The sequence below is a fragment of the Neocloeon triangulifer genome, unplaced genomic scaffold (assembly GCF_031216515.1).
Source record: "Neocloeon triangulifer isolate White Clay Creek 2 clone unplaced genomic scaffold, ASM3121651v1 ptg000004l, whole genome shotgun sequence".
NCBI classification, from domain to species: Eukaryota; Metazoa; Arthropoda; class Insecta; order Ephemeroptera; family Baetidae; genus Neocloeon; species Neocloeon triangulifer.
Genome location: NW_026775547.1, coordinates 5,112,949 through 5,401,306, shown reverse-complemented (window position 1 = coordinate 5,401,306; position 288,358 = coordinate 5,112,949). Strand labels below are relative to the sequence as shown.

The 288,358-nt window shown below is 35.4% G+C and overlaps 6 protein-coding genes and 2 non-coding genes across 22 annotated transcripts in view; 6 read left to right on the top strand and 2 right to left on the bottom strand.

The window, feature by feature from the left end:
• Positions 1-58,458, bottom strand: part of LOC132193385 (epidermal growth factor receptor) — a 99,234-nt gene extending 40,776 nt beyond the window's left edge. Inside the window, exon 1 of one of the 3 annotated variants that reach the window (XM_059614024.1) lies at positions 58,149-58,458. In XM_059614024.1, coding sequence (XP_059470007.1) covers positions 58,149-58,224 — 76 coding nt within the window. In that variant the 5' untranslated portion in view covers positions 58,225-58,458. Of the gene's footprint in view, positions 1-8,522; positions 8,546-8,910; positions 9,112-58,148 lie in introns of those variants that run through there. The other 2 variants (XM_059614022.1, XM_059614023.1) reach the window with 2 other exon arrangements.
• Positions 22,955-23,025, top strand: Trnag-gcc (transfer RNA glycine (anticodon GCC)). The gene has a single exon. It is a non-coding gene; the product is annotated as a tRNA-Gly (tRNA).
• On the top strand, positions 39,826-39,898 carry Trnan-guu (transfer RNA asparagine (anticodon GUU)). The gene has a single exon. It is a non-coding gene; the product is annotated as a tRNA-Asn (tRNA).
• Positions 58,459-59,542: 1,084 nt separating the features above from the next.
• On the bottom strand, positions 59,543-84,501 carry LOC132193660 (protein NDRG3). Of its 12 annotated transcripts, none has more exons than XR_009441474.1 (12): positions 71,332-71,492; positions 69,940-70,201; positions 68,499-68,546; positions 64,191-64,390; positions 64,017-64,137; positions 63,249-63,390; positions 63,044-63,190; positions 62,321-62,587; positions 62,176-62,260; positions 61,205-61,343; positions 60,684-60,734; positions 60,473-60,613 (listed from the first exon to the last, which is right to left on the bottom strand). XR_009441474.1 is itself a non-coding variant. In XM_059614477.1 (12 exons), exons 2-11 carry the CDS (start codon positions 70,188-70,190, stop codon positions 60,730-60,732), a joined length of 1,308 nt encoding a protein of 435 aa, XP_059470460.1. In that variant the 5' UTR covers positions 70,191-70,201; positions 71,332-71,492; the 3' UTR covers positions 60,473-60,613; positions 60,684-60,729. The 12 variants fall into 12 exon arrangements, 10 of the variants coding, with proteins under 10 accessions (XP_059470455.1, XP_059470459.1, XP_059470456.1 ...); XM_059614477.1 differs by having other exon boundaries at positions 61,302-61,343; XM_059614472.1 differs by lacking the exon at positions 60,684-60,734 and having other exon boundaries at positions 59,543-60,613; positions 61,302-61,343.
• Positions 81,224-91,766, top strand: LOC132193662 (FK506-binding protein 2). Of its 2 annotated transcripts, none has more exons than XM_059614484.1 (4): positions 81,224-81,537; positions 90,266-90,429; positions 90,489-90,601; positions 91,082-91,766. In XM_059614484.1, exons 1-4 carry the CDS (start codon positions 81,338-81,340, stop codon positions 91,262-91,264), a joined length of 660 nt encoding a protein of 219 aa, XP_059470467.1. In that variant the 5' UTR covers positions 81,224-81,337; the 3' UTR covers positions 91,265-91,766. The 2 variants fall into 2 exon arrangements, with proteins under 2 accessions (XP_059470467.1, XP_059470466.1); XM_059614483.1 differs by having other exon boundaries at positions 90,489-90,613.
• A 526-nt stretch (positions 91,767-92,292) lies between these two features.
• Positions 92,293-96,542, top strand: LOC132193343 (uncharacterized). Its single transcript, XM_059613954.1, has 9 exons — positions 92,293-92,613; positions 92,731-92,945; positions 93,009-93,076; positions 93,464-93,558; positions 94,088-94,985; positions 95,047-95,101; positions 95,423-95,528; positions 95,583-95,720; positions 95,775-96,542. Exons 1-9 carry the CDS (start codon positions 92,569-92,571, stop codon positions 95,916-95,918), a joined length of 1,764 nt encoding a protein of 587 aa, XP_059469937.1. The 5' UTR covers positions 92,293-92,568; the 3' UTR covers positions 95,919-96,542.
• A 29,226-nt stretch (positions 96,543-125,768) lies between these two features.
• LOC132193334 (hemicentin-1-like) lies at positions 125,769-287,547 on the top strand. Its single transcript, XM_059613940.1, has 14 exons — positions 125,769-125,969; positions 151,726-151,931; positions 221,986-222,121; positions 246,711-246,922; positions 247,153-247,263; positions 247,799-248,008; positions 259,688-259,842; positions 260,289-260,433; positions 260,493-260,623; positions 272,877-273,036; positions 274,673-274,966; positions 280,869-281,288; positions 281,885-282,277; positions 286,351-287,547. Exons 2-14 carry the CDS (start codon positions 151,835-151,837, stop codon positions 286,482-286,484), a joined length of 2,598 nt encoding a protein of 865 aa, XP_059469923.1. The 5' UTR covers positions 125,769-125,969; positions 151,726-151,834; the 3' UTR covers positions 286,485-287,547.
• Positions 211,425-213,082, top strand: LOC132193457 (uncharacterized). Its single transcript, XM_059614146.1, has 2 exons — positions 211,425-211,495; positions 211,644-213,082. The coding sequence occupies exons 1-2, from the start codon at positions 211,478-211,480 to the stop codon at positions 213,009-213,011; spliced, it is 1,386 nt and encodes a 461-aa protein (XP_059470129.1). The 5' UTR covers positions 211,425-211,477; the 3' UTR covers positions 213,012-213,082.
• Positions 287,548-288,358: the final 811 nt, after the last annotated feature.

Here is a 288,358-nt window from a genome sequence, read left to right as displayed (position 1 = left end):
TAAATTTATTTATATTTAATATTAATATAATTCTATATAAAAAAATTCTGATTTTATTTCATTTCTAAACTTAACGAAAAGTCTTGTTAAAAACTTACAAAATTATTTTTTAATAAATTCCATAAGTCTCATTTGACTGCAAGTAATTTGCTGTGCAACAAAGATTGTCTTGTTTGCTTAATTAATTTCCAAAAAAAAAATCACACGCGATCTTCACATACAAAATATTCTCCCTGAGAAAATTAATAGGGAATTCACACTTTCGTGGCGATCAGCAGCCACTAATCAAGCGGCGAGTGTGTTTTCACCACGGGTGGTGTCACGTGAATAACCAGCGCCTTATTTTTCACCTCGTTCGAAAAAGATATCGGGGCGCTGGAAAAAATGTGTACGAGTATTTATATCAGGAGTAGCGATAAATAATTTCGCTTTTCTGTCACTTGTCATAATCTGATAATTAACGATGCGAGACGAAAGATTGGACGCTGCAAATAATAAATAACACCGTGCACGGTTTATCTCTCGCATAAGAGTTCCTTTTATTTTATGTGCGTTGTCACGTCGGAGAAGAGCAGACGACTGCATATCCAACTGGTTGTGGAGTTCACAAGACACAGACGCAGTCACTTCTTCAATTATGGAAAGTGCTGAAAAGCACCTGCGCGCGCGTGCGTGTGTCACCCATGCAGCAGCACCACTGGTGACCTGCTGTCAAGGAAATTATTTATCCTTCTGCGTGACGCTTTGAATTGACAAATGGAACCGGCGATTTGAATTTTTTTCCGCACGCAAAAACTTTCTTTAACTTGCAAATTTGGCCGAATCCCAGGTGTGCAAAAGATAAAAATTGTCTAACAAATTGAGCGTGCAGTCGTGTGACAACAACATTAATTTAAAAAAGTAAAATAATTTGTAGGTTCCACAGCTGTTCTCCAGTGGCCAAAGCTTCCCACAAATGTGCACATTGATCAATAGTGAATTAGGCATTATCAATCTTGTTCATTATAAATTGATCACGATTAGTCCCTTTCATTATTTAATTAAAATGACCAAAAAAACACTTACATTTTAATTATTTTAAACTAGCTATCAATTATTCTAATGATATGGCGAGGTAAAATATTTATTAATAGAGTTATTAATAGTAAGTTAAAATTATCACACATTTTCATTTATGTATGAACAATTAATTTTATATATTTAAATGCAAAATTAAAAAAAATTAATTTATGTTAAAATTTAAAATAAACATATTTTTAATTTAAATGTTTGATTTATAATTATAAATATATATTCAAGAAATAAAAATATGTATATATGTAAATGTAATTGAAAATGGCCATTTATTTTAAGTATTTTAGATAAGTATTTGATATATCGTGTAAACATTTATAGAGGGACATTGTTAATGATCATTTTTTGTACTTTCATGCAAAAGAAACAACTTTTGTCAAAACTTCCCGCGAAACCACAATGCAAAGTAAATCACAATGAAATTGAGATCGACGAGGGTGGAAAATATTAAAAAAAAATTCGTTTATCATGTTTTTAAAACAAGTGAAATATACAGCTCAATGGTATAATTTTTATCGTAATTTAACTAATTATTGAACAAGAAAATTTTATTCGAAAAATTGTTTGTAATGTAAATAATGTGATGAAACAATTGAACGAATAAATAACATTAGAATAAAAATCATTTTTATATTTAATTTCGAGCAAGGGACCTCATAAAAATATAATTTCTCTCTCTAACGTTTTCAATTTATTTTTCAATCCAAATCTTCTCAATTTTATCATAGATATTCAAAACATAATGTTAAGAAGGCTTTTTTTTTCAATTTCACTTAACAAACCAAATTGAATATAAGAAATTTTGAAAATTTTACTTTGTCACCCCTTCTAAGCATCCGCTGTAGGAATTTTTTCGCTATATATGAGATTTATTCTATACTGATCTAGGGAAATCATACGATTTTAAAATACCAAAATCGGTTACAGAAGATTTAATTAATTTTGAATAAAATTTCCTCCTAGCAAATGGACATGTGCAGACCGTTTGAATTTCAAATGGCGCGCTAATTTTTGATCGGAGGCTCTGTTTCGAGATTTGCGCAGCTGAGGCGGGCAGCTTATCAGGAGGAGTGCATCTGCGAGACGAGAGAGATGCAAAAAGGAATGCTGCTGGTGGTCCCGCGCGGCAGTTAATTGTTGTGTACATTATCGCGTCGTCTCTTCTCATTGTCAGAGACTGGCAGGGAGATGTTGTTTTTCCTCTCGGCCGAGCGGCAAACACGATTAATGGGTGCTTTTTCCTCTTCACTTGCTGCATTTCATACCCCTTTAAGGCCCTCTTACTTTTTTCTCAATCTCGGCCGCGAAATACTCGTCGCGTCGTGGCTTTTATCGTGACTTGTATTATAGCAGCAGCAGCTCTTCTTCTTCTTCTTCTTCGCTGTTTTCTCTCTCTCTCTCTTTCACATATACATAAAAGTCTTTTTGCTGCTGCGCTGGCCCCCTCTCTTGTATTGCTTTTTTGTAATTAACTCGGTATGTGATAATGTAATGCGATGGCATTTTTCCTTTGAGCACAATGAAGGTCATGCATGGCATTACCAGCTTTAGATACTTTTCTCTCTCGCGCGAGGCAGCGCCGATTTTCAACATAGGCTTCTGCGCTTTTTCAGGACAAAAGCTGCTGCCACGGAGGCAACACGCAGCAATTGTTCTTGGCAAGAATGGCGACCGAATTTAGAGACACCCTGCTTGTTAATTTATAGCAGAGAGTTTTCTTTGAAATCGGAGAGGCAGATGCTTGAATTAAAAAGTGAGACAAAAAATACTCAATTATAATGGACAAGATAAAATTTCCATCAATTTATCTTTGTATTGTAATATAATTTGGTAAATCAAATGGTGTTGAAAAAAAGCTGCAAAAAAACTCGAAAATATTTAATTATTTGGTTTGCCAAAACAATAGAAATGAAGATGGTCAAATTTTTTAATTATTTATTGAGAATTATAGTTATTAACAAATGATTTTATAATTAAATTTAATGAATTTTAATTTTCATCATTTTTTGAAAGAAAAACTAGACGCAGCGCTAGGTGCAGCACTCACAGATTAAGCATATATACCTGCTGAATATTTTTTAAATACAATTTAACCCAGACAAACAATTTATCCCTAAAATGTTTAGAGTCTCATAACAATTCATGGCGTGAATCAAGCCGTTAAGTTGTTGAAATCTGTATATCATAAAAAATCACAAAAGAAAATATTTTTGATTAAATCAAGTTTAATTAATAAAATAATTATATAATATTATTCATTATGTAAAATTAAGAAATAACTTTATTTTGACATAATGAAATATAGTTGTATTTTTAATTTGCATTAAACTTTTTTAGCCAGTGCCAATTTAAATTTTTCAAGACCAGTATAAATTTTCCAATGCTCAACGAAAGGTTTGCGCTGAAAATTTAATTTTCCAAGTTTAGCTAGTAGCTATACCGTGAAGCAAAATAATATTTTATAATTATGAGACAGTTATTAGATATGAAAAATATCAAGCCCAAATTATGCTCAGCATTCAAATATAATCTTCTCGATAAATAACAGGAGATCGGACCGCGGCCGTCGAATTTAGATTTGTATCGACTGAAGAGCGAGCAATAATTCATAGATTTTATATTAAAAAACCGCGAGCAAACAAACAAAAGCGAGGCAAAAATCGATTTGCATTCGTAATAGAGCGCGGAACCAGAGGCCGCGATTTAATTGCCCTCGCCACCCAACACGAGTTGTGTATATTTTAATATACATTTATTGAAAAGCGCCGCTGCACGGCCATTAATAATAAAATGACTTCTTTTTAGCGCGCCTCGGGTGAAACGCCAGCAGAGAGGCACAAGACCTCTCCAGGCAGATTTATGGCCGATAAAGAGGTCACATATTTAAAAGTCATTAATAATTCGTTCGCCCAAGTCAAAACACACCGGTTTTATTAAATTGTCAACCAAGTGCAGTGATTGACAACCGAGAGAGAAAGAGCATCTCCGTGGGTTTATCAGCTCAATTCCAATCTTTGTATACTTTGGGTGTGGATTGTATATTAAAGGCCCCTCCAATAATAACTTTTATTCTTGATTTTGAGAGAATTCATGACTGAAATCTTAAATTATTATTTGAATTTTGAGCCAAAATTGTAAATTTATATTCAGGTCGAATTTGTAATGAAGCAAGTTTCAAACTCTTGTGGCGGGAAAGTTGTAACCTTTCAGAAAAAAAACTATTTCAATTGGGAATTTGATTCAATTAGGAAATTTTATTTTCTTTTAAATTTAAGACTGAAAAAAATTCAAATAAAAGAATGAAATTCTTTTACTATCGAGCCCCTTTAATTGTGCAAACGGATTTCCCAACTGTAGGCCTCTCTTGACAGATCAGTCAATTCGTGAGCCGCGGAGTTTTTTTTTATAATTTGGCCCGTGAGCGAACAGCTGCGATAAATATATGACTTGGCGTGCATGCAACCGAGGAATTTGATTGGAATTTGCAGAATGAGGCACGTTCACGTGCAAAGGTTGTAATGCCCTCCGAGGCTTAAGAACAATATTCCCGCAGAAAGAATTTGAATAATTCTGCGAAATTATATACGACTTAAGAATAGAGATTTTATGTCTCTTCGGCAAAATTTTAATGCCGGGGCCCGCTCCGAAGGGAAGAATAAATTTGCGATATTAATTTGGCCGTAAAGTGAATTTATTGCGCGTCATTAAGCTTTGCAAAATATAATTGATAACGATCTAGCAACGGCCTACGTGGATTTTTTCAGGTCTCTCCACGACTGTCTGATTGAGATGTTTTATGGTTATGCGTGTGCATTTGGCAGTTTACATTCCGGCTGAAAAGTTGCAACGAAATGTTTAAACCAATTTTTATATAAAGCTTTCGAGTTTCCAGCTTGACAAATTTCCATTAATTCGATTTGCGGATTAAACTCGCGAGCGGCGTCATTAATTATTATTAAAAATTAAGTGGAACGGCAAGCTTGCCCGGTGGATTTTATCTCGAAATAAATAAAGGACGATCTTATACACTCTCATTACACAAAAAGTGGTCAAATTTAATCCCTCCGTCGTGATTAAGTGCCCCGGCGGACTTTTACAAATAGGTCCAGCGAACCCTTTCTTGACTCGCAGTCCAAATTAATAATCCCCGCGGTTGGTATAAAAAGAAGAAAGAGGTCAAGTGGCGATTATTTCACAAATGGATTAGCTGCCGGACGAATTAAATTGGAGAGAGGGAGGGAGGCGAATCGATCACCGTCTCCGACAGCACCACCGGTTTGTTATATTATATTCTTTAATTGCGGCTGACATTCCCGCGCATTATTTTCGGTCCGTCTCTCTTTGGTACAAAAGCGATTCCTATCTGGCGCACCGAAAAATTTTCTGCTTATCGGCGAAAGAAAATCAGCGAGTCGCTCTCGTCAGGCGCCCTCCTCGTGCAGCGCAGATTTTATTGGCAGATTAGCGTGGAAAAGGCATAAAAAGTGGCTTGTGTTTGCGCAAACTGGCCGAATTATATTTTTCTACTGTCAGCACCAAACGCTGTGAACACAGATGGGTTGTGGGGCCAATAATAAAATCTTTTTGTTTTTGTAATTTTTTCATTTGCACGCTCGACTATATACAAGCAAAAGAGAGAAAAGGAAAGACAAAAAAAAACTGGTTTTTTCGTCGCTGGCCACAGAGAAATATTATTTTTGCGCCGCGAGAAAAAGATGCCAATTTAATGTTGGATAATTTTTATGACACGTTTAGCAAGGCTAATTTATGCAAATTCAGACAGGCAGGAATACAACGTGTGTGCAGCTCCCCTGGACGCACGAGAGAGATGCGGATTCGTTTCGCTGAGTGTATTGTTTTTCAAAACTGCACAATATGTAAATTATATTTTACCGTTTGCTTTTTTTCGGTGATATTTTATTTAAGAAAAATATAAATTTACATTTATATATAAAAAAAAATTAGCTTATGAGTCAATAATTTTTTTCATCTCATCATTTGAATGAAGAAGAAATTAACATATTCCAATTAAATAAAATATAAAAAATCCTATCAAATTAGTTAATTGACTCGATCACTACAAATAATGCCTTGCTAGTAGGAAGGGAATTTACTGTTTTTTGTGTGCCAAACTCATCTTTCATAATTATTATATTCCATTTTAGACATAAAAAAAATTACCATATTAATGATTTCACTCAGAATTTATTTCATTTAACTAATTAATCGCAATATACAAAGGTGGCTTTGTACAAATCATCTTCGCCCAATTTTCCCAAGGGGGCGATGAATCAAAAGTTGCTTCAAAAAAGTGGCCCTCGGCCTGCATGATTTTTGCCCGATTCCATAAAAGTCAGTAGCAACACCTGCGCGAAATCATGATTTCTCTCTTGTGCGCGTTCTGCTGGCATTTTTATAATTTACAGCCTGCGCCTTAATTTTTCTAATGGGAGCACTTAATTACCTGCGCGCCGCTCTCGGCAGCACGGCCAAAAAATAATCAGCCGCGCATCTCTTTGGAAAAAGGTCCGACACCGGCAGCTCCAAATTGCTCCGACCTGACGTCATTTCTGCGCCTCTAATCGTGATATTTTCGTTTCTGGGCAAAATTCTCTCAAAGCCGAGGTCATGAATCCCAAGGTGAAGCGTCCGAACGGCCAATTACACGTTGCGCGCCGTGTTATTACAACGCTTTTCTAGATAATGCCTCATGATTAAACGCTTTTGCTGCAATTATTGTTATACACACACTCGATTTAGTCCCTCTTTCAACGGCTTTTCACCGCCAAATGAGAGTTGAGGGCGGCTTATGCATGTTCGTACATACACCTGTGCCTGCGCCGACGTGACTTTGCACTGCATTTTATTTTTCATCTCCTTGCGCTTCATTCTTCTGGTTCAACTGCGTGATCCGTCGTCGTGATCGCAGATGAAGATCGCGACTTTTCGGAATTCGCGGTGATTCGAGAAAGGCGAGCAGAGCAGGCAGGGCCCCTTGAAGCGGCGTTTCAACAAAAGCTTGTGTTCTCCAACCGAAATCGCACCAAAGCGATCTTGGTGCCATGGGCACTGGAGCCGAAATCTTCAAGCTTGAAATTATACCAACATTTAGAGCCGTGCATTAAAAAAACCGATGAACTATTATTTTTAACATGAAATTGAGAGCAGCTTGCGTTATGTTTAGAATTTAAAATTATGAAACGTTCTATTGTATACTTATTTCTAAAGACTCCATATAAATTTATTTTATATTTATAAAGTTAAAAAAAAAAATTGAAATTGAAAAATTGGTTTACTTTGAATTTAAAAAATAAAAAGCCCCTAAACACTTCAATTTTTAATGAAATTGGTTAGAGTAGGTATGACTTGATTTCTTTTTATTATTTAGTTTTAAAATTTAAATATTGATAATTTTTAATATTTTTTTATTTTCATGATCACAAATATGTAGAGTTGATGTTAATAATGGAAAAAACTTATTCAATTGAGGAAACGATCTCACATTTTTCACTCTTTTTATCAATTTTTCATTCAAAGTATTTATAATAAATAATAATAATTTAGGATCTGCCAATTTAATAAATTTTATTTCATTTCAATGTTGATTTTATCTCACATCGGAGAAGTTTGATAGAAATTTCTTTTTGGCATAATTTTATTTATTCTTATTATAAGATCGTGCCTATTTTTTCTTAGTGTGTTCTGTACTCGCGATCCAAAAAGGTAGTATCGTTGACAATTAAAAAGCGGGATTCCAGTAGCCCCAGATACAATCGGAGAACAACCGAAGCTCATGCTAATTAACAAGAAAATCGCCTAATCAGAAACAAGAATTGGGCCCACGATCACCACTCCCTCCGAATTCTTTTCTTTCTTCTCTAACTAATCAAGCGCGGATGAAAATCGTCATTAAAAAAATTCCAAATCGCGCGCCGGCGTGAACAATATTTTTCTCGGCAGCGAAAATATAAATCACAAAAACCCCGCGTGTTCGTTTTTTATTATGACAAGACGAGTAATGTTTTTAACGCGCCAACAAAACGGGCCGGCGCACAACCTATGATTAGCTTTTATTACGTTTTCGCCATTTTAATTGAATTTCACTCCATTATTTGCAGTGAGCCTAAACGGCATTAACGGCCCGAACAAAAGAGGTGGAGAGTTAATTAAATCCATGCCACGTCCAAATAATACTAAATAATAATGCAGCGAGGATATTTATAATGCGAAAGAGATGCGGCGACTAAACTCACGTGAACTTCCAAGGAGGAAAATAATTGCTGCCATTAATTACGAAAATAAGGCAACAAATGGGGCCGCTTCGGAATGGCATTTTCGCATTAATCGCTTCGATCAGCAATAAGAGAAATTAATTTCTGTTTATAAAGGCTAAAATAAATATCCTCGATTTTAATTGGATGAAGAAAAAAAATTAAAATGTAACTCACTTCTTAAGTCGTGCTTATCAGGTAAAAGAAGCTAGTCCGTGCCGTTTGTTGGTGTTTGATCGGACGTGAGTGACTGATAAGTGGCTTTTACCGAGTTTCGCCTCAACCCTTCAGCCCCTCTCTTCCTCTCACTAATCCGTACACTCTCTCTCACTCCGCGTTTTTTTTCGTTACAAACGAGGCGTACATTGGTGGGACATCGTAAAAATACGCACGCAGTCACTCGCATATATTTATCAGACTGTTTGTTTTTGAGTCTCAAGTGTCAAACGCACGGCCATTAAAATCCTATACACCAGCCTGTGGGAATGAAAAGGGGAGTCGTGCGTGTTTTTCGCGGAGGGGAAAAACGGTGCAAAAATGGAAGTGAGTGAAAATCGACACCTACCTTTTCATTCATTGCAGCAGGCGTGACTCCGGCCAAGTGGAAAAGACAATGCGAGCTGTCCCGTGAAGTGGCGATTGAAGTGGCTGGAAACTTTCCTGGAAAAAACTGGTTAGGTGCAAAACAAAATGTGTTGACGTCTCGTGGAATTGCTTTGGTATTGAATGAAAATTGCACATGAAAGGTTATAAAACAAAATGTCACTGGTTTTAGATTTTTTTTAATAAAAACAACATGTCTAATTTTTTTTAAATTTACACAATCTGTTTCCAAATAGAAATTTTAGATTAAAACGTTATTAGAAAATGTCTCTGGCAATGCCACAGATTTCCATATCAGGCTTTTTTATGTCCTTATTGCTTCAAATTAAAATAAAAAAGTAAAAAAAGGGAAAAATTAAATTGTTTATAGTATAATATAATTTAATTATTAATGAAATAATATTTTTAATTTTCATAGAAAAAAGTAGTAATTGACTTCATTAAAAATGAAGAATAAATTAAAGTTCTTAATCAAATTTGTTCCGCTATTCAACAGTTAGAATATTGGAGTGACTTGAATATTCTAAGAACAATTTCAAATTTGAATAATTTCCTTTCACAGAGTAAATTTTGGACCGAATTAAATTATTAGTCTTTTTCACCAATCTTAAAAAAAATGCATCCTTCTCTCTTTATTACAGAAATTATTTTAACCTGAAATGTACTTCTTGTTATTTTTTGAAGCAATAAATTGAAAGAAAAATTCCATCTTTAAACGTCATAAATTGTTAAATGAAAACTGGATATCCTAAGGGAAGAAATGTAATATTATTGTAAATCACAAGCTCTCACAGATTCACTCTCGTACACACGCTTGAATCACGTTTGAGTTGCAAAGTTATGCGCTTCTTATTAGCATTATTACCGCTTCTCATCAACAAATTGCATAACTCCCCGTGATCAAAAAGCACGGCGAGCAACAGGTTGTTGATGTGCGCACAGAAATGCATCTCGCCACTTACCTCTCTCATTGCAGCGAGTGCAATTATCTCGGAGCATTATCTCGGCTTTTTTACTGCATTGCAGCAATGCATGATGGCCGTCGCTGTTGACGCGGCTTTCCTTACCTGCAACACAGAAAGGAGAAAAAATTAAAATTTTTACGAAAAATTATCTTTCATATACGACAGAGCAAATATTAATTTAATGACATACGCAACGGATAGATAAGAGAGCGATGCTTTTTCCGAATAAAAATATTTACTTTGTAGTATAATCTTGGCTGGTGGACTTTACATTTTTTTTTCAATGTTTCTCCTTGGCGGGATCTGAGTAAGCCGAGAAGAGGGAGATAAAAATAAGGATGCTGCTCTCTCGGTGAAAAATATACAGCGAGGGTCAAAGATCACGAATCGTACATAAAAACGTAATTTGTACGAGAGCCGGTAACTGAATTTGCGCGATTCTCCTAATGCTCTTCGTGTACGCTTAATTTGTCTCTCTGGCTTGGCCGGTGGTATAAAGTTTTTGCATAATTCGTTTTATGCTTTTATGAGTGGGATTCCGCTAATGTAGCTTTAAGCGTATCAAGTGCGGAATCTCCGCGAAGAAGGTGAAAAGTAAGTAAAAGAGCGGAGGAACTTCAGGAATTTGACCTCTACGCTTTTTCCGCAGTGTAATTTTAAATGACCATTAATTTCAAGTTCATTTAATTACCCATCATAAAAATATATAATAAGAAGGAAAATTTATTTTTGTAATAAAAAGAAACCTTAAATTAAAAAAAAAAACATTGTATATTTAAGGGAGGAAGGGATATAAGTTTATATTATGAATTTACTGAAGCATTGTAATTTCAAAATTTGCAACATTTTTTAATGTTTGAGTGTTAGGCTACCAATACGAAGGTACAGAGTTCAATACTTTGACGTTGTTAGCGCGTCAAAAAGTGCTCTGTATCGTCACTCATGTTCGGGAGGTGTCGCAGGACGCCGAACTTGCCTGCTCGAGGTTTGTGCCGTTTCCTCGAGTTGTTGGAATTCCGGCACCAAATGGGGGCATTTCATAAAGTCCAGCGGCACCTGGCTAATTTGGTAGGCTTTCCAGCCGATAAGCACCGAATGGAGCTTGGCAGGATCATAGTCTATCCAAATGAAAAAAAAAAAAAAAAAAAAAAAAAAAAAAATTGACCCGAGTCGATTAATATGAGGCACTCTCTTGTAATGATTATTAATATTTAATTGAACATATACAGAATTTCATGAATCAAAAATTTGTACTCTTAAGGGTTGAAACAGACGCTCACATTTCCCCGCCAAAAACCTTTGACTCTTATTGGAATTGTCAATTTAATGTGCAGATCTCATGCGTATTTGGTTAAATTTAGTGATTTAGCAACCAAGAGGGACCTCCCTTTAGGTCTATTGCTTTTGGTGGGAAAAGTTGAACCTTCTAAACTCTTTGTTTCATACCTCAGGGCACCTCAGGGGATGGATATTTTGTTCAGGACTTTGAAATTATTCATTAAATTTCAATATCATTTAAATTGGAGAAAAATTATTGCTGAATAGGCAGTTAAAAAATGTAAAATCCAAGCAAGATATTTGTGGTTTACATTTTCCTAATTCTTATAAGCTTATGGAATTTTCTGGATGAATTTGAAATTAAAAAAAGGCTGATTCATTATTACTGCCCATTTTATTACCCAGTCCATCGATTCGCTTTTGTACGGCGAGTGAATTAAGTTATCAGCACTTTCTCGCGTGGCTTTTTTCGTCGCGCAATCAGAGATTTATTGTCCAAATTAGTGCGATATAATTGAGGCGTGCGACAAAAAAGCGCGCATGAGGCGAACCAGACTCGTCTCTCTGAGCGATATGCAAATTACACACTGGGCCCACCCAAAGGCGCGAGAATTATGCTCGCACGCACACGAACGCTCAATTAGCTCTCAACCCCATCGAGTGCCCCTGAAAGGAAAAAATAAGTGGCGCGCCGAGAGGGCAATACATCACGCACGCGGCGCATTGTTTTTTCTGCGCCACTCGCGCCGGAATAAATTTAATAGTGTAAACATGGCTTTTTGCAATATTGCGGGCGTGCCGGCGAATTTGCGACCGGCAAAACATACGTAGAAAGTTTTTGAGGGAGACACGCGTGCTTCGGAAAGAAAAAAAGCGGCTGGCTGTGGCTTTTACGATTTCGCGTCTGTCTCGCGAGAGCGGCACAACAATGTTTCAGCCACGGCCATGAATGTCTGGAAAATTGCTACAAAAATCATTTAAATATTTATTTTAATGATTTATTATTAAAACCTAGTAAAAAGTTTTAAAAAATAAATAGATTTTTCAACTTTTTGTTTTTTTTTATAGAAGAAAAAATCCCATAATTATGCTATTAGTGTTTATTATATTTAATTTTTAATAATAAAGTTACTTGAGATTTTGTTATTGTTTGACACATTTCATAAACATGCTATCCATGCTACATAAAATAAAGATGGTTCAACAAATATCAGTGAAGACGGAGATTGACAATTTTGGTCACAGTATTTAGTTTCAAGAAATTGTTTATTGGGTTCAAATGAGGGCAACTATTTAATTTAAATTCAAATTTGGTTTTGAAATTTATGATTTCCTGAAGCAATGTAAATATATTAATTTTAATTTATTAATTATGCCTGGATACTTGACTATGAATTATATTCCATAACATAAAAAAATTAGCTTGTTCAAAAAAGAAAAAAAATCTGTGATATTTAAAAGACTTTCCAATGTTTTATGTTTTTTTAATTTTTAATGTTATTTTGTTATATATTGTAACGTTTAATTGTAAAGAATGGCTGCACAGTTATGTTGACACAAAATTCAAAACGGGGTCTTAAAATTAAATCTGTACATCTTCTTGGAAAGACGCACCGGTTTCGTTCGCATCAATTGCGCACCCTTTGCCAAATAGGGCCTCATCGCTCGTATATATTTTTGTCAAGCCTTTCGCATCATGAGTCACGATGGTAGTAATATCACAACCCGCAGAAGCGAACCTTGAGAAGACACGCACAACAAGCGAAAAAAAATGCCCAAATTGCAGCGGTCTCGCACAAACAAAATTCCTCGGCCGGTCAAAACATAATTTAAACACCTGTTGCTCTCCAAAAACCGAGTGCGCGAGAGGAATGAAAATATATAATCACTTGTGTGATATCACGAATTGTTTGTGGGAGAGAGAGAAATGCCTGATCATTTCACGCCAGCAACAATTTCGGGGCTGATTGCGCGCACAGTCAGCATCACGTCCCGATAATTTATTCATTTTCGAGAAGTTGTAATCCTTTCTCACGAATTCCCCCATTTCGCCGTTTAAATTACTCGGAATAATCTTCACCTTTGCCGCTTGCCGAGCATTAATCACAGATTTATATCTAATGTCCACCGCGCGCCATTACCAATCATTTTCTCCGCTCATCGGGAAATTATCGTATTTTATTTTCGAGTTGATCCGTCGCTCCATCTTGCAGCGGCCCCCTATATGTGCCGCGTGATTTATCGCCGCCGCCGAAGCTTTTGGCTGAAATTTGTCAGGGATTTGAATAAATAATTAAACGCACCTGAGAGCGCGCATCGAGTACTCATGTGAAACAAAAATTCGTCGGTCTCTCTCCTGACAAGGATAAGTGGCTAAAGCTTGAAAATATGATTAGACTCCATCATGGGGTTTTGTTCATAAATTCAGCTCTTAACGTTAATTTTAATTAATGCAACTTCCAAATTAGGAAATAAATTTTGGATGTTTTTTTATATATAAAAGTTTCTCTTACAATCAATAAAAGATTCTGTCAAATATATTAAAAGCTTTCCTCAAACATCCTTTTGCAGGTGTTAATTAAAAGTACAGTTGCCGGTGAAAACTGATTTGCATTAGCAATTTATTAGCACCGAGAGTCTCCAATGAGCAAATTGCACAAAAGTCACGTAGCAGACCTGAAATTCACACCTCCCAAAAGCGTCTCTCGCGGTGATATTTCAATTTGTTTTAATATTCTGTCAGCACTTTTACGACACCAAAGCTTATTTGTTAATTCATCACGAAATTTCCCGCACAGCTGCCATTGGAATGAAAAAGTTAATTTTAATTTATTATTTTTTGATAACACGCTACTCGACAAATTATGAAATGTTACAAAATCATTGCAGTTGATTGTGGCAGTTCTTTCTCTCTCTTGATAATTTTTCACTCTCCGCATTCAGAATAATAAGCGGTGCTTGATGATATTTAATGAACGAGTTTGTTGTTTAGCCGTTCGTTTTGTTACATAGCTGCGATTATGCATTTTTTCGGCCCGTTTTTCTTTTCTCCCCTTGTCGACTGGCAGATGGATGGGAAATTAGAAAGAATGACTTTGAAGTTCGTCGCGCCGACAATGGCTCGCCCGCCACACACATAAAGCCAATTGCGCATTTCTCGGCCGTCGTCCAGCGGAGAAAAATTCGCATTGTGCGTTTTATTGCCGACATTATTAATTTTATATATTTTTTGAGAGAATGACGGTGTTTCCTAGAAAAAGCTTTAACTCCAAAATGCTCAAGACCTAAAATTCCTGGCTAATGTTTTCCTCTTGTTTGGCTGTATTTAGTATGAAGTTTAGACGTAATTGCAAGTGGCTTTTACAATTAAGGTACATAATTTTCCAGAGGGACCTCAAGATTGTGATGAAAAAACATACATTTGGTGCTATGTAAGCTCAAACGTAAAAGTGGAATAATAACAGAAATTGTACCCAGCAAAGTCATCAAATATAATTTTTTTTTGCCCTTGAAAATTGGTTTCTATTTAGCGCGGCTCATTAGTCCATGTGATATAGAAAAAAGCAAGATTATTTATTAATTTGTATTAAATTATATCTCAAAATCGTAGAATTATTAAATTTCATTTTAGCTGTTTCAAATATTAGAAGAAGAAACTACCATGGATCATGTGCATTTATTTAAATAATTATTCATATGTGCGTGAAAGGTATCAAACACTAAATAAAATTTTTATTCTGGCGTAAAATTAGTAAGAACGTAATATTGAGGATATCAAAATTTACACGGATTATAATGATGAGAAAATATAAAAGTAGAAAAAAATAAAATAAAATAGATATTAATAAATAATTATTTTAATCTAATGAAATATAGTTTAATTTTCATTGAAAATGGATAAATTAAGTTTATTTAATTATAACTTAACCCTTCCTATTACTTTTGTTTAGTCTCTTTTTTTTTGCAATTAAAGAATCTATTATTTATTTGAAAAGTGATACACAATTTGCCTGCCTCTTCTCGGACAAGAATAGTAGCGGTTGAACAGTCAGAAAAAATATTATGTTTATCTCTTTGCGGACGAAAAGTTGCTCTTGGTGACATATTCAAATTACGCCTTGAGACGCATGCAAGTCTCAATTACTGCAGTGCTGCAGCATAATTTATTGTTCTTTTTTTAAACAGCCAAGATGCGAAAATGAATGCTAATTTAATAGAAAAAAAATCCAGAGCTGTCAAAGTGTGAAAACCTGGTGGATCGGATGCAGTGTGATTGATGCGGGGAATAAATTAAAAGGCGCGTGTGTGAAATGGCCAAGGTGTTAATTTATTTATAAACAACCCACCCCTTGAGTGGACGCGCGAGGAAAACCATGACCTAACACTCGATGAATATTAACTAGGCGTCATGATCAGGTGATTACAAGCTCTTTTATTTATACAGCGGTTTGAATACATCATAAAAAGTGGCTGCTGGCTAATCAAAATGCGAGTCACAGGCGCGCGGGACAGCATGAAAATAAAATTGGATGCCGCCGAACGAAAAGGAGCTCGGGCACCGCCCTTTATTGCTGCTCGACCGCTACATCACGTCCCTTGCTTGCTCGTCTCTTTCCTTTTCTTTCTTGCTCTCTCGCGGCTCCACAAATTCATTATTTACTCGCACACGATGCAAATTTGCTGCCCTGGCAAACTCTGGGCCTACCGTTTTTACCATGTAATTTATTATGTGCTGCACTGCCCTCTTGTTGACGTCTTAATTATATTTCTTAGAGGTTCAATTATTATTCTCGCACCAATTGATAATTTAACACCTTGTGCATTAATTATTGAGTTGAGAGTTTTTAAAAATAAACCGTTTTTAAAGCATAAATTATTTAATTTTGACATATTGACCGTAAAATTTTTTTCTAATTCTTATTATTCCCCTCCTCAAAGGAAAGGATTTTGATTGGTTTTGAAAACTGAATTACTTTTTATGATGAATTTTTTGTGATATTGCTCAAAATCTGCCAAACTATAAAATTAATAAAAAAAAAGCATTCAAATTTTCTTTCAATTAACAGAAAACGTTTTGGTAAAAAAAATTCAGTTTGCCTGCTGATGATGCTATAATTTTGATTCTTGTAAAGTAAAAACTGTGCGTACAAAGTTTTAACATAAATAAATATTTACAAAAATATCAAACGTTGACGTTATTGAGTGAGTTGGCTGAAAGAGAACGAGTTCATGTGGGGCTTATTCCACGTCTGGCCAAATATTGAAAGGCAAATATTTATAGAAACGTATGCGGATCGGTCTCTGCAGGTAAAGAAAGATTTGATATTATTTCACCCAGGCTCTCTCAACGGCTGAAGGGGATTTTTATGTATTATTTCTTAAGAAGGACTTGCAGCCAAATACTCAGGGAACTGCGAGCTGCTTTTTGGGGAACTGATAAGAAAAAAGGCCCGTGGTGTTCTTCTCAGTGGTGTGTTTGCATTCAGTGTTTTGAGGAACGCAACAATGCGGGGTGCCTGTGAGAGAATGAGCGAGAATGCGTGCGCGCGGCAAGTCGCATTGCGGCGAATAAAAAGTGGAGATAGATAGCGGCTATGTAAACAGGCGATATCTGCTTTTGGGGGTAAAAGGTTAGGTGCACACACAGGTAGACCTGCACAGGCCGTCCCTTGGGTCGTGTGTGAAAATTTGTCACGACCGCTTCTGCTGGGGGATTTGACGAATCAATCCCTGGGAAAATTGCAAAGGGAGCAAAGCAAACTTAATACAAATAATGCGCACAAAAGTCAACAATAAATTAGACAAGATATTTATTTGGAATAGAATCTTTGTATATTGATAGGAAAAACTTTTTTTTTAATTTCAGGTATTAATTTTCCTCAAATTTAAAAATTATGTAACAAGGTTTACGTTAACTATAAAATAATATATAATAAAAAACAGGGTAAAGTCTTAACGTTGATTTACAAATTTAATCAAAATCCTTCATTTAAAATTTTTGAAACATTATAATTGAATTGAAAAAAGCTTATTTCATTTTCAGTTATATTTTTATTAATATAGATAAATTAAATTATACTATCGCAAAAATTAAATATTAATAATGTAAGATCTAAATTATATTGACTGCTTAATTATTCCGAAATTTACAGCCATTGTCTTCTGCAGTTACATTTACTTTCTAAATGTTATATTGATGCAGTTTAATGCATCTATCTTAAAACCATGTATCGCTTGTTTCGCAGGTTGCATATTTTTGAATGGAAAAAAGCAAAATTTAAAAATTCCATGGCGGTCGTGGCCAAATCAATAAATCCAACTAAAATCCTAATCAAATCTAAGAATATGCGTTTCATTTTTAATTTATTAATATTAAAAGCTTTAAAACAAAAATATCCTTAACTTACAAATGAAATTATTTTTAAAATTTCCATGCATGTGACGAATTCCGCAAATATTTAAAACTTTCCATTTTTAGCTCATCAGTGTGCGACCTTTCGTATCCGCAGAAGTCCTTGAGCAGTTAAATTTCATGTCAAGAATTTGCAAATCAGGGCTGCCCAGCAGACTTCCGCTTGAGCCAAGTGTCATCTCTCTCTATCTCCGTTTACTTTTTCATTCCGTTTTCAGGTGCACGAGCATATTTGGTACCGGTTTCGGAGCAAAAAATGGAGGATGTAGTAATTTGCGCGCATCCTGCAGCCAAATCCGACAAGTCCAAAAGTAAAGGGCGCCATGTCAAAAGGAAATTGCAGCGCAGCGCGTGCCCTAAATTGACGCGGACGTGTCTGGCCGGTCCAGGTGCACGTAATGCAAAGAAAGAGAGTACCCGTCTCATAAAATCCGAACAAGAAAAGCAGTCGATCGTGTATGTCGGCTGGCGCCACGAAATAACCCCAGCGGCGGCCGAGCTTCGATTGAACTTTCTTCGCTCATTAAAATTTCCAAGCCCACGCGCCGGCGTCAAAAATTTTTATCTGGAAAAGAAATTGACGCTCGCCCTTTTGTGTTCCTGAAATTACGATCTCACTTCGTATACAAAAGCAGGGACCACGCCCGCGTGAGAAAAGGAATTCTTAAATTTTCATCCGAATTTCTCACTGTCCGTCAACCTTGGTGTATATTTTTAATTGCTGCGGAGCGCACCTGTTTTTCTCGTAACATATATAAGTGGGCCTAATAATTATATTGTTTTCCGTCGTCCACTCTTCGATAATTGCTAAATCAAAACAGTGATTATCGCGCAGTGGACAAAGAGTCGTCGAGCACCACCGCCGATACATTTAATTCCGCGAATCGCTAAAATAATGCGCGACAAGTGGCACGGATGGCCCTCGGGCGACGGCCAAACCCAGCCCATCTTCTCTCTTTCTCTCTCAACACAAAAAAAACGCGCACGTATATACGCGTGAGAGCTCGGAAGAGCTACAGAATCTCGTACAAAAAGGACATTAATTCAAGAAAGGAGCTTTATTATTTGCTGCAGACGGCCGAGTAGCGGAACTGCTCATCAAACACGCATTTTGACACGAGGCAAAAAAGCATGACCGTTCCCATGTCATCGTCTCTTGTTCCTCGTTAATGTGGTCGTTTCGTTTTTTGGCACCAAAACCGCCCAATTATCCATGTGGAATGGAGCTTTTAAAAAATTAGCAAGATATTTAACAATCTTGAGGATGAAATTTATTTTTCAAACTGGGCACCTTTGAGATTAAAAATTACTTTTCGAACTAAATATGCATTTATTAAACGCAAAACCAAACCAATTAAATAATGGAAACTGATCTACTTTTGGCAACTGAAAAATTGATAATAATAAGTAAAGGTATGAAAATTATGCTAAATTTGCGAGAATCTTAACAAATAAAAATTTTGCTTTTAGGACTTTCTGGAATAATCGCAGCATAAAATTGTTGTCTGACTCATTTGCTGAATAGTTTCAGTATTTTTCTCTTAAAAAGTTAAATTATTTTTGGGATATCTCTCTCCATTATTTAAATATTATAACTCAACACAAGGAATCCTTGGTTTTTAAAGTACCAGCAGCACGCAGGTCGCTTTTTGACATCATATACAATTATCTCCTCTTTTTTTCCAGAAAAGCCCAACAGTTTTGATTTTTCAAGTACTTGAGATCAATATTAATTATTATTTCTATCTTTTGCAACAAAATGTTCACTTCAACAACTGTATAAAATAGGCCCTCATGCTTCGTATAGACCACACATTTTGAATAAAAAGATGCTTTCCTAAATTCCAAATTGATTTATCGCTCTCTAAAAATTTAATTAAATTCTTATCCCATAAATTTTCTATACTTTGCGCTTTTATTGACGAGGACTGGGAAATATCAACGGTGACACGTGCTCCTGCTGCGAAAGTATGCAAAACATTTTTCTGCCGTAATAAACTTTGGAACTTTCGAAGAATGCTGGTCAGCCATGAAAGCGATCCAAGCCGCCCTTCTAATCATCACATCATCGCTAATTTTAGAATTACTGCAAAATTGCCGCGGATAAATTTTGTGCCGTTTTACGACTGCTGGCTACTTTTTTGCTTGGAGACGCGCAACCTGTTTGGAAGCTGGCGAAAATGTTTAAACTGTAAATTCTGCGTCGGCCATCTAATAGCGCGTTGTTTGTATCTCACATAATACACCTGCTTGTTGATTAATAATTCCTGAATGCGTGAATCAGCATGGCAACAATTTTTTTGGGAACGTCCAGTCCGTGCCGATTAAGATGCCTCTCTCAAAAAATGCATTAAATTTCTTTCTATCCCGGCGTTTCGAGTGTTTCTGGCCTTGGGCAAGCCGGTCGCAGGGGACAATGCCCTGAGCCCTTTTCAAAACCTAAGGTTGAGTTTTCATGAAAATGAATAAATTCAAAAACTCATGGGTTTGGATTTATCGTTTCTAATAAAACACTCGATTCTGAGGAGCTTTTATCACCCATGCAGCACCGTTAAAAGTTATCGCCGCGGACGATGATGAGCCGCGATTTACTGCCACTCTCTAAACCAAACTTTTGATTGTTTGGATGATACTTTTATGACTGCACGGAAATTTACATGAATCTGTGAAAAATAACACAGCGGGGCTTTTGGGAAAAACACTCATTTTTCATGTAAGTTGATTAGAATTGAAGAACCTTTTAAGTATGATTTATCAGCCATTCTAATTAAGGAACTTTTAAAATTCTTCTAGAAAAAGTGACTCTTTTGATCTTGTGCCCATTTTTGTCGCGACAAGCACTTTTCTGGTGGAGCATTAGGCGCCAGTTGGTCACCATAAAAGGCGCACGCACCGCTCTTTATATATATAAATTTTCCAGAAAAAATTAAACACCGAGAGTAAGTGATGGAGGGTCAACGGCTTTCCTTTGTGACCACAATGTCAATAAAAATATTTACCACGGCTACATGTCAAGTCACTTATCAACGCGAAATATAAAATGTTGTTTGTGGAAAGGTAATGGAATATGAAAGGCGACAAACATCGACGCCGCCGCCGCTTGTCTCTCGCTTTATCCGTTGCTGTGCATCCAAGTTGCAGCAATAAAAAAGAATGCAGCAGTCGACAGGGCAAAAATATGAAACGAGACGACGATGGTAAGAAAAGGTGCGTGAGTCATAAATGTGTAAAATCCAACAGTCTTGCTGCAACGACTCTGCTGAGGTGGAATGGAGGATTTTAATTAGCGAGGATGAAAAAAATTCCTCGGCGCTGTTGTGGAAAATTGATGGATCGAAAATCGTTGCAGTTTTGACACGTCCGAAGGAGAGATAATGATTTATCAAATTGGCTTGTATCAAGTTTGAATATGCCAATACCCTTAGACATAACAATAAACTAGCGGTAAAAATTATCTTTTCATTTTGCCCAAAAACTTAATTTTGTTAATAGATCTTTGCATATTATTGTGTCACTCTGGTTCAAAATTTGAGAGACAAAAATAATAATTATTTTATTATTATTTCAGGACTATCCAGCACCACTCAATATTATGTTATTTAACTATTTAACTAAAAATAAGATTAAATTTATTTATTTATTCTTAAGTTTCTTTTTAACTATTTTATCCTGGGTACCTGCAAATGTATAGATTATTTTTAATATACGTCTGACGCATATGGCATGTGATTGACGGTGATATTAACACATATGAACATAAATAAAAATTCTTTGCCACCAAATGAATAACCCTTCTCAGCCTGAGAAGGGAGAAATTTTTGGAATGCGTCTTGTTGTACGTTTAGTAACAGGAGCTGTTTGATTTTACTTGTCCAAATAAGTCTGACTTTCTTGCTTTATTAATAGACGCGCCTCCGGTTCAGCGACACAAATTTGTCAGCAGCAATCAAATCAAGGAAGGTCGTATGCAAATGGCCAACAAAGGTGTTGTAGAACAGCTTCAGATACGCGCGCGGACAATGGACGAGCACCACTCCCAATGTAATATTATTTCAGCGCGACATCTCTTGTTCTGGGGCTCTTATCTCGTGTCATCTAACTGTTTGCGCAATTTGCACCTCTGTAAGGAGACAAAATAGATAAATTTCAAGTATCCTAGGCTCAAAAGTTATTAAGTTTAGAAAATTAAATATATTTTAATTTCATCTTTAAGAATTTATGCTGAATTTTTTTTTAGTCGGATTTGAAAATTGAGATTCATATTTTGGCAAAATCAGTTTCATAAACGGCCCAGCACCAACCATGATGCATTTTATTCAGGGTGCCATCGCACCGATAGATGCTGCGGATCAATTTTACATGGACGGCAGCAATAATGGCTTGTATTATTGTTATTATACAAAACCAGCCATCATGACTATCAAAAGGCACGGCGGGGAGGGAGGGAGCGAGAAAGAGCAAGAAACCTGTTGTCTGCCGCTGGACCACTCTCTCCCCGACGCCACCGCATTCCAAGGTGTACGCCGCCTCCCCCCTTCCCCCTCTAGCCCAGTGTCAGGTCCGTTAAACCGCGGCCAAGCGTTCGTCTCCCGCCACCTGCCGGTCAGGTCGCCAAGCTAGGCCGTCGTTGCTCACCTGACCGATAGGTGGCCAACGATTTAAGTGTCGGGGTAATTTCATCCCAGCACTCAAGGTGAACGTGTTCGGCACAAAATTGGCGGTGGATTTCTTAGCATTATTTTACGCGAACGTGCGGCAATAAATATATACATGTGCGAGTTTGAGAGATTTCTTACACCAGATATGGGCTCGCCGGCAGACGTCTGCGTGAAAATCACAAATTGGCTCCAAGCCTTTTCTCGCACCGCAATGAGAGAAGATGCGCTGTTTGCGACCGATGATTAGCGCAAATTTGTGAAAATTGGCTGTTGCGAAGAAGAAAAAAGGAATTCCTCCGCAACTCATGCTTTCCTGAAGCGCTCAAAATTTTCTTCTGTGAGGAAAACAAATTAGCATTGCAGGAAATAAAATATATTTTAGGTAAATAAATTATGAGCACAAGTTAAGTCTTGAGAAGATTTTATAAAAACTGGTTTTTCCTCACCGGCAAATGTATGTATTTAGAAATGTTTGATTTCTTATAATCTTTTAAATAAAAATAAAGTTTTTCTGCCCGCTATAATTTTCATGAAAACATTTCGTCCGTATATAGAGCACGTTGCGATATTATTATATTACAAGCAACAAGTCAGTTTATATAAATTCATGACGTAGCTAAAATTTTGCACTCCTTTCACTTATTCTCTACAGTTGTGGATTCACCTCAGCTTTGGCTACTGTGTCATCCTTAAGCATCGGTGGTTCAGTGGTAGAATGCTCGCCTGCCACGCGGGCGGCCCGGGTTCGATTCCCGGCCGATGCATCTTTTACATAATTTTGCCATTTTCCGTAAAAGAAAAATGTGCAAAACTACAACTAGTTTCAAAATGTATATTTCAAATTGTATGATAACAATTTTTTACAAACAAAACAACAAATTATCTTAGAAAAATGAATTAATAAATCAGTACACAATTTTAGGTACAAAAAAATTTTCCACGGAGATTTTTGAATATAGCGGAAGACAATAATTATTAGTAGAGCAACCAAATTTCTATAACTCGAGTTAGGCTTTTCGCTCTTCGTGTGTGTCCTGCCGGTTGCATACCTTCTAAAAACTATTCTTCGATTCGAAGTCGAGCAGAAGATTCGCGATTGCGTCACCAGATGGCTGCTCTCGACTGTGCTTTAGGAATTAAATTCGAGTTCGCCGTAATCTCAGGACGCGAACAATATAAGCGGGCGTGCGAAAAATGGTCTGTGTCTGGTGCGATGATTCTTTCTTATGCTGAAAAGCGAGGCCGAGCGACTGATTATTTTTGATTGATGGTCGCTCGACATGTTCGGGCGCGTGCAAATCAATCAAGTGCTTTTTTGGCAGTCGCTCTGCATAGCATTTTCGCACACTTTTGGTCCGTGCGAAAAATTTGCATAAATATAATTGCGCCAAGTGGATGTCAGCGGGTGTGAAGCGAAATTATCGCAGATCGGCCGGCAAATGTACACGCGGTTATAACATGTACCGCTCGCAATTTGTCTGCTGCGCCGCCGATTGTTATACAAACATGCTCGAGGAGGTCATTATTATTTGGTTGTGCAATCTCTCGACTCTGCCGCACCAACGGAAGTCGGCTATTACTTTAGATTACACCTATAGTAAAAAGGAGGAGAGGTACACCTTTTATTGTGATGTCAAGTCGCAATTTTGTTTCCTGAGAAAAGTACGAAACCACGCACGAAATAATTTGTATTTTGGATGACAAACCATTACCGAGAAAAATATGATTCATTTTTTTAAATCCCTCTAATACCTGTGGGAATAAAAATATTCTTCTTTAGGACAGGATGCGTTCGTTTTGAGAAATTTTAATTTTTAATTTTTCCTCTCCTTGCACAAATACAAAAGATCGAGATAAGAGTTGGTTAATTTCTTCCAAGTTTAATTATGCCCAGTGGTTTTAATTTTTGTGGTCGCAGTTGTTTTGACAGGAAAGTTGTGGTGCGGTTTCGGCAATGGAGACCAAAAGTGGCAGGGATTTATAGGCCCATTCAGACGGCGAAACGCGAAAGTGCGAGCTTAAATATTTATGAAGGTGGCGGTTTGGCACGGATTTGTGCGATTCATATCGCGAGTCTCCTGAATGGGCTTGAATAATAAGAAGTTGCCTTGCAGCGGACACAGACCATTAATTTTCAGATTAGAAGCGCTTCTTTGCTTACAAATCAATCCTCCAAATTAAATTTATAACCTCTTGGGCTTGGCTTTAATAAATGTTTAATTTTTAGTTTGAAAATTCTAGCTTCGTCGCTAAAAATTATAATTCATAATTACCATAGTTTCTAAAGTAGTAAAATGACATTTAATTTTATTTATTTCAGCAATCGGTTCTGGATGAACTGTGTCTTTATAATTCCAAATTTTGCTATTAAAATCTACGTTTTAAACTGTTTTAAACTTTTTTCAGATTATTTTTTTTACAAAGGAATTTTATAAATTATGTTACCCGAATTTAATTTTTCTTTATTTAAGCGAAAATTGAATTTTGGAATTAATAATGTTCCTGTTTTCTTTTAAAATCAGTGCTTTTAAAAGTTAAAAATAATAAAATTATATTTTATTTTATATCTCCATAGAATCACTACACAATTAGTTAATATCTCCTTCAATCGAAAACTTTTTTGTAAACCTAAAAATCACCTCTTAGGGGAGATAAATTACTTTTTACCAGTCTTGTAATTTATATGGACTCACAATCAGCCCTCTTTCTATTGGCCATGAGTGTATATTTTCTGTTAACAACAGGTGTTGTTGTTCATTACGGCCAACAAAGAAATCAACTCATCTCACTTCACATGTTTATTTACTGCACCTCTCTATTTGCTTTGTGATGGGAAAGTGATAATTAAGTTAGACCGCGTCTTTTGAAAAGCTGCTCCATCCTGTCCAATTCACGAAATGAGAGACTCTCTTTAGAAACATTTCCAGAGTCCTTGGAGCCAAGTCGGCTTTTAATTAGGGCATAAGGGCGCTTTTCGCGTGAGAGCTCACCAGGCCAACGGGCCGTGAAATTCAAAAGCGCCTTGAATGAGGCGCGCGAGACAATGAGCGCCGAGACTCAATGAGAGATTCAGCTTTTATATATAAATAAATTTATGTACATTTCATTCCCAAGAAGCGCCGCGAATTTTGATGAAAAATTCATGATGCGAAATGGAGGGAAAACGAGTGGAAAAAAATCAGATTTGTGCCGCCGCCGCCGTGCCGCGGCTGTTGTTGCGACAGAGCGGCCGATTGTGTGTGCGATCATTATTATTGTGTCCAGGAACTCGAAAACTTGTGTACGTACACTGCGTTGCAACGTGGGCAGAATATCATTATGAGATGGTGTATAAGAGACCCCGACCGACGCTATGTAACAGTGGCGACCTCAGCGTGGCGGAGCAGCCACCCAAGGAATGTCAATGCAAACGCTCATTTGGAAATTCTGCAGCTTGATGTGCTGAATTCGATTAATATTCATGAGCAAGCAGAGGAGAAAAGCTGGATCTCTGGCGCCAATTTAGCTTTTGACAAGAAATAAATTTTATAAAATGCAGAAAAATAAATAAATCACATTATTTAACTTGCTGTTTAATTAAAAGTTTTATTCAATTTTCGGAAAATTATTTTCTAGTATTTTATTTAGCAATTCATGCTGTTTTATGCAGTTTGGAAAATTTAATTTGCGCATTCTTTTTATAATTTTTTACAATTTTAATTTACTTCAAAATTTTATATAAAAATTAAAATGGCAAATTTAATTACAATTTTAAATTCAAAATCTCCTCCGTTGATGCACACAATTTTTGATTTCTTTTCTAAGAAAATTTTCTATTAGCAAATTGATTGAGAGCATTTTTTTTAGAAGCTGTATTATATTTAAAAAATGTTTAAATTTGCTTCCGAACTATTCCGAATAAAAAGAGATTTTTTTCTACCAACCTTTAATGCTGATTTTTTATGCTCTCTAAATATATATTTTTTTTAAACCAAGCACCGTATCGAAAGGAGCACAATGTCGGTTAATTGGCGGACAGAAACACCTGGATGATAAATCCCAGCATTGAAGTCGCCAAAGAGAGATGTGCGCCGCGCTATTATAGGATGGATACGCGTGCGTTCCTTTTCTTTCTCATTTTTCATGCAGGGCGTGGGTCGCAACTCGTGTGCGCATCACGCTGCTCGGGTCACGGTCAAGTCAGCTGAGCGGTGACCCTTTGTGCCGATCGAGACTGTGTACAAGTGGATCCAACGACGCCCACTTTGGCTTTTCTCGCGCCGGACAGATTGATCCATCCTGTCGCGCGCGCTCTCCTCTCTCTCTCTTGACCGCGTCACACCACCCGTGCAATTTTATTTATATCCACGCACAATGGACCGTAGCCGCGGATAAACAACTGTGCTGTGTAATGTGAGAGCCGAAAGGAAATGTGTCACAAGATTCAAAGTGGAAAGCCGCCTACTTGATGGTCTCACCTGCAAGACCTTCAAAATTTTAAGTTTTAACTAGGAATTTTTAATATTTATTTCATGCTTAACAGGTGATTAGAGACTTGATTTAATTTTATAAATTGAAAGCTTAAGGCAGAAAATTGTGCAAAGTTCATATTTAAAATAAAACCAGACAGATGTTTTTAATTAATATATCAAATAGGAAATATGAAAGAAAATTGAAAGAACCTGTTTTATTTTGTTAATGCAATTTTTTAAAAGGTAAATAAAATCTAGATTGAGTCGTTGTAATAAAAAATTAAATCGCTCCTTAACAAAATGCCAAAATGTCAAAAGAAATAAAATCCAAAGAAAATTAATTGCCGTACATTTCCCAAATATTTTATATAAAATATGAGTGATTAGATCTCACCAGGCATAAACCATCAATTACGCCAACATTCAGCTGAATTCCCACCGCCTTTAATATTTCACATTAAGGTGCGATTAGATATAGAATAAGTAGTCATAGTTAATGAACAAGTGTCAGTCTGTTTGCGTCTTCTCATTAGTTAGCGGCGGACCAGCTTCGTTCAGAGAGAATCAAGGCATCCTTCGACGCCCCCGCGAAGTGGCCGCAAAATTGAGAGCTGCGGCGGTTGGGAATTAAGTCGGAAGGCAACCGAGTGTTTCGCGGCCCACTCGTTACTCGCGTGCACTGGGCGAAAGAGGAATTAATAGAATAGTGAGATGCTCCACTCGAGTCGGTGCTTCACGGCCCTTGGCTTTGACGAGTAAGACGCGCACTCGACTCAATTTTTTTTCTGAATTGTATAATATTACGAGTGCACATGCATGCGTGGATTTCAAAAGTGAGCGTTTTCGGAAACATGTAATTTTCTGCAATTAAACTTCTTATCAAAATGAGGATCTATCATGTGATAACATCTTTTAAAATAATGAGAATTGAGTTTTGTTTTATATTTTGGTAATTATTGCAATTTTTTACATTACTCCAGCTCAAAATAACGTGGCTAAGATAAAAATAAAAGATAAATAAATTTTAAAGTAAAATGTTCAAATGTATTAAAATCATAATGCTCATCAATACTTCTTGATTTAATTGAAGAACCTTTTCTTATAAATTATTTTGACAATATAAAGCTGTTCAAATTATATCAGTATGATTCATATAAATATATTACAAAAATAAAAAAGATATTTTAATTCAAATTAAATGCTCTAAAAATCTATTTTTAGTTCATTAAAAGTTAAATAATAAATATATACTAAAATAAAAATAACTTTTGAAAGCATAAAATATAATTTGAATTAACTTTTTCATTTTTGAAATATTTTTATGCAGGTTCTAAAGTTTTAAAACATTTTAAAATTGTTATTTCTACCTTCTGAACTTTTATATTCTTTAATATTATTAGCTGAAAAAACAGAAAAATTTATTGGTATATTTATCAATCAGTTAGTTTTGATTAAAAACTGCATTACAAAAATTTAAGCATAAAAAGCAAATTTATTTGAGAGAATATTTGAACAAATATTTTTTTGTCAGATTATGTAAATTAATTAAATTTTTCGTCTCCTAATGACGCAAATTTTTATTTAGAAACTCAATCATTTCTCATGTCATGTTTAATTGAGGATGGGTAGCAAAAAATAAACCGGTGCGTGTGTATTTCCGTTGCACCAGCATTTCTAGCTCAATCCTTTGGTTCCGGAACTGCTCATTTTCCCGCGACACCACCCCCATTCATATCATCCACCCTCTCATTTAATTAACTGAGGGTCGGAGACACACCCCTGCTAAAAAAGAGCAATCACTTCCGCGCTTAATTTTTCGAGAATCGTTAGAGTTCGTTGGTATACGTGAGGATATCCGGGGTGAGAGAAACGTCTTGAACAACAACATTAGCATCTCTTTTCTCACGACAGACGGTGAGCAGCGATCGCGCGACTGCATCTCGGGCGGAAGCTGGGCGCTCGCTCCACGACGCTTTATCTCGCCCCCCGCACCCCTCCCTCCCGGCGGTGCAGCGCGACTCAGGTTACTCTCATAAACTTCTTGTGAACTCGCTCTGCTAATATTGTGCGTGCAGGAGAGCCGCGCACTTCCACTCCAGTTGGGTGAGATAGGATTCATTCATTCAGCGCAGAATCTGCAGAGGAATGAATGAAGGAGAGAAGCTTCGAGAATGCCGCCATTATTCTCATTCATAGGGATGGAGTTGTTTGTCCCCAAATTCAAAATGGGAAGAAGAAAGATTAAACGAATCAGAGCTTTCAATAAAATAAAAACAGCAAATAATTTTAAGAAATTTTTAAATTAAGAATAAAAAGTCATTATTCAAAGTTTTGATGAAACTGTAGAGAAAAGTTAATTTTTTCACTTATTTTTTTGTGATTTTCTTGCTCAATGAAATATTTTTAAGGCTGTGACCAAAACGGCCGTTTTTTTTAATTAAAATTTAGAGAACGTGCCACTTCTTTACTTAAAATAACAAACTTTTTCATTTAATTTTCTATAAATAAATATTTATTTATTTAAATATTATACAAGCATGAAAATTAATTCTTAAAATACTTTCATTAGGTTGGTGGGTCTTGAGGCCTCTGTGTATGAAATGAATTCAGAGCATTTCTAGAAAATGCCCATAATTTGCTTCCACAGCAGAATCATACAAGTCAAATACCTCAATCAAATAATTAGTTTTGGTTAATGAATGAACTCTCGTCAAGAAATGCTTCTCAAGCAGCAGACAGGAAATTGCAATTACGCTGGCTTGTCAATTTGAACTCATTTATTGATTTGCATGCATAAATTATATCTAATCGATTCAAAACATATTTATTGCCAAGTCGCGTTTTTTTTTTGCATCTCTTATTTCAGCTGACGTTGAAAAAATAATTTTATTAAAATTTTTGGTAAAAATATATCTGGAGAATCTCTTGATTAGCAGTCAATTGATCTCTGATCAAAGTATGGTGCAAGGAAAATCTCGTTAAGGAGCTTTGTGCGCGTCCAATTTTCTCCGGTCATGCACGCAGTAACCGTCCGAGAGAGTGCTGCTGATCATTTAATATATCGCTGCTTTATCATTTATATACCCCTCTCCTTCAAAGAGAATTGAAGTCTGGTGCGCCTGGCTTGATTGTCGAGACCGTCGCACCACCGCTTGCTTTCTTCACGGCCTTGATTTCCGAAGCAGAGTCTGCGGTGAGAAATTAGGAAAATTTATAGTGCTTCCTTAATTGGTCAAGGGTGATTGGATTGGTTTCAAAATATAACCCAGAAAGCTCAGTTATTTTTGAAAAATATTAATTAATCGATTTTTTGACAAGTGATATTTTTATTTTACCTTTCTAAGAAAATTATTGATGTAACTTATAACATAAAATTTTGTGCCATTAATTTTGGTAATTTTTTTTTATTATTTTATTCAGGAAATTAAATTAAAAATCATATTCTAAAATTAACTCCTTGAATATTATTTTTTTTTTAAATTATCACGAATTCCAAAATAAGTTAATGTTGATTTATTTTTCATAAATTTTATAATTTGTTTAGCGGATCAGATCAAAGAGTTTGAGCGTGCGAAGTTTAGGCTAATAGAAAATTCAGGTATGCATTAATGTCATTAGCCTCTCAGCCACTCCTCAATTAAATAAAATAAATCGAGAGTGTGCCTTACCGCGCTTACGATCTGGACTTGGGCCAAAAGTGGTGCAGACCAACACTTCTTTCTCTCCGCCACACATAGGCCTGAATATCAAGTATGCAAGTGTACATAATTCCATTAGGCGCATCTCAAGGACAATTTTTCATCCTGCCCATGTTCACTTCGTGTGCGCTCTGCCTGCTTGTAATTCGTGTGCGTACAAACTGCTGTGCGAGTTGGAGAATGAGGCGCAGCCCTCACTTGAATTAAAGCAATCAATGTTCAAGACGCGACTCGATTGTGGTACTTTTACTGTTACTCTCACGGATACGTTGAGGGGCAGAAGAATGAATCACTTTCCAGACCAGTGCATTGCAATTTGGGCGGCATGGGTGGAAAAATTTTATTTTTTAGAATATAAAAATTAGACATCTTGAAAGTTATGAGAACTGAAGAAAGCCCCTACTATTATTGTTGATAACATACCAATGAATTGATTATCGTGGAACTGTGAAATATTTATAAAAAAATTACAAAAATAATTCTACAAATTAGTAACAACTGCTGAGAATTTAAAATTTAAAGAATTAAACATAAATTTTTGGATGTAATGAAAATATAATTTAAATTTAATATTTAAAATTTTATTATATTAAAATAAATTATTATATAAAAAAATATAGCGATCGGGCTTTTCTTACAAAACAAATATTAAAAATAAAAATATATTAAGTAGTTTTACTATTCAATTCCTATTTTGAAGAGGGAAATTTAAAAAAAAAACACGTATCATACTTTGCCACTCTATAGTATAATAAATTGTCGAATTAAATGTTAATTATTTATTTTTTCTCTTATGCTTTTGAGTTTGAATTCATATTAAGCTCCAAAAATATCCAGCAGATTGAATCTTCTAAATTTAAAAATGGGAAGCCCCAGGGCGTTTTGTTTCGACTTTCATAATTATTGACGCCTTTAATTTTAGAAGACGAAAAAGGTGCAAGTTAAGCAGCGCACTTGATTACCCTGTAATTACCACGCAGAGAGAAAACGAGCATTCGCCTCCATTCTCTCTTTGCATTTTGTTTACCCAAGCAACATTTTCCCATTTTTTTTATTGCACTGGGCGTTTTTAATGCGAGGTTTGCATGCGGCATTTCAGAGAGACCACTTGCTGCGCGTTTTATCGACGCACGCAGATGCAACCATGATTTTTTTTTATTCCGAGACAAAAACGATAACGACATTATTTTGGTCCACGCCGTCTTTGAAGATTAAAATTATCTCCGGCGCTTTCGGTTTGTTTACAATATCGGACTACGCGGAATTTAAGCCTTTTGTTTTCGCGCGTTTTTTGCCACGTTACTCAAGCTGCTATTTTTTTTTATGGCTCGGCAACGAACAAGACCAACGCTTGGAACATTTGTTTGAAATTCGCACTCAGATGTTGCCAACGAGACTGGCGCAAAAACGACCGCGAGAACTCTCCAGCGAAGATTAAATTAAATCTTCGCCTTGATGGCCGCGCCGAGTTTTAATGCGACACATTTCCAAAGACAAGGGGCCGTTAAACGGCTTAATTTGTACGAGATGCAAGGCGAAAACACGTGTTCTTCGTCATGATGCAGCTGCACTAAGCGACGATTCTACATGATGTGCACTCAATTTAAATTAATTGTACCAATCGCTATCATCCGTAATAGGGAATCATCTATTTTGATTGCTTGCCCCGAATAAGTCCGTTTTCATCAATCTCAATTTAAAGGGCCTCAACCGTAATTATTTTTATATTTCATTAAAAAAAAATCAAGCCTGAAACTGAAATTGAAGATGACAAATTTTAATTTAAAGATCACCTTATTTTACTCAATTTTAGTAAAATTTTAGTAATCAAGATTCAAATATTTCAATCAAGATTTTGATATACATTATATTTTTTATTTTACTTTTTGAATCAAAATCATTACTAAGAGGCCCTTTAAATCAAACGTAATGAAAAATTGCTGCTTCCTTGATAATGATCAAATTTTATCATCAATAATAAGCTTTTATTTTTGAACACGTGCGGATTCCGGAACTTTGCGGTTGCATTTGAAAAGGGTTGGAACAGCCCTTATGTAACGGCAACGCAGATGCAGGTTCATTATTCGAAAAAGAGGATGGTACATATCAGTTTCAATCTGGGTTGGTCGCAGAAAGAGATGCATCAGCCGAGAGTATTGAGTGCAAGCCAATTGCGAACAGTTTTTGTTGCGTTACGAGGCGGAAAAATGTTCCTAACGAATGACGATCCAGCGAGAGAGATTGAATCGGAATTAAACGTATTGCTTGAGTCTGCACCAGATTGGCATCTTATGACGTATTAACTTGGTTAAAACAAGCATTAATCAACATTCTGTTAAAAAAATAAGAATTCAAAACTTGCACAAATAACTAATTATAAAATTGTTATGATCTATTTTTCTTTTTAATTTTGATTCATTTTTTACAAATTTAATATTTTTTTTTTTAATTTATTATTTTATTAAAACGATTTTTGTTCTGCATCATCAAATATTATAATACGTTTTAACCATTTAAAGTAATTAATTATTTTGATTTTTTTTCTAAAATTATAAATAAAGTCTCTGTTTAGTTGCAAATTAATTATTCATAAGAAAAATATACTTCTCTTACTGTCACACTTTGGATTTTGTTTGAAAAGATAATATTATTTTACGAAGTTTTCTTTAAACATTTTACGATTTGCTTTTAATTTTCAGCATCACAAGTAAATTGTGTTTTTATGCACAATTTTATTTTAATTGGTGCGAATTGCGTGTTTTTTTTTTATTAAATATTATCATTAAAAAATGTTTGAAGAGAAATAACTCTTATTTTAATGATCGTGATGAATTCCAAGGCACAATGCAAAGAGTTGAACTTGATGTGCATCTATCTGAAGCACGACGTTGCAGAAAATATTTTAACAAAAAGAAAAATGACATGATCGTGCGATAGGCCAACGTCCGAGGGTAGCCTGAACGAGTCGGCCGGCGATCAAGAAGTTAGTGCCTCACTTGGCCAGACAACATCAACTTTTCAGCCTCTCAACAATACAACAATTGAATATGACCGCAAAAAAAAAACCGGCGCGGAGCAGTTTTAGCCATCGAAGGCGATTTTTTAGCCGGCCGGCGTCTGCTCGAAAATGCAGCAAGTTGCTTTTCACGTCTCTCTTCGATTGCAGCGATCGAAAACAAGCGATTCTGATTGTGAGGTGGAGGTGGCGCACATTATGTAAATGCACCTGGGAGGGCTGCGCTCTTTGGAAAAGCATATATAAATAAATACACGGCTTTGCAAAGCGAACATGTGGGAACGAAAGAGAGAGAGAAAAAAACACACAGCGCGCACAGAAGTCTTTTTGATATCGAACCAAAACCCCATTCAGTTCCCTCAAGTGGTGTTTGAAATTATTTGATTGGCCGTATTATACATACATGCTTATGAGCCCATTCAAATCGTAAAGGTAAATATAACCTTGAGATCTTTCAACAAACAAAAGCATCGCTCCCGGGGCAGGAATGCTCGTGAGCTGTCACTTGCGTTTATGGTGAATGGGCTCCCTCTGAAAAAGCTAGGGCGTGCAATGTGCAAAAAAGCATCCGTTCGCGAATGTCGGACTGAAATTAGCTCGTAAAACTGAGGCAGAAAATGAAATTAAACTCATCTGAAACTAAATTAATAATTATAGACTTGTGAAAATAAAATATTCTAGATTTTCTTTATTTGTTACAAAATTAAATTCTACAAAATTCAAGCAAATATAGCTTTTATTCGTTGATTTTCCAATTTTTATTAAAAAATCTTCATAAATTTCCACTACTTTAGAACTTTTTAAAAGCATTTGTCAGATAATTTTGCAAATAAATAAAAACATTAGGGAATTTTTAAAACTTAAATTTTATAATATTACAGATGATTCAACAAAATTAAATTGAATTGAAACCAATATTAAAAATATTCAAATGCATAAATGATAAATATATTCTACAATTTTTGAGATTTTGTTTTATTGAATTATGCATTCTCAAATTTAATTTTGAATTTATTTCGTTAGCTTTCTCATCTCTGTCGCTAGTTAGCTGATGGATCAGATGATCACTTCGGGCACCTCTCAAGTAGCAACACGTACCCCTTGGACGCCTCAAGCTCTTTTTCTTTCTCGGACTTCATTAATGACAACATTCGGCTGCCGATACAATGAGACGCGATCAAGTGTGATCCATGCGCGCAGCAGCCTCTTTGGCTCTTCAATCTCGCATTCCGAGACGCACGGCGCACAATAAGATAAATTGAAACGACATTGCTTCGGTTGCTCTCTCGCGCACATGAAATATTACGAGGCGCATTGTGCGGGTTTGAATAAATCAAAGTCGTCAATAAATAATTGAATGCCATTGTGCGCTGGCCGGTGATGATGGATCAGATACTTCGAGACTTGTTATTGGTTCATTGTTCCGACGCCGAGCAGCTGAAGAGAGAGATGAACCTCACAGGTGCCTGATTAATCTCAATGGGCAGAGTCAATTTCGTTAATTAGGACCTAAATTAGTGTTTACTGGTGAAAAGGTCTGTCTTTAATAAAAAGTAAAACTGAAGTTAAAAAATTCCCATTCCCAGAGTGTCCCAGAGAGAGTCTTTTTTTAATCTTTTAGTTGCAAATACTTTTTTATTACTTCATCAAATTTTAAATTAAATAAAATATTTGAAATAATTTTCAAAAAGAAATGAAAAAAAAATATATTTCATAAATGAATTTTTAGAAGTTTCTTATTAATTTTGATTGATGACCATTGATGAATTAAATTTTTTGCCCTAATTAAAAGTGAATTTGTATTATACGCAGCATCAGGAAGAGGAATTTTCTTTGGTCATGGGTGCTTTTTAAACGTCTCAAAGGTGGAAATAAAACCAACATTAGACACAGTCCGAATCAAATGAGTTTGTGCGTTTCTCCGTCAAATAAGGCGTGAAGAATCGACCCCGAGAAAGAGCGAAGGACGCTTTATATCTCACAGACGTCTTTTTGCTCGGCGAGATCTCTCTGCGGGGGCCAGCAGAAGTACTGAAGCGAAGCCTCCACGCACTCTGGCCGCAACACTCGCATCATATTATATACCCCTTTTGTCTTTTTGCCAGCCTCTCGACGGACGCGCGTTAATAAATTACACCGCACTCACAACAAAAATAAAATTCCTAAAAAGCAGCGACCGGTGAAAGATGGACGCGCGGCGCTGAAACTTTCAAAAAAGTAGTGTAGTTTTCCTATTCAATTTCCAACGGTCATTTTTTCACTCCTGGCTCAGGTGCACGAGCGCGAGTTTTTCTTCCTTGAACCCGGGCTGATTCATATTCAAATAGAGCAACGTCTTGAGACGACGAGTAAACGTATTTTCCATTGTGAAGCGCATCACTCAACGTCTTTCATCGGCGTTTTGTATAAAAAGGATAATGAAAAGGGAGGTTTTTGATGTGTATAGGAGTGAGAAAAAAATTGTCAAGTCCGTTAAGATCCCTTCCTGTTTCACTGAGCGTTTCTAATGTGTAATATACATCAAGAAAACTGAAAGAATGAACCTGCTTCAGGTTGGCAAATTTCAACCAACATATCCACTTTGTTAATTTGAGAAATGAATTCCATAAAATTGATACAATATACAATATTCAACCTGCTACATAGCCCCAGTAGAATTATCATTGGATAAAACAAATATGCAATAAATAATGCATATACTTTTATAAATAAATAGTATACTTTACTATTATACTAAAAATTTAAAACAGTATTAAAATGTAAAATTAGATCATAAATAAAGAAAGAAAAATTCAAAATAAAAAATGTAATATTAATAGGTTTTTATTTCAAAATTATTATTATATTTTAAAATATAACAAATTTAACACATTTCAAAACTTTTCAAATAGTTTTATAAATTAATGATAAAATAATGTTCTTCAAACTTTTTTAAAACAGATAATCATTTTATTTAACTTATGCAAATCATTATCTTTATCAATCAAAATATAAAAAAAAATTGTTGCAATATGTGGTATTTGGTCAATAAATTCATTTGTCATTTCCAAGCTTCCATATTCTTTCAAATTTTTTTAAGGTAAATGAAACTAGCATACAAAATTAATCTCCATGATGCACTTCTTGCGCAATAGGAAGGAAAAATGTCCTCATATGAAGAAGAGATAAGACGGTTGCATGTCTTGCTCATCTCTCTTGACATCATCTTTATTGCCTTTTTGTCAGATCTCTCAACCTAAGTTTAAATATCGCACCATCATACATCAATGACTGCTCGTGGCCAACGCATAGTCTTCGTGGAAAATCCTAAGCGTTTGACACTTTGACAGGTCTTTAGCTGCTACAAAATCTTAAATTTATTGCAATGCTGACCGACCCCGCATTTTTCACAATCAGCAGAGCAGAGTGTAGAAAATTTGAATGTCAATAACTCATTCTTTGGCATTGCACAAGTCAATAAATAAATAATTTGAAGTTTGAAAAATTTTATTACACTTAATTATTTTTCTTATTGAAATGAATTCTTTCAAGTTCCTTGAAAAAAAATAACTCTCTTAAAGATGAAGACGGTTTTTCTCTGTTTCTCTTATATAAATTGAACAGAGAAGACTGCACTTTTTTCAATTCCTCTGCAAAGCTATGTAAACAAACACGAGAATTTTCCTCTCACAATCAGAAAAAACTTCCAAATAGATGTAAATTGGTCTCTTGCACGCGCTCAAACTCAATGACGCGGCTTCACTTTCCGTCAAGCTGCTCGCTCGGCCGTGTCTATTCAAACTTGCCAGCGACAAAAATTAAGCCGTGATAAAAAAAAGAGTAAAAAATACACACCAAATAGAAAATCCTTGTGTATAACACGGCGTCAAATTTATTATGCGAGAGGAAATTTTCTCACAGGTGCTCTGTTGAATGAAAAATTATTGGTACTTTTGCCGAGCGATGATTAATGGTTTGAATCGCCAAGACGGTCTAATTTGAAATGTATTTATTTGCTGCGTAACAAAACGGTGGCTCGACTCGCTGACGCCACTTTGACAATACCCTGACGAACCAGCCGCCGCCATTTTTTACTCCAGAATTCGCTCGTGAGATGCATGTTGGTGGAGGCGCTCTTTGATGGATTGCGCGGCCACTTGCCAATTTGCAGCACGAACTGAACCAACTGATCTTTTCTCCGGTTTATAACGACCACTCTGTGATCAATCAACATTACAAGCAGCTCGCGTCACTTACAGAACAGCTCGTATAAATTAGACAGATTTTCATTCTCTGATTAGATGAAATTTTAAATTTTTGTAATGCTTTTTAAGAGCAAAATTATTTATAATTTATTGGCTCTTACACGAAGTTTTGACACGCAAGATATTGATGAATGCGGAAATTTTAAATGAATTTCGGAATAGAGATTAAGAAGGAAAGGAAAAATAAAATCTTATCTCAAATTGAACTTCAGAGCAGATGTCTGTTTTCTCATTTTTATCAATTGATTCATAAGACAATTTTTAACATTTTTAATACAAAGGAATTGTTTTTCAAAACTGCCAAGCTGCTATAGAAAGGATCTGGCTAAAATAGTTGAATTAAAAGTTTTTATTTAAATTTATTTTCACCCTTTTTCAGACTCTCACAGATTTGCTTTGATTAATTTATTGGCTGCTCTTTCTTTTATGCATGCAAATTGAAACATCTCGCGTCAAGTGTTAGGCTGGAATCAATTTAAAAATAATCAAAATAAAAGTTTATACTGCGTAGTTTGGAGCGGGCGGCTCGCTGGCTCTCAATTAAAGTGTAATTTATAATGGCAAGTCGCACTCTACGGCCAGCAGAGGTCTCGATATATATAATAATTAATTTATGGCTTTTTTTAGAACACTTGACTGCCGTTCTTTGTGAGGAGCGCTACATAAATATAGACCGTGTGTGTGTTTTGAGATCGAGAGTCAAGTGTTTTCTACTCCGACCCGCAGCAACCATTCTCTTCTCAGCTGATAACAATAAATGCGTATGTGTGTGTTTGGGGGACTCGTTGCACAACATCTGTTCGATAGCAGCTTGATATATATTTTTATTGCTATTAAACTTGCTCGCATCCACAAAAAGACATTGTATTCATTTTAAAAATTATTTTCCTTTTGTCGTTTGACTTGAACTTTCCCTTTTGTTGACGGCTCAAATTACCGAAATGGCCGAAAAGAAACGGGCCGGCAATAAATTCTAATAATTTTTAATGAAGAGAGCAGGAAAAGGGTGGCCCTTTATGGCCTATAAAAATTCAGCACTCGTTAAATAAATAAAAAGGGACATTTTTAATTTTTATTTTCAAATTAAGAACTTGAGTCTTGAAGAAAAAAATTAGGTTTTAGCCGAAGTCTTAGTAAAAAAATCGTATAACTCGATCTGTTAGGCGGTTTCTAATTTCAACGATGCGTCTCTGATGTGAGAACACCCTTCTTACCCCTTCTCGGTTCTGATGGGAGAATAAATATCACAATTGAATCACAAAAACGACCTTCACCATTTACATTCCTCGTGATAAAAAATCGTAATGATTTACACATAAGTAAAGCAGCGACCGGCCTACTATATTCCCGTGGGATCGAAATTGAATTAAAAAGCGATTTTTCTCGCATGGCATGTGGTGGCCCTCCTATCTAGAAAATTGAATTTGGCGGCCCCTTAATCTCATCAAGAGAAAAGGTGTCGTGCTCCAAATGACTAATTGCGTTTGATAAGATAGGCAGAACAAACTTTTATTTTGCAGCCTTTGCAGCTAGGGCGCCATGGGTTTGAGGCAAATTAAGTTTTGTGATGATAAAATATATAATGAAAGCGACAGAAGACATTTGAACTACTGATTATCCTTACAAATATTTTGGATGATGCTGCTATCAACGTGGCCTCAACAAATTAATACTTCTTGGCGTTTGGTGGATAAACAACAGATCAAAAGCTTTTTTAGCACCAAAAAGTTTAAAAACAAAATGTAAATTAAATAAAAATTTATAAATAAGAAAAATAAATTAATCTTTAAAATAGATTATACGTTTCAATAATAAGTTTATCTCGGGTTATTTATTTAAGTGTCTAAAGTTTTAATAAATTAAAAAGTAATTCACTTTAACGTATTAATTAATTGTTGCATTGCACGAATTTTAATTTTTTTCAAAGTGAATTTTTGATTGATACGATATTAGCGATATTATTATGCAAAACAAATTTATAAACTCGCAGGTGTCTATAAATATACAGTTGTATACATGCGAGAGCACCAGGCAAAGGTCGTGACGATGAAAATAACGAGATTCTCCCGCAAGAAGTGGCACACGTCATTCATTTGAGCACCATTCTCAAGCATTCTTCCAACTAATCTCCGAGCACCAGAGCAGTGAGCACCAAGCCTCTGTGGCGCAATCGGCAGCGCGTTCGGCTGTTAACCGAAAGGTTGGTGGTTCGATCCCACCCGGGGGCGCTTTTTGATATAAAAACAGCAAAAAAATATAAAAAAAACTTCTAAATTCAATTTTTGCATTTTACTTCAAAGAAATAACATATTTTCTGAATTACTGGAATTTATTGAAATTTTTGTAATACATTTCCAAAGGTTAATAAATTATAAATTTCTTGTTTGATTTACTACAAAATTTACTGTGTTATCTGTAAATGATGTGAATTTTGTGACTAAAATCATTTTTTTTTTTTGGGAATTTTAAATTTTTGGCTATGTAAAAATAATTTTATAGACTTTTTTAAACACCTCATTTTGTCATCTCATTTTAAATTTGTGGGCATTTTTTACACTAGTATAATTCTATATACATATTTATTACATCAACTTTTTTAAGAATTATTTTAAGAAAAATAGTCGATACATGAGTGTGGCCGAATTTAAATTATGTTAGCAGCCAGAACTAGTTCAAATATATCTCATTTAACAGTATGACACCTCTTGGCATGTCGCGCCAGGAGTCACAATAAATTGCAATCAAAATCCAACGTCTTAATCCGCGCGAGAAGACCGTTTATTTCTTTTCGGATCACATTCGCAGACCTCTGGTTTTTGCACGTGCTGCAGCAGCAACAATGGCGCGCGATCAACATATAATCTTGTTGGCCGTCGCTCGTTTTATTTACAATACGGCACAACAAGGTGAATATTACTTTTTGCTCGTTTCCATTTTTACATAATATGTATCTCCCCCACATATCAAGTGTGGTGGCACAAACAGAGGCTATATTTATGCTCGGCAGTAGCAGCGCAGCAAACTTTTTCCAAAGGCAATCACCAAACCACGACGCTGTTTGCATATTCATTACATAAATTCTTCCCTCGGCTGCTTGGTCGAGAGAGTTGCTGCCGCTTTTCACGCCTGAGAATTCGCTGTCGCGGCGCAAATCTATCCGCGCGCATAATGTGCAAAACGACACAACTGTCGAGCAGTTTTATTTTGGTCTGTTGCATATTATTGAAAGAGAGAGTTGGAGGGAAAATATGTCAATTGAGAATAAGAAAAAGAGAAATGAAAATAAAGTTTATTTGTTATATTTAATTATACTTCATAACACTCATCCTATACACTGCAAAATTTGTTTGTATAACATGAGAAACTCATATCTAAATTCTAAGGGTCCACGATCGTCATATTTATTTTGAAAGCTATTGCAAAAATAAATTAAAACCCATAAACAACTGCAAAAAATGGTTAAAACTTTTAACACAAAACATAATTCATAAATAAAGTAAAAATATTTTAATTTTAATAAACTGAAATATGAATGAAATATTTTATTCTATTGATATATTTTAAACATAACGATATTTACTTTGTTATAATTTAAAGTTGTTATTTATATGCAAAAGTTGTAGTGTATACGAATTATTAAGCATAGGATACGAGCGGTATAATTATTGTCATAATAATAAATTTTTAATGAGGTGATAATTCTTAGTTTGTGGCGCATATTCATATATTCATATCAATTTACTTTCCTCTGTTATAACCGCCGTTTTATGGTTATTGTGACCTAGTAGTGCGTGAAAAACTCCGTCACAATTCCTTTTCAGTTTGAAATTAATGCGCATAAAATAATCGTAAAATGTTTTCTGTAAAGGGGAACTTCTAAATAACAATAAAATAAAATATTATTGCGCGAATAGTAATTTGGAGATGAAAAAAAAATCACCCACACTTAAAAGAAGAAAAAAATATTTGCTATTTTTGTTTTATTTAAATAATTGAACGTTTGTTTTTTCAAAATATATATTGCACTGCACGATTGTCAAAAATTGAGTAGTTTTACGTTGTTTGCCGTTTATCTAAGAGAGGTGATGCGGGTTAGATAAATCAGGCACTACTTGTGGGAATTATTATCAGCAGTTCACACCGCCGCTCGGAAACGATGAGGGCGGCTTAATAATCCAGAATATAACCCTTGTCAGGAAAAAATAACACACAAACATGCTCTTATGATATGGCGGCGGCGGCGCCTGCAGAGTGGAAGAAGAGCAGAAGGCCGAGAGTGAAAAACGCACCCCCGCAGCCCTCGCGCGGCCGCACCGTGGGAATTTTTCAAAAAGCAACAGGCTGCTGCGGGATGCTGCGCTAGAGAGCGGCAGATGTTCGGGGAAAGATCTCCAGCTCGTCGTCGACGAATCGACAATAATTTTCAGGCTTTTCGAAATCCGCGAGTGGGCGCGGCCGCAGGGTCGCGCGTGTGCCGCCGTCTCGCTCTGCTTTGAATTTAATTCTCGAAAAAGTGACGTCATTTCGGAATAAGGCGTAGGCACGCACACACAAGATAAGGCGGGTCCTTCTTAAGGCAACCATGCGTGCATTCATTTGGGCTGCTCTCTTTTTATTACATAAACAATAAGCGTGCGTTCTGAGTCGCGCGGCCGCCGCCATGCAAACTCGGCTTTTGCATGCGCGCGGCAATTGATGCCACCCTGAGAGTGGAGAAAGTACATAGGCTGGCACTGTTTGTTTCCGCAGAAGCCCCCACTTGTTTGTACTTTTACTATGCAAGTGAAGGCACTGCATTGTTCAAAATTGTATACGGAATAATTATACGCATAAATTTTGTTTTGCAAATATTTTATACTTTTGTTATAGTTTCGTTTTGAACTTGATTATTGAACTTCTCATATTTAATTTCAATTTCAGCCATTATTTTTTAATATCTAAGAAGTTTCAATTTTGACAGATTCACGGTTGAAATTTTTTTGAAGAGTCTTGATTTTAACGAATTAAAACGCCTGCTAAAAAAAGTGGCCAAATATTCCAGATTTAAATTTATTATAGTTTATTTTAATTTGTAAAAGAATAAAGACTTTAAAATTTATTTAAAACTAATTTTACTAAATAGCAAATCAATTCCCTGCCATCTGTGTTGTTCAATTCCTGAATTTGAATTAAATTTAAATTTATTTTACTTTTTTATTTCCCAGTTTATTTTGCTCCAGTTCTGCAAATAAAGGTTTTCTTTGGAAAAAGTATAAAAAAGGCCATTTAGAAATTTCAGGATGTTGTTTTCTAGAGCTGGTTATACCAATTCTGTCTCCGATTGTTATGTCCACTTTCATACTTGGTCAATCTGTTGTGAGAGAATGAAAATATTTATTTAATTATTATATTATTAACTTATATTTTTATTTTAAATACGTTTCAAGATTTGCACCGTTATATTTTTGGCCTGAGTAAGTCACTTTTAAGCCAGTCTGACCACAAAGTTGATTAGTGCCGAGCTTATATGCCGTGGAAATATAGAATGCTCGCAGTTAAAAACCACCATCGTGTCCTTCTTATGAGCGCAGTTGTTGTCAAGAGGTGCGCAATTTGATCCCTTAAGAATCGACGATGTAAAAAAGCAATCGCTCCGCAGCAGCAGCAGCACAGGTGCAGATTCGAGATAGAAGAACAAGGGCTGATTTAAAGGTATATTATTGAAACTCAATATTGCTAAAACTTCTTCCGCGCTTTGAAGGCTCTGGTTACACCAGTCGAACAAAATTTATTTTTATTTTCATTTAATTTTGTATGAAATTGTCCTAAATAAATAAAAATATACAGATGATTTCACCGGTCATAAATCGTCCAATCAAAATTTGTACTTTAACGATTCAGACCTTGGGTGAGTCATTGTTGCGGAATATATATATTTATCGCGGCGGCAATAAAAAGGGTACGACGGAACAATTTACAGTGAATAAAGCATGGGGGTCAGCACCGAATTTGACAGCACATCGTCTTTCCGCGGCCGTTAGCGACAATCACGGTGAGTTTGCTCGCGTTTTTCGTCTCGCAGCGCGTCCTGGTTCGCTGCCTCGGCGCAACAATGGAACTCGCGCCTCGTTCGCCATTTGCGCCGGCACCAAGGCGGTCGGAGGAAAGACTCGGTGGCGACGGCGATCGCCGCGAACCGAGCCCGCGTTGGCGAGAAAAGTGTCTCGGCCGCCGCGATCACAATGAGACATTTCGACAATACCCTTTCATCTCTATGTGGAGCTGCTGGAGGATCAAACAAATAAAATATATTCCAGTCTGCGTCCCCTCCTCCATCAGCCGCAGAAGGAAATATAAAACTGACTGCGAAGAGTGTGACACTTACATGTGGATAGCACCATCAGCAAATTTCAGATTGGGGGACCTTGGTTTCGCGCAATAGCCGGGATTTGTTTTGATTGATGGAACCAATGGACTCACCTGAAACAAAAGAACAATACAAATTATACACTTGTCTTAGAAGGATCAAAAAGAAAAAAAATAGTACAACTTAAATTTTCAAGAAATGAAATTTCCTGCATGTTTAGAGGTTTGTTTATAATAAAATCAATTTTAAATTGATGAATATTTTTTTCACTTAATAATTTTACCATTTAATTCAATTTAAGACATAAAAAGAATAATTGCTTAATATTAAAGTTATTTTATAATTATCTGTTTTAAAATTTACTGCTTTTAATACCGTTTCATTTTCAATCGTATGACTGACTGATTGATGAAGAAAAATATTGCAATGTGATACTAATGTTTTGATCAATTACATTTCTGAGCTTTTATATGAAAATAATTGTGAAATCGTCGCGTGCGTTCCGTGCGTGCATATCAAGTTGATTTCTTGCTTTCTTCACTAGTAGGAAAAGGACGTGATTGAATTACTCATCGCAATGCGACAGTCCCTGAACCACATTTATGCAAAAATATAATGCGCAATTCCAGACGAGCCCTATTTCTCCGCGAAACAACTCTAAAGAAGAGGAAACGAGCATTTTACTTTTGCGTTTTTGTAAACACCACCACCTGTTGTCTCCTCGGAAAGAGAGAGAACTATAGTGGGGGAGTGCGCATATCACGTTACAACCTGAATTTCAATACGCAGTCTGCTGCAGGGAAACTGCAGCCTCCAAACAATAAAACGGGAAAAATATTACATAGGAGAGAGGCTGGATGCCAAAATCTAATAAGATTTAGCAATTTTATGAGATAAATAAAATCAAATTTACTGTGCGTTTAGAAATAATTATAACAATTGTGACACAAGGTTAATTAGTCTATCTTCCAAAAACCGGCGAAAGAATTTTAATAGAGCAAATTTCTATTGTAATGATTATTGATATTGAAACATCAATGGATAGCTTTGAATCAAAGCCATCATTTATTAGAGCATCATATATACAGCAATGGAATTTTAAAATTATAGTAAAAAAATTTAAAATTTGATATTTAATTATCAAAGACATTTCAACCCAAATGCATATTAAAAAATAAATTTAATATAATTTAATATTTATAATATCTTTTCACTTTTATTAATTTTTAATAATTCATATTATTTTTATTTAAAGCGTTTTGGTGAAATAGTTTTGCTAATAGTTTGTTACCTTAAATCAAGACACTAAACATCAAATATCTGTTACAAAAACAAATATATTGCCGCATTGTCATATAGGTAAAATTAACAAAATTTGGAAATCAAACTCATTCCACCAATTCGATGTAGTAAAACAATTTTAATACAATTAAATTTAACATGAACAGTAAAAGTTTAAAAACGAAAATAAATTAAAAACAACTGACAGAAAAAAATTAAACCGGGGATAAGATCGTATGATCGTAAGGTGTGTTGACACTGGCAAGTGCGTGCAATGTGCATGATAAGTCGGCGGAGATAAAAATTGGGGGTCACAGACGCACACAATGACATTCCTCAGGTTGTTCAGCAGATTATTTTTTCTCTCCACAGAGGCGGTGGCCGCGAGGAGTGCAAAATACGGCGAGAGAATATAATAGCAGCGTCTTGAAGAAGCATGTGCCTCGGCACAAAAGGTGTTTGGTCACTCGGCTGCTTCTGTGCTGCTGCGAAATCTCATTCAGCAGATAAGAAACAAAGCCGTGAAATTGAATTGTTGACGATCGTGCGCGATGCTCGCCTTTTTCTGCGTCGCAATCCTCGATCTTTTTGAAGCCATCTTTTTAATGACGCTCGTCGAGAATGAAAAATATAAAAAAACAGTCTCAAGTGCATCAGTAGTTTTCTGTCCTTGCCACCCCCACTGACCCGACAAAGCCTCTTCTGGACAAAAGAGTTTGTAACTCACACCTGACGGTATGATGCTCATGTGTTCTTTTCATATTTTTCAGTTGGCATCTTTCCAGCACACACCTGCCTCATGAGCCTTCTGATGGCTGCAGAGAGCGATTTTGGTCCAAGATCGATAGCGAGACTGATGAAACCACAAGTTTATTGAAATCGTCCTGGGCCAAGAATTAAAAAAAAAAAAAAAACATTATTTATATTTTGCAAAGCATTTTTCTTTTCAAATACAATTTAGAAGTAAAATAAAATTAAGAACAGTTAAATTTAATTTTTATTCTTAAATTTAAGACGGCGCTGATTTTCACTGGTCTTTTTTCTAAAAAAAAAAATATTTGCTTGATGCTTCTAACAAAATTAAATTACTTGAACTTCAGAAAAAAAAATGGAATTATGTAACAAAATTTACGAAAAAAAATCCCTGAGAATGCCTGAGGATATAAAATTAAACTGTTTTTATTTATTCACATGCATTTTGAATCAGAATGACACAATGCACAGAGATCTATTCCCGTGGAATGAATTTTGGCGCGGAATAAAATAAAATACAAGGAAAACTGTTCACTAGCTAAATTTTTTGTTGCATCTCGTTGTAAAATTTTGATTAATTTGACTTTGACATTCTACAAATTTCGATCATCACGCAGCCCTGAGGTGCTGAGGTGAAAAATCGCCAAGTTTTTTCTATGATCAGTTTCGTTTTCAAAGACAAATTGCCCTGCTCTCGAAATGAAGGAGAGGATTTTCTCACGTAACATCCTTTCTTGAAAGATAATTTGCCAATGGAGCTCCAACAAAAGAAACACACTCCAATAAAATCAAGTTCCAAGGGCCTTAGGGCTGTCATGCAAACTCGGCGCACCTCACGCGAGACGCTCTCCATTTTCCACGCGTCGCCGCGATTTCGTGAAAATTTATTCATATTTTTGTTATAATATTTTGGAAATTCCGAAAGGCACGCGATGAAGCTGCGGGAGAGCTGCAGTAATAAAATATGATGAATATTCATCTGAGATTCTTTATCCTTCAGCAGCATTGTTGCTACGTATTAATTACTCTTTTCTTTCGCTGCGAGAGATGCACAGGCAGCAGCAGTTCCCATGTGAAACCTGAATGCAAATGCTCTGGAAAGAAAATATATATAGCTCTGCAAACTGGATATGCTGCAGTCAACAACGAATGTCATCAAAATACGCAGCGTGCAGAGAAATGTTAGCTTTTGATAAATAAGACACTAAATATATTGCAATGGTTGACAAATTAAACTTTAAAAAATATTAAATCGGTAAATTAAAATAATTAATTATACTATATTTATAATATTTCATATTTATTATTATTTTGCTTTAAATAATAATATTTTAAATTTTGCTAAAAAATTTCCAGCTCATTAAAAATATTTAAAAACTTACATTGTTTGAAAACAATTATATTTTAATATTAGAATATATTATTTACAATTAAGTATATAATTGTGGCAGACTACAATAAATATTATGATATTGGAACTCAACCCCCAAAATGAGGATTGAATCTTGCATACAAAAATTTGGGCAATGCATGGGTTACCTGTAATTTAATTATTAACATATAATTTTAATTTCATTCATACTAAACAAAGCAACCAACTAATTTCATGTATTTTTCTTAAATAAATCATTTAATGTACAAATAAGTAAGGTGAACATGAAACTATAATATAAATTTTACAAGATCCAACATATTTATTTTAAATTTGAATTAACCCTACAAGATTTGATTTTTATTGCGTGAAAATAATGTAATAAGCCATGAATTTTTCTTTAAAACTAGCATAAAATAATTAATAATCTCTTGGTCTTGTTATAACTAATTGAGAAGAAAATATTATATTATCCCTGCTTTTCTTCAGCAAATACATACACGCGCGTCGTTAAATGCATGTTAAAGAAAAGGAGGCCTTGTAGTAAATTTCTCGGCCGAAACACATGTGTGTGCGCTTCATCGTGTTTTCATTCAGAGTCAATTTATAATTGCAAATCGACATGATTACAATGCGAGCAGCTCGTCGTAATATTGTAATTTCCCACAGCCTCGATTTATCGGTCGAGAGACGCGTGACGCACTTTGGTCGCTTATGTGAGAAATTCAAGTCGCTCCTTCTTCTCTGAAAACGCGAGAATTTCAACTTCCTTTCTTGGGAAAAAGCCGCAAAAAGTGTCACACAATGTTAATTTACACAAGCAGTGAATAAATATCTTTGTTTTCTGTTCCAACCGGCGTTAAAATTTTTACGACTTTTTTGTATAAAAAAATAAATATAATAAAAACTCGTAAAACAAACTAAATATCAGAGACAAGCAAAAGGCAGCCGGATTATTTCCCTCACACGCAAAGTGGGCGATAAAATCTCTGTGACGCTTCTCCTCCTTTTTTATGAAAAACCAAGAGTGGTTAATTTGAAAGTGGCAAAAATTGTGACGTTTTCACGCGCATTGCCATTTCTGAGTGCGCGTTTTTTGTACACCAACTTTTGAAGCTCCCTGCTTTCAATATAACGAGATATGGCGAAGGAGAAAGAGCGAGAGCTGAGAAGTAGTTTACTCGCTCTCATATTTCAAAACCACTGTGCCATGTGTTGGTCCAAACGAGGCTGGCTGGGGGATCGAAACTGCTGCTCCAGCAGCGTCTTATATAAAAAGCAGCAAAAACACAAGGGCGTGGGAGCGATGTTGTGCTGCTCTCTGAATATGACACTGCGCGAGCAACACACGGCGGCTGCGACTCCTGAATATGAGACTTTTCGAGGAATTCCTCTGCTGTACATTCGAATAAAGTGCTAGGCAAGGTGCGTCTGCTCCCGGTGACCGCAACACATTTACGATTCTAGCCATGTGCGAGAGAAACTACTTAATTTTCAGTAGAAAAAAATGTAAATTTCTTTTGGAACGTGATATTTATAATCAATCATAAAAAGCCAGGCAACAAGTTTCCCAATTAAATTTGATACGATGTTCACAAGGGTTAAAATTTCAGCTCTCTCTCAAGCTGAAAGTTATGTTCGATCATTTAAATAAAAATGAAAATAAGAAAAATTATTGCGCAAAAAATTGAAATATTTGATTTTAAATTTCGCCGGCTTTAGCTTCAGAAATAAATTATTGGGGAGAATTAAATTTGATTTTTGATATAAATACAGTTAAATATTTATATTTTATAACTTCAGCCTTTATAACTTACAAGTTTGAATGATAAAGACTTGATTTTTCACATTTTTCAACAAATTAAAAAAATCAATTTAATTAATTATTTATAAAATATACATTATAAAACTTGACTTTTAAGTGCTTCTTTTTAATTTTTCCCAATTTTTGCTAAAGCTTCCACTACCCATCAGTTTTTCTGCCTTGGTCGAAACAAATACTAAACTTTGGTAAAAAATATAAAATTGAGAAAACTCTTGATTAAGTCCTCAGCCTATCCAAGCAGGCAAACTTTGAAGAAATTAACCACATACATAAAAACGTTCGTTGGACGCTCCATGCATAGAAGACTAGTCGATTAAGGATAGACAAAATTACCCCTTAATGCGTATTAAATTATAACTCGGCATGAATGAAACCGCAACCTTGTCCTCTGTAATTTGAAAACGGAGGGCGAGGGGCATTTGTTTGGCTCGGAAAGGAGTGTCGAACACACGCAGGCCAGAAAAAGATAATAAACAGACGGCGACAAAAAGTTATAAGAGAGACCGTTTTCTGCGTTCAGGCAGGCCCTGCGTGCAGGCCCAACGCATAATCAAAATATTTGGGCATGTCCCGCAGGATATGTCTCTGCTGCAGCTTCGTGCGCCGTGATATAAAAAGTCAATTTTGTTAAACAAGTCCGTATAAAGCAGATGATACGTTAAGGACAATATACAGCGTGCAGTACGCGGCAAGTGCGCCGAAAGGGCATAAATATTTACGTCCGAAAAGGAAGTCTTTGACCTGCGGGCCATGCCTTCAATTTCAAACTTGGATAAAATCTACGCACAAGGTGTAATTCAGATTTTGATACAGAATGTACCGACAATGGATTTTGGAGGATTTTGACATTCTGATTGGAAATATGTAGATTTATGCCGATTTTTTTTTAACAAAAACAAGACTTTCTCTTGTGATTTTTGGGCCAGTTTAAGAATTTTTGTGCCCAGGCCAATTTTTGTATTATTCTTTTTTTCTTAAATTTTATTTCTGCTCAAGCTTTTTGACAACAAGCAATTTAATTTAATTTTAATAGAAGAAATTAATGAAATTAATTCAATGTCATTAAAAATCAGCGACACCATAATTTTAGGAAAAAAATTGAAATATTCTTGCAGAATTTGAAATTGTGACTTGCTAAATACGCACTTTTTTATTATTTTTATTAAATTTAAAACATATTTTTACAGCAGTCTGTATGGTTACGTAACTGCCTTTTGTGCAGATTTCACAAAACTATAAATTTATAATTAGCTGACGCACATTTGTGGGACGCGTTTTTAATTAGAATTGTATCAAATTATCGCCGCGTTTCCAGCAGCAAAACGAACGAAAATGCGCACATGCATGGACTTTGCGCTCTTCTGGGAACAAGGCTCGCTTGGCATTGCCTTCGTGTTTGGAGGTACAAAACCGGAAGGCAGCCCGTTACGCTTTTTCCTTGGGCAGAAAGAATCAAGTGCACTTGAAGCAACAGGAGCGACGTGCTGAGCAAAATACCGAGAAAAGCTGCAGTAATGGAGTTTCAAGAGCAATTTTATTGAAGAGGCAATAAATTTCAAATCAAATTGTTCAATATAAGGAAAACTTGAAAATATAAACCACAGCAGCTAGAATTTAAAAATTTTTTAATTAATATTAAGAATCAAAATTAGAAGAAATAATGTAAATTAATTTTATTTAATTTTAATTAATGCAGAGCTTTGGACTTTGAGTTTTAAAGCAAATTATTGAAAGCCAAATCCATGAAGAGCATATTAATTTTGTGCATAATTTTTTTTTATCATCACAGGCATCATTTTGAAATTTTTTAAGACTTTGATTGTGGTGGCGCGATAATCATGCATATCACGCCGACTCGCTTGTCCAAACAAAAGCAAAAAGCATTTAATGAAGTTGGGCCAGAGCACACTCAACTGGTCCAAAGCGTGAATAAACGGCCGTTGATGGCGATCTGAAGCACCGGCGAGAAGTTTTATTCGCATCAGCCGGCTTTTAACAATATCCAAACTGACAGCACCTTGTGTGCGTACATAAAATTAATATATGGGTGTATGTTTTTATTAACAGGATGCTGAACCACCTGAGGAGCTTTTGCGAAAGGAGCTACTGTTGCACAATTGCGAAACGTATCCAGTTTGTACTGTAGAGGAAGAAGATGAAGCGAAAAGAGCCTGAATGACTGCGACGAGAGGGTCCTTCCTCGTCGGCGCAGTAATAAATCTGCCTCAAAAAACTTGGGTTAACAGTTATGAAAGAAAGCAACCTCTTTTTTGGCTGTAAGTGTTGCAATCAGTGTAAAATAAGTACAGAGAAGTCCAAGTTAATGTTACAAAAAATATCAAAATAAATCAATTTTCATCGCCATGTTTATACTTCTTTAAAAAAGACAACAACAAAAATTGGAATTGCCAAATTGATTCAATTGTTTTGATCCTGATAGATGTCCTGATTAGCATAATTATTTTAAATGTATTTTTAAATGGACTTGGGAAGCGGAGTAATTATTTTAATAATATTTAAAAAAAATCATTGAACATCAAAGAAATATATGGAAATTAGATTTTCCGGGGAGTTTCATATCTTTTTTTAATAATGAATACCATTTTAAATATTGGGGAAAAATTGTTCTTAAATAAAATTATCTTCTTTCTATAAATTTAATAAAACCTTTGCAATTGAGTTAAAAACAAAAACTTGTAAAAAGTTGCTGCTATTTTGTTGTCTCTTTTTTTCGCACACAACTTGAAATAAGCCAGACAACCACGCAATTAAATGGTTCACTGATGGGAAGATTGATTTCTCTCTTATATACAACTTTTTTTCTAAATATATGTCTACGAATTGTGCCGTTTCATGTGCTGGGAGATTCCGTCGCGATTTTTATCTCGCGCATGGAGTGTCGAAAACAATGCTCATTGTGCAATTTTCTTTTCAGCTGCAATTGGCCATTTTTTGCCTTTTGTTCATGCGGCGAAAAGAAGGAAAAAAAGCTTCCTGTTTTCATCAGTCTCACGAAGACTGAATTAGCAGAGTGAGATTTATAAATATTATTTTAAATTATTTTTTATTACGATTTCCCGATCGGTCGTGATCAATCTTAATACCCACAGAGGTCCCCGATTTTCTGGGGTGACATTTCTGAGCGGGCAGACAGCACAAAATTAAGGCGGCCAACAGTCAAAAGAGTGCTCTCTTTATTTAATGACACAATGATGAGACGACGGGCGAGCAGCGACAATAATGAGGCCGAGACTGAATCGTCTCTTGGTTCGAACATCTGGCTGCAAAGCTGCTTTATTTGATTACATTTCGACTTCTTATATGCGTTCTCTCTCATGTGCGTTGTGTGACTTATGTTTCTTTCTCAGCACAGCCGACGTCACTTGATCAAATTATAATCCAGAATCCCTCTCTGCGCAGCAATAGAACGATCTTCATTGAAACGACAATTAAATATTTCAAAAGGAATCGGTTTTAAATTTAAAAAAAAAAAATCAGACTTTCTAGATTTTTAAATGGAAATTACTATTTTTTGTATATAAATAATGTAAAGAAATCCATGTTTGTTTGTTTGTTTTTCTTCTTAATTTTGACACTCTATGGAGTTCAAATCTTTTAAAGTCTTTGTGAAGGGCATCAACACACCAAACACGTGTACAGATAAAAGTACAATATCCTCTTCCGAAAGCCACTTTTAAAACAAACATCTTCATGAAAAGTCGTCTGAGAGTTTGTGTACTGACACTTTTATGATCTGAAAATTCGTGACTTCTGTGAATGGGAGAGAGATTTTCGAGTGGGCCACCCCATTCACGGCGCATAAAATCTCAAAATTGTAATCCCCGTGCATTTCCTGCCTAATAATCTTGTCCAACAAGTTCATTATTTTGGTTGCGGGGCTAATGCTTGATTCGGATGCGCCGACGTGCTTCGCGAATTTTGGTCTCCTTTTGGTACATAAAAAAATGTGAAGCATTTGGACGTACAGTCAAGAAAAACAGTTTGCACAGCAGATTAGCAGCTCTTTAGAGTCAGATTGGCAAAAAAAGGAAGCAAAAAAATGTTCAGGCGGAAGTGGGGAACGGCACAAGGTTTGTTTTATCACTGATAAGAATGATAATATCATACCAAAAATCAGAAAATGTAGTATTTTTAAATTTAACTTCAAACCTAAATCAACTAGGCAAAATTTATTTTAAAAGGTTAAAAAAATTCCAACTTCCGCTAAAGATATTTCTCTCTGATTGTTATATGTATTTTTTCCATGAAAGTTCAAGAAGTTATCAAAGGCCACGTCTGGTTGTTTATTTTTGAGCTCTGCGGAAAGATTTTATCTGGTATTGCTTTATTTAGAATATTATCGTCATCCGTACAATTTAAAAGCAATTTTTAACACAATGTGAAAAAGCATGAAAGATAATATATAGTTCAATTATAATTTTTTAGCTTTGACAGGTTTAAAAAAAATTCTAACTAATTTCATTTTATGTAACAGAAAAAAATTTAAGAAATTATTTTAAACTTCAACCTCACTTCACAATTTTTACATTTAAATTCATTTTTATTCTCTTTCATAAAATCTCATTAAATTTGACCCTTTTATTTGCTTTCAGAGGCCAAAATTTAGCAGGTTCGTGGAAAATCGCGGCGTGTTGCGTGTTCGTTGTCAAAGTAAACAAAATCCGCCAAATTAACGTCAAGCAAAAAATTAACTTTTCGGGAAGCGTGCTGGCGAAAATTTTGCCCACATTAATTGCGATAATTACCTCCATGACAAGTTATTGCGTGCATGCAAAATCCGCGCAGAGCAGTGCTGGGTTCATTCGAAAATCTCCCGCAGAGATGACAAGCTCCTCATTATTCGAGAACCCGGACACAATAATTATTTCAACGACCGGCCGGCGAAAAACTCTGAATTTTTTTCTGCAGAGATTGAAAAAAGAGGCAGCTGCGTCGTCGGCCCCGCGTTATTTCAGCCCAAAAACGGCCGTAGCAGGTTAATTTCCTGCCGTTTTATTATTCACTGGTGTCGCAACAACAACATGTAATACATTCTGTGAAAAGCGCGGCCCTCCTTTTTGTGTAGCCCGTGTGATACGCGTGGGATCATCTGTCAGAGATGCTGCTGAGAAATGAATGCGCCCTTTATGAACTTTTTTCTCAGACACACAAGTTCCTTTCGAACTTGCAAAACTCCCGAGAGGGATCGATATGATCAGGGAGAAAATTCTTGAAAATGAGTTCATTATGTAATCACAAACTGTATCTAAACCTTTTGAATTGTGATAGATAATAATAAATATTCAACAAATGATTCTTCAGAGAATGTCTTCAGATGAGAAAAATTAATTTTTCAGTCTCATCCTCAAACGTTTGTAATAAAATTTTTTTTTGAAGAACTTTATTAATTAAACTAGTTTATTCTTGTTGCTCAAAATTGATTTACTCTGAAGAAGCCAAAACTATAAAAATTTAAAAGGAAAGAATTCTTTTTTACAATAAAAAAATTAATAAATAAATAATGATTTAATAATAATTACAAAAAATATAAATTTTTATATTATATAAATTTTTAAATATTTTGAATTGCATATTATTTCAATTTTTGCCAGAGAATTCCAGAAACAAGAAGCTCTCAGCAACAATAGCCAAGTGTCTGCATTTTAATCAGGCGTACACATAACAAAAAGGCTCTCGTGCGTCTGTCTGCTGCATAAATTCGAGTCGCCGTTGCTTTTTCAGCAGATTTAATGGCCACGATATCATGCAGCCTGCCGAGGTGAGCACATCAAGATTTGAGAGCTGCTGATCCATATACGGGGCCGTGCAAAAAGTCGTGGTTCACGAAAGAGCGAAAGACGAGTTCGCAGCCAGGAAAAGAAAAGCAGCGCGCGTCGCGACGTTCTCGAGACAAGAACAAAGGAACCAGACAAATAAATAAATAAATACAGAAGAAGAAGAACACGAGTCGCTGAAAGTAGTGTGGCTGGTCAAGTATCTTCGAAACGAGCGAAGAAAGAAAGAAAGACGCGCGGCCTCTGAAATTAATTGATCACATCAGGTCAACGATCTGGTGCAGCGCGCGACTTCTTCCATCAACCGAACAAGAAGAAGAAGAACAAGTGGTCCCCGCGTGACTTTATAAATGTGATCTGTCTCCAGATGGGATGATTCATCCAATATAAAGTTCAGAAATTATATGAGCAGCAATAAGAGTATGGAGATTACGGGCCATATTGTGGCCAGTTTTCCTCCAAAGAAATCACAAATGTGAGTTGCAAAATTTGATATTTATAACAATTTTTAAAATTCAATGCAGAGTCCATTGAATTATTCAAACGTGATGCATAAAAAATATTTCATGAAAAGATTATAATCAGTAAAATTTAGATCCATAATTTTTTAAACATTATAATTTGTTTGACATTAATTGACTCAAATTGCAAAAAAAAAATTAACAAAAAATGAAGGAAAATTTTTATAAAAGCACTCATTTTATTTTCAGATACAAAAAAAAATTGTGTTCCAGTAGAAATAATAAAAAAAAAATGCCACGCACATCATGAGGAGTTTGAGCAATAAATTTTAATTTGGAACAAAATTGTAATGAATAAAAAAACTTAAATGAATCCGTTAAATTTACATTATTTGTCATCTGTCAACAATCCAAAAATGTATTGAAATAGAATATAATTTGCGTCAATTTTTAAACTATTGGAAGTTTTGATGTTAAATTTTCTCTGCTCAAACATTTCCACATCCATGCATTGAAATCACCCAAATTAAATTTCAATCCATATGAAACCCCTGAATGTGATAATAAAAATAATTTGATAACCATAAAGAACTGCATGAAGCTTTTCTAGAAATTCACACTCTTAAAAGTGGGTGAGGTGAAGCCCATTTTCACATTGCCCGCGGTCCTCACTTCCTCCATTAGCACTCCTGCTTTTTGACTGACTGAGTAAGCAAACGAAAATTTCCCACCCGATGCGCAATTAAAATCCAATCCGCCTGCAGGAATTTATTTCATTCCCTTCCAACTAAAAACGTTGAGGAAAAATCGCTGCACATAAGAAGTGGAAATTCATTTTAGCAGCGGCTGTACCTTATCGCATTCAACAGGTACTGCACAAAGGCGCGCACTCACAATGGAAAAAAGTGCATTCGTTGCTACCGATTGTGTGTGCGGGTGGATTTTATTTTTTACTCCGCGCACAAAACGCCGACCGAATGAACGACGGGGGAAGTGGAGAAGAGAAGGAACCGGGGGATGCTGGAAAACAACCCTCGCTCGGCGATCTCAGGTTTATGATCTCTCGTCGAGTGCACTCCATTAACAACATAAAGCGACCCTTAATGAAGCAATACCGCCGAAAAGCGATGGGAAAAGTCAACAAAAAAGCCTGCGATGATTATATGTTTTGCGTAGAATTCTTTTCAGAGAAGAAAATATGAAATATAGAACTTTCTAAAATATATTTTTATTTTATTTTTCAGTAGATTTTTTTTAATTTTTGATAATTTAAAGAAACAAATCTTTTCTTCAAATTTTTTATACTTGTTGATGCTTTTGCTAGATTGGCCGTGCAACAATATTTTTTTTCAAAACCCACATTAACTGACGAATATTCTTAAAAATTAGAGAGAAACACGATAATATGATAAAATAAAAATAAACAGAAAGGAAAAACATTCAAGTTTTTTCTCAATTCTTTTGACACAACTCAAATTTAAAAATAAAATCGCTGCTTCGGATTGAAACTTTTAAACGTTTTGTGAGGCACCTTGCACTTTTTTGTTGACAGATAAGACGAGCTATTTGCTTTTATCAGTATGCTGGTTGTAAAGATAACCTCAAAAATAGCATTTAAGAGCAGCCTTGTAGTGCTTGGGGTGTGTGAGGAAGAGACTGTGTCGCAAAATTGGATTACTATTCAATTTATATTAATATTTTTTATTTTTCAGAAAGCCAATTCCAACGCTTTGATTTTTACAATTACATACTTTTAAAGCGCGTTTGAAAATGACGAAAGAATCTATAATGAATACAAAAAAAAAAATATCTGCTCATGATCCCACTGGCTGATCCCAACAATATTTTTACCTATCACTTTAAAAAAGGACTGTGCTTCTGTGTTTAAATTTATAATAGAAAAAAGCATTTAAAAAGCACTGCTTATAATTTCATTTAATACATAATAACAATATTTTTCAGATATATTTTTATTTAAAAACCAAAATATGTGAAAATTAAATGTTAAATAAGAAGTAAATCACTTTTAATTTTATAAAAATATGTCTTATGAATAAGAAATAAATGCTCAATAATTGTGTTTTAAAAATAAGATTAAATTATTATTAAACTGATTTTTATTAGTTTTGTTTCATTTTTTTTACTTACGTAGCCAACAATATTGCACAATAATAATATTTCCAGTTTGTAAATTTAATATGGCATTTTCTGAGCATGCGATGGACATTTTCAAAACTCTTTGAGAAACCGGATGGATTTTGAAATTTAGGAAAACGGAGTGTTTCTCACACGAAAAACACTCATTTCGCGGGAAATGAAGATGTCAAGGAATCGCGCGGGTCCTTGGACGGCTGCGGAAAAATAATGAGAAATAATTAAAACGAGTGGCTCGACTGTTGATGAGAAGCTGAGAAGCGTGAAATACTGGCACGAAAGAAAGAGAAGCGCATTAAATATAAAAAGCCTGCGAGGAGGAAGGTTCTTGCACAGAATGAATAGAGAACCTGAGGCGAGGGTAGGGAGACCTTACAAGAGTTGTGCTGTGCCCACCGGAGCGTGAACCAAGAAGCTCTCGCAGGACACAAGCGTCTCTCTCACTAATTTTTTCCCTTTTTGATAAAAGAAATATTGAAAATCTTTCTCACCTCTTTCGACGATGACGGCGTGGCCGACGGCGACGACGGCCGCCAGCAGGGCGACGACGAGCGGCGCCGAATGCATCTCTCTTGCTGGTGGTTCTTGACTTTTCGAAATTGCAGTTTTTTTCCTGAATTAGCCACACACACGGTTCGCAGGTCGCATGGTGCTCTCAAGTCACGAATCGCGCACACAAACAAACTGACACTGAATGTTGTTCAATTTCTCACGCAGAATAATTACGGAGTTTTTTGTTTTGCTGTCTATGCGGAGAGCACGTTGCAATGCACACAGGGTCCTGTCGGCGGTGCAGCAGCAAGAACTTGACTGAAAATAAAAACTCGTCCGTGTTGTCTCCCCGCTCCGAGCCCGAGCCGCGTGTTGTAAGGCCAGGTGGGGTGGAATGCGCCGTTTTCATTGGATCATGACGACCAGGCAGTATTTTTGGAGTCTTTCCGCGCGAAGATTTGCAGACAGAGAATAATTGTACAGCATACAAATTGATTCTATTTTTTTTTTTATAAATTCAGATGCTTTTAATTAATTCAGGAATTCATCCAACTAAACTTGTCATCGTTAATATTTTTTTTCCGTAAATTTTATACCGATGCATACTTTTTAAAATAAATTTTCGCAATTTCATAACCAATTCATTATTTTGTATTTGTATTATCCATCAACGACTACGCCCGTATGGGAAAAGACAAAACGTGACTTTATAATACGTCTTTAAAATTAATGAATTTAAAAAAATATTAATTCAGTTTTAAATTTTTAAATAATTTAAATTTTAATTTGTATTTATTTTAAATATTGAACAATTGTACTCTGATGAGTTATATCCCACGCTTTATCTATAACTTCAAGATCTGAATATAATATATCGTAATATATTATCTATAATTTAATAAAAGTAAGATTAATTAATTAGATTTAAATAAAAATTTCATCATCTTACATCGAATAAGTTATTTTGATGGTACTTGTAAAAAAATTTCAAATTTCTTATGATCCCTGCTAATATTCCTTGCAAAAGAAGTATTATATCTGTCAATTTTCTTGTACATTAAAAAATTGTAATTTTAAAACATTTCAACTTAAAATTAATATATTATGAAAGAAACTGTTGCGTTCAGTTATTAATAATTTGAATGCTAGATCAGGTGGTAAAATGTGCCTGAAAATTTATACTTTGGCTTGATCGAAAAAAATAAATAAATGAATTACAGACATGACAAATTTGGATTATTTTAAAAATTTCAAAACTTTTCGTTAATTTCATGTTTATAAAAACATATTTTTAAATTTATAGATGGAAATTTAATCTAAACTGAACCAATCTTTTTTCTATTCAGGCTTTAGCGGGTTTTAGTATAAAAGGTAAATAGACAATGCAGTTGAATGGTTTGGTGGGTACTTTCAAATATATCTGTATAAATTTTTATTGTAACCAACACAGAATCAGTAACCAAGTCATATACACAAAATTAAAAATAAAGATACAATAATTAAGATGTTGCTGAAACATATTATTATTTCCAGAACGCCTTCTTACGAAATTAACATAAGCAATTCGATTTGGTGATTCGTTCCTCAGTGAGAGTTTGCACAATCTTACAAATGACACAAACTTGGCAACTAAACTTAAAGCTACGGCCATTATTTAGTTATTGAACAATGCAAAAGGAGTTATTGAATGTCAACGTTAAAATTAAATATGGGTGCATCCTACAAAATACACGTCCACCTGACATGAATAATAATATTTTACTTTTTTATATATGCAAAATCCAGCTTCAGTTCTTTCCCAGTCGCCTACTTATCAATGTAACAACACTGCCTACGAACTACAAATTGTTTAATCTGGTATTGTGAAGACTCGGCCTATGTCTTTCTAAGGTCTATCACAAGAAAAGGCTTTGCTGTGGTTGGAACGAAAATGAAGAGACGGAGGTACAAAAGAGAAGTCATAACTAAATGCTCATTTACAATCGAGGCAGAAGCATTTCAAGACATTGACTAGAAGCAGTGTGTTTTCGTAATCAGCTTTTCCGCAGTGTTCATCGGCAACCCTTGCGCATTAGGTTCTCGAGGCAAAACCCAATTTATTTCGACAAATTATAATTGATACTATTTGCGCACCTATGCCGTTATTATTATTTTATAATCCTATCATCTTCGTTAACAATATTTAACTCACTATCCCCAATGGACCATCAGTGACATTGAGTAGGCCAACGGATTGTACAAAAACACAACATTTTTTCTTAGTGATTCAAAAAGCTGCTGCAAGTGCTCCTTCTGATGGTCTTGTTTGATGCGAGTGCACACGTCTAACAGACTGCGGCCTCTGAGATGGGATTTTCGGTGATATGGATATTAGCAACAGCACTGTCAATGCCATCCAGAGACACAGATGTGGTGGCTTGACGACAAGTCTTGGCCACTCTGCCCTTCCCGATTGTGTAGAGTCCTGCAAGAAAAGCAAACACTTCTTTAAAAACTCCATTGCATTTTGCACAGAGTACTGAGCCAAGTCTCACCATTTAATACTTAAAAAAACCACTAGCATGCATTCCTGAATCCAAATTATTCTAAAAAGAAAATAAATTTTATAAAATTAAAAGTGCGACATGAAATATAAATAGAAAGCAAAGATTGAAAAACACCAAACGCTCATAACAAACTTTACCATTTATTTAAATTTTGAGAGGAATGAAATATGGAAAATTTGAATGTAAGTGGATGGCTCATATTTGAAAAGAAAATGTGTGATATGTATAAACAAAGCATGCTATATGTTTTGTGTTATAAAGTGATTGTAAGTGAATACCTTAGTCCCCTTCGTGCCATTATTTCTATTACTCAAATGACAAAGATGAGGAACTACATTTTTGCAATTATGATAGAGCTGCACATGCCCACCATGAAGAGAGAAAAGAATAAGTTTTATGTTAATTTAAGATAAACAATTATGGAATTTTTAATTACGAGCAGGAAAAATGAACAAGAACACCAATAGAACACAGATAATTTAATATAGCAAATAAAATGAAGCACTTACTAATGAATGAAGTTCAACTGCTGATTGAACACTGACTGAGTGTGATTTGTGGAGGAATGGGGTATGAAGGTTTAATTGCTGCTGAGCGACAATTTACCTTCGACAGAGGCCGACGACAACTTCCTTGCAAGTCTCACAGCTTCAGAAAGCAAAACAGAAATCAAAGTTTAAGTCGCGGCCAAAACAAATTTTACAATAAAATATATAATGAATTGATTAATACAGCACATGCCTATTCCATTTTAGCTAGTTCGATCAATTATAGCTAACAATTTTTTTTCTTGTCATCATCTATTAATTAAAACAAAAAGACAATTTTTGACTAGCAAAATGTGGTCAAAAAATATTTACAAAATTTAAAAGAAGCATCAACTCCAGCACCATGATCAAAATTAATGGAAATAGAAAATAAATATCCGGGTTCAAGGACAGAATTTCCAACACACATAATATTGTAATATGGCAGAACATTAAAAATGATATATTTTCATGATATATTATGTAAATCCATGGAATAAATACAAAAGTGCATGAACAAGAGGAGTATTTGAAATATACATACCGCAAGAATTAATTCCTCATGAACCAGTGTAAAACAAATAAAACAGTTTGGCAAAAGCATTTTTGATAATGATTGCTGTCGTTGCATTTAATTATGTGTGTGCCTCTCAAAATCATAGTAACAAACAAACAGAACTCTGCCTTGCCCCAATTGAGAATAGTGAAAACGCCGTGAATGCTGTTCTTGAGATGCATTAAATCAAATAATAAATTATAACGGTGGTCCATTTTAAATCGGAACTCTCCGAAGTTTAGCGCAAAGCCAAGAATGTTTAACTTCTTAATATCTCTCATATCTCAAAACGAATCAGACGCATAATTCTTACTAATCACTACTGTACAGTGTGGATTTAAAAGATTTTCAAAGACATTTAACTCTGATCACTCCTACTGTGGAGTGGCGCACTTACCATAGCCTTGGCCTTGCAGAAACAGGCGGAAAGCCTCGCTTACTTTGCCAGGCTGCTCCTCCAAAACCATGCCACAGTCCTGAATCTAAAAATATTTTCACAGGTGTAAGTCACAAGAAAACCACTATGAAATGATGTAAAAAACCTTCATCCAAGTCGAGTTGGTGGGATCGAGACGACCATTCAGGGTGACCGTGTCATCAATATGCGGACTGAATGCTCCAGTGATGTTCATGACAGACATTTTCAGGGTATTGTCACTCTTCTTGCCAGGGTCAGTCTCTCGAGAAATGCTCAGGTCAGAACGACGAATGTAGCTATCAAGGAAGAGGGCCAAGTTTGTGGGTTGCACATGCCTCTCGAAGTACTCTTTGTACACCTCAACCAGGTCGTGGTTGCGGTCCTCAGTGCCCTATGAATATAATTTTAAATTAATCTTTGATTTATCTACAATTTTATTATTGTTATTTAATTTTCCATTTAGTACAATGGAGAATGGTAAATATTTAAATTAAACATCCTTCCAAGATAGCATTGCTTTTAAATAATACAGTTGTACAGTGAAGATAACATTCCCCAACAAATTTTTGATTTTAATTTTAGCCTCATTTTCATGATCACCCCAAAATTCTGACCTGAAAAAGCTTTTTGATATTTGCAAGTAGTCAAAGGGGGAATTAAAATAGTTATCGCGGGATGGCGCCAACATTTTTTAAATTTAACCTCTTTGGATATATTCCAGGAGATTTTTTAATTCCGGGAGATTGAAGTCTATTGAATCTCCCTGAATAATATAATATTGGCATTAATTGAATAACATATATGTATGCATTTTTGGGTAAAACATTAAGATCATTAAAACAAATACCTTTCCAAAGTGGTGCCACATGAGATAGTCACGAACGCCTTCGGTCATTCCCTGTAAACGCAGATTCCTCGAGTTCATCTTCTGATAACCCCACTCGATCCAGCCTGCTTGGGTTGAAGCGCAATTGATCAGGCACAAACACTCCACCTGCACAAAAATTATGATTTGCTATTACTTCATATGGTTTCCAACTAAAAATAATAACCTTGTTGGGGTGGTTGAGAGCAAACCTAGCCAAAATATTAGCTCCAGCACCCACTCCAAAACCAATGATGCTTTTGAGATTGTAGTGGGCCATCACAATGTTGAGCATGTCGGCGAGTTCATCCATGGTTGGGTAGATGTAGCTATGAATAACAAATATTATTAATAATTATTTCAAAATATCAATATTTTTTGCTCCAATTTATTACTAAATTTTCTAAGTAAACATTTAAAGTAGGCTAGTCTGTCAAGATTGTAAATAGCTTTATAGCCAATCAGTTGAGATTAATAGCCCTTTATAACTGATAACTTTACAGGCTGGCCTATCAAGAAACTGAGAAAATGATGACTTCACCCATCGAGTTCCCGGAACAATATTCATCATTTAAAAAATTAAGCGGAAAGAACACCTCTACAGATTAAATAGAAGTTTAAACGTCAATTTTATGACTCTCATTGACTCATGCTATGTTAGTAAGCAATTAGCATCTCAGAGTTGTTTTGAATAAATCCAGTCCGTTCTCTTAGCATTACTAACAGGTCACATGCATCTAGAACCCCTGCTGTATAGTTGTTGAGTGTAAACGGCACTTAAACTGCGACGCAGTTGTCACTTCCTTATCACTTATTTCAAAAAGGATATACATGTGAATCGGCTAGCAGAGGTGCGGTTTACCTCACAAGCTAGATTTTCTCCCAACTTTAGAATTACTAAAAAATCCAATAGAAGCAAAAATAAATTTTCCCTATGCCAAAACTTAAAACTTACTCTTCGGGTAAAGCAGGGGCTCCTTCTTCCTGTCCGGGGGCATTGACGTGGTACACACAGAAGTTCTCCAGCAAAGCCCTCATGTCAATGTAGTTGAAAAATGCTTGAAAATTGGCAATGTCTGAAAAAAGGGGAAAAAATCAGTCGACTGGAATAAAATAAAATTAAAATTACAGTTGAGGCCAATGTCGTGGAAGGTCATAATTGCGGGTTTGCGTCGGTCACCCTGGATGGCGACCAGAATGGATCCCTTCTCGGTCATGACCTGTTCCTCCGTGGTGTTGGTTTCATCTCTTGAGAGGGTGCGTGCAGTAGGGAACTGCAACTGGATGTTCTTGAGTTCAATGTCGTCCATGCTGTCGCTAGGCATTGTGCTGTAACAGGGAGCAAGGACTTGCTGTTAAAATCTGGTTTTACAAATTCAGACAAACTCCAGTAATACTTAATCTTGCTTGATCGTCTCGTCTGCGAATCATGGAATGGGAAACACTCAATTTAAAATGGGTCAAGTCTGCTGGCGTCAAATAGCCATAGCTTGTTCAGACAAGCTCGAGTGGATGTAAGGGTGGCTGGGGGATGTAGGAAGCGAATCATATATGTACTTTTACACAAGAGGGCTTAAAATGGGTAGCGCAGCAACAGATGCCGAAAGGGGTAGCCAGGAGCAGCTTTTGGCACAGAGAGCAAGTTGCTCGTCTGCATAAAAATTGGCAACTTATGAAAGAACTTTTAAATTTCGCTTGTTTATTAGGACGGCCCACCCGAGTGCAAAATTTCATGCTCTAACCCATTTTAAGTTGATAAAGAATTACTCTAGAATATTCGCAGAGCAAAGATATAAACAAAAGGCACATTTAGGTCAGATAATTTATTGCTCAATGAAAAACAAAGCCAGTATTTTTCACCATTATTTTTGGAGCAAAAATTTCCCAACAAATTAATTTTTTTTTTGCGGATATTTGTACACATTTCTAGCGATAAATCTAAATACTTTCCTACGGTCCAGCAGAGGCATTTTGCTTTCCAAATGCTCCTTTTTTCTAGAAGCGTGTGTCGAGCTCATTATTACATTCGGTGTTTTCGTGTGAAAGACTCGAAAGCGACTGGTGTGTGGCACAAACCGGAATTATGTATATTTGTACATTAAGACACATTCTAGAAATACATCGGAGGCAAATAAGCCAATGGCCGTGCAGGGCAAAGTTCCAACAGAAATTAATTAATTTAAGTGATATCATTTTATTTAATATTTTCGCTTACACTATGTAAGCACACTCATGGTATGCTCACAAAATGCAAATATTTAATCTGTTGTTACTTTGTTTGTGTGTCTCTTGCACAGAAGGTTGTGTGCTGCAGTGTCGCCTGCTAATAAGGAGAAAGTAGTGTGCATCGCGTTAGTTACTCCAGTATTGCGCAACCAGGTCAATGGTCACTGTCTGATCAACCTTCAAACAGAGGCAGAGCGTGACATACCTTCTTTCAGTTGGTTTCCAACTCAACCAACCGTATAATTCTCTAATGACAGCGAGTGACAAAAAGAGTAAAAAAAAATGCTTTTAAAAAGAACTTTGAATAAGAAATACTGCCAGCATTTTACTTCGATGGATGCTATTTTTTGTCTGCAAACTATTAAATTTCCATTAGAGTAAATAGAGCAACCGGCTGCTCCAATTTCATGGAAACGATCAAATTATCGATTAGAAACGTTTTGTCCTGTGCTTTATCAGACAGCAGCCGGCGGCGGCTGCTCATTTAAGATTTTTTTGGGCGGATGCCAGAAAATTACTAAACAGTTTGTGAGTAAACTAATGGTGTGCTGAGAGTAGAAAATGAAACAAAAATTGTGAGACGTTCATTTGTTAAATCGATTTTTGTTATCCGCGTGCTCGGTTTTAATTAACAATGTCACGCAAGCTGGAGTCAATATTCGGCGCTTGAACGGCTTCTTGCGCGGATTGGCACTAAGTCGAGTTGCTTCGGATTCTGCGACGCACTTTTCATCACGTGTGTACGTCTATCATTAATTTATAGAGCTCCTTCAATTAAATTAATAAACTTCGGTTCATGAATATAACAATCTAAAACTAGTTTCCGTCTCAAGGACCAGAATATTGAAATATTCAAGGATTATGTACACAAGAAGCCTGTCAAGGTGTATTTCATTGAGACTATGTTGTTTAACTTCAACATTTGTATGATTTGGAATTATATAAGAAAAGGCTGGAAAGGGCAACAGACTTGCATTAGATTCACAGCGCCCTTGTGTGTAAAAAAATATAAAACAAATGAAACTGTAAACAAAGAAAGAAAGAAAAAATAAAGTCTGTTGAAAATGCTCAAGAAAGCTGCAGCCTACACTGAAAAATTTATTATTCTGTAATTACACACCAGCAGAATGAAAATGAAGTCTAAAAAAGTGGCCAAGGAAAAGAATAGAAAAATTAAAATATTATTTGAAAAAAAAAATAAGAATAAAAACAAGATCCCAAATGGTATCTATTCTGGCGTCTGCTGGCAATATTAAGAATTATTGGGGGAGAACTTTCTGGAAAAATGTAGGAATTTATAATAGAAAATCCGAAACAAAAATTTGAATATTAATTTTCCATGATTTTTTTTTTTATTGTAAATAAAAATAACTGGTAACATCTGAATAGTCTCCATTTTCAAATCGATCCAGTTGCAATCTTTTTTTTTTATTTCTGTCTGAATTAATATTTCGCCCGCGTCATCGAATTATGCGCAGCCGGCTTTCGACGGCGGACGTGCCTTATTGCGCCAGACATGGCAGCACCTGAATCCACACACATTCACGAATATCGTGATGTCTGTGAGGCCTGCACCCCGGCACCCTCCCGCCCGACCTACTGAGCCACCCACCCACGTCTTGTATATCGATCAGCTGCAGCATTACTGCGGCTCGCTCACGATATTCCGCCGACCTCTTTCCACACCCAGCGTGTACGAATCGAGCAGCGCCGGCCGGCCGGTGTGCCGCAATTTTTCGCCCTGCTTAATGTGGGGTTAAATTGTTTTCGGGCTTGTTTGCGTCCGCTGATGGACGGAAGACGCAATCGACAGCCCCTTTCGGAAATGAGATGCGACGCAATATGAATCGACAAACGAGAATCGCCCGCAGCAATCAATGATTCACGAAGGCGACGACGACGTCAACCTCGCTATGCGGCGTTTTCTACGCCTTTTATTTGATAGAATTTTTCTTTGACCAAAGACCAAAGAGTGCGAAAATGAATAAAAAATATTTCTTAAAGAATAAATCAAAATAATTTAAAATTTCCCACTTACAAAACTGCTTAATTTTTTTTTTTTAAACTTTAATTAAAAAATTGTTTATTCATGCAGGAAAAACCTACAGTTAAAGCTACACTAAAATCATGCTCTGCTATTATATAACATTGCAATTAATTACACAACGTCCAACACACACACATAATTTGTTCAAATTTCAGTCGCCAATAAGGTAATTGGTTTGCCTCATGTCGCACACCCAAATGTGCTATCATATTATTCTAACCTTTCGCATACCGCGAGCGTGTTTGCTGTGATAAGAAGTGCAAACTGTAAACATTAAGAAACCTAATGCCACTCGAAACCGCGTCTGCAGTGGAACGAGAAATACGAGACGCCACTTGAATAATTTTTACTAGATGGTTTCTTGGCTGGGCCCATATGTGAGAAATTGTGCTTCACACCGGGAATGAAATTGTTAATTCATAGAAAAATTAAAAAATATTGCGTCACCAGGCTCTTGGAAAGCCTGGCAAAAGCGAAGTGAAAATAAAAACATAATTTGTGGAGAATATGTGCGAAAATTTATTTGTTGCTAGAAATCAAAATAAATGAGTTAGTGATAAGCAAGAAAGAGTTATTTTTGTGATGAAAATGAGTGAAGGTTTTGTAATTGTTTCGAATGACTTTGGAATTTAAATTGAATTGAGAAGAATAATTCGCAAAAGGCTAAGATTTGCTAGTTCCGTAGCGAATCTCGGACGATGCCATCGATAAAAAATGACACAAAAACAAAAGGGATGTGGTAAACTGAATTGTCCTCTTTACGAGGGAAACAATAAAGCTTTCGTGAAACAAAAGCGTTTAGCCGCTCAGTCAGTTATATAGGCGAAAAGGGGTCGATAATTTCTAGCAAGTGGTGCGGCCGAATGACGCAAAACAGGAGAGGACCATCGGGTGAGTTCATTTGTCAGATTAGAGCGCGACCTCTAAAAAAAGAGTGTGGCCAAGAAAGACCACAACAGTAGTTGTCCCGCCAGGTAATTAGTGATAATCTTCAGAATATACAAAGCAAGAAGTCTTGTTGGCACAAAAAATATTTCCCAGCGCGGCAGACAATTCAGTTTGGCCTTTTCGAATTCGAGGAGAATGAATGAGAGACAGAACAGTGCATCCAACCACCTTAAGAGTGCCCGTTTTGAGACGTGCTTCTTTTCGGTTATGTCTTACCCCAAGAGGGCAGTCTCTTCGGCTGAGCTGGGCATCCTTCTGCTATCCCTAGAATGAAAGTCGTCTTTTCAAAGGACTGTTTTTCTGTACACAGTGTGTGAGTGTGTTTCGTGATGCATAGGTTTTGAACGCAATTACCCCGAGTAAGATCATTATTTTTTTTCATTGGAAATTCTAATTACACATCAAGTAATAATAAGAAGTGCAAATTTCAAGCATTTGGTGTTTCAAGAGACACTAGCATGCATAATTATAATCATTCACTGTCAAACTAGACTGAAGGTGCAATAGAAGCGGTATAGAAACATCAATCGTCTACAACTTTTACAGAGATATCAACCTTATAATAATAATATGTAATCACGGATTCAAGGAGGGACAGCAAAACGAGATTTCAAAGGTTTCTGACTGATAATTAAGTCAAAATAAGTAAACAATAAGGAAGTTATTTAACACTTATCTGGATTGATAGTAGGAATCAATAAAAGATAAAAAAAATGAATAAATATTAAATATTGACTGATTGCTTATTTCAAAATTATAAAAAAAACATGTTTTCTTTTTGAAATTTATTTAAAAAAATTCATTAACCATGATCCTACTTGATCATAAAAATTAATACTGATGTTTGAATAGAACCTTGGCTTTTCCTTGATGTTATTTTAATCATTCATTGTTATCGACTAATTATTAGAAAAAAAATATATATTATCCATCGCTAATGTGTTTGATACATTACTGTAAATTAGACTCAAAATCCAATTTGCAGTTTTCAAAACATAATAATAATAAAAATATTGACTTCTTTTAAATTTATTAGTATGAATGTGTGTTTTTTAGTTAAGATTTGTGTCGTGTTTGTGTTGTTAAGTGTATTCCAGTTACCGTTTTGATTTTTCAAAAGAATTATAACGTGGATTCAGAAACTGAGTGAGAAAACCAATGCTACTTTTGAATGGAAATTTTAATTCTTTTCAAAACATTAAATTTCTGTTTCCAAAATAATTTATTTTTACACTTAAAACTAAAAAATTAAGACTTTTTGAGTGGAAATTTTAATTCGTTATCCAAGCATTGCTTTTCTCGCTCAGTTTCTGAATCCACGTTTAAATTTCTTTTGAAAAATATTAACTTATTATTTACAATCTGAAACAGAACTAAAAACAGTATTTAATGGACAATTTAGCTATTTTTTCTCAAAATTTTTTAAAAATAATATGGCAATAATAAATTGCTAAAAAAAAACTTTTTTAAGGAAGAGCCAAAATTAAATTTAGATAATGAATATTCAACCCTGAATTCACAAATTAGGAGTTTTCCAAGTTTGAGACTAAAAAAAAAGAAAAATTGGGTGCCCTTCTTGAAGAGTTGGACTCTGGTGTCAAGAGTGAGGTTGTTTGGAGAGGGTGTCGGAGTTTGGAGTGTGTGTGTTTTTTTTTACCTGCTGGTGATAATGGGCGTGGGCTCGTCGGCGTGCAGACTGACCGTGTCGAGGGAGTTGGAGTGGCGCGCCCGAGCCCCCGGTCCACCCCCGATGCTGTTCAGTATGCCGGAGCCGCCTTTGAAATTGTGCTGGAAGGCCTTCTTCATCGAGTCCAGCACATTGAACTTGTCGGGGGCGGCCGAGGTCGTCGTCGACTTGTACACGTCCTCGGACAGAGAGCTGTACGAAGCTCCTAGGCCTGCGGGCATCTTCGCTTATCCTAGGGGGGTGAATTTCAGCCAGGAATAAGCAAGCACAAAAACAAATGGATTTAAAATAATAAATGCCAAATTTCGCGGAAATGGAAAATAAACCATGCAGCATGCCACAAAATGCAACGTGCAGAAATTATGTATGCAAATAATGCAGCTCAGTCGGGGCAGGTTTGTTTAGATTTAGAAATTTAGAACGTTGAGTGACTAATATTTTGCAAAATAAGTTATTGGCCGATTGTGTTAGGGTTCTATCATAGTAATTGTAAATATTCTTACGCAGTCAATTGCTTAATTATTTACAGGTTTAAACTTACTTTTTGCAATCGAGTTTTGGAGGGGGAAAAATCCAGAAAAACTGGAAAATATTATTACCTTTTGTTGATGTCTTCAAGTTTAAAACAAAAGGTACTAAAGGCAAAACTATCAACTATTGAAGTTTTTTTTAATTTAATTATTTTCATATCTTACGCAATTGTCACGTTAAATCAATTAAAAATAAAAATAAATTATAAACTCTAAAAATTAAAGTTCAAAATGAAAAACCCTTGGCGCTCCAAGTTCACAGACCTGGAATGAACCCAAGAATAGGCAGGCTGGTTGCGATATTGATCCAGTCGGTAAATAAACAGCGAAGACATTAATTCAAATTCCACCCTTGGGGTTCAACTTAATGCTCATGTCCCTAAACTTTACTAATTTATTCTCCTAAATGATTAATATGAATTTGAAAATTAAACAGTTCATTTGGAGTAAAATATAATATTATACTTGGAGGATTTGCACATCCTTTCGAGGAGGAGGAGAAGAAGTGAGTCACAATCCAGTTTGACAAGATAATCGTCTCTCTCATTAAATCGTAACTGCGAGAGAGGAAAAGGGAACAATTATTTTTAATTCGTATTTTCCGGGTCTGTCTCTGTAAAACCCATCGTGGCCAGATGAAAAAAAGTTGAAATTTCCTTCAAAAAGCCCCGGATCGTCAAAAAAATTATTGCGAACCTACGTGAGTCTAACAAATATAGAGTGAGAGACGAGTTTGGTCAAAAACACACGTTTGTGACCTGGATCGATTGCATTTTGAAAGCTGCGTGATTTCGCGTGATTCGGGCCGTGAGGGTGCGACCTGAGTTCTCACCTTTCCAAGGTCTGCGGTCACGAAGTGTAAGAGTGTGTCGTGCGAAGCACCAAACTAGTCCTTGTCAAAGAGTTAACTACCCAAAGAGTTGATAATTTTCTTCTCGCCTCCTCGCTCGTCCCGTGGCTCAATAGCAATGACGACATACGGAGAACCATTCGCGGATTCCCATTGGTCGGTGGGTACCACGTGACCCATTCGGGGTCCATATGACTTCGGTTTCAGCTATTATTTTGCAAGTTTAAAGTGATTTGGTTTTAATTTTGACATTTCAGAAGCAAAACTGATTTTTTAATTGATTTCATGCGTGAATTCTAGCGTGATTTCTTGCGTGAATTTCGCGGAAATTTAATAAAATTTAAATAAGGGGTCATTATTTTTGTTAGTGGTTCCTATGATGGCCGCTTGTGTCGCTAAATGCAGGAGAACGAGACACGGGAATAGTCGAGAAAAGCGGGCTGGTTGACATCTGCTGGGCTCTGGTTGAACTTGATAAAAGTGTATTGGAGGCAAAATATTGAGCCAATTTATGTGGATAAAGTGGGAACTAGAACTATTATAACTGTGAACTTTAAAAAAATTAAATTATTATTGTTCACCTATGGTTCAACTTTAGTTAAAATAATCAAATTAAATGATTTGTCAGGAAATATATATAAATTTAAAATTAGTTTTCATCATAAGTTAATTTTATAGCACTTATTGATTGATTAACTGGATTAACTTATCTTTATACTTTATACTAATAAATTCTAAAATAATTTTGGAAAATTTTCTTTTAGCAGTGAAAACCAGTAGTAATTGATAATCAAATTCCCATAAATCAAATATCCTTACCAGGTTGCCTTGATAAAATAGAAAAATTATTTTTACCTTTCACAAGTTTTGTTCTACTATTTTTTTTAAGGCCAACACAAAACTTGCAATAATTAATTAAAAAACATTTTTGTACAATATTGATGAAAGCCTGTCAGATTTCTCTCGTATACGAAAAGTTTTTAGTGCGCGAAAATTGCATTTTCATAATTTTCCCTATTTGCGTTGCATCGACGAATATCTAGCAGAGAAGCTGCTTTTTAATGCGAGATTGTGTTTATGCTGCATTGGTTTCAAGACAAGTATCGTACGTATATATATAAAAAATGGATCTCGGGGAACACAATAAACAACATCACGTGGCATTGCGTTTCAAAATAAAGTTTCCGGGAGAATACTCACGTTTCCATGCTTTCTTCACACGTCGTCCTCTCTCAGTCTTGGATCTCACTCGCGAGCCCTAATTTTATTGTGCCAAACCACACTCAATTAAGCTCCCTGTCGGGACCTAGACCGCGAATTAGTGAACGCAGCTGGCCGAATTTTTCGCTTGCGTTAGTTGCGAAAGTGGTGAGACCAAGCCAGCCGCTTGAGATGAAACTAGTATGGCGGAGATTTATCGATCCCTCTCGCCGAAACGAGGGATGCTGCGAGCGAGGGTGCAAAATACGCATGGGCACAACCATTCACAAAATCAAGTGGCTCCCGCGTTTTGAAAGTCAAAACAATAATAATTGTGAAATTCATATCACAATCAAACTGTCAGTTTCGAGTGGCATAAAATGATAAAATAAATTATTCATCTTTTTTCGATGCTTAAATTAAGTAGTTTCAGGAGCGATTTTCTGCTGCGTGGAATTTTAATTTTTATTTCGTTCAAAGTTCGGAATTGAAATCGTATCTCTTAATCAAAATTTTTTATCGCATATTTTTAATAACAAATCTTAAATCCCTCCGACTTACGATACACCCTTTGATAATGAATGCACTTTGAAATTTGAAATATCATTATTTTTAACTGCGCATCGCAAATTATTTTTTAAAATATTGAAAAATGATCATATTTGTCAGTCACAAATTACCATAAAGATTTTTATAATATGCTTGTAAAAATCTATTTTTTTTGCACCTGTGCAGCACGGAAATCAAGAGTTTTATTAAAATTACTCTTACTTAAAAAAAAAAAATTAATAAAAATACATTTTGTTACTAATGTGACGAACAAGAAGAATGGCGAGTTATTCAATTTTTTGAAAGCATAATCAATTTCCATCTCAGTTTCATAATTTCCAACATTTAGCTTTCCTCCTTACATACTTCAGAGCTTTGCATACAGTTTAGGCAATATGTGCTCTTGAGAGAGTTTCAGCGCCGTGTTGACCTTTAATACATGCTTTTGTACAATTAAGGCGTTGTACAAACAAAATTTGAAAGTGCTTGGTCTAATAATCGAATTGGAGCAAAAACACGCTACTTAAGTTGCTGGAAAGTACAATCGCACACCCAGCGAAATGAAATTATGTGTGCAAATAACACTTCCCCAGAAGAAGTTCCAATCTTCTCGTTTGTAGAGGAACAGAAGAGCGCCCCTATTATGAGACTCAGAGATAGGATTGATTTTTTTGTGTAGCTTGTTCAAGAGAAGAAATTTTCCTACAACAAGCATACCTTTTTCTCTCCGTCATGGAATTAATTACTATGCAATAAAAAGCAGCCAGCCTAATTAGCATACATGGAATAAGTTTGATTCAATGAGCTCACTGGTGCAGATGAGATTTTTTGCAGTCTACTCGATATGGAGGGTGAATTTCTATTGTCCTCATACAAGCTCATTTGCACATTAATTAGACAAGATGTATGAATTATTTTATTTCAGATTTATTTTGAAGGTAAGAACTGAACTAAAATCCATCCTTTCTCTCTCTCCTGTCAGCAGAAAACGAGAAAATCCATAATTCGGCTGTGTATTTATTTACACTGGTGCTGCCCTCGCGCACCTTGCACACTTCCCAAGCCGGGATTATGATTTTCCTTACTTTTTTTTGTCACACACGTGTCTGCGCTTCTTTATTGTGAAGGCACACATGCGTTGCCATAAAAGGGCGCGCCTTCAGTGATAAATTGACCAAAATGCGAAAGTTCGTAAAGGAATAAAAAGAGACAATCCACCTGCATCGTGTCTTACTTATTTTCCCAGCCTTTTCAGATATTATGCATGAACTTTTCCTCTTGGCCGAATTACACCTCGGAGGTGTGTAAAATTGCTCTGAATTATTCATCAAGTCTGCGGGATTTCTGTGTGTGCGAACGGAGCCCCAATGCCGAAACTTTGCGTTTCTTTTTATTATGCCATACCACACGACCCTGATAACACTGATGACGGCTTACTTGATCTGATTTCCGCAAAGGGGAAAGAAAACTTTTCGTTATGTACGTGTAAGCAGAAAAGTTGAAAAGCAAATCGAATTTGAGGAAAAGGCTTTTCTTGAGTTTTACGTCCAGTGTAAATGCCTATTTTTTAATGCAAATATATATTTTAATACAAAAAAATTCATCATAATAATTCAAATCATTCATTGCAAGTGCATCAAATTTTAACCTTATCTATTCAATTTTTCATTAATGAACAAAATGAGTGTTTTAAATGTGTTCATGCGATTAATTTTTTTTTTCAACTTTACTGGACATCCACTCACACAAATTCTGAATACTAATCATTGAAATTTTGATTGTCTGTTAATGATTTGATTTTTTTTTTTTAATATTATGATTATTTTGAAACTTTTTTTTGTGAATTTTAAAATTTACCTTTTTTTTTAACGAGATATTTTTCATTAGTCGCGCAGCTTAGACCATTCATTGTAAATAGAATTTTTCAGTGCAAATATTCAATTCTGCGCTTTAAATGCTTTGGAGTTGCACCACGTCAAGCGGTAAAAAAATAATTAGTCCCTCGACACTCGAGCCAATCCCAAGTTGAACGTATATTTCTGTTCCTGCGTCTTTTACTTTTATAGCCTGGGTTAGATGCAAAAAACGCTTTGCCTTTTTCTAACTATTTTGCGGCTAGAGAGCGGCTGCAAGTCTTTTTTATTGTTGATTCAACGACAAATAAAGGAAGCACGGGGACATGTAATATTCAAATACACTGCGAAGCTTGTTCCCGCCCGCAGCGGCATCATCATCGCCGGGTCGGTGCCGTATTTTCGAAGAAAAATGTAAACGCCCGCGTGGCGCCGAGAGATGCTGGCGTTAAATTTTAGTGCACAAATTCATAATTTAGTTCGTTTTTCGCAAGCCCTGCGAGTATAGAACAGAGGAAATTTTACCTGGGCAATCCGCTTTCAAAGAATGAGAGAGCAAAAAAAAATAATCTGGGCTCTTCTCTGAGGAGTTTTGGTAATTAGCGCCTTACATATTCAAAAGAAGCTAAAATCCTTGAATTTTTTAAGGTCGTGGAGAGAGCAGGGAAAAACTTTGTCCGCGGGGAATTCCACTCGTTTTGATCCGAGTTAGAGCAATAAAAATAATGAGCGAGAAAAAGGAAATTTTTATATTACAGCACGTGTTGGTCAAAACTGATTCTAAAAAAAAAAATGAGATAAAATTGTAATTTTTTTTTCATTACTCACCGTTGCTTAACAGGTGGGCAGTCCTCCATGGCCAAAATACTACTGGACGAGTTGGTCACCAAAGACGAAACTGACTGGTGCTGATGTGCGAGTCCAAGCATAGTGGAAGACCTTGAATTAATTAAACACCCAATAAAAAAAACGTGACTGATAACGGCGGATCAACCAATGGGATGATCACCGATGAAAATGGGGTCTGTCAGATAATAATTTAATTGTGATTCGCAGCCTCAAAAGTTCTGATAAAAATAAGATTGATCGCAAAAATTATGCGCGTTACTATAGGAATAGCGGATGGAACTATCGGAGCGGCAACCTGCAGCGTCGATTAGCGAAAACTAATGGTACCAAACGAGCCAACTTCGTAATTGAGAGTGTGTGATTGAGCACGCACTGAAATTCCTTTGCTTTCTTTCGCCACTGGTGTTTATTATGGAATGACTGCTGGGGAGCCAAGGGCCACCGCACTGGCACATTATCGTCACAATAAAGCTCCTCCATGACATAGCCTACTAAAAAGGTAAAGAGAGGTGCCCATTCATTTATAAGTGCTGAGCGTTTGTTTGCCAATCAAGCCAGTGTCGCAACTTGGCAAACGAAGGTGTGAAGAATTCCAAGTTTCCAAAATTTGTTAAACAAATTTAGAGGATGGGAATGGAAAGGTTAAAGTAAAATTTTATAAGGATACCTTTTTAAAAGTTGAGAATTGAGAAATAAACGCGTACGAACGTTTATTTAAGATAGCCATGATTTTTTTTAAACTTTTATAAATATTTAGTTAAGAACTTAGACTGAAGAAAAGTGTCGCTTTGATTTTTATAATTAATTCAAACTTTCATTCTGTTCCCAAAATATCTTGCAACGAGATTGTGAACCGTTAATTATTTTATGAAAAAAATTTAATTTTGTAGATTTCTGGACTATTTTGACTTTTGAGTTTATATTGTTGAGTGTAACACTTATGTTAAGCAGAATTTTTGTTTTCACCCTGATCGAGAAATACTTAAATCTGAAGATTTTTAAATTTAAAATTTACATTTCCAGCATTGTACATGTACATAAATTTCCGACTCCTGATTTCGGCATTTATTTGTATGCTTGTACTTTTTTATGTTGATGCATGATTCCGCTTTTTTTTGTACAGTGTACTTTTTTGCGTTGTATGCACTATGAATGGAGAATAAATAAATAAATAATAATAAATAAATAAAATATTCTCCGAGACTCAAAATGTAGCTTGTAGAGCTCATGGTGATAAGTATTTTTATTTAAACAGTATTCATTTCACTTTTACTGCTCAATTGCAGAATTGTCCTTTCATGCACATCAATAAGGTACTCTTCAAATTAATCAATTCCAATTCAACTGCACGTTTCACTGCGGCCAAGTTTTAATTATCTTGCTGCGTTTCGCGGCACGGGTGCAAAAAAGGACCTGCAAACTGTTACTCATTCACAGCCCATGCAATTATACAAGGAGTGCACAAGACTTTTCTATACAGCTTGCGTACAAGAGAGTTGCAAAATTTAATGACGCCCTGCGCCTCTTGCCGAGCATTATTTGAGAGGATTTTCAGCAACCTCTCAAAAGAAAATATAATATATTTATGTGTATGGCGAGGGGAGAAATGTGTCTCATTCAGAATTTGCAATGCGAGAGAGCAACAAACGTCACATCATCCAGTAAAATCATCTCTGCTGACGAACTGAAGAGAATGACGACGATGTCTTGATTTTCACCGTAATTGCGAAATAATGAGCGAAATGATTATGACATCTCCACACGACGACGTAAATTTCACTTCATATAAACACATATGTGGAGCTGTGCGCATTTCTTTGGAATATAAAATTAATTTAAAAGGCATCATATAAGAATAAGAACATAGATTGAAAAGAAAGGAAGAAAGGCGGATTCAGGTGAATTTTAGTAATAAAAAAAAATCGAATTGAATGACGTACATAATTTAAGAAAATTAGTTGCTAATAAGATGGTTAATAATTGCTTGTTTTTTGTTTTTTTCAATTTATCATTGTATTTCACAAAAATGAATTAATATCTCCTTCCTCACCGTTTTGATTTTGAAAGTATGAAATTTCAAAGCAAAAATAGAAAAGGAATTTTTCCATATTGAAAATAAGCAAATTTGGGTTACATGCCTCCTATCTTGTTTCTAACTTTCTTGGAAATTAATAATAAGGTTTGTTTACCTGAAACGCTGTTCTCTAGAGGGAAAATATTTCATTTTTATCAAGCCCTTTGTTTGCACCGCGTGATGGAAATGCGCACATCTTGTAAAATCATCACCCTTTTGCAGAAAGTAGGTTAGAAGTTATTTATCTCTGCGCGAAATTTTTTAACAAACTGATGGGAGTATTTTTATCCAAAAATAAGAGCATTTTGGTAGATATAGACGATTCCAATTTAAAATGAAAAGGATGCTCTTTTCCGAGGCGCTTCTGCGGCTTCTCTTTTACAAGTAAGTTCATGTATGACCGAATATATATGGTCCACGCGTGTGCTCGAGAACATATCTCACGGGACGTGAGTTTTCCTCACCATCTGCGTCACTTCTTGCAGAAAACGAATCCGAAAGAGCACATAAATGCATAAATCATGAGGTAATATTTCCGCCACTTTCCCACATCACACATAAGCTTCCTTTTCTTTCTCGCATTTTCCAGCATTACATTTCCTCTCAAAAACAATTTATCAAGTAAATAAATATAAACATAAAAAAAATGTGAGAATTTTAATCTTCATTGTGCGATTGTTTTCCGTTCCCTTTCTGCGAAATGGGGATTTTTCAAAGCTCTCTTTTGATTCCTATACAATCAAATTTCCACCAAGGGATACTTGAGAGATTGCTAATTTTGTTTTAAGCCATTGCAATCGCTCGCGATCACGTTTTCTGGCCCATCCGCGCCACTGTTGCAATAATGCTGGTATAGGAAAGGGGTGGGCGTTTTGGAAAACATGAGCACCAGCAAAATTATGTCAATATCAGGTTGAAAAAAATTAATATCTAAATTAATCTTTTTTTGACAATTTTTTTAGCAACAAGAAACGTTTAACTACTTTAACCACTTTAACTTTATTTTGATCTATATCAAATTTTCATCAGTCATGAACTGAAACTGACCAGTAGAAATTTATTTTTTTCTGAGAAATATATTTTATAAAACCCAATTTCTTTAAAACTGTCAATAGCTACATGGTTTTGAACTTAGTATATAAATAAATATTGAAGTTTAAAAAAATAATTTCTTATGTAAAATTATAATAAAATTAATTTTTAAAAATAATATGTGTTGCAAAAATAAATTAATTTATTTAATTTTAAATTTTGGTTTAAAATAATAGGTGCTTATGTTTTAATTACTAATTTATAAAATCAAAAAAATTGTTAGAAAACAAACCAGGCATCAAAAGACTTTGTTTTGTTTTAAATCTTGACTAGTGAGTTAAAAAAATATTATCCTAGTTTTTCAATAAATAAATAATTTTATAATATTCACTTTTTTCCCTTAGAAAATGACTTTTTGTTTATGAATAATTGAGATGTTATGTTTATTAACGTTACTTCATCTCTTCCTATATAATATATTATACAAGTCACTGGCTGAAAACTGCAGCGAGGATTCAGCAGGTTTTCCGGAGTACACTTTTCCTTGAACCGTCATAGCAATGCTATTGGTCATCAGGCACTACTTTCTCATTATTCTCGTGTAGGAAGATGCTCACAACGACAACACACGCATGTATGTGAGATGATAAATTTAGCACGCGACAGACAGATCGCTTTGAAACGCCACTTTCATAAATGCACCACCGGCGCAGCGAAAGTACTTTTTCTCTCTCCATGTAAAGATTTGTTTGCTCTTTACGGAAGAATCAAGCTGCACGTCACTTTGTTGGGATTCATCTTTATTATACATTAAGGAAATGGAAAATGGAGCGCCTTTTTCTCGCGTATGAGGGGGTTTAAGGACCCCACTAATCAAAATTGCACTTTGCGCGTCAAGACGCCTCATGAATAAAAATTCGCGGTGGACTTTCTTTTCGGGAAAGGGATCTGAACGTGAAATATTATACCTGCACTATCCCTTTTGCTTCTTGCACGTACCTGCGATCATGCACTAAGTGAGTGCAATTAGCTGTGAATCATACCGAGCTAAGCATACAGCAAATACAATTCCGAAGATTTATCTTTAACGCGAGATCGCATGCGGCACGCAGTGAAAAAAAATGAAATCTGCAGAGCATGCAGCGATAATTTTATATTTCATGCCGCGTGAAATTGCGAGTTCATGCTCGCGTTTCGTTTAATTGAGATTCATTGTCTGTTGCTGATGCATCTTCTTCCATTGTCAATTAGGAAAAGTGTGTTTTAAAAAGCTAAAAAGTGATTTGGAGATGCAGCGGATTTCTCTTTTATTTGATTTTCTCCTTTCAACTCACAATCTCTCGTGTTAGCACTTTGAAATTTAATTTGGAAGTAAAGAATAATTTTCTGCACTGAAATGAAAACTCGCTAAACCTGTGAATCATCAATAATTAACGGAATTTCTTTTTAAAGTTATTTCAAATAGATAACTACTTATTGTTAATTAATTAGGAATTAATAGTTCTGTAAATCATTTGTTCTGAATTATAATTGTGATGCTAAATTGGAATAGCAGAATTATTATTTTACAACACATTTCTTAGGTGCAAATAAAAAAACCATCGTCATATCTTGAGCACACCGGATGTTTGAAAATATATTTAGCGTGATTAGAAAATTTAGGACATTGACTTTTATAACAGGTTCAAAAGGTGTGCAAAATCGCTCCCCCTTCTTTAAGTTTAGTGTAGCCATAATATTAAGGTGGTGTAAACAATATTATTTGGTGGACAAAATTTTACTTACATAGTTAATTACTATTAAAATAAAAAAATAAATAAAAATAAAATAAAATTATTAATCTACAGCTGTGATATTTAATTTCTACATTCATTTAATTTAATTTTTAGTAGAAAGAAACCAATGCAATTAGTACTTGGTCAAAACAGTGCCAAAAAATGAGCAAGATACCTGTTGCTCAATTTTCCTGAAAAAATCTCCGTCCGTCTGCTTTCTCATTTCATTGAGCAGAGAATAGAAATCACATCATTACTTATAAGCTGACACAAAAATAAACTCAGTGGCGCATTGAAGAATTAAGACTATTTTCTCTGCGAGAAATCTATGATTTTAGAAAGAAAGAAAAATCGACACCCACAAAGCAATTTTTTTTTATAAAACTGACACATCAGTGGAAAGCGATCGCGAGTCACAAGAATTAAATTTTTATAGGCAGTGGAATAGACAGGGCCCCTCTTTGGTACAAAATAAGCAGCGCAGGGAAGGGGGAAGGAGAGCAATGCTCTGCGCTCCGAGTGTGTGTGATATAGAAGCATAACCAGTCACTTGGTTCACAGCGCGCCGCCAGAAGACTCGGCACCGCAGCGGAGAACGGACGCACCGGCCGCCCCTGCCTAATCGTCATTGTTTTATTCCTAATCAAAACAATATCATGCAACTGAGAAGAAGCTATTGCGCGCTGCTCGCCAGCTTAGCGTGCTTCTCAGTGGCGCACGTCAGTGCCAAGGAGGAAAAACTCAAAGTTGAGACTGTGTCCGTACCTGATGGCTGCACCACCAAGTCCAAGTCGGGCGACATGCTCACCATGCACTACACGGGCACCCTCAACGACGGTACCAAATTCGACTCCAGGTGAGGCATTATTTTTAATTTTTGTAGGAAGGTTTTATATTTATATTAATTATTTACTAAATTTTGAAGATTTTTTTTTAATTTTTCAAATTATTTATTTAATATTATCCCTAATGCATTTGTAAATAATTAATTATTAACTGGAAATAGTTTAATTTATTTTATAACAATTTTTAGTTCATTTTTGCTTAGAATTCTTAGAATTATTATTTTACTGCAACGTTGCGTATCGAATACAGCAGTTTTCTTGGATCGTCAGCATAACGCCTTTCAAAAAACAGCAGCCTTGAATTATTTAATTTGTGCCTCTCATGCTGCGTGTCGAATCTCAGCTGTTGGACTCGAAAGGAGGCCTTGCACAAAAGAGCGCCTCTCAGTCGCCTACCTTGTAAATTAATAAAAATTTCACTCTCGACGCACATAATATATAATAAAATTATGCGAACGCAATAAAGGAGTGTTGCAGTGGCACTGCAGCTATTGTGGTACATTATTCATAATGAATTACGTGGCCCAATACTCGCGACGCTCGCTTATGTGCTCGCACACATGTGCCACGTCTTCAGAATTATAAACTCGCGGCTGGCTGTAATTCCGAGTGTGTGCACCAGCGACCCACTCAGATTTGGCTTGGGCGAGTCTCCTTATCTCTCTCTGGAGCTAAAAGACAAGTGGTGGTGCTCAGCTCGAGATTACAGAGTTAATAGTTTGCTATTTGTTCTTTTATTGATGCAACAATGAAAGAACTAATAGAATGAAGTTTCTAAAAAATTTTAATTAAAGTCTTATCTGGAAAAAATTAAATTCCTAATTATCTCCATTGAAAATTTATTTCATTTTTTCAATCCGCATTCAAGCAAGCCTAATTTGAGGAAGTTTCATTATTGCTAGAGGATTTTGTGATTTTATTTTAATATTCTGGATCAATTTCAGGCTTATTTTTTATTTCAGGACCAAAATTTATTTACAAAATATAAAGATAGTCTTTTTAATAATTTTTCGAATTTTTCATTGTAATGATATCTTAATGTAATTTACCGCAATATAAATTGGAAAGAATAACAATTTGGTAAAACAGACTCTGCCATACTTCTTTTGCCTAAAAAATATACTTCCAGGACTTTTTAACTAGAATTTAAGCTAAAATATTTACTTCAAGAAAAAATTATATATTTATAAAAATATAATTCAAAGGAATCAATATTTTTATGTTTAGTATATATGAATTTCATGTAATTTTCATGGAGAAAAGTCTTTAGTAAATTAATTTTTTAATACAAAATTGCATTGCAGTCTTTCTCTTTAGAACCAATTACCAATTACTTTTCCCAGAACGACTGAATGCATCCCATAATTGCTCTACCGCAATAATTTTTACAGTTTTCCTTCTATCAATTAATTAAAAAATCACTCTGCAGTGTTTGCAGAGCTTCATTTCAAGCAAACAATATGCTACTATTTGCTCACTCTTGATAAAAAAAAAAACTCCGCAAGCCGCCGCGATTAATTTGCATTCACTCTGCTGCAGTAGCAGACCGTTACAAGCCGCATGCACGTACATATATATGTGTATGCTGATAAATTATGCTCATCGCGAATGAATAGAAGGTGCACACGGCACATATGCATGCACCACTAATATATCCTTTATTTGCGGCTCTCGCACTTCAAAGAGCGCCAGCCGGCTATGATAAATTGCTCTCGGCTATTCAAAGCGACGCGCATTCAAATGGCATTCCACTGAAATTAAACATATTTATGGTCTAGCTGAATGAGAGAGCTTTGGTATTAAGCACGGTTATTGTGGATTGATAGATAATCGTGGGTGGAAAACCAAGTGCTGTGTGTGGTTCGGCGAATTGTAATAATTATGCAGTGGCCGTCTCCGCTAGTCTGATTGGGAACTTTCGGTGCTCGGCCTGCACATCTGCATGCCAAGCGGCTTCGGTCAATTAATGCAGCTCCATTGCAGGAAATAAACTTCAGCGGTAGACCATGTGTGATCAAATTTACATTCGAAATTCCGATTATTGAGGACGATTGGGATAAAATTAGTGACGAATATAAATTTACAGGCGTCTTAATTTATTGAAAACGTGAAATTCAATCAATATTGTACCTTTGATAGGTATATGAAAAAATATATATTTATCTTACTTGAGCAAGATTGTGAAGTTAGAATTTTTTTTAAAACAACCGAAAATTAAAATAAGTTAATTATTTTAGTGCTCTGGAGAACGGAAAAAAAGCAAACAATTTTATAAATTAACTATTTCAGATTTAAATTGAATATCCATATCTGATTTTTTTTAAGTTGACATCTGAAAATTATATTGGGTTTTCGTACTTTTCGTATAATATTTTCGTACGACGCAAAACGTGATATGCTTCAATGATATTCTTAATCTGGATCAAGTTATGCCTCCATCTGATTCCGCCTTTCACCCAACACCGTCGTACACAATAATAATATACAACGTAGAGCAAAATCACAAAAGTTGTTCTCCTTGTAGAGAGTATATATTTCTACGTGTGCTCTGCATTTTGATCAGTCGGTATTTCAGCGTCACTGATATCTCTCATTAATATTGATTTGGAACAAAGAAACACACTGCACCACTTTTGAAACAAAATTTCTCAAATTAACCACTAGTTTATTTTTCAAAAATCGAGGTCAGTATCACAAAAAAAGTCTTTGGACTATTTTTAATGAAAAATGCAAATTCTATGATCAAGTTCTTTTCAAGTGCAGGCACCAACCACTAATTAACTTGTCTTTCACGCCAAGTGAAACTTCCGCCGCCAGTGCCACTTTGGTGCTCATACCGACAGCAATAATTATAATTTGATTGATAATCCCGTTAGAAAGGCGCTGGTTTGGCCAGAAATGACCATTCTCGGAATTCTAGAAGATGCGGAGAGCAAAAAATATTAAAATGATCCTACCTGTCAGATGAACGCGGATGGTGGCTGTGCTGAGGTCTTCTCCGGTCGCGTCTGTTATGTCGACTAACAATGAGCCAAGTATAGTCCATTTTTAAATTTATGACGCGACGGTTTGTTCAAAAAATGACAAAAGTCTATTTGAAATTGTGACGCGGTTTGTTTGGCCATCGGTTTAGCGCTGATTATCATAATCGACTGCTGTTCTCGAAAGACACAGTTCACCCTTTTGTCTTGACAGTGAGTGACGACGGGTGACCAACGGCGAAATTACAACGCAGATCATAATTTGCATTGCGATAATTGGTTCATTTTTACTCTGCTGCGAAATAGTGACGTATGGCTAAAAATCCAAATAAATCCAGTTTGAGAATTTACATTTAATCAAAAGTAAGTCAGTGATTTGTGAGATTCGCTGGGCACTTAAGACATTAGACGGTATTATTTTTTCAAATGTATCACTTAAATAAAATATAATAAAAATGTCAGTGTTTGAAGTGTTATAAAATTTAAAAGAAAGTTTAATCAAACGGTAAATTTCTGAGAATACAGTCCAGTCTGCTTACGTTTTTATTTAGGTGATTAAAATCATGAGCAGATCACAAAGTTGGCAAACTCTTCCGTTAAAATAATTTGACTTTAATCAAATTTCACGTGATTAAGTAACCAATTTGTCTATTTCAACACACTTTAATGTTGATTTTATTATTTTATCAAGCCCATGAATATAAAATATATTATTTTAAATACTAGAGTTAATTTTTGTCAGTGTATGTTGTATCTTATTTACATTAAACATTGTATTTATTAATAACTTTTTCTAAAAATATTAAATTATGAATTGTAATTATTAATTTTTTATCAATAACTCATAAATGTGTTTAAAAAGCATTTTAATATGAGATTCGGAGCTCATTTTTTCTGTGCATTTTCTTAGTTCAAAGAGATCCTACAAAGCACGCCAACTTACTCACTAAAAAACTTTTTAACAAACCGTTCGCATAACGCTGAACTCTAGTTCATAAAGAGAAATTTGAGTTCTCGTGATCACGCTGTGAGCCCCCAGAGCGCCGAGTGCAATTCTCCACATGCAACAACCTCTCATTCAACCAACCACCCCGAATATGCAAACACGCTGCATGAACATTAGCCGAACACTTATGTGCTTTTGTGCTGCCAATAACTCATGCTTCGGCCCATAATTCGCGTAGTGAATATATCGCTGTGACAGCCTTTGAAAGTGCGTCGGCATAAATCTCTCCGTCGTATATCAACCCACAGATCCCGCCCAATCGGCGAGGAGATCGCTGCTCCGCCGGGTCTATGCAATAAAGCGACTGGGGAGCTCGTTCGGCGCGACGGGTTCCCGTGCAAATGTCACATCGTCACATAAGCGCAAATAATGGAGCAACAATGCGTTCATTGGAAATTTCGATTTTGTAAATAACAGTATGAGAAATTAAGAATAGACTGATGCAAAAAGAAAATAGGTTGGAAATTATTCTCTTTTTTTTAATTGAATCTCTCGTATTTATTAACTAATCTGGTGGAAAAAAATCTCCTTTGGGTTCCAGATTCTGTTGAAATATTCAAAAGTCGATTTGAAGCGAAATTCTCTGAAAAATAAATTTTTGTTATTATCTGGAATTTTGAAATAAATTTCTTTAGGGTTGTATTAGTTTCATATAATTGGAAATTTTATATGTTCATTTTATTAATTGAATATAAAAAATATGAAAAAAAAATCCAATAAAATTAATTATTGAACGGAGTTAATTTTTTTATAATAATAGTCATTTCAATCTTTCTTTAATATTATTTTAATGAAAATTATTCACAAGAAAAAAAGTTTGATTTCTCGTTCTAACAGTAGATAAATGTCGATTGTGCATTCACTTCTCTTTTTCCTCTTGGCTAGAGTATTACTTTTTTATTGCCTCTCCGTTGTCATTACTCCTTTACCAGATTAGTTTCTCCTTTGTCGGGTTCAAGCCCGTCGCATGCTAACGGTCGAAAGGGCCACTACGTCTTCTTCGAAGGCGCATATAAAAAAAAACAAAGGCCAGAATTATTCCAGATTGCAAGCCACAGGAGAAATCAAGTTTGTGTTTACGTGCCCGTACGAAAAGCAGGATGCAGAACCTCCTTTTCCAGCCTGCAGCAGACCCATTCCAAGTGCAAATAATAACTCTGTGTTTGTTGGTGTACTGTTTGCCCTTGCTTGTACGGTGAGACTCCCCGGCAATGAATAAATTATCGCTTTCTGCGTGCCTTGCCTTTGCCTCCTTCGTTTGCTTTTAGGGCAGAACGACTTTTGTGCAAATGACGAACGCGTGCGTGCACACGCGTGCGGTGACGACGACCGTTGAATTGAATTCTAGCTATGTTTGTCCTTTCTGCGACACGGAGAACTTGGCCTTTAATGCTGTAACCGGAGGAAAATGCCACATCTAGAATCAATTCTGGGAGGTTTTAACAGTTCAATTTTAAAATTTTATAGAATTTTTACTTTGAAATGAAAGGGGACAGAATTTTATGCAAAAAGAAGAAAAAGAAACAGATAAAAAATTTAAATATTTCAATTATAAAATTGTGTTTGAATTGAGTGCAAATCTTGATTTCAACATCTGTCATGAAATTTTGCGTTCTTTTGAATTCAAGAATAAAATCAATACTGGAAAGCTCCTTTCGAACTAATTTAGTCTTTCATTAAAGTCAAATTAAAAGGGAACATCCTTGCAAAAATTTTGCCCTTTCTCATTGTCAGTTTGTTTAGAGCCAAATAAGCATCCTCTCAAATTGGTATTTACCATTTTCTCTGCATTAATTAGTCATAAAGAAACGTGTCTGAAATTTTGAGCCTCTCTCCCAGCGTTCTCTCGGTTTTGTCTCAATTAACTGGAGCATCTGCGGTGATACGCGGTAAACATGTCGTACTCGGCTGAGACCATTAATATTTAGCATCCCTTGCAGAGCCTCCTTTGAATGCCAATTACAGGTCATGATAAATATACGCACGAAGCATCCCTCCGTTTTCGAAATACATCATCCTTCTCCCTTGCCTATACGTCAAATCCCAGCACGAAGAGAGACAGCTAAAATTTGTCGACTATAAAAAAAACTCCGATTTGAATTAGAAATTGTGAGCATATTCTCACTTTTGGGAAATCGAAAGTTGCTTGTTATATCAGGGCTTCTCATTACACAACAACCGGGATAAAAAGAAACTGCCTTCGATGATCCGTAGCTCTTCTTTTTTGTAATTAATTAGCCCTGGTAATAAATACCACTGCCATTTTTCAGCCTGGTTAATGTGTGATGATGCGCGTTCTTTTGGTCACTTTCTCCATGTGACTTTCTCCTACCGCAACAATGACCTCAGAGCCCGGCTTTTTTATTAGCGTACCACACTCATAAATATAAGCATAAATGATCACCAAGAGATGAACTTGAGCTTCTATTAAAGTGCGTTCGAGGCGGTGCATTAAGTATTTCCATATGATGGCGCCGTTGGGTGCAGGATGTGTCTCAACTTTCTTTCTCTCGATGATGAGGTGAGAAGATTTCTGATGTGCGGTCGAGCGCATTTATCGCCATCAAGAAAGACAACTGGCCCACTTTGTTAATGTATTCACGCCAACACAAATGAGCTTGTTTTCCTTGTACTGAGGGCGAGCTTATAATCATTAAACTGAACAACCACTCGTTTTCACTTTTTAACTCATGTAATGATCAAAAATTTATTAATTATTTTGAGAAAAGAAGCGGCCCTCGAGCAAGCGTTCGTGAAGTGAAAATATAATGGGATTTATACTTTGTGAGGAATTGACTGATATTAGAATGGAAATAACAGAGCCGAAAATAAAATTGCCAGGGTTTGTGGAATTAAAACTATTTTTTTTTTTATATTAAATGTTAAAAAAAAACATCAGATCTGCAGCAATTGTGATAATTTAAGACCACCTTTTGTTGTAGAAAATGACCGAAAAATTTTCACTTGTAGTTTATTTCCAATAAAGATGGCAAAGAGCATCCTTTCGCCCAAAAATTTTAACCTTTGCAATTCAAAAGCAATAATAAAAATAAAACTGGCACAAGACGACCTTAATTGTAAAGCTAAAAGTAAGGATCATTCTACGTAGAATTAGGTTTCAAAATATCAATTAATTTAAATTATCAGCAAAATGAGGAAAATAAGGAAAAATTGACGATTTATGAAAATAACATGGTCGTGTTATATTTTAAAAGATTTCCCTTCTTTTCAACTCGACAATTTCACTCTTTTCTCTTTATGTCCTTTTTTGTAAAATGACGCATTTTTTCTATTTACAATGAGGAACTATTCTTACCTTCTTCTCCTGACATAAAAATTAATGATTTCAAAAGCCAGCTTTATAATAAGCGTCTTCATAAAAACCTACATACAAAAATCCATCAAGTTTTCACAGAATTGATGTCATTAAATAGTCGTTTGAACTGATTAGAACGTTGAACATTAATTTGACTTGATGTGGACTGGTTGAAAAATTATAAATTTTTCCTCGTGGAATTTTAGAAAGCGTTCGTATAAATATTATTTGAGATGCGGAGTAAAAAATTGATGAGCTGTCGATGATAAAATCGCACTCGGTCAAATGTGAAAAATCGCCTGTCCTGCTCGGAACGCACCCCGAATTCGCTGCGAAACTTTATAAAGATTTTATCGCCGCAGTTATATAGGGGTAATAAATATTATTTTACTGCAAACGGCTTTGCGCTCCCCTTTAGAAACCAGCATACCACCGACGGCGCGATTTCCTCCTCTTTGCAATCGGCGCAAAGTGAGAGGTGTGCGTTTACGCGAGTTGCCATTATTAAATATTATTTGGAGTGCAATGAACCGGCCGGGCAAGGACAAGGCTAGGTGCGACGGCCGTCACGACGTCGTTTGCCAACCACTTTGCGCCCGTGCAGTATTTCCTTTTATTTTATGATGGCTGCGCTCGCTGAGCTGCTACTTGTTATTCTACCGCAGTGGTGCTGTGCAGGACGCGTCGTAAAACCAACAAACTCGCCCTCTCGCTGCGCTAACTTTGTGAGTGCGAATCAATCTATTAGTAACGAGAGTGAGAGGACCCTCTTCAGCGAGATATTCTCCGATAAAAAATACAAGCTTCCCCATAAACCTCTTCCAAATAAAATTTTGCTGAAACAAGAAACAAATATATTGTGTTTATATTTATTTTTTAATTGTTTTTATATATTAAAAAAAAAAATTTATTCAGTTCAATAAAATTTCATGCAAAATAAAATTAGAATTATTGTTATTATCATTTAAAAAATATTAAATAAAATATTTATTTACTATTTTATTCATATTTTAAAGTTTTAAATCTTTTTACAGAATTTAAATATTGAAATATACATGATAAACGTACATTAAAAAATTAAAAGTAAAGTGCGTTACCATTGTTTGAAGAATATATGATGAGATAAACATTGGGTTCTTCTGGGCAGTTCTCTCTGCAACTTGAAAGTTATTACAATCATAATGAATGTATGAATAATAATGATAGAGATTTTGAAAAAAAAAAAATAGCTCGTGCGTTCATGTCATCATAAATCATAAACTATTAAGCAAAATTATTAACGTAGCTATTTATGATCGTATCTGTCGCTAAAGTGTATGCAGAATCCAAGTTTAAATTTAAACTATGTATTTTTTTCATAATAAATTAATTAAAATTTTTAAGATTTTGTGCCAGATCAATAATTAATTGAATTTTTCGTTTTTTGTTTGTTCTAGCCACGACCGTGATCAACCATTCACATTCCAGCTTGGTGTGGGTCAAGTGATCAAGGGCTGGGACCAAGGTCTGACCGACATGTGCGTCGGCGAGGTCCGCAAACTGACCATTCCTCCCAGCCTGGGCTACGGCGATCGTGGAGCCGGAAGCGTCATCCCTGGAGGTGCGAAACTTTTAAAACAAAAATTTCTTTCAATATAACTTATTTCATAATTTTATCAGGTGCTACTCTGAACTTTGAAGTGGAGCTCATCAGCCTGGGTGACTCGCCACCACCTGTCAACGTTTTCAAAGAGATCGACGAGAACAAGGACAAACAGTTGTCGAGGGAGGAGGTGAGGCAAATGGTGATATCCTTATTAATTGCTAAACACCAAAACCATATGTGGATATTGTGGTTTACTAACGAAATTCTGGTGGATTTTGAGTGGTTGGCATGATTTAACTAGTAACAGAAAAAGGTTTTGTGTTTAAAGGTTTTTACAATTTAAATTATAGCCTAAAAGAAATATTTTTGATTTTAGTTTATTTCATTCTTTAAAAAAGTTGAATTATGTTTTCATTTGCTACTTTTTTAAAATTTAGGTCCCACAGTTTAAGTCCTGAAATAACTCTTACAATTTGGAATCTTTTGGCCTGAAATTTTTATTGTGTGTAACTAAAGGAAATTTTTTGATAAAATCAGAAATAATTCCAATTTATGTTAAATTTATTTGTTGTTCGTACAAAATTAACCTAATAATTAGCTGCACCTTGAATTAAATTTTTTATTATTGGTGGCAAATCTGATAACAAATTTTTATTATAATTTTTAGGTTAGCAGCTATTTGAAGAAGCAAGTTGCTGAGCAGGAGGGAGGAGAAATCAGCGAGGATGTCAAGAAAATGATGCAGGACCAGGACAAGTTGGTCGAAGAGATTTTCCAGCATGAGGATAAGGACAAGAACGGATTCATTTCTCATGATGAGTTCTCTGGTCCTAAACACGATGAGTTGTAAAATGACTGAAATTTGTTTTCACTCAAGTTTAATTTTGGGCTCTCGTTGTATCAAATGGCTCATAAGTTCAAAAGACATTGTTGTACGAATACCTAATTTAAAAATAAAATGTTTGATCAGCCCTTTCTTTATGTTGATTACAGTAAAAGTGTATTTCAAATTTTTAATGACTGCACTCTAATAATTTGCAAAAATTGGTTCCAACTCAATCACTCGTCACAGCATATCATGAAATTTGCATGCAGTTGCTAAAATATCTTTTTGCAATTGTGAACAAAAATTAATTAGTACGAAAATTGATGTAAGGAAAAAACGCATCGTAGAAGGGTAAACATTATGTGTGTACTTCCTGTTTGGAATGTAATAATTAAAGCTGAAACACGAAACTTATCCTGCTCATTGAGTATACCACTGTGAATTTAGAAGCATTGATGACTTGAATGTTCATAGTGTACGGAAATTTTTTGTAAAGCTATATTAAACTAAGTTTTTCATAAAAAAATTACTTCGTTTTATTGTCAGTCCCTGATTTAAATCACTTGAATCAATCTGGGAAAAATTCTTGACACATAAATTGGTGTATTTAAATAACAAGAACTTAAAAAAATTTCAGTAAGATATAATTAAGCTAACTTTTCAGTTCAATTATAATTTATAAATAATAAAGACAATTTTAAATTAAATATACGGCAGTAAGTTTTTATTGTAAAAGTAAAAGTTCTGTAATGGCTTAAAGTGAACTTTGCGGTAAAAATTTCAAATTTCTAGGTGGAGGCTCAGGTCGGGGGCTCATCAGGCCCAGGCTCTGGATTTTCTGGAACTTTTAAGCCCAGGGTTGAAATGGGCCCTTCCGAATTCTGGCCCGATTGCCCTTATAGCCTGGCAACGCTCTCACAATTAGCAAGAATATTATATAATATATGTAAATGTGATCCCACGTAAAATGAAGCCACGTGTTTTTCGCGCTAAATTTCAAACAAGCATGTATGCCCTCTACACTGGAGCCACCGAAACTAGGCTCAAATTGCTCAAAACAACCAGAAAAAATCACGATCTGACATCTGACCACGAGTTTGGGAAGGAAAAAGGAAAGAAAAGCTTGCAAAAGGTTCGGAAAAACGTCGAGTGACATCTCAACCTGCAGCCTAAACAGAAAACAACAAGTATCGACGCGTCTTGAGGACATCTTGTGCCCACATGGTTGAGAAAATGCTCACACGAGATTGACATCGTCTAGATTAATTGGGAATTTCGACCGCATCTTTGCGGCATACGACGACACACCGCCAATTTCAGATCTCAAGATGATGACCAAAGGAGGAATTAGGCGCGAATTGCGTCTTTTGGAGGTAAATTAACGATTTTATGTTGCTCCAGCTCTACACGTGCGATTTTTTTTCGGCGGCCTTTCATTTTCGTGATTTTTCCTAACCCCTAATATTATATAACAAATATTTTTTTTGCAGATTGAAGGAGACAATTTCATCACGATATTGAATTTCATGCCCATGGATATAAACACAGGCCAGGTTTACTTTTACTGGATGGCCGACTGCATGTGGCCCGAGTTGGAAAACGTCATCAGGAAAGCCACTCTACGTTTGTCTGGGAAAAGGTCGTACGAAACCAAAACCCTGAGCAAACTGGCCAAGACTGAAGAATCACCATATTTCTCTGTCAAGTTAGTTGCCCTAATTTCAGCAGTAATGTAATTATTATACTGACATTTTAATTTTGTTTCAAGGCTTACTTACGTACCTGACTTGGACAACAGTTTGAGAGATGCTCTGGATGTTCACTTTGATGAAGATGGTTTGTTTATTATTTTCACAGATTTGGTTTTTTAAAGATTTTTAAATCAATATAAAATTATATTGATTTGTTTTAATGAAAATCAGGAGCATTTTTTCTTGCATTTCTTAAAACATTTTCTTCAAAAACTTAAATAATGAAATGAAAATATCACTTGAAAAAAATTATTAGGTTTCTTTTTGAAGGTCATTGTAATGGTAGTTGAAATTTTCAATACATAATCTAAAATTGCAACCAACATTTGTGCGGAGACTTCATTTTGACTGTATGAATAAGGAAATTTTAATTCATTATTTTAGTTAAAAAATTCCAATTCCTAATTTGATTGGACTAATTTTTAAACCAAAAATGCATTGTTATCAGTCAATTTATTTTTGAAATTTCCAGAACCCATCTCCAACATTAACATCAAAGCTGAGGTTACCTTCAAAGGTGATCGACTAAAGCTCAAAGAGGCCCTTGACAGACTGCAAGGTTTCAACGTAAGTGACACGAAAATAATAAAATATAGTCCCTCATGACAATTCATCTTCTGATCTTTCCCATCTTTATTAAAGTAAATTGTTGTTTTGAATTTATTCAACAATGCATTCATTTTTTTAACAGTATAGCCATTTTTTGATGGGCTCTTTGTATTATTTAGATTGATAAAACTTCTGAAAACTTGTGGTGATTTTAATTTAAACTTGGGCTTATCTTCCGTGGGTTTTTGGTTTTTTTTTTATGATTTAAGAAAAAACTCAGAAAAACCCATCAAAGAAAAGCCAAATTTTAAATTAAATTCACCATGAATCAACCCTCGGTCACCCTCGGTCAAGAACTTGTACCACAAAATTATAGATATTGTTCTAAAAAAAAATTAATTCTTTTTATTGTGGATATAATGATAAAAATGTATCTAATCACAAAATAATTCAAAACAAATCTCTTAATTGTAACCATTAAAAATTTTCTAATTTCACTCTAATTTGTTTTTCCTTGATTAAAACATAATTTATTTTCCTAATTAAGGAATCTGAGAACATCAGGAAGCCGAAGCTAATCTGTCCAAAAACCCCTACCACAAAACGTCCTCTGCAGCAGCTCCAAAACCAAAACGAGGGAGCCATGTCTCCTCAGAGGATCGATCTCTGTGCTGACAACGAGGACTCAATCATCACAACCTCAATTTCTCTCAGTTTGCCGCCAGCGAGGGTCAAGAAAGATAGCACTGATCATTCTTCACAAGAGGAGAAGCGCAAAGGCAAAGACGAACCAAAGAAACAGCCTAAGAAAGAGAAGGACAGTGACGAAAGCAAGAAGAGAGAAAAGACTGAAACTGAGGACAAGAAGAGTTCAAAGACGAACATTTTGAAGAAGAAGAGGACCAAGTCTTCGAAAGAAGACAAATCTCAAACCAAGATGACCAACTACTTCTCCAGTCCGTCAACCAGCAAGTCGACCGGCTACCTGTCTCAGGAAGATGAAGATGCTTTGACTTTGATAATCCAAAAGAGGAACTCCTCTTATTCGGATGAGGATCTTTTTGATGATGCTATGCCGAGTGAGTGCTCTCCTGTGAAGAAGAAGAAAAAGACCCCGGAAAGGGAGGAAAATTCCATTTTTGATGTGATGCCTAGTGAATGCTCGCCTGTGGAGGAAAAGGTCAAAAGGGAAAAACGAGAAAAGAGGAAGAAAAAGGAGGAGCCAAAATTTATTGATTCCTACATTTGGGATTCTCCTTTGCCACTCACTCCTCGTGCATCTACCTCGAAAAGCGAATGGGATTCGCAATCTGAAAATGATTCACAGACTGATTATTCAGCATATGTCAAGTTGGCCCAGTCGTCTCCCGTCAAGCAGTGCACACCTGTCAGGAGGACCTGTAAAGAGGAAGTGGAGGAAATACACAAGAGATTCCCAGATCCAGGTAAATCTTCAATAAAGAAATCTCTTGTAGGAAATATTAACAAAGGTATTCATTATTTCAGATTCTCTTGAATTTTTCAAGGACTGCGAAAAATTCAAGTCTGTTTTGGCAAAAGGGTAAGTTAAATGAAAAATAATTACTTGGGCGAAATAAATTATTTTAAACACTTTGTAAATTAAAGGAAAGTAATAAAAATTCTGATTTTTACCACCTGGCCTTGTCATGTGCTCATAACTCATTAGGAGTTTATTCTGAACCACGGAACTGTTTTTGCTTATTTATTATTAATCTAAACTTTTAACATAGCATAAATTAAATTATTATTGCTGTTATTAATTCTACTCAAGTCCCTAATTTATTTCAAGAATGACGTGATATTTGGGAAAAAATTATTAAATAAATAAATATTTTACTAATTTTGTTTCTATTTATTTTAGTGATACCGGAGCACTTCATTCCAAAGTGGTGGAAAGGTTGTTCAAAGCTCATCTAGAGTATCTGCAGGCTGTTCACAATGGAGAAATCCGCAGTTTGCTCCGTGAAGTAAAAATGTTTATTCTCGTAATATCATTATTTTAATAAAAATCAAAATTTTAGGAATTCCATCAATCATGTGACAATGGTTCTACCATGCAGTATGCCGATGGTGGGCTGCTCTTTAGTTTTGAAAACCTGAACCGTCTCACTGATCTTGTCTCTGCGACATTCCACAAGAACAAGGCTGCTGAAAATATGGTTTGTCGTAACTTAAATCGCTCTTTCCATTTAGTGACAATCTTTCTTTTTCAGAATGTGAATTACACAATGAAGGTGTTGATTCCCGAGTTGATTGCTCGCATTGTGATGTCCGCCTACAGGCTGAACAAGGATGAAGCCTTGAAGAAAATCAAGGAGGTCAGCATCACACAGTCTCAGAAGCTTTTCAAATTCTAATCGAAAGTTAAGGTATCTAAAGTTCCAACTACTTAATTGAAAAGTGGTCCAATTCCGTTTGAGAGATACAAACATACTCCATACAACTAATTTACACCGAGCCAGTTTCAAACATTATATTTATATGGTTATTATTTTAAGTTATTTAGATTTGTGTTTAATTATTTGTGATCTGCTACTTAATTTCCAAGTACAGAAAATATCAGTGAAATTATTTAATAATTCTAATTTAGCCCTTCAAAACAAGAATCATTGCACCAGATAAGAACATTGTGCAAAGTAAACAAAAATAATACAAATGCATTACTCACTTGAGAGGAAAGCTTACTTTGAAAACAATAGAAAATCTTATTTTGACTAAAATAAAATTATTTGACATCTGCATACAATATGCGACGAAAATGTGAGTTCTTCAGAACTTAAAAATACTCTTCAAATTTCAGTATTTAGTTAGAAGGTGAAATTCCGAATTTATGTTTTAGTGTGTGTAGAAATATGACAAATATTTAGATCAAATCGAAGATTTCTACAAATTTTGTATCAGCTCTAATGCATTTGCTAAATCGATGAGCACTTAAGTTTGTGATTTGATTGAATAAAGTGAAAATTCTGAATCGAATTAACTGGCTAAGATATATCTATCAACCTTAACCAGCAATAGGCAGATATGAAAATAAACATGGAGGCAGGAAATATGCTGGAACGTCCGTGAGGCAAAAATAACCTTGGCAAGACGTCGAGAAGCCCACTCGTCGCAAATAGTCAACACAATTAAAATACTACCATCTGAGATGAAAATTTTATCTCTGACAACTCAAGAAGAAAAAAATTGCATGCATTTTTAGAAATGGAGACATTTTCCTCAAGTTATTATTATCTTGACTCTGCTGTGCTGTGAGTGTTCGTATTTGCTTGGAAATAAGATTTCTGGAGTTTATGATGAATGCTTGATGTATTCATTTCTTCATAAAAAAAACTCCCAGCAATTAAATTCAAGAAATGTAATCTATGCAATTGAGTGTTCTTTGCAGGATGCTGGAAATAAAATGCAAACTCATACTAAAGATGAAATTTACGTGACTCATCAATATTTTCAGAAACAAAAATACAACAAAATAAAATCTAGAATTATCTCTCCTTAAATAAATCCATTTTTCACCTCCGTCGGCATTTTATGTGTAAAGCAGTCCATTGGGAGATTGGGAGAGAAATTGAAGAAGAGGCACAAGTAGAGAAAGCACGGAGGCAAAAACGGAGCCGGGGAGACAGGAGGGCCGTGCTCGTTACCTCCTCTTGATAAAAACGCACCTTCAGCATTTTATGATTTTTCACTTGGAAGTTCGCTAGGCTACTAGTTCAAACACGCCCTTCTCGCAAAATACATCAGCGGAAAAAGAGCGAGCGAAAGCAGGCGCGTGTTTAATGCACTGGCGAGCGAGAAAAGCAGGGGTATCTCTCGGCGCCGCCTTTTCCACTTTTGTTTCGGCTGGGCTGGAAATACACACCCTTTCGCCGCCCTCGCATCTCTGTGTGTGTATTTCTAAAAATTTAAATACGCGGCACGGAGAATCCCCTTTGTGAAAGATAAACTATTTTCCTAGGCCGTGCACCATCCCAAGTCGTCGAGAAAGGCGGTGAATATTTGCCTTGCAATATAGACAGTCAGACAGCAGCAGAAACGCGCCCTTTGAAACGCGGCCTATTCGCATAGCTCCGGTCGGCTGGGTTATTATGACAAACTTATGCTTCGCTGGCATTCAGTGCTGAAATTAAAGAAGATGGGCCTCAAGCCATGTTACGCAAGAATTTTCTTTGCTAGAAATTCTGGAAACTCATTTTAACAACTTCGCCAACAGCAAAGGAGGTGAAGCTTATTTGCGAACAATTTTCAGGAATCTCATTTAGTGCAAAATGGCCCTGGGTTTCAACTTTAATTTCAATTCTTTTTGTTTGAATGCCGCGATGAGTGTTTTTGCCACTCGAATTGTATCAAAGCAAATCCGACACACACGTATGCGCTTTGCACGGTGGATTAATTAAAATGCTGTACCCACAAAACACAAACTTCAACCATGGACGATTTATAATTTTATAAGCGGATTCACGCGTTCTACGCTGATAAGCGCAAACTAATAATGTCACTGGAGTTTTGTTTGCTCTGCTTGTTAAAAACGCCAATATATTTATAACAAGAAAAATGATAAAATTTGTATTGATTTAAATTCAATTTCCGCCTCACTTTTGTTTTTTCTAGGCTTAGGATTGGTCAATTTACTTTTAATATTCTTGTCAATTACAATATAATGAATAAATATATCAAAACATTGGTGTTCTTGCTCAATTTCAGGATTCCAAGTTAAAATTCTCTTTGAAAAATTAAGCTGAAAATGTATATGAAATTATTCAACACTAAATTTCTTTGCTCACAAAATTACAAAAACTCACGTCAACAATTCACAATTTCGTCGGCTCCTGAAAACTATGGAATTTTTATTAAAAACAGGCAAATAATTGGAGGTTTTATCTCTCGGCAGATGATTTTACAAGAAAAGAGCATTCCTTGTTCCATTCTAAATTTTTTTCAAACAAGTTGCTACATATTATTTTGAGAAATTTGATCATATATTTTAGCAATTGATAATCTCTTTCCGCCTAACGATGTAAACAAAATTTTTACCCACTTAATTTCTTGATTATGTTTGTATTAAAAAGTAATTAATCGAGCAACTTCAGATGCATTTTCCATCAGCCTTCGGCTTATATCAAGTCTCTGATCACCAAAGGAGCTACTGCGTCAAAGCAATCAATTACTCACAGGTAAGACCAGTAGATTGGCGTCACAATCATCCGTCATGATACATCAACGTCGAGGCTTTCGTAAGGTGTATCATTTGGTGCGTCTCTATCTCTCACCGCCCAATCCCCAATCACTTATCCGCCAAACAGGCTAATGTAATGTAGGCCACCGGCGCAGCACCGATGCTTTGCGGAACACTCGACCGTCACTTATGCAGGGGCCGCTTGATCGGCACTCTCAAGTCAAAAGCTTCTCATCAGCCGGCACACGGCATGGGCCACTTGAGTCAAAATCAATTAGGCCGGACGTAGTCAAGTGCGGTTTCATAAATGTCCACCGCATATTAATAAGCCAAGATTGGACGCTACAAAAATAATGCGACTAAAAATTTAATATAAAAAATAACTTTGGGAGAAAAATGCAGCAAAAAAGTCAAAATGTAACTTTAATAGATTTTAAATTTAATATTTTCGTTTATTTTTGTATGCTTTGAAATTATCATTGCTTATATTTAACACATAAAAATAATTTTATTTTTCATTGAATCCAATTGAAAACCAACTCCAAAATTCAGTACTGAACTGAATAATTTCTTAATAGTCAGGAATTAACATTCTTTTTATGACCACCTTTTTATTCGATTATCTTGCTATTTATTTTCCTAACTGGTTAAGATAAATACATGAACGACAAGGTGAGAAACTGACGGAAATGTATCATCAGATTGTCGCCCCGCACGTCAAATTTATCAGAATTTTCGTTTGTTATTATTGAATTGGTGAAAAAATGCACCGCTGTCAATGGATTGATGGCCAGTGGAAAACAGGCTGCCATTTTTTTTTATCTCCCCGGTGATGTGACATTCATAGCTGATCTTATATTCATTTGGCTGTCAGCACACTGATTGATTTCGGCTCAAAACAAACCGGTAGTGGCGCAATGCAATCCCGTCGACGCACAAAACACGGCGATTTGTCACGGCCGCGAGTTTATTGATGGCGTGCGATTTTCATTCCGGTCCAAATTGGGTGACACGCACGTTTCTCTTTCTCTGCCCGATTGTTTGCGAAGACAAATGCGGAAAAGTCAAAGTATTCTTTTCTTTTACGTGCGTGAAGCGAGGAGACATTTCCTCTGGCGACGGAATTCCAATGGAAATAAGGCAAAGCGAAAATAAGGACGGATCACGTCCAAACTCGACGGTGTCACATGTCAAGCCGAGCTATTTGCAGAAATGAATTGGGGAAAGTAGATGCTGAAACGCAAATTGTGTTGTGGAGAGAAGCATTATTTCAAGAGTCGGTTTTCTGGGATTCGCATGAAATAGAATATTCGACTGGCGAAAATGTCTGTTTTGCTTAAAAACTTTCCTCAAAAACTCATCGTCAGAATATTTTTTTAGCAGAAAAAGGTGTTTTATCCAGAGGAAGTTTATTTATTCGCGATATATTACATAAATTATTATTATTATTGCTGATTATTTGTCCACATTGTTACAAATGCATTGTTTACATTCAATTGTTTAAACCAATTTATTTAAAAAAGCGATTGTTGGACAAAAAATAAAAAACACCACCGTTTCCACAACCTCTGACATAAAAAAGACCCTATCCGCCGCAGCGAGCCTCTGTAAAATTAAATTAATGTAAAATATTTTAATTTTGTTTTTTAATTTACACAGGCATTTCCTTAAAAAAAGACAAATAAATATTTTTTTATATAAAAACACGTTCATTTTTATTCCCTACAAGTTTCAAATAAAATTTTAAATGTAACTCAGATTAAAGGGTTATTGTAGGTAGTAATAAAATTATTGCATAAAGTAGTAGTCAATAGAGATTAATAATACACTTCTGCAAAATCACTCAAAAATGTCTGAAAAAACAAGAAAAGTATTTTTTTCTCTCTTCAAAATTATTACGAATGCAAATGACAATTTTTCAAGGTCCATTTGTAATAATTTTGAAGTGAAAGCTAAATAATCAAATTTTTAACCAAAATGAGCTTGCTTATTTTCTGAAAAAATTAATATTGAAGTTATCAAAATCAGATCCTTCTTTTCTTGAATAACTCGTATTTTTTTTTTAATTTCCGGATAAAAAAAAATTGATTAGTTTTTCAGTCTCATTACCCATAACGAGTGTTGGAGTTATGGTCGTGACAGATCAATTTAACGTTATTATTGTTATAAATGGAAATTAACTGTGTGTTTTCTCTGTTATAATTAAGATGTCTAGGTTTGCTTAGAGAAAACTGCGATGAACTTTGACGAAGTAGAATTCGCAGCTGCCCAGCATGGCAGCCACTCGACGACAGTCTGCCCAAGAAATCTCGTTTCCTGTCGAGGGGGGTAAAAACTAATTTTCCCAATTTCTCGCGATCGTTTCTCGGCCGAAAAAGGAAATGGGTTGGCTGACAACTAACTTTGCAGTGCATTAACATGAGAGAGCGAGCGAGGGTTGCGCGCGGCCTGGCGACGGGAAAAGGCTGTCGGAGCGAAATCGCGTGGGGGCTCGGAATTCTATTGAATCAGTTCCCTCGTTACCCCTGGGCGGACGTGCTCCGAATTTGGGCCGTGACGTCTCCGAGAGACAGTTTGATGTTTGCAGCAATTCATTTAATCGACAGATTTGTCCTTTATTTGATTAAAAGCGGGACAAAGTTGCAACTCCCTTTCGCGTCTTCTGTGATTTTGCGCATTGCACAAAACGCGGGATCATGTTTCATATTGAATGCGGGGATGATTGCTACCGCCAGCAACGTGTCGCCCCCCATGGGGACGCATTTCGCGGATCTTATTAAAACGGCATCATATTTAGTCAGCAACACACCGCGGATCTCGCGTTTCTCAAGAGAGGACTCGTCAAAGTCTGCGGAAAATGTTTATGTCGTTGATGAAAATTTGAACCAAAGAGCTTCATTCCAGAGGAAATTCATGTTGATGAAATATAAAATTATTATTACTGTGCGTATTTAATTGATGTTATGCTTTGCAAATAAATTTGCTCCAAAGAAGGTAACAATTTGAGAAAAATTCTGTCTTCAATTACAATTAATAATTTCATAACCATCTTTAATACGAACACAAAGCTTAAATTTTATTTACTAAATTTAATTGTAAAAATGGTTTGTCGTTGATTGGTTTATAACGTAAAAGCATAAATTAATTTTATTTAAAATAATATTTAAATGAAATTCTTTGTTAATTTCTACAAATTGAATAGGTCATTCATCATTCAGTCGGAATTTTTCCTTCCTCCAACTGTCTTTAACATTTTCATTTTTCTCATTCTAAACAAAATTCTTGCTATGTGTTTTTATTTGATGAAGAAATACATGGAATTTTTATCAATGCCCTTGGTAGAGCAAACTTTTGCCATCGCCACGTAAAAAGGAGCAGCAGCCCACGTATGATGTAGCGAGCTGGAGCTTCTCTCTTTTTCTCCCTCTCGTCGTCTATAACTCTCGCCTGCTCCTCTAGATTGGCGTTTCCCGGCCACGATAAAAATATTTGGAAAGTTTCGGGCCGCTTTTTCTTCACGTGATGACTGCAATTACGCGAAATGACTTGGTTTTCTTCGGGCAAACAAAATGACAGCGTTGGAGCACTTCTTTCTTTCTGTTCTCGAGCGTGGAGGAAGAAAAGAACATTACGCCGCCTGTCACTTTGATTGAGAGCCTCAAATTTTGGTGATGAAAAATGCTGCTAATGAAGTGTCTGCGCTCTTCTGGCTCTGCACAAGAAACAGCAGTTGCGCGCTAAATTGATAATTCTCCCGGCCCAATTTATTTGGCTGGCGATGTTAGATGGGTTTGGAGCGGCGCTAATTTGCCAAATTTATTAAGTGCTCTCTTGAATTTGCTAATAAAATCGATTTCTCCTGGGAGGAGTTTGTTTGAATTGACTTTATTAATTAAAGATTCTGTTGAAAAATTTTATAGGACAATTTCGAGAGTGCCTATTTTACGTATATTTGTTGAGGTAAAATTGAAATGATAAATTGGTTTAATCAAACAATTAAAATTAATGGAATGTTTAAAAGTTTTACTATTATAATGCAAATGCAAATAGAACAAAAAATATGTTCTCAAACAAACAGTGATTTTAATAACTTGATTAGTATTTTTTAATATTTCATCATTTTTCAACTTCATTTAATGTTTTGGTTAAATTACATGTTGCCATTTTTGTGATACAAACAAACAAAAGCGAGTAATTATAAGGCTAGATTAAGAAGAATATTGAAAAACATCAACTAATTAGCTGTCCACATTAATTTTGTGCGCAGCGATTGGAAAGATGATTGATTTTGAAGCGAGTGCCGGGCAGTATTATCGCAACGATGCTGCTTTTGTTCCCTCGATCAGCAGGAAACACAACAGCGCGATCCGCTTTCACTAAATTAGCCACGACGCATCTTTGTTTGGCCTGCCATTAACGAGGTATTGATTCGCTCGTCGGCTCAAACTAACACACACAAAGAGGTACGTATTTTGTGCAAACACGAAAGAACAATACAAAAGGGATACACCATAAACGCTTTGTTAAAATTTAAAAACGGCGGTAAAAAATGTTCATTTTTGGAATAAATTTTAATTTTCAGAAAGGCGGGAAAGATCGATTTTTACAAGAATCACTTTTAGTTGCGAAAAAAACAAAGTAAAAAATTTGTGATTAGACTTGTAAATGCAAAACTTTTAAATTTGGGCTCCTGATCAACATGATCGCCATGATCAATTTTTTTCTCACGCACGGTATTTAATAATCCACATAAATATGGATTAATTTAAGTCAAAGTTCCTAAATCGTGCTAAAACATTACCTCAAAAATTAAAATTAAACAACTCAATAATAAGATGCTTCCTCATACTGGCCGTATTATTCTATTTTAAAAGTTTAAAATTTATAATTCAATTAAATCCAAATTTGTCAGTAAATGGAACGATCCACTTATTTAAATTCAATTATTTTGACAAAATTAGAGGGTCTCTCAGCAGCGATGAGAGGCGAGGTTGTTATTGAGAGGCTCTTGTTGCTGCAATATGCAAATGGGATCTTGACGTCTCGGTGCGCAGCGCACCATACCATCTCCTAGACGTCGGACAACTTTTTCCGCCTTGACAAGGAAATTTGCATTTTCTCTACGCTATAATACGAACGTAGGTCCAAAATAGTGGGACGGCGTCTTTAATTATATTATGTAAGAGCGGGCATAAATGAGATTAGGCCAATAATTTCTGGGATCCTTGTTTTAGTTATTAAAAATTTAGCTAGTGAAATTCTACATTGAAAAGCTGATTTTAAAGGATTAAATTTTAGAATTTAATTCCACAGAAGGGAGAAAAAATGTGCCAAAATAATTAGTTTTTAAAAAAACTTATAATATAGTCACATATTAATAATTAGCCATTAGTATTTATTAATTTAATTAGCTAATTAATGGTTTTATTTAGCACAAACATATACTTATTTTATATAATAGTAAGCAAAATTTATGGCTGTGGATTATGTTTTCTGGGTCTGCTTTAACGTTGATTGTCGTTTGCGTAAATTATACACATACTAAAATTTACAATAATTAATCCTGTCGTGTTATTAGACTTTGCTTTGATTAAATTATGTGTTAATCAATGTTTGGAATTTACCAGAGAAAATTTCTAAAATCTAAAACGAACAAAAATATGGAAAAATAATGACCAGTTTTGCGTCACGAATATAATGTTTTCCGCAATCAAGAACACAAAACACATGGACAATTTTCTATTTGCGTCCTCTCCTCTCGCGTTGAATTGAGCTGAAAACATGTCATTATATCGGACACCAGCAAGAGTGAAAAATAAAAAAAAGTTCTTTGCGGTCTTCAAAGGAAGTGAAAGAGAAACACGGGCATGATGATAAAAAGAACGGAAGGCAAATTATTGGGAGTGCTGGCAAGTGAGTAGGCAAGGGGAATGCGCCGCAAATAGAACTCGCAGTGATACACACGCCACTCATCTGCCTCTAAAAACATTCTCCTCGCCACTTCCCTTAAGGCCCCAACTGTGCGCTGGGTCACCGAACTATATTTACGTTGGCCATGTTTTGCCAACTTTTGCTCGGCCACTGAAACACACTCGAGAGTCGCTTTCAACGCGAATCAAGCGTACGTGTGGCCGGATTAATTATTCATTGAACAACCCTTCGACTCGTCGATCACAAAGGGACAGCTCAAGAGCACTTCCTACCTGACCTCATCGCGCTGATTGCATTTTCATGCCTGTCTGTGATGGCTGAAAGTTGAATTGGCCAGAGAGAAGCCCTTGAAAAGACGTATCATCTTGTTTAAATCAAAATTGAATGTTGCGGAAAATAAATTGCTTGAAATTTAGAATTTTCTCAATTAATTTTTATTTTTTGCATTTTTTGTATAATAAATCATGTTATATTAATTTTTCATAATTTTTATTATGCCTTTTTTGCAAAATGGAAGATTCCTCTTAACGCAATGAATTGTTTTAAAAAAAAAATAGTTAAAAAATATTAAATAAATACCATAAAAAAAATCAATTTCTATCATTATTGTGTATAATTTAAAAATTTACACAAAAATAAAATTATTAATGTAATTTTTTTTGTTAAATTGGTTATAATTTTTAGTTGTCCCCTATATATCTCACTCATATGAAAGGCATAACTTTATTTTGAGTTGAGCTTTCAAAAGTGGAGAATAAATCATACTAAATTTTAGTAGAATTAGTTGCAAATTGTGTTTATTGATCTATCACAAAGGCAATTGCTGCCCATAACGGGATTACTCGTTCAATTAGGACATTTGTGAAATTTATATTTACAATCGCGCCAACTCTTCATCTACAAAAAAATATTTTAGTTGCAAAAAACTCATAAAAAACTTGAGGAAAATACAATTAATTTCAATTCATTTTATTTTTCTCCAAACAAGTCATCCCCGCCGGTATTAACTTTTAAAATTACGATTCCCATTCTCTGAAAACTTTCTACTGAATACTTTTCTTCTGTGACCCTTTGTTGGGCTGTCATTTCCCTTTGGTCCCGGCTTGTTCAATAATAATGATAATAATCCTCTCCCCGCTGTTGTTTTAATAGCGAAATATAAAATTTCGGGCACAAGTTGGATGAGTGGTGCCTGCCCGCCCCGCTTGGGCCAAAACTTTATCATAACATTTGCATTCCTACTGAACTCGGCAGGCCACTTTTGTGCGGCTCATATTGAAAAGTGGGCAGCATCACTCGCTGCGCGGCGCATAGTTTCTGAATACAAATTTCACCAGCAGAGCGCATCTTTCTCTGAATATATGTATATGCGGCGGAAAATGGTCCACGTGAGTGCTGCTCTAAGTTTGCGTGGCCCTGCTAGCAGCGTGTCGTCTGCTCCTCCCTCAAATATTTCCGGCAAATATAACTCATTAAAAAGTTAAGGCAAATTAAAAAAGTTTTGATCTGCAATAAAACGAAGCAGTATGGCCGAGTGAGAGAGAAAGAGAGGCGAAGAAAGTTCCGCGCCGTGAGCACCCAAGATGGCCCTTTCCCAACCTCATCTTCCAGCTCTCTGTTGAGCTGATGGCAAATAATTCAGCCTGCCTTGTTCACATATCGACTAAATGAAGACTAGATGGAATTTCCACAGCCTGCTGGCAAACTGGTACCACAAAACAAAAGGCCAAGAAGCGCACTTAAGGTTTATGAGAATCTGTAGCTTATTTTGCTTAAATTGAACTGGGTGATGATGAAATTTGAGATGATCCCGTAAATTAGAAAAAAATTCTCAAAAAAGAAAATCACAAAATTTGAATATTTAGACAAATTTAAAAAATCACAGTTATCTCTGATCTGTACGTCTTTCACTTAAATGTCTTTAAAGATAATTAAGATTATATCAATTTCATTATGTTATTAAATTTAAGCTGGCAATGAAGGAAGATAAAGTGTTTATTCAAAAGTTAAACTTATGTTACTGTTGGTTCAAAGAATTCAATGAAATATGAATTAAAATTTTAAATTAGTAAAATACAATAAAATTTTTTTAGTTAAAGTCTTTTAGTACAAATCTGAAAACGGTCTAGATATCTTTAAAAGTCCAAGAAAACATTTAGAATTAGAATATTACAATTTTTATCAGAAAGATACAACTTACACAGCACTAATGCCGGAATGAATTATGCAACAGTAAACCAATAGTTTTTTTCATGCATCAGTATATTTATATATATTTATAGGTAGTTCATATCATACTATTCTTTTGTTCTTCATGAAGTTTTAATTGTTTGTAATTCATTGGGATTAAAGATGATCGTTTATAACGATTTAAACCCATTAAACAATTCATTTTGGAACAATTGATTGATTCATGTTACTCTAATTGCGAGCAATTGTTCACTTTGTTCTCAAACAGACTCTATTTTAATTATAGAGATTTCCACATTGATCGGCTCATTTGCATTTGCTCTGAAACAAAAGCCCAAGCACCTGTAAACAACTCTCTGCGGCACCCGAGTGCATCTAATATACATTATTGTATGGGTTGCTGGAATTTGCTGGTGCATAATTATATAACGTATTGCTCAATAAATGCGCAAAGTGGTGCAGTTGTAATTTAATTATTTGCAATCTGCATGCGGAATAAATTAGTGCGGCATGAAGAACGAGAGAGCATGAAGATTTGTGAGATTAATCTTTACGAAATCAATCATGTCGGTTGCATACAAGAACATGAAACTGATATTAAAAAATAGAAAAAAATTAACGGTACAGAATAAAACCAAGTACTTAAAAAAGAAAAGAAAAACGGGAAATAGTATAAATTTTCAATTAATCTCTTTTGGGAAATTGCATGAGTTATTTCAGTTTCAGCTATGATTAAATTTACCTTTTTTTTTGGAAATAATTTGTGCCAAAATTACAGGAAAAAATATACTGGCCGAGCTCACCATTGATTAAGCTTTTAAATTTGCTGAAAGATTTAATTTTTAACTTGATAGAACTTACAGATTTCTAATTTTCTTAGAATTGCATTTCTAATCTCCTCTGAAAATTCACAAAATTAAGGAAAAGGGAAATTTGCCATCACTTCTCGGTTTGCCACAGGGCACTTCAGGACTAATTGTTATTATGTGAACAAAACGCTCACACCGCATGCAATAATGAATGTTGGCTTATTCATATTTCCATTTACGATTTATTCTGGAATTTGAAATTTACACAAGAAAACTGTATGGCTGTTGTGCGTGGGTGCCAATCAATTAATTTGATACGGTCTTGTGGTTGGAGCTCTTAACTGTGTCTGCATATTATTTATTATTCCGCCTTCCGCCATTAATTGTCTCACAAATTTTGATTGACAGGATGAATTAATTATTACTCCCACTGTCGATGAGCTTTCAAAGAACAGAAAAAAATCAGGTTTAATTTAAAGAGCTTTTTTTGTCATTCATCAAGACTTGTTTTTATTCCCTGGTTCTTTTTGTCCCGCATGGAAAATAATGGGGCATATTTACATCAAGTTACTACCAGAAATTTCAAATTTCTTTAAGCGAACTTTGTGAACGTAAGCTTGTGAATATATCCCTCAATAATGTACACTTACATAATATTATTAATTACACTCACATTTTGTAATTATTGAATTCTGTCAATGTAACAGAATTTCAATAATAAAGGATGACTTATTTTGCTAATATAATTATGCTGCTTTCATGTTACATAACCCCATCAATTTAGGGACTACTGACACTAAACAAAAAAATATTTACAAACGTAGAAGAAATGCTTTGATTGATGGGAAGGGATGTTTATCAGTGATTCTGATTGGTTGTTTTGTACTGTGTTGTTTACGGAGTGCGATGGAATATTCATAAACAGACTAAACAATTTGTTGCCTGGAGCACTTTCCAGGTCTTATGCGAGCAGCGGTAATTAGCTTTGAATTTCGCACACTTCAAAGAAAAGTTTCATGGTGTAATACGCACCAATATTAACAAATGCTCGCATGTGTGAAATAACTAATGAAAGTTTGCAGTGTGTGTTCGATGAAGAAGATCTGTATCATCTTAACATGTTCACTTCAAAGTTTTGTAACATGGAGAAATTTAATTGGAAAGCTTCATTTTCTTAGTATGGAAATGGTATTATAAAAAGATGTAATAATTTTCAATGTGATAAATTTCTTACATCAAAAATTTTGCTTCATTGCAAGAAGCACAGAACATTTTGAATATTTTTGGATCAAATCAAGTTAAATAAGAAAAAAAACTTGTGACTTAATTTGTGTTTTATTTTAACATTTATTTTTTGACACCAAAAAAAAGCACCGTATTAATCGTGATTAATATAATGATGATTAGTTTATTTAATTTATTCCATTGTTACATACAGTTTTTATTTTCACCTTGATTTTCATTTGAGATTTGAGTGATATTAAAGGAACGAAACTCGATTTTGCTTTTCCTGGCAAAAGCGTTCCAGACACAACTTTTGCTCTCTTTTTAAGAGTGACGCTTTTTCTCTAAAGTGGGCAAACACGCATCACCTTTGTGGCAAAAAGTTAACTTTTTGGCTACACTCTGTTTCAACATTAGCTCGCCTTTTTCTGAGTGATTCAGTGTCGTGAGACGAATTGAGGAAAGTTTTCAAATGTCAGCGAGGTCTAATCCTCTTCCTTTATATATGAAAGCAAAAAATTTAAAATAATCTGAGCCACCACAATTTCTAGTATATTTGGAACATCAACTTGGCAATCTTCCTTTTTTATTTATTTATTTTGAATTAATTCGTTCTTTAATAGGAAGGGGATTTAAGTGGCACTGGTTTTTTTTTATTCCAAATAATGTGCAATAGCTACTTCAAGAAGAAGCACAGCATTTTTAATTACATCCCAAGAGAATCAAACTTACATGATGAAAAAAAGCTTCTGTTGCAAATGCAACTTTTCCTCTCCTTTACTGTACTTTTCTCTTAATATTCGCCTCCACACGCTCAAGTCCTGTACAGCTTCTTTTTAAATTGCCGTACTTCTGGAACAAAAACCACCGTGCGCTCACAAACGGAACTCGGAGGCAGAGAAGTCAATTTCCATTCAAAGGCGCGCGGTGCGTCGTCGACGTGTCAAAACACTCATTCACAGGCAAATTCCCATTTTGCCTGCGACGTGTCTGCCTTTTGCCGTCGCTTTTGCTGTAAAATTCAAATGCGCTGGACCCAACGGCAAAAAGAAAACAGGGCGTGAATGCAAAATAATTGAAGGCTCCCTTTATGGCCCCATGTCTTATTTATACATACCGGCGCATTTAGGCTGGCGTCAAATCTGGCCACAGAGCAAATTTCCACCGCCGGTCGTCCCCTGCGGTTTCGAGAGATCTTCCTGCTCTTCCCGGTGTCAACTTTTTAAGTGCGCGTCCTGCCACCAGAGAAGAAAGTGAGTAAACTCCGTGCTGCTGTGGGGGTTGAAATATTTGGACGGTTGTAGGGCGGAGGTGCCACCGCCGTTTTGTAATTCAAAGCAGTTGAAAAGAGAAAGACCACCCGCCGCCGCCGGTCGAGTGGTGCAATTTGCAAATTTCGTTTCCGACTTCCAAAGTTCTACCTCCAGGCTTCGTCCAAGTTATTATTTTTTGTCGCCCTTTTTGCTAAAATGGAAAATGCCCTAATTTGAGCTTGCGTTTCCAGTAAAAAAGGGTTTAGTAAAGTCACATTACTAATGTTTTTGAGACGATTATTTTGGCATATTTAACTACTAATTAGAAATTAAGACAATTTTCCACATTTAAAATTGTTATTTAATTTTTAAAATTGCAATTTTTTAATCTGAGATTTAAAAAAATCAACAACATTGCAATAAGTTTAGCAGCCAAGTTGACTCGGCCCTTACCATTAACTTTGAAACTCGGCCACAATAAATAGATGAAGCCAAAAACGTGGAGGGCCAGAGCCAAAGTCAAAGGCCAAGTGAACTTGGCCGGCATAGTGAAACTTGGCTCGAACCAGCTCGACCAGGTGAGGATGTTTTGAACCGCCCTTAATTTAATTATTTTTCTCATTTGTGTTAATCAATAAAAAAAATTCATCCTCTCTTATGGATCATCCCACTAATCTAGTTGTAAATGAAGTTTATTGGTGTACAAGGCAATCTCTGCCCAAATTGAGATACATCATACAAATAGTCAAAGTAATCTATTCCTCTGTAAATATTAAACAACTTATATAATAGAATAGCCCATATGGGTAATTTAATTTTAATTATATCGTTATTTAAAAAAAGCTGTATTGAGAGGTATATAAATACAGTTTTTGAACGTTCTAAAAATGTGTGATTATTTTCTGCTGATATAATTGATATAATCATTATTCATTGCTGAAGTTAGAAAATTTGTTTTCCCATCAGAATTCTTATGAATTTTTTAATATAAAAATTGCCTGAGTAAATTAAAAATTAAATGTGAACTGTTTTTATTAAAAAAAGTTTTTTTTACTCCTTCATCCTTCTTCTTATTCTGTTTGAGAGCAACAAAATTGGCTCGCTGGAAAATACGCCCTCATTACGTTCACTGGGTGGGTGAAAAGAGGTTCAAAGCAAGCGTGGCGCAAAGTTTAGCTACTTGGAACACGAGGTGTGTATACCGTCCACTGGCATTCACAGCAGCGTGAATGTACTGTACACACAGTATCGAAGCGGATGGAGCGCCTCGCTTAATTTCCCAGCGGCCGGTTGAGTAATTTGATTGCAAGTGCCAACACACTACATAACACACACCCAGCAGCAGTTGAAGTTGCTCAGCGCCTGGTTCGGAGCCGGCAGCAATTATTGCTATTATTATTTTGCCGCGAATTCACTTTCAGCCGCCGCCGTGCACTTGTGAGTGGATTAGACGCTCTGAATTAATTCATGCAAAAATGCGCACCAACTACACATACATAGGCATATTATAAACGAACGGGTGTATTGCTGGTTTATTCAAATATATGCTAATGTGCGAGCGAAAAAGCGCTGGCTCGGAAAATAACTTGTATTGCCGTCGCTAAATAAATAAAAATTTAGACACATAATGTACACAGCGGCAAATACATGAACCCCATTTTTTGAAAGTGAGAGTTGTAACGGAATTTTCGCACTTTTTTTATCTTCATTAGGAAATTTTTTGGCTCCTATGCCAGATTAAAAATTGTATGAATTGAAGGAATTCATTAGCGCATATCAAAATTTATTAGTCAATTTACTTAACCACAAAAAATCAGGTCAATATAATGTAAAATTTGATGGATTTTGATTTGATTTAATATAATTTAGTTATTACTTCAAAAACTAGTACATGTAAAAAATTAGTACGTCATTATTTATTTTAAATTTGCTAGCACAAATTTTAAAATTTTCCATGAGTTGTAGAAAATCTCATCAGTGAATCAAAATAAATTGTTTGATGATTCAAAAGATGAATTGCCGTCGAAAAATTCCTCTCTTGTTCCACTTTTTTTTTAAGAATAAGATAAACTTTGCTAACGAGAACACAATAAAAACTCCAGCACCAGCATCAGGGCCACTTACACTTTGCAACAAGTTTCAATTCTTTCGCTGCAACTGCAACTGCTCTTCTGCAACAATCGCACGCCCTTTCTACCGACGAGTGCAACAACAGAAGTGTATAATCTTTCATCTCGCTCAGCCAGCAGAGAGCTGTTCTCGAATGAAAAAAGAAAACTATCAGCATCTTAAAAACTTTTTCATTCTCTCCGTGAACGCAATTATCAAGTAATGGCGCAGGAGAGTGAAATGGACCATGTATATTGTGTTGATGCCGACACATTCTTACAGGGATGAGAATCACAGTTTTTCATTTATCTTTTTTTTTCATTTCGACTTGATTTGTGAAGAATAAACAAAATTAATAATTAATAAATAATAATCATGTAGCACAATTGTTTAAATGCAAATTTTACAGAATTTTTTTACTAAAACAGAATGCAAAAATCAATTATTTTAGCTACTTCCTAAAATCATTTGCAAACAAAATTAATTACCATTAATGTTTATTTTAACCTTTTCCTCACATTCGACTCATAAACTAATTTTATTTTCTAACTCTTCAAACTGGGATGATTTATATCAATTTATATATTTTCTGGATATGCGTACAGAGCCCAGACGTTTTCTGTCACGCACCTGGTCAAAAAGATTTTTAAGCTTTTTATTTAACTCCTAAAAGCTTATTTGAGGTAATTATTGCAATTTTCTAATGTGTTATTGCATTAGAATTATTCTTTGCTGATCATAATACTTAATTAAAACATTTCTAATTCCAAAAAAATCTTACCCGTGTGAAAAAAACCATTTAAATGAACTAGATGAAAAAAAATCGACTATGCTTCTCGGCCCCGCGTTTCAATTAAAAGAAAATAAATGTACTGACAATGAGCAGCGAGAACATGACAAAGTTTTCTCTCGGCTGCAGCAGGTCCCTCTTTCTTCTTTTCTTTGGCTCTTGTTAGCAGAAGAAAGGAATAAGAGAGGAACGGTCTGTTTTTCTGTGACTGGCGAAACACGTTTTAGTATTCCGCATTAACGACGACGATGGAGGAAAAGTCGTCGCCGCCGCCGCCGCCGGTTCGGCGTGCGCACATACGCGCGCTGCTCCTGTGAGATAACAATAATTATTATTATATAGCAGAAGCTAGCTGCACACCCTGGCCGTGTTTGCGGAATTGTCTCTCCGACTTCTTGGGGAGCCCTATTGTGTTTCGAGCGCCGCAGTCGCCGCTGTGCGTATATTTATTATGTCGGCGTAATGATGCTGCGAATAATTGTGTGCGTGAGTTGAACACTGATTTTTCGGTGCCCAACAAGCAGGCACTTCAGTGTTGAGCATGCTCGTGTCTACCACAGGCATTCAATATTTTAAATACCGCAAAATATACCAAATTTTTATAGCAGTTTAATCAGAAATTAGCGAAAATGTTCATTGTCGATCAAATAATAAACTGATTTTTTTCCTGTAACCACAAAACTTTCTGAAATTTGGTCTGAGTCTGAATATTAATTATATTCCTAAAAATCAAACTTAAATTTTTGTCCAACTTAAGTGTAACTGTTATTATATTAGAGAATAGTTTTTTTTAATTAAATTTTCATATCCAGTTAAAATCGGATACAAATTTTGAATTTTCTTCCTGTACAGTCGAATTTCGAAAATTCAATCTATCGGCTTTTGTTTTCGTCAAATCTGTGAATTCGCACCACAAGTTGGATGTATCTTGATATTGTGACAATTGGGACTTGTGAGGCGCTGGCAAGTTTCCCGCAGCTTTTGCGGAAACTTGGGCATATGGCGCGTTGCTACTCACAAGAGAGTGACACACGGTGCCGACATACAGAATTTCGGAATTAATTTCATAAACAAAGGTTAGCTGCAAGAGAAGCGCTGTATTGAATTTATTCATTCAACGCAAAGCCAGAAAGCGGGGATTGTGGTAATTAGCATGCGAAATAATTAGCGCACTGAAACAATGGGGTTATTTGCATGCGTTGCTGGAGTGCCTGGATTCAATTCACGTAAGCTTGAACTAATTGGCAGAGCGTGAGTGAGGCATTTTCCATTATTCTTCGCATACCATTCTTGTGTAGGAGCCACTCATACACTTGTTTATCATCATTTCTCTTGCGTTGAATCGGTAGTGAGCCTATACAACAAAGGGAAAAATATAAGCTACTTTATTTGAACTCTAAGCGACCTCTCCAGTAGTGAATTTTTCTCTTGATTTTCTGAAAGGGCACAGTGAAAATTCCAATTTGGGTCAAAACAGGGGTTCATGGAAGATTCACCTTTACCTCCAAAATAAAAAAAACATTTCTGCCTTGAGAGTAAAATATAAATTAAAATGTCTGAAACTTGTAAATCTTGCTTGCTAGGTTGAATTTATAGTAATTTAGATATTTAGCAACCAAAATTCCAATTTTTTTTTAAACCACGATTTTAATTTCAGTCGCATTAAATTTTGTTTTTGTTCAAATTAAAGGATATAAATAATTTCAGGAGAGAGAAAATTCTGGAAAAAAAAGAATCGTGTTGATTCCTGAAATTCCTTTCTCTGATGGTTCCAGCATTAGTTGGCATTTTTTATTTTTTTTTTTGCTCAGGAGCTAAAGAAAAGGAATATATGAGCCACCGAGAAGGCAAAAGCGGCTCAATTCAGAAATATCGTAGGCACACCGTAAACTTTATCTTCAACTCCTTGAGTATCAATTCCGCCAACTTTGCCAACAATAAGCCGCGCGCGTCGGCTGCGAAAGGTTGAATGAAAATTCTCTGATATATAAAATATTCTCCAGAGTCGGCCCGATAAGGACACGACGGAAATTTTATTCAAAGGCAGATAAAGTTTTGGCTTGTGAGAGATCATTACAGCAGAAGTGGAAAAAAGCACGCTCGGAAGGGATCTGCGCGCGGATGGCGAAAGTGCCCAGAGAAACGCTCTTTTTGGCTTGACAGCGTAACTCGTGCTCTCTTACAACACATCCAGAATGTGTGTATTCGCCGCACATATCAATGCGAAATAAATTCACGTGAAAATTTGCGGCCGCCTGCGAAAAACGAGTTTGCAACGGGTCCGGAAAGAAGTCCGTCGCCATTCATTAACTTGCTTGAGCTCGCAGTAAAAAAATCTCAGACCCAATCAACATTCTTTTCGGTACGAATCAAAAACTTGTTTGAAGATGAAATTATTAAGACAAGTTTTCAAAAATTTAATTCGGACTAAAAACCGAGGAATTTAAATCATGGCCGTTGAGGACGGTCTCCTTTAAAGTAAACACGGTAATAATTAATTTTGTCCAGGCGTATCAAACAGCCGATCTTAATTATTTATAAAGAGTGTGCAAAATAGCTGCCGACTTCTCTGCGCTACTAATTAAAGCAGGAGATGCGAAGTGCTGTTGCTTGCATATTTATACTCGCCCATGGAGGGTGGCAATTTTATTGCCCGCGCTCCAGCGTTTGCTCAAAGGAGAGCGTAAGGAAAGCGAGTTGGCACCACACACTTTCCCTCGGCAAAGTTTACACTCCATTTGATCAGCAAATAACAAATACAAGGCTTGAGTGGCTCCAGACAATTGAATTATGCACAATTTTCATTGAATACTGTATAACTTAGAATTTATTTGTTGGTCTCCAAGATGAAAATGAGGGAAAATTTATTCAGATTTTTGAAGCCAAATTCATTATCATAAATATCAATTTTTAATTTTTTAACGTTCTCTTTATGTCGCATAATACAACAATAGCGATAATTTTTAAAAATTTCTTAGAGATTTTCTTTAACATATTTAAAATAACGATATTTACAGGACTGGTGCATATTCAGTGCAGAAGTGGTTCAGAACAGGTGCAGAAGGTTCTGCACCAGTTTGGCACCGATTTCGAGCCAGTATTGCACCAGTCATAAAAATTGAAACAATGTTATAGCGATAATTTTTTAAACGTCCTTCCAGATTTTCCTTAACTTCTTTAAAGTAACAGCATTTACAGGACTGGTGCAGAACGGGTGCACATTTGGTGCAGAAAAGGTTCAAAATATGTGCAGAAGGTTCTGCACCAGTTCTTCACTAGTTTAGCATTGGTTTTGAACCAGTTTTGCACTAGTTAGAAAATCAAAACAATTTAAAAATTTCATAAGAGATTTTCCCTAACATATTTAAAGTAACGACATTTACAGAACTGGTGCATGAGTTTGGCACACCGGAAATCATAAAAAAATTATATAAAAATCTCGAATTAGAAGAGTTTACTCTGAAAATTAACTGCCAATATAATAGTAAGTTTTGTCAGAAGAGAAAGACTTTCATCTTTTACCTAAAAGACTTTTAGAGCCTTTGAAATTATATGTAGTAATTACTGTTTGCTTTATGCTCGCCTTATTCCTGCACACTCTGCTCACAACGCAGTTTATTCATGAACGACTTCTTGACACACGAAAGAAAAGTAAATTCGCACCAAAGTCACTATAGGCTTAAGAAAAAAAGGAAAGTAAACAACACAAGTGGGCCGCTCATTTATTCTCCTTTTGCAAAGTCCCGCGAGTCCATTAAAGAAAATTGCCTCGGCAATCGTACTTAAAAAGGGGCGCCGAGTTCATTTATTTGGAAACAGAGCTGCAAAAGTTAATATAACGGGCGGCCCGGAGATTTCGCAGCAGTTTAAATACGGCGGGTTAATTTGAGATTCAGCATCGCTTTCGCGTTTCAGGCACGCCTGGAAAAAGGGTTGGAAAGTGCAGCTGGAGTCGCGCGTTGATGAAACGCAAATTCATTATTTATTATTCGGGCACGGCGAGTCTAATAAAAGGCAGGCGAATACATTAGAGCGTTATGGCCTAACCGGCCGACCCCATGCATACGGAATAAATACACTCTGCCGCCGTAACTATTATTATTATTATGCGGCTCGACACAAATATCAAGCAGGTCGGCAGGCGTGTGCCGGGCGAGCGGCAAAAATTAATGCCCGACCATTACAAATGTAATATGCATGAAAGTATCCACTTGAACCGGCGCTGCCTGCACCGTCGAGTAACAAGATTCGTGTATAGCGTTCTCGCTCAACTCAATACTGGCCTGCCGGTGAATGAATGAGTGCTTAAAATCTGAAATTAGTTTTTATGTTTTGGCTTCTATTGAACCCTTCAGATGTATTATATTATCTTTTCAAATACTGACTGCCTTTTGAAAATACAGGTAAAAATATTGAAAAGTTTTTTTCCAGAAACGTTTAATGTTAATTAAAGAAAAAATAAAATTTCAATTTTTATTATTATTTTTTGAGTAAAAATTATATTTTGAATTGGTTGTAAATTGCATTATCAGCATTTCTCATTCAAATATCACTATAGTAAGTAAAATTTTTACAATAAATATGTGTATTTTAAGACAGAAATTTTGTGTGCATAATCACACTTGACTTTAATTGTGATTGAATGATAACGTTTGGTATGTTTTTAATAAAAAAAGATAGTCACACGCTATTTTTCTGGACCAAAATGACTCTTGATATGGAAATTTTAAAATGCTCAGTATTCTTTTTTCGTAAATTTTTGTAAACCTTTTAGCAAAAAGACTGCAGCACAATTACAATTTATACAAAATATAATTTGCAATAAACATATTCCCTAAATTCCCTTTGAATTTCAAGTGAAGAATTAAAACACAAAATTTTCATTTCTAAAATTAAATTTGATGAATAACTCAATTTAATGTAAATTTTTATAAGTCACATCTGAAGCAGCATAATTGCAAACTTAGTCCATTAAAACAAAGCTTTGCATGTAAACAAAGTAAATTGAAAATAAACAGAGCATTCATATGCATGTTTCCGCGGTCACCGCACTTATCAGCCGCACCTGCTCTGCCTCTTCTCATCTCGGGGTTGTCAAGGCATTAAATATTTGTGGCCCATTCTGCAAGCAAGCGCGGCTGGAATCTGAGCGAGGGACTCGGAAATTGTGAGTTTCTAGCCCCGTGGGACAAAGATTAGGTTTTGGGGTTGCGTGTCCTCAATCCTACCCTCTTCGTGTAGGTGCAAGGAAAACTGAAATATGTATGTGCAACAGAATTGGATGTCTTGGCCGAGCACCTAATCCTGCAGAAAAAAAATGTTACTACTTTGCCACTAACCTCGTTTCGCCAGTAAAGAAATTTGAGTTAAACCTTGAACTTCATTCTCATTTATTTTTTCTTTTTAAGGCCTTTTATTTTTTATCAGTAAAGAAATGATTTTTGATAAGTGAAAATACAATATAAAAATAATATAACTTGTGTGAGTAAAAAAAAAATCCAAGCAATTAATTAAAATTGAAGAGGGTATTTAAATTAATTGACAGAATAAATTGATTTATGTTAATTAGCTTGCTTTGAAATAAGTACTTAATCTGATTAATGAATAAACGATTGTTCCAATTATTCTCTGAAAGAGTCAAAAGTCCTTTGCCAATTTCCAGCTCGCATCAAAAAGTGGCAGATTAAAAGCCAATCGACGATATTCCTTTTTGTAATTTACTCTCTCAGTTGTTTTGTTGTATTGGGAAATCGTCCGGTCCAATCGGAGCTAATTAAATTCATTGGGTCAGTCGAAGGCAAGCCTATCGTGTATAATTGCCTCGCTCGGGGGACACCGGAGGCCGACCACCACCGCCACACAATGATAATAATCATTCAATCAGATAAAAGTCGAGCAAGCTAGAGAGGAGGACCAAATAAATGCAAACCCACACACGATGGGCGAATATCAAAGCTTTATTCAGTGCGTGGCCAAACAATCTATCGGTGACGACCTAATTTGGCTCTTCCAAGCCCCTAAGCAAATCACCCTCATGAGCTGCGCCGAATGCTGAACTGATTTCCGATTTCGGATTCAAATTCACGCCGACGTGGGCAGAATGCTGATGATTTTGGCATTTATCATCTGTCACCAGCATGTCGATTTTGGTGGTGAATTCGCGTTCGATCGCTAACAGAATATGCTGTACAATTTAATTTTATTAATTTCCGCTTGAACGCGTCCAATATTGCAAATTTTATACACAGGCAAAATTGATTCTTTCTTTTTTCAAAATGTTCGCTGAACAGTGATAACTGAATGACATAGATTTTTTTTTTAATTTTTTCCAAAAACTTCTTTCTTATGAATATTTAGTGTCAGAAAATTAAAAATGATCCGATTACGATCATTAAATAGTATTGCAATTACAAGTCCCAAAAAAGCAACATAATTTTCGTTTGAAATAAAGTAGACTTGCAAATTCTAGTCAATGTTTTAAATATAATTTCTAACATTTTAAAATTTTTATGTATTTAATACTTCTTGTTAATTTTTAGTTTTTTTCTTTTGATAAAGTTTACCTTACGATTTCTTGTGACGAATTTAGTTATTCACCATTAAATTTAACGAAAAATCAGAACAGTGGAAACGTCGTAGCCATCACTCTGACCATGATAGATGATTGAGGGACCTTTACCAACAATGAAGCCTTAATTACCAAAACAACACCTTCCTATTTTATTAATAGCAGGCTATACCACTGACCTTTTCCTACACTATACAGTTTACACGTGAGCGGCGTCCGTGTTTTAGCCTCGCTAGAAGTTTATATGCGAGTCCATTGCATTGCACCGACGAGCGAATTATGCGCCGATGAAATTGCAATATCCATTAACCTGGTCGGCTGTGTCGGCTCGCTCACAATACAAATCAGCCACAATGGGTCTCTCGGGCGAAATGATCGGTGGTCATCTACTTGCGAAATGAATTGCCTGCAAATAAGCACTTGCACTGAAGCCGTCCGTTCGAGCCGAAACCCACTAATTGACCATTACCGCGCTGCATGCAAAATGAAAACTAACGGGCCATTTTCATCACACCGAGTGCTGAGTGAACACAGCGGCAGGCGTGAATATCAAAATAAATTGAGTGTGTATAGTGTGGGACCACCTCATGGCCATCGCCATTAAACCCTGGCAAAATCGTTATGAACCGAGACTCAACCTGTACCAAAACGGAGAAGCAAAATTGACTGCTAAATTTGGCAGGTTCCATATCTTCATTTAAAAACATTAAAAATGTCAGATAAAATCAAACAAAATCAATTTAAGATTAAAAATTTTGATAATATCTATAACGAAATTTCCTAATAATAATTACTTTCATTTTATTTTTATCCGTTATTTCTATAGAAAATTAAAGTGAATTAAATGTATAAAAGTTGTTTTCAAAATTCAAACAACAATAAAAATTTTTGACGTAGATTCAGAAACTGAGCGAGAAAACTAATGCTCAGAAAATGTATTAAAATGTCCATTTTGCAACTTTTAATGGAGATTTTAATTCTTTGCCAAACAGACTAAAATTTCTGTTTTCAAAATAATTAATTGTTCCACTTAAAACTAAAAAATTAAGACAAAATGCAACATCCTAAACACACATTCAAACAAACACATGAACAACAAAGAATAAAAAATTGGATTCTTAGACAAAATCATGATTTTAATATTTATTATTTTGTAATCAATTCCAGTATTTTCACTAATTAATTGATATCTGGAAGTTTCAAATTAACATTAAATAGTAAAATTCTAAAACTTTTTAGCATCTTTTTACAGAGTGAAATGGTAAAATAAGTGATCATCTTTCCCCCATTCCTAATCACAGTTATCTCGAGAAAAAAGTTTCTGCTAAGACCCTGACAGACAATTTCGCTTTCACAAATCAGTGCATCTGCCCGCAGCGAGAAGAGTTTTTTTTTTTCGAGAAAAGTTTCTGGCAGGCGGGGTTTGAAAGCCACTAATGGCAGTCAAATTAATCTCGCTCGAACTGGTATAGCCTCCCCGAAAGATCTTCACTCTGACTGCGAGGGTTAAAAGCGACGCCAGCAGCGAGGGGCACTGTCTGTGGAGGACACACATGAGCCACTTGGAGTGCGCGTCAGCACATCCTTGTGTGTGTTCCGTGCCGTAATTTGGGCCCCGAGTATAACGCAAATAAAGCTTTGGCAAAAAAACACGGAGAGCGCGAAACTCGGCAGGCGGATATATTTAAATAAAAAATATTGCTCGTGCATTTCGTGGAGCGGTTTTCTTGGCTTTGTGCCGACAGGAAGTGGAGCAGGAAAAGAGACTGGCTGGCCCTACCGAAAGTGACAGCAGTTCTTTGCAAGTCCTTCTTTTTTTACGATATTGCCTTTGCTGCTTTTCCGATGCGAATCATCTGCGTCGCTAATTTGGTTAACCGAATTGAGCGTTTGCCAAACAACGCAAGTCGCGCGAAATCTCGCCTAATTATTTCGCCTCTCCTTGGCCGCAGCCCTATATTATTTGTGTACACAGAAGAGTGTTTTTGGAGAACAGGCGGCGGCGGCGGCACCACCACTGTGGCGATACATACGCAAAGTACCGACGCAGTGGTTGCTTTTGTTTCGCCGGCCGGGATGCTGAGTCAAGGGGTCTTTTATAATTCAAGCATACAGGGGTTGTTTGCAGGGTGCATAAGCCCTGGCTGGCTGGAAAGCCGAAATCCAGCTCGGCTCTCGGTAAGCGGGATTTTGTTAAAAGTGTGCGCTCGTAAATCGCTTTTTGAAAGTCTTTTTATCCACTTCTGCTTTTTCCATATATAAAAATTTGCAGTGAAGTAGACGCGCAGCACAGCAGTACGGCTGCCATTTTTTGTAGCTGCGTGATGTTTTATTTTGTAGTTACCTCGAACAATAAATCACCCAACTAAAATGACAGTAAAAATTATGAAATGAAATTTAACATTGTGATAATTTTTAATTTAAAAAAATTTGAATCAAATTATTTTTAATTTAGTCTTTATTTGATTCACATTCAATAATGAAAGATAACTAATTGATGTGTTTGGTTTTACTGTTAAAATAATTTTGAGCATACAATTTGCTTCTTTAAATTTTATTACTGCATATTTGTGCGCCTTGGAATTAAAATTAATTCATGCATGTTTATTTTATAGTCACTGAAAAACAAAGGCAAACAATAAAAAGTAAACTAATAATATTTTATTTATGTATTAAATCCATCAGCAGACTCACTAAGAATAAACTTCATTAAATTTATTGCATTGTTTTTAAATCAACGCATTTGACAGAGACTTATCACGATTGAAACATTGTAACTTAAAATTTCCAATCTATGAAGATTTTAAATAAAAAAATGCTGTGCGGGCAAAATTTCTAATTTAAATAATAAATATTTTTACTATAGTTTTATTTTTAATTTTAATGAAATGCAAAAAAAAATATTTGAATTAATTTTAAAATTTAAAAATTTATTTTTTATTTAACAGTTTTTGTTTCTTATGACTATAAAAAAAATTTGCTTTATTGCTTCTAAAAGAATAAACTTTTAAAACAAACACCGTGTAATATATAAAAATGAAGATCTATTACATTCAACCAATTTTGGTCAGTACATAAAATGTATTTCAGCTGTTGTCGTTGTTCTTGGTATTTTAAGTGAGAGAAAAATTGATAGATGTGTTCATGGTTTTGGATATAATTTGAATAAATTTGAACAATAAGAATAAAATTGTAGATATAGAGAAAAAAATATTGTGAGGAAGGAAAAATAAATTTTTCCAGATCTTGAAATTTGAGCTCATGTGCCTGAATTTTTATGGAAAATATAATGATCACTTTGGTTTGAAAATCGCCTTTCCAAAAATTTCTGTATAAGACGTGAAATTTTAATTCTTGGTACAGCAAGGAAGAGATGTTGGAACACAAGGATAATAAAAAGAAATAAATCCGTAGCTGATAAAAACCTCTTGCTCGAACCAGGGCACTCTTTCAAAGGCCGGCATGGCCTCATCTGGATGTCACTCGCCTAACCCCAAGGGTTTGTTCCAAATGTATTTTCCCGCTGCTTATTTCCTAGATTGGGCACGCACATAAAATCTAACGCTCCGGAGCTGAAAAAGAAAGAGTGACTTTGCTTTTGCCCACGCGCTCGCACTCTGTTTGTTCCGCCCCTGCTTGTTTATTTTTGTGCCCGTCTATGCCGATGAGATTTTCCAATTTATGCTGTTTTTCCTCTCCGCGGCCGCCTCCGGCCTGGCTAACTTTGCCCTGCTTAATAAACACGCGCAAATAAAAAGTGACAACTTAATGCCCTGAAAGAGATTAACGCTGGTGGCTGCAAGTTGGCTTGCAAATTTTTCGTTCCCACAAAATGACATCAGAAATACAGAAGGGCTGCGTTTTTACATTAACAGCACATTATATAATATGGCTTGTAAAGGGGGTGGAAAAAAATTAAAATTTATTTACACGAAAACCAATTATTTCTTGAAGCAATTAAAAAAATATAGTGTAATTATTTGGTAAGTCTGATTGATAAAATAACGATTTGATTTTTTATATTTTTCTTTTTTATAACAATTTTTAATTAATTGTGGAATCAGTTTTGATAATTGTGATGCCGTTTAGCCCTATTAAATAATTTAATTTGAAAATTTGTGACTAAAAAAATTGTCTGCTGACGGAGAATTTTATTTATATTTGACATTCAAGTCGGGCAAATCTGACTACAAAATTGTTTGATTCTTTAACCCCCCCCCCCCAAATTTTTCTTTATTAAACTTGAATAAATCTCTTATTTTTCTACATTTGTGTTTCAATCAGCCGACAGGGGTTGTCTTAAAAAAACGTGCTATTTAAATAAAATAATAAAAAACTCCATTAATTCCAATTATTCGTCACACCTCCCAGCCTTAAATTAAAGTCGCTTTACCGACGCAGTAAAACTAATTGTAAGCCCAATTTGCATGGGGCACGGATTAAGACGTAGCAACATTCAGAGTCGACGCGTACATAAAGCCGATGGCTACAATTCCGCCTCGCGAGCGGTTCTTATTAAGTAATTAGCATACCTTGTGGCTGCAGATTAATTAAAGCCAAAATATGGAAATCTCATTGGCGAATGCTGGGACGGAGCAGACGGCACACGCAACTTCTGCTTGTGCAGAATAATATATATTTATAAATAAAGCGTGTTCTGAATAAAGCCAAAGGGCGAGAGCTACAATTTCCGAGCTAGAGAAGCATTGTCAACTTTTCATTTACTCCCTTTTTCATTAATATTTATTTGAAGAATTGATCTCATTGTCATATTTCTTTCCTGACAGGGATATAAATTATTCAAACCAATTGGATTTTCAAAAAAAAAAAAAAAAATCTGGAGAATCGTGCTTATGAATAAAATATATTTAAAAATAACATTGTGAATTTAAGTTTCATTGAATATTAGATTTGTGCATGAATTTTAATATTTTCTTACTTCAGCTGGGTGGTGTAAATTAAAAAAAAAAACGTTGTTTTATTGCATGTAGCACATATTTTAGCGCAATTTTGTCAATTTTGTTTTTTCATTACGTCAAAATACGAAATTAAAACGATTTAATAATTAGTTCACAAGACTTCAGGAAATCATAAGATCACTACTACAGGCAGATTCAAGAGGAATTGCACATCGTCTGGAATTTTTGGTGTTTTCTGCGGTTTCCATTGGACATTCCAGGCGAATGCCAGCATAGTTCACATTCATAGGCTGCAACCGCTCGTCTTCCTCATCCTCTTCAAATTCCTAACAAAAGCAAACTCATCCTATTCTCCTTTCTCCCTGGCCCAGTGGGTCTCAAGGCTCAAGGTCACTTTGTTATCGGCTCTTTCGATTTAGCAGGTCTTGTCTGCTACCGCTGGAGGGAGGGGATAAAAAAAAAGAAAACGTTCATTCAGTGAGTTTGTAATGATTTTTGAAGACTCTCCTGGCAAAATTGTTATCGTTTATTTTTAGAGAAAATTCGTTCCTAAATAAGAAAAGAGATTTTTTCCAAAAAAAGTGAAACAACAGAAAATAAGAAGTAATTGGCAACATAAAATATTAAATTGCTGTTCGCGCTAAAAGTTTTCACACTTTGGAATGAAAAGGGAGCGGTCGTAAATAATGTAAAAATAAATATTACATACAAAATTTCATTGTGCCGGTGAAATTTTTTGTTGCTTGTTATGCAAGGCATTATATTAATATTAAATTTGCTCCAAGACGCACCGCATCCGATGTTTTACAAACAAAACCTCTGAAGTGTGCAAAATTAGAAACTACGTTCTTTCTCCGGCGACTTTTTGTGCGCATTATTTCCATAGAAACCCCTTTAAAAACTTCCACCGCGGGCGCACACAAATACTTAAAAGTGTGCGGGCGCCATTGTCAAGTTGATAACGCGTATTATTATACGGACGGGGGCAGAAAACTGTATCTCATTAGCCGCCGTAGGAAATTTCAAACCGCCGTGTTATCAGCGGCGGACGCAACAAAGGGCCGTGTGCGGCCGGTTGCATACCTCAGCCGGCAAAGTCGAGAGCATCCCAATTAGTCGGGCCCCGCGAGTGTAAGACGGGAGCAGAGATCGAGAGAGTGTTCGCCACCGACTTTGAGAAGAGAGAGACGCGCGCGCACCGTTGGCTCCCGAGCAGGCGAACGAACGAACCACCCTCGGCGAACCGGCGTGGCCAGTCTCGTTCCAGCCTCGGCCCAAAACACTTCTTCGGTCGCGTTTGCTCCAACTCTTCTCTCCTCACAAAATTAAGCAAAACTTTACTGCTGCCAGTGCTCTCTCCAAAGACGTGCTCAGTGCCCGCTCGTGCGGATTATTTTTGGATTACAAATTCCCGAGCTGCCGAGTCGTCGAGTTGTCAGGTAGGTTCGAGAGATTTGTTTTTCTTTCCGATTATGCTAAAAAGCGCGCGGCAAATTTGCGCGCGGCGTTTTTATGCGTAAAGAAACTAGTTTCAAGAATTTTTATAAATTGCATAAAGCTTGACGATTAACTAGGGGTTTGTAGTAATTTAATGGTAAAAGTGAAGAAATAATGAATATTAAATTTTTAAATGTAATTTATGCCACCAAAGCAAAATAAAACAAAGAAGATAAAAAAAATTGCATTTTAATAAATATGATAGTTTACAAATTGATCAAATAATTGAAACTGAGAGATTTATAAGTAATGCTTATATTCATGGAAGTAATTTTTGTTATTAATTTCATTTATAATTTTGTTTTTGCAAAAGTTTGCTAAAAAAAACTGACAGAAGTGCCACTTGCTTTAGCTCACAATTAGTAGCATAATTATTAATTAATAATAAAGACTAAATTAATGATTTTCCTCGTATATGCATTAAAATGTATTTTGATCGCATGATTGATTTGCAATACTGATATTAAACTTGCAAATTAATTAGGGATTTGTCCTAGTTATAACCTCACGCTAAATGTGGCTGGCAAAATAGTTTATTGGTTGCGCCCATTCATTGTGGTTTCCTACAACTGGCACATGCAACAATGAAATGCTGCAAGTTGCATTCCATGAAGTGCATTGTGAACATGCAGCGAGCAATGACACCGCAGAGTGTAGTAAATACCAATATATTAAAACTAATTGAAACTCATTACAATTAAAAGAGGTCAATTACTAATATAAAATGTGATATTTTTATTTGGGGTAATGCTTTTTAATAAATGTACACGCATTCTATACCAAATGTTATCAAACAAGTCACTCTGGCATCTCACAACTTCAAGTCTGGGTATTGAGCTACCTTTGCAGCAACGCATTGTTATTAAACATCTCTCTTCTGGAACTTAACATGAAAGGAGTCATGAATGTAGTATGCTGGATTTTTTTTGTCAATCACAATCCTCTTCTTATAGTTCACCACTTTTTAGGTGTAAAGCAAAAAAAATTAGAAACTATTATATTTTTGGGGATCAAAATTAGGGCAAAAAATACTATTTGTACTTTTGGCCGTTTGCAAGTAAGGTCGCCACAAAATTCCTTAATTTGTATTTAAATATAAATTCCTCTTTTCCTAACAACAAATTACAGAAAAAAAATATTTTGTAAGACTGATTTAAAAATTAAACTGGGAGTGAATTTTGTTAGTAAAAATATAAAGAAATAGTTATATTAATTGTTGATCGGACGTTCTCGGGAATTAAAAACTAGAAATAATGTTTTTAAACCGATTTTTACGTGGTTACTGAAACCGTGCGAATGATCATGAAAAATAAATTTTTTTTTGATCAGACATTTATTGGAAAAATTTGAACTAAGCAAAAATCAATTCTCTGCCAGCAGATTTTTTTTCTTTTTGCCTTTCGAAAATCAAAACTTTGATCAAAACTCCTAAATTAAGGCAAAGAGTGAATTACTTATTTGGATGGAAAAGCGAAGCTGCAATTACGATTTTTAAATTCTAAAACTTGGTGACATACAATGGGAAATTCGCAAGATTATTTAAAAGCTTTTTGTCCCTCCTCGAAACCAGTTGCTATAATGTAAAAGTTTTTTGCGCCAAACGTTCAAGACGCCGTTTCCTCGTCACCATTTAAATTCATTTCTCATTGTTCCGCCGTCTTTAACGACTTGTGACTCATTTACTGCTCGCAAAGAGACAAAAGCGAGGCTGCAGTTCAACCACTCGACTGTACATGCGAGTCATTAAGACTGGCAAACACAAGGCCCATATGCATAAGCTAATATTGGCCGGGGTGAGGCGCGCGATTCATTGAAATGATCAATATTGCGTGCCTGCACCCCAAACTAAAACCGCTCCAAAATATAAACATAAAGTGTGGAAAGAGAAGTAAAAACTTTACGAAATTATTCACAGACGACGAATTCCAGATATAAATTTTGTGTTTTCCTCCTTGCAGATTATGCGATCTGTTGGCACACCATTCCAAATTCAAATAAACACATTCGAATCTCTCTCGGCTCAGATGTGTATCCACTGTGCTCTCTCAGGCTCTTATTCAAACACAACCTGCGCTATTTATAGCTGTGCCAAGAGGAGTCTTTGGCTTTTTATGCATATTCGGGCCAAGGTCTCGTTCTCAGTGAACTTTTAATGCCAATGAATTATAAAAGGGCGCAGAATTTTCGCAAACTAGGCTTTAGTGTATTTTCCGCGGGTAATGCCGGAGATGTAAATTTTCCCAATAAATGGGATTTGCGAGGTGGTCTCTGTGAAGCGGAGGCGGCGGTTGTCGTTACCCGCGTCACGGGCTTAGGACTCTAAGCCAATATTCGAGCAAAGTTGGTTTGCTCGTGCGGATACCGACGCACAGGACCCAATTCGTTTGAGAGACGTTGAATGTGTTGAAATTTTGATGACTTTCCGTCTGATCTTTCAGAATCAAATGTGAACACTAAAATAGAAAAAAAAAACGAGGAGATGAGGTTTCGTCATATTTGTTTGCCAAGTCTATAAAAATTGTGGTAAAATGTAAAAGAAAATGAAGAATTAACACAAGTAGTAAATTTTTAATCTTCATAAAATAGAGGAGGAACCCTTTGTGTAATTATACAGATTGTGACAGCAAATTGAGATGACTGCTAATATAAAATAATATTATTAATGCTATTTGAAATATCTATATTTATTTTACTACAAATTTAATCTTTTTGATTTTAATATATAAATTTATACTGTTTTATACTTCATTTAATTTTTATTTTTTGTGTGCGCTTGAAATTTTTTTAACCTTATTATGATTTAAAACCATTTGTTGGGAAAATGGCCAATTTTTAATCTAAATATATTTATATATTAATTGAGTATATTAACATCAGAATCATATAAGTTTCAAATTCATGTTTATCTACAAATTGTTGTAAATTATCTTTCTCTAAAGCCTGTGTAATAAATATATATTATGATCTAACCTCCAATAAAGAGGATGCAATTTATGATTTTAATTGTAAGGGAAAAGAAGATAATTAATTTAAGTATAGCATTATTATTGAATTTTGAGCCCTTGTATTAATCAAGCTAAAAAATTTATTCTGATTGACAATATTATGTATAAATTATCATCACATCGCTGCTCTTTAAATATTTCAATTGATTCAATAAAACGGACATGTTATTGTTGATTAACACAGTCCTTCACCTCTCGATTCACGTTATCCACGCTCTAAATTATGTATTTTGATAAACACAAACGGCTGGATGCGTGCAATATTAATTAATAATTGTACACGAAACTGTACGCTACGTTTTTGATGATGAATATTGCATAAACAACAGAGCATAAAAAGCAATTTGCTCCTCAAAGAAGAAACTTTGGAAAACCTGCGAGACTAAATTAAAATTTAACGTAATTAAACCCGCCCACTTTTGCACCGGGTTGGGGAATTTGTAGTTCATAATATAAAGTCCTTCTCTCACTTTTTACCGGAGGCGCCTGAGCACGTAGGCAGCCCGGCTTTTAATCCAGGCGCGAACTTCGCTCTCTCTCGTCGCGAAATGAAGGTGTTACGCTAACTTTGGAAGACAGCAAGTGTCGTTACAGCAACAAGAGAGTGTCACACACACCGCGTTTTTAATTAAAATTTCATTATTTCGGCGGTACGCACGGCGTTCTTGCCTCGCGCGCCAGTCTAATGTGTGCATCAAGGCAAATGAGGTGCCGCCTCGCATTTCCCATTTGAATTTAAACTGATGGGGTTGACAATTGGCTCGAAAGACGCAGCAATTCACCGAGGGCCCCCGTGGGAAGGCATTGCAAGGCTGTTTGTTTTCTTACTTGTTGGTCTCAACTTGTGTGCCGGCGGAGGATGATCCGAGTTAGTTTTGTGAAAGCCGACCGGCAGCATTCAGTCGATCTTGACAAACACGCGCGCCCAAAGTTCTATATACGAATCAAAAGAGAGCAACTGACCGATGGTAATCGGAAACTCAAATGCGGACATAGGGGTGAATGCGAGGTCCTTGAAAGCGCAAATCATGCGTGCACGACCCTGCGCTTTGAATCACAGAGGGACAATTTGCATACGGTTGCCTTAGTTTTCATGGTTAAAATTACAGTTTTAATGCAAAGAGATTTTTTTAAATAGTGAAAGAAAAATATTGTTTTCAGGTTAATAAATTAATTTAGTTAAAAAAGAAATGGGGAATTAGTTTACACAATAAATTAAATTTAAATCACCACCAATTCATATAAAATTTTTCTAAAGAAAACTCCTCTGTTTGTGATGATCTTAACTTTTATTTATTTATTCTCCACTCCGATATTTTGGAAATAATAATATTTTAAAAATCACTTTAAATAAAATCAACAGCCGAAAATAAAATGTTTTTCCGTTACTGCTCTGCAAAATCAAATCAATTTTTTTAGTCACTTCCTCTGCTTTTACATGGGCAAATTGAGACAAAAATAACTGGGAAAAATCACCCACGAATTCCAATGTTTGTGAGCGTATTTATGAGAACAAACAACGTGCTTGAGGCAAATCCTTCTCAATTAAAATTGATTATTAATTGAATTGGGGCCTTTCGAAATATTTGCCTTTGAACTCGTAACTTTTAATCTGTTGTAATCCAAAAAACGAAACGTTTAAACTTTCAATTAAAATTATATTCGACCGTAAAGGCTGATTGAAACGAAACGTCCTCTTCTTGCCACTTAAATGTTAATTTCCATTCTTAACGACGACCGGATTGCCTAAAATTATGGCAGCTTGACGCGTAAGAGCTTCATTTATTTTCCAATAAAGACAGCCTAATACCCAATTCCAGCGTCAGGGACCAATGATCAGCTTGTTAATACCACAGTCGCTTCTCACTCGTTTTTGTCTGCGGCTTTTATTGGCGTTAAATCCGTGGTCGAACGCGCTGTTTATATTCCGAATGACTTTTTTGTTACCGTCTGGCTCTCTCGGCTCACCAGGGGAGTACGGCGTGCGTGATATTACCATTATTTGACCCTCAGCTAAAGCAAAACCGAAGTTCGCGTTGCCTTTGGCCAAAAATAAATAAACCAGCTTAAGTACACATCGTATACCAGTGATCTACACTAGAGAGAATTTTCACCTTGCCTTTGGCCATCAATTAATTAATCATCGCACCTATGCCGTCCACTCCACCAACTGGAAACTGACTTGCAATTATGTAAAACTTTGTTCAGTTATTTGCTTGCGGTGTGAGAAAAGGAGACAATTACAACTATAGATAATGACTTGTTGAGATTTATGACTTGAATAAATTTTTATATAGAAAACTGTCACCGAAAAGAACCTTTTATTCATCAAGGAAGTTCTTTTGTGTAATTTATGCTTTCAGACGAGCGCACGTTAACTTAAATTAAAAGTTTTGTTTGCTTGTTATTTAAAGTTTTGCTTCCTAATTCACAAGGTAGCCATTAAAACTTTGCATGTAGGCATTAAAAGTATAACTTATTTTGTACATTGCATGATTTGATCTCAATTTTTTAACATCCTGATTCTACGAGAAACTTATTTTAAATGCTGTTAAATTTAATTTAAATTTGTGTAATTGATGTATTCAAAACATTCAAATGTTATTGTTGTTTATGTAACAATGTGGACAAATAAACAACAATAACATTTAAGTGCTGAAATATTTATCTATTGATGAAGAAAATGTAAAAAAGGCTATCGATTATTAGATTTTTCCAGAAAGCAAAAGTAAAATAACACTAAAATTAGAATAAGATTAAACTTTAACTTTCTTAGGTCAAAATAGATCAGATCACTACATCTTACTGCGGAAGGTTTTTTAATACTAAAATTTATTTTCTTAATCCAAAGGTCTGTCCGTTCCCTTTCTTTTATTTTTATTTACAATTGAAACATGAAACTTGATCGAAACACCCTTTACCCGTTTTCACTGTTTTTGTCTTTACACGACTGCGACTACACGCTGAGAGAATTTGATTCTGATTTATTCGCCAGTTGCGATTTTGTTGAATGTCAAAGGTTAGCGCGGCAGAATTCTCAGCAAAGTGAAAGGAACTATGAGGGCAACCCAACAGCCCAATCAATGGAGATCACCAGTTTTAATTTAATATTGTATTTTTCGTCATTTTTCACAACACAAAGTATATATTTGCTACATTACTATTAATTTATCATTTTTGGTTTATTCAATAATTATTTCTTTTTTTGTTTTGTTAAAAATTTGTTTAAAATAACAGAGTAATCCAAAGTTAAAAAATTAAATTTGAAATAAATAATTTAATGAACTTACGAAGAACCTCAAATTATTTAGGATAATTGATAAAACTGACCCATCTGCCTTTTATTTTGTAAATTGCTTCTATAAGTATTTTGCCATAAGGTTAACAAGGAACACGTTTACCCTTTTCTGTTCCCTTTTTTTTATATAAATTGTGAGTATTATTAAAAGTATAATAAATTTTAATCACTAAAAGGCGATTCCTAAATTTTAGATCAAATTAGTTTCCGGCTGGGTTTTTGTCAAAAAACAGAGAGCTTTGACATTAAATATGTTGAAGGTTGTTGAAAATTAATGCTGCTTTTAGCTCTGCGGTAGAGCACCCATGTATTTTTCCTGTTAATGGCTACGTTTTGCGTTCAGTGTTCAGGTCTCTGCAAGTGCACACACACTCACACAACCTATATTAGCCCACCAAGGCAAGGGCAAGCAAGCATATTTGCTTGGTTTCGCGAGCAAATTAATGTGCGAAATTACTTTCCGCAGCAGCCGCCTGAAAAGTAATAGGGCGAAATGGTTGGCTGGAGCTAATAACCGAAACCCTGCCGGTGCGCGCAGGTGAGTGATAATTCTGGAGCTCATTAAACTCTAATGAGCCCGAAGCTAGTCTCGAACTGGCGCAGAAACAACCCTCGGATTCATTTGAATCGCACGAAAATTATTCCCAGACAGATCTGCACAAACACGTGTGCAGATTCAATTACAGAAATTGAGCAAGCAGGATTAGCGCGCGGCTAATTCGACGGCCGGAACGAAATTATATTTGTGCCGGCGAGCGAGTCAGGATAATGGTTTTATATGCGCGTCGGCAGTGTCCAATTAAAAGAACTTTTCACTGACGCTCGCTCGGATTACTTTGTTTAACGCTCGAATTATAAATTAAATATATATTAGCTTTTTATACAAACCGGTTTTTATTGCCTCCCGCGATTGCCGCAGATTAAAGCAGGATTTCTTCTTCTTTCAGGGACTTTTCTCGCCGCTTCTCTCTGCAAGAGAGAAAAAAATGAAACGATTGAGCCATTCGATAACCCCCTTCAGTGCAATTAGACCGACGCTCTATTATGTAAAAAAGGCGCCACCCGCATTTTATCGCGAAAATCACCGATCTAGGCAGATTTTTGCGCGACTCGAGAAGGAGAACCGCCATTGTGTGGTCGGGGACAATGGAGCGCGGGACTTTAATTAAATTGCCAGCGCATACCGCACCACCTTGTTTCGCTTTTGTGCGTGTACAAAATTAAATAACGTGCATAGTGATTAATGTGATATTGCGTTTTCCGTTCGCGCCTTCCTCCTTCAAGAGTGGAAATAATTTAAAGGGTGTCTCCAGAAACATTTCTTATTCTTGAATAAAAAGAAAAGATAAAATTTAATTTAAATAGAAAAATTGGAATTTGCCAAAATAGTCAAGTTACTATTTCTAGACATTGAGATCCAAACGTGCTCAAGTTTCAATTCCTTTTGGCGGAAAATTGAACCTTTGATGAACCTTTTTTCAATCCTTGGGAGGTAGGAGTGAATTTTTTGATGTCAATCTTGAATTTTTTTTCTGATTCAAATTTAAGAATAAAAATAATTACTGGAGCGCCACTTAAAAACCAAGTATTGATCTCTTTTATGAAAATCCGCTCATTTCAAAAGCCAGACGGAATATCAGATTCGTGTTATGATGAATTGATGCGTCTCTTGGGATATTTATTCTAAACCGGAAAATTTAGTATTGCAATTTTTTTGTGTGTGCGTGGTTTCGCCACCAGGAAAGCACACACTTGTTTTACACTGACGAGTGTACCGAAATTGCCAGCGTCATTTGAAAAATGCCAAAAACACGTTCACATGATATCACTTGTTCGGACCGCAATTACTCTTTGTTTGCGAAATTGCTGCCGCGGCTGCTTTTGTCGATTGTGCAAAATTGCGTCGTTCGTCTGTGAATGTACGGAATTAGCAAACTGATGCCAAATTATTAATTTAACCTTTTGAAAAAAAAATATGGAATTAAGGCACTAATTTTTTACTTCATGAAATGTTACATTTTTTTAAAGTTAATTAAAAAATTCACAGGAAAAATGTTACGGTTGAATTTTCAATCTGTAGCGATCCATATTTTTTTAGCGATATTGCCATTTAATTTGCAAAACATATTTTTATAGATCAGCAACATATTCTTTTATACCTGAAGAACAGGCACTTGAACAGCAAGAAAAATTTCATTATTACTTTTCTGCAACCAGATCAACTTTTCATATCTACTCTGCGCATCGGCAAAGTGCTCGACGTGCTTTCAATTTTCCGGCGGCAGGTCTGCAATTACGAGTTGAGCGTTGGTTGGCCGACTGGTTGGTGCATCGAGAGCAAAGCAAAGCTGCATGCCAAGCAAGAAGAGTAGCGCACAATATAATATATAATTCCACAGCGCCTGCTGGCTGGTGCTCTTGTAAATATTAATGCCTCACATGTACCGCGGATGGCGAGGTGAAATCCTGCCTGCGCTCTCGTAAATATTTTCCGGCGAGCAGCTGGAAAAAAATGGGGCCACGCGAGAGGTTTTGTCCTTTTCTGCAGGGAGTTCGAAAGGTCGGGAGAGCGAGCGAACAACCTTTAACAGAGGAAGCGAGCAAAAAAAATCGGCGCCGTCGTGCAGACAAGATTTTTTCTTATAGATCAGCAACGACGGGGATAAAAGGGTTAATCAATACGTTGCATGGAGGCACGCAGAGAAATGCCACAGAAGAAGGGAACCCTTATTGATAGGAAAAAAGACGAAAAAAGTTATAAATTGTTCAAGAAATATTCATAAAAAAAAAACTAATCAGATGAAAAGCACTGATTCGCCCCATAAGGAAAAAAAAATTAAAATGTAAATTGAAAATTCATTGAAGATCATTCCATGAGTGGTTGTTCTAAAATGGAATCAAACTATTTTATAATTCAACTAGGTAACTTTCTTTAACTAATCTTCAAAGTTTGCAGCGTAGATTTTTGAGATAGAAACTAATCAGATTGTGTCAAATAACCGTCTATACTGAAAGTTGACTAACCTTATATTTATTTTTAACTTGTGATTTTACCATATTTCCGGAAGATATTTAAAAAAATCCCTTAGAGATCATAGTAATGGTTTTTTTCTTCAAATAATAGGTTAGTTTAGGCGAAATTTTGTATTTCATGATGTGAAAGCCTCAATGTCGCTATTTACCGTAATGAAATAGATTTGATTTTTAATAAAATACGTGATTTTAGGTGTTTTTTTTTTGTAATCTCTATTTATACTAAAAATGGTACATATCTGAGTTTATAAAGTAAATTTAATTTTCTACCCTAATTTCCTTTCCCCCACTATTCTCATTTTCTCATCTCTATTTCTGTCAATTACTTTTCTGATTAATGCAGACGGCTGTTTTTTGACGGATAAATTTCTGATCAATACTCGAGAGGACGTCTGCACGTTTCACCTTGTTTGCAATCGACCCCTGTGTCGGATAAGAAGTGCTGAGAGCACAAAAGGATGTCTGGTCCGCACAATACACAATAACCCCCCGGCAAATGATAAAAAGTCGTCTTTTTTCATCTCCAGAAAGTGCTGTCGAGTCGTTTGTTGATTAATGTTGACAATCGGCTGCATTACGCGCGCCAACCATAATTAGGTAACTTGCAAAAGTTGCCACCGACTTTTTTTCGCGTCCTTCCAGCAACGGCGTTCTGGCGACGTGCGAGCTTGCAAAGTGGCATATCAAGAGCAACACATCAACTTTTATTATCAGCCGGCACCACCGCCTCTTTTTTCCCTTGCTAATTAGACACTTTTGTTTAATTGTTCTCTTCGCATGCGCAAACTGCGGGTCGTAAAAGTTCCCTCCAACTCAATGGACACGGCTAACGACAAATAAACTCGCGTGTATCTCTCGGCAGGAATTTGATATAAGAAGCGAGCGACGAGCAATTTAATCAGCGCTGACTGCGATTCTCATTTTGGAATTCCTTCCAAGACGCTCGTCGCTTTTTGTGTGTTGCTAAATTTTGCAACTTGACAACTAACTTACCTTGGGCCTTCATTTTGAAGACAGGGCCAAAATGTAAATGAAAAGAAAAGTTTGCAATTACATATTATGAGGAAAAGCAAATAAAAAAGTTAAATATTTTCATTTCAAGACGAAAAGCTTGTTGCCACCAGCTAAATAAATAGCTTTTTGTTTTCTTTTGAAAATATACTCAATATTTAGCTTTTAAATTTTTAAGGGATATAAAAAAAATATATGCAATAGTAAAACTATTATTTCTAAATAAAATTTTTAAAATATCCAAATTATCTGAAGTAACTTATTGCCATATTTTAATTATGTTTTTTGTTGTTAGTAAAAACTATATTGTTGATTTTTTTCTCTAATTTTTATTTTTAAATATTATTTAAATATTCTTATTCTTAAATTCTTATTAAGTAGTCAATTGCAACAGAAACCAACTCATATTTTAACAAATAATTTTTATTTACTGTAGTTATTGTCAACATGTCGACTGATGTCGACGCTTAGATGAAAGTATGGAACAGACATACTTAAAATACATAATAATAATATATGCATTTAATTACATACATATACAAACATTATATATATTCATAATATACATTAAACCCACAAAATTATGCAGCCAAAGAATACCAAACCAACCTTCCTAAAAATCGGTGCAAACTTGCAAAAAATCTAAAAAAAAATTTATCCGAAAACTGCCCTTTCCCCCCACATACACAGCAGGACCATTGTTATTGCCAGCACGCGTGCAGTTATGAATATAAATGGATTAATTTTATTGCACTCTGCAAACATTGGTGTGTAACTCGCACCCCCTGTGCAAAAGCTTGCTCTGCTTTTAGCATCCGGAATGAAAATTTAATTAATCATCAGCCGGTGTGAAAAAATTCGGACGCTTTTTCATTAAAATGAGAAGCAGCTTTAAAAGTGGTGCCGCTCTCGCGCCTCCAAAAATGCGCACTTGAATTTTTTAACTGCTCATAAATTTTAATTAATATGAAGTTTCCTGATGCAGGCAGCCAGTGGTGCTGGATGGACACCTTTTCCGTCTCTCGTCCTCTCGCGTAGGTAGGCTTTTATAAGTGATAGAGATTCAGGGCTGTCTTTTGTATGGGCTGTAATTTAAAATAACCACATTAAGTAATTTGAATGTCTGTAATACTAATTTAAAAACATTATTTAAACAATACAAAATCGTCGGCAACAAAATACTTTGTGTAAACAAATAATTATTAAGTAATTTTTTTTGTAACATAAAATGTATATTTTTGCTTTTTTTCATCTCATTAACTGTTGCCTAAAAAAGAGTGTTCATCATTCTATTTTTAATAAGCACAAGTTTTGCAAGGAATTATTTTTCATCATTTGAAACTTTAGGGAAGTTTCAAATTTATATGACATCAAAGGGTTTCCTTTAACTTTTCCTGCTCACAATAACACAAAGAATATTAATATCCAAGTTCTAATTATTTCCGCACCAAATATTTCCTGTTCGTATTAAATTTTATGAAATTCAAGAGGAAAAATATGATTGAGAAAAATGCCACACCAAAGGCAGGCCCCGATGGCTGCTCCACGTGTGGCGATACCAACCACTGAGCACCCTGATAATAAAAGGGCGGCGTCATTAAAATTTTGTTGCTGAGGAAGGGATTTATGATTTATTCCTGCATCAGCGAGCGGTTCAACAGGACGCTGCTTTTTATTACCTGTGTTTGTGTGTGTGCGAGAGCCGCCGACACGAGTGTCCTGAGAGCGTTTTATTATTTTTGATGCCCAAATGGGTTCTGCATACTAATCACACGGCGCGGCCGTTCGCACGCGTCGCGCACCACCACATTATCGGTGAAGTTGACACTTTAGCCGGTGAAAAATAAAAAAACATTTTATGTGAAGTTCGTGGTCGTTTTTTTGCTGGAATTTAATTTTAGAGTGGTTCGTGGGAATGCGATGCTTTTTGAACTCAAATTGATTCATGTTTACAATTTTAGTTATTAATGGACACTTTTAAGTAAGAGTCGCTCGTTTTAATTTACTAAAAGTAAAACAAACAGTTTACTTAACTAAAAACATTAAATTTAATTTGACTAATTTTTTTTTCAATTCCCTACAAAAATCATTGCTGTTGATGATTGTGAGCCCAAAAACTATTTTTGCCCATAAAAAGAAGATTATCCCACTGTTTTGCGTTTTTTTTTATCTTCTTTAAATTTAATTTTAAATATGTCGAGAATTTTATAAATTTATTGAATTAAAAACTTTTTTCTTACTTAAAAATGAATCACGAGACAATTAATATTTCCAACTAAACATTGGAATTTTTGGAGAAACAAATTACTCTATCGCTAGTCTGTGTACTGCCGTCTATTCAAAAAGCATTACATACATTGTAATATTTCCAGCTTTATTCAATATTGGTCGCACCTGGCGTGTGCATCTGCAGTGCAATTTATTATTGAATGAGCCAATTTGCATGTATTGTTACTCATCCATTCATATATGACTTGAATCATTAGCATAACAAGCAAAATATGTTTTTGCACTAGATGCTGTCCTGGTTAATTTAATTATTTTAATGCAAATTCCTCATACAATCCAAATGAACGCAAATGTTTTGTTTTGATGACGAACTAATGTTCTGCAAGTACATTTAATTTCCAGAAATTGCAACAATAGAACAACTCAATATAATTATAATATAATTATGAATGTTCAAGCAATAGTTGTGATGATGTGGTTTTTACGATTTTATATGTAGAATAAAATTTAAACAATATAATGATAAAAAATAAAAAAAATATATTAATAATAAAGGCAAAATACATTAAAAAACATTTTGTTCTCTGTTCATTATGGAAAGAACGCTCGCCAACTCAATTTGCAAGTGGCGTGGGTTTCATTTAAACTCAAATTGAAATGATTTAAAAGGGTGGGCAAAAAATGTTGTGAAGTTGTAATATTTGATCTTGTGTGCTTTTCGTCAACATTCAAGCCAGGCAGACGGAGAGTGTGCAAACTCTTAAAAAAAAAGAAAGAAAACGCGCGCCCTTATTATTACTTTTGGCAGCAAAAAGTTTGTAGGCTCAGCTCTTGCGTACTTTCGGCAGCGAGTCTCATTACGCAGCCTTTCTTTTCTTCTTCGCCCGGCGAATATCCAGCTCGCAGCACTCTTTGCTCTCTCGCACAATCCTCTGGGCAAACATTTTGCCTGCGTCGGTTTGTAAATTTCGTCTGGCACCGGCGCTTCTGCCTCGGCACACGCACGTTTATTATTAGTTGATTATAAAATAGTGCAAATTGCCGCAACGCCCTGATTACACGAACCCTGGCACTTTGGGCGCCCCTTTTTGTTGCCGACCCGACAGGCTTTTAGCAAATACCCCTTTCATCCGTAAGTAGGCGGGAAATGAGGAAAGAATGACGCTGGGGAGCCGCAAGATGATGCATTTTATTAAAAAATGTTGACATGAAAACGTCAACGGCGCCGCCGAGACGTCCTATTTTGAGCGCCTTTTGAGGATCAGCTTGTTCATAAGGCCATTTTCCCTGTTTAGAAACGTTAGGAAAAAACATGCCCTTTTTTTGTTCATTTTTATACATTTGTAATAATAGCAAAAAATCATTTGCGTTCTTGTTGTTGTTAAGAGGATATGTTTGTATCAATGACAAATTTTGTACTAAAGATGATTTTTCTGCATTTAAATCTTAATTCAGAAAAAAATTCCCGCCCCACCGTACGCCCAGGGGGGGGGGGGGTAATTTTTTTACTCATCTTAATGATGTTTTAATTTTGTAATTTAAATATGTAATTATACCCATTACCCATGGATGAATTCAATCTTTGTTAATTAAAATTTCTCTTCTTATTCATAAAAAAGCAGTTAAGGATATAGAGTGCATTTTTGCAAAACATAATGTTTAAACTTACAGACATTTTAAACGTGATTTTGATCTTCGTGTTTTGGTCACCTTAACTTGCAAAAGATTTCATTATCACAAACCTTTCTATTTTCGAGTTTAAAAAACTTCAATTCATTTGCGAATATTTATTTGATTTTTATAAATGCTGGATATAACTTTACTCCTATTACGAGGAAAATACAATCGTATAATACAAGAATATTTTTGGTTTCATGATTAATTATAATGTCATTTAAAGATAAAAAACTGATGACTAAAACTGAAGCATAAATCGTGTGGATTATACGCAAGATAAAATTTACAAGATATTATTTAAAGTTTTAAATATTATGAGAGCTGTTGCGTAAATATACAAATAATTGTTGTTAAATTTTTTAAAATTTAAAAATAAAGTTAAATACATATATTCATAATGTTGATAAAATAATTTAAATTTTTAATTGAATTCAATATTTTATAGACAGGTTTGTGAAAAAAATTTTAAGAGTTATTATTATTCTCATGATATAGATTAATTTTAGTTAGTTTTAAAAACGTTCTCTATGATAAAAAAAGAATGGTCTTATTGAAATTTAATTAAATTCACTCCTTACGAAAATTAATTATCCTCGATCGTATTGGAGCACAACTGAAAATTTGAACCACCGCCATTGTTGTCAAGACTTGATTTGATTATATGCCAATGGCAAATTGCTTTTTCCCTTCCAAAAGAAAGAAGCCGTTGATTCTTTAGTCTTCAATGTAACAATGTAACATTAATGTGCACCCTCCTTTTGTTATAAAGCAAAAATCTTAAAGTAGGCGGCTGCTATATCAGGCACTTGAGTGTCAAAGAACATGACATGCATTTGCAGAGGCACAGAGTCCTTTGACACAAAATTCCTGCACGTGGGAAGTCAGTTACGTCCCTTGTGAGTAATTACGTGAAACTTTTCAAAAGGAATAAAAAGCAGAGAAAAGACGTTCGCTATAAACAAAAAGGTAAAAATTGGCAGAAAATTCGCCCTTTTCTCTTGGATCGTTTCGCGAGACGGGGAAGAAATGAATAACCGCGCGTGCGGTGGGTTTATTGTGCGTCGGGCCATAAATAAAACGACGATTCCTGGCAGGCAAAAGCGAATTCGGCACCCCGGAGTCCGCGCGCGCTCGCTTCTTTCCGGAGCTGCTTTCTCGGATGTGTGTCGTCGCCTGAGCTTGTAATCGATATTTATACCCTGGTTGAGTCGTGTAGGTAGGCGCGCGTGTGGCACACATCAACAGCTCTAGCAGAGAGACACCTCCTTTCAGACAAAACGTCCTCTCTGACAATAAAAAGGGGTGTCATCCGTCCGCAATATCGCTCGCAATCGCAGCAGCCGAGAGTGAGAAGTAGCAGCGGCCGAGCTCGTCGAAGGGAACATCGCCAATCTCCAGAAATCGATTTCTATCTATTATGCAAAAGACGACCCTAAGAAGGACCATATTAATTTATTCCTAATTAAGGGAGGTGGTAAACATATTTAAATTTAAATTTAAATAGTAAAAATCCTAATTTTTATAAATATTCATTGAAAAATATTTTTAATATTTTTTTTTAAATCCGTGTGACCTTCTTGTTGAATAAAAATTAAGTTAAATTCAAGGAAATATAGCTGAAAATATGATGAAAATATTTGAGATTTTTATAAGCTCTTACTGAGCTAGGATGGGGAAATGGGTGATCACATTTTTTAATTATTTGTGGGAAATGAGCTAAAATTTTCTAAGCAAGTCAACATTTACCTTTTATGAAGTAACAATTGAAGTTTTAAAGTCATCTAGAATCTTCTACTTGATGAAAAATCCCAATTTTTTTGTGGTTTTGGTTATATCCCTTGCTACAAAATGTTTTAAAGATTTTTTTTACCGAAACATTGCATTCTGAAATAGTAATATTATCGTCTCTTTTTGGCCACCTCTCTTTTTACCATTAGACCCAAAATGTGGTTTCTGGAGATTGGCGGCGTCCCCTTGTCCGCAGCAGCCGGTGTTTTATTTTTCTCGGCCTCAGGTGTCGTCTGAACTAGGCAGTGTCAACAGGAGCGAGAGTGATGCCGCCGCTTTTTGCAATAACGTCCACATGCTGGTCCGGCCGCCGGTGCGAATGAATTGCTCGCTTAACCCTTGCACTCGACTCTCCGTTTGATGAGCCGCCAACATCACGTCCTCTCTGTTATGGAATTGGAGAACGTTTTTTCCGGGTCCGGGCAGCACAGTTTTTTGTTTTGTCGTTTGCGCATTTTGTTTTTGCTGAGCGTTTGAAATTGTGCGAAATATTCGCCCTCCAACTATACAAGCTGCAAAAATATTTCTGTTGAAATAATTCTTGTTCACCAATGTTTGCTTTGGAATTTTTAATTCCATCAAAATGGATATATTCACCATTTTTCATGTAATTGCTTTTTACCAACGGATGATTAATGGACATTTCTACACACACTTGTGATAGCTTTTAATATCAAATTAATGTCATTTTTATTTTTTAATTACAGGGCCATTTAAACCTGATTAAATTAAAAAATCCTTAAAAATGAAGAAAATTAACTTAAATTTTGAACTTTTTTTCAAATCCCATTTTTTTATAAATCAAGTTGTAGCGAACATTTTTTTTTATCAATCAAATTTCATTTATGAAAATTAATTATTTCTAGCTTGTGTTTTTGGCAAGGGCGGTCAAATACTGCAGTCAAAGCGACCTTGTGATGATATTTGCAAATAAATTCGCAACCCCGATGGGTTGCGTCAAGCTTAGGTCAAATTTGATTGGATACGGGGCTCTCGGGCCAGATAATGTGACACAGCACGATAAATAATAAACACGGAGCTGCTCATTATGAGTCAGGTCGGCCAGCATTGATTTTGGTGCCGCAAATACACACATTATTTGGGGGCAGTGAAAGCAATGCCAGGCGGCGTGCATACGTTCAAGGGGCGCCGTTGTGTGTTTATTTATTCGGCTCGTAAATTATGATTGCATGCTGCTGATTCTTGATTCATTTAAATATGCAATCGGACTTCCTGCTGCTGAGTGGTCGGAATTTTCCCTCTCGCCGCATGAATCACCCCTCTGCATATACATATTTATTTACAAGCGAATACCTTTTCACCTATATGGGCGATCGCGCCGCCCGTAATTTATTGCCTGGTTGAAAATTCACTGCTGGGAAATCGGTGTGACGTGTTTTGATTCAATCCGGCCGTGTATTCGTTTTGTTGATTTAATTCCAAGTGTCGGTTCTCGTGACGCTGGCAAAGTGCACAATTCGTTTTCCGATATGTGGGTTTTCATTTGCCTTTCGTTTTATTTATTTAGCCGGTGAAAATAATTCTCTTTAATAATTTTCCGTTGTAACAAGTTAAATATTTTATTCCTCTACGGCACATAAACATTGACGAATTTATGAATTTGTATAGAGCTGCGTGACGGAATTCAGTCTTATATATAACGAAAATAATAAACATGTAATTTATTTTTTGTTATCAGTCCGGGAAAAAAATGATATTTTGAAGGCCTTCTATAGAATTAAAAATTTTTATTCTTGATTTTATTCCAAATATACATATAATTTCATGACTGGAGTCTAAATTGCGGTGGTGAAACTCGCATTCCAAAAGATTAACAGAGGCAATTAAGTTTAAGGTTTATTTTCTGCCAAATTAAATCTCGATTTCGATCAAATAGAACTTGCTCTTTAAATTTTAAATGATTTTATCTTGGGAAAAGGTGAACCTTCATTGAAACTTTTTTTCGTGAAGAAGTGAAAACTTTTATTTTTAAATATTTTGATTTTCATCCTGATAATTCAACTGTTTCTGTTTCAAAATTGAAACCTCCAGTTTCAAAATTGAATGAGAAAACCGGTCTCGCAAAGTCCAATATAAAAATTCATTTAATCCACAGCAGCAGAATAAGAAAGCGCTGCTTTTATAAAAAGTAGTGACGATTTAATACCTCACGCTGCGCGCTTTCATATAAATTCGTTCTGCTGGCCATAAAACTGTCCCGCTCTTAATTCTCCTTGTGCGGTTCTCTCTCTCGCAGACTCTTGTCTGTGTTCCGATGCACACAACACACACACAATTGTGATCAATAACGCGGCCGCTCAACGCCGGCAGACCTCGGGGAACTCGGCTGGCTGCGGTTAAAAGATCACGATTACCCGGCCGGGACACGAAATAAAGTGGTGTTTATCGGAAAACGCCTGCAGCCCTATTGAGATCGAGGCGCCACGTAAAAATTGATGCTCGCCTCTCTTGTGCGACTCGAGCAAGCAGATAATGATGCAGGGCCTGCGCGAGTGTTTTTGCATCTCTCGGCTTTCCGCTCTCGGCACCATTACAGGCTAATGGGTTGCGTGCTCGGCGTGCATCAAATTACAAGAAACAAACATGCTACTTGCTTCGCGACGGCAAATAAGAGCACACGTTTGACATTAATATGGAAGTGCACGTGCAAAAAAAAAATGCTTGTTTTATAATTGCACCTTGCATAAAAGGTTTTCCTTGTTGATTATGTATTTATTATGCCGTCAACATCAGTTAAATCAGCGTTCATAAATTCCAGAAATTTTTTTAGAATTGATGCAATTAGTAATGTATATTCCATAAATTATTTTTATTTCTTTTGCACGAAACCAGTTCATTTGAATCGTGTGAATACTAAATTGATCTGATGAAATATTTAAGATATTTTTATACTGTGGATTTACTCTCTTAACATGTGAAATTTTCTTTTTTAAAACACTTCAGTTAATGTTTAAGCACGTTGAAAATGGAATGGAACAACAGAAGCAATAGTTATAAGATAAGCTATAATTTTATTTGAACAGTCCAAGGCATAAAGTCGTTTTATGAAGCACAAAAAGTCTCAAAATGCTTTTTTGGCGAGTCAGTTTTTTTTAATTTCATGGCAGTAAAATTATTTCAGAAAAACTTTCCAAATTTTTACTAGTTTGTGTTTCTGTATTCCATTCTCTAAAGGCAAGTTTTTTTTCGCACAATTTCAGTAAAACCTCTTAAAAATCAGGTATAATAATTTTTCTTAAATTTATGACGATGGTGATTTAATTATACAAAAACCAGGAACCAACTAATTAAAAAAAAAAATCTATTTATTGTTCTTAAAAGTACTTTCATTGAAGTTTGCAACAGGTTTGTAAGTAATTTGTTCACAATATGTGATGCAGCTAACAATTATTAATAAGAAAAAACAATAACTGCCAAAAAATAAATTTTATATACATTTTAAGATCCATAAAGTCTTAAAAGGAATAAATATAATGAATCGTGTATAGCATTTTTTGAAAGGATTCCAATATTAATTACACAGTTAAAAATTGTTTTTGCTTTATTTTATGAAAATTTTAAAAACTTTCTTGCCATTTAGTAAATTAGTCTTCTTCTAGTTCGGAGCAGTCCGCAAAATTATCAATGAAATCTCCCGATTGTAATTTGATTGATTTTATAATTAATACTTGGTTCTGCAAATTTCCGTCCATTGTTCTCTTGGCAGCGCACTAATTTATTCTGCAAAACAGAGAAAAGCACTTGGCTCTCGGCTCGAAAGCATCAATCACGTGATTGAATCGCTCCGCACACTTTCGCAAAGGATAATAATTGGAACCCCCGATCCAAGCACGATGGAAAGACGACGCGTGCGTCTAGTTGATTAAATCGAAATGCGTCGTGTGCGGTTTAATTAGAGCCGACGCATTTTCAACACCGCACCCCGACGAGACGCGCTTAAAGGACAAACATCTTGCATCGGCCGGGGTCGCACAGGGAAAGGTGACCATTATTATTATACAACGTCGAAGAAGGGGATAAGCCCGCTTAAGCCCATCTTCTCTTCGGAAGGATATCTTATTTCTCTCGTCCATTATTTGGAAACCTTTGTTGCGCCACCGCACTAACATTCATAAATGCTCTCTCCGTCTATATATACCTTTTCCATCAGGGACACAAAGAGAAGACTCATGAAAGAGGAGATTTGTGTGATTGCTTCAAGGCATTTTGATATACAGGTAGGAGGTAAATTCTCTACTTCAGAAGAAAAATGCTTCCATTCAAATCAATCTTTTGCCTTATTAAAGTCGTTTATTATGGAGGCTTTTATCGTCATCATAATGATTTTTTGTGCAATATCAATATTTTTCCAAATATGGGATGGGGTGGATCTCCATATAAAAATAATATTATGAAAAGAATGAGGGATTATTAGAAAAAGTGTGTAATTAAATCTATAAATTATTTCTCATCGCTCGGACTGAAGAATATAAGATATTATCTCAGATCTCTTGACTTTTATAGGACTTAAACATTAACATCTAATTCAATATTGATCAAATTATTAAATAATGGTAAAAAAATTACAATTGCAACTCCAATTGTTGCTCTTAAATCACAAAATATAAAAATTAATTTAATATTTTTATGAACTGCACTTTTTACTGTTGGGTATTTGTCAAATTGTTATGATAAAATAATGGTTAAAAAATTAAAGAAAACAAATTGTTTCTTGTAAAAAGTAGTTTCAGAGCACTTATCATTTTTAAACTCCGGTCATACGGTACCTTTGAAACACAACAAAATCTTACATCAATACATCTATCAAACTTAAATTATAAATTATAAATAGCAAAAAACGTCATTTTTATTCCAAGACCCTATTCGAAACATCCAACAACCCGTTTTTAAAACTCAGAAATTTAGAGATTTTGTCTTAAGAAATTAAGTTTAAAACTACGCTTAATGAATTGTGATGGCAGAGATTAAAAATAACTAAAACATTCACGCAACACCTGTTTTGACTTTGAAATATTACACATCGCTGCGGGTCCTTTTAAATGGGCTAAATCCATACCCGGTCAGGTAGCAAATTGGCTAAATCCATGGTTGGTCAGCTAGCAAATGAGCTAAATCCACTTTTTCAAACTTTTCAGCAGGAAGAAAACACTGAATTAAATCAGAACCCTTGTGCGCGGTTGTAGCAATCATTTATATTATGTTTAAGGACATCATAAATAATATTTTTGCAACATTAAATTGATTTCAAACTAATAATTTGTTTAATGGGAACCTAAAATGGGGTTGACAAAGCCCAATAAAATTATTGATTTAAATATAAAATGTTGCTTTTACTGTTGCAGGCAACAAATATACAAATTTACAATGAATGTTTTAAGAAAAAATAAATTTTAACATTATTTTGGGTATCATCTTGTCCAATCTTGTCGATTTACTTCAATTTGTATATCTATAATAAATGAACTCATATCGCTCATTATTATGATTTTAATTATAATATCGGTGAATATAATAAATTTAATTTAATTAATTTTAACATTTCTTAACTTTCATTTACGTCTCATGAATATTAAAAATCTTTAATTATTATTTTTACTAAAAATCAGTGATATACAAGGTCCCGCTTGAAAATTATTGCTCATTATTGCCCGCTGTATCTTTTTTTTGGCAAAATTCTCTTCACTTTTATTTCCAATAGGTGTGCACTAGGTATACCTCCTGTCTTTATTTATAGGATAATTTTTAACTGTCCTGTGTACTTTTCATCTAAAATTAAGCAGATAATTTTTTTCTCAAAACTTATTTGACCTGCCACCCAACCTGAAAGACTGTTCTGCACAACAATTCCCTTCCTTGTGCAAAAACTTTGTGTGGCAGCAGCAATTTTAGTGATTCTCTTTATTTGTGATAATTAATTAGCTCGCGGCCCATCTCGGCGCGGACCTCTCTTGAGGCTTCGCGTTTTAGCGACGTGTTCGCCAGAGGTGCTGCCGTTTCTTCACATTTTTTTTTTGATTTCATGTATGACTACTTGTGAAGAATAAACAATGATAATAATAATATTAAATTCAAAATTATTGTTCATTGCTAGAACTTAGAAATTGTTGTAGCTAATTAATTAGAAGATTTTTCAAACTTAAAAAAATCCAAAAATAGTTATAATGACAATATAGATTATAAATTTGTATATTAAAATCTTGTGCAGTAAAATCTATTATTTAATAAATCTTTTTTTTTCATTTAAAATTGAGAATTTTTTAAATGGAATTTAAATAAAATAAATGGATAAAATTTTTAAAAATAATTTCATAGTATTTTTAAAAATAGTTTTTAACGGTTATTAATAATATATTATTTAACATTAATTTCATGGTGATGTAATCAGATGTAATGATGTTTTATTATTTTATTAATTTTTATTAATACTTAAACACAAAAAGAACAACAAATATTTTAACGAGCTTCGTCGAAAAAACCTGCTTAGTTTGCTTCGAGTAGTACGAGTGATTAAAACAGAGAAAGAGATCAAACAAAGAAAACAAATTTTCGGCGGAATTTTAATTATTTGTGGATTTTAGCATGTATCTAAAATTAAATTTACTGCTTTAAAATATCTAATTTCATTTTTATTCAATTGAGCAGTCTTTTTTAACAATGATAATTCATTTTCAACAGGTCTGTAATTTATTATTGGTTGATCGATTTTTGTGTGTATTTGTTATACTATTATTCCATTATTGATAATTTTCAAGTTCTTCTGTGCTACTTCAGATATAGAATAGTATTTTTTAACAAATAAATAGTGGTGCAAAGCAAATCAGCATGCAGCTTGTTGAAAAGAATGCCACTTAATATTGGAGTAATTTAGTTTAATTATGTAATTACTGGTTATTACTTGATCGTGCCGCTATTCATTTCTTGATAAGTTGGTATTAAATCTTTAAATAAGCTTTCAAACGATGCCAAGATTATTAAATTTGAATAAACAGAACCAGAAATACCAAAAGTCATAATATTACGCATCAAAAATCGACGGTGTACGGCATGGCTGCATAACCACTGCACATCATCAGGCACATTTCCCACCCATATTGCCATATGAACTTGGCCATCTAATGATATTTAGTGAACCATAAGGTGAAAATGAACCAATTACAAAAGCAAACGCGTTTTTGGTCAAATGTGGATTTAGCCAATTTGCTTTATAGCTCTTTTTGGATTTAGCCGAATTGCTACCAGACCAGATATGGATTTAGCCCATTTAAAAGGACCCGCAGCGACATGCAACTCAATGAAAGGATTTTAATTGCTAATGCAGGGCTATTGTAATATGTTATTCACACAGATAGATGGAGATGATAAAAGTTTTTCCTTTGTTGCATTCAATAATTCCTCATTTAAATAATGAGAATAAGATCACAGATTAATTATTATTATTGATGAATTTAATTTTAAGTGTGGAAGATTAAATTTATATAAATTAATTTGAAATTTAATAAATCTGTCAATTTTCATTAAACTAAATTAATAAAAACTTATAACTATGGAAAATTATTCACTTAAAAAAACTAAATGTAAAATCCTGAAGATGTGGTTGCTTTATGAAGTTATTTTATAATATTTTAACTTACATTAATATTAAAAAAATGTGCGGCATTGAAAATTTGAATGTAACCAATAATTCAAAATCAACTTTAATTTATTTACATCATAAAAGCCACGTCTGCAAAGCTTGAATTAGAACAGAAGCTGCGCCTCCGTTGTGATGAGAAACACAGCTCCTTATATGAATCCACTCTCAAGGCCTACGACTGCGGCCTAATCTATCCTAGGCAGAGATGAATTCGGCTTGATGAATTCACTTGATATACCGCAACGACGAGCGTTGGGCGCCTAATTCGGGATTAAAACCTTAATAACAATACACATGCGCGCCGGCGGTGGAAGGAATACATTACGCCGAGGGGCGGATTGAATGACACCAAGTAAAATAGGATTATCTAAAATAATTTTCCCGGGCGCTGTGTGTGACACGTTAGCCCCCGGGAGAGCGACCGACTTCTCTGGAGCCCGTCGTACTTTGCATGCGCGGCCCGCAAAAAAGCGGCAGCCGAGCGAAAAAAGAATGGGGAGAAAGAGAGAGAGAGAGACTGTCAAAATATCATTTCATCATGGTGCCGCGTCGACGACGTATCATACATGCAAATTATTCCTATATACATTTATATCTAACTTTTGTACTGCGGTCGCGTGCAAAATCAAGCGTGTGTCCCCGATCTTTAGTTTTTTTTTTTATTCTGAGGCGAAATAGGTCAATATGCACATTACGTGATATCATAGATGAAAGGTTGGCTTGTGCGTTTTATATTTTTATTTTATTTTAGGAGGAGTATAAAATATTTCAAATTTGTAGTCAACATCTAAAAAAAATATCCGCTCTTTTTGTTCGTAATTGTGACAAATTTTGGCCAATTTCCCCAATGAAAATTTAATGACCAGTTTATATCAAATTGTTGTCAAATTATTTGGCGTTTTTGGCGGAAAAATCAATAATTTGATCACTAAAATTACTTGATTCAAAAGTTGATTATTATAGAGAACCCCGGAATAAACAATAAACAACAATAATATATCGTTTCCAAGTGACCTAGTGAGATAATTAAAAACAGATTATTAACATGACAAGCCTGTAGTGATAAGATCATTAAATTGCTTATATTTGTGTCTTCTCTCTAGGAAAGATATTGAATATTTTTCCTTATTTTTTATACTAAATGATGAGAAGAACACGTTGCAGGGTGGATTAAAGTATAATGATGAGTTTGCTCGTATCGTTCGCACTAGATGCTTGCTCGTTATTTTATGTACTCCTAGAGTAATAATTGGATTTCTTGACTGAGCAAGAATAATGAACAAGGGGACAACATCAGTATGGGTTGAAGAAATATGCTTCTATTTAATGAGAAAAAAAGTTAGTATTTTCCATTGATTATAATTTTTTCATGTTGTTTATTTGTCCCACTGGTAACATTTATTTTGCAAAGTGTTGCAAAGATGGAGAGATAAGTGGAAATAAAAATTTATCGAGAGGGATAAAAATAGTCAAAATTGAGAAATATTTTCAAAGTTGAAATGACAGAGTATGAAAAAAAATTATGAAAGGAAAGAAATAGATGGTATGAAAATATATTGAAGAAGAATGTGCTGATTAAGGTTTTATTCCAAATTAAAATATATAAGTTGAGGTTTTTGATGAGGACAAATTCTAGTTGTCTATACATTAACTTTTCCTTGAGTGCCCAAGTTTCTCAATTTTGTAACAAAATTTTTGTTTCTTAATGTAGCTCATTTCTTCTCCCTCTATCAATTAAGTTGCCCATATAGTTGCAAAGTGTCTATATTGATTTATCCTTAGGAAACTACTGCCCAAATAGATCATACTTAAAATCAACTTTCAACTTTCAGTCTAAAGGTTTACGATATTGATTCGTGAAAACTCTGGTTTTACTTGATTTTAAAATGGAAAATTTTGATTTTTATATTTCATACACAACTTTCGTGTTGATGATGATAAATCACGATGTAACTGCCAGTTTTGCGCTTAACCACACTCAAAATAACGTCTCTTTGTTCCAGTTGTGGTGGGCGTGATTAACTAGATCGTGTACCGCGCGCTGAAAACTGCAGCGAGGACAATGAAAGTGTAGACCTGGCCGTGGCATCTGGCTGCAGCTTGACGAAGACAATGGCTGGTGCACACGCGATGCTCTGGCTGCTGTTGCTGGTGGCAGGTGGTGCCGCACTCGCCACCCCCGACGACGCCCTGGACTTCCAAAAAAATCGTGAGTACCGACATTCAACAATGAGATATGACTAAAAAACGGTTTCGATAATTTATTTTGGAGCAAGATAACGTCAAACAAGCATGAAATAGGGAGTTTTAAATCAGTTTCGGGTCTCTAAGAAAGATAAAACTCTGAATAGAGTAGAGCTCGCTTAAAAAGCTAAATAATTCAATTTAATTCATACGAAATTAGGGCTTTTTCTAAAATCTAATTGTATTATTTTCAAATCAAAATGGTTAATTTTAAGCAAACTGATAATTTATCAATGTTTTCTAATTCAGTCGCATATGTAGTTGCAAATATGTAGCTAACAAAGTGATCAAACATACTTTTTTCCTTTAATTAACTGGAATTCAATTACCGCGATGTATTACACCATTGTTATAAATTAAAAGTTTTAAAAACACATCGCTTTAATCTTCAAATTTAAAGTAAATGATTTTAAGAATTTTATAGTATGGGAAAAGTTCCGAAAAAAATACTACCTAAATTGCTCTCCTAATTAAATTTCCACACCTTTTTTTTTTTTTAATATTAGAAAAATAAAATTAAAAAATAAATGTAATAGAGAAAAACTAAAAAGGGTTTAGTACCAAATTAGAACAATATCCAGCCCAAGCAAAGACTACTTGCCGTAAGTCAAATTTGCTTCAAGCGCCTGAATTTGCACATTATATTTGAACTCGACGACGGGTCGCGACCGGCATCTGGGTGCGAATTGATAGCGCGCCGTCTCTCGCGAATCAATAGAGCGCCCTTTCGCCTCCGCCTGTTTTGCGAGCTCTACAATTGGGAGAAAAATCGCTGCTTCGTTCGCAGCGTGCGGGTGGTTCGGCGCTTATTCTCGTTAGGCGCGCGATCGTTTCCACGGCTATGATTTTACACCAGGTTAATCCAATTTAACGCTTCCGCCGGTTAAACACTCCGACGTGTTACGTCCGTGGATTAAAAACGCCGAATTAAAACATCCAGGGGTTTTCAGCCGATTTAACAAAAGATATCCTCAAGTGGAAAAACAAATTATGATATTATGGCTCCATCGTACCTTGAAATATGTACATTTCGCAATTTTATCACAAAATTAATTACTTCATTTTTTTCAATTCTATTGAGAATTTAACAGGAAAGTATGTTACAAACGTTCTATTATTGACATCCATACAAAAATCATTTTGAATTTTCAACAAAGAAAAGATTTTCTTCCAAACTAGTGCAGAAAAGGAAATAAAATTTCTAGCTTTGAGAACATTTAAATTGTATAAAATTTCCTGGCCGATTTCTTAATGGCTTCCAGATTTTTCAAGGCTAAAATTTTTCTCTGTCAACGTAATATTTAAAAAAATTAATGATAGACTTTTCTCAGAAGTCGTTTGCTTTGAACATTGATAGCTATTACAGATGGATCTGGTCCGTTGTGTTTGCCTTTGAGCTCAAGAAAACTCGTGGGTTCCTTAGGGTTTTAGTGCTATAAATATACATATTTTTAATTCATATAGCCCTGATTTGTTATGAAACTAAGTAATTATGCGAGTGAATTCTTCTACCTCCATAAATCTACCTGTAATTGTATAAATTTGCTTTGAAATGGCCAATGTGGAATACTAAAAAACTCTAAACAAAGAACTTTTTGCTGCCTGTGTTTCAAAATTATTTATTCAATGGTCACAGAACAATCAAAACAAAATTAAAAATATTTTTTGCAACTTGATTCGCTAATTGAATTTAAAATTATTTTCCTGTTTTTATTTTGCGCTCAAATTTTGACGACTCTCATTAGTTAAAATTGACGCAAGTTATTTTGACACAAATTAATTTCCATGTTGGTATTTACAATATTATATAGGTTATTCACGGCGATAATTAGCTGTGATTAATGGGACAAAATTTGTAATATTTTATTAAAATTACCTCCAAATTACTAAACGAGCTATCATATTTCACCAATATTATTTGACAAAACAAAATTATAAAAAAAATATGCTAGATTTTCATTTTAATTTATGTTGGAACTTAAAAAGAATATTTTGTTGAAATTTAATTTCAATGAAGAAGACACCTTTTCCACCTTAGTTGAATCCAGTCAATATTTCTTGCCAAAACTCAAGAATGGAGTCGCCATTGTTGTTGTAAACCTGCTGGTTTAATATGATTTTAAAATAATCATTCATATTACTTCATTAAAGTGTAAAAAAAAAACAATTGTATAGTTTGTTGGCGTGAACAACACATGTGGAGCACAAAAAGGGATATTCATTTGAAATGACCACGAATATCAATATCGCGTGCTTTGTTTGCTCGGCGAAAATAGATCAGCGATAGCATCTAATCGTATGCAAATGGATCAACCCTTTCCCTCCTATTATCATTAGCCGCTGAGAAGTTATTTATCGCCGGCAGCAGCACACAACACGCTGACAAATAAAAATGGCCATTAACTCTCCCACCGCGATTTAGCGCCCTCGGGGCCAAGTAATTGCTTTCCTCCTCGAAATCAGCTCTCGTACGAGCGCACAAAACTTGTGAATAATAAATAAATCGAGAGCTGTGGTGGCTCGGCTCAAGAAATTATTGCCGCATCTGCAAATGCGCTCATTAAAAGTTAAACGCGTTCGCGAGAGGCCGCCGCCGCCACTTCGGAGGGTTATTTCGCCGTGTTTGTTGTTTGGTCGGCGTTTGTGGCGGGCAATGAAACCTGGCGAGCAAATTCTCTCTCTAGCTCGCATGTTATACTTGATAGCACCCATATATGTGCAACGCCAGAACCTTCTTTGCTCAGGCCGTGAAACTTTTGATTGTGGCTCGTTTTTCTTTCTCTTTGAAAAAGCAATACGTTTGTTTTCAACCGTAAATAAATGTATGAAGTGGAAAGTTGAATTGCAATCGAAGAAAAACCTGCTCTCGCAGATAACTAAATATATTATGTCATGTAATATCGATTGCAAAAGAAATGGATTAGTTTAGATGTGCAACAAGATATTTCTATAATTAAGAATTATTGATGAATGATGAAACGTTGCTCTCCAAACTCGGAATTAAACCGTGAACAGAATCGAATCAAATTTCATTAAATTCCAATGATTGCAATAATTTCATAAAATTCTCCAAAGACATCATAGAAGAACTACTTGGAAATTAAACTGAATTAATGGTTATTTTGTGAGTAATCTACAAAGATGAACAGATACATTATAGTAAGCTGCAGGTAAGCTGCAGCTTAAAAAAAACATGGAACGTTTCTAAAGCCTTCCTATGAAAATCTGGGCGTCTCAAAAACAGCATCAAATTCTTAAATAAAATCAGCTTGAATTTCTCCGCGCCAATCTTTCAAATCTTTCAAGTACACCGAAAGTTTTAAATATAAAAAATCTGAAACATAAAATTTAAATAATTAAAATTTATTTTAATTTCATTTAATAACGAAGACAAAATATTATTTAAAAATTAATCAAATTACATTTATGTAAAAAAATATTTTTTTCAAATTTCATTATATAAATTAAATGTGCATATAAATTTTATAACATTAGCACAGTTACTTTGAGTTACCTTTAATCCATAGTTTATGTTGCGAAAATTTTTAATTTAATTTAATCCCATATATCGTTACATAGGGATTTGTCATGAAATTAATATTTTTTAAATAATTAAAATCAGAATCAAACAACTTTTCTTTAATTTCTTGAATGTGGGGGTTTTACTCGGCACTTCCCTCCTCGTATTCCGACATGAATTAAAAATGAAAGTCATAATTTTTGGCTGGCTTTACAGTCAAATAAATACTGATGTCCAATGAAAATAATTGTCCATAATCCAACCTTGAGCTTATTGAAACACATTAATTCTTTACATAGAAAGCCTCTTAAGATAATGAGACAATAAATATGAGACTGTTGAACCTAGCAATGTTGAAAACCAAACTACATAGGGTCTCATTCAAAAGTTGTATGCAACATTTTTGCCAATTTGTTCCACGCGAATCAGCAAAATTGCAGAATAAGAACAAGAAAATGACCAAAAATCGCAGAATTTTTCGCCACTTAACAGCTTTTTTTCTAATCGGGAAGCACAAAGAGTTGCCAGACTTGGCAAAATTGCGAGCCCCTATCAAAGTTGGCTGCAATCCAGGCGCCAGTGAAGGGTGCGGGGGTGTAGGAAAAGGGGTACACATGCATATTTGTACGTAAACCAGAGCAATAACGGTAATAGCCACGGCGTATCTGCGCGCAATAATGCGTTCCTCCGCTCTCTCGGCGGATCAAAGTCGTTGGCCGTGTTTGCAATAAAACGCGCTGGTTATTAACAGAAAGGGGTCTCTGAAGGGCTTCTCTCCAGCGACTGCAAACTTGGCTCAATTTACTGCTGGCGCGCACTCACACCACCGAGAAGATGAGGTTCGATTTCAGCTCGCAGTTATAACACGCCCTTGCGACTTTTACGTTTGAAGACAGATTCACATATATATTGTTAGAGAGAGACACACAGTGAACGTGATAGCGTGGACAAAAGAAAGAAAATATGGAAGTTATTAAATTTCTCTGTCAAGTGAACCTTGAGCTGAGTGAGGCGGAAATTTCTGAACACTCATATCCTGAAGATAGACCCTTGTGAAAAAATCTAAAAAAGGTTTGAACTAGTTGCAGAAAATATTGTTTTTTAGATAAGGTAAAAAATTAAAATATTTTTAGTGTAACAACATATTTTGAATGCAGCAGAAATCCATGGAAATTCTGTAGCAAATTATAAAATATCAAAAGGATTTTTTTTTAATAATTTATTCTTCGAAACTTTCATGTAGCGTCAGAAATGAATAAGATCGCGTGCATTAGTTTTGTTTGTTTCCGTCCGCACCCTCACCAAAAGAATATTTACGACTTTCATAATAGAAAAAAGTAGCTCAATTTTTCACTATGCAGATGTTGTAAATTTTGGGGATCATTTTTTATCCATTCAAAAAAGCACCTAACTCGATTTTCACTCAGTAATAAAACTCCCGGGGCGCAATAAAAACTTTAGAGTTCACCCAAAGCTCGGCCGGCAGTGAAGTGCAGAAAATTGAAAAGTTGCCTTCGAGCTCCGTTCACTCTGCCAGTCAGTCAGAATACGAGTTTTTGCGCTGCTGCCTGCCGGCGAGGAAAAGATACATCGCTTCGCGATCATCTCTCCGCACTAGAGAAATGCTCTCTGCTTTTTTATATTTATTTTTTTTTAGTTTGCCTTGTCTCTTTCTCTCTCGCATCGGCCAATTCATAAATAAAACATGTTGGTCCTCGCAAGAGTCGCAAGTTATCGTACAAAGGGAAGGGCAAACATGCAGGGGAGACATAAATAACGATTATCATTCTGTCGATGTTTTCGGACTTTTTTCCAAGTGGGAGCGACTGTGGCAGCACAAAAAATATAATTCATGGTGTCACGCTGCGGTGCAGACCAAGAAGAGAAATGAACGACCAAAAACGTTTAAGATTGGAGGAGTTCTGAAAATTAAGTAAATTGAAAATTAATTATTGTAATGAATTACACGCACTAAAATAATAATTTTTTGCAGATGCATGCGACTTTAAAAGCTCCAATTTCTACAAAAGGTTTTTTTTTTCAAATAAAATATATTTCCCAGACTCATTTTTAGAGATTCATTTTGTTAAATTTCATGCAAGTGAAATAAAATTTCAAATTTATTATTTTGATCAATCTATTTTTTTCTCCAAAAATTTTTGACGAATCACTTCTTTTTACCAAAGAAAATGGACAGAGGGGGTTCGAAAATAATCAAATAGACGCTTTTTTCAATATTTATTTTTTATGATTTTCATATACCGCCTTTTTTAATGTTCAAAAATTTCTTCACTTGTGTTAAGCAAGTGTTAATTTAAAATTATTATTATAATTTTATTAAAATATATTTTGAAATTGTAAACATAATTTTAATGAATTTGCAACATTTTTATATCTTACGTTAATAAAATTTATTTTCTACCGTGTTGGTCATTATAAGGCTAATGCAGATTTTAATATTGTTTATCTTTAACAATTTTTTTATGTTTTTCTTCCTATATTATTTATATATAATATAATGTATAATAGTATCATTTTTCAACTGACGGAAGATTAACATAACATATACTGCAGTTCTCTACAACCACTTTTTGTGGCTAATGATTATTCTTATTATAAATTTACTAGTTCATTGATTACTAGTCCGGAACATGACCTTAAACATTAATTATGCAGCTTTAACTCTAAATAGCTTTTCATCTTCACTGAGGATACTAGAATTTTATCCATCGCAATGTTAACTCCTTGAGTGCCAAAAGATTCCACATTACAACTCCAATAATAAAAATAATAATTTTGGTTATTTTGCTGAAAAGTGGCCAATGTTTTCTCAACCTTAAAGAAATTTTTTCCTATTAGTAATATATGGAAAATAAATTGTTTATATTTGTACCAATTATTACAAAAATATTTTAAGCTTAGGTGAAACGTAACAAAAATAAAATTTAGATCTATATTTTAATTTTTGCATTATCTTTTAAGCCGCAAAAATTTTTTTCTCCTGATTTCTCGCGCTTTTTAACTTTCCATCCGCAGTGAATATCAAAAGGAGTGAAAAAAAATATTCGCAGCCTGAGTCACATTCGCCTCAACCGCTGCTTCCTTTGCTGCTTTCTTTCCATTGGAGGAGCGACGACGAAGAATTTCATCCGCAAAAGTGGGCGCGTAAAACATGCCGACGTAAAAGTCAGCCGGCTAATTTGGCCGCGCCAAAAGGCATGACGCATATATAAAAATGAGTATCCTCTTCCTTTATGGGCCGATAGCATATTCGCAGTAATTTACGAGCACGCCTGCTGATCCCCGACTCGAGCAGCAGGATTTTAAAAGGCTCGGGGATTTGGGGGATGCAAATAAATCCGCGTCTTATTTTCGCCGCGAGCACCAACGAACAGAAGCACCCTCTTTTACGGCTCTTGAGGAATAACTTCTCCCTTCGAACACGTCAAGTTGGCCCGACTCCCTGCTATTGTAATGATTCCGAGCGCTGACATTTGCTGTCACTTTTCACGCCTTTCTCTTCGACGCTGCCGAAAATTTAATTTATTCGAGTTTGATTAATTTTCTATTCAACGCAAAATTATTAAAGCTCGTCATTCTGTTGAATTGATGTGAGAAGAAGAGAGCATTGAGTATTCATTTTATAAATACATAAATATCATCAAGTATATTTACTGCGCCGTTTGTAATTCGAGAGGACAATGAATGTGAAATTCAATACAAGTCATGCGGTACTGATGATGCCACAAAAAATCATTTGTTTACTCTTTACCATCCGTGAAATAAAGACATCAGTTATTCACGTACTTAATATTTTGATATCATTTAGAATTTTTTTTTATTTATGTAAACAAAGAAGATTTTTTTATTAAAGCTATTTTCCTTGTTGCGGCTTCTCAAAATAAGTTCAGCAAGCCCCTCTTTAAAATATTTTCCTGGTATAAAAAATTCCTCTTGAAAAGCTTGCACTTATTTAATACGAGTGTAAATTCAACAAGGAAGTAATTGAAAAATTAATTAACAGACTGAAATGAGGCAAAGGGGTAAAAATAAATTTTCTTTTTCAACCTCTTGACATATTTTAAAAATAAAAATATATATTCGAACAAAATGCTAATACTTTACGCAGGCTCAAGTGCATAGAGTGGAAACAAACTGCTGAGTTAAGTGAGCGGGAACCAAGTTTTGTGTGCGTCACATCGGAGTCATTAATTTTGCCAGGAATTATTCCGTCTGCTCAACGAAAACAAAGGCAAGCTCACGTATGCACCGCCGAGAAAACAAAACTTGCACCGACGAGGGCGAATTATTTTCGCAGGAAAAAGCGACGTCGGGTGCGGAGGCGGGCAGCGGGAAATATAAATTTAATCTCGCCACTCGCTTCTGAAGGCGAATAATGTGTTACGGCCGCAACTCGACGCGAGACTTGTGGAGCTTTTTCTGGTCTCTAAGCAACGAAATTTATGTATTTCCATAGAAAAAAGGTGCTTGAATGGAACGTAATATTTTTTGTTTTTCTCAATCAGTAGAATCGGAATTTTTTATTTGAATATTATTAAGGCAAAGAGAAGACATACAGACATGTAAAGTCGATTTCTGGAAATTAGAATAACAATTATCATGCCTACCATTGGATTATATTTGATTTTTTTCTGAAATGTGAATTATAAATAATCATGTGAACAAAGTTGACCCCGGAAGTAATTATATGACAAAAATAATAAAATATATAAAATAAATTATTTTTTAATTTTTATGATTTTAATTGCTTTCAAACAGCAGCAAAAAAGAATATATTTTTCTAAAATATTATTAGCCATTAAAATATAATAAAAATAGAACATGAACTTTAAATTAAGCATACAAATGATTTGTAACAACATTCAACAACAATTTTTTCATGGGTTAATAATCTTTATAAATTTTGAATTTTTTCCTTAAAAATATGACCAAAAATTTAAAAAGATGCACTGTTTGTGTCGTTAAAAATTATAAATAATCCGATTTGGATCCCTCATATCTTCAGTCAAAATGACAAAGCAGAATTAATTTTGAGAATACTTCAATAAAATTCAGAAAACATTTTTAGCAGTCTGAATAACCTCAATTAATAGTCAGGGCTAACTTGAGAGAATTAATTTAAGTCGTGTTTGGGCCACAACACAGGAACAGCAGTCGGCTGCATTCCCGGCACTAAATATAAACCACGCATGGTTTTTCGGGCGTTTTGTTTCTGGCACATTTTTCACTTTTTATTCATCTCCAGCTCGCACGCACCTGCAGCAGCAGAAACAAAAAGCACCGCGTGCAATTCATTTCATTATTTATTATTCAAAGGGGATTTAAATCATGCACATAAAAAGTCAGAGAGCTCTGGAAAGGGGACAATGTTGTGCCCACGAGCCAGCAGCAGGCAAATGAAGCCGGCGGCGATGATGAATTTGGGAATTCGCGCCGCCGACAGCCGTTTTTTATTGACCCGTCTTGGTGTGTCGTTGTCGCTCGCCCGGCGAATTCATCAATGCATTAATAACCATGATTGATTGACACGCTGTTTATGCGCCCGCTGTGTAAACACGCCGCAAAAAGTCGTTACTTTTTTCCATCACCGGCAGATCAATTTTCAAGCCCCGCGTGTAATTGCCGGCGGACGCGCAAATTGACGCCGCTTTTCTGCCCACTGCAACTCCCTCTCGGAAAAAAACCCATTTCAATCGCCTCGTCCGCACCACGGCAGTGAAATTTTATTTATTTTTTTCCGTCTGTTTGCATTGTGGAAGGTATTATTATTTTTATATTTCAAATATCGGCAAAACCCATTCGTTTGCGAGCGAATAATGGTGATTGGAAATGGAGCTGAAAATGGCAAAAGCTCGTCAGAGGCAATCGCACGCGGCCAGTGTGCTTTGATTTATGATTTAGCGTTTGCTCCGGGGAACGAGTTCTGCATCCGAAACCATGAGCCGGCAGCTGCTGTTGATTTTTGCACCATTATATTTTTTTGATAGGTAAAAGGATTTTTCGCTTTTGATTAGTTTTTTGTATTGATTTAAATACCTTTTCGTTTTTGGGCTGCAAACAAAAAAATGTCAATATTTATGTTTGTCTTTCCTCAATCAGGTTTTTAATAACGCAGATGATTGTCTTCTCCAGTTTCTCCTTCGCAGCTCTGGATGCTAAATTTGAGAAAACAACCCTCGGCTGGGTTTTATTGGTGCGGGGAAATCTTTCCATTGAGATGAGATATTACTCGCAGACGAAATTCGAGTTTTCCATTATTTCTTTCATTTTAATTTTTTCTGCAAGCCTGCAGATGTGACGTACTTGATTATGTACATCCATTTACAACAAACCTGAAAGATATATTTTTTGCGTGGAAATTTACATGGAAGATCTTAATAATAAATTCTCTCTGAATAGCGACTAAAGAATAATGAAGGAGGAAACGCTAACTCGAGAGCATTTTTGAAACTGGAAATAGTCATCAATAAGAGATAAATACAAAATAAGATAACGGTGAATAACAAGCTGACTTTCTTTAGTTACAAATTGTGTTTATTGGTTTATCACAAAGAAAGGTAATTGCTGTCGTTAAAGGCAATTTTAAAAATACACAGATTATTATGATTGTGAGAAAAGATTCTAAATGACGATATTATATTGAAAATCTTTAAAAGATTTCATTAAAATCACTCCTCTGAGTTGCAAACCTTCACATGAAATATTTATTCATAAATAAATTGTGCTTTAATTATTCAAGTTCAGGGGATTTTTTTTTTAATTTTAGACTTTTACTTCTTTCCATTTTTTAACGGTTTTCTCTACTACGTGAAAATGAGTCCGTGAAATTTTTGTTGTTCAATAGAGTATATTATGGCCATGGCAATGGTTTTGTTAAATATTTTAATAACTTCTGGAATTCTAATCAACAGAGTTCGCAGATTTACATAATCTGTAGAAAAGAAATTTTGAAAAACAGATTGTTAAGAGGGAAAAGGGGAGCCTAATTTCTCTCTTTAGACCCATGAAGCGATGCAAATGAGCACTTTGGAATCCAGAGATTACAAAAATGAGCAAAAATCAAACAATGACCTCAATTTGAATTGTTCAAAAGCCCCTCCTTAGAATTTCATTGCATCCTCAAGCCATCAACAATAGCTCTGGCCAGATTAGGCTTTTGAATTGCCGTTATTTTTAAAATCAAAGTTCAATCACTGAAAGTTTCAACCTCTGAAATTACAAAACTGATCTTTATTTAGAAACCAAGATGAAAGGAAAAACGACTGATGAATAAATAAAGAAAATCCTCTGAAATGAAATATCAAATTTGTGTACTTCAAAAAGTTTCGATCAAATTTCTATACCGGACGAAAATTTTCCGGCTGAACAAGGAAAGTTTCAAATAACATCCTTCTTTCGGCATGCGTGGCACACTTTTCAGAGAAAGTTTGTAGCTGGAAAAGTATGCACGTGAAGTCAACACAGACCCGGAAGCACAATCTGCCGTCTACGTAATATCACCTAGAATTTGTCAAAAATAAGCACTTTTGCACTTGGGCGCGAATAAAAAGACGCCGCGCTCTTGTATAGTGCAAACAATAAATCACACGCGCGTCCTTTTCTCGAAAGGGGTAGCGGGGGGAGGGAGCATGTTAAAAACGCGATGATAACAAATTGTCACCCTCGGTGGAACCCGAAATAATGAATGGTCTCGCCTCACTCTCGGCACGCTCCTATTAATCATGCCCGCGCACTTAATTGAAAAACTAAATTCCGCCAGTAATTATGTACGTGTGGCGCGGTCGCACGGAAAGCCTGTAATTATTTCGCCAGAGAGAGACAGAGAGAGACTCTCACTATGTGCGAGACGCAAATAGGTCAATTCCGAAAATGAAAAACAAAACATGCACGGACGGCAATTACATTTACACGAGGGGAATCAATGCCGGAAAATGAAACACAAACAAAAAATTAACATGTTTTTGCTGCTGTGCAGTGCGTCGATGATTATAATCTGTTGCCCGGATTACAAACACAAATACACATCATGATCGATTAAAACTTTTTCCAACTGCAACACACCAAACAAATAAACAAACGCGCGCGCACAAAAGAGTTGGTCAAACAATTCATTGCCACCGCACTTTCCGGCTAACAAAACGTGACAATTAAACGTGTTTTTTTTTTGTGGTGCGAGAAGGCGTTTTGTTTGGTTTGATGCAATTGAGTTAGCACGAATTTCCACCCGAACGCCATTTCCTAATTCCATTACATGTTAATAGTTCTAAAATAATTATTATCATTCCAGAGTAATCTTGAATCTTCAAATCATAATTATATTATATTCAATGATATTGTTGGAAAAATACAGGAGTTGTTGAAATTTATATTTTTATATAAATATTAAGAATATAATAAAAAAAAGGGAAAATAATATAATTTAATTTTAGTTTTTAACCAAAATGTTAGACGAAACTCTGATTATAAAAAAATTAGAAAATAAATTTTTATTTTTGAAAACAAAAATTTATGTGCTTGAAAGTTGAATTACGAAACACAGTTCAAGAAAAAATAATAGTTGATGATAAAAACTTTTAAAAATTAAATGAAAAAATAAATAAAATTTGTCCACTAATCTCTGTTCAGGGTTGAGGCTTGGAATGACTATGGATTTTCATTGGAAGAAGAAGTAAAAATGCTTCAAGCTTCAAGTAATGAAAAATTCAAGTTGTATGTACAATTTCAGGTAGACGGTTAAATGATTTGTATACATTTTTTTTTTAAATTTTAGGTACTAAATTTGGGAGAACTGGTGACACTTTTTGTTTCTAATTCAAAATCAGTTGTCATTCTCTGCGAATCTTCATCAGTTCTAGCTTTTTGCAATCTGTGTTGCACCGCACGCATATACAAACCCATCCATTTTGCTCAATCCACCACACTCTAGGCGTATGTGTATTTTCTTGCTGGATCTGTCACGGCTTGTCGCCCGAGCTAAGCAAAAACGCGAGCATTTATACACACAAAACATTAATTTTCCTTCGCGGAGTCGAAATTGAAACGAGTCCCAAAGCGCTCACACAAGTACATAATCCACACATTGCATCCGGCGGCGCACGTCCATCGCAGCTTTTTGCACACACACGCGCGCGCGTCATACCGCGAGAGCAGGCCAACCACAAAAAGATGGTTCCGAGAGCGTATAGCGACTTTAATCCCCGTCCGCCGGACCAAAAAATCTACTCATTAGCGTCAACGGGCTGTCGCAAATTCCCAAAAGCGACCGCAAACCCTCGCACAGCCGACAAATTGGCCAATCTATTTTCATTAAATACGCGAACTTGGCAGCAGAATTGCGATTCGTCTTGCGAAACTAGAGAACTAATCAGCTAGCAAAAAATTTAGAGTGGCAGAGAGCGAGAGACACTGGACGTTTTCAAAGTTCACTCTCTCCGGCTGTTATTAAGGACCTTTTGCATACTAGAAGAAAATCGCCCCCTTGACCTACCTCCATTATTTGCTCTGCAGTAGAAAATGGAGTGGCTTTTTGCATGATTGCAGCTAGAAAATTATCACTGGAAAATTAACTTTTAATTTTTAATTTTGAAACGATCTCTGCATAATTATCTAAAAGGAATTCAGGTTGCAATAGTTATTGACAATTAAGTTCTTGGAAATACTAATACCAAACTTCAATGAAAATTGAAAAGCATTTTACTTTGTTACAGCTTTCAAATTGAAATTATAATAAATTTATGCATAAATATTAAAAACATGAATGAAAAAGCAGCACAAAGTTAAAAAAAATTATGAATGAACAAAATGCCTAGCAGTGTTAGATGCCTTGAACTTTTGACTTAAGCTTTTGGTTGCATGGTCATTAATTAGTCAATCGCATGGTGGAGTTAAAATTAAAGGCCAACTTCATCAGTAAACTACCTTGGTCTTGGCCAAGTTATAGGCTATTGAATCTTGTAATGCGAGTTTAAATTAATTATTTTAATTTTGAGGAATGCAACTTTAAATAAAACAAAACAATCATATTCCTTATGATTTCATACGAAATTGATTGTTTTGATTGGCTGTTTCTTGAATTTTCTTGACTTTGTCTTTCCATTTAATATCAGAGCATTACAAATTTCACTGAACCTGGAAATTAGGAAAATCATTTTTAATCATCAATTTAATGCATTCAATGCATACTTTTTCCAATTCTCTGCAACCAATATAAAGTTTTATTATGTAATTCTTTCAAATCACTGCGTTGCCAGATTTTTTTATAGTTATGAAGTTATTTTGGCGCTTTTGAAAGTAAAAGTAAACGACGTCGTTGGTCTCAACTGAACATTTTGTTATTAACGTTCGCTGCGGCAGACGCAACTTTGTTTATTATTCAATTTAATCCGGTGCTGCAAGCAAGCTGAAATGATGTATGGCCGGGCTCAACTTTTGCCGTGAAAGTGGCTGGCTGGGGAAAGCGCAAGTTTATAACTAACTATCTCACCGCTTGTTCGTGAGCACGTTGTATGTAGTTGGTTAAGATACATCTCTCTCTGCTTTTCGCATGTGTGTGGGGTGCGAGGATATGCGTGGATATTTTCGCGCGCGCCTTGTGTGCGTGCTCTGCAATTGTGATAACAATCACATCACTCCGCCGCTTCTCAGCAGGCGCAATAATTTATATGCCTGTTCGCTGGCTCGTATGGATTTGGGCGGCGAATTAGTGACGTTGCGTGCACTTTCGGCGTCTTCACTTTTGCTGATGGATCGTTTCTTAATTGCCTCTGTTAGCGAGCGAGTGAGTTTTCGTGAAGAAATAATGTCATGTCGTAAATGATGGCGTGTGCGGTGCAATTGCTTCGAGCCATACACGAAAAAGCATTAAAGCGTAAGTCAATGTTAGGCAGCGAGCGCAGTCGCTACTGAAATTTAATCCTTTTTATTGCCTCGGGTTGATTGTTTGGAGTGACTGCTTTTTTACCACTCTAATGGTCTTTTTGCAAATAACCAAACTTTTCTTGTCCAAATAAATTGAATTTGATCGTGATTCTATCCGCCAGAAATGTTATTTCCACTGTTTTCATTGAATTTAAATTTATTTTTTTCTCACGGGGAATTATAAATGACATTAATTTGGTTTTTTGGGAGGAAATAATGCAAAGAGATATTTTTTATCAAATTTCCAGTAAAAATATTTTATGACTTTTTATATTTCAAATTAATAAGCGAATCTTGTTGCAATAATTGTTTCATTAATTGCTTACAATTTCAAATTTATTCAGTTTGTAATTATTTTCATTAATTTGTCTTTTCTTTTCATCAGCCACTTTTTAGTATTTAGTGTGCTCACGTTAAGGAGCACAATTGACCCCTATGAATTTAATAAAACGATTTAATTCAACGTAAAAAAAGACTGGATCAATATTTTACCAAAAAGGATTTTAGTTATTCTGTCACAAATTAATTAATCTAGCAAATAAATTTTGCTATCAAACATTTCTACGGTATGCTTAAATCAAGTAGATAATTAATTTAAGCAGATCGGTGTAGTTTTAGTAGCAGCAGCCACAAACAACTTATAGTCAAATCCATTTACTATGACCTCATCGTTGCAACACTCGTCCAGAAATTCCTCCTGAAGGTGCAAAGGCATCCGGTTTATGAAAGGGTTTATCGCCCGAAACGCTCCTAAAAAGTTAAACTTTGAGCCATATCGTTTGAAAACATAATGCAATGCTCTCTGTAGCTGTTTGTGTTGTTGAAAGTAATCAATGAGTTTTAATTAAAAAATTGTTTTCCTTCAAACAGCAAACGGCATTTGTTTGTTTAAGGAAATTTTTAATTAAATCCTGTTTTTATCAAAGTGAAGTCAAATGGGCTTCCTCCACGTTTAAAATAATACCTTAGTAATTAAATGATATATTTATTTTAGGCAACGAGAAGACCGTGAGTGGAGGTGGTAGTTTTTTTTAAAATTATTTTTCTTTTTAGCAAGAATAAAGCCTGTTTCACTTCCCTTCCATGCATGTACGTCTCCTCAAATGCCAACTCAAATTCTTTTTATGCGATGAAAAATTTTAAACTTTGTATAAATTTGAAAATATAGTTCATTCACCAGGTTTGTAATATTAACCCGTAAAATGGAATTACTTCTTAAGTCTTCATAAGTCTCGTAACGGAAGTGCTTTTCCAGACACTCGCATTTGTCAACCTTTAAGCCAGCGTCGACCATGACTCTCCGGAGACGTTCTGCAGGCCGATCGCTACCGTGATAAACACACACTACCCTCGAGATGTCCTTTAAAGGTTATTCAGCGGATATTCTAGTTTATGCAAATTAGATTTAAGATCGCACGTGCATGTACTCCGACCAAAGAGGCTGTGCTGCCAGGCGAAGGTAGATGCCGTAAAGAGGGTGACCAGCTAGGAAAGTGACCAGTAATTTTCCACCAGGACGCAACAAAGTGCTCATTATTTGAAATGCCTGGCTGTTTTAAATAATTAATTGCATTAAAAAATATAAGCCCAAATATTCAAATTTTAGTTAATTTGAATTAATGCTCCATTGTAGACAGAAAAATATATTTTGCTGAAGTGGATCGATAAAGACTGTAAATTACTATTATTATTATTAATTAAAATTTTTTTAATTCTATAGATAAGATAATATAACATTGAAAATTAACCTATTATTTAACATTAAGGACAGAAATTATGTAAAAAAAATTTATCTTGATTTATAAACCATATACAGAAAAAATTTTGGTCGATTTGGCCCTAAACTAAGAACAATTAAAATTAAGAAAAAAAATAATAATGCTTTATGCTTACAAAGTTTCGGTTAAGTAAAATGTGTCCACATACCTTTGATTTTGAACCCAGTGCAAGCAGTAGGAAGAAAAAATGCGGTCAAAACTTTCCGGCTCAAAATTTTCCGGCAAGGGGCAGCCAATATTTAAGTTTCGGAAGTGAACGCGTGGCTCAAAAATCAGCTCACGGCGTCGTGCAGCAAATTCGATCATTGTCGGTGAAACGTCGACGGCGGTCAGTGACACACACCGACGCACCACCGGCAAAAGCGAGTGCAATGTCACATCGCCGGGACCGCAGCCGATGTCCAGCACGTCGCAACCCGCTGCCTGGGTCTTGTCTGTGTCACGCCAAGTGTGCAAAGCCGCCTCCGCGTCTAAACGCTGCACCGAAAACGCTGTCGAATACAATTTTGCCGAGTGCATTTTTCCGTTTCAACTATTTTTTCAACCTGATGTAAAATTAGAAAAGAATTAGATGAAATTCAATACTCAAAATTTGAGTAGCGAGCCCAGTTGTGACTAAACGCAAAGTGGCAAATTGGATACGTGCATTGTTGAGCAATTTTATCTTGCGTCATTAGATTTGCAAATACTTCCTATGTGAAGATTGTCTAGTTGCAAAGGTCGTATGTTGATAAGAGTAAATTATAAACATTGAATACTGCTGTTATCTAAACTAAACATTCCAAATAACCCAATAATTCAAGGCAGTATTTTTTTTTTACTTCAAATTAAAGTTATACTGCTGCAGTGTAAAAAATTGCATTTTCACTAGATATTGGTTTTATCGAAATTATAATTTGATATAATAAATATTTTAAGACAATCCAATCTTGACGGGGCCTAACATATCAGATAAGCATATAATTAAATTTTAGTAGTTTTTTTTTTGGTGCACAATTTAATATTGATTTTATTCAAGAAAAATAAAACAGTTCCTATGTGACTAACTGTGGGTATTAATGTAATGAGGGCGATACATAAATGACGAATAAATAAATAAAAACCGCAACTTGCCCTGCGTGATATAGCCCGCCATGCAATTTGAATTGCATATTAAAATCAGGATATAATCTTCTGTTTCACTCTCAATAATAATGAAAACCAAATTCTATCATTTCATTTCTTGACTTCCAACAAGTTAAGCTGTCTGTACCGTAATAGTTTAAGGGCGTTAATCACAGTTAATGAAAGAATCGGAAAGAATATTAAAATTATGCAAATTAAAATGATAACAAAAAATTGTTGCAGCCGAAGTTATGCATTTTGAAATATTTTTATAATTTTATTAATAGTGCGAGTGAAATTTTAAATTGAAATCTATATAGAGTTGAAATCACACACTTCATATTTTCGCTACAACAGCACAATATTTCATCTCGCAGAAGTTTATTTCTGGAACAGCCAAATGGTCCCGTGCCAACTTTGAGCAACACAAAAAGAATCCTACAATCGTATGCAGGAGAGAGCTCGCGCTTGATTGATCCAGCGTTAATAAAAGATTTCGGCGCCTCGCCTCGTGGCAAAATTGAATGGCGCACTTTCTCTCTCTATGTACTTTTTTATGGCGACTGGCGCGCGTTTTCCAGGCAAAAATTGGAAGCAATCGGCAAGAAGCGAATTTCGCGAGCGCGGGGCCCAGAGGCAATTCCTTTCCATCTTGGTCTGACAAAATCCGCAACAAATCCCCGCGCGTTTCACGCTCCATGAAACGAGAGGCAGAGACGCGCTCATTTTGCGGCCATCCATCACATCTGTACGATAGAGTTGCGAAGTCGGGGTCGATGTTATTCATTTCATACATTCGCGCTGCACAAAACACGCACCGTCGTTATTTGTTCTCGGCACATTGTTAGAGACGCAACATCACAGACGGCGTCTGTTTTACTCTTTTTTTTTTGCATCCCACCGCAACATATCATTTCTATTGTTTGACGGGCCCTCTTTAAAAAGCGTGGCAGGAATTTTCGAGTTGTGCACACACGAAAGAGCTTCCACAGGACCGACCGGCGTCTATGGTTTTCCCGCTTTTTGTTCCCGACCGCAACACCCCTCCAGAGAGGGCGAAAGGGTTACGACGCATTTAATACACACACACGTACAACGGCTCTTTTCAGGCTCGCGCGCGCAGCAATTAATTCGGCCTGCTGAGCTCAAAATCGCGCGATTGCGAAATGTAAAAACGGAAATGTGTATAGGCCGCATTTTGTTGTTGCTGCCGAGTTGAGTTATTTGGCGGATCAAAGCAAAAAGCACAGTTGCTTACATATTTTGGACCTAATGCAATAAAAAGACTTCATTGAACTTTTCGACCAAGAAAAAATATCAGATAATTATGAATCAAAAAAGTTTATGCATAAGAACCTCACATTTATTACAATTTATAAAAATTATGTTTTAAATTTTTAAGTTTGAAAAACCTTTTTTTTTCAAAGCTTTTTGTATGTTGTTATTGTTGATGAATAAATTTGAAACACAAATTTAAATTATCTTAGATTTTACTCACTGTTTGAATTCCGTCTTGCAGACATTTCATTATGTTATAAGTACAAAATCATAAAATCCATGCTTTATCATGTAAAAAAGTTTGATGATTTTTTATATTTTTATTTCTAATTGTTGAAAATTTTAGAATATTCTCAATTTCTTATGATTTTTATCAATTTTTGTGAGCAAAATATGGTTAATGTTGTGACTTTGTTAGTGAGCATCTCATTAACTAGCTACTCGGGCATCCAAGCACAAATTGTCTCTAATCTAACACAATCCCTGGGGCTCTCGACCTTACTCAAAAGCACCTGACGCTCACATTTCCTCCTCCATTTTTGTTGTGCATTTAAATTTTCAGAAAAAAATAAGCACCCAAGAGCGGTGAAAATGCGTGCGCGGATTTTCTCGTTTAACATTTTAATTTGATATCTCTTTCTCTCACAAACAGCCACGTTTCGCATAGTCTCACACGTATGCATGGAATCATGTTGGCGGAATGAAAGTGCCCGCCCGCTCCACATGCACCCTTTTGATCTCTGGCCGTGACAAACGGTGCCGGGCTGGAAATCTGCTCGTGGCCGCAGAGCCCGGATGCTGCCTTTTTGCATCCCCATTCAAGCTCCCCTCACCCATTCTTTGACCCCTTTCGCGCCTTCCCATGCATTGTCCTCTACTCCAAAAACTGCACGCTTTTCCTTTTTTGTTGAGGGTCAAAGATGAGTAAAACCGATAATTAATTTGTAAGTAAAAAAAAAAAAATAATAATATAAAATTTATTATTATATTTGTGCAACAATTCGTGGAAAAAATCGCGATCACCATTGAAAATTTTGTAACTATAAAGAATGAAACATAGGGTTTGTTCATTTTAAGTACGCAAAAATATAAAAGCATCACATTACTCTTTGGTCAAATTAAGTGATGTTCTGCAACCTAGACAGACAGTCCTGTTTTTTTGGATTTCCAGAAATTCCGTTTTCCTATTTTAATGCAAATTTTTTTGACCGCGATTTCTATTTCTGCCTTGGAAATGTTTATTATTTTGAATTGATGCATAGAAAAAAAATCATTGCTAATGGGTCTGTTAAGTAAGAGCTACAATCAAATTCGTATTATCACAAAGGAGATTTATTGCACGACCAAAAAATTCCCTTACGAGTTACGACACATTTAGTTTTTTCTATCAATCCATCATGACTTGTAGTAAGATTGATCTACTTTCACATTGTTGGATCTTAAATATCTATACGATCTCCAAAGTTACGCTTTTTTGAAACCCAGATGAAATTTTAAATTGCTAGTTAAAAATAAACATCATACTATTATTATATTTTTTCTATGAAATTTTAAAATAAAATCACTCCAATAGACGAGAAAGAAATATTTAATAGAACTTTAATTAATTATGACTTCATTTTCTAAATTTATTGTATCTTCTTTAGTTTTATTGTTTGGAAAATTTTCTTGTAATTTATTTTTATCACTAATTTCAGGAGTTTATACTTGATCGGAATTATTGATGTTACGACAAAAGCAGAGGCGAAGTGTGTATGTGTCACGGTTTGGGTCATCAGTGCAAAAATCGACCGGCGCTGCGGCTAGCCGGGCCAGTGGCACTCTTTCGGACGTTGCAAATTAAAGGACCCACACGCTACATGCGGCGAGTTTATCATTACGTCAACGGCATGCCTCATTGACCTCAGGGACCTCTCGCAAATTAATCAGATGACGAGTGGATAAGCAAGTGGCGCTGAGTGACGAGCATATCTTTCGGCTAAGTCCTTTCGCCTCGCGGGCAATTAGGCCGGACAATTAGAGTCGATTGCACACCAAGTACTCGTCGGCCAATTACAGTCCGGCTCAATTGGAAAAATAAAATACTTGTGCGCTAAAAAAAACCTCTCTTGTGCTGCTTATCTGCGGCATCGATTTTACTCTCGGGTGCCGCCGCGCACTTGCAGTCCCGAGTAATTATCGCAAGCAACGATTCTCAACAGAGCTAGACGGCGAGCCCGCATTTTTCATTCTCTTTTGTGATTTTGCGAGCGAGATTTTTTCATTTTATGGTAAAAGACAAAAGAATTGAATTTTTAATGGCCATCTCGCTTGTGTTGCTGTTTTTGGCTGCTCGAAATGAAGACTTTGCGTTTCCGTAAAACGAGCGTAATGTTATTTTCTCATTAGCTTGTACATGTGAAAAATGTTAAGGCTCTTGTGTTTCGAAATTCTGAGTGCTTTTGCGTTATTAATTGAATTTGTTTGCGAATGCAGAGTTTTAAAAGGTATTCTTCTTGACGAAATTGAGAATGGTTTTTAATTTTAATTTTTGCTCAATGAAAAGGAAAAAAAAATAGTTCTACGAATTTTGATCCCGCTTCGAGACACTCTTTCATGAGCGGGAAAAATATCATGAAAAACACAAAAATATTTTTCATTTTTAGTTTCTGCTTGAATATTCAAATGCTTGTACAAACTGAAGAGTGGTTACGCATTTCCTCATTCAAGAGAGGAAAAAATTTTCGACTGTCCGTATTTCGCCATTGTTTCTTCTCTATAATAAAATCTCCATTCACGGCGCAACAGCTATATTTTGACGATTTTCCATCCCTCGAAAACATTGGCCAGCTTAAATCGATTGATAATCACCAACTTCACATTCACATCAATGCAAAGTTCTTCCTTTCTCTGAAAATATCGCAACATTTTGCCAAATGATTATCCAGGATTATTTGTAATTTATTGATGGATATTCCAGGAAGGAAATTTGTTTCCTCGACTAACAAGAGGTAACTATGATGCGTTTTTTTAAAGTCCCAGTGGAATTTAATCGAAATCAACATAAGTGGTAAAAAAAATGTATTAACTTAATATAAAAACAGTAGTTTATTTTAATTCTCTAAAAACTAGAAGTAAATGATTCGATGAAAAAATGTAATCCCAAATTTTTGCTTAAAAACTTTGGTTTTTTATTTAATATTTGAGCTGGACAAGTGATATTAGTCCAGAAAAAAATTGTGCCAATTTAGCAACAGTTTCATAATTATACTTTAGATAAACGCAGATGATTTTGAATAAGCCTGACTCTCTTAAACCAATTTATTCGAGTGGACCTTCATTCGTTTCTAACGCACCTGTCGCGACCCTTAAGCAGGCGCCTGGATAGACAGCCGGTGCTGCTGGTTTGCCTGCTTTTAATTTAATTTGCACCCCGGCAGCTTTCTCGGCGATTGCCCGTCGATCGAGTCGCGCAAAGTCGAAAGGGCGCGCTGGCAGGCACGTTCCACCGCGTGTGCACCCCACCGGATCAATATCGCCTTTTAATGAGGCCTAATCCGACGGTGGTGCGCCCAATTATTACCGTCGAGGCAGAGCTGAGCCGTTATTGCCCAATACAGATTGTAGAATTTGTTTACTTCTGCTTGTATTTGCCGCCGATTCAATTATTCGGACCGTAGATATTTGCGGGCAAATAGCAGTGCCGTGCGGCTGTGCAAATAAGTTCACTTCTGATTCAATCTCTCTCTAACTCAGTTTTGCACATGTTACTTCTCTCTTGCGATTTGTGTTAAAGAAGGTAGCTATACCTAATTTAAAATGTGTAGTGTCGAACTCGTACACGATACAAAGCGCAAACATGCGTCTGGTTATTTGGAATGTTCGCAAATGTTGCTATTTGCTCATTGGGAATCTATGCATGTTTTGTTACCTTTACTTCACCCTAGGGAGAATTGTTCAATGTAAATGGAATTGGCCGTTTGTACTTACTGATCTATTTCTAGGAATACAAAATACAAGTACGTTAATCAATGTTGATAACTATAGGCAATCAAATTCTGCAATTTAGAAAAAGTGTCATGAATTTTTCTACCAGACAACTTTTTGAAATTGAAAATATTTGAAAAACTCTCAACCTGCTCTCAACATAAGTATAATTTATGTACATCAAGATGTTGCTTGTTTTAATTTTACAAGGTACGCTTGTTTTTGTAGAAAAAAACCTGTACATTTGTAAGAGTCATTCCACGTAAGATTGAAGTATTATTTTTAGGGGCAAATTTGAGTTGTCTGTTTGTTTTTTGTGTCATTAATTACATTAATTGTATTATATCAGCAATTTTCATTCCATAAAATTTCTCAAATCTGCTGGAGAGGAAAAAGTATGATTAATTTAAAATTTGTATTTATGTAATAAATATCAATATCATTAAAAGCAACAAAATTATTAATATTAATTACTTAAAATACATTATATACCTAAAAAAGAATACAAGGTGAGTTTCATTTGAACAAATTATAAATTTTCGTGAATAAATAATTTTCAAAAGAGTTTTGGATTATTATGCAATGCGTTATTAGAATTTCTAGTGTGTGAATAAAATTTTGATCAAGAATTACACCAACATTAAATGATCTATGTTTAAAAGCTTGAAGAAAAAATAAGAGAAAATAATAGAAAGTGTTAATTATGATCATTTCTGCTTACCTGCAATTTTTTGCGCTGTTGTACTCATTGGAGGCAAAAATGCTTTCTTATAAAAAATCTAAATGTTTTCTAATATAACTAAACCCCTTAAATTTACTTATGAAACTGATTGAATTTTTAAAATGTCCAATGTCAAAATTTGAAGCCGAAAACAATGCAAATTTATAACTTTTATAAGATATATTTCTAATGCTGAAAATTTCAGCATGGAATTAACATCTGGCCTCTCGGCTGTTTTGATCCGGGTTAGCATCGCTCAAATAACCAAATTCAGCGTCAAGCATCTTAAGTCTGCTTCCTCGAGGGATCGGCGCGCTCGACCGTGATGTGTTAATAATGCGGTGGCTTATCCCACCGGAGGTAATTGTTGACGAAGGGTACGTGCGCACGCCGTGTGCGAGCGGCACCTGCCAGGAGCAAGTTATGCAACGCGCCCAACTTTGAAGCTGCGCAGGTTGACGAAATTGCTTCGCAGGCAGGAGAAACACTCGGCTATAATTATTGCGCTCTTGCCTGCCAGTCGATTCCGACGGCGAAATTTCCGCTTGTCGGCTGAATAAATTGCTCGAATAAATTCCATTCTACATTATTCCGCCCACGCAGAATGCATTTTTCTCTTTTCAAAGGGGCATCATTTCACTTTTGCGGTTTCCACGGTTTGAGGATCAATGCCAATCTTTATTATTGTTCTATACATGTCAAAATAGTTGAAAACATTTTATAAAACTGGTAGTTTAAAATTTTTGGGATGGAAATATAAAATTTATCAAACATTTCAATTTCAATATTAATTTTTGCTGCTAATTTAATCGTTATTTTTTGTTAAAATTCTATAAGCACTGAGTTCAAAATGATGAATGTTTAATTAAATTAATTAATTAATTAATTAATTAATTAATTAATCCTGTTGAAAAAGCTTAACTGATAAAACCTGAATTAAATAAATTTCATAATATATGTTCTTTTGCATGCCTTTATTCATTTCATTAATTTTCAAACCGTATGTCTTCGTTCTTCAAATTTTCTACTCGCTTAAATGATTATTGTCATTCCAATTTCTTAATTTTTATTTTAAAATATTCACTTGTTGCGATGACCTTTGTTTTTCATCTTTTTAATAAAAGGCGCGCCGACAAACGCGATTGCCTTTTTTGCCTTCTTTTCCGGCTCAACAGTCCTTTCTTTTGCCAGTTGGAATGGAAGAAAAAAGGCACATCAAAGGAACGAGAAGAATGTTACTTAAAATATTTTCCCCACCTACAGAGCAATAAACAACCTGAGGTGACGATTTCTTTGAGTGGAATAAGTGCTCGGCCGTTGAACTTTGAAAGCTCGGTCCCTATTAATACCAAGGAGTCCTCGCCGCGTGTGTTTGTGTCGTCGGGCGGCGTCATTACGCATTTATGGCTGGCAGCTTATGACACACAAAAAAAGAAGTCGGCCCAAACGAGCGTGGCCGTGACTGCGTGTTGCTTGCATGTGGGGGGCCACTGCTTTTTCCGTTCCCACGAACTGACAATATTGAAGCAAAGAGGCCTACCGCGTTTGCTCTTTCCGCGTCGCATGTCAGCCAATGGCTGAGCCATAAACAAGTCTAATTGGAGTTGCGGGATTAGAAACGGCTCGAGGAATAAATGTTTGGCTCTGTTGTTTCTCCCGAAATGGAAAAACAGCGACGCCACCCTCACCATGTTGCAATGCGTAGAGAGCAGAACAAGAACTTTTTTCCTCATTATAAATTTAAAAATTTTTACAGATATTTTTTACATTTAAAAAAAATTTTATTTTATTTTCAGAACATAAGTTTGAACATAAAAATTTTAAAATTTAATTTTGCGTTTCCATTTGAGGGAGAGATTTTAGTATGAAAAATTTGATTCTAAAAAAGAAAGTTTATTAATATTCATTTTATGTTATTTTATTTTTAACTTGAAATCATTCATATCTAGGACGTATTTTAATTAATTGGGTTTGAAAGTAATACCCATTTTCAGACACTTTATCTGTGCAGAGATTATTATTACTTTAGTTTAATTTGCTAAACTATGTTGAAAATTCCAGTATTTAAACGAGAAAACTCTTGAGGAAGAAAAATGATAAACATTTTATTAAAAGTACATCTCTTATATTAAGTTGAAAAAATTTCTGGTGTGCTGCAATGTCGAATGCCATCAGTTTATTACATTTCCGTGCTCTTCCACTTTTATGAACCGTCTAACTGAGAGAGCGACCAAAAGCTTTTTCTATTAAACTTGCGAGTCTTTTAATGCAGGCTGTCCTTTTGCGACCTCTAAATAGAGTCGGCGTCTTGTACAGAATGCGTAGCCCTTTCTACTTTATGGAAGCTCTAAATCCCACAGTCGTGGACCAGAATGGTAAGAATTTCCTTAAAGAGTGAGCCCCCTTTTCTAGGCAATCACTCTTCCACTCTGCTTGATGGCCATTACATGTTTTGTTTACCCGGGGCGGCGCTCAATCCGAAAATATTGCTCACTCGCGCCCGACCGCGCTTTGTGTTCCTTTTACCACGGCAGCGAGTTAATTTATCCCTGGGGCGAGGCAACGAACGTCTGAGCGAAATCGCGAATCACGATTTTCGCTCACTCAATTGATTTCCCAGGCCCGCTCTTCATTTCGTGCCGCCGCTGAATTAGGATTTTTGGCAGCATTCCTTCCTTTTCCTTCCTCTCTAAGAGATTGCGCAGGGGATTCTTCATTCTTTATTTTATCTCTTCGTCGAAGAGCAAGACTGACTGCCTGAGACCCCTTTGAAAGCTTAATCAGAATTAAAAGAGCCGACCGACGAGACTCCTCTTCTTTATTCGCTGAGCAATAAATTCGCCAAAGAGTTAGTGTTGGAGGAAAAAAATCTCGTCGTTCAATCGAATCAATCCAATTTTGTTATGGGGACGTGCTGTTAACTAGATGGCTTCTATCACTATAAAAAAGACCATACTTGGAACGGATTGCTGGTTTGAGATATAGGAAATTTATAGAATTCTATTTTAATTAAATTGGACGCGGTTTTACTGCAAATTAAACTACACTTATAAATAAAACTGAAGGGTTTTATATTGATTATTGAAATTTAGTGATTCTTAAAAAGTTGACATCTCAAATTTTGAACCAAAAGTGGTTATTTTACACTCTCATTTATTAAATCAACACAGAGACGTTTCATTATTTTCTTTTGATAAAAAATTTATATTCCTGCGGAGACAAAGAAAGAAGTAGTAGACTGGTTAAAAAGAAAAAAGTTGCTCCATTTCAAAATACGCTACATAGTTGGATGTAATTTTAATTTTAAAAGTGTCAAGTAATTTAAAGTAAAAAAGTTAAAAAAAAACAGGAGTCATATTTTTTCCCGAGTTGAAACTAACAATAAAATAAAAGGTTTTAATTTCATTTTCGTTATGATTGTGTGATATTAATGAAATACATTTATTTATTTACTTCTGTATAATCATGTGTTGCCATCCCTACCGCTCGTTTATTTAGTTAATCCCAGCACACAAGTTCTTAGTAAATGTGACACTGATCCGTTTGCAGCATCAATAGACTCTAGAACGAGCAAATTGTACACAGGATAACATATTGAGCGCATCAAAACAGTTATTTGATTGAATGGAGGTGCATCTCATTGAATTACGCAAGAGCTCCTTCAATTAGAAGTGCATTGCTCGCTGTGTAGGTCAGCTAAAGACACGCCAATAAATGGATGCAATTATCTCATTTGAAGTCCATCGGCGTTGCCTCACGTTACTAGACTTGCGGGGAATGAGGATTTATACGTTTAATATTGCCGGCGGCGATTCCATCACTCCCAGCTCGACCTGTAAAAACATTCATTTTTCCTGGTTAGGAAGCGCTGCACGTTAATCTGCAAAACAAGCCATTTTTCCTTAACTTATTCTTAGGTTTTCCCTAAGTTCGTTGCCAGGGGCATCTCATCATCTCTTACGAGAGATGTTTTCGAGCAAAAGTTTTCGCTCTTCTTAACACACCGGCCGAGGAATCCGTGCACAAACTTTGCTATTACATATTCACAAACGAATTGCTTACGAATTAATCATAATCTGGTAACGCATAAGTTAAGAAGCAGCCGGCGGCGAAGCAAGAACCCGTAAATATGCGCGCGGCTAAAAGTTAGCGGCAGATTTATTACGGAGAGAGCGCGTTATCAAATTTAATGGCTTTGTTAGAGCATGTTGGCAAGCCATACAATTACACTAAATCTCCTTTAAAACCAAACCTGCTGAAAGATTACCCTGCGTGTGTATATGTTTTGAAACCTATTCTTGCTGAAATTTGTCTTCAAAGTTGGTTAATTTTCCACATAAATCCTTAATCACGCACCTTGATAATTGAGGTGTTAAATTATTCTCGTTCCACATTAACGCTTTCTTACCCTCAATTTCGTTCAAATCGTTCAGCCCGGGATTTTATTCACTGAGCCGGAAATTTCGCGGGGTGCTGTGGATTTATTTTTCTTGCAAACACTTTCCGGGTTCAAATAACTGCGTTGTTTACAATCAAGTGGGAGGAATCGCAGGTAAAAAACATTTTTTTTAAGAAGACATCATTATAAATTAATTAGCCTAAAGAAATATTAATTTTAAGAAAAAACCCTTAACATGAAAATGAGGAAATGTATGTAAGCCAATTAAGAGCTAAATACAAAATCTTATTGCTTGGGTATGGAGCTAAAATGGTCGCGTGTCGCGGCACAATCAGCAAAATGCTTCTAGCGGAAAATTCAATTTCCCATTCGCTTTCCCGCGCGCCGTGCACGCCCGTGAATCGAATTAACCGATCCATTTGCTTTTTTTTTCGTCTTCGCCCCAGACCTACTGGGAAATCATTCATGCTGACGGAAATCAGAACCAATCCTGAGCCAATCGCATCCAGCGCTGCATGCAGAGCTAAAAAAAAGCGGGGACAGAAATAGAAATCTGTTCAGCCAAATCGTTGTTTATGGATCACGCTTTTTTATTCCGCAATATGAACGTCGAGTGCCTCACTCCAAACGCGATTTATTGCCATGCACATATTGTGCAAGAGCCTGTCGATTCTGCAAAAAGAAAACGAGAACATCGACGTTGCAGAATTACTACAGATTTTCCTCACGAGAAATATGTGGGCTGTTTGGAAAAATAATTAATGGATTACACTTTTGACAAAATAATTCTTTTTTTGTAATTCGCTGCAAAATGCAAGTGAGTCTGAATAAAGTTATTATGTGAATTGATAACCAATCTTTTTATGTAAAAGAATTTTTGAAAATAAAAATTTAATTTTAATTATATTTATTTAATTTTCAACTTATTTATAATTTTTCATTTATAATATTAACTTTTTTAATAATTTAATTAAGTTCATAATACATTTATTTTAATATTTGTTGCAGTTTAAGCTCTCATAATCAAAATTACTCGAGAAAATTCAAACATAACCTTGTTTATAATGGGAAAACGTAAACTATTATTTAATGCCAGTCTAAAAAATTATAATGTAGAATTGCAATAACACTATGTACTTTTAATTTCAATTTTTGAAGTTAAAAACAGATTTCAAAATGATTTTTACTGTTTCTATTTAAATTTTTTAGACGCAAAATAAACTTATTCTCTACTTTAGAAATAATATTAAATTGAAAACGTGGTGAAATCATACATATTTATCATTCATATTTTACGTGGTGTAATAATAATTTCATTTAATTAGTCACATTATGGACGTGCGGAATTTCCTCGATCAGCACACACATTTTGCACCAAGTCCAAAAAAATAATGTCTGGCAATTGAAAGATACAATTAATTAGTCCCGCAGGCGCCAATATCTTCCGACGAACTTTTAAAGGGGCAAATATTTATCTGATGCTGAGCGAACGGGCGAAGAACAGGATCAGATAGAGCGAGATATATAATTTCGAACTCGCTACCGTTCCCATCGAGACCAATAAAACTGCTCGGATTCAATCTAAATTGCGCCCGGAGCAGTTTTCTCATCGTATCCCACTGGATCCGGCAACGCACGAATTTTTTCTGAGCGCAACGGCTGTTGACTTAAGCACTTTGATGATCTTGGCAGGGTAGCCGAGTGCGTGCGTGTCTCGGCATATTACCCTTAATTGATTCGTCAATACAAGCCGCAGCACCACCAGTTTTGAGAGAAAGAAAGAAAGAAAGTGAAACGAGACAAGCCGGTCTCAAAGGAATCCACCGCAAAAAACGAAGGTTTGCTTTATTACAACGCGACCCCGCACCGACAATGGCACCCCGGACAACACTCGAATTTTATTGCAAAAAAGTTACTGCACGTGTGCGTGCGCTGAGAGCAAGGGGGTGAGCGTTCATGAATATTTATCTCTCTTGTTTTCTCCTCTTCGACGCACGTCAACAACGTATTCTCATATTTTACGACTTTCAACCCCAAAGAAATTTGCAAAATAAAAAACTAACAAAAAAGTATTTGTTGTTTGTTAATTATGCAAAAAACCTCCAGATCATGAAATCATTTTTAATACAAGAAAAAATTGCTATTTCTGATATAAAAATTGACCTGAGCTAATATAAATGCAATTTAACTTACGTTTAAATTTGAACTTTAAGAAAGCGATGAACGTTTTCCCCTTGAAAAAATTTTCATGATGTAATTACGAGACAGTGAAAGAGCTTGATGTTTTGTTTTATTATTGTGTGCTTTATTTAGTGAACGGATTTAAATTGTTATAGCAAAATAAATTGTAAATGAAAAAGGAGAGGATAAATTTCTTTTGTAAGCAGATTTTGAAAGACGTTCCTTTTTACTGAAACAATGAGAGGGAAAGAATTGAGGATCAAATCGATCTTTCACCAATGTAAAAAGCTGCCAATACAAAAAAACATGCTCGCTCCATAAAATAAAAATCCGAAAGGAAATTCGGAAAACGTGCGTTTTCATTTCATCATCCAGAATATTTTGGTTGTTATTAAAAACATTCACCACATCGCACATAGAGATAAGGCGAGAATGAATGTATAAAAGTTTACTATGCAACATGAGGAAAAATGTAATTTCACAGTCGCGTGTGCGACGCCGATAGAATCAATATTGGCGACGAGAAGTCTATGTCACATTCAATTCATGCAGAATGGGCGGGCTTTAAGGAGAAAGTGATTTTCAGAGGAAACATTTTCTTGACGCAAACCGCCCTTGCATGCATTTGAGGAAAAGTCGTGTAAGTTCTCGCGATATTGGAAAATATAATATTTTGGTTTAGGGAGAAGAAAAAAGAAACAAAAATTCCACGACGATCGCATTTCAAATGAAAGGTTTAGTAGGTTTAGGTTTTAGGTAATATGGTGATTAAGTCTGTGATAGCTAATTTTTTACGTCTACTTGAAAATTTGTTACTGTGATAATGGATCTTTCCAGATGCAGTCATTCCGGGTGCGACTATCAAAGAAAAAACTTTAAAGAGTTTTTTTTTTTAAAATTTGGATTTTTTTTTTAATTTTTCGTAATAATTGTTGTCAAATTTTTATTTAAACTACTTCCTTGAAACTCTCTCTTTTAAAAACAAAATTGGAATCAAATATCTTTGATTTATTTTCACATTATTATATAATTGGTACAGAATGACACCTTCAAAACGTAATGAGTTTTTCAAATTGAGATTTGCTTTAGAATGAAAGCAATCCTAGTCGGATTCGTTTGAAAATATAAATCATTGTGAATTAAGCAAATCTGGGCTTTATTTAAAATAATCATGTGACGTGCACAAAATCAAAATATGCAAACAATAACAGACTATTCTATTTTCGGAATATTTTAGAACGCAATTCAATTATTCTCTCACAATGGGGACTGAACTTCCAGCTTTGAAAATTCAAAGCTTCTCGGAATTAATTTGCGCGCAGTAAATACTTGGAATATTAACAAGCCAACGAACAGGAGGTCTTTGGTGCGAATTTTGCAAGCCTTTGTACTCGCTTCGTTCGTGGCAAAGGCTTCGGCACAATTATTTACCCGTTTGATTAGAGAGCGCGTCGTTTGTCAATTGGGCGCCGCCGCAGGCAAATATAGCGAGGATTTGTCATGAAATTCGGCACCTTATTTCTATACGAAAGGCTTCGAGAGGGAATGTGCTAAATGCAAACCGCCTCTCCAAAGTTGATCACAATTAATTCCCTTTGCTGTGGGTCCCCGGACAGGTCACTCAGCAATTATCTCGAGCACACCGACGGAATGCAGAACGGTAGAACTTGCTAATTAATCACGTTATCACGCTAGTTGCTTCAGTTAACTTTAACAAAATAATTTGAAGGGCTAACTAATATTTTTTTCTCATTAAAATTAATTTCAATAACTGTGAATAAAATTAATACTTTATCAGAAAGCTAATTTCTTAGAATATCCATTTATTAAATTAGATTTTTTCCATGAAACTTCGTCAATATTGTTTTGCCGAAGAAAAAAGTTTTCTATCAAAGTTGTTTTTCAATTGTCGGTTTAGTTGGATTATCAAGATGAGAATAAAGGAGGAAGGATATGTTAATAATGCGTTCTAAATATTTATTCATTTAAAAATTTGATGCTTTTCAATATGTAATAAGTTCTACAGTAACAGAAGTATTTTTTTGCTAAAAATAAAAATCGTAAATTATGAGACAATTAAAAAAAATATGGCCTTTTTTCGTAAAACACAGTTCGTTCATTTTTATAAAAGGTGTGAAAATTTAATTTAGATCTTATTGACGCCAGAAAAATATTATCAAAAATTCAAGTTAAAACAGCTGAAAAGAACACATAAAACTGTGAAGAACGATATTTTATTTCTTAAAATTTTGCAGCTTTCAACATGATGGAGTGTAATTACATGAAGATTTCCTCGTTCTTAATTAATTTCAAATTGTAATTGTCTATATGCTTTTGAGATATTGCGCTTTTGCGAGCAAGAACCTAGCGCTTTACTTTATTAGCAAGTGCAGTTGTCATTTCGCCAAAGGGCAATTTTATCACAGCGAGTGCTTCGTGTACTACTTTAAAGCACTTGCTGATCTTGCACTTGCAAGGAGTTCGAGCACTTCGCGTAATATTAACTCAGGCGCGGCTCACATTTCCATACTTTCGAACACGCACTTCAAGAAAAGACAGTTCTTGCAAGGTTTACAAAGATCGCAAGACAACAGCACAATGCTTGGAAGCACTCACAGCCCTATTTTAAAAATTTTAAAGGGTTTCTCTATTAATGAGTTTTATTCTTGAAGTAGAAAAAAGACGAAATTTGATTACTGAAATTATAAAACGCTCAACTTTTACCACCAAAATTATTTAGTAAGTCTCATTTGCTCTAGATTATTAAATTCTACCAAATATGCGCACGTTAATAATTCTGATTATTGACATTGAGAAGGGATTTAATTAAATTAATTGTTTGGTTTGCTCCAGTGAATATTTGCGTCAAAACTCCCGTTCCAGGAATGTGATTTTCATAAGGGGTGAATAACTTCAATGGGAGCTGCAAAATTTCTCAGAGTGCCTCTTGAGTTTTTAGCGACAAAGCTCCTTTTCCAGAAACCAGCTAATTAAAGCAGGCTTTGGCTCCTTTGGAATAGAATTTACCGTATAATCGCTTCCTTTATGAAATAATTGAGTTCTGACTTCATCGATCTTGGCCCCTAAATCAAGGAGAGTGCCCCAATCTATATGTGTTGGAGCAAAACATCGACATTCCAAAAGTGCAAAAATAAAAATTCCATGATTCACGCGCGAAGGCACTCTAGCTGGCGCAAATTTTTGCGAGCGTGCCAAAAAATGTCAGTGACGGTCGCCACTTCTTCTTCCGTGCCCTCGGCCCCCTCCCCACCCTCTGTCCGAAGAGATAATCGAGAGCAAACTTTTCAGCTGTCTCAGCAATATCTCTTCAAAGGAATACCACTTTCTTCGATCCCGCGCTCTTGCTTTCAACAACAAGGGGATTTTTCTCATCCACTCGTGTTTCTCTCTGTTTATCGGAATAATGAAAAACGTCTTAAGCAGGCAGGATGAGAGAGAGCGTCTCTTTCTCTCGAAAACAACGAGCGGCTCAGCCAGACGTGAAAAATCATTGTCCGAGAGTGTAAAAGAGAGCTGTTTTCCACCATACCAGCATAATAAATTCTCCCCCGCCCGATTTATGAATAATGCAAACGGAATTAAAACTTTTCATTCCCTCGCTGTGCAACCCAGCCGCTCACAAAAGAGTCGTCCTCGCTTTTCAAATTATTATCTTTCCACTGCGCATCACGTTCATAAAAGAGGAATCTTTTTTAGAAATAACTTGCGTATGTAATCTCAGCCTACCAATTCTTTGTTCTGGTCCACGAGAGCTTAAGAGACTTGTATCATTATGCACAAAATTTTGGTTTTTCAAGTTATGAAAGTGATTTGAAGTGAAGAAATTATTTGTTTGCGTTTTGGCTATAAATTTCCTAAGTAAACCATTATTGATGCAAGTGATATGTATTGAAAGAAATTAATTTCAATTTAAATTCATCATTCACACGCAACTTATTTTTTAATTTTCTCTTTTGCCCATAATAATATGCGTTTTTGAAAATTGAAAACGATTTCAACTTACTACGTGCCACCAATTAAACGTTGGTTCAATGACTTGAAGTTAATTTATAGGCTTGGGCTATAAATTAATAAAAAAATGCTAGCTTATGATAATTTATATTTTAATTATTATTAGTAAAAAAATTCAATCTAAAATGAAAAAATAATAAATTTAATGATACAAACAAAATTAATATATATAATATTTCTGCAATTGTTTTTATTAAATTTATCTAAATAACATATAATTAAAAAATAAAAATACCTATAAATTTTGTTTTTAAATAATGTTGTTTAAAAAAATTCATTTACCATGTTGCCGAATTCTAACAATGCGATCTGAAACTTTGGAGGCTATTAATTTACCTTGGATATTGATTTCAATTATTTTGATGCAAGCAAAATTCCATTTGAATGTTAATTTTGAAGAGGTTGCGTAGATGGGCAGTCCAATCGCTCTGGCCTTGTAATTAAGAGCAAAATTCAGCATCTAGGCCGACGCTTAATTTCCATGCGAGTTCATGTGTCGTTTGTCCTGGCCGACAGCATGCGGCACATTTGCCCGGCCGGTTGCGGTCGAAGGTCCTAATATGACCATTTCAATTTATCACTGGCCAACGCCGGCACGTCGTTTTATTATGAACTGCGGCCGCAACACATACACATACAAACTAACTAACAGGGCGCCCATCAGTGATAGCCAGACCAACTCCCCTTCTAAATTATGTGAGCACAAAGTTTCATGTCATCGTGCAAAACCAGAGTAATCCATCTCTATAATTTATCGAGAACAATCCACCACCCCTCGATCGCACTAATGAGGCTCCGTGTTGTCGGTTCCATTGGTGCTCCGATTGAATTACGCGACGGAATAAGCACAATTAAATTAACTCCAATTAGTGGAGTTCTAGGCGCTTGAGACTTGTGCATGTTGAGTAGCTTTTTTTTATCCAAACTTCAATAATTATATCTAAAAATTTGTCAGTTCGTCAAGGCAGAGACTGGATTACAATTTTTGTGTAATTTGAAAATATTTAATTTAATTCAAATTAATTTAAATTAATATAAATTTTGCTTCCCCCTTAATTATCAATTTTTATCCGGTCCATTTGGAATAAAAATGCCCTCAAATTTCCCTCATTCATACAAATTACGCATACAAATTTGGAAAGTATTGACAGGGAGAAAACAATTTATATTTATATTTGTATTCCTCATCATGACACATTTAATTGCTATCCAGTGATGAAAATTTTACTACAAAATTAAGTTAATCCAATATGCATTTCTTATTAATGTAGCATTTTATCAATTTAAGAAAGTTGATATCTTTATTTTTTAATTTATTCATACTTCTATCTTGAGAAATCCTTCGAGATATGATTTAGAGTGGGTATAGTTGATTCTTCAGATTATTTTCTGATTAAAATTCAACTGCAATTTTTTTTCCATAAAAATAAATGTGGTGTTCATTCAGTTTTAATACCACCTAGTTTTTATTTGCGCCTTTTTATTTGGAAATGTTAAGGTTTTAAAATCATTTTCATCCAGAAAATAAATTAAACTAAAATTACTAAAACAAAATTAATGCAGCGAGCCTGCTAATTTTAGGATCTGAGCTTCAAACATGAGGCCTAATTGTAAGTCAAAATTAATAATCAGCAAATAAATAAATAAATTAAAATAAAATCACAAAAAAAAACAATAATTCTGTTGCATGGGACATTAGAGCGCTTTTGAGAGTAAAATGTTGCCGTTTGCTGATAACTGAGTTTGTAAAGTGCTGGCGGACGGCCTGCGAGAGGTGGGGTCGGCGGGTGGGCACTTGAACATAAAACTCTGAACCGCAAACACGAGAAGTACACGCGCGGGTGCTTGCGGCGTGAAACACTCGGTGCGGGACCCTGGCCGTGTAAATTTGCCCCAGTGTGACACACCCATATTTCCAACTGCCCACTGATGAAATAAAGAACCGTCCACCTTTTAGCCCATATAGTGAAGTATGCGAGGCCGGCTGCCTACCTACCTCTTTGTCTGCCGAGCCTTTTCGTCTGTCGCTTTGTGCACCTCTCGAGTTACTCTACAGTCTCCGCTTTCTGCTATTTGCCCGCTTTTATTGTGACCCCGGCGAAGCCCGCTTTAATTTCATGTTTATGCATAAGATCGCTCCTGGTTTATAATTTAGAGCGAAAAGCGGCGTTGGGTTCTTTTGTGTCGAATTTAATTACCGCGCTGCCTTTGTGCTCCCTTTTTGTGCTGATTTTGGAAATTGTGATCAAAGCTGTTGACGGCCATGCAGTAATTAGCCAAAGGAAACATGGTTTCCTATTTTTTTCTCGGTAATTATCCATTCATTACACGCATTTCGTATCACCTGAGGTCACAACATCATAAAATAATAATTCTTTTAAAAAAATATGCAATTATCAAGAGTAAACATTTTAAAAAAAGCGTTGAAGCTTATGAAAAAAAAATTAATGATTGAATGAATGAATGAATCCACAATTCTCTCTTTTCCAAATTTTACTCCTCCTTTTTCCCGGTCTGAAGGTTGTTCATTCATCTTCATGAACGATCTAAAGAAGAAAATTGGGCAGAATTTTTTTTTTTTTATTTAAATGAACTATAAAAAATTTTAATTTTGCTCTAGACGACATTTAATTTTAATATTTCATTTGGAAACAATATGTCATCTTATTTTAAATTTTTAGTATATTATTTTAAATAGCGATGTCTGTTGATAAACATTATTTCAGTTTTTTTTTTAATTTCAATGTATAATTGAAAAAAAAATGAAATTAGGCTATTTCTGTGTGCATAAAAGAAGTTTTAAATAATAAAAATGTTAACAATTTATTAATTTTAATTAAATCTTTCAATTCAAGAATGTATTATTTATTTAATCACTTTCTAGCAATTTAGTTACTGACCTAGTTTAAAAAAAAAAAAAAAAAAAAAAAATCAATAATTGAAATCCAATGTCAATCTCCCGTTTCTCCCTTTCCAGCAATTTTATTGAGTTGCGACGCAGGATTAGGGGGAGCCACGTGTTTGCTGCGAGACTGCTCTTTGTTCGATTTTTAATTCAACCCTCAAATGAAAGTGATTAAATAAAGTCAGTGACGCGAAATCTCGCCTTATCAAAGGAAATGCCTTTGCTCCCGCCTTTCTTTCAAGCAAAATCGCAATCTCGCCAGAGCCTTTGATCTATAAATGCGCCTCATTTCGGCGCGCTTTTTTCTCTTCGTTTTAGACTTTAGGAATTGGCTCCGGAGAAGAAATCGCAGTTCGTCGTAAAATAGGGTCGAGGGACGGCCACTTCCAAAAATTGGCGCGCGAATTGAATATTGGCCGACCGCGCGGCGGACACAGAAAAAATGGCCCGAACACACTCTGTGTGACATTCAATGGGATCACCTGGCGCCACACTGGCCCAACGGAAGCAAGTGGGTGGCGTGCCGAGGTCCTTGGCATCCGTCCAGACCCGAACTCGCGCCAAAGCCCAGCCAGCGACTCCTGAAGTTATATAGCCGAATTTAATAATGTAACGCCGATGTGTAAATTTAGAACATTTTAATGAGAGAGCACGCACTTTCGGCCCACTCACATGAGTGGCTTAGATTTGCAAAAAATAGAAACGGAAGAAAAAAAATGCAACACGTGATGGGGAAAATATTTTTGCCCCCTTGAAGAAAAAAAATTGAAAAAAGAAAGTTACATCCGTGGTTTTATTTTTTAACAGGCTAGTATGATTAAATTTTATTTTATTAACATGATTCAACAGTATTTTTTTTATTTATTTGATTTAAATACCAATTGTTTATAAATAAAATAATTTAATTCTTGATTAAATGTTTATTTAGCGATTTTTAGAATAGAATATTTTAAAAGGTTCCAATCTAACTGAGAACGATATTTTGTTTTACAAATTCCTCTTTTTCGAAACAATTAATTATTTTGCAGTTATTGAAGTTTTAAGTGTTGAAAAAACTAAAAAGTAGAATTCCATCAGTGAGTAGTGTGAATATACTGTTTGTTATATTTATGATTTAAATGCGTAAATTTAAAAAAAATATATAATTAAAATATTTATATTATTCATATACATTTTCGCCATCACTTTGTTTCACGGCTATGATTAATATTACGTTCTACTTGCTTTTTAATTTACACTCTCGGCAAATTAATGATGGCTAATTACAGCTATAAACTTTACTGGTTAGTTAAACTCACGTCCTAGCACAAACACCGAAACAAAGTTTCCAACTAAATTAGGGGCTGACCCGAGCAACTTTTTCGCCGATCCGCAGAGAGCAGGGGCTGCGAATATCACGTTGTGTCTCAGAGCCGCATTAGAGTGGACGGTCTGCGGGATCAACCAAGGGCGTCGGGGCGCGCCGGGTCAAGTGCTAATGTTCGTAGTTATGGCCGAAACAAAAGGTTCACCTGCTAGTTTATTTGGGTAAACATACGGCCGGGGATCAGCACGGGAATGCCGTGCTCGGGTGAGAATCAAGGGCGAAAATCCTCTCACCACGGTCCAAATGCGAATCCTTTGGCAACAAAACAGATCGGAACAGGCGACACGGCCAATTAATTTAATTTCGCGCTTGATAAAATAGGTGTATCTTGTAATAAATTTGGTTTCATATAAATATATGGTTCGTTTAGTCAAAATAAGGATGAGACGTATTACCAAATTAGAAAATATAAATTGGGCTCTATTATGAAACGAAAGTTGCCCAGGAAGAAAATTATAAAATTAATGACCAATTAAATTTTGAATCATTATATTTTCCAAATTTTTTTTTGAAAAGTTATATTTTTATCTTTTATCCACTCTCGATTATAATTTTTTTCCAAGTGCCATTCCAAAAATACATTGTTTTGTATTATTTGTTGTATTTCAAACAATTTATTTAGTTTCAATCCAATTGCATTTTGATATTCCTTTGACTCTTTCCTTGTGCAATATTAGGACATAAATTAATCTCTGTTTTAATCCCTTAATAACACTGCCATATATTATATCGTTATTGAAACCATTGAATTAATTCCTACACGTTTGACTAAGAAAATTGAAGCCATTTTGATGATTTGTCGTCTAAGCTACTTACGGAAAATTATTAGCAAAGCACCAACAGAGTCCGTACCTGGAATCAAATAATTAACCACCATGTGCTTTATGCGTAATTCACAACAAGCTTGACGATTTTAGCACTCAAAATAGTAATCAGACTTAATACGGATGTATGCCTTTGAGTCAAGTTCATTTTCGAAGGCAATGGTCGACAAGGGCAGGCTGTGCATGTGTGGTACTTGGCTCACTCACAAAAGCTAATTTCCTCGTCTTCCTCCCCAAGGATGCATTTTGACAGGACGGCGTGGAGGCTCGAAACTACCAAAATGCAAACGCTCATCCACGTGTTCCGTATCGCAGGTTGGGGGCACAAGCGTCAATTTCAAAGTTTAAATTAAACTGCACTCGCTCTAAACTTGTGTCGCGCCGATGCTTCGATTTATTATGAATGACTTGCGACAAAGTTTGATATGTTTTATAAGTTTGTAAAAGTAGCGTAAAGCATAGCATCAAATCAAAAATTAAATAAATCTTCTAGATTTAGTTTCAAACATTTCTTGTTTTTATAGAAAAGAAAGAAGGTTTCTTCTTTAGGGTGCAAAAAAATGTTCTTCTTTTGTTTTTTAAATAAATTAAAATTAATGAATGCTTAAACTTTTTGGATCCAATTGCAGTGCTCTTAATTTTGAAAGGTATTACAAAAGAGACAATCATAAAAAGTTTGTTAGTTCATAGTTTCAAAAGCTTCTTAGTATCTAAGTAGGTGCAAATAGGAATTGAGAATCTTATTATTAATGAGCAAAAACTGCATTGCATGTTTCTTGTTTCAAAATAATTCCGTTTTAATGAGAAAGCCTGAAAAAGGAAAATGAATTGTTCTTTGATGCAGTGCAAATTTGACATTAATAAATTAAGAATATAATGTTAATCTTTTATTCCAAAATTTCATCAAAATATCATATCTGATTACGCATCAATTTTGTTATTCAACTTACATTTAATCAAATTGACTTTCATTGACTATGAAAATTACAAAAGCTGAATAACCGAAAATGATGAGATTCTGCCTCTTTTACGAAAAACTCCGAGTTTAATCGCACGACACCCCCATATCAGGCGGAATTAATCGCGTTAGTAATCAACCAGGGTGAAATGTCTCTTTTTTTATCATCCCGGCGGTGGTTGTTGGAAAAAAGTGATGGGGACATTTTGCGTGCTATCTCGCTCAGTTAGTACGTGCCGCCCTCGACCTTTAATTTTGGATGAAATTATTTTGAGCCGAAAAGCCGTAAAAAAATATAGTTGCCGCCGGGTGCGTTAAATTTTATGTAGGCACGATTTTGACAGCCTCTCTTGAGGATCGCGGCCATCAGATCAAACATCATCACACCACTTGTCGCGACGACTCAAACTCGAACATTTTATGCACCGATGTGTGACACTTGATATATTTATGTACGCGGCGCGTTTTCAATAAAAAAGACGCACATGTGTGCTCGGCTCTGATTTTCCCAGTCGGAGTTTTTCGGTCGGCCAGGCACGGACTGGATACCATCTTTCCGTCCTTTTCGGGGTCAATGGCACGGATGCGCTTTGTGGCAAAGCCATTTTTGGGCGATTGCCTCTCGAGACGACAAAGGAGCGAACATTGATTTTTATTCGAGCGGTTCAAGCCCTCCTTAAAATCGCATTAACCAGCGCGTCCTCCACTATGAAAATAAACAAGCCAAGCGCACTCCACGGAAGCAACAATTCTTTACTGCGAACCCGAGGTTTAAAAGAGAGTAGGCGAAAGAGAGGCGAAACCATTAATTTTATTTTGTCTCTTAACAATTCATTGCAAATTTTCGTGAAATTCAACATAAATTTTTTACCACAAATAAAATGGTTTAATTATTATGTGAACAATATTGGAAAAATCAGCCGACTATAATTTCATATAACCATTTAAAGGTCAATTTAATATTCAGGAGTGAAAATTTTAAAAGCTTTGGAATATTTTTAAATAGTGTTTTTAATGTTACACAATTTAGATCATCATAAAATACCTCGCGAAAATCTATTGTCAAAAGTCAGAAGACCGTTTTTGAGTAACAAAAAATAATCAAAACATTTTTACAAAATGTAGGAATAAGAAAAAGCAAAAAAAAATTTGTGTTTTATGCTCAAAATTATCTTACATACATATTTAATTGTCTAAAAATTAGTCTTGCTTTGAAAAAAGTGAGAAAAGTTGATTGAATTTTTATATTTATCCTCTGATCTGCTTTTCTTAGTTTATAATGTTTATAATGAAATAATTCTAATTGGACTGTATAAATTTTTTTTCTCGGTCTTCTAGCACATATTAAATTTAATAGTATTTTGTATGTTTCTGCATACCTTGTATTTTTCATTTTCATTCGTTTAAATCGTTTACAAAATCAACGAAATTCTGTCTTTGCCCAAGTAGTCAGGCCGGGCCTGCCGCTTTCGGAACGCATAATTTGAGCTCCGGTTCCCCTCCGGCGTTTTTTGCTGGCCATGACTTTTGTTGGAAATAGCAACCACTCTGTGAGCGGGCGGGCCTCAAAGAGATTCACAAACACACACTCCCTTTCTCGCTTTCGGCCCCTCGCAAATATTAAAAACGATAGAAACGAACACATATAAATTCCCGTCCCCGACGAGACGCCGCTCTCATTTGCGGTCGCCGCTTCCGCGAAAGGAGGACGTAGAAAAAAATCGCTAAAAATATATATAAATGCGAGAGTGGCGCGGCATAGGTTTTTATGGCGTGTGTTCGCACTATTCGCTTTAACGAGCAAGATATAAAGAGAATGCCCGAGCGCAGATGCTTCTCTCACATATTATATGTCGATTCTCAGCGTATAGTTTTTGCCGAAATCGTTTCCGCCTTCGCGCCGCGCCTTTTGATGATGATTTCGCAGCTCACTCAACTCACACCGCGTTTTTGCTGTTTGCTTCTTCTGCAGACAGAAAAACACGCTGTTGCTTTCCGCAAAGGGAAAGTCTGCTTCCAGCCTAATGGAAAATTGACTCTCTTGTTGGGATTTAGCAGAAATGACAAATCACTATGACAACAGAACCGCTTCGGTATACAATTACAATTCTATCCATTTCTGAAAATCATGATTTGAAACTTGAACCAAACCAAGAGATAAAGTTGCAGCCTCATATTTATCGTTACCGTATGTGGTCTCTTTTTGGGCGAAATTTGTCAGAAAAAATGCAAAACTTTCCTTCCCCGAATCACCCCGAATAAAGCAATACAATATTCAACCATGGCATTAAATATTTGTGTTACAAAATAATGATAAATTGATCGATATTTTACTTATAAATAAACTTTGTACTTCAGGTATTTGCGTAAAAAAAGACTAAATGATACATATTTCCATACCAATGATAATCAATTCATCAATTGATATGAAATTATTTTTTACCAATAAATACTAAGGCATGCAAAGATTCAACATAAATGCGGCGTTCTTTAATCCGATAACTCATACAAAATATGCAAAATATTATTGATCTAATGCTCATAATAAAATAAAATAAAATGAATTTTCACATAATCATTCCATAAATATTTTTATGTTCAGAAACACCTAAAATTAATAACATTGTTCGTTCTAAACTCCCCTTCAAAATTAACCTCCGATTGTGAGTAAAACTGATTTCGAAACCAATTATATTTGAAAGAAAATCCCTAAAGTTGACGAGAGTGGGCAATTTTTGACAATATTTTGCCTTCATAAAAAAACCTTGAATTGCAGCCTATTTGGAAAAAAAACCTTAAGAAGAGATAAATACAGACCATACTGAACTCCTGTACCAGTTTCAACTAAACTGGAAGAGAAAATCACTAAAGGTTCTTTGCATGCCAGTTTTGCTGTTAATTTTACAATTTCATAGTTAATATGTAAATGCACCATTATCCTTGAATAAAATCTTAAATTAGCTGTGCAAAAACACAAAGTTTGGATGAGCACGAGCACTTTAACTAATGCGAAGCAAAATGTGTGCCGTGGAGCTAAAGTACCCTTTTTTCGCTCTCTCCGGTGATAAAAATAAAAAGCTGCATCGATGGCTTTTATGGAGAAAAGGAAAATAGATGCAAATAGTGCTTTGAAAATTCCGCTCGCATTCCCAACGTGCCTCGTCGCTGCGACTCACTCAAATAATACAATTTGAAAATCCATCACGAGTCGCGCACACACGACGCGGCTCCACAATAGTGCTTTGTGACAGTGTGGCACATTTGTCCTTTCCGAGCATTGTCTCGTCGGCCGTCGACGCAGATTTATCGTCACTGCACCTATATATTTTCTCAATCACCGTTTAGGAGAGAGTGGGCAAGGTTGAAAAAAGGATAAAAAGAAAAGGGCAGTCAATAGCGCCAGAGAACATTTTCAATCCCTCGGCGCCAATATTTCCTACTGAGGCAGATGTTTCTTCGAAAAGGCGCACCTGCTGAGTTGTTTGCAATCCATTCAAACAGTTCCAATAATCTTTGTTAGAATTTCATTTCAGTAATAATTTAAAATTGGTACATATCTAGTATATTACAAACTACAGACCAAGTTTTTTGGGTTGGCACTACTGCATAAATGGCTGGTTGCTACCGGTTTAGGTGGTTTTTGTTATCACTATGGCTGTTAGTGGGCGCTTTTCCTACAGCTGATTGTATGCTTCCTTTCACTTAAATTGTCAAGTTAATGTGTGTTTTTGTGCTTCGTGCTCCCTCAAAATGTGTTTCAATTGTGTATCGGTGCGTATTTCGTGTTTTTCTTGTTTTAAATAGTAAATTTATCATAGTTCTTATCTCCACATATATACATTTGAAAAGAGATCAGATAAATATTATTTTACAATGTTATTTTTATGATTTTATGATATGTTGAAAATTCATTTAGTTATCAGAATGTACCGTGGTTTTTAGTGAAGCATCGTTTTTTTTCTCTAATAAAATTTTTCTAGCAAAGATTGGTGTTTATTTAATTTGATAGTAACTACTGAAATGCATGCGTTTTGGTTTTTGGAATCAATTTTTCTTATAATGTTTATTGTTAATTATCACTTTTCAGGTATGGCTTTAAACCGCATTCTACGGTGAAAATAGAAATCACCACAAATAGCACTTCTAGTTTTGTTATTCAATTCATTTAAGCCTCTCTCTCGCCGGTTTATTGTATTTACAGTTACCGGTACAAAACTTTCCTCAAAGCAAAAAGTAGCTGAAAACAGCATATTTAAAACAAATATTAGGGAAAAAATTTACAAAAAGAGATATTTGAGAAAATTTCTAGATTTGTACAGATCTCTTTGTTTAAACAAGCTCAGTGATTCAGCCCACTGCTACTTTCCAAGATTTTCCCGACGGCTTTATATTCCGCTCACTGCCTCTCTTTTTTTCACACATGTTCTCTCTGCAAGTTGTTTTGTTTCCAGAGCACAATTGCACACTTGATTTGTATTCATCCAGGCTCACACCTATTGTGCTGGCAAGAAAAAAATTGGCTTGCACAAGGCAAAAGTTTTTTCTTTGCAAAGAAGCACAAAGTAGATTTAGGCCTGAAGTAGGAGATTCATTTTATTTTAAAATTTGTGTTTTGTTTTTACTTCAAACATTCTGAATAATTTAGCTAGAAATAATTTTACTATTTCATTCTATCAAGTTTTGTTAAATTTATTCAAAAATTTAATTTCTTATAGATTTTTTATTGTTAAAGTTTGGGTAAAAATTTTAGTTGTAGATTGTAAAAAACGTCTAATATAAAAATCAGTAAAACATAATTTTCGTGCTATCCGCAATTTGCATCGTTATAAATTATGAACCCAAACCAGTTTTCGTAAATCAGTCAATACTCAATATGAAATAAAATTATTTGAGGGAGAGAGCGTTTCATAAATTGATGGCAACATTTTCATTCAATGCGGTCGCTACGGGCAACCAGTTCTGCCGATTTTTGATCAACAGGGAATATCCGGCGTTTGTCCAATGGCATCGGTTTATTTGGAGAATTGCGTTGAAATAAATTATTTAGATATTAAATTTTCATTACCAACCAAATCAACAGGCAAACAATATCGTCACTGCCCCGAAATTCAATTTTAATATTTGATTCGTCGGAACTGTGGCAAACAGTCCATAGTATTCGCTCTGATGGCGTTTTAATCAATGGGCCAATAATTTAATTATACAATTTCAGGCATTTTGCAACTCTTTGCACTCACAAATAATGGGTCAAATATTCATTGAGGGCAAACAGAGATATGGTCAAAATATTTACTGACATTTTATAAGAGCAATGAAACAAATTCCAACATTCCTTGATAATACACATGATTATTGTTCCACTGGCGCGAAATAAATTAAAAACAGTAGAAAATGTAAGTGGAGTTTCCATTTAATTTATTCTATTTTTATTTAGTTACAAAATGGAAAAAGGGTTAACTCTGATTTTTAGTGAACGGCGGAGAACAATTTTTTTATCAAGAAATACGCAGATCCTCACGTGAACTCACTTTACAACGTCATTTTCTAAGAGGATAAATGAACTTGCGCAGTGAATGCTTGAAAGACGTCCAAAGGAAGATGCAAAGCGAACAAGAAGAAAAATGGAGCTCGCACATTATGGTAAAATGTGGGACAATCCCATGCATAGCTTCGCACATAATACTCATTCCGAGTGCACTCCCAGCACTTTCCATTACACTCTGACAAAAGCACGCCTGGAAAACAATACGTTGGCAAACAAGTGAATCGAGGCTGAGATGATGTGAGAATTCTTCGTTTCTTTTGTGTAAAGGGGATGATCAAATCATTCCGACATTCCCCCGCGTTTAGGATTTATCTGTCACATTTTTTTTTCTCCTCCGCTTTTGTCTCTCCCGTATTGTTTTTCACGATTTATGTTTGTTTGTCTTAATCAGAGAAAAAGAGACGAGCTTGGATTTCACGCATTTTTTGCCATAGGCGTATTTAATTTCAGCAGCTGCGATATTCTTTATTGAAAACAGATAAACAGATATGTGAAATAAATCCACCGCACTCGTTTAAGTATCGAGTTGCGGGAAAATATTTTCGCCGATGGGTTTTCCTGCCATTACGATCTGAAAATTGAATTCACACTATTATAATGTAGATGTCGTTTCTCAAAATTATTATCACGTAATGCTTCTCATCTCCTCTTTATTGGGGCTTCTGTATTTGTCTCGAGCCTTGACATCTTTGAGATTTTAAAGATTTAATTTGAGCTTCAATTTTTATACAAAATGAAGAAGTTTTATGATGCAAAAAGAAAACTTGTGGAATTGAAAATATTAAAACCGACCTTAATCTCTTAGAAAAAAATTAAAAGAACCGAGGAAAACTTACTGCAAAAGGCAACCTGACGTTAGCATAAAAGCCTAGGAGATTTGGAAGGGAAATTTTTAGAAAAATTGCAGAAACTCATTTAACAACTAAGTGAGTTAATAATCAAAAGATATATACTGTGTTATGCACAAATATTGGCTATTGCCAATTTTAATATTTTTTTTTAATATTCCTCAATTCGTGGGCACAGTGACAATATTATATTATGTATGTTGTTAAAAAAATAATTTTTATTAAAAAAAAATGTTCAGTTTCATTGGCTGAATTATCGTTCAATTTGCAATCGAAAAGTTTGAATAAAAATACATTGTATTTTATTATTTTCATTATTATTTGTTCTTCTTATTTTCTGACGATATAAAAAATAAAATTGAAGTTTATTGAGGAGATAAGCATAAAATGTTTATGCTAGCGATCAACATAGCCTACTCTTTGTAGTTTAGAACTACTGTCATAATTGCTAGCAATGTTATTATTTAAAAAAAAGCTAATTTCTCAATAATGCTATGCTATAAGTTATTCAATTTGCTCTCACTTGCTCATTAAATGGAATGTTTTCATGGATCTAAAATAATATATCACCAATAGCCGCAAACCAAACGCAGGGCAATTAATTAACAATCAACTGAAGCCGTCCCATGTCGTGCAAAAAAAATACACCGCAATTTTGGCTTTGGTTTTGTAATTGCCTGCGCATATCGCCGATGGCACTCTGAAATAAAATTTTACAAATTTTTCCACTGCATTTTTCCAGCTCGACGCGCCGACGATCAGCATCATTTTATTGCTGTGACCGCAACAAATTCATTAAATTATCGCACGCCGGCGTTATCAGCCGAATATTCGCGTCCGTCGTTTTTGCGGCATGCAGAGCCGCCGCGGCGAGAGCGGTGATGCATTAATAAATTGCTCTTTAATAAGCTAGCCTAGCGTGAAATAATTTTGCTTCTCGTCCCGGCAAACACGAATTCGAGAGTCCGCCACGCCACAATCAACCCGCCGAGAGCGCCGAAAATATGTAAACGCGCGCCCCGGATCCGAATTGCGCTTAGGCCAGCGCAAAATGAAATGAGAGATAAAATAATGGAGAGCGCTTCGTTGCAAATCACACTCTGCCACACATAAATCCGCTTTGTGTTGTCCATCCGTAAATAGCGACCATTTTTACACCACCACCGACCGCGGCACACGCCAATCATGTAAAATAATTAATTTGCTCAAATGAGTTTTTGCTCGAGAGGAATTAGAATTTAAATGCAAAAAGTGCTTGACCATTGATCTGAATTTGATTTAAACGCCTTTATTGTATTGAAAAATTAAATCATTGAACTTCTCTACAGCTATACTTTAAGTAAAATTAAATACGTAAATAGAATGGATTCATGAAAATTAAAATTCATTTTAAAACCGATAAAATTTGGTCCTTGCAGCTCATCAAAGGTAAATAGTAAACTGCTGGAGTAACAATATGTATATTATAATTTTAATATTTTCAGTTCTAAAAAAAAAATGTAGTTTTATCAAAATTGGTGATGCTGTTTTGTTGGACTTTTCAAGGTTCCTCTACTAAAAAGTAATTACTCATTATTTAGCAATATTTAAATTGTTTGAACCATCTAGCAGTAAAAGCAAAATGCTAATTTATAATTAAATTATCAAATGATTAAATTTTCTTCAAGCAACTGAAAATCAGCACTCGACTCATCCTTTTATAAATAAAAATTTTCCGGTTTGAAACGATAAAAATATATTCTCAAATTAAAAATAAGTTGTTCAGACAACGCCACCAGAGGAAAAAAATGATCATAAATAGAGAAATTCTCAGTACACCATGCCCGGGGTAAATGCGCGCGCTCTTGCATTACCCACACATTTGAAATAATTCCACATATGCATACAAACAGTTTGGCACTAAATGACCTTGCAGTAATTTGCAATTATTTTTGTTTACCAGGGAGATATATCATGATCTGCGTCTCATCAAGAATTTGTTTTCCTGCTGGGATTGGCAAAACAGCCACCCAGGTGGAATAACATTTTTGAGGCGAGCAATTAAGCCGAGCGCAAATTTAGCGCATTTTTTTTTTCAGCCAAGCGAGCTGCGCTCCACTAAGCTTCTTATCAAACGCAATTGCTTGGAATAACTAGAATGTCACGAGTATATTGAAAGCTGCCAGCACGGCTCGCCTTTGTAGTCAATTGCACTGAGCCGTGAGTGCGCATTAATTTACCTTGCAAGAGAGGAAACTTGGCCGGTGAAACATTAAGGCACAACTCAAGGCCTTCCGCGAAACACAGAAAAGCCACCAATTAAAAATTTATGCCCCAGTTTGCCCAGAAGTTTGACAAACGCAAAAGAGCGACTGTTCGTGATTGCGGCGGTACTTTCGAGAATTGCGTTGAAAAATTTTGTGTTTTCCTGCTCGTTAAAAATGTTAACTTGCCTCTCTATAATAATCATAGTGCGCCGCTTGATGGCTTCATTAAAAAGCAAAATGTGCTGCTTTTTTGCTCGTAAACAAAATGTGCGCATTTATGGATCGTAAATAATGACTCGAGGGTTGGATTTCAGTCGACGGCGCTTTCGGTGAAACAAGCTGGCTCAATTTTCGTCTCGTGTTTGCCAATGCGTGGTCCAGCGCAAGGCCACTGGAAGTGACGGACCGGATTGATTTTGCCGTCCACACGCGGTACTTTGAATTAATTTATGGCTCGCCACTAAATCCTGATGAAATTTCGTCGCTAATCACGCATTCTAATGTGCATTTTATGTCCGCGGCGGCTCGTTAATGGGATTCTTGAAAATAATTTTTTTATCAGAAAGGCATAAGATTTTAGTCGTCCTTTTATGACTTTGGGGTTTTTTATAACATGGATGAATTCGAAGACGGCAATTATTGCTCGTAATTACTGAGGTAAAAAAAATCTGACAATGAAACAATGATACAATTATTTTCTTCATAAAATAACTTACATCTGCATGGACATATGAGCTTCATGTGTTTCCCATGCTCAAATATAAACATTTTAGCTGCGACTAAATACGCTCACAAGCAATTAAAAAAGTGAGTAAATAAAATACATTAAATTTTTCTACATTTTGTGGAATATTTGATCCATATCTCTGGTGGATTTTTTTTTTATAAATGCAACGCTTGTTTCCCGTTTCTGATTTCTTGTTTACAAAATATGACAAGAACAATTTCTGACGTATGACGTGAAAGAGAAAAAGGCAAAATGATATCCTGAAATGAAGTACATTCCTCTTGGTTGGGGAATCTCTTGCTTTTTGTATTCAAATCAATTTATTTGAACAAATATGGCAACATTTCAAAGTTGACGTAAACTGGAATTTTCAAATTTAAAATGTATTTATTGCTCTCACAAATTTGCTAGTGTTGCTAACAAAATATATTTTAAAAGACCTCTCCAGTCTCCGGCAATAATTATAATGATAATTATATAATAATAATTATTATAATTATTACGCACTTTCCTTTAGTTAAAAAAAAAAATCACAAAATCATTACTGGAGAAGCCATTCTACATATATTTCGATGAAGTAATGAATTAACAAATAAGTCTTAAACGGTCTTAAATAAGATTATCACATTATCAATAAATGGCGCCTTATAAATGCAGTTTCCGCTTTTCACTGTAGCTCCAGAGCAAAATTTGCTTCTGATTAAAATTAACAGAGTGTTTGAAACAAAATAGCCAAGCTCATTTACTAATTATGTAGATCTTTGCAAACCAAATTTGCCTAGGCCCATTTGAGCGTAAAATGTACTGTTTTCCGTGAAGATAGTATAAATTGGAGTTCGTTACGCTAATTGGATTCTGAGAAATGGGCCGCCGCCGCTCAACATATTATGCGAGGCTTGCGAAATACTCTCTCGTCCCGCGTGTGCATGCACGAGAGCAGATCTGTGTGCAGCTGCTCCATGGTACATATGTCTGCCCGGCCATAAAATATGCCAGATTAATTAGCACAGAGACATCTCTTCGCGCATCAGCAGCCTCAGAGATGAGCCGGCTGCTTTTTCCTCCCAACTCTCATCCCCATCCAACTCGAGCAAATATATTCTCTCATAGCAAGGAAATTGTTACACTCAAAAAATGACACAATCCTTTGTAGACTGGGTAAAGGAAAATTCTCTTTAAGCCCAATTTAAATTAAAAATAAGTGTTTTAAGAACTGTTTTGAAACATGAATTTTTTTGCTCACCCTGTAGATGTAAATTAAAATTTAATTTAATTATTGACAAAATTTAAAATTAGATTTAAAGATTTTACACTAAATCAATTTTTTTTACTACTTTAAATCAAAATTCGAATTATAAAGAACTTAAAAGTACTCAAAAGTAGTAGAGAAATTTTATATTAGTTTAAAAATTTCAAGTAAAGTCTTTTTAGAAAATAACAGAGTTTCATTAATTAACTGCAATTTTTAATATCAGAATGGCACGATCTGAAAAGATCCATGCTCAGAATGAACTTTGGAGTTAATTAAAAAAAAATTCATCACGAGCCTTCTCTTTATGCATTTTTAATTAATTCCCTCTGATCAAAGCGCGACGGTTTGTTCCCCTAATTATTAGACACTGCCGTGTGTCACCACATTACAAATTCATCCGAGTGTGCCGGGATGCATAATTACTGCAACTAACGAAGAAACACACGAGGACTCCCACCACGCTTGTAGTTGTTTTCGTGCCCCTCGACTCTCCCTAGAGAGATCAGAGAGTGAGTAGTGCACTGTATATATTTATTTTTAACCCAGTTAATTAGTCTCCGGGCGAGGCAAAACTGATATAGCAACAGACAAATTAATTATTTACTCAAAATGCTTCATTAATATGCATTGGTGGCGCGTTATCCGTAGTTAGCACGCACCTAATGAGGTAATAATTAATCAATCCGCTCGTAATTGATGTCCGAGCGAGAGTGACGTCAATAGTATTGAGTAAATCTCATTACCGAAGGTGGAACGCTAAAATATTCACATTTTTTTCGTTTGGCTCTCCACGTTAATTACATTTTATATGCGTTAGAAAAATAAAAAAAACGTGTCCGCACTTGCCTTGTACGGACGTCGAGAGCTTTTTTATTATTCAATTATGAGCCGGTTGTGCGGGTGCTGCACGAATTAATGTAGAACACGCCTGTGGAATAATGCGAGCACCCCGCCCGCGTACTCAAAGAAACTTTTTTTTTAGTGTTGTAAAAGGTAATGGTCTGTTCCCAAGAGACCGCACCAGACGAAAACAAACACTCCTTTGTTTCAAATAAAAATCCTGCGTGAGGAGAAAGAAGTGGAAAGAAATTTATTTGGATGGATAATAAACAGCAGGAAATTTATTTTCCTTCTCTCTTTACTTTGGCCCGACGCTCTTCTCTTCTATGAAAATTACATTTTGTCGACTGACATCTCGAGACTCCAAAAATAAAAAGTGCTCTCCCTTGCAGGCTGACTGCTGGGAGCGGAGATTGAACCAGAAAGCACGCTCGTGGCTTCTTATTTTCAAATTTTTTTCAGCAAAATTGAACGCTAGCTGTCTTTTGTGTGTGTTTTTTATTGCGAAAAGAAGAAATAAAAATATGAAAAGTGAACTTAAACGGGTGCTCGTATACGAAACACGATACGGTAAAATTCCGTGAAGCGAACCGAGTTTTAAGAAAGAAATTTCAAACCGTGGCTGCTTTCATTAAAATTTAGAGAGACCCCTGAAGAAAAAATACCACCATTTCATTAATTGATTTTTCAGCAGCTATTCTAAAATCGTCAAAATATCAGCCAAGAACAAGGTTTCCCACAGCGTTTTTGCTTTGATACCCTAGTTCTTATCTTTGGCAAAAAATAAAACAACAATTTTTTTTAACAAGGTAAAAAAGCCCGTTGCATAGCTTCATTTTTCCCAAAGACCTTTTTCCGCTAAAGTGTTTTAAATCTAATTGATTTTTAAATATATAATGTTCTTAAATTTAAAAAAAGCAACTGCCTTCTAAACATTTTATGTTAGAATTTTTTGCTACTAGTAAATAATAAAATCAGCTTGAACTTAAATTTGCTACATAATATTTCACAATTTTTGATAAAAGTTGAATGTGGATTTAAAAATATGAAATTTGGCTCTACCACTAAAAAAAAAGGTAAAACGCTAAGCGCCAGAATATATTGTTTTTTAATCGAATTTACTTTTATTTCCAAAAAAAGCTTGGCATTAATTTTTTTTAACACATGAAAAATTATTTTGGAAAAATTCATAAGTAGATTTTTTTATCTTTCTAATTTTGTTTTTTTCCTACCAAAAAGTTATGACTCTTGAGAATTAATTTAATAAATTTTTCTCTAGAATAATATCATTTTTTTTAAATCTATTACTTAATACTTTCCTTTTTAAAGGTATAAATTAAATAGATAAAATTTAACAACTAATGCAGGGCCAGTGTTTCAATACGCTATACCTTAATTATTATGACTTCTATAAGCAAAGAGAACGCGTGAGAAATATAAGAAATGGTTAAAATATTACTAATTACTGAATATTTTATTTTTTATCGATTTTTAATTAATTTTATGCAAATTAAAATCTAGAAAGTGCTAATCAAAAATTTCTTTTTGTTCCAGGTAAGTTTGTGAAGACATGGAGACGGAAGGCCCCTATTTTTCCAGGTGTTAGTGAGTATTAACACGGAATAACTATGTCGAAAGTTTGGCCGCCGGAGTTATTGCAACCCTTTCCACCGAAGCTCTAGTCTTGGACGCGCACTTCTGGGGGGCGGAATTGTGCTACAAATTTCCCATCCTTTCTCTGTCCCACCACTGGTGCGTGCGTGGGATAGCGTACAAAAATCACCTCAGCTGCGTTCCCTCGGAATTGCCGAATAAAAGTTCTCCTTGGGGCTTTTATCTAGTAAATAATTCATCGGCCTCACCAACGAGCAGATAGGAAGGAGACTGAGGACCAAGAGTGTAATAACCAAACTTTCGAGTCAAACTAACGAACTTCTCTGTCTGCTGCGTGCTATCTGCTCGCGTTTATTGGGCATTACGCAATTTCCACACGGCTCAGAATCCACCTGGAAGCGGTCGCGAAATTAGTTGGCGCTCCTCCAGCCCAAATTTTACAAGGCACCTCTTTTGCCGCGCACTGTGCAGATTAAATTGCGCTTTTGTAGTCCAATAAAAATAGCTGGCTCGTCATCAACGCGGCGCAGGCAACGCTTTCACAGCCACAATTGGAATTTTGCACCTCTTTTGTGTGAGAGCTCGCAATTTCACAGGAAAAAAGAACAGGTTGCTTTGTAGTTTTCCACTTTGAAAGTGAAACGTACGCTTAATATGAATTCATTTGCGCAAAAAGCGCCCAAATATAGAAACTCTGCCGAAGAGCCGGATACTGACTCTTTCACTTTACTTCCGAGAAGCTTAAAAAAGTCATAAAATTGTTCAAAATATTACAAAAGAACTTATTTAATTCAAAATGATCGCCTTTATGCGCAAAAATTTCACCAGAAACTTTGTTTTACATTTGTCAAAATTTCCTAAAAGAAATGCAAATTGAAGGTTTAATTTTTTTTTTAATCACTAGAAATTATTCAATATCAAAAATTATGTTATAATGTTTTTTATCAATAATTTTGCATCTGAATAGTCAGAGCAGTCATTCGAGATGCCTATTATGAATTGAAAAAAAATATATATATCTCTTTCGTAATTTGCCCTGTCTAAATTGAGGGAAGAATATCATATTTCCAAAAGTTCAATGTTTAAGTTTATTGCATGATCGAGGTCAAAGCAAAAATTTGATTTAAAAAAACACCTTATTCATCAGAGATTTTGAGTCACCTTCAATATTCCTTGATGTGAAAGATTTATATGTTTATCTTATATCATTTCTACGATAAAATGACTTTTACCGTAGAAGCCATTTCAAAATTGATTTTGGCTTATGTCGCAGTTTCTCTTTGGCTCTGCCACACGAAAGCAAAAAAAGTAACGGAGAGGAGCTCGAAGACGGCCGTTTCAAAGCAGAGCTCCAGCGCGGCGCGTTCTAAATTTACACCGCACAGCTACACGGGGAGGAAGTGGTCGCGGTTCCAAAAGCCGAAGAAACCACGCAAGCCGCTTTTTTTCTCTCCCCTGCACGTGTTTACAAACAAGAAGAGAAGCGAGCGAGTGGTAAAAAGATTAAAACGAAATAAAAAAAGGATGCATTTCGGCACTTGCCGGAGCATAAATTATTACAGGGGGCTGGATTATTCAGTGACGTGTGCGAGTAATCAAGGGAAAAGAAGAAGTGTGGCGCACGTGACACCTTCATTGCTCTCACCCCTTTGAAAGGCGACACTCTTCGCCGGCGCCGGCGATGTGGGCACGCAGGAAATAAATAATCAGTCCGTGCCAGTCATAACAGCAGTCATTTCGATGACTCTTGTTTCCCTTTGAACTTGTGTTTTTTTTTCAACGCCAGAGAGGTGCACAGAGTGTGAGTGCTCGTTACCATACACACATTCATTTTACTTGCAGAGCGTTCGTTTGCTGAAAGTAACATAGACACTCCCATAGCATAATTAGTATAGCAGCAGAGCAGTTGATTAACTTTTAAACATTTTACGTTTTTAAAAAATAAAATGTATTAATTTAAATTATTGATGATTTGAATTTAAATTTGACTTTTTTTATGGATTTTGTGGGTTGGTTATTGTTTAAGAAAAAAACAATATCCTGCTCTCCATGTTTCGGCTGCGGGCTAGGATATTGTTTTTTCTTAAACAATAAACAATAAACAAAACCCATCGAGGAAAAGCCGACTTTAAATTCAAATCAACCCTCTGTGGTCTCTGTGGATGGGCGCAATTTAATTTTTTTCCATTTTGATACTCGTGCCGGGTAAGTGAGTGCGCGCTTTATTTTCATATTGACGTCAGAGGCGGTGCTGATTAAATTTTGTCGTTTCCAGTGCTCGGGGGGTAAAAGCAGAAAGCCACCGAGAAAGTGGGAAAAAAAATTGAAAACTACACATGAGGCAATTAATAAAACAAAACGTTTTATCAACTTGCTAGCTGAGGCTTTTTGGGGTCGACGATCAACTTTATTTCTTAGAGGAGCATTATTTTTTCAATACATTGTCCGAATACATTTTTCCGCCTTACAGATAATGTCCTCCTTCTTTACTTTCATTCATGAAAATAAAATATCCCGGTGGAAAGTATCGTAATAACTGTTAAATATGCAAATTTCTTGCTCCTTGAACTCTATGATAATATATTGTTATAATAATGTAATTATTATGCTGCATATTTAGAATAATTTGTTGTATTATATAAATTTATTATTTTTTCAATGTGGTTTTGATTTCTAGATATTTTTTTTCTTTCGACATTTCTTGGAAAAAGTCTGGAATTTTCAATATTTATAAGGACGACGAGATTACAAGAAAATATCCCAAACTTAATTTCTGGCTCTGGGGGAGTTTGTTTGAAGTTTATTGCAATGTATTTTATAGAGAGATAAGTTATATTATAAGCTAAATTATGCAAATACATCTTCAGACTTGTTATAAATTTCTAACATTTAATTCGCATTTAATTTTTTCTGCTTATTATCAAACAATTATGTATAGAGATTAGAGAATGAATAACGTGCAGGAAAACGCCGTCATTAAAAAAAATATCACGTGGAGCCATTATTGGTGATATTTTGCTATTAGCGATATGATGCTGATGGCAAATCAAGTCAGACTTCATAGTTGAGGAGCAGCATCGGCTGTCAGGTCGACAGATTTCACAGGTGCGCAATCAAAGGGGCTGATCCAAATCGCATTTGGCGTTGCTCGGAGCTAAAAGCAGCCTAGGTGGCGCGACACGCCGGAAAGGAACACAAAATTCTGAGCCCAGCAAAGTTGAATGAGGAGAGATGAAAGCACATATGCAACCGGCTCGGCATCATAGCGGCGGATAAAGTCAATTTAATTCCTCGTTTTTTTCTCTCCTTCTCTCGCTATCTTTCTTTCTCCTTTGTGATGACAAAATTCAATTACGCCAAAAGGAAAGGGTGCGCGCTCTGGGCGCCGAGCGTGCATACATTTGCGCACCGACACAATGCCTTGCTCGCATGACTGACTTTGATGTTTGTTGGTTTAACAAGCCTTCTTCGTTTTTCCTCTCTGAGGAAACAATCTCTCTGATACCATCGTTTCGCTTTGCTCGAATTTGATGTTTTTCCAACAGATTTTGCTTTTCCTTCGAAGGAAAAATGCTAATCGCGGCCGCAGCCTCGAGCCGAATGAATATTTTATGTGCAGCCTCTTTGAAAATGGGTGTCACTCGGTGAAGCTTCGCAAAATGTCTTTTTTTTTACAAAAGTTCACTTTGAGAGTACTTGCGCGTATGCAAATTATCAAGATAATTATATAAAATAATATGCGGATCTTTGTTATTTCTTTTCGCACGATTTTTTTCAGAATTTAAGTTCATCAACATCAAAATTAAATTACAAATCACTGCAGCTAATTGTGCAATAGGTTTAAGGAGCACGCAAAATAAATTATAAATTAAGTATAAAAAGAAGCATGCATAGAAAAGAATCATTAGTATATACGACAGATAAAAGTATGTTTTTAAGGAAGACGCTAAACTATTTTCCATCAACTTTCTTCACAATTCATTTTGCGGTTTAGTTCGTTTGATTAAATCGAAAATAAAGGTTAAAGGAATAAATGAAAAAATATTGCACTTATTTACCCTTTTATAATTTGTTATTAAATATGATATATTTATGAACAGATGATTTGAAATAAAATAGTATAGATAAAAAAAATTAATAATCAGAAATATGTATAACTCAATTAAATGAGAATTTTCTTTTCATGGAAGTTGCAGGAAGTTGTGAGTTCTTCAGAAAATATTTAAGGCTCTCATCTCTCATGTAATAAAGTTAGCTTCTTTATTGCTCTTTGATTATGCATTCCGTGGTTTGCAACGCACTTTTAATCAATTTATTTTCCCTTTTAAAATAATAAAATCTTCATTAATCAAGAAATTCCCGACAAATTAACTTAATAGTGAATAAAAGCGCTCGTCGTAATTTGATTAATTAGCCGTCGCACAGCAGGCCCTGAAAACTTTTCGTTTGCCCAAAAGGCAAATTCTCGACTCACTTAAGTCGTCGTACTTTGCTTATCTTATTTAAAAGGACGGCCTCCGTGGACTTATTCAATGCCGGGCTAATGAAGAACGAAACTTTCCAATCACGAAGGTCATATTCAGCGAATACTAATTTTTCCGAGTGTGCACAAATCGGACTTCTTGTTATTCTGCTGAAAAGCGAAATCTAATAGCCGACGAGGGCAGTCTAATCAAGAGCGTATTATGTCGGGTTCCTCTCGGAATGAAATTAATGAGGTAGCCTGAATTAGGGGGCCCGAATTAACATCAGAGAGAGATAGCGGCGCACTCCTCTCCATATTTTATCCCTTGGCCCGCTTAAAAAGATTAGCCCCGCGCTGCCAGCTTTATTATTCTTCTCCTTTTCGCGAGAGCTCCTTTTGCAAATTCTTCTTCCCCACAGTAGCTCTCTCACCCTTGAACGTCGCCTACACATAGTACGGACGTGTACATACATATATAAATCGCTGACGTACATATTTCCTCGCTTTAATTAAATGTAATCCACTCGGCAATGTTACGCACGCCCATTCAGCAGCAGCTTCTTTTTATCAAAGGACTCTAATTCTTCAATTTAGCTCTACATCTGGCTTTCTGTATTCTTTTCAAAGATTTTACCTTAACCTGAACACGGGAAACGCCGAGAAAAATATTAATTTTTTTTATTTCTTATTTTATACATTATTTTGGTATTATTTTTATATATATTCTTTAAAGTTATGACCATTTCTCATTGTCAGTATAAAAAAGACCTGAAATCTTTTATCTGATTTGATTTTGATATTTTTTCTGGACAATGCTGGCCGAATGCTAAATCCATCTCATGAAAAGTTGAAATAATTTACAATTTATGAAGGACGAAAAATTCATTAAATATCTCAGCAATGTTTATTTCTAGCTGAAGGCACACCTGCAGAGCGGTTCGTCATAAACTTGAATAGCTGCAAGCTGCATTCAAATGGCCTGCTCAGCATATTATCAGACACGCTTATTACTTCCTGGCTCGGCGTCCTTGTTTCCAAAGACTGCTTCGTGTAATTTCTATGCACGTCGCTGGCAAGAGGAAGGAGCGGCGAAAATTGCAATATTCAATTTCTCTCTCACAATTGCGAATCTTCTCGTTAAAAAAACTGCGTCAAAAACGGCTTCCTAAAAATTTTGGTTATTTTTTTAGACTTAAATTTTAAAACATCGTTTATGAGAAAAAACGGTCCAACATCTTTAGAAAAATTATTCGGGATTGATTTATTTTACTTAAATTGTAATTTACTTTAGTTACTTAAATTTAAGCCCCATGAAAAAAATTGTACACATTAAAACGTTTCAACATTAAAGATATTAAAAAAAAATATTATTTTACAGTGAGATACTAAAAAATAAAATAAGTTTAAAGCTTGACAAAATAATTAAAAGATTTTTCATTTTTTTTTTTTCACCAGAAAACATTGATAAAACTGGAAGAAATATTAAATCTATGTAGTGTATAAAATGTTTTTGTGTTTACATAAGCGAAGAAAAATTAGCAGTGTTTTTTTTATTGCGATCTCCAATTTAATCTCTAATCTCTATTTTTTAAATAAAAAGACAAAAGAATTATACTAATTTTTGTTGAATTTCAATTTTCTACTTGCATTTTATTTATAATATAATATTTTTATATTTATTTCATTCTTGTTTTTCTATAATTTTTTAGATTTTTTTATGACTAGAATAAATAACTTTTCGCTAGAACAAAAATCGACCGAACGGATGTTGTGGACGTTGAAGGCTACGCATATTCTAGTTCCTGTACTGTCGACCAAAATTTTCCATTTTGTTGGCATTATTAGAAAATAAAAATGATGGTGCCTCGGATCAAATTGTAAATTTTACAATATTATGGTTTTGCAAGGACATAATATTATGTGCCGCACAACACAGGAAGAGTGACGCATGGAAATGAAGGGGCCGCTGGTATATTTGTGGAGTTTGGGTTCTACTGCGAACGAATGAGGACCATGTGTAAAGTAGGTTGATTTTACATAATTATATATTTATATTAAAACAAGAAAAAACTCCATGAGAAAAATTTACGTATAAAGCCTTTTCAATATATTCATCTTTATGGTAAAAAAGCGTAGCATTTGATTGATAAAGTCATTTAAATTCCGACAGGTTTTTTTCATAAGCGTTGTCGCCTGTTTGGCAGTGGCTTTTGAAGCACATGCTGCTCCACTCGGTCAAGAAGTCACTCCAGAGTCACCAAATTTGACTCCACAGTCACCAAATTTTAAAGCGTTGGCAGAATCAATTCGTAGAAAAGTTGTTGCGAGCAAAGGTGACGTCACAGCTATGAAAGATAAGACCCCTGAAACTGATGATCCGAATCCAATTGGAAATTTGGATAAGGCAGACTCACCGGTGTTAATGGAATCTGGTTCATTGCCAGCAAAATTGTTGAAGCAGTTGGGTTCCGGTAAATTTCCATATCCTTCAGAATTGATAGCTGCAAGGAAATCTGGTTCAGAACAAGATAAATCCGCTTTAGACAGCGCCATTTTGGTATGGAAACAAAAAAAAGAAGGTGAATTTGGCAAAATGATGAAACCGATTGCAGAGTTACGACGTAATGTTGAAAACATGCGAGACAATCCAGCCGTTGCTTCCAATGAGCCAATACCAAACGGCGAAAAGAACCCTGCAGGGCCTTTAAATGAAGCTGATCAAACTGCTGATCCTAAACAGATTCAGGGTGGACCTGGCAGTATTGGAGGTTCAGGTGACTCGCCGGCAATTGAATCTGATTCATTGCCAAATCCAGCATCTATGTTACGGAGAGTGGCAATGGGTCAATTACCAGATCCTTCAGTATTCGCAGCTGCAAGGAAATTTGGTTCAGAAAAGAGCAGAGCCGCTTTAGACAGCGCTTTATCAAAATGGAAACAAAAAATGGCAGATTCAGCGTCACGAGGAACAACTGAGCAAAAGCCAGGCGATCCGACGGTTGCTTCTAATTTTTCTCCTTCCGCTGAGCAACAATCAAACGGTGAAATTTCCGGCTATAACCCAGGTTCACCCATAGAGCTTTTGCAAAAAGTGGCGAATTCTCCAGTTTCTTCAGGTAAAGACAAGTCGATGGTGGTGGTTATGCCCGAGAACTGGAGTCCTCCTGAGACAAGTGACCAGTCTGCACCACTGGGAGGTTATATGAGAGAACTTGCTATGAAGAGCATCGGCAATAAAGCTTTGAAAGAAAAAGTCATGAAACTAGGTTCGCCATCAAAGGACAGGGCCGGAGACTCAAATTTGAAGGGAGGTTCAGCAGTTCCTGTTAAAGAACTGTCTCAGGTTAACAAGGCAGTTGATGCTGGTAGCAAAATTAGAGTGGATGAAAATACCCCAGCCGGGTTGAACAAAGCTGCACCGAAGAATCCCAGCTTGAAAAAATCATCCCAATCCGACTCAAAGGGGTCATCTAATATTTCCGATTCTAAGAAAAATCGCAGAGTGGCAAAAAAGAAGACAGATTCGTCTGTCCCATAGTTTGTATGGCAGCAACAAGCATCAGGATTTCATTAAACAAAATTTGTAAAAATCCCAAATAAAGAAAGATAATTGGCAAAATTGGGTGTCTGGGATTTTCAATTGATATAAAATAACAGAATAACTCCAGTAATATTGACAAAAATTTATACGGAGATAAAATTTAGAACTTAAAAATTGGTCCAGGAAAACTGAGGTTTGGAAATATTTTTTGTCTTCTGAAGAGAAGGAGAAAATAAATTCTTTGTTGGTCGGGGGCGGTTGTTGTTGTGCAGCAATTTATAAATCACATTTTAAGTGCAACAAAGCATGTAACTCGCGCACTCTTTTCCACTCCGCCTGCTAGCCGACAGGCGTAGGTAGTAAATTCCCACTTAATTTATATCACGCCCCACAAAGTTATGTGTCTCTCGGCAGCAACAATGCGAGCAAAACCACTTTTTTTATTTGCTCCAGTGGAGAATGCACATGGAATGCCATTTTTTTTTCACCACTGCCGCCGTTCCGATTTGCATGAATATCTGGAAAAAAATGTTTCCGCCACGGCTGGATCAAACCATTATAATAAATCTTGGCAGTGAATGGTGCATTGACACGGAGGATAGGATGCGCCCGGGGACATATTTTACATCTACCGCAAATAACAAATCTAATATTTATGATCCGCACGCTCTCTCTCTCTCTTTAGGGCTCTTGTAAACATCCATTCTCTCTCTCTCTATGTGCTCACTGTTTGCGCCGCGTGCGTTTTCGGTCGCGATTTCTGCCTGGGGGAATGTAATAAATGTGTGGATGTTTTTTTCGGAAAAAAAGTTTGCATTGACAGAGTGCTTTTCCAGATTTCCTGCGCCGGTTCATAAATCTCCGTTGTGAGAGAGCAAGTATATAGTGGTGTTGCTCGTTCGTATTGCAAAATGGTAATTAAAGGTCATAAAAATAATTGTAAATTATTTACTGATGATGAAAGATAGATTTCTACATGTGAATTTTTTTGTATTGAATATCATTTAAAATATACTAAGAATCAATAAAAATTTATATTTTGATAAAAAAAATAATGCCAAATTTAAATGAATGCGCGTGTAATGATAAATGGTAAAATAATCAATATTAAAAACACTAGAGATGCAAAAAAACTCTTTCTTAGAAAAACTCCACTTCAATTGACTTAGTTTTTGTATCCATCACAAATCTCAAGTTTTGCCGCAGGTTAAATTTATTGATTCCTTTATTCATTTCAAATTAATATTGAATATGTCATTAAATATTTAGGAAGAAAGTTTTTACTCACGTGCATATATTTGATTATGTTAAATAAATCAATAAGCAATTTTCGCAGTAATTAATAATTGGAAATTTAATCATTGTTGGTAAAGACTTGATTTGACTTTAAGGAGTCCTTAAAATATTTGAGAGTCACACATAGGCAGGGGAAATTTTGCTCATTCGAGTGTTCAATTTTGGATATTCAGATTCTCAAATCCATAATATTCTATGTAATTGGTAACAGCAGCTTGAGGCGCTTTGTAGTAATCTGCGGTGGCGTCAAATCCCGCAGGAAACAAACATCTGCAGGCGTCGAATCCGCTTGGAAAAGCAAATTTCCTCACTCTCGCGTGTGCGTGTCGCGCGTGGGTGGCGAATAATGTTCACAGAGGCGCGTTAACCGCCATCAGAGGCAATCAGAGGAAGAGCGAAGGTGCCATCTTCACGCCGGCACACCGCCTTCTGATTTATTTCCACGGGAGAGAGGACGCCGAGATTGATGGTATGTATAAGGCAGCCACAGAAATAGTCTGGAGACACGCGAGGAATTCGAAGGAGCGCCACTCGAGCTCTTTTCTTTTCAACGCCGAGTTGCTCTTCGATTAATCCGATAAAAAAACATTTGCAAAATCACGCACTCGTGCTTCACGCTCGGCCCGTTTTATTTGATTTGGGCTCATCAAAGTTGGCCGGTGTGCTTAAGAGTGTAACAGGGGGCGCGATTATCTCTTGATAAACGAGCTCGGGATTCGTGGAAGCGGAAGGAAGAACTGCCGCGTGCCGTCGTCCGAAGTTCGCCGCTCTTATTTATTTTTTACAAGTTCGCCGAGCGCGACGAAACCAAGGAGTGGCAAAAAGTGCCACTGAAAAGTTGGAATTAATGTTTCACACCTAGCAAAGGTGTCAGCTAACCCTGGCAAAAGCACTTATTATTTATTAAAATTTAAAAAAAAAAAAGTCATTTGTCAAAATGAATTATTTGCTAAAATTTTACTTGCATTTAACAGATTTCTATATCACAAGTATCTGGTCACATATTTTAAATTTAGTTTAAAATCTATTTTAATTAATTAAATCTACAAATTTCAACTTATTAACAGCCTCTCGCAATCATAAATTTGATATTGGCACAAATGCAAAGATTAAGTTTAATAATTATTGTAAAAAATTGCCAAATTAAGCTTGATATTAAAAATCTTCCAATTTAATTTTAACTCGTGTCCTGCTGGGGTGTTTTAAGTGAGCCTGACCAATATACTACTTTCTATGATTCATTTTGTTTATTTCGCATATTATTAAAAAAAATATCCGGCATGTGACACTTCAAAAGACGTGCAAAGTTCAAACCCCGGAACGCAGCTTTGCCGTAAACTGACTGCACAAGCCGTGTGTGCATAAAGGAACAAACAGCAGCCGCGCCGGAAGAAAATAAATCATTCTGGAGATTTATCGACGAGAGCGACCTGCCAAATTTTTTGGGTGAAAATTCTGTTTCATTCCCAAGGTGCTCTTTCCAATCGGAGCCTCTCGCGAATACAAATTTTTGTATTTCTCTAGGCCGACCGACTCCAGCAAAAGTAAAACGAGGGAGCCAAAGCAAACGTTCAGAATTGGAACGGCCGCTGGACACGTTGCAGAGGGCGGCGGGTGACAGATGACGAGCGCGCGACCCGTTTTAGCTGCGAGAGGGTATAAAAATAAATGCTCTCTCTAGGAAGGTCGTCCAAGTGTGGTGCGCCGAGAATTTGGGTGCGGGAAATTATATCAGCGGCGCGCACAGCCTTTTGCTGCTCACGTACATATAAATATTGTATTTTACGCGCTCACGATGTACATTTTGCGCTCCAAAGCAGAAAATATGGCTGTCTAATGAAATTAGCTCTCGAGCAACATCCGCGACCGAGTTGCTTCAGCCGTGTTTCGCACTCCGTGCCGACAGCTTGCGTTTTTGCACTCTCTTTCGCGACGGAGAAAGGCAAAATTTATCGTCACGAAACGACTGTAACAAAAAGGAGAGAAGTTTTTTTCACTTTTTGTTGTTGCCGAGTTGACTGTGAGAGAGCTTTTGAATGAAAATTGACTTCAATACTGTTTGGAGTTGTATGCTCGTGGCTGAAAATGTTTATAAACCAAATTTTGATTTTAATCAATGCAAATTGGATTAATTTATAATTCAATTTTCATGATATGCAAATAAAATATAATTCCAATAAACTAAAAGAATAAGAATCTAAAATTAGTGAACATTAAGAAATCTGTTCATTTTCTTCATTTAAAATAATTTTTTTTTTTCTAAAAACTAAACGACTCTAACAGTTTTGGTCATGGTCTGCAAACCTATTTCATTAAGAAGAAAAAATAATACTAAATAAACAGCTAAATTCAAGAAGCCTTTTTAAGCAATTGAATTTAAATCTTATATAAGCTTTAAGGAATAAAAACACAAATTCTTGAAGAGAAAAAAGCATGTTTAACTTGCATGTTGGCTTTAGTGCCGTCATCTTAACAATATTTTAAATGTTTACAATTTTATTTTGTTGCCAGACAATTTTTTATTTACATACTCTAAAGAATTTAGGGACTGCGACTACATTGAAAATTAATGCCGTTGTGAACTTCCAAATATTCATTTTTACCTACATGATATTTCATACTGTAGAAATAATATAACCTAGATTTAAAAATTTATTTAGGAATTTCATGAAAGTTTTTAGCTTAAAAATGCCTCTTTAATGACTTTTACTAAATTTGATACATTTTATATTATTTTAAAAAAAAATTCACTATGCCAGATAAAGTTTTTAACAAAATCTGATTTTTTAGCGGTCACGGCAAGCTCGAAATACAAGATCATGCACACTCGTGCCTATTATTAAAAAAAAAATAATAATTGCTCGACTTCAATCAAACACTAAATGAAAAGCCTTGCAATTGAATATGATAAAAATTTAAACACTTGGAGTCCATCCGATGAAATTTTTAATGATTTTTAATTTTGTTCTCTCGGCCTTCAATTCTGCATAATTATTTTCCTCTTCGAGCAGCTCATTAAAACGTCTGATTGTTTGCCTCCTAAAATCCCCAGCAATATCCATCAATTTAACCCGTTTCTAAACCACTTGGTGCCTCTGCCTCAGTTTATTGGGTGTGCACAACATCTTACTTAATACGGTGATTAGCGTCCATTGTCTCCCGTGCGTTTGCCGGCGAAACCGCGGCGGCGAATCGCTCTCGCAAATCCGTCCGTCTTTGTTCCGAGAGCGGTTGCCGGTTCATTGACGAGGATTAGCCGCACCGGCGAGTGTACCTTGGCATTATAATATACACGGCTTATTGAAAAGGCGAATTTGAGTGACGTGCGAGCCGTAAAGCGGCTTTTATGGGCCACGTGCCACGCAAAAGCTGTTCTCTCTCTCCACCGTAGGCGTAATAATGAACACGCGTCTAAAGGTACCCCCCAGGTTCGTGCATGAGTTCATCTCCCGCCCCAGAACCGAAGCATTTATTTATTCCGCCGGTCGGCTATGTTCGAGTGGAGCTCTCGCGAGCGCCCTGCAAATGGCGCTACAAATCACCTGTCGTGATACGCCGGCTCGCTCCAATATTCGCGAGAGCCTCTCTTGGCTCAGCAATATTATTATTGCAGCACGCCTGTGTGTGTATAATATGTGCTCATGCCTCGAGTGCACGAAGCGCAATAACGACGTGTGATTATTTATGTAGGCACGCTCTCGTCGGCTCGAAAGGCAATTCCGGAAAAGCCGATTTTTTTGCAGTGGCTCCTGCTGCGACGTGTTCCGTTGTTGTTTCTGGAAAATAAAAGAGTTACGGAAAAACGAGAGTGAGAAGGAAATGTGTTTTGGTAAAAATATGCATGGTGCGGCAGGAAATTGGATATATAGATGTTAGATTTGTACTGTTTATTGGGCGGAAAGTTGGCTTGTAGACTTGGTGAAAAAGTATTCACATGTTTACAGCCACTTTTAACTCATGCTTGAAAATAAATACCGACTTCTGAACTTTTCTCGTTACAAGTTAATCAATTCTTTTTTAGATTGAAGAACATGGAGGTTTGAAAGTGAATTTTAGATTTGAAAAATAAAATATAATTTTCTCTGCTGTCAAAACATTTTGATCACTAATTTATCAAGAATAACGGGGCCGTAATGGTATTTATTTTAACATTGAAAATTATTAAGAACTATTAATAAAGCTCAAATTATCCAATAAATAAAAATTCTGATCTTGTAGGAAATTAAGGAAGTCTCGTAAATATTACTGTTATCAACTTGGCTAATTTGTAACAAAAAAAGCTTAATTATCTTTAGAAAATCAATATTTAAATTCGTATCAATATTTTGCACAAAGCTTTGATTTCATGATGGCAATAGATCCAAAATTAACATTTACGAGAAAAATGAGCTGGCGTGAACAAGTTGGTACAGGAGAATTCATGTTCATAAGAGGCGAACGTACTTGCACGCTCCATAAATCACTCCTTTCGAGCCTGCAATTTCTAAGCTTGCTTGAACTTGAAGCACATTAGTATATTATATTAGCATTAAATTGTTGCTCAAGCAAGGGCTCCATTCACGATCCCACCGCAAACGTCAGAATGCTCCGTGTCAGTTCAGTCGTTTGAACTCGCTTTCGCTTTCAGTTGTCGGCAACCCGGGTTTGCGTAACGAATTCCTCATCAAATTCCCAAGATATGATGTATCTTGACAGCAAAGACGAAGTATTCTGCTGTTAGTTGGCGAAGTGTCTTCCCTCGGTGGAACAAAGGGAGCAAAATAATTCATACGGCAGAGAGAGACACGCTTGCAATTCCATTATTTACCAATATTCGTGAAAATCGAGGCTCGCAGGCGCACCTCTCCAGCGGTATAATCAAAAGCAACTTAGCCAGCAGCAGCTCGGGCTGCCGCTGAGTGAGTGTATAATTAGCAAGTTGGAAGGCGGAATGACTGACGAGTGGCTCCTTAAGTAGTAGGCCAAAGTACAGCCTGCTTATTTCGCGCAGGGACGAAAGGGGAGTTTAATCAAAACTTGAGCCTGGCGCGGGAAACGCGGATTTTGTCAAATATAAAACGAATCTCCGCGTAATTGGAAATTAATGCTGCACGCCGAGCTGGCTGATAAAGAGCAGGTAGGGTGGCGCAATTTATACTTCCCCCAGGGCGCGTTTTGTGGCCGAATCGGCTGCTGAAGGTGCGAGCACCGCGCGATTTATCGCCACAGTTTATCAGTTGCTGGTGTTTTGGGGCCGGAGAGGTTATAATGGATGGACCTCAATTGTGTAATAATGGGGGAGATCAATGGCTGTCAGCGAAAAAGAGGAGTGCCATCACTTAAATTAAAATATTTTTTCACCAAATTTGAGAAAATTCAATATTTAAAGAAATTGTAACTTGCTATTATAATTTGAGAGAAATTTATATATTGATTATTAGATCAATCTATTATAATTAAATACAAATTTAGAATTTTGCCGAGACAAGCCAACTTTAAAAAAAAATCAATAATTTAAACTATGAATTAAATTTTTATGGAGGTAAATTTTTTTGTTTGTTTCTCTAAGTGGTACATTGTGATACTCTCTGCTGTAAGTGATTGAAAGGAATTACATTACACATATTTTATTTACACTTTTAAATGTTTAATTTTTGTATTTTCTCTATTTAATATGAAAATATTTATTTAATAACAATAATTACGCAGTTGCAACAGCTGCTATGACTCAAGTTTTAAGCACATAATTATGTCACTCCGATTTTATTTTTAATTACGTGAATTTTTCATTTTAAAAATAGCCTAAAAAAATAAATGTGAAGATGGTAAGAGAAAATATTATATGTTGAATGAAGCAGATCACATAATTTTTTTTAGTGTTTGGAATGTTCCTTTATTGAGCTCAAAGAAAAAAAACTAATATTTACTGTAATTATTGAAAGCAGCATGCCGGTTACCTCGGCCAATTAATGATACATGATCGAGAAGTAAATTTGCTTGTGACTGAGGCAATTTGTTGCCAAAATGAGTCTTTCTTTATCTTGGAAAATGAGACGGGACAGTTATTTTTATTTATTGATGTTAATAAAAAAAAATTAATTTTAATATTATTTAAAAAAAAAATACAAGCGAGGTAAATTTTTCTTGAAATTAAAATTTATAAAATGCTGTTTTTTATTTCATGAGCAAAACAAGCTCTTTAACCTAGTTGACGAAGTTACTTGAATTAAGATTTGTTATAAAATCAATAAATTGATTGATGGCTGCAAGATTGAAAGCGCCTTCTCGCATAGCATTCGGGGCTAAAATAAAATCTGCCACTTTTGGAGAACAACTTCTCGCTGGCATCACATGATGTATATCTCATTTATCTCGCATAATAAGGAGGGACCAGTGATGAAATGAAAGGGCCTTTGGGGAGTTGCGAGTTTATTTCCTTCTCAAACTTCATCCGCGAGAAGGAGCAAAACTCGTCAGGTCTGCCACCAAAAGTCCCAAAGGAGTCTCCACAGTGAGAGAGAAAGCGCGCTTAAATCCTTCAATGCTGTTTAGTTTGCACGAGAAATATAAAATTGTTGCATAGAGAGGGCTTGGTTGGTCGGTTGCCGGGGCGAGTAAGGCGCTTGAATGTAAAATATCCGCACGCAGATGCCGAGATTCTCACCGTCGGTGTATCGTTTACGCAGAGACCTCTCGGGAGTTCCTCTCGTGCTCGCACTTCTCTCCGCTCAATTATTTATTAAACGTGAAATAAATTTGTACATCTGCCACGGAGCACTTAGGAGTAAAAGCAGCGCGCGAGTCTGTTATCTCGCAGCACCGAGAGAGCGCCAGGCCATTCGTGACAAGCAATTAATTAGCCTCTCTGCACGGGGTGCTCGCGCGCGCACACGACTCAATTTCCATGCTGTTTAAGGCGAACGACAGGAAATAATAATGTGAGCTCTTTCGCTCGCTCTCTCTCGGGTATAAATTAGCGTTTTTCGGCTCTCAAAGTGTGCTTTCGAGTGGATGAACCTACAAAAGCGCCCGCTGGGGAAATGAGTGACAGTCTTTGCTGGGGATCAAGCAGACAGAAGTGTCGGGGATTACAAGCACGAATTTCCTGTGACACGACGTCATCCTTTGTTATTTCGCAGTCATGAAGTCACGAACGGGTGCAGGCAGGTGATCTAAAACTGAATAAGGTGAAAGAAAGACAGGCAGGCAGGCCTTTATAACAAGCGGCGAGATTACACAGTCGGATAACAATGATGCAGGAGCCAGATCTAATTACCGTCTCAACGGATCAAAATAATAATTGCGACGTTGTTTTTGGCTTCTTAAAATAACTTATATTTCCCAAATTTTACATTCCTATTATACAATTTATTCAATAAGAGTTTTAGAGAATAAGAAATTTTCCATTAATATTTTATTATGCAATAAAAATATTTCTTTTCTTTTGAACATATTAATAATTGTGTGTTATTTGTAACATTCATATAATCAAAACTAGATTTTTTTAATATAGGTGGACCAAAGCCATCGCTAGCTACATTATTAATAGAAAATTAAAATAAGTCGCGTCTATTAAGGTTAACCCCCCAAAAAATTATTCGTTTAATTAATATTAATATCTTAATTCAAATTGCAATTTTGAACTATTGTATTTTTACTTTATGCTACAATTAATTACTTTTGATGTATGTTGCAGTTCCGGCTCCAGAAGTCATTTGGGCAGTTCAAGGCCAAGACGCTGAGTTGCCATGCGACATCACAGCCCCAATTTTAGGGGACAAAGTCAACATGGTGCTTTGGTTCAAGGACAGTACTGGGATTCCGCTATACAGGTAAGAAGAATTTTTGTCTTAAATACAATATTTGTTTGCTTGCTATTTTTTTTTCGGGAAAGCGATGATTTTTTTGCTACATATAAATAACATCTAATACTAAATCAAGCAAGAATAATAATAAAAATATACTAAAAGTCGTCGCTTTATGCTCAAAGATGAAAATGATCAAACTCCCAAATGGGAAGGTAATTTTAAATCTGATAAAAAAATCAGATAATTTTCCGTATCTTTTATATTATTGGATGGAAAGAAGTAATTTCAATTGATTTTTAACTTCACAGTATAAATCGAGCTGATTCTGCGATTCACGGTGGAGATTGAGCCGCTTAATTTTTTGATTGACCTACTAATTTTGAAGCTTAAATCTACTTCAATTTCTGATTGAAGCAAAGAGATTGATTGAATTCTATATAAGTCTGTAACTTCCGATAAGAGCTTAATTTAAACCCACCCATCTGTCTACGTAGAAAAGATAATCCGCGTAGAGTACAAAAAAAAATGCTGACTAAATCCAGTCGAGCGCAAGTATGGAATGATCGACCCAGTTTAAAAACTCTGCAACTGTTGGCAATATCGATGGACGAATCGCGCACGGTTGAATTGAGGCACGAAATTAATTTTTAATCACACGTCCGGGCAGTTCGTGCTGACGTAGTTAGTGAGCTCTTGCAGAAATAATTTGCCAGCTGGGGCGGTGAGGCAATAATGTGGCGTGCACAGATCTCGCGGGTGTAATTCAAGCACAAAGGTGAACAGATGAATATAATAGCCCCAAGATATCCCACAAAAAGGTTTATAAGCGAAAATAAGCGCGCGCGAGAGAGAGAAACTTTTCACACCCATCATGTCTGGCTCATTTAAAAAGTTTCAACCTCTTTATTATGACGAAGGGTGCGGCGGCGGCGGGCAATAGAACCGCTCTGGCGCGCGCAATTGTGCCCCAACACTGGAAATTGAGTCTGTGTTGCAATAACGCGCGCGGCGTCATCATCACGCCGCAGTCGCCGCCGCCGCCGCGTTTTCATTTGTTTCGCAGTCTCTCTCGTTTGCTGCAAATGTGCCTGCCGGGGCGCAATGTCCTGAATTATTGAGCAAACTAGTGAACGGCAAAAAGTGTAGCCAACGCCCAGCCTGACAAATATAAAATGCGGTGGCTTTTTTTCGCCCTTTTGCTGCCAAGCACATCATTTACACTCTGAACTGTGTCAGTCTCTACTCTGGAACTAGGCGAGTGATTTAAAAGTAGAGGCGTCTAGTTGGATAGTGGCACAGTTTGAAAAATAATACAACAATGAATTGTTTGATACTTGATACGCTTGATACGTGGAATTTTATCTAATTATATATATAATTATTTATTCTCCATACTATACTAATTACTTTTGAATTGAAGTAAAAATCAAAATCAAAATCTCTGGAAAATGAAAAAGAAATGAATATACTTTGAGAAATCTCTTTCTAACAAATAAAAGTCAATTCAATTCAAAATGCAATTATTTAGGCCGCAATATCTTTATTAATTGAAAATTTTGGGTGTCTTATAATTTCAATATATTTTAACAGATTTTTTATTAGGAAATATTTTGTACCTTATTTATCATTAAAATTAAGAGAATTACATGCGCTTTAATTACTTTATTATTATTCTTGTTGTTTAATTACCCAGTTGTTGCATCACATTGTTAACATTACATTTTTCGAAAACAATTTGTTGAAGAAAAATGAATTGTTGGACAAAACGGCACCTTCACTACATACGGCAATACATTTTGCTAAAACTTCAGAGATAAATGATTAATAGCATTTTTTTTTATATTATTTGTTTGGCGTTTCTAATTTAATAATGCAGCAATATTCAATTTAAAATATTCGTGTCAAGTACTGATAAACATGATAGATGGTCCAGAAAATAAATTAGAAGCCTGAAAATTGTCCGTAAAAATCATTGCCGTAATTTACATCACATTGGAAAAATTAGTCTTTTTAAATTGTGAAATCTTTAAAGTAAGAATAAGTCAATGCAGAAATTGGACTTATTGGTATTGATATTAGTTTTATACAAATTAATTTTCTGATTAAAAAAATTGTTAAAAAAACCGCGCGATACATTTGAAATAAATTCTTCTCTCATCGTCTGTCTTGTTTATAGTTGCAAATATACTGTTTTTTTATAATTCTTAATAACAATTACTATATTCTTGTTTATTTGTCCTGTTGCATAAACAGAAATTCTTGTAGAATTTCAAAATAAATTTTTTACAAAGTTCTGGCATTAGGTTTCCTGTTAACCATTTTCTCTTCAAACTTCCTGAAATTAACTATATAGTAGGTCACAAAATGCAAAAGCCGCCCAACTGGCACACATCATGCTGCCAGCGAAACCACACCGAAACACCACTTGACGTCAGAGTAAATGGGCGCTTATGCAACCGGCACGTTCTACTCGTTCTGCACGTTGCATACCCACTCAATTTGCCAGGCGTTCTGCCTGCTTTCGGATGCAAATAAACGGCTCATTTTCGACTCCTTTCCTTCGCCATTGCTTATAATAACCCGTTAATGGAATTAAGTCGCTCTGCACGTGTAATCAGGAGTAGATGCCACTCCACGGTTATTATTTATGCACCGTGCTGGCGCAGAACTAATTACATTGCAATGCGCAGAGCTCATTTGTTCTGCGGTGTAATTTACGCCGGCGAATTAAACATAGCCAACGCTCTCCCAGCCACGGCACGTAGTTTTATTTCCAGATTTATCGTGGCACACGGCAGCCCTCCACTCACGTGTCATATCATTAATGTGTGTTGGAGAGAAAACTAGAGTTGCAGCTCTCAACTCGAATCTATCTTGGCCATGTTTGCGTTGTCTCTTCCATGCCGTTTGGCAAAGAAAGACAGTCTATATAGCTGGAAGCGAGATGTTATTTTGCTGCTGAAGTGAGTGAGAAGGATAAGGTGCAGAAACTTCTCCTTATTCAACAAGAGTGCAAAATATCATTATTTTATATTTCTGCTATTATTGACATTTAAGTAAAGCAATGTTACTGGACAATCTTTGCTAAAAATTCTTACCTGAAAAATACGTTAATAGAAGAAAAAGACAATAATTTTATAGATTTTAAAGTGCTTCGAGCAACGATTTGGTCGTTTTCTCCGTTATCTAATTTTTTAAAAATTAAATTATTTTGCGCTAAATAAGAGCGGAGCAAAAAATTCAGCTTGCAACAAGTAAAATCAAGTGTTGAGGCAGTTGCTTCATGTAATGCTTAAGCTATTTTTCTAGATTTTAAAGTGCTTCGAGCAACGATTTGGTCGTTTTCTCGGTTTTCTCAATTTATGAATATTTGACGATTCCGCGCAAAAAAAAGAGCGATGGAAAAAAACTCAGCTTGCGTCAAGTAATATCTAGTGTTGAGGCTGCTGCTTCATATGATTTTAAAGCTATTTTTCTCGATATTAAACTGCTTTGAGCATTGATTTGGTGGTTTCTTCGTTTTCTCAATTTTTGAATATGAAACGATTTTGCGCTAAATAAGAGCGAAGCAAAAAACAGCTTTCGCAACAAAAGAAACTTACGTGAAATATTTTCAGAAAGCAATAATCTTATTATTCTGACATTCAATATGATTAAAATAAGCACCTGAAGCACCACGCTGTTGAGTGACATCAAAGACTCGAGTAATTGCCTTTTATTGAAGGAGCCAAACGCAATCTTCGTAATTTTGTTGTCGGATAATATAGAAACAGGAAACAGGACCATCCCTGCCAATCCAAAGTCCTTTCTACTGTTCTTCAGACGTTTGCAGGATGATGAATAGACGCAGCTGATTTGCGTCCATTATCTGACCTTAAAGGCGATTCCCTGTGGATTCGTAAACTTTGTTGCGTCATTATCCAGCCGAGCTTTTTTGCATTTGCCATGAATACTTAAATTTGACTAACAAATTAGAATTTTGCTCCAAAGAGGGCCAATGACCATCCCCTTTACATTTATTTACAAATATTTTACAATTTAATTCATTATTTTTCATTGACAAAAATTGATGTTTATTAATATTTGATTATTCATCATAATTTTGCTAAGAGCATTCAATAAATTTATTTCTTAGTAGGCAGTAAAAATATCAATCTTATTGGCGTCTTTGAAATCATAAAACAAAAGAAAAAAAATTAATATAAGATGAAAAATTATAATAATAAATTGAAAATATAATTCAATTTTCAGACAGTTTTGTTCATTTTAATTAAAATATTTTTGTTTGTTAAGTCACCATTAAGCATTTATGATGTATTTTTAAAAAGTGATTCTGAGCAATTTAATGATATTCCATTTCAATTGTTTATCCTTGAAGCACCGCACACGCTTTGCGTTGACGTGGATTAGACAAATTAATTAGGCCGCCGGAAGGCATCTTCGAGTGTTTTCCTTCTCTCGAGAGTATGTTGTGCATCATGCGGGCTCTCACTCGGTATTGAAGCCTGAAAGGGGCTTGATAAGCGCAAACTCAAACAATTTGCGAACGCGCTGGTGCCTCGGCTTGCTTCATATTCTGCGGTAATTTTCAGATTTTTTGCTTGGTTGCGTTTGTCGAGAAGCTGCGTCAACAAAGACGGGCGAAAATTCCTTTCGTTCGCCTTTGAAATTAAAACCGCACGCGTGCTCCTGCACCACCCCCTACGAGAAGCGGAAATTCCAGAAGTCAAAAGCGGCGTTTTTAGTAGTTTCGCAAAAGCTCATGGAATTCATAATTTATCTAGCTGAAAATAATCTTTATGGCACTGGAGAAAATTCTATCAGCAATATGAATATTTAGCTTTTTTTCGTATGTAAACCTTAATTTATTCCACAAGAAATCATTATATTTTGATGCAAAATATGTAGAGAAGCGCTTTAGCATATCAATCCTGCAAAAAGCTACTTTCTCACTTTTTGCCTCCGTGCGTCAGCGTCGGTGTTGTGGTGAAATTTCTCACGCCAAACGGAGTTTCTGCGAGACGCGTCGAGAGGTTAATATTCTCGCGATAGCGCAGCAATAACGAAATTGCGGCGATAAATCATGCGAGCGATGTAGTGCCGACGGTGCATCTGCTTCCAGGCTGGAAGAGTAGTTGGACGATATAGTTGGTGCACAGTTATAGTTGTGCTGCACACATACCGGTCACACAAAGGCTTCAACTTGACGTGCATACTGATGCGGCCAATTGAGACTTGGGGCCAGATTTAATTAGTGGCGTGCAATTCCAACTGCAGCTGCCGCATTGAAAATTGCACATTGCGCGCACTGGACAATTAGATCAACAGCATGCGAAACCTTCTGATGACGGCAACAACTTTCAAACTGATGTCAATCCTGCAGATGCTTGTCAGTTTCATGCGGAGCTTAGAAAAGTTTCTAATATGCAAAGTGGTTAATTTTTACTATTAATTTGTTAAAGTTGACCAATTTGTTTTTTTTTTTATATTGAGAAGAATTAAAAAATATTAAATTAAATATAAATTTTACTAGTGTTATTTAATTTTTTAATGAAAAAAAAAACTAAAACAAGTTGAATCGCTTCAAGAATGAAAAAAAAATAATATTAAATAATTTATAACAAACAGGACACGATCAAGGTACGTTTGTAATCCTCTTACTGGTTTGCAAAAGATACCCATCCATTAAGAAATAAATTTTGCAAGGAACAGAGATGCATTTGAGACGTCAGGAAATGAATCAGACACGATGATCGTATTTCCTCTTTACTTCAACCTTCAGCTGTGTTTCCGGCCGATCGAACGTTTCCACATCAGAACATACTCATCGGATCGCATTCTTCAAAGTAACAGATAAAATAATATTTACGCGCTATAAAATTAGTAGTTTGTATGAACGCACAGATGAATGCAATGAAATTAGGCAAATTAGGAAAGACAAATTTAATTTGTTACAATAAACTAAAAATAATTATTCTCTCGATATGAGCCATATACATATCTAAATAATTTAGTTTCCAAAGTTTACATATTTGATATTGTTAATTATATACCAAAATAGCAATTTAGTTTAAAAAATATATAAAGCAAAAGATTATTAAAAAATTTGATTGAAGTGTAGTTTAAATTTCAATAAAATTTTTAATTATTTTTTCTTTTTATATTTTTTTTGTAAACCAAAACTTCCTTTTTTGATAAATTATTAACAAATTTTATCATGTAAATTTTGGAAAATATTTAGCTTGCGGATGGCAACACGCAGCTAGCATAGAGAAACGGGCAGAGGCAGCGAAATTAATGTTGGGCCGAGGTGCGTTGGGCGGACGGGCGGCACAACAAATTGCTGATCCTGGGAAGCGCGAGTATGATGCATGCGCGTCTAATTCACCCTCTAGCGCGCACCCTTTGATATTCAATTTTGAAAAAATATACACGTACAATGCAGGAATGTGCGCGTTCACGCCTCGCAGAAGCGACCAATTCATGGGACAACCCTCGGCCCAACACTTTGCCGAGATCGGCTTAGTTCTCAAAATGAGAATAATAAAAAAAGCCGCCATTGTGCCACCGGCGAATCACGGCGATCGAAGTGGCCCTCCCGCTTTATTGCAGTTGGCAAATTGGATTTATTCGAGCTGCTCGCCAGCAGCACTTTGACTTGGCCTAATGGTAATGGGATTGAGAATAAATGATTTTTGCATGAAGAGAGCGCGGCAATTTGCTCTCGCGAGTTGGCCAACGCTTTGCACAAACACATTTGAATGGCCAGCAAGTGTGTTGGCCCTCGACGTGCTTATTTGCAATTAGGTTTCGTTAGCAGCAGAGAATAGCCCCGAGCGTTTCTCGTTAGTGTTGACTCTGGCAAAAGGGACAACAGAAACCAAGTCCAGTAATTTCCTTATTATGTATACAAGAGCAGCTCTTAAGTAATCTGGAAGAAAAAAGGTCAAAACACAGAATTAAATTCCCACTTTTCTCTTTTTGAAACTGTTTTGATAAATTGTAAATGATTAAAATGGATTAAAGATCATATCGCTACTACAATTGCTTTTAAAATATTATATTTCTTATCTCACATTATTTCCTGTCTATTTTGTAGCACTTAAATATTATTTCAAAAATGGAAATCACTGCGAATAAAATTGCTTGATACATCCATCGTTTATTTTCATTCACATGATGTATTAAAAAGCTTTTTTGTCCAATTGTTGAGCAGGGGAAGATAGAATATTTTAGCAAATTTAACCAAATCTCAAACCTGTTATTTGGTAATTATTATTTTCTTTGCCATCTCCGTCCAGGGATAAGTCAGAGTCTAATGTAAAGAAGGAAAAATCATCCATTTTAATCAAAACGCTTTTTTGTTCCGGCGCCCAATAGACTAATAATGCAAATAAAATTTATGAATTCTCCATTCACATTTTGTAACTGTTAAATTAAAAATTTATCTTTATCAATATAGGTTAGGTATCTACCGCATTCCTGGAATTAGAATATTTTCTTTCTGGTCTATTTCTGGTCCATGATAGGCTCAGTAATGGCAAGATTTTATATATTTGTTTTTTTTTGCTTAACTTAACAAAAAAAAAAAACGATTTAAAAAAATAATAATAATACAGCAACACATTTAGAAACTGAAAATAAATTATTCTTTATATTTACAAAAATATACAAAAAAATATTTATTATAGTTATAAATAAAAAGTAAAAAAAAAGAATATATAAATTATTAAAACATTCATCAATAAAATTTTATATTATACTTTTTATAACAACATATACTCCGCCTGTTTTTTAAAAAAAACTTGGTGATCCAAGAATCTAAGAGAGGAACCTCATGATGGAGAAAAACGTCGGTTGATCATTTTTTGTGGTAATTCCCGAGTGAATTATTCGCGCAGGGCCATTTTTCATCGTCTGGCCCTCCTCTCTCCTCTCCATTGTAAGACGCGTGGAATTAATTCTTCTTTTGCCCACAATTCGCAGGCGATTCATTCCACGCTGCTGCTCGTGGTGGCGGGCGCATAAATTACACGGCATTTCCCTTTCCGTCGTCGGCGCCCGGGTCGTCGGCGCACAATTGAAAATATCCTGACACTTTCCTATCTGCCGCACATTACGAATGTGAAGAGCCAGACAGGCGAGCTTTGGCAAATAGAGCTCCCGCTGCTATTCGGCGCCGTCGAATAAAATACTTTTCCTCGTGTGCTGAAATAAGATTCGCCGAAAATAAATAAATATATAAAGCTCCTCGCACATACACAAATATGCGAGAGAGAAATTCCTGAACTGCGGTGGGTGTTTTGTCTGTGGTGGGCGAGAAATCCTTGCTTCAGCCGGTCACCGCCACTATCTCTCTCCAATCCACCGCCCACAGCCCAACCTTTCTTTTTATTATCATCTCTTCTCTCTTTGCATTCACCACACAGTGTACAAAAAGTGTGCTGAGAGCTTCAGCCGTATTTTTTTTATGTGTTATTCTTTGTTTTGGCGCGCGCATTAGGAGAATTGAACGGCGAAGAATTTGAATATTGAGAGCTGGGAAAAGTGATCACGTCGCTGATGGTGGTAATACCAGCGAATAGTAGCACCATTTTATCTCCAATGTAAAAAGTTTCAACAATAAGAGCTTTTGAAAAAAGAAGTAAAACAAAAATGAACTATATAATACAAGACAACATTCTTGCGAAAAATATTATCTGCAAAATAAAACAAACCATTTGCTGAAAGATATTCTTGAGTCCAGTCGCGATTAATGATAATAATTATGCTGAAATCTAGATTTTTTTATTTGAGCCGGTTTTTTTTATATTTTTCTTTATAAAAATCTACACTGCAGCTCCATTTTGCGAGAAAAAAAATACAAGATTTAAAACATAAAAAAAAGTATATTAAAACAGCTTTCTCAACGAGAAAAGCCCGATTCATCATGAATTTGTTGAGCTGTATTTTAATCATTTTGAAACTTATGTGCCAATCCAGTGATTTAAGTTTGCAATGACGTCAAACATGTGCTAAATTTAATGTTTTAAGTGGTTGCTGTTTATTGTCAATAATTGGTTTCCTACGTTTTAATTTGAATTAAGTTTGTTCTGAAGCATTTCCCAGTGGTTTGTCGTCATAACTAATCAAATAAAACTCTAGACATATTCAAACAAATTAACTGCCAATTTTTTTCCTTAAATTTAATTAGTACAGAGAAAAATATGTTATCAAAAAGGTTGGGAAACTAAAAATTATATATCATAATTGCACACGTTAGTACCGAATAATTTATTTTTTTCATAAAGCAGATAAATTTTGTTAGAAATTATTATTATTATTTACTTGTCCACATTGAGAAAAATACATAAATACATTATTTACATTCAATAGTTGAACAAAATTTTAAAAAAATTTGACTAAAGTAGTAAGGATTTTGCAAAATCTTCAAAAAATTAATTAATTAAGAATTTAGAATTAAATTAAATTATACTTTTTTGATAAATTTGTTTGTTATTGTTTTTTATTTTTGTCATATTTATCCAATGATCCCAGAATTTTTTGCCTTCATCTGAAATCTAAGATTCTAAGATTTCAAATGTATTCTGGGTGAAAGATTGAACGATTCTCAAAGCTGCTGGAGTCAAACAACTTATTTTTAGATAAAACCACCAAATGTAACTTCTAACGCGCTTATATCCACGAATAACGAAAATAAATAGCAGACAATAACAGCCGGTTTTAATCTCACCACATAAATGTATAAATGTATTTTGCAAATATGGCGCACGCAAAAAATGCTTTATGAGCTGCTCGTGATGGCGAGCAATTTAAGCAGCGCCAAAAATAATCCCTTAATGACCGCTTGTTATTAGTTAATTTTACAACTGGCCGTGCGCAGGCAGCTCAAAGTTATCCTTCGCATGTGTTTTTATTGGGCCAGAGAGCGCACAAAAGGGAGCTGCAAACTAAACAGCCTTTTCGTTGGCGCGCCTCCAGCTCGAGAAGAGACGTTTTCGGGGGGCACTACTTTTCTTTCAAATTTATATACGCGGCGGATTGCTGGAGCAAACTTTCTGCAGCGGCGAACACGCGCAGATAAAGATCATCCCGGGGCGGGCACAATGAGAGGAGAAAAGGCCTTATTCTCTCTCTCTCTTCCACCGTCCTTTTAATGACTGGCCGTACGTCGCAACCGCTTTCGGTGGCGCTGAGAAAAGACGGGCCGAGAGCGCGCAATGAAAAGCCGACTAACTGACGACGACCAACATCACTGACTGACTGACAGACACTCAAGTGCTTGAAAAAGAGAGTCGAGGAAAAAACTTCAACTCTTAATGGGCAGATAAGTGGAGTTCATATCACGTTTAAGAGGATTTGCAGCTGACAAAAAGGTCAGGCGGTAAAAAGAGACGACTTGTGGAAGAGGCTGCTTGAAGGGATTAAACCAGCGCCAAAAATCATGTATCATTTTATTTGAACTTTTTTGAGTAAAAATTAATTGTCAAAATTATTTTAAAATTAAAATCACATTTAAAAAATTAAAATGTAATTCAATCACTTTTTTCCATTTTAAGGACATTTGAAAATTTTTATCCCATGGAAGTTGTCATTAGGTTGGTGAAATTGTAGAAAAAATAACCTCTCAAAGACAAATTTCATGGCAAAAGGATACTTAATTGTATTTAAATTCTTGGAAGTCAGATATAATCGTAATGTTCATTTATAAAAAGGCACAAAATGTCCTGATATACAATGAAGATAAGATTTAAGTAAAAAAAATTTGTCTTGCAAAGATAGATTTAATTATGTCATTTGAAATTATATTTTGCTAGAATCACACAAAAGGCAAAAATCTAAATAACAAATAACTCTCCAATGTATTCATCAGTATTTAGGCCATTTAGATAAAAAAAATTGTACTTTTTGTTTTTTTGAAATGATGTGAATTTATTCTACAGCCAAATTTTTATGTGGCTTGTGCAAATTCTGGAAACCTCCATGGCTGCTATTCAAATTATGCAAATAAATTTTACACCCGCCTTCACCAGCATCACTGAGGAATAATCGCTCGCGGCGAGTGCTCGCTGTAATTAAAAATTGCTCTTCCCCGCTAGTAGACGAGGTTATAATCACGTTGGTATTAGCACCGCCGTGCTCGATTCCTGCAATATTTCATCATTGAAATTTGCCGCTAGCAATTAAACCACCAAATCAAGCACTAATGGAGACGGGGACGAGTTTGCGTCGCGGTTTTAATTAAAACGGCTCACTTTTGAGGCGAGACGAGAGCTGAATTTCACAAAAATCCTCTGATTACAAGCTCAACATTAGTCCCTTCCTGTTAAGGGATAAGCAAAAGCCCTCTGAAATCTCTTTTTCGTCTCGGTATTATTATAATGGAATTTTTTTTGACAAATGGATGCTGCAAATCTTTTAGCTATTTCAAGCAATTTTTTTTTTATACAAGCACAGGGATAATGGATTTCAAGAATACACTTTTTCTGTTTATTTTGCCCAAGCATTTTTATACCACAGTATATAAAATAAACCATTCAAAGATAATTCATTTAATTTTAATGTCACTAGTTGTCAGAAAGAAAAAGAATTAGACGAGCACAAATCTTGAATGCTTAACTTCAACTTAAATTTAATTAAAGTTTTCTTTAAAATGCTCTAGAAAAATATGTTGATATAAAAAAAAATGTAGACAGGAAAATTCATTGCTGAGCGCAAAAAAAGTATCGTTTTCCTCTCTAGAAAATTTAACCAATTTTCTCGGTCTTGACGTTTGTTTTTATCTAAATGTTATAGATGAAAGTTAAAATTATCGTCTACTAAAATAAAATTCTTCTTTTTCATATTAAAATTTCTAATTAACTCACCCGGCTTTTAACTAATTACATCATCATCACTATATTAACCTCTTTAAAAGAGAGCATTACATTTCGCGCACTTGACGTAATTAAATGAAGCACCCACCTTTGGCCGCACTCATTTTCTATTAATTAATTTCAAAAGAAAAAGGCACTCTCGGCCTGGTCGACGGTGCAAAAAAACAGAAGCAAATTCCACGGGGCTTTTCGTCTCCCTCACCTGGCCATTGCGGTCCAGCTCGACGCCTCTGTGCGAAAACTCATTTTGCTGCGAGGGAGAGAGAGCGACGACGACACACTTTTGCGGTGCTTCCCGGAGAGGAGAAATAAAACTTTCAGAGGATGAAACTTTTTACCTGCCGCAGGGTGGCGCGTTCGTGGGATTATAATGAAAAACTTTTTATCTGCACCAAAATGTTTATAATGCTAAAGCGGAATGTTGTTTGCGTCGTTTTTTTATTATTTTATCCTTGTCGCTTCTTTCCCAAGAAAGGAATTCCATGCAGATGGAAAATAAATCCCCCAATTCATCTCTCTGCGTGAATGTAATTATCGAATTTGCCCAAGGGGTGGTGGATTTGCACACAAACAATATTTCAAGTGGAGAACAAAGGAAACCAATTCAGACGGTTAATTTGTCTTCCTTTATGAATCGCTTCTTCTTGTTTGCTTGTCATAAATTTTCAGCGAACAGCAACAAAAAGCAATTGAACATGAACTCAAAGGTGTCTGGTTCGATTTATTTTACTCAAAGCGATATCCATTATTAATTCGACAAAAGCGTTATTAAAATCAGAAGCTATGTTTATAAAAATTATAAATAATTAGGCGAAAAACTTTTATCCTAATATTGGAAAGAAATTATGTGAAATGTAACCTTAATGAAATATTTAAATTCAACAACTTTTACTTATTCAAAATTATTATTTTTTATTTTTTTTCTCCAATTGTTAGCCTAAAATTTTAAATTTTTAGAATTCATTTGGAAGAAAAAAATAAGTGCAAGTCATAGCCTATATAAATTACTGGCAATGAGAGGCACTTTGTTATTCGCTTATTTATGTAGTAAAAATATAATAATACATAAAAATTTTAAACGGACTGAAAAACAGTAACACAAAAAGCTCCTTTTTTACGTTCAGTAGGTTTCTTTAATTTTATAATATATTTTTTTTAACCTTTTACGTGAATGAAAAGCATCGATTTTTCTCAATGACTTACATAGCTTTTCTGCTATTTCTCCTTCAAGGTTTTGTCTAAAATCAATTCAAAATTAATGACTTTTTAATCTTTTCTCTGCAACCCTTTCTCCACTTGACATTTGAATATCTGCAAGACACGCAAATGAGTCTCCGGCAGACAAGCGAGTGGAAACCATTAATCACGTCAAGCAGTGAATCACAATTTAAAGGGCCTTTCCAGTAACGATTTTTATTCTTAAATTTGAAGGAACGCAAAAATTATTGATTGAAATCCAAATCGCGCTAGAAAAAATACACTCGTAAATCAAACAGGGAGTTCATCTGACAATGAGGTTCACGCTAAAAAGAAATTAAACACTGATGGCGTTCGTCGCAATTGTGGTTTTAAATTAAAAATATATTTTGAGTTTAACCCTGGATGTTCAAATGATTGTGGCGGGAAAAATTAATCCCTTCTGTACCTCTCTTTTACCCGTAAAGAAATAAGTTTTTTGACTTCACAATATAAATTTAAGTTTTTGTTTAGACTTCAGGAATTAAAATTGTTCCAGAGGATTCTCTTTAATATTTTATCACGCACGCAAATCTGGTTGCGAGAGAACGTACGACTCCTCAGAGAATGAGATAAAACTAAAAGAGATGCGCGCGATTGTACACAAATCTTCGGCCACAAAGCGCGTCCTGCGTGTTGGCACGGAGCGCGGTCTGTTGGCGTCTTGCGCGGCCCTAATTCACTTTACATCCTTTTTAGCATGCGAGAGACAAAGGCACGAACTAGCGAGGGGACGTCGTGCAACCCCTGATGACACATTATCACTGACATTATGTGCCCATTTGTGTCACTTTGCGCCGAAATATTTCCCCTTCGCCCGCTGCCAAATAAATAACGCGTTAATTTCTGCGCTTTCCGTTTGATTAAATTCTTGGAGAGTTCCGCGGTTAAACCATAAAAGAGAGAAAGATGGAATTCCGAGCAATCTGGCCGAGTGCAACGCTCGACACACCTACTCCAGAAATGCAGTCAGAGGTCAGCAAAAGACGTCCAGCAGCTTTTGTATGACTGAGTGAGTCGGAATTTTATTGCAATTGTGTGTTGCACAAAGAAAACACGCCATACCATTTCATTAGCCTCTCTATTCATCTCGCGGAAAGTCGTAAAACGCCGAGTTAAAGCGGCGACCAGGATGAACTGCACAGATATTGTTTTGTTCCCTTTCGAGTCATTTGAAATGTCGGTTCTTTCGCCACATTCAATGTTCCGTGATGTGTTTTTTCTTGCACGGGCAATAAAAATTCTAATTCGGATTATTTTAATTTGGAACAAAAGTTAACAAGTTTCAGACTGGGGAGATAACGTGACAAAGAACTTTCCATCTTTCCTTTGCGAGAGGTGAAATAATTCAGCGAAATTCAACACTTTATCAAGTGGAAAGTTGGTATCAGGCCAAAAGCTCTCGCTCGCATGCATGCGCTGCCTGAATCCAACTAACCCGGTCTTGTTGAAACGTGCCATTTATGACACCAAATAACCACCATAAATATGGATTTTTCCAAACGGTATCAGCAACACTTGCCAACTTTATGGCTCTAAAAATGTTTTAATCCGATTTTTCCTATCGCCGTTTTAAAATTTCATGTACGCCATTCATGAGAGCTTCATCTAATTCCATATATCGTTTTTCCCCCCGATGAAACCTTGAAGTCAATCAACTTTAGGAGTTAATCTTGCAGTAGTGCAGATGGCTTGCGATAAGTTTTAACCGTATTGATTATGATTTACTAGTTATAGCTTTGAGAGGAATGAAACTTAATATAAAACATAAAAAGTGACCTAGAAAAATAATTTTTAAATTAGGTATTATTTAAAAATAAATTTAATTTAGTTTAATTTTTTACCCATATCATGTAACAAAAAACATCGTTTTTTTAACTTGTTATTAATTTAACAATAATTATTTTACCATTATTTATTTTGTCCGTGAATAATTTATTGGCATCAACTTTCATCAAATAATAAATGCAAAATTTAATTAATTTTTTAATAAGTAAAAAAGTAAAAATTATGGAGATTCAATGACATATCTGTAGAGAAGTTTTCAAAACGAAAATTGCATAGGTATCAATTTTTACCCACTTCATGTAACAAAAAAATTATTAAAAAAATACTGCTTTATAAATTTTTATTAATTTAATTTAAATAATTTTTAGCAAAATATTTATGTGTTCATGAATATTTTAATAGCATCAACATACATCAAATTTGATTCGTAAAAACAAAATTTAGTCAAACTTTTTTTTGTACTAAAAAATTTTAAATTTTATTCATTCAATGACATCATTTAATAGAGACATTTTCTAAACGATAATTGTAATGTTCATGTGGACATGTCCTTGTTTCTCGGTTCTCAACATTTTTACTTCACTGCAGTGTGACAAATAGAATGATACTGCAATAAAGTTGCGTTGTGGAAAATTGAAATTAGAAACGGAGAATTACTTTTGCAATTGTTGTTTTGCACTCTTTTTTTTCTCTCTGGAAAAGCAATTTCATACCGTTTTAATGGTCTTTGTTTCATCTCTCGCCATAAAACAACTTGCCACGAAGCGGATGATGAATGCTGTTAATAAACTGCGGAAGAACAACAGCCGTCATTTAAAACATCCCTTTGCAAGTTTGCTGAATTTTTTTTTCAAATGTGACTGGCAGCCATGTTAGAAGTGAGATCTTGAAACTAATATACTGAGAGGAGTTCTTTCATATAATAATCCTGCCCGATATCAAGCAGCGGCCTCTGATTAAAGTGCATTATGGTGGGTACTCTCGTTGGCTCAGCTCATATTTTATTCATTGCTACAAGCTGGCACTTTCAGGTCGAGCGGCAATAGGATCTATTTTTTATACATGTACGTACCAGAGGCAAGAAATCTTCAAGTTGAAGGAGGAAGGAGTCGAGCATTCAAAAGAGAGAAAGAAAAAATTGTGTCACTCTCAGCTTGCTGCGCTTACTAAACAATGGCTGAGAGAAAGAAAGGAAGCTGTTTGTCTAGCGCAAGGTATCATAAAAGAGGCAGTTGTAGACGTGTGTCTAAAAGCCTTTAGCCCCGCTTCACAAGTCCTCATTTCGAGAGGCGAAAAGAGGCGCATAAAACTCAGTGGTGCACACTCACACGCAGCCAAACTAAACGGCCTGATAAATTGTCGCGCGCGAGTTTTGCCGGCGTCGAAAGGCCAACTTGGCTATTCTCTCTCCGGCAACTTCCGCGCGCGGCTCAAAGGAAGTGGCCCATCGATTTTCTCGCAGAGCATATTTGCCGGACTGATTGGTGCAGGAAGTGCTTTGTTTGCCTCCACTCGATTCCAGATTTTTATTTATATTTTCTCATTCCCAGTAGCAAGATAAAAATAAATCAGACTTCTGCAGAATAATGCAATTATATTATCAAGCAAAGAGTTTTTCTATATTTTATCCAATTTTTTCTGTTTCCTTTCAAAATTGATCATCGCAATTGAATGGAGAATAAATAAATAAATAAAATAATTATAGACACTTTAATTGGGCGTGGTTCCATCGACACAACAATCTCGTCGTTATTTTCCTTTTAAAAAGGATGATGATTTCAGCTTCATAATTTCTTTACTTCAGATTTAACAATAATTAATAACTCTTGTAATATTAATCATAAAATGGCTACTTGATTATTTGCATAGCAAACTATTTTTTTTTTTGCATAGCAACTATTTAGGCTCAAATATTAGTTGAAAAATTCAACGTTTTTTAAGCATAACGATTTCAGTCATATATTTCTGAATTGAAAAAATATGACTGTGACAATGAGAATATTTAAGGAAATTAATTTTAGGTGAAAATTTCAGACTGCTTTGATGATTGAAGAAGAATGCCATGAATTGTATACACAGATAAAGAAGCAATATCTGCATAATATATATGAAATTTTTAAATAAAATTGTGCTATAACAACTATTATACATCATAGTAAAATTGAAAATTCAATATCTGCAATGTAAATTTGGAAAATACAGTGAAAATATTCAATTTAAAGTCTTCAAAATAGTCTTAAAATAAAAATGAATCTTAAAATTACACTTTCAAACAGAGAAGAAAAAAAGAGAGAGAAAAGTGAGAAGCTTGCTTGCGTGGCTGAATTAAAGATAAAATATAATTTTCACATAATTATGCTTTAATATAATTAAAATAAAATAGACCAGCTTAATCCCTGGCCACGTTTGTATAATACTTATGATGGAACATTCAAGCCGTAAGGTGGAACTTCAATTTCCCTCTCTCACGGCCAGCAACAAAGTGACCGCGCAGATCAAAGACTCCGGAGTCAAAAAGCGTGTCTACTGTATAGCTTCAGGCAGTTTATACAGCAAATTGTGAGTGAGTGAGTTCATTCCACGAAGAGCGGCACACGGCAATTTCGCATGGAAATTTTCGACTCGGTGATTACCATCATTTTTTTCGCTGCTCGCAACAACCATACCTGAAAGCGTCGGTCTCTCTCATAGTCGCACCGACTCACCTCTCGTGGGAGCAAAGATGAAGAAAAAGTAATAATAACACACACGCCATGGTTTATGGTCGGACAGGCAAAAAATGAAATGACGAGAAAATAAGCCAGGCTGCGGGCTGTAAAAAAAGCAGCAACCCTTTCTTTTGTTGTTATCACTGGCGAAAAGAAAGAAGGCGAAAGACAAAAAAAGATGATGCACTGTAAATAACCATGAAGTATCTGGTGTATGGCATCAAAGACAATAACTATAAAACGCTGGCTGCTGCTTCCTTCGCCCCTTTTATGGACGGGCGTGTAATGCGCGCCTTTTGTTTTCGGCCCCAGAAGAAGAAGAAGAAATTACTGCTTGTTGTTCGCCGCTTTATAAACGAGCCAATCGATTTACTGCGAGCCGCGCCGGCTGCCAGCCAATTACTCTATATATTCGAGCGCCGACCTCTTTGCAAATTTCCAACAGCAGCTTAATTAATCTTGATTTGCAATAAAATGGCCTGTACCTTTTTGAAACGGTTCCAGGCGGCGCGAAATGAGCCGTGTAATTAACGATCCAAGGACTTGCTCCGGCGCCAATTGCTTTTTTGCGTCGTTTTGTGTTAAAAGGAGGACTATTTATTTACAAAGCACGTCTTTAAATAAGGATTGAAATCGAAACATTTTGTAGAACGAAAATAAAAATTTATGGCTTTCTTGGAACGTTTGTCACATTTTCTAGCAATATTAAATTTTCCTGACAAAGAAAATGTTGATATGAATAAAAAGATTGAATATATATTTATAAAAAAAAGGTGTTTACGATCTTAAATTTTTTTGCATATTACAAGAATTCCAGTAGATCAAGAACTGCGTGGGATAGAGTATTTTGAGAGCTTTCAACTTGTATCAATATTTGATACTGTGAATTTCCAAAGAACCGTCTCAGGAAAGATTTTAAAAGTTTCAAACTTCAGCTTCAGACGCAAGAATGTTTTAGGGATTTTTAATTATTGATTTTGTTTAATACAAAAGTCCAATATTTTTGGTGATTTGAATTGAAATTTGGCTTTTCCACAATGGGTTTTTGTGAGCTATTTATTGTTTAAGAAAACAATGCTTTTTTTAAGTCATTGAACAACTCACAAGAACCCATCGAGGAAAAGCCGAATTTAAATTCAAATCATTATGAATCATCCCTTGATCGTGAACTTCTTCTACAAAATCTAATATTTATTTTTTTCCCAATAGACTAGCGAACAAGTAAATTTTTAAGGTGATTATTTACGCTCAATTTTTAATTGAAATTTTTCAACCTACACAAGTTATTAAACTAAGAAGATGTTTTTGTAATTTAATTTCCAAATCTAGGTTATAAATGAAGTTTAATAATGTATATTTTTTTTGGAAATTTTTATAAAAAAATTCAATTATAACATGTTCTTTTTAATGAAAGCACTAATTATTTATCTAACAATACAAAGTAGCTAATATAAACAAAAAATGTGTAAATATATTACATAAAATTAAAGTATCAAAATATTCCAGAAACCTAAAAAAGTCTCTTTTGTTTCGCACTATTTTCACTAGTCTAGCTATGAATTAAAATGGAAATTTAGTTTTTTTCCGTTCGCTTCGGTTTTAACGGATGAATAAAAATTCCATGTTGTGTGGAATTATAAAACCCTTTTACGTATACAGCTTGTCAAAGTCAATCATTGCTCTGAAGCAATTACGACGCAAATTGATTGCAACAAAATAGAGCGCATATGCAAATTAGTCGCGCTGCAAGCGTTTAGCCGCCCCTTTTAATCATCGGCAAATTGAAATTTAACGATTCGCGTCGGCGTTTGCAAATAACAACACCTGCGCGCCAATTTTCTCCAATTACTGGCACGTACCAGATTAAATATAGGGACCGACGTCGGCGGCGAAACGAAACTTTTGAGAACCTATATTGATTCTAATTGTTCTCTTGGTGCGAGCATGCAGAGATTTGCACAAAGAATGGCGCAACTTTGGCGGCGGCTGATAAAGCAGAGATAAGAAAGAAAGTTGCCGCCGCAGTTGCAGCTATTACAGGCGGATGTGGATGCGACGAGGCGCAAACTCGCTCTCGCTCGCTTTCCAGTGGTAACACCTTCTTGATGAGAGAACCAGAACTTTGTTATTCTTCCCGCAGGCGAAGTTTGCTCGGAGAATTTTAAGATGAGCATCGCAGCCCGGCTAGGTTGGTGTGCCAACAAGCGCGATTATCAGTGCATAAAATTATTGTTCCATTGTTCAAGCGTTGGCTCACAAGTGAGGGTTGTTATTATAACCTGCGGGTGCCAGGCTTTCTACCAACAATGCGGCTGCGATAAATGTTTCAATATTCAGCTCCACTCGAGAATCCCGAAATAGTGAGACTTACGCTTTCTCTTAAATTAAAATGCTTGCAGTTTTGTTTAAAATCTAAAGGTAAGGGTAAAAATTAATTGTAAAATCATGGGAAAATTTCATGATTTTATTTATTGTTGGATTTTTGTGATTTGTGGAAGTATCTCATGATGGAATATTGACTTAAAAAAAAACGTGCAAATTCTTATTTTTATTATTAATATATATAATAAATTTTACTTTATTTCCTAATATTTATAATGGTTAAATTATGATAAAATAATTTTTTTTATATAAATTTTTAATTCAATAATAAAAATTTAAATTTATTCTATAAACAAATTATTCTCCTGTTTTATAATATTTTGGTTGCATACAAATTTAATTTTTTGTTAATATAATTTTATTTTTTATCCTCATACATAAATACTGTCAACTTGATGAGATAATTCTATAGTTGGGTATTCGCCAAAACTAGGAATTATGTTTTTTTATTCTCGTTTCAGATTAAGTATTAAAGTTGAACTAATGCGTGTTAATTTCAAGTGTGAAAATAAATTTGTATTGCCTCTATACCGGATGCTTATGAAGGGCTGAATGTTGAAAGTGGGTAAAAGTCCACGTTTTTTTCCTTCTTATATGCTCGTAGCTTTTGATTATTAGCAAAGTGAAAGTAATAAATTGTTGCTTCTTTTGCATTGACATCTTGTGAATTGGAAGCTATCTAGAAAAAAATAGCTCCAACTTTGCTAAATATAAAAAGACACAATTCGTTTGAGGAAATTGACACTCGAGGAGATGATAATTGAAGTGAATTACTCGGTTTTTTTCAGTTTTTTCTTGTTGTAAAAAACTTTTTTTTTTTATTAAAAAAAAACGGCTGTGGTTTTTCAATTTGCTGATTTATTTTGCATTTTTCTTGCTCATAGAATAGGGTCGTAGACCGTGACGGAAACTGATAGAGCTGTCTTATTTTTTAATAAAAAAATTTTGCACCCAGGATAAAAAACCTGAGGACCTTACTCTGGCACCGTGTAAGCTATGGAGCGAAAAGAAACTATTTTCATACTTGTAATATGAATATGACCTTTTGACCATTTTAATCTCTTTTTCCTGATTTTGAAATGAGATTGAGTTACAAAACAATAGTGACAAAAGAAGTTGTCTTCTGCGCAACACTTGAATAAATAATAAATTAATTCCCTTTATTTCTCTATATGAGACAAATTTCTTTATCTGCATTTCTCTACGCTTGTTTTTCTTTTGCATCTGAAGAGGCCTGTTATTTCCATCGTATATCAATACGAACGTACATCAAATAATCTGTTTGCCAGCGAAAGCACTCAAATTTTTTTCCTCTGAAGCGTGTGCTGGAAGTACCAACAGGAATATTTGCTGGCTGTGTTGCGAGTTCAATTGCACGGCAAACAAACTGCGATATAACTCCATAAAGTGAGCAGGCGTATCATTTTTATTGCAGGAGCGAGCGAGTGTGTCGGCGTATTGAAGCAGGCCAGATCACCTGCATGTGCGCCAGAATAAAATTGTAGAGAGAAACTCCTCAAGATACAACAGCGGGGATAATAAATTTGAACGCGAAAGCGGAAAACGACTTCGGCGACGCAATATAAGAGCGAGTTGGAAAAAGCTTACATGTATGAAAATCAATTTCCCTGCCGGTATGTTATGATTTCGCAGCGAAGAGCCCCTTTCTCTCGTCGCTTTATTCCTCCAAAAATAGCAATAATAAATCAACTGGAGAATACCAGTTGTGGCTTCTTTAAAAAAAAAAAAATAAAAAAGTGACGTCAAAGTAAATATAAAGTAGCTTTATGAGGCCCTGCTCGTCTTTATTTTTTCTTCTCGTCGGTAGGCAAAATTCCTCTCTTTTTCCTCTGTCAAGTGCGTGCGTGCGTTCCGAGAGAACAAACACAGGCAATATCATGCCCCTACGCGCATAGGCAGCCCGTCCGCCTGACTGATGGAATAATGCGTCCGGGCAATGTTACAATAAGGAGGTTAAATAAACTCGGCGTGATGCAGCAGAAGCACAAACATTCCGCCCGTTTTCCGAGGAGCATTCCGGGTGAAATTCGCCTCATCCTTCTCTCGCTCGCTATATTTATACACTCGCAGGATTTTTTCCATTTTTTATACACACACAGTAGCAGCCTTTTTAGCCTTTTCTCGCTGAGTAATGCTGGAAACGTGAGCACTTATCTCGCAACAACTGCGCCGCCGCTCCATTTCCAGAATTGTGTGACGAAAAATGTTTTGTATTTTTGTAGAGAGACGCAATCGACAATTTCGAACTGATGAATAAGTCGCCTTGAGAATTACAAGCGTCTCGTTTGTCTTTTCTGGGAAAAGTCCTTATTGATTTTGTATCGTTTGAAGGGAAGAGAATTTTCGCAAAGATGCATTGTTCTCCAAACACATAAAGAAAAAATCGTTTCTTACCCTTGACTGACTTTGTACAAAAGCTATTGTGAGAATACAAATGTTCAAGGTTCAAGATTCTGAATTTTTGAATTAAAATGGATGTTCTGCTTCAAGGAATGAAACAATCAAAACAATCTTAAGAATAAAATTCAAGGAAGTGAAAGAAAAAGTAATTCTGATTCAATCAGACTGATTTTCATTGGAAAGATTTGTGATGTGAAAAAGGTTTGCAAGATGCCAAAATAAATGTGGTAAAATTTGAATTTTCAAAACTTATTTTAAGGTGATTCAAAAGTTAAAAGCTTAATGTGACCACAGTTAAAAACTGCAAGTTATCTCAATGGCCAAGTTTACTTGATCTTTTATACTCCAGCACTGTTCCAAGCCAAACCCATGGAGTTCCTAGGTCAATTTGTCCTCAATTTTGTCACCTAGAGAACATTTTCTCCGCTGAGTGAAGGTTTTAGAAACGCCCTCAATACTTATTTATAATTATTTGAGATAATTTTTCACAAATTTTATTCCTGCTAGGAACAATAAATTTTGACAAGGAAACATTTAATGAAGAAGAATTATTTAATTTTTATCACACTTAAAATGATTATTATTTAATTTATAGTGATCAAAATTCGTATTTTGTTTTTTCAATAACAATGTGCGTTTTTCGTTGGTTTAAATTGACAAGGGACTTGTAAAAAATAACAAAACAGCTAAAAGCTCATAATCTCTAGCTTACAAAAAATCACCTTAGCCAATAAAAAAACTTTCTTTATCCGTGGTTCCTTCTCTGAACAAAAAATGCAGCTCAGTTTATTGATGGGCAGCCCCTTTGAAAATATCAGTTAGGCCTTCATAAATCATGGTGTCAAAGCTTGTATAGGGTCGCTGTCATAATAATGGAATCCAAATGATGGACCTCTCTTTCACGTCAGCACCAGGTATGAGCGCGTCGAAGAAAATCTTTTCATATTCCTATCACACCTCCCTTTCCCACAAAAATTGGGACGCGTATATTTGCGAGCCTTTTAAAAACGGACAAAGGAAGCGAGGATTGTTTAATTTTCACGCGATGACGCTTTTTCAATGGGAAATCCATCAAAGCGGGGCACCGGTGTTGGCAAATTTTTAATTTCGCACGGTCTGTCTTCGCACCGAATTACACCGTGGAATTGATGCTAATTTGAAATCCGAGCCTTGTAGAGCGCGCGGTAGGCGGCTAATTGGAAATGTGTGTTCAGCAGCTGGGTCGGACACAGTGTTCGTTTGCGGGAGTTAAATGACAGTAGTGTAAGCCCAGAAGTATTATTTTCGGGCGGAGAACAAGCCGTGCGGACGATGTGCACGACTCTGCTCGAATCACACTCTCATTAATCTCCGCGCCGCGGCAAAATCAATGCGGCTGCTTTTGGCTGCGCGTCGGCGGCGGAAAAAAATAGAGCAGCCGAGAGAGAGGCGAGGGAGAGAGACGGGCGAAAAATAATGCTCTCTGCCCTCGGCCAGCGGTGCACAATCAGTTTTTGCTCCGGTGGTCAGCGCCGGCTAGTCAGCGAAAATGGCCTTGTGCAATTCTAATTCGCAGTGGGGGGTATTAATCATATATTATATTCATTTGAAAGTTTTGATTTCATATTTTTTTAAAGAAAATCTATTTATTATTCAAATGAAAAAATGAAAGTGCGTCGACATACAAAAGTGTACAATTTAACTTTTTGCAAATCATTATAATATTGCATCTGGAACTTTCAATGGACAAAATATATAATCTGAAAATTTTTTTTTCATAAAAACGTTAAAATTTTAAGAACATCAGATAATTTCAAAATATAATTTTAAATTTAAAAAATTAAAAATGAAAAAGATAAATAAAATTTTTATTAATGTTTTACAAGAATAAAGTGTGTTTAATGAAACTAATTATTATATAAAGTAAAAACTAATATTTTTTTAAAGGTTTAACAATAAATGTGTCAAATTTTTTTTAAGATTTCTTTTAGATTAAAATATAACTTTTATAGTAAGTAATTTTCAAAGAGATTTATTTTAAAGTACAAAATTTTGACTCATTTTTTTACTTTGTGAATTATTATACTTATACTTGGTTATACATTTCATACATTTGCAACTACATGTTTTTTTTCAGTTAATTTATATATAATATATATTATATGTTCATATGAATGTAATTTAATTTCAATAGTGAATAATTTTCTGTTGTTCTGTTCACAGCGTTGACGCTCGCGGCGGAACCCTGGAGTCTGGACCGCACTGGGCGATGTCCAGTGCTTTCGGCTTAAGGACCTTTTTCATGAGTGGCACGAACGGCGCCGGAAAACTGCGAATCAAAAAAGTTGAGGCCGAGGACCAGGGAGTGTACAGATGCCGAGTCGACTTCCTCAACTCTCGGACCAAAAACTTCCGAGTCAATCTCACCATAGTCGGTACGTGGAGAACCACCAATAAGCGGTTCGACTCGCAAGAAAAATATATCAAACGCATACTTTAGCAATTTGTTTGTGAGAGTTTCCTATGTGGCCTTGAGTTTGCTGTGGGAAAAACTGGCTCGGAAAAGTAGCTCTCATGCATTTTTCATAATACACTGGAGCAAACTCCGTTATATGCAATTGTATTGGAACATTTTCATAAATATTAATCTGTCCACTACTTTCAGTTCCACCCGACACTCCGCAGATTTACAACGCCCAAGGGGAAGAGGTAGTGAGTGAGGCAGGTCCGTTCCTAGAAGGATATGACCTATATCTGTCGTGCCATGTGACGGGAGGTAACATGAAAAAATATATTATTTGAGACATTTGAAGTGCTTCATTCGTCTGTCCAGATCAATAAGGAAAAATGTAGTTAGTTTCCACTCAATCCATCGAGTTAAATGGATTTACAAATTGCAATTTGAACAAAATAATTTAAATTATTAGAAGAATTTTTTGGTGATATTTTGTTATAATTCTTTTTCAGATTCATTTTAGCTGATCTAAATTTTATTTTACTTATTTCTTTTTACTGAAAGTGCTTTTTAATACAATCATTTTTGTCAAAAATATGCATTAACATAATATCTATTTATCAAATTTCATACTCAAAATTGGCAAATAAAATTAGTACCTATTTATCTTCTCTAGTTAATTAATTTAACATTTGAAGAATTGTTATTTAGCATAATCTATTTTTTTATTACATTAATTTGGGGGGGGGGACGTTTTAGCTTAGAAAAATCCAATTGTTTCACAAGATTTCCTTCCAATCTTCGCGACTTCGAAAGTCAATATATTATAGGCTAAAACTTTGCGCTCAACTTTCAGGCCAGCCCAAGTCGAGTGTCTCTTGGTGGATGGGGAACCAGCTGCTCGACGCAACGCACGACGCCGAATCGACCAACTCGAACGTGTCAATCAACCAGCTGTTCCTGCCGAGCGTCGGTCGTTCTTTGTGGGGCCAACGCATGGCCTGTCACGCCCGAAACTCAAATATGACGTCCTCGGTGGTGAAGGAAGTGGCCCTGCTCATTTACTGTGAGTATATAAAGCGTCGCAAACTCGATCTATCCACCGCTTGCCTGATCAAATATTAGACTTCGGGGTAGCGAACGAGGGAACTTTCCCGTCGGTAAAATCGCTCCGCAGAGGCCAATCGTTTGTTTTAATTAGCGGGCTGTCAGACTCAGCTGCCTTGAGATTTCAAGAGACTCTTTAGAACTCGTTTAACCCTTTTCATGCGGGAATTTAATCATGGGTTTTTTATGAAACGGGAAAAACAGATGCCAACATGAACATGTTTTTTGTTAAATGAGACAAGATCTGGGAATTTTTTTCTAAAAAAATACTTAGTAAGATAGTAATTTATTTTCAGGTTATTTTCAGTAATAATATTAATAATCACAATTTAAAGACCACAAGATTTCATGAGTGAAAATGATATATTTGCCAATTTGAAACAAACGTTATCCCACTATAACTATTTTAATGATTTAATCTTAATGCTAAATCTGTAAATTAAAACTAATTAAGCGTGTTCTAGATATTTGATAATTAGGTAAACCTTTTAGGAGTTATAATTATTCAATTTTCAAAATTTTTCTATTTCAATATTAAAGTTTTGCGTCCGTCTCTGGTGAAATCCAACTTTATTGTTGCATTTCAACATCAGCAGATAAAATTATTATTTAAAAAACTTGCAATCTTTCTTGGGCTACAAATCTGAAATAAAGCAAGACACCGGGCGTATAACAATAATTTTTCATCTTCTTCTCATAAACCGTTTGCTCGGGCGGCGATGAAAAATTGCCAGCTCGCTATGAAGCCAGTTTTTATTACCAACGTAGCTGAATAAAGAAAGAAAGAATAATCCGTTTACAATCTCAAGCAAGGAAACAGTAAAGTTTGCGGGTCATTTGTTTATTTGTCTGTCGTAACGGACAGGTCGGACAGGTCCTTGCAGACAGCTTGCAGGGCGGGTCTAGATTGATTGTATCCACAGATGGCATCCCGTTTGCTCTGCCCGTTCTATCAATCTCGCGCCGAATTCCGCAAACAAATAGACTCTGCGAGGGGGAGAGAAAGCGAGAGAGAGATTCACACTTTGTGAAATTGCTCGTGGCACTTTTTACGCCGAGCAATTTTCTGCATGATAATTTCGGGAAATGACTTCAGAAGGCAGTCTGAAGAGAGTGTTTAAATACCTGGAATTTCTGGTAATTAAATGGGAGCTTTTTGCACCACTTGTGCGCGTGGGAAAGACCGCGGTGGCGTTTTCGGGCTTATGATTAATGCGGGCGGCGGTAAGACACGGCATTAAAAGTAACTACCCCCCATAAAAAGTCATCTCGCGTTAAGCCCCGCGGCGGCATTTCCATATTTCTTTTGCCGGTCTCATCATGCCGCTCGGCTGCGTCGCCAGATAGATACACGAGCGAAGCAGGCATTTTCAAATGCATACTAATGCCACGACTTGTTTACTATGCAACCGGCTCGTCCACGTCGTCGAGCGGGCTGCCTAAGTGGCACTTCCTCCGAGTCCCTCAATTTTCTCGCCGCCGGATTTCTGCACGTCGAGAAGAAGAAAGTTGCGGTGAGGGAAAGAGCCTTCCTTTCGCTGATGTGTAAATTTCGCGATGAGAAAAGCAACTTTGAATGCTTTCACTGTCGGAATGTAAATTTCGGAACAAAAATAGACGACTACTCTTGCTTGTGCCGACAAAAGGAGAGGACGAATTGCCCTCTTAAGTTAGAGAGGACTGGGAATTTGATTTGGCTAACAAGAGTGTGTCTCAAGTGGCGAGACACAAAAAGGCCATTGTTAAAGGGGGTCGGAAAGCAAAGCCATTATAATTCTTGCCACCGCCAACTCATATTATTTAGAATGGTGTAATAAATGTTTTTTTTTTTTTTAAATTTAATTTAAGTCAAAATTTATTAAGACTATCGAGTTTTGCAAAAGTGTCATCTAGATTCAAAATAATATGCGATACTAAAATTGGCATTTTTTTTAAATATAAACAAACAGTTATAAAAAATTTATAAATATATTTAGTTTGTTATTATTTCTGTTTGATAAATTACCTAATTTATCTAATTTTTTCTTTAAATATTTAGCTTTTGCATTTTTTAATATTTTCTACTTTTAAATGTTGCCAAAGTTTAAAATGTAATTATACAAATTAAAAACTTTTAGCATATGATTTTCTTTAATTCTTTACGATATTATATTTACTACCTGTTGTAAGTTACATGATAATTGTTGTGTCTGTATGTAAAGTATAATTCTTTAGATCGAACCAGGGAGTTGCTTGACTTCAATCAAAAATTGAAAGGAATTTTTCGGATATAAAAAAAATATTTATTGACATTCGATGATGATTTTATATTTCGCTTTACCACTTCAATATTACTGATTATTACACGTTTTACTGCTAAAATTATAGAAAAATGATGTATTCTTAGGTTATTTTTTGCAATGAGGAAATCCTCTCAAGTCAAGTGGAAATTTGCCCCTTGTTAAAATTCCACTCGCGCGAGTGAAGTGAGCACCGGCACTCGTACAAATGATAGAAGATATTTAAGCAGATAGAGATGAAAGCATGCAAAATTTATACGCCCCGCATAGCAGTTGCCACTTTTCGCAGGCAACTTTTAATCCATTATGCATCACAAGTGGAAGGGCGCAGCCTGCCGGTTATTGTGATGACCTTATTTTGAATCATTGCCGAGTTATAATTCCGCTGATATTCCCTCTCGGGCCTTCAAAGTGGGCGGAAACTTTTACACCGGCCACGCACTGCGGCCGGAAAATTCACTGGCAATTTTAGCAGAGAGGAATTTAGTGAAGCGCAACGGCGGTTTACCCGCAAAACACACGTTCTCGCCACGACTTTTTTTTACATGTACATGCAAAAGCGCGAGAGCTGTGTGTGTACTTTTTATTCTTTGTGTCAACAGCTTGTTTAAAAACTACACGAGCTAAATAATAAATCCCCACGGTCTGTGTTTGCCTTAGGAGAGAAGCCTAAATAATTAAAAAAGAGAGAGAGAGATGTGGGTGTGGCATTGATTTTGCTTCTCATAAAATATTTGTAGACGTGTATTAAACAGCCTTTCACGTTTTTAAATATTGTTTTCTCATTTTTAGTATTTTTTTTCAATGTTAAATTTTCAAAAAATAGCTAGATGTAATTTATTTATTTATTCTTTTGCAATTTAAATGAAATTTTAAATTTCTTATAAAACACTCTTTTTTGAAAATCTATACCTGAATTTGAATGAAAACTTTAAAATTGCAAAAAAAAAATCAAATTAATCATTTAACTGCTATATTTTGTTCTAAAAAAAGGCTGAGAAATTTAACAAAAGGCTCAATTATAGTCCATACGTCACATCAAAGCCTTTTTTTAATAAAATAAAATGAGTCGTTTTTAGTTTACAGTCTCTCATATTTAGAATCAGAACTGATACAATTCTATTGTCAGAATGAATTTTAGAAAAAAAAATTAATAAAATCATATTAGCCTTCTTTAAATTAAAAAAACTTTTAAAGTGCATTAAAAAAATGAAGTTATTTAAGTTTAATTATTAAAAAAAATTTAAAGATTTACATGACAAAAAGCATTTCCGCATCTATGATTAAGGCAAAAGCTAAAATGGCTTCACACCAGCGATAAATCTGAAGCGAGCTCGCATTCCAGCCGCTTTTATCGGCGCGATGCACCACTTTGGTACCTTCTGTTTGCAATCAATAAAATTAATGTGCCTCTCGCATGGTCCGTCGGCGTTTGTTGCACATATTATTCCGCTCGCACATGCCTCACCGATTCGGAAGCATTTTCGCACCAGATAAAAGAAGTGGACGCTAAAACACGCCATAAAGCGCCACCATTTAATAACGCACATTATTGCATCGCGTCGGTCTCTCTTTATATATCATTTCGCTCGAGAGAAGAAACGACCAACTTTTTTGCCACCAGATGATAAATTCGTTCCACATTACTTCTGGCGAAGAGTGTGTAATTGAAATTACACGCAGTAATGGCCGCCCGCATTTATACTGCCGCTTTTTTCAAAATTAATGCGGTTCTCGAAAAATACTCCTTTTTTCAAGCAAGCAAAAAACAAAACAAAAAAAGAATCCGCCATTTGGAACGAGTAACGGCTGGCGTTAGAAGAAGAACTTTTGGATCTGCGTTTATTTCAGCTAATTAAGGGTTTAATGGCATGTGTGAGAAACGAGGGGCCAAAGGGTGGAGAGGCCAAAAAAGGCTCTCGCCGAAAAGCATCTGACGCAATCGCTCGCCCTCTTCCCGGCGGCTATTTTTTATTATTCACCACTCAAATAAGGGTGCAGGCGAAACTGGCGATGGCCGAACTGGAATAAAAAACAAACGCAAATTTCCCCAGCGACCTTCATACCTGCCCGTGTTTGTTTTCGGCGCGCGAACAACTTTTGCCACTTTTTGCGAAACTGGAGCGGCGGCGTGCCGGTGTCAGTTGAGTAAACTTTTAAATTAATATTAGCAAGGCGGGCCATGACACGCACTCGACATTTCGTCATAAATAACTTTGGCGAACGTCGCAAGCAAAAAGCTGCATGCGAAGATCTCGCTCATCCGTTTGTCGCTGGAGCTCAATTTTCGTTGGCAAGACAGGTGACAACGTTCGGTAACCAGCAGGGTTCCGCGTGACAACGACACGCTGTGCTATTGCGAAATCGAAAAGTACCAAGCGAGTGCAAAGCTCCCTTTGCAATTTTACACACTTGAATAGGAATGAAAATATTCTTTACATACACACATGCAATTGATTGGTTTGCGGCTCTTCTTGGCATAGAAGTTATTTTGATTTTGAGTCACAACAATTATGGAATTGAAGGTGATGCAATTTATATTTAAATTGTTATTTTTTTTTAATTATTATGTCCTCTCCATTGCCTTTATTTGCCAAGAATAGACACAGTAATAATATGTTGAATAAATTTAAAAATAATAAATGAAATTCAAAAATTTAAGGAAAACATAAAATTAGTTTATTAAGTAAATATTTATCTTCATCTAAAATATTTAAAACTTGATATTTATATACATAATTTATTTGTTATTTTAAACTCCAGCAAATTGTTTATTTTTCAAAGACAAAAGGGGATAAAAAAAAGTATCTCCAGTTTACTCATTCCCTGCCATGGCGAAATTGCACGAAAATCAATGAAACTGCAAAATTAAATGTTTTGGTAGCGAATTTCTCCACAGGCAATTCTGTAGTAAAAATAACGATTCAATTCGTTGTTTGCTAAGCTCAACTAAAACGTTCTCCAACAAAAAATGGCCACGAGCTATTATATTTTTTCATGTTAAATTCATGCTCGGAAATTCATTTTTGTATTATTCCTGTGGTAATAACATCAAACATGAGGGTCAAAGTCACATCAAAATATTTGCAATTTTTACATCAAAGCTTTAAAATTAAAGATTATTGTTATTATTTACCGTCTCAATTTTTTAATTTGAAGAGCTTTCAATAATAAGCGAAATCATGATCCTAGTCGTATGTTCAGGGTGTTGCCGCTTGTCTTAATTTTTGAGTTTTAATTGGAAAAATTAATTGTTTTGAAAACAGAAAGTGTAATCTGTTTTGAAAACAATTAAAAATTCCAATTAAAAGTGGAAATTTGGCCATTTTAATTCATTTTCCGAGCATTGGTTTTCTTGCTCAGTTTCTGAATCCACGTTAAAACTCTTTTGAAAATTTAAAACAAAAACTGGAATACACTTGAAAACGCAAACACGACACAAACATAAACATTAGGTTGCGTATAATTATATTATATCATAATTAAATATTTATAAGTAAATCGTTCGCAGTTAAAATACTATTTCTTCTTATATCTCCTAAAAGTAAAAGAGTTAAGTTTATTTGGTGTTGTATCTATAAAAAAAATCCGGTAGCCAGCGGGGAGCTTGCAAACAAAAATGTGGGAAAAGCTTGTCTGTGAATTTTTTCTGCTTAATTGAAAAATGGAAGATATTTTTCTATCGTAAAAAAATTGGTTGATATAAACCACCTCAAGCACAACTTTTCGAAACGGCCTGAAGATGTTTTTGTCCCCAACAACTGCCCACAATCGAGTGTGCGTCATCACTTGGATGAACGGGTAAACTTTTGCTGCTCTATCAAGAGAGGAAGTTCCGATGGCGCTTGATAAAGAATCACCAGCGCACACTCGGCGGAACAGATTTGCCTCAACATTTTCCTCCGTTATACGATGGTTATTTTTAAATGTACGAGATGGCAATTGTGCCCGCTTGGGAGGACATTACGGTCCGTTCGCCAGGGTCAGTCGATCGCGAAAATTAAGGCCCGGAGAGAGAGGGAAAAAATCCTCCTGACAAGTGGTCATCAGGGGCACGTTTTCTCTTTAAAGTGGTTCGGGTAAAAAGAGAGGAATATAAAGATTGGACCGAAATTATAGGAGGGTCCAGCAGGTGTGAGCGCGTTTGCGTTCTTATTCTGGGAGCGGCGATTGAAAAAAGCAGCGCAGGCCGACGTGTGCGGAATGACAAGTATTCGGCGGGCAGAACCATCGGAGCGAATAATACGAGCATGTGCACTTTGGTGCTATCAAAGAAGATGACCCTTCGTAAAAGAGCCGCCACATGTATGTTCGGCAATAAGCATTTCTGAAAAAAAAGGGTCTCGCTCAACCATTTATTCAGCTCGGTTTCTCTGGCCGGGGAGACAAGGCGTCTCGTTTTCCCAGTCCCCGCTGGCTCTGCCTCGCAAAAAGTATATTACTCTTTTTTTCTTCGCCAATCCCGTTCGTATTGAATTTCGTGCGCTAAAATTGAAATCTTATCAATCAGACACGTTCTCGCTTTTATTCGTCTTCAAATAAGCTTAGCGATCGAATCCGTCTGTAACTCAACGCGTCTCGATTCCATTATAATGACAGAAAGCATCAAATGAAACTATTTTTGGCACAATGGTATCTGCTTATCATTTAAAATGCGTGAATAAGGAATTATTATTTTATTTTTGGAAACCATTTCTTCCAGACTTTTATAGTAAATATTGTCACAAGGTCTCTGTGTGGATGTCGCTGTGTGACAATGTAGGGTTGGTTTGACGAACCGGGATTTACTTTTAGATTTTAACAAACAGTTTTATTGATTTTAAAGAGGTAAAGCTTAGTTCTCTTCTTCCTACACAATGAGCACTAAACTTCCGTAGGTTTAATTGAATTCTTTACACTTATTCAAAGATTTATTAATTTTCTTCATTCAATTAGAAAACAAACATCAATTTTTCATTATGCGAAGACTGCAAATATTTACAACACTAGATAATACTCATGTATCTTATGTTAAAATCAAAACCAAATTAAAAAAAAAGCTTCTTAATAATTAAATGAGATAAAAAGCTATATATCAAAATCTGTTTCAAGCTGACTTTTTTATATTTCTATTCCATAATACTTGTTTTATATCATGGAATTCATGAAACCTAAATCACAATCAGATTAAATTTTATTATAATTTAAATTTTATTCCGCTTAGCTAAAAAAAACCTAAAAAATAACGATTATATTATTATCATTGTTGGCTTGAAAGTTGTGACTTTTACAAAGCATAAGAAGCAAGTTCAAAAGTGCTTAAAATGGAATGATAATTGGAGTGGTGCCACTGCGGGCAAGGCATTAGCAAGTTCATAAATATTGAATGAAAAAGTTTCAAGATTAACAGCACAAGAAGTCGAAAAAACAGCTTGGAGATGAGGACAAACTCTTGCTTTCATTCTTTTTTGAATACGAAATGCACGGGAGAGCAAAAGAAGAATTGAGTGGAGCGGAATCATATCTGTATTTGCCAGATTCCGCTCGCAAACAAACACACGAAAGAGAGTTACTCTCCAAAGCGTCGTCCTTCCTCTCTCTCTCTCTCTCTAGTGAAAGATAAATCGAGCCGCCTGCCAGAGGAGCTGGAATATTCATCTTTCTCGCTTGCGTTCACGCGACCAAGCATGCTGTCTAATGGGTGTTTTAGTGCTCCCTTTTGCAAAACTTCATGTTCAAAGGGTCGCTCAAGAATGAAATGGGTACTTTTAGGTCCAATATTCCTGTCAGATTTTCAGGTAAACCTCTTTAAAAGTTACAACAATGAAAATAAGAAAGTTATTTTAACTCTTTAGATGTTAATTTAAAATAAAAAGTTTATTTTAATTCTAATAAATTTTTATTTTATACTAAATAAAATCATTATTAAACAATTAAAAACAAAAATTATATTTCACTTTTTTTAAACATTTTTTTCAATAAATTATTTCAAATTTATATAATATTAAGTATATTTACTCAATTGATTATTACAATCACAATGTATTTTGTAGTAGAAGTTCACGATCGAGGGTTGATTCATGGTGGATTGAATTTAAATTCGGCTTTTCCTCGATGGGTTTTTGTGAGTTTTTATTGTTTAAGAAAAACAATATCCTGCTCTACATGTTTCGGCTGCGGGCTGCAGCCATAATTCATGAGCTGTGAAAAACATTTTGACAAAAATTAGTACAAAATTAAATATTTTTTCAAAAATTATTTTTCTTTCAAATTGAAAAATTTTTCTTGAAAAATTATTTAAATTTACATTTCTTCACAAACAATAATTTTTAACAAAAATTTGACATTTACTTCAAAATATTTTTCAAAAACCAAATAAGTTTTTATAATAATTTTGGTCAGAATATTTAAGCGTGTGATTTGAGCGTACCTTTCTCGGCGGTGGTCGAGAGAAGACTAAATTATTTTTCGGTTGGTTTTTCGGGTAAAAGATATGTTTTGGGATTGCATTGTATTCACTCGTCGCCACTGCTGTCTGCATATTTCTTTATTTTGTGCGCGGCCTAAGCTGATACCTGTGGGTGCGGATGGGTTTATTGCTCTTTTGTGCACTTGCAATAGGCGCGGCGGCACTCTTTTTCTTTCTCCTGTTTTCTCCTGGCGAGCGGAGGGCTGTTGCCGCGACTGATTTTCTTCTCCCTCTTGGCGGCGCCGGCCACGAACACAATGTATTTAGTAAATAAATAGCATCAGATCGTTAAGGCTTTAGATTCCATTATTTATAAGTAAACATAAATACGTAGCACCGTTCTTTTTTGGGATTGATCAATCATTCTAAGAAATAAGTTTTTATTATTCAAATAAAATAAATCGTTTTTTTTTTGAAAAGTATAAAAATAGTCTAGAATATGCTTCAGAATGAAATGAAGAATGTCATTAATGATTCAAAATGTTTGAGGGTTAAATTTTTTTATTCATTATTAAAATGGAATTGTTTTGAAAGTTTATTATATTTAAGTCCTAATCTATTTTGATACTATTTTTTACATATTTACTGAATTTTATATTTAACCTGGAAATTTTAAAATCTAAATTTGATTCTAATATGCCACCTCTTTAGGAAAATAATAAATAAACTGCGAATTAGGTTTGAGGATCTTGTCGTTAAATAAGATATATTGTATGATTTTTCGTATCTTTTTGTCTGACTTTACTTGAGACTATCAAATTTTCATGAACATTTTTTCCGGCGAATTGAGAAATGCAAGCTCAAATTTTAGTACCACAGCGATAAATTATACTCTCTTGCCTTAAAAACTAGAGCACGCCTGTGGAGGAGAAACTAGCTGATAGTAAAAAAACCCTAACGACGCGCTCTTTACTTTACTCTTTCCCTCGCTGCTTAATTCCAGCAATGAAGTTAAAGCGCGCGAGCGCGGTCGTATAATTTGCACGGCGACAAAATGCCAGAGCCGGTGGTGGAATATAGCGAGCTTTTATTGCTACAACAAGTGCTGATAGCGTGGCGAAAGTATTAAATTTCTCACTTAAATTGAAACCGGTCTTATCAGATGCGCCGGGCGTAAAAGAAAAGAGAGGCGCTTTTATTCAATCAAGAGCGTTAATGAAATGCTAATTTATTCAGCCCGGCTCCTCCCCAAATTGGCTGCAACTCATTTGAAACGTCTTTACGGCCAGAGATACGCCGCGAATTGATGAGTCCGCCGTGAGTAAAACTCAAATTTCCCGCCCCAGGATGATTTATTTTTCATTTCTATCAGTCCTTTGGCGCCGGGCGAGATATTTCACGGCGAAATTTGTTTTGGCCTTCGCGATAAAAAGGCACGGAAAGTTAGTCTCGCGCAGAATTATATATGGGCCAGTTTGCTATCGTCGGCGGATCTCAAAGCCCGGCGCTTTTCCTTTGGCTTTTCCGATTTTCCGCCGAGTCGAGCTGCGAACGCCATCTGCCTGGGAAAGGCGGAACTCAAGACTGGGGAACAGTTCCAGCTTTTCCCGTTGGCGTCCTCGCTCAGCAATCAATCGTAATCCGCACTTTTGCTCACTTCTCTCTCCACATTCGCAATAATATTGTTCATTGTTTAATTCCTCTTTACCATAAGTTGATAAATTGGCTTTTAAAAAATTCCTGACACACTTTTATCTGCAAATGATTGAAATTTAATGCAAGTGCCTGGGATTAATAAATTGGAAAATAGCATAAATAACTATAGAGTTACTGCTTGTAATGAATTTCTAGACTTAAAAATTACAGTTCGCTGTTTTTTTTTTATTCCAAATAGCAAAAAAAAATTTTGACAGAAAAAACTTGAATTTTAGCTCATTTCATTTGAAATTCTTAATTATTTTTGCAAAATCATTGTTTTGTGAAGAGTAGTTCTGTGCAAATTGTAAGTTTGTTTTAGTGTCATTTATTAATGTTATAATTCGTTTATATTAAAACTTTTTAGTTCAAATGATAATTGTGGAGGAAGCAACAGTAAATAATTATAATTATGTATCGATCAATGCGTAGACATTTAATTTTGCGATTTCATTATTTTTGATATTATTATTGATAAATCATGATAATTTATTATGAAATTATTATTCTTCAGTGTGGTTTACTGATATACATTGTTAAGCAGTAATTTGGTAGACTGTGAGAGAAAATTCCTTCTTGAAACAGGAAGAAAAGAAGCAGCGCGTCATTCATTTTTGACGTTTTGAATTTCCGCAAGAGCGACTCACGGCGGCGACATAATTAGATTGCAAAGTTTAGCTCTCCTAATATGGTAGCTAGCGCACTGCCGTTCTTATTTCCTGCTTGAGGCACCGTGCAAAAAAGTAGTCGAGCAAGCAAATTCAATTTTTCTCCCCCACCCCTTGAGCAATTTTAAGGAGAGTTGTGCGCTTTCTATTAGCAGCAACTCTTGATTTGGCTAATAATTCCCGAGAAGTCGTTGAAAAGGAAGGATGTCGCCGCCTTGTCGGGGGAAATAATTACATGTGGGAAGGATGCACAGGGGCACCGCAATAGACTTCCTCTTCTTGAGCGCAATAAGGCCAATTTTCATTCCCCTCGTTGGCAAATAAGATGTTCTTCAAAACACCGTGTGACTGACTTGTTGACTGACTTTGAATTAAAACGGAATGTAATTTTGCTGCAATTTTATTTATCATAGAATCAATAAAATTTTTATTTTAATTCAAACTGGAATTAAAATTTCATAATTATGCACAGTGAATACAATCAAATTATGTTTTATCTAATCCAAATTTCTGTTCTTATTTAATATTTCATACAAATAATTTATTTCATTTATAAATGTAAAACAAGATAATGAATTATTTATAATGATACACTTTAATGATTTCAGTAAAACCAAAAAAGGTGCATATAAAAGTGAGCCGAGGTGCAACTTTTTCTGCTGGACGAATGCATCAACTAGAGTGTGAATCGTGGGGATCGGTGCCAGCACCTAGAATGACGTGGCTTGTAGACGGCGAACTACTCAGACTGGCCGATACAGTTGTAAGTAATCTATAAATTTAAAAAGTAAAATCACAAAATAATACTGCAAATTCTTTTATTTTATTTTATTTTTTTTCTTTTTATGAAAGCAGTGAAATTAACTGGAGTTTTGAAATGACATTAGTATAAACTATTGTCAAATGTAACATTTATTAAATTTTAAATAATATAATTCCAAAACAGAGTCAAAACACAATGTTAAACATTACATTGGATCCTTTATTTGCAATGAACTACAGAGAGAGAAGTAAAAAATATTTGTCTCATAAATATTTATTTAGATGATAAAATAGGATAAAATTGATAATATTTCTACGGTATTTTTCATTTGAAAATTAATTAGGTTTATATTTCCTATCTCATGTAGTAAAATTCTCTTCAGTGCATTTCAACCAGATGTATTTTTTTCAATTTACATGAAATCAATTAATATTTTATCAATGCAGATAACGCACGGTCTCAACTCGAGCACAAGCGCTCTGGTGCTGCAACCCACGTTGCAAGACCACGGCAAAGAACTCACCTGCCGGGCTGAAAATCCAAGATTTCCCGGCGGATTCGTCGAGGACAGGATTCGAATGAACATTGCCTGTGAGTTTGCACATTCCATTATAATTACTCGTCGTCTCTAAACACCTCCATGTCCCTAGATGTGCCGACTGCGTACGCAAAGCTCGGAGTTAACATCGACCCACACAACATCAAAGAAGGTGACAACGTTTACTTTGTGTGTGATGTGACCGCAAATCCACCAGTCAACAACATCTCCTGGCTGCACAATGTAAGTAGATAAACCGACCCGATTAGCCCATTCATTCCTGCAGAAACTTCAAAGTTGCAGTTGGTATCTATGAAGAGGCCTCTTTTTTCCCAAAATTAAAAATATATATATAAAAAAATAAGAATTATTGTTAACAATGATATTATAATGAATTGAAAATAAATTTTATTTTTATTTTACGATTTAAAAATTTTAGCGTAGAATATTATTATTTTTACTAATTGTTATTATTTAAAAATCTATATTTTTAAATTGTTTAATATCTCCTGTATATAATTGGAGATAATCATTTATAAACTATACTTATATTGCGTTTTTATTATTTAGTAGAGTAATGCATACATGTTCCCTAAGCTTAAAAAATTAAGATAAAATCATTATGGAAGTGGGATTCTGGTTAGGAACTTGTCAACATATTATTAATTAAATTGCATTGAATTAATACATTATGGTAATAATGATTTGCTGTAACAAGAATCAGTGCGACAATGTCTAGAGAATGAAACACAAAAATAAGCATTTTTTTTTTTTTAATTTCTAGAATTTAAAGTGGAGTATTTTATGAGACCATTTTAAAAGCAGACAATTAACCAAGCCAGTCAAGCCAGTGGTGCCATCGTTGGCTTAAAATCAAAATCAGAGCTACGTGCTGGGCTCGGGGCGCGCAAATGAATTCCCCCGACTGGCAGCTCGAGGCTGGATTACGGCTGAAAGCAACTTGCGATTATTTAATCCGTCGCTGCACCACTGTTTCGCGTCAAGAAAAACACAATAAAGGTTGACGTGGGCCGGTGGAAAAAACTTCGCCGGAGTTGGAAAAAAAACGAGGCAGTCAGATTTGCCACTGGCTAATAACACAGCTTACACCACCAGATCTCTCTTTTTTTTGTAAATCCTCAGGTGACTGTCACTCAAACTAACATACAGCTAAGCCGTAAAAAGTTTGCTCATTAGCCCAAAGTAGAAAATTCGCCAAATCTGAAATTTGCTTGTACTAATGGAATGAGTTTCGGTGAAAAGATGAAAAAAAATGGTAATGCTAGATTTGTGAATATTTTAGGAAACGAGTGCCAAAGCTTTTATGTTTTTATTATTTTCTGCTGCGTATGAAAAAGCTAGGAAAAATAAACATAGCAAAAAGCGATCATTTCCATGTATTCAATATAGACACTGCAGTAATAAAATAAAAAAAAAAAATTGATTCCATGCCAGGGTGCAATGGAGTGCAGCTGGATTTTATTGTTGATACTGCATATTTTTTATGACGTGCACTATCTGATATTCGAGCATCCAAAAGCATATATTCAGACGAAAGAAATTAATTTTATAACAAAAAAATAAATATAAGGAAGTCAAAATACTGATTTGATAGGTTTTTTACTATTTGAACTTGTTTTTACATGAATAAGAGAAGTGCTATTTGCATCACCAAAAAATAAAAGAAATTAGAGTAACCAGTTTCTGCCAGTTTCGATCACGCCATGCAAGTCTTTTTCAAAAGCAAGCAAGAAAAAAACAGAAAAAGGAAAAAAGATAATCAAATACTAATAAAAATTAATTTAATATATAAAATTGTCAACACTTCTAACCGAAAGCAAACATTCTTCAATGAACAGAAAGCCTGTTTTTTAAAACCAATTTTTAAACCATGATTTAAGATTATTTTAAATATCTAATTTATCATTGGGCAATGTGTTGAGTTATAAAGATGAATCTTTAAGAAAGAAGAGTAATAATAAAAAGCTTACAATTAATAAATTCAATTATTACCTGAGCAAACCTACAAATCAATTTTTCATATAAGCAGTCTCCACCAGTGTTCATTAATTTTTGCAAATAATATATGAAGTCATTTGATGAACAAGTGAATTATAAATTCAATTATTTAGGGGTAAAGTAATTACATCGCATCTTATATATTACTTATTTCAATCAATTCAAATTTTCATGTACTATTATTGTTTGTAACTTATATCAATAATAAATAATCAATGTTACTTATTGTTACACTTGAAAATATTTATATAGAATTAAAATTTGATTTTATAATTCTTTGAATAAATCATTTGCCTAATATTTGTTATAATAAATAACAAAAATTTCTTATTGTTTGATTTTCTTTAAACAAAATTAATTTACACATTTTAATATATTATTGTATGAAAATATTAAAAAATAATATTAATAAAAAACAAAATATTGCATAATAATAATTAAAATATCATTTGCAATTACACAATACATTAAATATATGTTTAATGTGATAAAATTCTTTTGATTTCCATCGTTTTTAATATTAAAGTTGGCGTTCAGAGAAAAAAATCTTTTCATATTACCGCTGATATTTGCGGTTGACAGACGATTGTAAAGAATCACCACGCGAGGTTATATAACGAATGGGGCGATGCGTCTTTTTGCGCCGCGTGAAAGAGAACAGAGCAAAGAAATGAGTGGCGGCCGAATTTCCCCAAGGAAGCCACCGTCCTCCTCGGGCAGCGGTTCCTTTTTATAAAGTGGACCCCGCTGGATTTCGGCTGGCTTATCTTGTTTTTATTTGAAATATGCTCGGTGGAATCTCTGGTTCTTTTTCTTCTTGTCTGTTGTGGATCGCTTTTGAATGCGCGCCGGCAAAAAATCAGCCCCCTCTCGTAAGCATAAAAGCGGAAAACGTGATCCGCCTGAATGTATTCGCAGATTTTTATCAATTCCAGCCGGCCGGATGGCGGAAGAGGCTGTGCTGAGTAATGGCGCAGGATTTTTGCCTCTCATTCTTGATCCCGCAACCTTTGCTCTATCTCCAATTCTTGATGTTCCTTTTATATGAAAAATCTGCGTTTATTATACATTTATTCAATGGAAAATTACACAAACGGAACATCTATAAAGACGAAAAACATATTTTTAATAAACGTGAAAGCTTTTTCCTTAAGAAAATTCTAATGCCAGATTTTTAGGAATTTTTTTTTTATTTGCAATAAAAATAGACTTTTAACCACCATAAAGGAACTGTTGCTTGCCACTCTGGAACTCAATTACATTTTAAATAATTATTTGAATCACTAAAGAAAGGATATATTTGAATTTTTATATTATGTTTTTTTACATGATTTGCAGTTTTGAGGGGTTTTTTTAGCAACCTTGAAGAATTTCATTTAAAAAACTTTATAAATTAATTAAACCTTATTTTCTTTTTGTTTAGCAGAAAAAATTACTACTATTTATATGAAGCTAACTACTTTTGCCAACTAATTGCAATTCTACTTGACCTACCTTTGCATTGTGTAATAATCTTAAGTACGAATTATTTCAATCAAATGCGTCATCGTCGCTCTTACAAATATAGTAGGAGAAGGAAATTGCGAAAGATGTAGCGTTTCTTTCTCATAAACAGTGATCAAATGTGTGTCACTCTTGCATTCAAATTAAATTTTACACACGTCATGTGCCCTCACAATCTTGTTGAAACACGTTCGCATATATATTGCTTACTTACAAAGAAAACGGCGTGCAAAGGAATTTACTCTCGTCGCAATTCCTCGCTCGGCTGATTTCGCTCACAGACCTCCTCAGAGATGCAATCTTGCAAAAAGTGGTAGCGGGAGGAGTGTTTGTTGCTTTTATTGCACATTCTCGTGCGCTTTATCCCGCGACTTTTCACTCGGAACGAAGTTAAATGAACTTCTCTTTGTTGTTTCACTGTCAGCCGAGCATTTCGAAATTAATTTTCTTGACAAAATAATAACAATTTATCTCAAATTCTGAATAAACAAGCCTCCTTGGTTTATAGTTCACTCAGGTAACGATTCTTAATTCTTATTTTTGATATAAAAATAAACGAAATTACTTGACTGAAATGTGGATAAACAAATTGGAACAAGGAGGGCATCGAAGAGGCTTAAATTTCCCAGCCAAAAGTATTTGGACCTGAATTTTAACTTGTAATTCGGCTGCCAGTTTCAAATTCAATTGTTTGTTTTCCTGGAATGTTAACCTATAATTAGCTCCTGCCTAGGATTGTGTTTCTTTTTTCTTTTTGTGAAATCAGGAATAAAAATCATATATGGAGACGCCTTTTAGTTTAAATATGATTTTTGGAAAAGCTCAATTAAAATTTAGTTTAATGTTCAAGAGAAAAAGCTATCGAATATCAACCATTACTCTTGCAAAAATAAAATGCTTGTATCCGGCAAGTGCCATTTTCCTTCTTTTTCCGTTTTGGAGAGAATTGATGACCGCCATATTTTGTCTCCCCAAATCCATAAATATAATTTACGAGTCCGTTGCAGCCAAAGGCTTTTTCCTAGATTGGATCGAGCCGCGCAGAAAATATTATACGCTCGGTGTGGGCGACACACACCTTGCCGAATTTGCATTTTGCAATCAGAGATCCGGCAGTCGGGGCCGATTTTATTGGCCTTATATATTATATTTGGATTGTGCTGATGCGGCAAAAGGCGGGGACCAATCGACGTTTTTACGGTGCAGCGGCCATAAATTAAGCGGATCTAGAACCGACTCGCTTCAAAAATCTCGCCGGTCCGCAGTATAGCTCTCTTCGTACCTGGGCGTTTAATAATTTAGGCGGCGCACTCACGCGAGGCTAATTGCTAATTCCGGGCCAATTATTCGCGAGCCCACCGCATTATATAACATTTCTCCGCAAAGAGAATTTTCGCAGCCGCCGAGTTATTACATCGCGGATCCCCTGGGAGTGAAAAGCTCCTCGCCCAAGCTGATTGGTTCGTTTTCACAGAATTTCAGAAAGCAAACGAAAGGTGGTTTAATTAGTTTAATAATATGCAATCTTGATTGAGTACCAAGGCTTGGATTTTATTTATATTTTTTTCATATTTACTGCAAAATCCATTCTAAAAATGGTAATTTTTTGTCTTAACTGTTGCTATATTTACTTTAAGAAAATTTAGTAAATACTCATTTAATTAATAGAAAAGTTCATTCAAAATTATTTCCACATATTATTTCTAAAAAAAATTAATTCTGACATATCATTAAGAACACAATTAGTTAAAAGAAATAATTCAAATTATATATTTTTGCTGAAAATTGAGTTTTCCACAAAATTACGGGCCTGAAAATCATCAGATTTTTTCGAGGAAAGAATCGACTTATTTTTTATTCTACCAGTGTCCTAATAACTTCGTTGCATGGTTTCAGCGACTCCATAAAATACGTCCTTACCCCTCCGTCATGATGCATTGTTTAAGTCCGGCACCATTATTATCATAGCAATAAACCTTTACTCTCGCTCGGTCTCTCGTAAACGAGGAAAATGACTCTTGGTTTTTTTATGCCCGAGACAAAATGAAAGTTGACATTCGCCTCTCGGTCATAATTAACGTTGACTTCTTTGCGTGATATTGCTCTTTTACTCTCTCTCTCGTCCTGCCGAGCTTATTGTTGGCTATTTCTGGTACCTCGTTTTTTCTACGGCGAAAATGTGTCGGCTGTAATTTCAACTGTTTCATTACAAATAACCTTTTTGACAGCAAAAGAGAACTGTCGCAGCATTATATACTGCGTGATTTCCTCTTTGTGAACTTGATTCGTTTCCTTAAAAAGTTGCAAATTAGTTTAGAAAATAAATTGAGTTTAATTTAATTTTTATGATGAATTTATTATGACAAAAATTTTGCCAAAAAATTCTTAATTCAACGCACGTCTTTTAATTCCTGGGAAAGTACGCTTTCTGGATTTAAACGTCTCATTTACTGTAACAATTAGTAGAATATTTATTTCGAATCTAATTTCGCAGAAATACTTCAATCAAATCCCTTTCTGTTAGATGTTTGGCGAATTTGAATTCCGAAAGGAAATCGGCTCGAGTGAAACAATGCAAGAGTGAGACGCGTTGGAAGCCGTCGAAGTTGCTCGTCTCGAGACACGCGAACGAGCAGAGCATTAAGTCGCAAATTGCTCGAGAGTTCGATTTGCCACCTGATTTCTCAAGCGGGAGCAAATCTGTTCAAGACGAGAGATCAAAGCGAGGCGTGATTTCTCAATTACCCGCGTGGCTTCGTGCGAGGTATGCAACGCGTCTGACGCCCTCGCACCGCCGGTTGCATGCTCTGCCCCTTACGTGTCGAGTGGCGCCGACTTATAATTAAAACAGTAGCACCAAGGTTTCCATCGCCAGATTAGTTTTGCCGTATGCACGGCCACATTTCACGGCTGTATGACGTGTTAATTATGAGTTGCTCGCAACACAACCGCGCCTCCGAATGGAAAACACGCGAATACATAAATAAGGCGGCACGCAATTCTCGCTTTGCAATCTTCTTATTGCCGAGAGAGAGAGAACCAACTTCTTCTTCATCTCCACTTTCATTTCCTTTCATACCCGGCACTTTACACTCGGCAGTTCCTTTCCTTATAGTTTTATACTTTACGTGCATGCAATTCGAACCGCGCTCGAAACCATACTCGTTTTATTTGCCTGCCTGAGAAAACGTTGCTTGTTTTTGTTGCCTCATCGTCGGGGTCGACACTCAAGATTTAGTTTCACGAGAATCTGGAAAATGGTGCGATATTATTTTAGCATTTTATATAATTTTTATCATTAATATTGTTACATGCGTGGATGTGTCTTTTTGTTGAGAGTTATAGTACTCGATTATTTCACTTTCAATGAATTAAAAAAATTAAAATTTATCAGCTATATTTTAATTTCGTGGGACAAGTGTGTAATAAGCTATATCTAATTAAAACAAACAATAGAAATTTTTATGAAAAAAATGATGTCAACTGATATTTTGGATTCCAATAAGTTTATTTACTAAATTAAATGATTGCCAGTATTATTCATTGTATTTTAAATGAATTACTTAAGCTCGCAGTTTATTTATTTATTTATCAGAATAAATTTCATTAAAAATAAAGCATTAGCGAAATAACTTCATTTTGTTTCTTTTGATAGGATTGAACCAAAAAAATAAAATCAATTAAATTCAGTCTATCTATGTAATATTTGTCTTTTAGAATCAAAGTTCTCACTACAAAATAATAATAATTTATTATTATCATGAAGATTTTACCAAAAATCCCAAATCTTTAGAGTCCTTGTTAAAACTAGCATAAACTTTTTAAACGAATAAGTCAGAAAAATGCTAATTTTTGTTCAATACCTTTCTTCTGGGTGGATTTAAACGTTCATTTATTTGATCTCTTAATGTGATTGAAATTTTTATGTTATATATTTTGCAAGAGATAAACTTTTTGAAGATTTAATTTTATAAACTTATAGTCACAATTTTATCTTGAATTTAATCAATTTTGTCAATATTTAAAATTTAAATAAAACAGTCATTATAAAGAGGCAGACTCTATTAAGTGAAAATTTATGCTTTTGACGGAATGAAAGCTTTGGAATCGCTGTTTAATCGAATAATTTCCATGCTGAGCTCAAAACCATTCCGTTTAATATCCAACCAAGCAAAATATTGCACAACCCTAATTAATTATAAATTCAAATCCAACAACAGCAAACCGTCAAATAATGGAGGGCTCGTCATTGGCAGCGTCTCAACGCCAAATATCGGCCGCATTTAAGCTCCAGGGGGAGGCGTGTGTTTTCAAGGCTGGGGTGAATTCTATATATCGCACTTCGCGCAGGAGTTGCCGAAGTTTGTTCCAGCTCGAACAATATTCAAAACTTTCTCCGGCAAAAGAGGAGATGAAGTAAGTTATATTCTTTGATATTCTAGCTCGAATGGAAACCTTACACTCGGCTAATTATGTGGGGATCAATGGGGCCGTTTTCGGTGATTGCGTCACAAACACCCCTGCCTGGCTGGTTCAGGCGCCCGGGCCGTCGACGTGCTGGAATTTGGAAACACATATAATATGCTCTCTGGCTGGCAGCGCACATTAAACTGCTCCGCCACGTAAGCCTTTATGCATGAGCGCCGGCTCAGCAGTGTATGCAAATAAGTTTCATTATTAAATTTACGATCAGGCGCTGTGAAAGATTACATTTAAAATCCACCTGCATCCAATTATGACAAGAAAGAGAAGCGCCCTAGCTGGAAATAATCAGCCATGCAAAATGCGACGAGCCTCACTTTGCCGCGCCCTTGTTTTGTTATTAATGCTTGGGTTATTATAAGTTGCATATCAAAGACCGAGGACGTGATTTCATCAAAATCTGCATGTTTTGAATTGGAAATTTTCATTAAGTGTGCAACCTAGTGAGGTTAGAATTATATCGCGAATCAAACTTGTATCAACTTGTACAGATAAGCAGGTGAGGAGCAGATGGCTAGATTTATATGAGAAGATTTTCTGTGAATGGTTTCTAATTCTTCAACTGCAACATTATATATACTTTATAATTTGATTCAAAATAATTTTTATTCATACAAAATTACTCAATTAAATATTATAAATTTAATATAAATTAAAAATTGTATTAAAACAAAAAATAAAAATATTATGGTATTAGTAAAAATTTTAATGTTTAATAAATGTTAAAAATTATAAACACAGTTTATTATATTTTAAAATTAGTAAAGAAATTTATTAAAATAAAATTAGTTAATTTTATTAGCTGCATTTATTTTATAATTGTTACACTAATACACCAAACTTATCAGCACTTGAATAATATTAGAAGAGTTTAGCAAAACCAAACTTCAAAGGGAAATTTCAACGGCGCATGCAGGTGATTAATTTAATATTTTACAACAGCAAACAGTCTGTTCGAAATAATTGGTGATTTGATTGCACTCGGCTGATTTCAACACCGGGCAGGTTTACTTTTTATGGCGCAAACATTTGATCATCAATGCACAAACAACAAATTTTGAACGTTCCTGCTAACACAATTTCGTTCATTGTTTTCCGCAACTGTAGCCGTTTGATCTAATAAATCCGGTCAAGTGAAATGATTAAACACACGTGAACGCATTTGTCTGGCTTTTAGTATAAAATTTTAGCAAATTATTAACAACAGAGAGTTGAAAATAGATGCAATTAACTACGATATTATTAAACAAATTACAATATTATCAAAATGTCTTCTTTTTTATATTAAATAATTTTGATAATAAAAGTTTTTATTGCGTTATATTCCAGCTGAATTAAATAAACTACGTCAAGTGATTCAATTATAATCATGCATGAAGGTTTGCGTTTTGATTTTCAACTGCGGCAATGATGGCGTATCGCACGTTTGGAATTCTTATCGTCCGATGTATAAAAATTACAGCCCGACATTAATTTAATTAAATACATCAAAGTTTACTGCCGGCGAGTGAGGAAGCGAAGACAGGACCCGCTTGACGTGCTGATATAGGAGATCCTTTATAACACACGTCTTGCGCCGGCTTTATGGGGCTCCGGCAGGCGGGCATCCATACCAATTAAGAGCATAAAGATTTTAATCGGTCGCTCGCAGTCGGTATAAAAGCGCGAGCTCTCTCGTAATGCGCCTGCACACACGCCAGATAACTGATTTTACGGCACGCCTTTTTGTCGCCCACATAAAAAGCTCCGACCATTTGACGAAGAGCGCGCGTCCTTCTCCTCTTTCCGGCGATGGCGCACGGAAAATTATTATCACGGGGAACCGCCAAAGATTAAGTTTGAATGAATTGAGAATTTATATTGGAGCCTTTTTTCAATATTGTAAAATAATGAACGAATGGGAATAAGGACTGAATAAAAAATTAAAATAAAAGTGCAGGAAAGTGTATTTTTTGAATTTGTTCTAAAAGTAAAGGCAATGAATGAGAGGGTGGAAAATGGATAGGGTAGAACTCCTTCTCTCTGATTGTGAGTTGAGCTGCTGGATTAGTAAAAATTGGATAAAAATGGCGCGGCTAGGTGGAGCGAGGGGCTATTGTGGTGTGAATTTGGAGCCACAAGAACCTATTCAACGACTGATGAGGCCAATTAATTAAACAACGTAAAAAGTGCCGAAAGCCACACGTCTTTGTAATTCTTGTAATTAAATTGCAAAACAAAAACTATTGAATTTAAAACAAAAACAAAATTAAGCAACAAAAGTGTAAACAAGAAGATTCAAACCCTTGGGCACAGCTTCTTGGTGAGAACGACACTCCTCTTGAAAAATTCCTCTCCGATCAGGCCCCAAAAACCGTCACTGTCATGCTTAAATTGCATTGTTTTCTTTGAAGAAATTGACACTCGAGGAGATGATCATGAAAGTAAAGAACTCAGGCTTTCCTAGTGATTAAATCTTTTTTTTTTTATTAAAAAAACAAATCGGCTCTAGCAGTTTCTGTCACGGTCTGTGACCCTATTTCATAATAAGCAAGAAAATTACCAAAACAAAAAGAGCGAATTAAAAAACAGCATTTTTTAACAATCAAAATCTTAAAGTAAGGTGAAAAGCCTGATTGTGAGTTCTTCACTTCCATTAAATTGTTCACGTGCAATTAAAAAAAGAAACAATTAAATTCAATATACATTCATACAAACTGTGCTATGCAAGCGAGAGCATGTACAAAAAGCCAGGCAGCTCCACGATCAAAAAATAATTTTTATTTTACCAGAGCCATTGATTTTAATTTTGCTGCCATCTTTAACAATTTATATCATCTATTCATGATATTCCTGAGTTAAAGTTCCTTTCCTAATTTGATTTTTATCCTTTGAATTTGAACACACAAAATTTCATTACTGAAATATATAAATCACGATTGAAAAATTCGCAATCATGAGAAGGATGGTAAATTTTCAAATATTTTGAACCATTGAATAAGCCTTGTTTCCCTTAAAAGTCAGAATTTCTCAATATGATTATGATTTCGCGGACAAAATTTTGTCTTTTTGTATGAATTTCTGAATAAATTATATTGCACGCGAGTGGCTTTTAAATAAATTGCAGCATGACATCACTAAAATGTATAGCTTGGATCACAAAGGCTGTGGAATAAATATTCATTAAATCGTTAATCCAATGATAGCAAAACACAAGAGCATTTCTCTACGCCGGGCATGATTGCCGAGCATCAAACTGGCAATATTATTTCATATTACCTGCTTCAATGTGTTGCACTTTGGTGGTAACGGCCCTCGGTTGGGCCGTTACACGTTTCGCGCCGCCGCGAGCGCCATTAAATTGCAGCGCCAGATAATATTCGACGCCGTAACTAATACGTTGTAGTTCATTATGCAAACGTGGCCGCCGCCGCCGTGTGTGCAACTGTCAAAACTGGTGCGCTGTAAATTTTACTGCTTGTCTGATGTGGTCAATGATCTATTGATTGCAGCCATAAAATTTTATGCGACAGCCCAGCGACACACTTATTGTGCGCGCCGTTTCCCCTTAGATTTATTGCCCCAATCATTGTTCGCCCATATTTTAGTTGCAAAATTTAGTCAGCTGCTATTCATGTGTGCAGAAAGCACGGAGAGTAAAAATATTTAAATATGAAAAAAGTTGCAATAAATATATAGCACTTTACTTATTTTTCTTACTTTTTTTATGGAAGCAACTTCTAGTTTGAATTTTAATTAAAATTTGTATTTTAAATTTTTTTTGATTAATAAACTGGAAATGAGACAGGCATTATTCATTTTTTTAATTCGCTCACTCTTTTTTACTCTCCATTTCAATGCATCCAAATGCACAATATTTTTCATCAATTCAACACTTAAAATAAATGAAGAAAAAACTTAAAATACATGAGAAGAATATTGGAAAAAGGGGTGAATAAAGAAATGACTCGAAAACACAAATGGACAATTGATCTTTGTAAGTTGTATCATTTCTGAGTAATCAATTATAAAATCTGATATCGAAAGTCTGTTTTGATTTTGGCGTTTAATTTCACATAAGAGATCTTGTCACAATTTTTTCAGGATACATGATTTTAATTGAATTTTTTTTGCATTAATCAATCTCGAGACCGTTTCAAATATTGGGGCCTGAAATTTTTACCATGAAATAAAAGCAAAAAATTATATAATTATTCAAAATCGCCACAACTAAAGGATAATTCAGGGAAACGATTAATTCTGTAAAAAAATTACAGAAAAAAATTTAATTATTATTTTTGTTCTTTATTAGCGTAATTGTTAAATAATTGAAATATGGAAAAATATCACTGGTGATAAATTGTTGAGAGGATAAATTTGCACTGTTCGATAAAATGGCATCACCATTAGTGCATTAGTTAAGATTTTGATGAAATTGGGAAAATAAAGAAACTCTTGTATCGTTTTTATCATTAAATAACACTAATTAACATTCTTTCCAATATGTCTGCAGGAAAATCCACTTTGGCAGGACGCGGAAAAAGGCGTCATCATGGGCGACAAGCGACTTTTGCTCAAATCCGTTTCTCGGTCTGCTGCCGGCGCTTACCAGTGCGTGGCCTCGAACAGCGAAGGCTCTTCCAGAAGCGAACCTGCCCACCTCAAAGTTCTCTGTGAGTTACAAACTTTCAAGCAAATACCAGTTTAACACACAAAATCGTTAAAAAAAACCTTGTTTATTTGCCCTTTGAGAAGAAACAGAAAGCACTGGTCAAAGTAAAAGCCAAATTACAGGCTCACGTTTAACCGGGGAAAAATAGCCGTTGTTATTTGGCAAACACATATCTCGGGGAAAAAAGCAGTTGAGAGAGAAGGGTTGAGCGCGTTTCCAAAGGGGAAACACGACAGCTTAATTAGGCCGCTGTGTCGCAGAGATATGACATGCGTTGGCTCTGCAGAAGAAAAGCAGTGGCCCTCTCGCTTTTTGTCGAAGCCTTTGAGAAACGCGCATAACGTAATAAAACACATCACACACAACCTCAGCTACTCTGCCTGGCTCTCTTTGGCCGCCGCAGCTCGAGTGATGACTCGGCAAAAGCCTATCTCGGCTCGGCGGCTGCTTTGTTTACGTTTTCAGCTCGCAAATTATATTCTCTCGCTTCTCGACCGCACCTCCCGCTCTAATCAATTATTCATCACGTCCGAGCGCAGTTTTGCTTCGCTGAGCACCACGGTCTTCATGCGTCGTTTGGATTTACGATAAAAATATGGGGCGGAGATCGACCGGCCAGCGAACCTTAGATTCCTAAATGGACGCTGCTTTGACAGGACTAGACTTGAGCCATTTTCATAAAATTGGAGGGAAAACTATAACGTTGTAATTCCAAATAACGTTTTTTTTTTTCTTCAAGGTAGGCAAGGAGTTTAAAAACACTTTTGAATATTCAACTCTCTGTTGGAATTCCAACAAAAATTAATATTTATTTAAAGGAATTTAAAGCGCTTAAAATTAAAAAGCACGTTCATTGAAATGGTTATATAATCTATAGGGAACAGAAGTTTTTAAGGTGTTAAATAATTTTCAAAACGTTAGTCAAATATTTCATTCAAAATTTCATGTCAGAATTCTAAACAAACATTTCAGCAAAGCAGATTTTTTATAATAAAATCCATAATTTATCAAATTTTAATTTGATATTGCTTCCAAATTTCCATATATTAGATGTTCTTTGACTTTAAAAAATAATAATACTTTTGAATAATGTTTAAAATTGTGATTAATTTCTATTTTACCATCAATCCAAGATTTTTTTGTAAATATTGGCAATTTCTTCTTTTAAATAAGAGAATCAGTTATAATTTATATATACATATAATACTAGTTTTCTATTATTGTTAGCACATTTGTTAAATTTTTTTTGCATTATTTTTTATCATAAAACTTTTTTTTTATTTTCAAATTATTTTTATTTACTATTTTTACTGATAAAATTAATTATATTGCTGGTTAGTGTTAAATTTCTTTTAAAGAAATTTCAAACCTTTAAGATTTTATAATTTTAGCAACATTGTTATATACTAATTCTGTGTTGACAAATCAATATGATATTCTTCGTTCGAGGAATCTAGCTTGCTCTTTCATTTGTATTTTTCATAATAATGATAAGCAAAATTATTAATTTGAATTTGATATTTATATTACAACAAAATTCATGTAATTACATATTTCATTACTTTAAATCAAGAATAAAACCAATATTTTCCTTTATTAAATTTTATTTTATTAATTCCACAAATATTTTGTTGCAGTTGCCCCTGGTTGCAAGGGAGTGGGTCAGCTGCAAATGGGAGCCCTTCGGCACGAGACGATCGGCGTGCGTTGCGAGGTGGAAGCCGACCCGCCCATGGTGAGGTTCAGCTGGACCTACAATCGTTCTAGGGACGTCCTGCACGTTCCTGGGGCGCGGGTGCACTCGAGCGGACTCACCTCGACCCTCGACTACACGCCCGTGAGCGACGTCGACTTCGGCACCCTCGCGTGTTGGGCGAGCAACTCCATAGGCCGGCAGAAGGTGCCCTGTCTGTTCCACATTGTGCCTGCGAGTGAGTATCGACTTCTCTTGTAATCCTCTTTTGACGCCGAGTGATGCCGGTTTATTACTTTTCGTCAGAAAAAAGGCCGGATTTTTATGGCCGGAACTTTGGTTTATTGTCTTTTTATTTTGATGGCGGAATTCGTTTGGCAAGCGTACGATTGAAGGTGATTCGGTGCAGCAGTAAGGTTTAAAAAGATGTTAAAGAAATTTAGCCCAGTTAATCGGAAGGCAATTCTTTTTTGCAATTACTTTAGTCCTAGATTTACTATAGCGAGATAAATATAAAATTCTTCGCATCAGTTTCAAAAAGAAAAAAAAGCCTCAAATTACTTGCATTTAAATTAAATTTCCAACCGGTTATTTGGCAAAGAACTGATTTTAAAGTGATAATTTTTATTTTATTTTATAAAACTCAATCTTCCACCCGTTCAAACTGAAAAAAGCAGGGAACTTCAGATTTCATTAATATTAAAAAAAAGAGTTTTCTACAAATTGTTTGAAAAGCATTTGGCTTTAAAGTGGTGTTTTAAACAGTTTGAATAAATTAGATCATATATTTTGATCTTAAATTTATTCATGGGCATTCCAATGGACTAAAAAGATGCTTTTCTTAACCGTAAATTTATTTTGAATGAAACAATTTTGATCAAATTTCAATTATTTCTAGTTTATGGTCAAGATTTTCTCAATTCAAGTCCATGTTCTTAAATCAAACCTTCCAAAAATGATAAAATCTCAATTTCTTCTAGAATTAGCAGACTGGTGGATAAATTACTTTATGATTCACTACAAATTCATTTTGAGAACAAATCTTAATATTAATTGCGCCATTTTGATGCAAGTTATTTTAAAATCAGAACGACCCATTCAATTTTTCAAGACAAAAATAAAATATTAAATATAAACATGATTTTTTTCAACTCAATCAAAACTTTGATTCTTTTAAATCCAGACTCTTTTCAACAATCAAGTAATTTTAAACGCCGTTTGAAAAAACCAAATCGGATCATTAATTTTATTTAAATAATTAGGAAAATTTTTCCTATAAGAAAGGCACCAAAAATAAATACTTTCTTTATAAGCTGCAAGTGAAACGCTGGCGATTTCATTGTCACTGAGACTGTTATATTGCTGCGGTACATATAATTTCAACTTCTAATTTCTGCGATGCGGCAAAAACCTTATCCACCAGCACTGACACATAAATCTCTCGGGCACACAAAGCTCACAATAAAGCTATTTGCCGATTCAATAGAATCTCAGTCGCCGATAAAGCGCGTCCTAAAAATCGGACATAAAAGTTTTGAGTAAAAAATTGGCCGCGCTCGCTCCCGGAGGAGAGGAGGCGATTTTTGCGGCGGCCGCAGATTTATGGTTTGGGCAGCACATGCGCCATCCCCGGGAAAGAGAGATGTTGGCGCAACGCGCTATAAATCCATAAAGATCAGGTCGTTCAGATAAGCTGCTAATAACAGGCCGGCCGACAGGTCCTAAGTCTCGCATTGTATCGTCGGCCCCCTTCTGGAGAACTGCCCAAGTCGAGCGGCGTCGAGGGGCCGAAGCTGTCCCTCGAGAGGCGAAGGCACCCCTTTTCGAGTGGGGCTGCGTTGGGCGCCAACTTGGCCCATACATCACTCTCCGAACGCCAATTAAATGAGCTGCATCTGGCCTGAGCTAACTTTGAACGTTATTGATACTTTGACTTTCGCCGCCGCCGCCGCGCCGACTGATGGAAATCACGCCCTCGATTTTTACTGCAGCCGGGGGTTAATTGATTGATGAGTTTTGGAGCCACGCAAAGATATATAAAGAGCCTTTTTAGGATCAAACGGCTTCAACTTTCCAGTACGTGTGATGGAGAACAACCAGCTGACGGGCCTGTTGTAGTGAAAGTTTTTTGTTGTTAGAAATTCTCACAACGAAAGAATGAGAAAAGCTTAACAAAATTTCGAATAAAAAGCGTCTTTCATGGAATAATTTTTGTCGATTCAAAAGTATTCTCTTTAGTACAGTAAAAATTAAAATCATACCGCAGAGAATGAATGATTATCAACTTAGACCTTTTACTTTCAACGGGAGACTTTTCAACTTATTAATTAAAATAAGGTTTTTCATTCATAACAAAAATTGATTGTTTTTCCTCCATAAACTTTTATTAAAATATTAATTTATATAATCAATTATCATCTTCATGCTCTTAGTGCACAAATTAATTTCCGATTTTTATTAGAAAATCTGCAAAATATTTTTTAAAGGATATTAAGTGTTTAAAACAATTTTAGTTTTAAAAATAAATATCAACAATTAATATCATATTTAAAATTCTTAGGAAGTTTCAAATTTATATAGCAAAAGAGTGTAAAAGTATTAAGGTTTTTTCTTTTCATTCAATTACATACCTGAATGAAAAAATTTAAACCGGGTATTCCGGGTATTCTATTAGAATTATCTTAATTTTTAAATATTAAACAATAATTTGAATCTGACCGTTTCTTTTATTCTCCATTCAGTGATCAGTCATTAAGTTACTAATTATTGAAAATCTGTTTGGTCTATTTTAAAATTCAACTGTTTTCTCATCGTTATTTGTATAAATAAGCAGGCCCCTTCAGAGGAGGCCCTGATGGAGTCGCGGATGAGCGATTAATGCGGTGCGGCTGCTGGGCCAAATTGAAATCTCGCTCACTCTCTTTTTCTCCCTCGCACGTCTGCCGCTGGCCGAGTGAAAAATGGCAGAAATGTGTTGTCAGTCCGATCGCATGCGGGTGCGCTTTGATTTATATTCGCGTAAAAAAAAACAAAAAAAAAATCAACGAAATTCCGCCCGCAGATGCAAATCCTAGCATTTTGCATAATTCAAATCATGGCACTCAGCCACAAAGTGCGCGCACGCCGCGCTGCTGTCGAAATGAGAAATAAATTTAAATAATATTAAATTTTATGCCCGAACAGCACGACGCGCTCTGTAGTGATTTTATGCGCCCTCATTATTCCGATTTGGCGGGTGTCGTTTTGCGTTTTGCTCTATTCGTAGCGATTGTATAATCGAAAATCTCAAATAGAAACACGGTTTAACCTGCATTCAGTTTTAGAGCATCCTTTCATCATTTTGCACAGAAGCGGAAAATGATTTGTAATTTCGTCTCACACAATAGAATTCAATTCTAAGCTCTGAAGATTTAAATTTAAATAGGATAATTAATTGTATTTTGTAAAATTACACTCTCAGAAATTTACAATGGACCTTGACGAATTCAATCATTCCTGCTTTGAATTTGGTAACGACTTTTTTTAACATTATTTTCTTAAAGAAATTATTAAGATTTTCTGAGTTTTTTTTTTTCATTTTAATTTATCTTGGGAATTTTAATTTTTTTTTTCTAATTTTTTCACATAAATTTTAGATTTTGTAAAGTAATTGACGGTTTGTATTCAATGATTAATAGATATAGTCGTATGATTATGTAATTATAAATATTTTATGGAATAATGCTCATCACTCATCAGGTACCACACAACCATTTAAAATGCACAATTATATTATATTTATCCGTTTGTCAAAAATGCAAACCAGGATGGTTTATATTAAAAATTAAACATTCTACCTCTTTTGTCCTTTACACAACTATACTGTTTTATTTTAATACAATTATATGCAGGTAAAATAATTACTTTGCATTTCAAACAAAATATAAAATAAATTAATTATTAAATGGTTATAACAGAAAATCATATGTTGACGGAAACAAAAAAATGTTAAAGTAAAAAATTTAACATGTTTTATGTTAAATCTTTGACTTAGTAATTTAAAAATAATATTCATATTAGTATTTTTCTTATTTTTTTCCTCCCTAATTTTAACTTGCCGTAAACTAACATTTTAACTTTAAATTCAGGAGCCAACATACAAATATATCACAAGTTTAAATATATTGATAAAATTTAGTATTTTCCCGGAGGTAATATACTTTCTAGATTGAGACGGGGGTGCCATTGTATAATTTGGGCAAAACACGCCACTCTATCTGCTCGCGATTCGATACAGTCTGCGCTTGTTCACAAAGTGGCGGCCGGGCTGAAAGAGTTCATACATCATACGGAGCAAACAGGAGCGCGGCAGCAATTTTCTCGCGCGTTGCTACTTTTTCGTGGCAATTTCGGAATCGGCAAAAACGTGTAATAGCTCACGCGCTCCCGAGAAAAGCAGTCAGCAAAGGTGAAATATGAAAGATTGATTCACTGCAGCCGCCGGGGGCAGATTATATATTTTTTTGGTCCTCGGAGGAACACCCGCACAATAACAAGCACCTCCATCTCGATGTCATTTTTCATTTCTTCAATACCGGGACGAGAGAGAGGCCCCGTGTTATTATATTTGCGCTTTTCACGGGCGCTGCTTTTTATTTCGAGGCGCGCGCGGCGTTTGTATAAAGACAAGATAAATGAGGCCCCCGTGGAGTGATGATAATGTTTGTCCTTTTATAGTGTGACGAGAGCGCCGGCAAACAACAGCCCCATCGAGTTTTGTTAAGCCCACAAATTTCCCTTTATGTCACTCGAGAGAGATTTAAAATTCAAGCTGCTCCGCTCAAGAAAATAACAATTCCGACGACTCTCCCTTTCTTTCTTTCTTTCGCTGCATCGCCCGTTTTCTATTTATTTATTTGCGAAACTCCATTTCCATGACAAGAGAGCGCAAACATCCCAGTGCGAGATCAGCATTTCTGGTCTCTCTGCTCGCTCGCACCTTTTCACTTTCTTTTTCCTCCGATCAAATCAGGCTGGCAATCGGCACCATTTCCACCTTTGCTCTCTCCAACTTTTTTCCTCCCGACGACACACCGCGCGCGGATTCCGCCTTCTTTTTGCCTTTCTCAGCTCGGCTGCCGAGATTAAAACTGAATTGCACTGCAGCTGGTTCGGCCGATCCTACGCTGCTGGATTAAGGTGAACTTCTCTCTATCTCTGATTGAGACACGGAATGAAACCTGATCTGATTTTTTGCTGCAGAAGCGAAAAAAATTCAATTACATTTGGGAATAGTGTTGGACAGTTTATTTTCTCTTATTTGCTATCAGATATAAATAAAATCAATGAATTTGGTGAAATTGGCCAAATATTATAAAATTAATTTCATATCAATTAATTCAGCATTAGCTGAGGCAAAATAATTTTCTTTAGTTATTGCAAAGTGTCTTTATTATGATTTTATCAAAATGCAATAACATCAAACATTCTGTATTGGAATATTTTAACTAATTTTTAATTTACTCCCACTCCCACAGCAAACTTAATTTTGAATTATGCAATTCAGAGTAAAGCATAAAAACGTGGTTCAACCGGTATAATTTATAAAAAAAAAAAATTCATTATTAAAAATCGTTCAAATTAAGATGAAAAAGAAGTTAATTTACTCAATGTCATTAATATAAATTATTAGACTTTTTGGAAATCTATTATTTATAAATTTTTCTTTATATTTTGCTCTTAATATCAATCTGAGAATAAAAATAAATCCTTTCTGACTGATTAAAATAAATTCAGGCAGAAATAAATTTGTGATGGATAAATGATAAAATATCTGTACCATTTTTATGAATAATTATTTGAAATTTCTTAAATATTCCAATAGTTTTTACTTTCTGTATTATACACTGTTTTAATATCTATTTTTAATAATCCAATTTACATTAAAATTTTTAACTCATCAATTTGACTTCAAGTTTTTAGATTGGGATCCTTTAAGTAAAGAACATTTTCAAATTTTGTAATTAATTTCGGCATCACTCGTAAATTGTACCTCTAATTATAGTGATATGACCTTTACATTACTTTCCACGTTATCTTTTATTTTGCTTTCACGCCACTTATAATTATGGGCACCCTTTTTGCCCGTGTTGACCTGACAGAAACGCCGCGGCCCCCGGAACAATGCACCATCACCAACAGCAGCTCGGCGCCCTCAGGTCTTGAAGTGGTCTGCATTGCTGGCGAGGACGGCGGTTTGCCGCAGTACTTTGTCCTCGAGGTGTCCGAAGCGAGGAACAACCCTCTAGACAGGCGGAGGGACGACTCGGATCCGGACTCGGAAGACTCGGACGAACAGGTGGTGTCGGTGGGAGCGGCCGTGCAGGCGGACGGACCTGCCGGGCTGACGCCCATCAGCAGGGTCGTTTCTCCGGAGCCTAAGTTTTTCCTGGAGAACTTGGACCCGGGGAGGAAGTACGATTTGTCGGTTTACGCGGCCAACGCGAGGGGCAAGAGTGAAGTCGTGCTTCTGCCCAAGGTCAGGGTGTTTGCTTCGGAGGAGCACCGACTGGCTAGCACAGGTAGGAACCATCTTTTCAAAAATATTGAATGAAAAAGAAAGAATGTGACATACAAATTACAAAACATTTAAAAATTAAATATTTTCCAAGTAAATATATTATATTATTTGAAACATAGACTTATACTTATTATTTTTTATATTTTGTTGAATTATTCATTTAAATTTAAATTTTTATTCATTATAATATATTAATGTCACGCACCACATTCCAAATTGTTTTGTAAAATTCTCTAAGTTAAGTTGAAGTTGTACTTAAATGAGTTTCAAATAAAAGAATAAATTTTCTGATATTTGTGTAACTTAAAAGGCGAAACCCATTTGGATACTATTTTTGGACTTAGAATATTTTCGGTTGGTGATATATTATACTATTATGTAAAGACAGAAACATCAAACATCATTGATAAATTGAAGAATTAATAATAATAATATTAACAGATAATTTGCTGTTGATTTGGCTGAGAAAAAGAAAGTTATTTTTTGAGAGATTACATTAAACGCGGATTTGATCAATTAATAAAATCATAGAATTTGAAAAATAAGACATCTTTATTGTATCCAGTAATTTTTAAAGAAATAAACCCGCTTTTTTAGGCAACACAGTTGTAGACGAAGTGGCTCAACCTGCCGCTCTAGTTTTGGGTGCACTTGTGGCCGTAGCCTCGCTGGCCCTGTGCTGCCTATTCGCAGCCGTGGCCACCGTACTTTGCCGGCAACGCCGCTCGAGCCGGCCGCGAGCAGCCGTCAAGCCGCCAGCCCCTGAGGAGGAAAAGCCGTCGGTCGAGTTGAGCGTCATCAGCGCCCCTGCCACTGTCAGGCCGCACCGACACCTGCCCACGCAGCGCAGAAGTCAGGTCGAGGCTGAAATGTGTCAGCAGCACGAGGCCTTGCTGGCCAAGGAGGCCGCGGTGGGGCCGGTTCACCCACCCCCGCCGCAGGAAGTGTGCGGCACCTGGAGAAGAAGTAAAGGGGAACTTCCTCGAATCGGTAAGAGCACCTTCTTTATTTTATTATCATTATTTTTAAATTATAAAAAAAAAAAAAAATACTTACTTTGATTGAGATAAAATCGCGTTCAAAAAATTTTTAAATTTGCACAAACAATCCTATGAGTTTCATCAAAAGATCATCTTTTCACGCCAAAAGCATTTAAACTTTGTGGCACTGACTTTGTTGTTACGTCTTGCCCATCACGTCGTGAACCTCTCTTTTAGCGACTTGTTCGACAGAGGTGCTGGCGTTTTTCTTTAATTCAAGTATGACTGAATTTGTGAAATAAAAAATAAAAAAATAAAAATTTTATAGGAAATTGACACTCAAGGAGATGATATATGGAAGTAAAAAACGTAGCCTCGCTGTTAAAAAGAGGAATGAGCCTCAGTTCTTCACTGCCAAAAATAATAATATCAAATTTGGTCAATTAAGCAATTTAATATGTATTTTGATAAACTGTCCTCTTGAGGTATTAAAATTCTGCGTTTCATCAACCAGACTTGCGAATTGTTCAACTGCGATTTATATTCCATCATTTCTACAAAGAACTTGGTGCACTCTCAATTAACCAAAGAAAAAATTTAGCGAGGATAGGAGTTTTCGAATCAAATTGATTTTTCTTTTTTGTAGCACAATTATCTAGATTGAAGGATTGTTTATATGTTGATTGAATTAAAAAAAACGGTATTTCCACAATGGGATTTTATTTTTGCACAGGATGAACTTAACTAAACAACCTTCTGTTCAATGCATTTGTTTTTCATCACAAAAAAAAAAACATTAATTGGCAATCGAATCCAGTTCTAAAGAAAAAAACTTTACGAGTGGCTTTAGATTTCATTAAAACGCAGAATAATTGGATTTGTTTTTTGATTAATCAACTAGTGTTTTACTCTATCTCTATAAAAATATAGCGCAAGTGGTTGAAATAATAGGGAGTTTTATCGATAATTTCTGAAGTGGGCGATCAGATTTGAATCTGCGTCTAGTGGGTGGCTAATTGGCGAACGAAAAGTGGCAATTGCGTGGAAGGAAAAGTTTCTGCGCCAATAAAACAGCGCCCATTCAGGATGGGAAATGAAAATGAATAAATTAATGGCCGCCTTTTAAAAGATGGATTTAAATAAACACGTCGGGGAGGCAACGAGAAAGAGAGCGGCCGTGGCAGGCGAAAACTTTTTAGCGTCGGCGAGAGAGGGAAAGAGGAAAGTTATGAATTAATTTTGAAACTCGCACACTCGCGAATTGTACGACGTGGAAAAGTTGGACGCGCGCGTATTGTGTTTCTGGCTGTAACGTTAATGGAATTCCATTGCGGCGCTCCAAAGAAGAGCAGAAGAAGCTGTTTTTTAACAATTTTAACCAAAGCAAGGAAAAAACACTCTTGGAAGATAAATTAATTTCTTGAGGCAGCAATAATGTAAGGAATTTCGAATTTCCTTGAATATTTTATTTGATCCGTTGCTTTTATGTGTCGATAAAGTGGACAAAATTTGTCAATGCTTTCAAAAATTTATAAATCTACTTTCGTGCAGTTTTTTTCATTAAATGCAAACAAGCAAAAGATTTCATGAAAAATTGAAACCGGGAAAACTTCCTTGCAAAGAAAAATGAAAAAAATAAATAAATAAAAGGACAACCAACCTCAAATTGGAATTTATAAAAAATTAAAAATTAATTTGGGAGAATTTAATTTGTAACCAAATAATTTTAATAATCTACTAGCAGACTGCAGGTCGCCTTTTGGGGTCAGTTGTCCTTTTATTTATTTATTTATTTTTTTTTTTTCATTTTTCTTTGCAACTTGCAACGAGATTCGCCCGGTTTGAACTCTTCAGCTTTTTTTTATTGCCTTGGTCTTGGTGAGAAATTTCTATTTATTTCAAAAAGAGACAATTTTTATGTTTGAATTTTAATAGAAAAATTATGAAGTAAAATTGTTATTGGTAAGATAGAATTCCATTTTAGCAAGTTATTTATTATATTTTGATGAATATATTTTAATTATTATTTTACTATTTAATTTTTTTCATCATAACAAACCAACTTCAGACAGAATTAAGAGAAAGAAAGAAACAAAGATTTTTTTATTTAACATAAAAAAAAATATATATAAAACAAATATAAAAAGCAATTTCCAACCTGTTGTCTCAAAGCTTAATATTCTAAAATATATACAATTCAAACTTTTTTTGCTTTCATATTTAATTTTTTTTTATATGAATTTATTTTTAAAATACAAACTTTGTTAATGTTTGTAGAGCGAAAGGGCCGTTGCTACGTTTGTATAATTTAATATAAGTTTCACGCTTCGCTTTCGGTCTCCTCTGCCATTTTCATCTTCCGACCTCAGCAGAACTTTCTCGGAAAGAAATCTCGCCCCACGTCCTGAGTGACACGCTAAAAATTTGCACTCTCCAACTTTGGTGTGCGACCGCATGCAGCACACACACTCCTGGCACTGCACACATATCTCCTTCCACAATAGATCGAGAGGCCAAACTTAGTTGCTTGCTTAGGCCGCACTACTTCATAGGGTTGAATTCAAACAGCAACGGCAAACACCGCGCAAACTTTTGCCCTTCTCAAGTTTAAATCCAGCCCCGGATATAATTAAAATAAACTCTTCGGCGTGCGCGACTCATTTCTCTCGCTGACGAGAACAAAAGCCACCTTGTGTTGAGGAACTCGTTGGCGCAGATTGCATTCAGCGATAATGTGCTTTTGAGAGCGTGTTAGTGTCACTCGGCAACAATCGTTGGCCAACAATTGAATTAGGTTCCGTTCCAGTTGCGAGGACGAGAAAAAGCAGCACCGGCGTCTTAGCACCTTTGCCCTCTGTGCAAACATTCACAGCCAAAGTTCGCACTGTGTTTGCCTTCGCTAGCTCTCGGCAACTGCGAGAAAGAGAAAAAACGACGATTGCTTTGTCTCTTCTCTCGAGCAATTATGCCGACGAGTTAGAGAGCAAAGTAAGTAGAGTCTTTTGTGGAACCCAGAAGTGCAGATGCGAGCGTGAAAGTAGTGCGTGTTCGCGACATTTTTGCACGCCCAGTGCCCCTTGGTGATTTTCACTCGGCGAGCAAGTTTTGTAATTTTCTTCCAAAATGAAAAAGCCGGAAAATTGCTCTGCGTCTCCCATTCTGATACGGTAATAACGTTAGATTCGTTTCGTGGGATGTTCACTTCTCTGCAATTTCAAAATCTAATTTTTTCTGTCATTATTAAAAATTTTAATTTTTTTTCAATTATTTCACAAAGAGAGATTTTAAATAATAAAGAATGGAACGAATAAATTAAATGTTTTGTGAGTAGAAGGAATAGAGCAATTTTTACTGAGCAAAGGACAGACAACTCTTCTTTGAATTAAAAGTCCACAAAATTAATTTAATTTTTTTAAACTTCATTACAGTCAGTTTTTATTCTCAAAATTTTGGACTATTCAATTTGATATTTCTATCAGAATATAGTTGGCTTTTAGTTAACCTTTCTTAAAAATTGTTTATACAATCAATCTTAATTCGAAAAAGAAAATAATTCCCAAAGTACTATTTCGCTTTTTCGGGGGTTGAAAATGCAATACAGCATATCGGACCACGATTGTGCATTGAACCCCTAAAAGTGTGAGGTAGTTCTTTTGGAATTATTTTCTTTTTTAATTAAGAATGTCAGGGGAGTGTTGACCATCTTGGATTACAATCAATCTTATTTCTATTAATTTAGCGCCTCGGAAAGTCTCCTAGAAATGATATTGAATTAAAAATAGTTTTAATTTTCGTCAGAATTTCGACTTTTTTAAAAATAAAAATAGACTGCTGTTTACCTTAACATTTAGCTCATTATTATTATCATCATTATTATTTTAATTATTAATTTTTTTTTTTTTTTAGTTTAAAATCATTTTCTTTTTATCCAACTTTATTGTATCTTTGAATGAAAAAACTGTGTAACACAATAAAAATTAAGTTTTTTCAATAGGTGATCATCAAGTATAAAACCAATATATAATTGCATTTTTTCAAGCTTCAATTAATTTGTCTTTGATATATTTCTTGTTTTTGTTTCAGTTGAGCCCGATCTGATCGTTTCCAAGGCCGAGGTTGTTCTCCACCTTCAGAATTCCGGTCTGGCTTCGAAAACGATACCGGCCGAAATGTGCATCGAGTTTCTCAGCAACTCCGAGCAAATCACGCAAATCTAAGAAGTGTTTGTTCAAGAAAAACACTTGTGACTGTTAAAAAAAACTGCATTTAGATTCGGCGCAACAGCCGTACATAAAAAAGGAGCTCCGAAGTGGTCTGAAAAACAACGTTCTCCCGAATCAGTGTGCCAGGAAAAAATGTTGGAGAGAGAAAAAGTGTATTTTTGTTAAATGTGCTTGTTGGACTGAAACGGATTCTACAAGTGCTATAAAGAAAGAAAGACGCTTTTAAGGCGCGCGCCAAATGCTCAAATGTGGTCCAATGGACATAAGAACTTTATTGCCGACGACCCTCTCCGAAATTCGCTAAAGATTTGTTGAATGGAAGCCAAAAGATTTTATCTCTCTCGAGCTGATTAAAGTCTATGTATTATAAAAATATTTATTTGTATGCTAATGTGCAAAAATGTTCCCAGTGCGTGGAAAGATATATACGAACACTTGTTCTTATTACCATTTGCGATTGAAATTTTATAAAGAAACACGAAAAATTGTCTTTATAGTTGATAGTAAAAGAAGATTTTATTAGAATAACCCGCACGGAATCTCCTGACAAAAATAACATTTGCTGTCTCAATACCAAGAAATGAACTCACACAAATTTCGTAGCAAATTTATCGTTTACGTGTATATTTATGTATGATGTACAAATTAATTTATGTAGCCACTTTGTGTTGCCTTACTTAAAAAAATTTTGCTGAAAGTCACGCAGAATTCCTCAAAAGTCTTTTTGCGAATCAGAGTTAATTATTCTCTTTGAAGTTTGCTGCCAAATTAAGTTTCCGTCTCCAGTTTCTCTCTTTTGCCAAGCTCAAAAAAATGCTCAACAGTGTGTGAAAAAATGGTACGCAACACCAACTACATTCTGCGTGGCTTGCTATCTTTTTTTCCACTTGTAAAACGTTTTTTGTTGTGGAAAAATCCGACATTCACCGTTTTCGTTCTTCTTGACGCAAAACAGGGCAGAGCCAACTGCGAAAAAAATCTCCGAGCGCGCTTGACGCGAGGGAAGTTGTGTTTGGTGTAACAAACAGCAATTAAAGCAATGGCTTAGAAAATACGACTGCTGCGTCTTTTTCTTTTTTTGCCTCCCTGGGTCTCATCCCGCCGCTTTCCAATTCCTTTTGATCCCGCAAATTGAAAAACCTCATTTTCCAGAGCGGGGTTTCAAGAAATTTTGAATGGAGAGAGAAAAAACACAATTTCAATTTTAGTTGTTCACTTCTTAATTGAAAAAAAAGCAGTGCACGCTTTCCTTTCTTTCTTTCCTTCTTTTCATCTCCTGCTTTTTCGCACACATCGGTCGGATGCTGAACTCGACTCTCTAGATTGATGATTGCTCCAGTCGTCGTTTGGTCGGCCTCGGCGCAGCCCCTGGGAATCAGGAAATCAGTGTCTACAACGCACGCAACGATGTTAACACCTGCGACCGCCGTCGCTCCGCCAACCTATAACCATAATTGCTTTCGGTGCTGATTGATAAAGCGTCGCTTCTTCTCTCGGGGGACGAGGCGTAAAATTTTTCATCGCACTTAGATCGCTTGTCCGCAAGAAAGAGAAAGCAATTATTTATCTTCTTTCCGTTCCAGAGAACACATTAAAAAAGAAATTAATTATCTGTGCCTACAAGCAAGATGAGTGAAAGGATTAACGCCAGTCGGTACTAAAACAGTCACATTCACAGAAATAAAACACTTAATTTTGATTTTCCATTCATAAAGTTAACGGTTCTTGAAAATTGTATAACATGACTGCTGCGAAATGATTTAGCCAATAATGAAGAAAATTAAAGCACTTAATTTAGCTTTATTTTATTGCTTATCCTATTCTATTTTTTATATTTATCAATAAAAGTGAGTTTTAGAACACATAAG

Coding starts and splice junctions, on each gene's coding strand:
- LOC132193343 (XM_059613954.1), top strand. CDS start 92,569: ATGATGACCAAAGGAGGAATTAGGCGCGAATTGCGTCTTTTGGAG. Junction 93,559..94,087: donor ACAGACTGCAAGGTTTCAAC/GTAAGTGACACG, acceptor TTCCTAATTAAG/GAATCTGAGAACATCAGGAA. Junction 94,986..95,046: donor CAAGAGATTCCCAGATCCAG/GTAAATCTTCAA, acceptor TCATTATTTCAG/ATTCTCTTGAATTTTTCAAG.
- LOC132193334 (XM_059613940.1), top strand. CDS start 151,835: ATGGCTGGTGCACACGCGATGCTCTGGCTGCTGTTGCTGGTGGCAGGT. Junction 248,009..259,687: donor AGTGGCCCTGCTCATTTACT/GTGAGTATATAA, acceptor TAATGATTTCAG/TAAAACCAAAAAAGGTGCAT. Junction 282,278..286,350: donor AGGGGAACTTCCTCGAATCG/GTAAGAGCACCT, acceptor TTTTTGTTTCAG/TTGAGCCCGATCTGATCGTT.
- LOC132193662 (XM_059614483.1), top strand. CDS start 81,338: ATGCAACTGAGAAGAAGCTATTGCGCGCTGCTCGCCAGCTTAGCGTGC. Junction 81,538..90,265: donor GGTACCAAATTCGACTCCAG/GTGAGGCATTAT, acceptor TGTTTGTTCTAG/CCACGACCGTGATCAACCAT. Junction 90,430..90,488: donor CGGAAGCGTCATCCCTGGAG/GTGCGAAACTTT, acceptor TAATTTTATCAG/GTGCTACTCTGAACTTTGAA.
- LOC132193660 (XM_059614472.1), bottom strand. CDS start 70,190: ATGCCCGCAGGCCTAGGAGCTTCGTACAGCTCTCTGTCCGAGGACGTG. Junction 68,547..69,939: donor ACGCCCATTATCACCAGCAG/GTAAAAAAAAAC, acceptor CTTTCATTCTAG/GGATAGCAGAAGGATGCCCA. Junction 62,261..62,320: donor CCAACTCGACTTGGATGAAG/GTTTTTTACATC, acceptor AAATATTTTTAG/ATTCAGGACTGTGGCATGGT.